The sequence below is a fragment of the Convolutriloba macropyga genome, chromosome 6, assembly GCF_964194025.1.
Source record: "Convolutriloba macropyga chromosome 6, txConMacr16.3, whole genome shotgun sequence".
Lineage (NCBI taxonomy): Eukaryota > Metazoa > Xenacoelomorpha > Acoela > Convolutidae > Convolutriloba > Convolutriloba macropyga.
In genome coordinates, this window is record NC_134473.1 from 41,445,776 (window position 1) to 41,673,668 (window position 227,893).

Here is a 227,893-nt window from a genome sequence, read left to right on the forward strand (position 1 = left end):
CCACATTTGCAGGGGATACTCTATGTCAAGTTTGGATCAATTTGAACAACTTTTGGACCCCATGAAAGAATTTGCCATTTTCACTAATCCCTTTTTTCAATTGGTACCAAACGCTCATTCGGTTATAGTTTCCCGAAGAGCAAACCAAAATCGTTCATCATAGTCTTAGAAGTTTGATACGATGATATTGTAACTCATAATAATCGGTTTTTAACATAAACACTCTGATAAAAAAATTAAAGATCGAGCTGTGAGCATGTGGTCATTTCCGGAGGTTTGGGGTCGAAAATCGTTAATAACTTCTGAAATACTGTACCAATCAAAACGAGACATAGCTCATTAGATTGCACTTAAAACGGGCTTGAAAACTATATATACCATAACTAGTTTCCTTAAAGTACTTAGGAAATCGAAGCCGATGAGCATTCAGCCACTAAGCTCTTTTTTCAAATGGTACCAAACGCTCGTTCGGTTATAGTTTCCCGAAGGGTGCATCAAAAGCATTCGCCATAGTCTTAAAAGTTTGGTGCGATGATATGGCATGGCAACTCATATTAAACGGTTATTAACATAAACACTCTGATTTAAAAAAAATTAAAGCTCGAGCTGTGAGCATGTGGTCATTTCCGGAGGTTTGGGGTCGAAAATCGTTAATAACTTCTGAAATACTGTACCAATCAAAACGAGACATAGCTAATTAGATTGCACTTGAAACGGACTTTAAAACTATATATACCATGATTAGTTTCCTTCAAGTACTTAGGAAATCAAAGCCGATTTCAAACGCATTTGAAACGGAACTTTTTGAACTTCGCGAATAACGAATTTTAAGTATAGTTCTTTTTGATTGAGTCATAGAGTTATCGAAATCAAACTAAACTTGTCAGGGAGTATCACCTGTGTAGGTAGAGTGTAGGAAGAGAAGAATTTTTTCTGTAGCTTGTCTAGGAAAAAAATTAGTTTTCCATACGGAAACTTGCAAATTTCGCGATCAGCGAATTTTAAAAATAGGTCTTTTTCATCGGGCCAAAGATTTGTCCAAAGTGAACCAAATTCATATCCCAAACTCCCAGTACTATCTAAATTGTAAAGTGCACCCATCCCCGGGTATCAGGGGACGCCACCAAGTGTGAACTGGGACCACCCACCACGGGTCGAAGTGGGACCACCCAGCCCCGGGTATCAGGGGAACTACTATATAGGGGTTAATTTATGTTTCTGTTTATGTATACAAGGATTAAACATTTTCGACTCGCTTGTTGGGCTACTTTTACGGATTTCTTTTTTTCTAGCTTAAACCATGAACCCAAAAAGAATTGGCGAACCCTTTGCTAGTAACCCTGATGTTGCGCAACGAAAGAGGTTTAAAGAAACTTTCTCGGCTCAGCAGTTACAAGGGCGTATCAAGAAAGAGACCGTCAGGGGGAAGAGTAGAGAGTTCCTTTACACAAATTTTGTAAATGAAGTTGCCGTCGAAACTGCTTTAGTTGGCGATTCAATCGTGGACAACATTTGCTTAAATGGTTGTTCCACCTTCTCGTTATCAGGAGGCGTTGTGAATGACTTCTACGACCTGCTACCGACCATGAAGTCTTACGGGAAGATAATTCTTTCCTTAGGTGGTAACAATCTCTCGAGATATAACGAACCTGGAGAAGAGCCAGAGTCAGTATTGGCACAAATAAAGGATCTGGTGGATGCCTTCGCTAAACTTGAAAATCAGCCAAGAGTTGTCGTGTGCACAGTATTACGGAGAACAAGAGCCAATCATTCTTACATTAAGACTTTCAATGATATACTAGTAAATTCAGAGCTGTCAGTTTTCAATTTGCATCGACAAGTCTACAAGAACAGAAATTTCCTGGAAGATGGGATTCATCTGACTTTACGAGGGAGGAAAACCTACGCTTGTGGCATGAAAAAATTGCGAAAAGAAAAGTTTGGTGACGACGATAGCTTCCGCAATTGATTGATACAGTTTTTGATTTTGGGCAAAGTCTTATTTTTTTTTATTCTCATTGATCTTAGAGCTATCATGACTTGTTTTGATGTATTTTTTGATGTTTTAATTTGATGTATATTGTTACAGAAGCCTGCTCAAAATCATTTTTGACTTTCAATTTGATAATTTGTCATGTTTTGTTTAGTGAATTATTTCAGAATTTAATCTGATTTTAACAGTTCGCTTTTACAATTCTCATCTGTTGAATCCCTCAAATAACTGCCAGTTTGTTGCTTTCCTGTGCAGTTAAACTTTAGAACTTTCAGCAAATAGAATCTTCAACTTTATTGTAATTTTTGATGTTTTTAAAAGTGCTAAGAGAGTGTGTTGCTTTCCGGCACAATTAAATGTAGTTACTGATGTTTTTAAAAGTGCTAGGAGAGTGTTGCATTCCGTGAGTTGAATCTCTCAAATAACTGCCTGGAGAGTGTGTTGCTTTCCCGTGCAGTTAAACGTTAAAACCTTCAGCAAATAGAATCTTCAACTTTATTGTAATTTTGATGTTTTCAAAAGTGCTAAGAGAGTGTGTTGCTTTCCGGCACAATTAAATGTAGTTACTGATGTTTTTTAAAAATGCTAGGACAGTGTGTTGCATTCCGTCTGTTGAGTTCCTCAAATAACTGCCTGGCGAGTGTGTTGCTTTCCTGTGCATTTGAATTTTAGAACCTTCAGCAAATGGAATCTTCAGCTTTATTGTAATTTTTGATGTTTTTAAAAGTGCTAAGAGAGTGTGTTGCTTTCCGGCACAATTACATGTAATTATTGATGTTTTTAAAAGAGCTTGGAGAGTGTGTTGCATTCCGTCAGTTGAATCTCTCAAATAACTGCCTGGAGAGTGTGTTGCTTTCCGGTGCAGTTAAACGTTAGAACCTTCAGCAAATAGAATCCTCAGTTTTATTGTAATCTTTGATGTTTTTAAAAATGCTAAGAGAGTGTGTTGCTTTCCGGCACAATTAAATGTAGTTACTGATGTTTTTAAAAATGCTAGGGACAGTGTGTTGCATTCCGTCAGTTGAGTTCCTCAAATAACTGCCTGGAGAGTGTGTTGCTTTCCTGTGCAGTTAAATTTCAGAACCTTCAGCAAAGGGAATCTTCAGCTTTATTGTAATTTTTGTTTTTTTATGAGTGCTAAGAGAGTGTGTTGCTTTCCAGCACAACTAAATGTAGTTACTGATTGATGATGTGTTAAATTTTTGCTCTTAAAAAGTTCTAAATAAGTTCCTTAGAGTATTATGTCTAGCCAAGTTTTCTGGCTTTTCATTTCAATGAACAACGACGATGTTCAACTTCTCTCAGAAAGTTCCAAGCTTTGGATAACAGATAATTTTGTTGAGAAAATTCTCCTTAAGAGGGGAGATATTGTCAGCCTAAGAATTGGAGACAAACGTAAAGATTACAAGCTTGTAATGCAAGGAGGAAACGATGAGGTCAAAGCAAAAGAGTCTGAAATGCGGTCAAAAATGTTCCCATCGTCTTCACAGACAATTTTGGCCGTTGTTCCGCCGAGCTCTTCTGAGATCTGTGATGTTACAGAAACAGAGAGACCAGTTGTACCCCAGCAGAATCAAAAAATAGTTAGCGTAAAAGTAAGTTGTGTAGAAAAAATCTTTCATGGTTGCCGTGCTTCCTTTTTGCGTAATCGAAACTGAATCTGACTTTTGTCAGGCATATGCATTGATATATGTATATATATATACATATATATATATATATATATATATATATATGTATATATATAATATATATATATATATATATATATATATATATATAAATATATTATATATATATATAAATATAATATTTATATATATATATATATTATATATATATGTATATATATAAATATATATATATATATATATATATACATATATACATATATATGTATATATGTATATATGTATATATATATATATATAAATATATGTAATATATAAATATATATATATATATATATATATATATATATTTATAGATACATACATATATATATATATATATATATATATATATATATGCATATATATATATATGTATATATATATATATATGTATGTATGTATATATATATGTATATGTATGTATGTATGTATATATATGTATATTAATGTATATTATATATATATATATATATATATAATTGATCTAAATAAAAAATATATATAAATATACATTAAAAATGCAAATGCATGTATTTTTCTTCAAAAAGTGTTTCGCGTTTTTAGTTGAAATGACTGTTGTCGTTTCTCTTTCGATAAACACAAACATAACACACTTTCTTGCGAGTTATTAAAAATTTTAGGATCAAGAAACATTTAATATAACTATGGCAATAAAATTGTGGTTTGATTTAGTGTTGTGAAGACCACCAAAAGCTTTCAGAGGCTCTTCTTCAGAATGAGGAAAAAGTGCGTCAAATGGGATTGATTCTAGAGGACATGGGCAACGAGTATGCATCAAAAATTATGGAAATGAAGCAAAAGATCTCCAGTATTGTAAGTTTAACCCTTGTTCAGGATATTGCTAGCAACATTTTATAACTCCACAACTACGCCGGAGTTTTTTACTTGAAAATTTTGCAAATTTTTCGTGTTTATTTTTTGAGGGATGTTTTTTCCAGCAAAACGCTAACATTTTTGTCACTGATTTGGATCAGTACTAAAGGTTCTTTTGTGTTGAGTTTTTCAATGCCCTTACCAACACTTTTTCGTCATTTCTCAAGACTTTTTTAATTAATAGGTGAGCAAGACAATTAAGGATTTGGAACCAGAAAGACTCGCCCTGTCCGAGGATACAATTCTTGAGGACAATGTCGAAAATTTCCAGGAGATTGAAGAGACACCAGAAGTGCAATATGGTCTTGATAACAGGAATTTAGATCATATATATAAAGGACATAATCCTGCCCACTATGGTTTGCATTTGAGAAGGTGGATTTTTGGAGAAAATGGGTTGTCAACTGACATGATTACTCCTCAACGCACAATGGCATCGGGACGAGCCGCAGCAGACTCCGAACTCGTTCTGAAGTTCTTTAGTAATTCTTAGTCACTTTAATTTGAGCCATATGCCAAATAAAAGTAAAAGATTTAATCGAAATTCTTGTTTATAAGAAAAAATTTCGAGGGCTTTTTTGAGATTAAGTTTTCGCAAAAAAGTAAAGATTCTTATTTTTGGTGGTCAACCGTATTTATGTCCCTTTTTGCTTTAGGATCAGTTCAAAGAAAATTTCCCAGAAGAAAGCACCCCCTGGCTGCGAAAAAGGCTAGAGCAGCTGCAAATAAGGCGGGACTAAACGTCAAAGACCGATTGGCAGGAACAGGGAAATACAGTGCTGGAGCGAAGGAAATCAGAAAAGCTCAACTTAAGAAAAAGCATGAGTCAATTCAATCAGAATATTTTGTTCTGCTATTTGTTCAATTGTCGAATTATTTGTCTTAAAGTTTGCATTCTTAAAAGTTTACATAAATTTTCCCGTCAGATATAATTAGTTTTGCAAAAAAAAGGTTCGCCCAAGGCTTTTTTGAGTCTTGTTTTGCTTGATAATTTCTCGCTCGATTTTGTTAGTTCTTCTGACTTTATTCTATAAGATGTGTTGTTTGTAGAGAATTAAATTTCTTTCGAGTGTCCAATTTTTCTTTGCAGATTTATTAAGAGAATAAGAAGAGATTTAAAATTCTTGTCTTTGTTGCCGTAGGTTTGAGCATCAGCAATTTTTTTATAAAAAAAGAGTGAGGCACATAATAGGGAAAGCAATACTGAATTCTAAAGTTATGATTTAAAGAAATGATAACAATGCTAAATATGTGATTTGCCTTCCGAAAGAATTCGTAAATTTTATAATAAGTGCTTTTCTTCATAAATATCTTTTTGGCTTGGGTAAGTGTAAAGCTAAGTTTCTAATTTCCGAAATGGTTAGGAGGGCGTGTTGCCTTCCGGTTTATTAGAAGAGAGTGAGGAACATAATAGGGAAAGCAAAAGCTTAGCAAGAACCCAAAGTCTTTATTGAATTTCAAAGCTTTTTTTAAAGAAATCTTAACAATGCTAAATATGTGATTTGCCTTCCAAACGAAATCGTAATTTTTATAATATTAAGTGCTTTTCTACATAAATATCTTTTTGGCTCGGGTAAGTGTAAAGCTAAGTTTCTAAATTCTGAAATGGTTAGGAGGGCGTGTTGCCTTCCGACTGATATAAATTTTCGATTTCTTGTTAGAATTAACTCGAGGCTTGATCGGAATTTTTTTGATGGTGCTATTTGGGTGTGTTGCCTTCTAGCACTTTGCGTTGATTTCAATCTATTTCTCGCTGCGGTTGCTACAACGTGAGCGTTGTTCTTGAAAACGGTTGCGAGTGAAATGAACAGTTTTTGTAAAATAAACTCTGCTCTTCAGTGATTGAAAAATGGCAACTCGAACGTCTAGTAAGGGCAGGAAGATAGTGAAGCCCACAAACTTCAGCACTGACAGTGAAGTTGAGTTGCAGGAAACAGCCCAAAGTCAAATGCGAGACAGCAGATTTTTGTTTTATTATGGCAAAAATGCGTTCTCAACTGCCCTGAATTCATCGAGCTGGCCACAGGGGACTTCCTGGAAATATAAATTAAGTCTGGAGCTAGGTCAAACATATCCAATGATTCACAATGAGCCTCAACCAGAATGCATCTATCTCGGAAAAGGTTCACAATCTGAAATATCACGTCATAAACTTGTTGTTTTGGCTCAATTGAAAAAAGGAGAACCTCCAAGCTTCGTTCCGGAGACAATTCTTCGTGACAACAGAGATGAGGAGGTCATTTCAGAAGATTGCGAAACTCCTCTTCATTCCCCTCTTACGCAGCATGTGTCCCAGGCTGCGGGGTCAACATCTCTGATAGTTAACTATAAGGCAACGAAGACTGCCGAAATAGAGAGCGCCAAAAATAAAAGTTCGTCATGTGAGCAGTTTCAACTTTTTTTGCGGAACATCAATCAAGGATGGCACGGGCCGAGTCCAGTTTCGAGAAAATTAAGAAGCAATCAGATCGCCGCAAGAGGAAGCTGGTGAACGAGTTCAATGATTCGGTAGTATCTGTTTGCAGTTTTTTGAAATTAATGTCTAGACAAAACAAAAATCTAAGGCAGTCGCTGCTTCGTTGCTTGAAAAATTGAACAAGAAAAAATGGCCGGCAAAATTGCACAAAAATTTTCATGTTTCAACTTCTGAAGCTAGGTTTCTGTTGAAAATTGTATTAAAATATTTTGGTTACAAAATTCTACAATTTTGCTTCTTTTTTGACTCTACGTCTTTTTTAGACAATACGTATTTATGACACTAAAGACGTTCTGTAAATTCAGTAAAAAAGACTATTTTCTTGGTTGTTTTCTAGCGCTCTGAATTTCATATCAAAATGATACTAACATTTAAAAGCGTTTTGTTTAGCTGGAGGAGTTAGAGGAGTGCGTGAGAATCCAAAAGTTTGGGTTTGAGAGTGTCGATCAAAATCCGCATCTTCTTGAAACGTTCCCCGTTGTCCGTGTTATGAAAGGAGATGTTGATTTGATGCAAATTGAAGCCAATGAAATTCCTAGCAGGCTAGGACGAGCCCTTCGCAAGGAAATTTTTGGACAAAATGGACTCGTTGAAACGATGATTGGCGCTGAGCATTCAACTAGAAAAGAGGCAAAGGGCTCTGATGTTAAGCGGTTTTTTGGTTAAATTTTTAAGAGCAACAATTATGATCAACATTAGGGTTTTGTTAACGGGTTTTGTATTTTAAATATAACGTTTGTTTTTTAAATATATGAAGTCTTAATAAATTAGATAATGGAAAGAAAGATGAGTGACAAACAACATATGCTCTAAAAATCTCCTGCCACTACTGGAGGAAAAGATAAATATTTTTTTGTTTTGCTTAGGGTATTAAACGTTTCATAAACTAACCAACTTTGTCATGTTTATCTTTTGTAAGGTTCTTCAAATTCTTAGATTAGAGCAAATATAGTAATTGTTTAAATAGGCGCTGTGCTGATAAAGGTATAGAGTTGTCGACATTCTTTAAAATGCTTTAGAAGTTATCAACGGTAAGTATCCGCTTACTCCCCGATTGGCATTCAAACTGGCAAAGGATGCAGCCAATCAAGCGGGAAGAGAAGTGAAAAGCTATCGATCACAACTTGTTCATGAAGAGAGAAACAGCACAGAAAATGAAATAGACAACAGAGGAGAACCTATCAATTGAAAATGTGCCATACTACTGGGTTAGCAAATAGAAAAAAACAAACAGGTGCTCATGTCAAGCAGCAATGATTCTAAATAGTTTTAGAATTTTATAGTGAATTCTTTCACCCCCCCTTCTTATTAAAGCTATGTTAGTTTTGATTACAACCCGTTTTGGTTTAGTAGCGATTGTTAACTGCTTGTTAAACAATAGTTTGAAAAATCAGTTCATCTTAAATTGCCACTGCATCTCTTGTGCCGCTAAATTTAATCGATACTATTGAATCGAACTGAACACAATGTTTGATAACGCTCAAAAATAAAGTTTTGAAACAACTTTTTCCTATTGCATTGTGATTTTTTGTTAAATTAGTGCGCTGCTATGAGGGTGTAATTCTCCCTGATACCAATGAGATATGTTACTGCTTTGCTCTGACAGTTATGTTGCTAAGAAATGTGAAATTGATATTCGGTTGTGTTGCCATCAAGAACAAATCAATGAAAAAGGTCTAGGTGAAGATTTAATAGCAATATTTTTTACGTGGAGTTTGCGCAGTGCTCCGAGGGTGTGTTGCTCTCTGGTACTAATGAGATAATTTAAAGGTGACCGCTTACAAGCAGCATAGGTTTTGTTTAAAATAGTGAGAAGGCTATGAGGGCGTGTTGCCTCGAGCAGAAATAAACGAGAAACTATTAGGTGAAGATTTAAAGGCGGGTGATTAAGTGTGATTTTTTTCCTGTGCTACGAGGGCGTGTTGCCTTCTGGTACTAAGAAGAAATGTCGCAGGTTTGTGCAGAGACAGTGTGTAATATTGAAAAATTCGGGATGCTATGATGATGTTGCCTTCTAGAGAAAGTAAATGAAAACTTCTAGCTGAAGAAATAATAGCAAGGTGCTTTTGTAAAATTTGTGCAGTGCTACCAGTATCTGTTTGCCTCTTGCACCAATGCGATTTTTTACTGGTTTTGCGCTAACAGTCAGAGTTTGTTGTGTTTGAGTGCCATGAGGGTGTGTTGCTCTCTGGTACTAAAGAGAGAATTTAAATGTGACCAATTAAAGGGAGCATAAGTCTTGTTTAGAATAGTGAGAAGGCTGTGAGGGCGTGTTGCCTCGCAGAAATAAACGAGAAATTATTAGGTGAAGATTTAAAAGCGCGTGATTGATTGTGATTTTATCCTTTGCTACGAGGGCGTGTTGCCTTCTGGTACTAAGGAGAAATGTCGCAGGTTTGTGCAGAGACAGTGTGTAATATTGAAAAATTCGGGATGCTATGATGATGTTGCCTTCTAGAGAAAGTAAATGAAAACTTCTAGCTGAAGAAATAATAGCAAGGTGCTTTTGTAAAATTTGTGCAGTGCTACCAGTATCTGTTTGCCTCTTGCACCAATGCGATTTTTTACTGGTTTTGCGCTAACAGTCAGAGTTTGTTGTGTTTGAGTGCCATGAGGGTGTGTTGCTCTCTGGTACTAAAGAGAGAATTTAAATGTGACCGCTTAAAAGGAGCATAAGTCTTGTTTAGAATAGTGAGAAGGCTGCGAGGGCGTGTTGCCTCGCAGAAATAAAAGAGAAACTATTAGGTGAAGATTTAAAGGCGTGTGATTTATTGTGATTTTATCCTTTGCTACGAGGGCGTGTTGCCTTCTGGTACTAAGGAGAAATATCGCAGGTTTGTGCAAAGAGACAGTGTTATTTTGAAAAAAATTTGAGTTGCTCTGAGGATGTTGCCTTCTAGAGAAAGTAATTGAATTTTCCTTGGTGAAGAGTTAAAAGCTAGGTGCTTTGGTAAAATTTGTGCAGTGCTACGAATATCTGTTCCCCTCTTGTACCAATGAGAGTTTTTTTACTGGTTTTGCGCTTCACCAAAAGTTTAGGTTCCAGTTAGCAATGAGTGAGTGCGAAAACCTAGCGCAAATCGAAGGACAACTGTCTGAAAAATTGTTGAAAGATTTCCCGAATTCACCAAAACTTTTGACTGTGCTATGGAGTAAGGATGATTTTGAATTAAAACTGCGCAATGACCGAAAGCTGAAAAAACTGTTTATGGATATGAGCGAATCATACAAAGCTGCTATGGATTTTGGACTGAGTATTGAACCAGACAAATACGGAGGATTTTGCTTGGTGAATCGGTCGATGAGCGCCATCAAGCCTGGTGAAATTGAGGTGGCCGTTGGATTGTTAGCTAACCTGCCAAAAGAAAACTCGTATAAAGACTGGTCAGTTATGGAAGGAGGAAAACTCCTAGTTGGAGTGGCTAGGTGGGCTAATCATTCCTGTAAAGCTAATTGCGACTACTACATGAAAGGTGGTTATCGTGGACGACAATGTGTTAGGTTGCGAGCGCTGAAGCAAATAGAACACAATGAAGAGCTGACAACCTTCTACAACGAAGACGCTTTTGGAGAAGAAAATGTCGATTGTCTTTGCAGTCATACAGAAGAGCATGGAAGGAGTGCAAATTTAGTGCAATCAACTTCACAAACTGTAGTGAGAGCTGTAAAACGAAAACGTCTACCAAAAGCAGAAATTCGATATGCACAACATGCAACAGAGTTTGATTCTTTCTTTGCTTATTACGAAGACTCATCGAATTTTAGCCTGTCCTCATTAAATGAAGCGCCCTCTTTTCCTATAGAAACTTCCCCAAACAATACTGCGGTTCCTCAAATCATCACATCAGATTCTATTGACGACGAAATGGGCAGCAGTAATGGAACAACTGACGAGTCATTGAACAACGCTCAATTTCAATTTTTCCCCGAGTATGGAAGCGATGAAAGTTCACAGTCTGACACCGAAGCTGTAAGGGAACTTGCCTCATTCAATCGATCTTCTCTATGTGATTTTGTGAGTGACTGCAGACCAGTCTCTGTGTCAAATCTAGCTTTGTCCATCATGTCGTTAGTAATAAAGCATAATTGTTCTGACCAAATGATGTACGAACTTCTAAAACGCGATCAAATTATTTTCAATGGTGAAAGTTTAGCACCATGGACAATAAAAAAGAAGTTGGGTGAATTTGCCGCTCAATATCAATGTAGAAAAGAACTTTTGTCGAACGGTGAACAAATTTATCTCAATTTCAGTCCGCTTCTCCTGAAAATTGTTCAAAATTCGATCAACGGCATGTTGAGATACGCAGAGTTGAGAAAAACAACAAACGATATAATTATGCCTAAACTGGAAGTTATTGAACGGCAAGTGACAATTAGGTTAATTTTGAACTTGGACGGAGCCCTGGTCTCAAAATCTCCTCCTAAAACAGCCTGGCCGCTCCTGATAGCGATTGCCGATCTACCTCCGAAAAAACGACAGATGTTTCAAAACATAATTTTAGGATCTCTTTTTGTTGGAAACGGGACACGGAATTTTTACGACATTTTTGATCATTTCGAGCGACAGATATCTACACATGAGGAGGTAACACTGGATGGTGATCGAGTTAAGGTTAGGTTCGAGCCAATCTTTTTTGTAGCAGATTTAATTGGCAAAGCAAAAGTATTGAATATCAAACAATGCAACGGATATTATGGTTGCTCTCTCTGCACTCAGCGTGGCTTCCACATGGATGGAGTGCATCACTATCCACATGACTTTGATGTTCATAAAAAGATGCGGTCTCCTGAAAGTTATCTGGAGAACTTGAAGAACCTGGATGAGGGATCTCAACAAAAACTCAAAATCCTCAACGGTAAAAAGAGTGATTTTGAAAAATTCACTCAAGGAGTAAAGGGCAGGAGCAAAATTTTTTCTGTTATCGCTAATCAGCCGCTCTCTTCGCCGGTTGATACAATGCATCAACTTTTTCTTGGCGTATCGAGGGACCTACTAACGTATTTTTACGACCGCATGAAAGCAGACAGTAAAAGAAAATTGAATAAAATACTTTCGGGTATTCAAACTCCAAGAGAAATAAAACGATCAGTGCGATCTTTCGATCATCTCGCAAATATGAAAGCCAGCGAGCTAAAAGTTCATTTGCTATATCTGGCGCCCATCGTCTTACCCATTTTTTTGTTTGGAGAAGACCGGAGGTCCGATAAAACGGATCTTTTTAAACTAGTTTTTTCTTTGCGCAGTTTATATGATGACAATCGAAACTCTAAATTTTGCAGACTTTTGTTAGACGAGTTTTGCGTCAGCATGGCTGAAAAAAATCCCAAGAAGTTCGAGTCGATCAATTTCCATCTATTGAGACATCTTGCTTGGCAAGCTGCTGAGATTGGTCCTCTCTTCGTTACTTCAGCATCAATGTTTGAATCGGCTCTTCACCTTCTGATTGCTCCGTTAACTGGAACAACTACCGGTAAACTAATGGTAGAGAGATTCATCAGAGGCAAAGTGGTTTCTGAGATAGATTATAGTGAAGATGATTTGGCGCAGTTTCTAAGGTTTTCTGACAATCCGTCGGATGTGAACGAAGAATTTGGCCTCGTAGAATCAGAAGAATTAAGAGAATTCAGGTTCAACAATCCGTCAGCTCGAGTGTTCTGTCGATTCAGGAAGAATTTTTATTTTGGCTCTTTAGCGTACGGGCGGGAATCAGGTGCAGATATTTTTGCATGTGTAGACGTGTCAACAATGGCTATTGGGAAAATTCTTTTCTTCTATGAGCTGGATGGTAAATTTTGTGTGCTTCGTGAACAAAAAATTGTTTCAACATTTAAACTTGTTCAACAACCAGAAGGTCCGGTTTCTTATTTTGCATACGTCGTTGAAGACAAGAATAGCACAATTCATTTTGCAGTAGATGCATTAGAAATGCTACGCTGTTGATTCATTAACGTATGATCTGTTATTGTCATTGTATATTTTGAAAACAATCAATTTGCAAAACTCGATATATTGAAAACAATCAATTTGCAAAACAATCGATATTTTGAATAGTAATTTTGCTGCATGACTTTTTAACGTATTGCTTGTTTTATATTATTGACATAAATTTTAAACAATCATTTTGCGAAACTTAGTTGAAAACAAAGTCATCTTGCAGAACGCAGGCAAATTCCAATCTCTCTACATTATTTTTCTTTTGCTTGTTCTAAAAATTTGCATCCTTCCAGACGTAATGAGGCAAACAATTTTGAGTTTTGAGAACAACCGTTTGATTTATCGAATACAACCTGCTGACATAGCTGATAATGTCGAATCAAGTGAAGTTGACTTGCTCAGGAGTCAGATCTTTGCTTTGGAGGAAAAGGTTGCTCTCCTTACGAAAAGAGTAGAAGACCTGGAACGTCTTCGACCTGTTGAGATAATCGATTTGACACAAGATGAAAATTTCACAACAACTGTTTCGGTGTCGTCTAACCAAAGCGATGATATAGAGATGAATGGACTTTTTTGAGCCGGGCAGGATCTTAAGCTTTTAAATAGCACGATAGTTTCTGGTTTTCTCTAGTAAATTGTTCAAGCTGGTTCTTTTAGATTTTTGAATTGTTCAAATGTAGTTTGTTTTCTACTTAATTGTATTAAAGATTTGATACCCCTGCTTTTTTGATGCTGAATTGAACTTGATTTTTTGCTTTTCCAACTGGCTAACAAATTATACATATTATAAATCGAGGACAAGCTTGTGTTTTACTAATTTTTCGAGGAGGTTCGGAGGGTGTATTGCCTTCTGCCGCAAAAGTATCACTTTCATTCCATAATTTTCTATTTTGCTTCAAGCTTTTTTCGTTTATACCTTGACATAGACTGGAGGGTGTGTTGCCTTCCGGCTAATGTTATGACATTGCTCATAAGTTGTACTTTTTTTCTAATGGTCACGAAGATTTTTAGTTTCTCGAAATGAGTTCCCAGCTACTGATCAGCGTACCGGGGACATTAGTGATGGGATCTTTTGTAGTACTCAGATTTGTGGTAATTTTCGAGACCGCAGTTTTGACAACGTGGCAGCCAATACAAATGGTTCAAATGATACTTTTGAATGACGGAGTTGAGCATACATTATCTTTGACCCCAAATACCCTAGAATTTGAGTCCTTTATGGCATGGGTTACTGAAGTTGAAATGAGCGACGAGCAAGAGCAAGCTTTTTATCCTCTGATTGCGGTTCTTGGAGACTACTACGGTTCCTCTGATAGCGAACACTGACTACTATTTCGATCAGATCTACAGTGCTAAGTTTTAATTGTTTGCTCATGATAACAAACTTTCTTAGGCTGTGCTTATTTCGAACAATTTTTTTAAAAATGTGCTAAGTTTTTACTCTGTTTTATGTTTGTGATAAAGGAACTAATTTCTCTCAATTAATGCGCAATTAAAAACTTCGATGTTTTTTGTTTATGATAAAGAAACCAATTGAAAGCTTGTCTTCTTTCTTGTTTTTCATGCATTTAGTGAGTGTGGTTAATATGAGTGTCAGTATTATCCAATAAAACTTTTAGTCTGATGCGAAATATAGGCTGAACGAATATTAACTCTAGTTATTAACTCTAGAATTTTAGGCTGAACGAATATTAACTCTAGTTATTAACTCTAGAATCGGGTCAAAGAATTGTTCAAATCAAATTGAACTCGGTAGGAGTACCACTCGGTAGGAGTGCAGTTAAAGTGTAACACAAAAAAAATTTTTGCTATAGCTTGCCTCGGAAAAAAAGTTAGCTTTTCATACGGATGCTAATTTCGCCATTAGCGAATTTTAAAAAAAATTTGTTTCATTGGGCCAAAACTTTGTTCAAATCGGATCAAACTTGGCACAGAGTGTTTCCATGGTACCTAGTTACCATGGAAATACTTTGTGCCAAGTTTGATCCGATTTGAACAACTCTTTGACACAATGAAAAAGACCTATTTTTAAAATTCAATCATTGCAAGTTAATCGAAATAATTGGAAATTTCCGTATAAAAGGCTAACTTTTTTCCTAGACAAGTTATAGCAAAAAATTTTTTGCTTCAGACTCTAGGTGCTCATGGGACACTCCATGCCGACTTCTGTCCAATTTGAAGAAGTTTTTAACCATACGAAAAAGACCTATTTCTAGAAATACTTTTTCGAAATTATCGCAGTTTTTCGTTCGAAAATGTAACTTTTTCCAGGGACAAGCAGCTGGAGTCTAATACAAAAAAAATTTTTTTGTTTGCCCCTGGAAAAAGTTACATTTTCGAACGAAAAGTTGCGATTTTTCGGAATAAGCATTTTTAAAAATAGGTCTTTTCCGTATGGTCAAAAACTTCTTCAAATTGGACCAAACTCGGCATGGAGTGTCCCATGAGTACCTAGAGTCTAAAGCGAAAGATTTTTTGGTATAGCTTACCTAGGAAAAAAGTTGGGTTTTCATACGGAAATTTGCGATTATTTCTAATAAGTAATTTTTAAAAATGATCTTATTGATTAGGTCTTAGAGTTTTCCAAAGTAAACCAAACTCGGCATGGAGTCTCCTATGAGTACCTAGAGTCCAAAGCGAAAAGTTTTTTTGCTATAGCTTGTCTAGGAAAAAAGTTAGTCTTTCATACGGAAATTTGCGAATTTCGCTAGTAACGAATTTTAAAAATAGGTATTTTTCATGGGGTCAAGGAGTTGTCCAAATCAAACCAAACTCGGCATGGAGTGTCCTATTAATACCTAGAGTCTAGAGAGAAAAGATTTTTTGGTATAGCTTGCCTAGAAAAAAAGTTGGGTTTTCATACGGAAATTTGCGAGTTTCGCGAATAACGAATTTTAAAAATAGGTCTTTTTCATGGGGTCAAGGAGTTGTCCAAATCAAACCAAACTCGGCATGGAGTGTCCTATGAGTACCTAGAGTCTAAAGCGAAAAATTTTTTTGGTATAGCTTGCCTAGGAAAAAAGTTGGGTTTTCATACGGAAATTTGCGATTATTTCTAATAAGTAATTTTAAATAATTTTTAAAAATAGGTCTTTTTGATTAGGTCTTAGAGTTGTCCAAAGTGAACCAAACTCGGCATGGAGTCTCCTATGAGTACCTAGAGTCTAAAGCGAAAAGATTTTTTGGTATAGCTTGCCTAGAAAAAAAGTTGGGTTTTCATACGGAAATTTGCGAGTTTCGCGAATAACGAATTTTAAAAATAGGTCTTTTTCATGGGGTCAAGGAGTTGTCCAAATCAAACCAAACTCGGCATGGAGTGTCCTATGAGTACCTAGAGTCTAAAGCGAAAAAATTTTTTGGTATAGCTTGCCTAGGAAAAAGTTGGGTTTTCATACGGAAATTTGCGATTATTTCTAATAAGTAATTTTAAATAATTTTTAAAAATAGGTCTTTTTGATTAGGTCTTAGAGTAGTCCAAAGTGAACCAAACTTGGCTTGGAGTCTCCTATGAGTACCTAGAGTCCAAAGCGAAAAGATTTTTTGCTATAGCTTGCCTAGGAAAAAAGTTGGGTTTTCATACGGAAATTTGCGAATTTCGCGAATAAAGAATTTTAAAAATAGGTCTTTTACATGGGGTCAAGGAGTTGTCCAAATCAAACCAAACTCGGCATGGAGTGTCTCATGAGTACCTAGAGTCTAAAGCGAAAAGATTTTTTTGGTATAGCTTGCCTAGGAAAAAACTTGGGTTTTCATACGGAAATTTGCGAATTTCGCGAATAACGAATTTTAAAAATAGGTCTTTTTCATGGGGTAAAGGAGTTGTCCAAATCAAACCAAACCCGGCATGGAGTGTCCCATGAGTACCTAGAGTCTAAAGCGAAAAGATTTTTTGGTATAGCTTGCCTAAGAAAAAAGTTGGGTTTTCATACGGAAATTTGCGAATTTCGCGAATAACGAATTTTAAAAACAGGTCTTTTTCATCGGGTCAAGGAGTTGTTCAAATCAAACCAAACTCGGTATAGGGTATCCCGTGTGTACCTAGAGTCTAAAGCAAAAAAAATTTTGTCATAGCTTGCCTAGGAAAAAAGTTAGTTTTTCATACGGAAATTTGCGATTAATTCGAATAGTTAATTTTAAATAATTTTAAAAAATAGGTCTTTTTGATTAGGTCTTAGAGTTGTCCAAAGTGAACCAAAATCGGCTTGGAGTCTCCTATGAGTACTTAGAGTCTAAAGCGAAAAGATTTTTTGGTATAGCTTGCCTAGGAAAAAACTTTGGTTTTCATACGGAAATTTGCGAATTTCGCGAATAACGAATTTTAAAAATAGGTCTTTTTCATGGGGTCAAGGAGTTGTCCAAATCAAACCAAACTCGGTATAGAGTATCCCGTTTGTACCTAGAGACTAAAGCAAAAAGAATTTTTTTCATAGCTTGCCTAGGAAAAAAGTTAGTTTTTCATACGGAAATTTGCGATTTTTTCGAATAAAGAATTTTAAAAATAGGTCTTTTTCATCGGGTCAAGGAGTTGTTCAAATCAAACCAAACTCGGTATAGAGTATCCCGTGTGTACCTAGAGTCTAAAGCAAAAAAAAATTTGTCATAGCTTGCCTAGGAAAAAAGTTAGTTTTTCATACGGAAATTTGCGATTAATTCGAATAGTTAATTTTAAATAATTTTAAAAAATAGGTCTTTTTGATTAGGTCTTAGAGTTGTCCAAAGTGAACCAAACTCGGCTTGGAGTCTCCTATGAGTACCTAGAGTCTAAAGCGAAAAGATTTTTTGGTATAGCTTGCCTAGGAAAAAACTTGGGTTTTCATACGGAAATTTGCGAATTTCGCGAATAACGAATTTTAGAAATAGGTCTTTTTCGTCGGGTCAAGGAGTTGTCCAAATCAAACCAAACCCGGCATGGAGTGTCCCATGAGTACCTAGAGTCTAAAGCGAAAAGATTTTTTGGTATAGCTTGCCTAGAAAAAAAGTTGGGTTTTCATACGGAAATTTGCGAGTTTCGCGAATAACGAATTTTAAATATAGGTCTTTTTCGTCGGGTCAAGGAGTTGTCCAAAGTGAACCAAACTGGGTATGGAGTATACCATGGGTGCCTAGAGTCTAAAGCAAAAAGAATTTTTTTCATAGCTTGCCTAGGAAAAAAGTTAGTTTTTCATACGGAAATTTGCGATTATTTCGAATAAAGAATTTTAAAAATAGGTCGTTTTCATCGGGTCAAGGAGTTGTTCAAATCGAACCAAACTCGGTATGGAGTATTCCAAGTGTATATAGAATCTAGGGAAAAAAGAATTTCTGGTATTGCTTGCCTCTGGAAAAAGTTACTTCTTTCTTTATTTTATTTTATCTAATATATTTTGTAATTTATTATGTTTTTGTTATTGTTTCCGACAGTTCTTAACTATTTTATTGTTTGCTTTTGTTTTGTTTTTTTTTGTCTTGTTTTGTTTTGGAGATAGAGTTTAGGCCTGGTTTTTTGCCAGTGCTTTGCTCAAAAATCTCCTATAGTTGAATGTTCATAACTCCGCCGTAGCCGGTCCCCAGCCCGGTTGAGAGAAGGAGGAGGGAAACACACCCAAAACATACTGGAAAATCTCAAAAAGTTGTTCGTTAGTTCAACTGTAGATTTTTTCCGACAGTATTTAACCTATTTCAGCTCTCGAAATACGAGATGAATGACTCGAATTATGTAGACTTATGATTCGAAGTAGGGGCCGCATGAATCGAATTAGGTTGATTTATGATTCGAAACGGTAGGATTATGACTCGACAGACCGGGTCATTGTTCCGAAATACCAGATTTATGAATAGAAAGACCGGGTCATTGTTCTGAAATACCAGATATATGATTCGAAATACAAGATGCATGACTCGAATTATGTGGATTTATGATTCGAAATACGAGATGCATGACTCGAATTATGTAGATTTATGATTCGAAGTAGGGGCTGCATGAATCGAATTAGGTTGATTTATGATTCGAAACGGTAGGATTATGACTCGACAGACCGGGTCATTGTTCCGAAATACCAGATTTATGAATAGAAAGACCGGGTCATTGTTCTGAAATACCAGATATATGATTCGACTTACCGGGTCATTAACTTCTTCCGGGTCCGTGTATTTAACGACCCGGAATGACACCCCCCCAGACGACGTTTTGTCGAGTCATAATTCTACCACCTCGCCCCGGGTTGTATGCTATTCAATGCAGATGTAGGAACTATCTGTGCCGTCGACAAAATCATGTGGGCCATTGAGTCGAATATTGCCACACCACGTTTTGCCAACGCAAAAACACTGATTACTAGAAAAGAAGAAGCAATGACAAAAATGCGTTTAAATTAAAGCATATCAAGCATACAATCCTATCTTGTGATTTACAATTGATCAATTCACAAGTCATTTATTTAGTGACTTTCTTCACTATCAACTTCTAATGCTAGATTATAAGAGAAAATGTGGCTACCAAAATTGATCATGCAGTTAGTTTGATCCTTTTCTACATATTCTCCTATTCTTGCAATGCCTGCTTGTTTTGCGCCAGCTATACTATGAGTTGCCCACCTAGTTCAAAACCGACGTTTATCTTGCAAAAACTTGCAGGATTCTTGAACGACTCTTGCAAGCTACACTCTAAAAAAGGTTCAGGTAAATTTACCTGAAAAAACACCTGAATCTACCTGAACAGTTCAGGCAGATTTATCCCACCTGAACCCTACCTGAACACACCTGAAATTTACCTGAAATTCACCTGAAAAATTCAGGTATCACTGCCTGAACTTTTACCTGAACTTACCTGAAATTTACCTGAAAAAAACACCTGAACTGTTCAGGTAATTTTTACAGTTCAGGTAGTTTTACCTGAATTTTACCTGAAATTTCAGGCAAAAACTGAAATGCGTTTCCTCCTGTCTTTAAGATTTAAAGAAATTCAAGTCTCTTTAAACCGTTTTTCTGAAACTTCAGGACTGATATTCAATTCAGACAACCCAAATGGCTCACAAATTACTTGTACGATCTAGAAACATAAGTAGGGTTGAAGAGTGGGAAACCTTTATATAAGGTTAACCATAGCTTTGCTAAAATTTATAAACGGCCGGAAATAGTTCCATAAATGTTTGTTTTGTCCTCTATACTTTCCAGAGAACCCAATTTTGGAAAGATGCACCTAAAATTAACAGGCAGACTTCAGTTTGACGGACAGGGTTTTAAAGCAGTGCTTATGTTGGAAAATGGAATTAGTTCGAATTAAGAAGAATAACAATCTGATTCTGAAAGACTTTAAATAAATGGAAGCTAAATGAGGACCATATTGTCGTTACCGGTTCTATATACGTATAATCCAGTTTTCCAGAGATCTACTTTATGCAGGAATAATAGTTTTTGATTTAATATATAGGGAAGAGTGATTGCATTCAAGTTGATCCACTTTAAAACCACTGCGTTTCCTGTTGTTATGATTCAAAGAAATTAAAGTCTTTGTAAACCGTTTTTTTGAAACTTCTGTATTGATATAAGTTTCAGAAACCCTTAATGGTTCCCTAATTACTTGATCGATCTAGAAACATCAGTAGAGCTGAAGAGCGGGAAAATTTGATGCTAAACTTTACCGTAACTTTGCAAAATTTAAAATTCAAATACTTTAAAAAAAATGCTGGACACTGCCTAATAAATGTGTTGATGTTTCTCCTAAAGTTTGTATTTGTATTCTGTTTTAGTTTCTGCTAAATTTTTGTTGTTTCACTGCTGAATGCAATGAAAGTTAATTTCAGGTAACCACACCTGAACTTGTTCAGGTGAAAATTTACCTGAACTTCAGTTCAGGTGTATTTCAGGTGCTTTTACACCTGAACTTTACCTGAACTTCTAGTTACCTGAACTTGGTTCAGGTAAATTTACCTGAACTTTTTTTAGTGTGTACCTGAGTCTTGCAAGATTCTTTTAAGATAACCGTATTTCTTGTGAGACGCTTGCAAAATAAATGATTATCTACCAAGGTTCATACAATTTAAACAAAATGCATGTAAAGTTGATAGAAAATTTGATGCTTTTTCAAAGATACTTGATGTCTGGGTATCAACTTGCGACAACGGATATCATATAGCGGCCCCTCGCAGATGACATAGATCTCGAGAAATTTGATTAATAGTACATAGCCACAGAACTTCTTTCACAAAACAGTTGCACAATGACAGCAAGTTTCTTAGAATCTTAAACAATCTATTTCAGGACAAGAAACGTCTGCAAGTAGCTTGAATTTGGTAAAAATGTTAAAAAGCATTTTCTTATTCGACTATGACTATATTTCAACTAGTTCATGATTTTCATGTTAAAATGGGTTTTGAAAATTATGATTGTCTACCTTACACCTTGTGTCATTGAGGAGTGTAGTTTATATCTGTGCTGATAGCTGCCCCCCCCCCCTCCAAAAAAACAGTTAGCTTGAAAGACTCTTGCAAGTTTGTTACAAGATAATTATTTTGTACATCAGATCTTGCAAGAGTCTTGTTAAGCGACGGTTATCTTGTAATACACTTGCAAGAGTCTTACAAGATAACCGTGCCTTGAAATAATGAATATGAATTTACTTATGAGTTCATATGCTCTGCTCTAGTACTCTTAATTTTTTTGGTGCGGGGGTAACACGAATGCTTTGGTGAGATCTCAAATGATAGCCGACAGTGGAGTGAGATTGTTAAAATCAATGTGCCATTACTGTGCCTAGAAGTGTCTTCAATTTAGTTTTGAGTTTCTGATTCGTATCCGATATGTCCTCAGATGCCTCCCTGTGTCTTCTTTCTCTCTCCTCCCGCCCTTCCCTTTCCTCCACCTCAAGTTGTTCGCTCCGCTCGTTCAGCTCATCCAGTCTGAAAACAGCACAAGATTTCACAATTGTTCTTCGAGCTTCCCCCTGTTACGAATGACCGAGGGGTTGCACTTATGACAACAATAAATGATCGATTTGGTGTGAGAGGGTATATAAATACTGCAATCTGAAAAAGTAACTGAGAGGGTAGCAGGTCTCTCTAAGTTAGACGATTAGGAACTCTTTTGATGGTCGAGCACTGATCTTTGACGCGTCAATTTCTCATTTAGGTTGTCAATAAATGAAAGCTGAAGTGATCATCACAATTTCTTCTGAAGAATCGCAATTTTTTTCATTGTTCATCCATCTAGATTTTAGTGCTTTTATAACTACAGTTCCCGAAAAAGAATCCAATTTTCAACTTGCCTCAAAAACATTTCAATGACCATTATAGAATTAGCTTTTTAACCTTGCAACAAGTTGAAGCCGGGCAAAATGACAGCTCATTCAAAGTGGTAAAGAATGGAAAAGGCGAAAATCTATTTCAGCTCAATAAAAACACAATAAGCAGCATTAATAAGCGGAATATAGCTGGTTATTTGTTTTCTAGGAATTGGCGGTAAGAGTAGTGGGAAAAAGGGGCTATCAATACCAAAAACTCAACCTTAACGGGTATTGGTTTTTGTCTGGATAAATGCCCCTTTTCCCCACTACAACATATAAACATCGCCAAGCCAAAAACTCAACCCTAACTGGTATTCATTTTTGCCGGATAAACGCTCCTTTTTCCCACTACTGCCTAATTATAGCTTAACTCTAAACTTTTATAATAAATCTTTTGACATATTCCTTGAATCTATCTTTGGTATGTGTTTATCTATATCCGTTAGGATAGATGCACAATCTGCATCTTCCATTTCTAAACCTACAGAAAGAAACATGTTTATAAATTTTACCCATATTACACCCTAGATATTGGCCCGGATTATCATAATGTTTTCCTAAATGTTTAATATAATCTTTTACTTTGACTAAATCCCCACATACATAACAATTATATTCTAATTCTTTACATTTATCACTACACTCCTTCCAAGGCTTATTTTTACACTTATCACACTTGATTTTTCATTGTCGAAAAACTATTTTTTTCCGAAAATTTCTCTAATAAAATACACCATGCCTCACCCTACAAACAGCAATGTAAACTTTTGCGACGTCTGTAATTCATCTTTCAATTCGATGAACGATTTTCTCAAACACACTTTATCAGGTAGCCACCAGAAAAAAACGAGAGATATGATTATCGATCTTGATGAAGCTGAAAGGGCTTCACGCCCACCACCCCAACCAGGGCCTAAAGAGGCTTCACCCACGGTTGGTGAAACAAGACCCACCCTTAACCAACCCAAGCCCCAACCCGTGCCCGAAAACATGGAGAGTGTATGACCCTGAAGAAGATGACTACATTCTTGTTCCTAAAAAAGTTTTACCAGAAATTAAAACGGCTTCACCCCCAGCCCCCCAAACTAAATTGGGTCTAATATTGAACTTGAAACCAGGGCTAAACCCCAAACTCTAGTCCCATGTTGGGTCTGCGGCCAAACTTTTAAAAATGATGTAGGTCTACAAACCCACATGAATAAACACTGGAGGGAAAATTTAGCCCAGGACAATAATTTCAATATTAAATCAAGCTTCAATCAAAAACAGTTATATATTACTAAATCTGATGATAGTTTTATCGAAGATATTAATGAGCCAATAGATTAAATATTAGACGGGTTTAAACCATTTAAAAGCAATAAAAATAAAGTCACTGCTAATTGCGTACATAGAAAAAGAACTCCCGATGGCGAAGAAGGGGTCCCAAAGGCCATTAAATTAAGCTTTAGAACTAATGAATATATGACTAAAAATCATTGACTGAATCTAAACCAATGGCTTGATCATGTTAAAGAAACATATGAAGGCTATGGTTACGGTTATGAACTTATTGGAATATCGGACGTGCAATTAAGCGTAGAAAGAACTAAGCCATCATTAGGACCTTAAACTGAACTACCACCCAGACTAAGAAGTGAACCAAAAGCGATATTAAATATTGAAAACAATAAATTTAACTGCTTGCGATTGTGGATTACAGCCGCATTATTCCCTGCAGCTGACCATGCAACTAGAGAAAGTAAATATATTAATAACCTAGTTGATGACTGGGAAGATAATGAAAACATTTAGGATTATTTAACAACTATACCGGATAAATATAACATCAACATATGGTTTTACCAACCCTCAACTGAAGACGATACTAAAGTAGAAATATTACAGAAATGTTCAAAATTCGTCAAAGGTCGTAAGAATGTAAGAATACTAGCATGGGATGAACACGGCGCTTTAATTAAAAACATAGAAGTATTATTGGAAAGACCTAATGCTAAACATGCAAAGTATTGGTTTTGTGATAATTGTTCTCTTTCGTTTGCCACTGAACAAAAAGATGAAATTCATGAATGCTGCACACAAACAAAACCAAAGATTGTATGCCCTAAAACAAAAGAAATTAAATTCAAGAACCATTATAAACAAGGAGAAGTGAAGAAGTGACAACGAGAATGTCATCTATAGCGATATTGAATGTTATATGGACAGCATTAATGAAAAGATTGGCGATAATACATATAAAATATCTGATCATGTACCTAATGCCGTTGGCTTTAGTAATAATGGAAACTCCAAATCATAGTTTGTTCCAGACTGTACCAAAGATTATGTCAAAGATCTATTGGAAATAGAAACTGAGAATAATTTCATGTTAAACAAACCCATGATAGTTAATAAAGAAGATAAATTATATCATGATACCAATGACAGGTAAATATAGAGGCCCTGCATATAATATTTGTAACTTAAACTATAAAGAACAAAACTTCATTCCAGTTGTATTTCATAATGGTAAAGGCTACGACTTCAATCTATTACTTAATGAGTTATTTAATCAGAATAATAATAAGAGAAGAGTTGATGTATTACCTAGTACTAATGGTAAAGCTAGAATGTTTAGAGTGGGCTTACTAAAGTTTATAGACAGATAAAATTTTATGACAATGTCTCTAGATAAAATGGCAAATGTTTATCAAGTTAAAAGTAAAACATTATATCCTTATGAGTACTTTTAGAATGTGAATAGCTATAATAATAAAATGAACAAGTTATCAATACAAGACTTTAGATCATCGCTAACAAATAAATTGCTACCCCAATCTGAAGTTGATGAGTTTAATAGAAGTTATAGTATGAAAACAGATAAAGAATTAACACTAGAGTATAAGGAGAAGGATGTCAGTATATTAGAACGTTGCTTCAATCTATTTGTTAAGTTCAACATAGACATATATATACTCAATCTTCGGCATTATATCAGTTTACCTGGTTTCAGCTTTGATTGTTTCCTATAACTAAGTGAAGTTGAATTAGGAACAGTACAAGATGAACAAATCCTAAAAGATTTCATAGTGCAATGAGAGGTGGTATATGTGGTGTTATGGGCAATAGATATATAATAATAGTCATAGTCAAAGTCAAAGTCAAAGGTCTATTTGGTACATTGATGCTAATAACTTATACGGTTATGCATTAATGCAAAAGCTGCCATATAAAGACTTCAGCTTTACTGACACAACTCTAGACGAAGTATTAAACACTCCAGATGCTAGTGATTATGGCTACTGGCTTATCTGTGATTTAGAATATACTAATGAATGTAAGATAGAACTAGTAACTTCCAATTACTACCTTATAGAAGAGAAGTAGAGAATAGTAATCTAGGATATAAACAAAGACCTCCAACTTCATCAAAAAGTGAGAAACTAATATTAGATCAGAACAATAAATATGAAAATCCAATACAATACAAAATGCTAAAATTTGTTGTTAAGATTGGTATAAAAGTTACTAAGGTTCATAGAATAATTAAATTCAAACAAGACCATATTATTAAAGATTATATCGAACTCAATAATAAAATGAGAGCAGAAGCTAAGACTGAGGCTGAGAAGGATATATTCAAGTTAATGAATAATTCCCTATTTGGTAAAAGTTGTGAGAACCCATTAAAGTATTTAGAAGCCAAGATTCTAACAGATGATTATGAAATACTTAAACCTGTTAGTAAACCCCATTGTAAAGATGTAATTAGATACGACAGTTACACTCTAATAGAAAAACACAATATGATAAACCAAAATACGTGGGCTCAACAGTATTAGAACATATCAAACTCCGCATGTATAATTTCTTTTATGATGTATTACAACCATCACTCAAAGATCTAATGCTGCATTATATGGATACTGATAGTTTTGTTTTAAGATTCAGTGAATGTAGTCTTGATAGCCCAATCAAAGCTAATAATAAAGTTCCAGGTGAACTCAAAAATGAACTTGGAAGTAAAGAGATAGAAGAATTCATAGTATTAAAGCCAAAGACCTATAGCTTGGTTACCCACGGGCAGAAACCTTTTACAACTGGAACAGCAAAAGAGAAAGGAATAAAGAACGAAAATAATGGCAAACATGAAGACTACTATATTGCATTAATGGATAGTAAAGAAAGAATTGTAGAAGGATGTAGAATACAAAGTCGGGGATAAGATGTCAACCATTAAAACTAGTAAAAGAAGTCCGAATAACTTTGATGATAAAAGATTTTATGTAAAAAATATTAAAAGCTATCCTCATGATGAGAGTCTATACCTATTCAAAAGAGATCTAGTAAATAAACTTAATGCAACATCATTAGACTTAGATAAGAATCAAGTGGTTAATAATTTTCTAGGACTCACCATTAAAGATGATAGATAGTTAATTGAAGCTGCTCTTAAACTATCTAATGATTTAACTTAATTTTGTTATCTTTACAAATAAAAACGACTAAGCTAGATCAACTTACAAAATTAGCAATCTAGAAAAACTAAACAGAAAGAATTGATTAGACAATAAATTAAGACAACAAGAAAACTATGGCCAAATAGAAGAGTTATTTGATCCTCTAACTAGAACTCTAAATACCCATGGTGAAATATGGCAAGCCTATAGTGAACAGAATCTAGCATTGGGTGAACACACATTAAGAGCAATAGATTGGCAGAATCAAGAGTTAGATAAACAAACAAAAGCTCTCGAGGAAACTGCTTCGCAGATCCAAAAATCCCGTTCCCAGATCGGTGAATGCGCCTCCAAGATTAATGAAAAGTTAAAGGAAACCACAAAGGAAACTCAAGATATAGCACCAATTTTTGTTGATACAAACACAGCCGATATTCTTCATTCAATAGGGGCTCAAACTAATAATCCATTAAAATTAAATCTGGTAAATTTTCCTACTAGAAAAAATAAAATGAACGGTGTTAATATAACTCTAGAGCAGGGTGCATTTTTATTTATGAATAAAATATATAAATTATCAGATGGGTTTATTAACTTTCTTACTAATCCAGATGTATTATATGGTGGCATCCAGGAAGATAAATACAAAATTAAAAGGTTTTTACTAGATACTAGATATGATTTAAGAAAAGATGATAAGAGAAGCAGTAGATATAGGCAATAAAACGTATATTAGAGGATAAAGAGAAAAATTATAGCAGGGAATTAACTAAAGATAAACTCGACAATCATAGCTGTAACTTCGCAGATAGTCCAATAGAAAGATTAGAACTACTTATGCTAGAAACAAAAGCTGGGCATGATGGATTATATGATGAAATGTTAAATTTAACAAAACAACTATTATCTATGATTACTATTAATCCAGAACAACTAGACCATTTTGTTATCAATTATGGTAATTAAAAAATGGTGGAAAAACAACAAATAATAGCTAAAGAAGTATTCAGTCCTCAAATAACAAAGTTTAGAAGAAAAAGAATAATACCACTATATAAAGATGAAACATGGTCAGCTGATTTATTTGGTAAGTCATCTCTAAGTAAAAACAATAATAATTATAAGTTTATTTTAACAGTTATAGATTTGTTCACAAAAAATGCTTGGGCTATTCCATCGAAAAATAAATCTGGTTTATTTATAACTAATGGTTTTAAAACAATCCTATCAAAGGGCCCACAGGATGGCTCTGAAATTAGAAAAGCAGAAAAGTTAGGTAGATAGAGGTAGTGAGTTTTACAATAAAACATTTAAATCTTTACTAAATGAATGTGAAACCCAACTATATTCTATTCATAGTGATTTAAAGGCTTCCTTTATAGAGAGATTTAATAGAACGTTATTACTCATAATTAATAAGTCAATGTTCATCAATGGCGATGGTAATTGGGTAAATATATTAAATGATGCAGTAATAACCTATAACAATCACCTTCATTAAACATTTTTTATGACACCGTTTGATGCTTCTAATATTCCTGATAAAGTTAAATACTATAATAGATCTACGAAAGTAACACCCAAACTTATTGTCAGTGATTATGTCAGGAATGATGATAAACGTAATATCTTTTCTAAAGGACACACTTCTAACTGGAATAAAGAATTATTTAAAATTAATGAAGTTTTAAACACACAACCGCCAACATATAAGATAGAAGATTTGAATGGAGAGTAACTACTATGAACAGGAACTATAAAAATCGAGTTTAATTTTGAATCTAATTTTAAGTTTTTCGAATAATTAAAAATAGTTCTTTCTGTAAACAAATACAAAGATGACAAGAAACAGATTCAATCAGGCTAAACAACAATCGGGGAACCCACTTCTCGGATCAGCAACAACCAATAATCTAACAACAAATAAGGCACGTCAATTATTCTAAGAAGGTAACGATAATTTTGACATGAAAGATACTTATAAAATTACAAATGTGCACCCACCCATAAGAGAAAAAGATGTTGTTAATAAAGAGTATTGTGACATTAACTTGTTATCCTCTTCTAATAAATTAAACATTTTAAGTAAAAATATAACTGAACTAGGAAAGGGTGACATTGATAAACAACAACTAAAAGCCTACAACTAAACAAAGTTCTTGTTAATGAAGAACTAATTAATGACTTTATTAAATCGGCAAATGAAGTAAAAAAATACTGTTATTTATTGTAATAAAGTTGCTAGTGATACCATCTCTAAGTATAATCAATTAAAACTAGAGATTGATAATAATAAGTTTAATCAGAATATTACTAACATTCACCTAGATGATGTGTTCACTACTGGTCTAAAAGAATTTAGAGAAGTTAATAAAAAGACTAATTATGCTGTTGATGAAGCTCTTATAAAGAATAAAAAGACATTAGTACAATATATGATAGCTATATTATTAGAAAGTAAGCTAGTAGACAACAAAGAACAAGCTATAAATAAAATTATATCTATGATTATGATTATAATTTTACCTATATCTATGATTATAATTTTATCTATATCTATATTTATCTCCATGATGATATCTAGCGCTAAAGCAAAATGTTTTAGTTAATTAAAATGGAAGAAACTAAACCCAGTGCACCTTTACTTTATCCTAACCTTAGCTCCTTCTCATAACAATCCATCAATGATAAAATCCTAGCCAATAATAAACTTGATAATAATGTTAACATTATAAAAGATATTAGAAATTATTATGAAACTGAAACTAATAACTATAATAAGAATTTAAGTAGATATAAGAGTTATATTAATGTAGCTGAGATAACACAAATTTTATTCTCATCAATATCAAAAACTACGGCATCAACATCAGTTGCAATACCGGGTATAGGCCTGCTTTATTCTATGCCTACAGCTTTTGTTACAGCAACTGTTTGTGGTTCATTATCAAAAACAATTAAAACTAAAATAAGAAATAAAAAAATTAAGTATTCACAAATTTATGTTTTAAAAAAACAGTTTAGTGACAAGTTTAATAAACTACATACTAAATCAATGAATGATAAAAAAAAGATAATGATGAGTAGAATGAATTAGTTAAGGTATATGAAGAATATAAGAAGAACAAGAAGAATATTTTGAGTATTTTTTAAACTAAAGTTATTAGTGTTTAGTTATAATAGTATGTTTAGTAAAAAGAATATTAGTATTAATATTTACCATTAGATGTATCCTATAGTTATTGTTATAGCTATACTCTTAGTCATAGTTATAGTCATAGTATATATCTAGTCATAGTTATAATAATAGGCTAGCCATAGTTATACCCATGCCCATAACGATACTTATAGCTATAATCAAAGTTATATTCACACTCCAATATAGTTATATTTAAACTCTAATATAGTTAGATTTAAAGTCTAATATTTAAACTTGCTATTTTACTTGCTATTTCTAATGCTCTTACTGGATTATTAGCAACTTTCTTTCCAAAGTTAACAGTAGATTTACCAACACTTTTATCCTTCAATCCCTCAGCTTCTATTGTTGCATCACTGACAGTCATTGAGTTATTTCTCTTACAATTAACACAATTACGTTTTAAGATCTTAGTTCCTTTAGCTGTGACAACCCCTCGTATATTATTAGTACCACTATAATGTCTACCACCAACACAATATGAATTAGTTTTAAACTTATTAAAGTTACTCATAGTTCTATATATTAAAAAATGGAAGTTAAAAAATATAATCCTTTGTTGTAAAGTCTAAGACTAAACCTAAAGACAAACCTAAGTCTAAAATAAAGCCTAAGCCCAAGACTAAACCCAAAACTAAACTTGAAGCTAAAGGTTAGGATACCAAGGTGAAGCCCCACTGTCTCCAGAGAATAAAAAGAAACTAGATATTATTTATGCTAAAGGTTTTGTTAAGACTAGTAGGAAATAGTTTGATTATGTCATTGTCTATGACATTGTCTATGACCTTGTCTCTGACATTGTCTGTCACATTATCTATGACATTGTCTATGACGCTGTTTATGACACTGTCTATGACATTGTCTATGAAACTGTCTATGACGCTGTTTATGACATTGTTTATGACATTGTCTATGACACTGTCTATGACATTGTCTGTGACATTTTCTATGACATTGTCCATGACACTGTCTATGACCCTGTCTATAACATTGAATATAAACCATCTTTTTACCATCACTATTCTCACTAATAACCCTTCCAGTTAATACTAATGCATGACATACAACATCTGCAACTGCAACACTAAATTTAAAATTAAGTTGCATTGGTTGTTGGCCTATATAACCATTTTGCTATCTAGTAACAAATACACATATTCTATAACTACTTTTGAAAGTTCTGTGATTTATATATGGTTTAATATTATGAAGTAATCCATTATAATCTCTATTAAAAAAAACAACCTCTTTAAAAACCTCATTATAATTATTGATGCCATAATTAATATTCATTCTATCCTCGGGATAAAATTCACTGCCAATCTTACAATAACATTCAATAACATTCATTATATCAAATGTACTTTCATCATGAGTTTGTTCATTAACAGTATTATTTTCAAAACCAATTATTATATATTGTGGTTTTTTTCATAGCACTTTCCATATTTAGATCCAAAAAAAGTTAGCAGCATTGGGCACATTCTTATAAAATGTCTTTCTTTCATAATAACTGAAATCAATATTATTCTTTTTATTTATTCATTTCTGTACAATAATTCTTTTATAATTACTAGGATCAATACTAGGTACACACCACGATGTATCTCTAATTTCTATATTACCATCATTAGCTACTGCATCAGCACCAGCATTAACTCTGAATAGAGCTCTATCATTATTATTTCTTTTTAATATTAGTTTAAATCCTAACCCATATAAAATCTTTTCTAAACCATCTTTAAGTTGACTATCTCAAACCTTGATTTCTAACAAAAACATTCTCATATTCATCATCGGTACTAGTTAATAACTTATACATCAATAGATTAGGATGATAATGATCTATATAATCAATAGTCGTACCACCAGTTTCAAGCTTAACTGAACTAAATAATGCCATCATATCATAATTATTTAATCTGATATTAGCATTACTAGCAAACACACCACCAGCATTATCTGATACAACAAACTCTAGATATGAATCGTGTATATTTAAATGATTCTCTTCTCTATTGAGAACGATATCAATATTAGTATTAACCGTATTCCTTGTTGCTAGAACATTTGGTTTATATTTTATGATCTTACTTTTATGTACATCATTATTGTAAACATAAGTTGCATCCAAATTAAAGTCCATTTTTATAAGGAAAGAATTTAATTATAACTATAACAATAAGTATAATTATAACCACAACTCTAACTATGAACATAACTATCCGGGAACCTGCTTTACAGATAATTATAATTATTCCTATAAATATAATTAATACTATTGGAATAAAAAAATGACTGACAATTGAATCTTATATGAACTACAAAAGATACATGAAGCTCTAACTACAACTAAAGGAGAACACACATTTAACCTTAGAATGATAAATCCAACAGAAAAGTTTAACTTTAGTGAATCCATACTTAATACAACAAAGTTAGTTTTAATTAGATTATCGGTTAATAACTCAGTTTTTAATGTGAATAGAAGGAATAATCAATTTTTTTATGATGGCGAAATTTTAGCTGTTATACCAGGTGCATAAGAATTAATCGAAATAGCAGAATTAATAAAAGAAGAAATTAATGAAAGAAGAGAAATTAATAAAAGAAGAAACAATGCAATGTTATAATAAAACTTGATAAGAATACAAAGAAATGTATAAGGAATATAAAACAGTGTTCACTTAGCTTTGATATAGAAAACTCAATAGCCCCAATACTAGGATTTAGAAAAAACAGTTTATAAACAAGGTAAATTTACATCTCAAAAGATTATTGATATTATGGTTTTAGTAACATTAACACCCACTGTATTGTTATATCTGGTGTTAAAGATAATGGTAATAACACAGAGCTACTATAGACTTTTACTCTAACAGAACCACCAGGTTATTTGATAAATATTATACCGACTTATATCATATATCAAAATGTAACAAAGGATAGAATAGAATATATTGAATTTTATATTAAAGATGAGCATGGAAGACCAATTGATTTCAATGGTTATGTATAGAGTTTTACTTTGCATCTGTGTTAACACAGCTGGTCGAAGACCCATCTGATCTAACCAGCAACTTCGTTGATATTACATAGTTAGTAGACCAAAAGTCTGTTGGATACAGATTTAGTCATAGTCATAAATGTAGACTTAGACTTAGACTTAGACTTATACTTATTCTTACTTAGAGTTTCAGACTTATACTTAGACGTAGACTTATACTTATACTTATACTTATACCTATACTTATACTTATACATATACTTATACTTATACTTATACTTATACTTATACTTATACTTATACTTATACTTATACTTATACTTATACATATACTTATACTTATACTTATACTTATACTTATACTTTTACTTATACTTATACTTATACTTATACTTATACCTATACTTATACTTATACTTATACTTATACTTATACTTATACTTATACTTATACTTATACTTATACTTATACTTATACCTATACTTATACTTATACTTATACTTATACTTATACTTATACTTATACTTATACTTATACTTATACTTATACTTATACTTATACTTATACTTATACTTATACTTATACTTATACTTATACTTATACTTATACTTATACTTATACTTATACTTATACTTATACTTATACTTATACTTATACTTATACTTATACTTATACTTATACTCATATTTATACTTTTAATTATACTTATACTTATACTTATATTTATACTTATACTTATACTTATACTTATACTTTTACTTATACTTATACTTATACTTATACTTATACTTATACTTATACTTATACTTATACTTATACTTATACCTATACTTATACTTATACTTATACTTATACTTATACTTATACCTAAACTTATACTTATACTTATACTTATACTTATACTTATACTTATACTTATACTTATACTTATACTTATACTTATACTTATACTTATACTTATACTTATACTTATACTTATACTTATACTTATACTTATACTTATACTTATACCTATACTTACTCATAGACTTATACTTATACTTATACTGACACTTAAACTTACTCATAAATTTTATTAAACTAAAAAATTTTCCTATCCCAATTAATTCTTAGTCTACCATTAATATTTTTTCTAGATTCATCGAGAACAAGATAATTATAAGGGGCTTTCCATACCTTTTTACATAAATTGCTAAAATCTTTAAAATTAATTTCATCATCATTAATGAAGTCTCTATGTATTGCTTGAAGTACGTCGCCCCTTTGACGGAATAGAACAAACAGATTACAATTCTCTCTAACACTCTGCCTATCTAATGAGAAAAAAATTTTGATTCAGATATATCATATTACAATTACTGTGTCTACCTCTACAGATGTTTTCTTTAATAATGTTTTCCTTGGGGTCAACATCATCGAATATTATTAGTTTAATTAAGTTGTCAGGCAGTTTATCAGGTGGGGGTAGTTCTTTTATTTCTTTAATAAAAACAACATCATCATACTCTATATCATCATATTGATTACTAGTAGGGCCAATGATATACAACTTTTCAAAGTCTACACCATCTAGAATAAGATTATTTAAAAGAAGTTCTTTCCACATTCACTAGGACCAGATAATATACATCTGAATTTTTTTTTGGGAATATGGCGGCAACATTTATATTCTCATTATCCAGCCATGATTGTAGGCTATCACTGACATCAATCAGTAAATCAGGTTCCCCATTGATGGGTGAAAGGGGGTTGCTTCTTGACTTGTCTCCAACATTGATTATCCTTCAACATATACATTGTAAGCGGGGTTTATCTCTTTGTTTAGTTCTACTAGATATTATATCATCATCACTATCATCATTATCATTATCATCTAATAAGAAGGTTCTCTGTTTATCATTGCCATTAACATTGACATTGCCATGGACATTGGCATTAACCTTGACATTGTAATTAACTTTATCATTACCATTGTCATTAAATTTGACATTGTCATTGACGTTACCATTATGGGTCTACGACCATGCTTTGCTATCATTAATATTGTCATTAACATTGTCATTAACATTGACATTGACATTACCATCGACATTGTCAATAACATTGACATTATCATTAACATTGTCATTGTCATTGTCATTAACTTCAACTTGAGCTTTACAACACTAACACCGACACTTATTATATGCTCCAGGACATTTAACTTGATTAACTAAAGTTCACAGCACTCTTTGTTCTATATCCATTATCAATAAGATAGATAAATTATAAACAATAAGCCCCACAATAAAATTCATCATATTCTTGTTTTCTCTCATTAGAGCCTAGATCAACATAGTCCTTTAAGAATAATGGTGGAGTCTCAACGCCAATACTATCAAAAGAAGATATGGGGCTTTGCCCATGCTTCACCATAGGACCACCTTCTCTTCTTATAACTAAAGCCCAATGAATGCCATCAGTCGGATGTAAATTAACAATAATATTGAAGTCATCATCATTGATAGTATGTGGTGTCTCATCTCTAATTACTATTTCTATTGGGGTTTGACTTATATCTTTACCTATATCTTCTATTCTGATATTACTCATAGCTTTATTATTAATACATAATTTATTAATGAAATCCTCAAAAGTTAGGATAAGCGTTTTTGTGTGATAAATATTCATTTGAATATTTATCACTTCAAAAGTCTAAGTCTAATTATAAAGCTTGGCCTAAATCTATTAGTCTATTAGTCTATTAGTCTATTAGTCTATAAATCTATTAGTCTATTAGTCTATTAGTCTGTAAGTCTATAGGTCTAAGCCCTATTATAAGTCTAATTATTAGTTTAAGTCTAAGTCTAAGTCTAATTATAAGTCTGATTATAAGTCTAATTATAAGTCTAATTATAACTCTAATTAAACTTGTAATCATAAGTCTAAATCTAAGTCTAATTATAATTCTAATTATAAGTCTTTTTTATATATAAAAATTGAGACAAGTTTCGCACATTTTATACTTCTGATAAAACAGGTTTGTTATATAATATATGATTCGATGCCAAGTAAATATACCAAACTAGAAGAAAGCTTTGATGGGTTTATGAATAGAAGTATGGTAAGATTTGACTTTGAAAAGTGGCCATTACATACTATTATTTATGGTGGTACTGGTACAGGAAAGACATATTTTGTTAGACAATACTTGAAGTTGTATCAGCAAAACCCCTTCACAGATCAGAAACAGAAACAGAAGCAGGAACAAGAAGAGAAGCAGGAACAAGATAATGAGCAGGATTATGAACAAGAGCAAAAGCAAATGGTGGAACATGACCAGAGGTCCATAATCATAGTGTGTAAAGATGAGAGAGATTTGATAAATCCAGAAACTGGTAATCCCTATGACGAATTTAATATGTGTGATATAAGTAAGATCAGAACACAGTATATACTCAAACTCCAAAATAGTGTCATTCTTCTTGATGATATGGGTGATAAGTTTAATAGTCATATAAAAATTATTTTACAGAAGGAAGACCTAAAAATATTCAAATGCTAGTAATGTGTCATAAACCAGCTCAAAAAAATAATATGTCCAGAATGAATTGTGATACTATTTATATAACAACTTATAATGGCCAGATCTATTTCAAAGTTTTAATACAACATTTAAGTGTAAACATAAATTCCATGAAATAATTAATGAGTTAAAAAGTACATATTATAATTGCACAGATAGAATGGCTGATGAACTTCGTTATGGCATGAATAATTATAATATTAGGAGGATACTTTTATTATTATCGATAGAAATAGAACTATGATATATGACTCAAGAATTGGTTTCCTAGACCTTAAAGCCCTTAGTTTAAAAGATAAATTGGAAAGTGGTGAGATAAATAAACTTATAGCTCTTTTTAAACCATTATTGAATAGTGCTACAGATAGAAATACTATTAATACAGATAACTTTATATTCTACTTTAATAAGATTCTAACTTCGAAATGTATTAAGATTCAGAATGATGTTCTAACTAAAGAAAAGTTTGCTGCTATTTGTATAAAGTATAGTGGGAGTATAATGGGGTTTGTTGGTTTCTTCTTATGGATATATATGATACTTTTAAACCCGATAAAACAGTAAAAACTGTAGCACAAGCAGCGATACGAGCAAGTCATTTGTTAAATAGAACAACTTCTTCACTAGTGAACTTTGCTTATGGTGAGAACATGGTGGGACTTTTCCATATATAACTATTGGGTTTAACAAGAAAAGTATAATGATAAAAAAACTGAAGCTTTTAACGAAAAGGGTAGAGATGAATTATATGAACTATATTATAATAATCAAAAATTTAGAGATGAATTTATAAATTTTGTTGGAGATAAAACTGAATTGAGTAATGAAAAGATTTTAGGTAAAAGATATAAACATAATACTCTTAATAGGTTAGCTATGGAAACATTAGCTAAGTTTATCTTCTCTAATGGTTATACTAGAAGTTTGGATGAAATTTTAGCCAATTATAAATAATGGGTAAAAAATGTTTCGAGTGTAATTATGAATGTGGATCTCCTTTGGTTTTACCTTTTCATTATAGAATAGAACATAACAATAAAATTAGTAAGTGTGTATGTGGAAGTAAATTATTGAGTGGTGTTTGCATTCGTATTGCCTTTTCAAAGATACGGGGGGTTGCTTCAAAAATTCCTAGTTTTAACTCTAGCTTTAGTTTTAGCTCTAACTCTAATTCAATTTCTCATTCTAAATCTATTTCTAATTCTAATTCTGATTCTAATTCTAATTCCAACTCTAATTCCCATTCTCTTTCTAATCCAATTCCTATTTTGAAAGTTAATGTTCATCCCAATCCAAATGTTAAAGTTAACCCTATTCCTAATCCAAATCCAAATGTTAATGTTAACCTAAATCCAAATCCAAAAGTTAATTTTAATCCAAATCCAAATCCAAATGTTAATGTTAACCCTATTCCTAATCCAAATCCAAATGTTAATGTTAATCCAAATCCAAATCCAAAAGTAATGGTTAATCCAAATCCAAATCCAAATCCTATTCCTAATCCAAATATTAATGTTAATATTAATCCAAATCCAAAACAAAGTGTCAATGTGAAAGCTAGAAATAAAAAAGCTTTAACTAGAACTTGTAACAGGTGTAATTCTTTAAAACTACTAGCTGATTTTGATGAAAGTAAGTAGGCATGTAGAAGTTCTGTTTTGAGATATGATGGGATAAGGGCCCATATAAAGAAACAATACCCAAATACAGATTTACCTAGAGGATTTACTGAAAATTTAAATGAAAGATATGTTAATACTCAAAATGGGGGAAATTGTTCATCTAAGGACAAAAATTTTGTATCCTTTTCTATTAACAATGGAATAATTATAGACAAAGTAAAAGAAAATAAAATTTATTAAAGAGTATAGATTATTTTAAATAATTAATGGTATAAATAAATAATAAAAAATAGTATAAATAAATAAATAAATAATGGTGTAAGTAATTTAAAAAAATCAAATAGTATAAATATAAAAAATTAACAGTATAGATATAAACAAAGTAAAACAGAATACAAATTTTTAACAAAGCGTATAGATAGAAATAAGAAAAAATAGTATAAATAGAAAGAAATAATGGTATAGATATAAATAAAGTAAAAGCGAATATAAATTTTTATCAAAGATTATAGATATAAATAAGAAATAATAGTATAAATATAAAAAAAAATAGTATAGATATAAATAAAGTAAAAGAAAATATAAATTTTTATGAAAGAAAACAGATATAAATGGGAAATAATAGTATAATAAAAAAATAATAGTATAGATATAAAATAAACTAAAAGAGAATATTAATTTTTTTCAAAGAGTATAGATATAAATAAGAAATATAAGTATAAATAGAAAATAACAGTATTGATATCAAAAAACAGTAGAAGAGAATATAAATTTTTATCAAAGAGTATAGATATAAATTAGAATTAATAGTATAAAAATAAAAATAATAGTATAGATATAAAATAAAGCAAAAGAGAATATAATTTTTATCAAAGAGCATAGATATAAATAAAAAACTAATGGTGTAAATATAAAAAAACAGTATAAATATAAATAAAATAAAAGAGAATATAAATTTTTATCAAAGGGTATAGATAGAAATAAAAAAAAAGTATAAAAATAAAGAAATAATAGTATAGATATAAATAAAGTAAAAGCGAATATAGGTTTTTATCAAAGAGTATAGATATAATTAAGACATAATAGTATAAATATAAAAAAATATTAGTATAGATAGAATTAAAGAAAAAGAGAATATAAATTTTTATCAAAGAGTATAGATATAAATAAGAAATAATAGCATAAATAAAAAAATAATAGTATAGATATAAAATAAAGTAAAAGAGAATATTAATTTTTTCCAAGGAGTATAGATTTAAATAAGAAATTTTTGTATATATAATAAATAATAGTATTGATATCAAAATACAGTAAAAGAGAATATAAATTTTTATCAAAGAGTATAGATATAAATAAGAATTACTAGCATAAATATAAAAATAATAGCGTAAGTATAAAATAAAGCAAAGGAGAATATAAATTTTATCAAAGAGGTTAGATATAAACAAAAAAATAATAGTATAGATATAAATAAATTAAAAGAGGATATAAATTTTATCAGAGAGCACATATATAAACAAAAAAACTATAGTATAGATATAAATAAAGAAATAGAGAAAATAAATTTTATCAATGAGCATAGATAAATAAAAAAATAAATAATAGTATAATAAAAAATAAATAATAGTATAAATAAAAAAATAATAGTATAAAGAAAAAATAAACAAAAGGGGGCATAAATAAATAAAAAATAATGGTATAAATAAATAAAAAAATAATAGTATAAACAAATTAAAAAATAATAGTATAAATAATTAAAAAATAAAGTAAAAGAGAATATAAATTTATCAAAGAGTATAAAGAAATAAAAAAATAGTATAAAAAACATAATAGTATAGATATAAATAAAGTAAAAGAGAATATAAATTTATCAAAGAGTATAGATAAATAAAAAAATAGTATAAATAGTATGATAAATATAGATAAAGTAAAAGAAAACATATAATTTATTAAAATTCAATGAAAATTAAAATAAAATAATAAAAAAACTTAAAAATTTTAATAAAAGGGGTGAAATCATTCTTGAGTGTGAAAACCACGATTTTTGTACTAAGAATCACTATTAAAAAGGCGGCAATTAAGAGTGATTTCACTATTAAATTTTGATTGGTGGGATGGAGGCTTATTTTAGCCTAATTTTCTATTTTTGAAAAATTAAACTAATGGTTAAAGCTCTAACATAAGTAAGGTTAAGCTATTATTAGGCAGTAGTGGGGAAAAAAGGAGCATTTATCCGGCAAAAATGAATACCAGTTGGGACTGAGTTTTTGGCTTGGCGATGTTTATATTGTGTGGTGGGTAAAAGGGGCATTTATCCAGACAAAAATGAATACCCGTTAGGGTTGAGTTTTTGGTCTGATAGCCCCCTTTTCCCACTACTGGTCGGGAACCCACTTCAGAAACTCATATAAAGAGCAAAGTAAATCTTCGTTCCAATGACTTTTTGGAATCAATTTATTGATCCGCAGACCAGTAATTCACAAAAACCTTCAACGCTTTTTCTACTCGGATTACAGCACTCGCAATTTCGTTTTCTGGGAGAAGGGGCGGGGCTGTTTGCGCACTTATTTTTGAGTTGCTTCACATGCAGTTGGAGGTCTTCTATCTCCTGGTTGACATCCTGTCGGTTCTGCTGTCCACTTAGTGCCTTCCGCATTCCATAACCCACACTCGACTGGTAGAGGGATTCAAACTCGTGCATCGTCATCTTTGCCTCGTCTTTCACTCTACAAAAAGTGTGTCTTGCAAAAAGGTACTTGCAAGTTGCCAATTCTACGCGTCACAATTTAGCGATTCAAAGCATTCATAAGTCTATTTATGAGCGTAAAGCACAATGCCATGGTTTGCACATCTCTGATTGGTCGGTTTTAAACGCATCAATTTAAAGGCAACTTCTTTGGTAACAAAAAACACCTATACAACAGCGTAATGAAGGTCTACCCGTGGTCGCAACATCGCATTCTCCCCCTTCGGGTAGAGCTGACCCAATCGCACACCATTCACAATCAGGCGACGGCCGGCTAACTCACAATTTCTTACATTTTCGAGTACTTCAATTTTAACCGATCAATTTGTTTTGCTAATCAAATTTAAATTATTGGTTCGGATACATATTATCATTTGGCTCTGTTCAGCTGGTCCAATTTTAGCCGCACAACTCCGCACTCTGGTCATGATTGTTTTAAGTCACATTTTTGCGCAACTCTACAGTATATCGGAAAGATCCGAATCTTGCCCCATTTTCGGTCTGAATCGTCTAATCATGGCCTATTTCTGCGTGGAGATTACCGTTCATACTTCCACGACCTAATCCTGGGAATCCGCTAGTACCGAAGAGCTTATATTCGCATGTGCTTAATAAATTCTTCTCGGAAGAAAAAAAGCTCAGTAGCTCTGTTGACGCTTCCGGATAGAGTGTGGTTCTGCCCATTTTGAGCAAAAGCACAAATAACTTGTCGGCATGTTTTGGTTTAAACAACACAATGTTTTTTTACTTCCCCTCCTATGATTGTATCAAAACTAACTATAACTTGACTTATTGAACTAATCTCAATCAATGTCTCACAAATATGAATTTGAAGGCAAGTGACTTACTCAAAATTTTGAACAAGCTTGCACAATTTTTACAAGAATTTCTCTAAGAAGTACTTTTGAGGTTGCTGCAAATAGAAAGCTATCAAAAAGTTTGCCTACAATAGAAACAAAAAACGCAAATAATCATACAGAAAAAAAAGATAACTTCTTAGGGTTCAAAACGAAAGTACCAACAATTTCTTACGTTCCAAACCTAACATACCGGAGCTTTTTTTACGTTCTAAATGTAGCAGTTGAAATACAGGATGTACGCCTCCAGCCAATCACAGACTGAAAAGACACTATTCTCTTTTATATATGGCTTACTCTACAGTTCATAGTCAGTCTATTAGAGAGTTGCGCGATGTGTATACCTTTGACTCCGGTGTTGTATTATTTAACCACCGTATTATTAGAAGTTTATCCTCATTTTCATAGAAGTGGTTAGTCTGAGAGAATTAGGTAAGCCTACGTAGCGCGCAGAAATAATTAGCCCTTACTCTTTATAACTTAGGGCTGTAGATGGAGTCCAAGTAGGCTTTGTCTGGACCGGATAGACGAGAAGCGGATAGCGATGAATCAAATCGCTTAACGCCTTCCCCAGTTAAGGCACGAAATCGCGTACTGATATTCACAGCCGATGAAATTGAACGCTGCTTTACACAAATTAATTTTACAGCATAACTATTCGGCATATATAGTCAAAGAGATTGGGCTAACTCAAAAGATAAAAAGAAAATTACCAATTAGCAGATGATGCCGCAGAAAAATTTGAAGCTGCACAAGCAGCAAATTTTGCAGATTTAGCACGCCAAGAACAATTACAAGCTCAGTTTTCATAGTTACAGAGCCAATATACAATTTTTGTTACTAAAATGCTTATTAACGGCAAAAAAATCAACACTTTGTTGCCTTGATTGGCGAGACCTTATCAATGAAACTTTTTAAAAAACTCCGTTATTGGAGGATTTGGATACCCAAGCTACTTATTGAAAGAAATAGCCATCATATGGACAGTGTTTAAATTTTCACAGTGTCTATTTGGCTCATTTCGTAGCGCCTTCAAAGATTAAAACTTGAGAGCTCTTTTAAAATCTAAGATCACATTGGCGAGAGTAATCACGACAGGATTTTTTCGAGTATTCTCACAGACTATTTTTGATGTCTTACAAACAGATTCAAATAACTACAAGCAATCATCATCTAGGAAAAGAAACAGAAAGCACTCTGTTGATAACAACACTCCACTTTCTCAAACTGAATTGAATTAATTACACAATGAGTTGGAAAAATTCTATAAGAGTATATTCTTCTCCTATCCACAACAACTCTAAAACACTCAGAGCCTTAACTCTTCCCATTTGATCTATGAATGCTATGAATAACCTATAGAATCACAACCGAAACCAGACATTGAATCAGTATGCTTTCACATATTTAATCCTAACAGACGACAACGCTCACACGCTGTTTCATTTTCAAGAGATTCATTCTAGGATGATCCTAAATATCAGGAAATCCCAAAAGAACTCATTCTGAAGTTACCAAGTACTCGTCTTTAAACACCGACTTCCGATGATGGAGGATGACCGATCCCTTCAAATGCCGAAGCGACGGAGTATGACTTCATCATGCTGGACGTCGACGACATTCTCTCCTCATATCTCATGCTGCTGGTATTGGCCCATCCGGTGCCGGAACCAGTTTGCGAGATGCAGACACCGGCCCTCTTCACGATGGCCCAGGCATCATCACAGCCACAGTGTGTGGACGCTGTCAACCATTCGCGGGTGAACCCTCTGCATTCTCCCGCCACTTCTTCTTCCTCTTCGTAAAAATTATCACTGTTCATTGCGAGCGACTCAACACCAGACACAGTGGTTCCCGTTTGGGCCTCTCTTGGAAGAGTGCATGGCTCTCGCTCCCGATCACAACCCAATGCCTATCTTCCACCACAGATGCCTACACTGGCATCACTCGGATGCCAATGTCAAGATACGGAGCTCCCAATGTGCCTCCGCCAAGACACCAATCATTCTTTCCACAAACTCTTTTATGTGACAGACCCGCTTCCACAAATAACTGTCGGGGTATGGTTACTTATCCAAGAAGACGTCCTCGACCGATCACACACAAGGTATTTCCCGTTCGAGTTTCACACGTGCACGCGCCACAGTCGCCAGCCACTTCTGGATATACAGCCAGCCAACCACGAGGCTCACAGACCTCCTCATCAAAGGCCCAGGTAAAACCTTTCACACCAAGACAAAGAAGGTTTCACATACCACCAGGCCCGAGCTTCAATTTTTACCAATTCACAAATCCTCTGGGGACTAACATTGAACTCGGCATCTACGTTCCAGAGCGGATAAATTATGTCTCCACTCCACCAGGGCACACGCTTAAACCCACTGCAAGCTCATCTTCTCTCGGTCAATTAAAGAACGAAGATGATGTAGATGAAGGACGTGATGGGAACCTTTCTCTCGAGTATGCTTGTTTCCGGATCAACGCGCATTTAACAAAACGCTCTTGGCACACATCGAAGTATTTTTTTTTTTGCTTTTGCAGATCGCCAAAACGATTATCTGAACACTATGTTCATACGAGACACAACTTTTCGTCGCATTTATCAAAAATACGACCCATTCTTATACAACACGGATTTTTGCATCCTACACAAAATGGATGTGAACAACCGGACTCACAGAATGAGTCGTAGGAAAATGCTTCTTACGATTCATAACTACCTGTTTGTCCAACGCGATTTTCACCGTACGAACCATTTTCTGCATATTACATCGAGGCTTCGTTTCGCTAATACAAAAATCACCTCACTGTTTTATCTCAACTATAGCTATATAATTAATTCTAGCTATAAAGAAGGGATGTTGAGGAGTTTTAACCTAATCAAGAACTATCTGCTCTTCATCTCCCTCTACGCTAGAATGCATCGACAGATCATTGTCCCAATTGAATATCTCCAGTGTGTAGAAGGAGGCGCCACGATGAGCATGTATGAACAAACCTTAAACCTTCTCTACAGAGACTTGATTGCGGACAATCTGGCCAATTGACAGCCGTCTGCAGAGGAGCAACAAATATTGAACTACCTCTTGGCAATGCAGTCATACTGCAATGCTGATTTATATCCTCTTGCCTCGCCGCTTGCCTCGCATGTGATAAAGATTTTCTCGAGTTTTTCCGGGACCCTGACGATAGAGCCTAGAATTTTGAAAACAAGTTCCGTTTATGGGCAAAGACCCACCCACAGGGTCACTGTCCCACTAAAACTGAGACCCACCGTTCTCAAGAACTCAAAAAATCTATACTATATTTTTCTAATATTTCTATTTGATTTCTCTTTGTCTATTGATTATTTCGATATTCTTTTTCCTTTTCCGAAAATTGAAAATAAGTATCTTTTTCTTTTCTTTTTTTCTCCGATCTGAGCTGACTCAGTAAGAGTTAAACTTATAAAGTTTAAAGGTTAAGTAGCTCGTACAGTGGCTAGTAATGGATTCTAACCACAAGGTAAGCTGGTAAATCCGGAACCAACCCTGCATCAGATGGAGATGAATTCAAAACACCTTGTACAACCGACAGAGACTAGAGAGTACAACTTTCCATCGAGCTGAGAACAAATCCTCACTTCAAGACAGCTGGACACTTTGACAGGACTGACGTTTCTGGCCAGCACATCTTGTAACCGGAACCCTTACGAGCTCTACACCTGAAAAGATGCGGATCACTTACTGATGGCTCTAGTCACAAACTTAACCCGACAGGGACCTAAGACGACGGCAACTCACCGACTTCAACACATAACGAGGATGAGAAATACAACGTGTTTTAGCTACTTTCTACAAATTCGGATAAAAAACTCTTGACGCCGGATGGGTGTAGCAGTTGAAATACTGGATGTACGCCTCCAGCCAAGCAGAGACTGAAAAGACACCACGCTCTTTTATATTTGAGTAGTATTGTACTTTGCCTAGTGCTTGTGGGGGGGGGGGGGGGGGGTTCGAACCTCCCCTACAAGAAATTTTACCTCTGAAAAAGTGATTTTCTCTAAGTCAAATCAAGTTTTTTGGCTAACTTTTGCCAGCCTGGGTGCATTCTCACCCAGGCTGGCGAAAGTTAGCCCAAAAAATTTGATTTCACTTAGAGAAAATCACTTTTCTCAGAGGTAAAATTTCCTGTAGGGAGGGGGGTTCGAACCCACCAACCTACAATCACTGGGCAAATTACGGCTGTTCCAATATTCACTAGAGAATAACTGGATAGATCCTAAACTCATAGAATATCATAATGTGATTTTTTAAAAAACTCGAAAAATCCCATATGAGACACCTGATGCCTACAACTTAGAAAAAAATTTCAAATTTTTTGTAAAAACTTTTGAAAATTTTTTGAAGTCCTAAAAGTGTCTGAAATGGATTTTGCTATGAAAGAGCACTCAAAAATGATTTTTTGTTGACTTCACTTTTTTCACCTAAGCAGTATAGGGTCGGGTCGAAACACAAAAAATTCAAAAATTTTTTCGAAAATGTTTCAGTTTTTTAAAGTCCTAAAATGGTCTGAAATGGATTTTGCGCAAAGAAAGAGCACTCAAAAGTGATTTTTTGTTGACTTCACTTTTTTTCACCTAAGCAGTATAGGGGTTGAAATACAAAAATTCCAAACTTTTGAGAAAAAAATTCCAAAATTTTTTTGAGTACTAAAATGGTCTGGAATGGATTTTGCGCTATGAAAGAGCACTCAAAATTGATTTTTTTGTTGACTTCATTTTTTTCTCCCATGCAGTATAGGGGGGTCGAAACATACAAAAATTTCAAATTTTTGAGAAAAAAATTCCAAAAATTTTTCGAAGTCCTAGAATGGTCTGGAATGGATTTTGCGCTAAGAAAAAGCACTCAAAAGTCATTTTTGTGGACTTCATTTTGTTCAAACAAGTAGGACCAAATAACTCAGTTTCATAAATAGTCTGAAATAAGTCAAAGAACAGTCAGAAGCAGTTTTTGTTGACAATACATTTGCAAATGTACAGTGTGATGTGGAAAGCTTGTCTTTTATTTTTTTTTATATACTTGTGTAACTATGTTTGTTTCTATCAAAACAAGTCCGTATATTTGCTTGCATGTGTTCAAAAATGAAATTTTTATCTCTGAATGAATATATCAAAGAAAGGAAAGAATAAAAATTTTATGTATAAAATCATGCGTATTCATGTATATAATGTTGAAAGTATATGTCTGAATGTGTTTATGTATTTATGTATTTATATGCTTGCAAGTGAGACGAGAGAGAGAGAGAGAGAGAGAGAGATAAGTCCCTGGAGGGCAATTTAATTGTTTAGAAGAATATTGTTACTTGTTTCCCCGATCCAATAATATTATATCTTGCAAACAGATTTTGACCTTCAGCGTTGATAAACTCTGTCCTTTAAACATTGGCAAGCAAAATGTCACAACCGAAGACGACAATTTTCTGATGCTCTGAGCATGCTTTTTTGAAAATTGATATTTCAAGACCTATCAAGCTACCATATTAAAAACTATCAAGGTTTTTTAGAGAAAAAAAATTAAATTCCTGCTCTTTGTCTTTTAATCCTTGGCAAGAAAATGATAAAGTGTTGCAACACAGAAGACAAAAACAACTTTTTGATTTTCTGAGCAAATTTTTTTGAAAATAGATTTTTATACATTTTTTCAGCTACTCGTCTAGGAATTAGCAAGATTATTTACATAAAAAATATATATGAAATGAATTGTTGAGAGATAAACAATAAATTGAGCTAAGTAAAAAGAACTGTAAAAAACCGAAAATGTTGGTGGGAAAACTATGATATGTAGGAGCAGCTGAACTTTTTAGTTAAACAAAGTAGAATGATAGGCATTCATCAAGAGCTTGAGTCAGACAAAAAGTGTAATGATGTACAAGAAGAGTAGTTTGTAGTGGAACTGTAAAAAGCGCTAAAATTTTCAAAAGATAATTAGTCACTTTATCAATTAAGCAAGAACAAACACAAACTATGGATCCGTGGGTGGTTGATAGAAACAGCTTCAGAAATGTATAGGTTTTGTTTGCGTATTGATAATAGCAATAATGGATACTGTGTGCTGGGACTGAAATATTAAACAATAGCGAAACGCATCGTCAGTAAATGCTTCCGATAAATTCAGCCATTGAACACTGCAAGTAATGTACCAGAGCAACTCAAGCAACCAGAAATCAAAAACGTTCATTATAGTGTCTTCTTGGATCAAATTTAATGCGTTCAGTAACCCTGTGTTAAAACTTTGGATTACCTATTGTTCTGTCTACGTTTTAAAATGAGATTACCGCAACGATATTTCATAGAGCATCGGAAAGAGGTAAATCCAAAGGAATCTAAAATTAAAAGGAGCAGAGTCTTTTTAACATATAATTGGGCTAAGCATTCTGGCAAACATATTGGAATTTAACACAACACTACTGCTACCTACTACTGCTGCTGCCTACTACTACTACCTACAACTACTATCTACAATTAGTACCTACTACTACTGCTACATACTAGTACTACCTACAACTTCTACTAGATACTATCACTAACTACTACCACTACTTATTGGTTCTAAGTTACACTAGTACCTACTACTACTTCTTTTTAATAACTTCAAATATTACCTATTGTTTACTAACTATCTACAACAAAGTGTTTCTGTTTTTCTAAAAAATGAAAACAATTCCTATCTCTAGAGACTCGTTGAGCATAAACAGCAGAAGCTTTTATCTATCTTAAAGTAATATGCCCTGACTGGCAAAGACCGATAGAATTTACCCGCCAATACTTACAACAAATCATTAAGTGTTTGAAGTTTTTTCAAAGATATAAAAAACGCTGAAGCTTTGTCGTATACATTAACCCAGTAATTTTCAACTCAATGTTAATTTGTGAATTAACAATTAAAAAATCCATGGTTTGATATATCAGGTTAATATTTAATTAATTAAATCAATGTAGGGTGTTATTGTTAAGCGAACCAGTCTAGTTTTTAGAACTTCAAATAAGTTTTATTGCTATGTTCTGTTTTTGAAAAGCAAATTTTGTACAGTTTTTTTCACCTATGAGGTATCTGTTATAAGCTTAAGTCTTTTGTTCAAATGCTGTTTTTTTTTTGTTAATTCAATGTTTGACGTCTGATTCCATTTGCAATTGATTGATAGATATGAAACGCAAACTTTTTAAGATTTCTTTTTAAAATATGAAGGATTGCATAGCGTAAACATTGACTGGTTCACAATTGCGTTGCACTATGTCTAGTTGTAATATCAATTTTATAGAAACATGCTTGCTTTAAAAACTCCATAGTGTAAACCTTAATGGAAACAAACAATTTACAGGGTACCTACATAATCCAAAAACTGAGGTCTTACGCTATATAGTTGCTTTCGTATGTTTATTCAGAGTCACCTGTTGTTTAAGTTGTCAGGAATTACACAACTTTTTTGAATCCTTACGTTTCAAAAAATTGTATAGACTGAAAACTGCTGGGATAGCTTGTCAGATGGACAATGTGTTAGGTGAGTTTCGTATTAACCTTAGCTTCGGTTCAGGATGTGTTCACAGCTAAGACTGTAATTGTGAACTTTTTACTCATTAAAAGTTTAGCGCTACATGATTTTGCAATTTTTGTTATATAAACTTCTTCCTAATTTTATTGAATTTTATTTGGTCATTGTTTATCTGATGAAAATTAAAATTAAATCAACCTCATGAGAAGTTTCTCAACAAAATTAAGTGAAACGGTCTTGTTGGATTTGAGAGCTGAAACAAAAACCCTAAATTTAGGTGTTTAAGTGAACAAATTTTGTTTGTTTTCAACGTCTGCTTACACTCAAGGGGCACCAAGTGGTTCCAGAGAAATACTTTTTGTGGAATATGAAACAAATTTCTTCTTTATTAGTGTTCAAAACTCAATAACCGTAGACGGTATGGCTTTGGATAAGCATGTATAATAAAATTCTGAAACTTGGCCCATTACTTTACCTAAAAGTTGAACCATTGAGTTCGTATTTGATCTAAATATAGTGTTCAACGACTATTGAGTTTTTAAATACAAAAAGACCTCTTTTTTAGTATTCAAAACTCAACAAACGGAGGCGGTATGGATTTTGATAAGCAAGTATAGTAAAATGGTGATGCTTGGTCAATCGCTCTACATAAAAGTGGAAGTTTTGAGTTTCTGTCTCAATTTGTGATCTTAAAACACTATTAAAGGATAATTGATTTTGAAAAAAGGCTACTTTTAGCACTAAAAACACAATAATCGGGGACCGTGTAACTTCGAATTACCATATATAATTAAATGTGAAAACTTGGCCTATCGCTCTAATTAAAAGTTGAGTTGTGTTATAAAGTTGCGAACGCAAAACAATTGAAACACGTTCTCACAATCTATTTAAACTACAGCTATATATGTGTCAAAAAAGCGAAGGAGACCTTTTGGTGTTACTAAGTTTTTTGATATAGTTTACTATATTATATAGACTATATTCACATGGTATATTATGTAATCTTTACTGCACGAGTTCTACAAGCATTCCTGAAGACTATAATTTTGCATTTTTCTGTAGAAAAGAACAGAAAAAAGACATGATTTTCCGAAATAAGCAGCGTTGACATATTTTATCAGTAATTTTTGAAATGAGCAGTCAGTGTAACTTCTTAAATGATTAATTTTCTTAGAAGAATGTTCGGCTAATGAACTTTAGATATAGCAAAATAACTAATATGGAGATACTTCTAAGTCATGACAACATTAGGTAACAGTTAACACAACTAACTGTGATTTTTCCCTACCAAAAAAACCGTCAACACCGACAGTAGAAACCAGCTTAGGCGCTTTGATGCCATCTTCAAGATGACAAGTACATTTATACATTTTTTTCGTCAATTTGGAAAAGGTTCCAGTGTTAAAACCCTGCTATCCATAGTATATTAAGTTCAAAGTCTAAAGTATTCAAAATTTTCGGAAATTAGTGTTTTATTTTTCTATGTGTTAATAATTGTTCTTGGCTTTGTGTACCTCGTTTTGATGGTATCTTAACAAAAGGGTTTCTATGTTTTCAAACGTTTGTTTGTTATGGATGCTATGAAGAGTCGATTTGAGTTCTTTCAACTCAGTCAAAGACAAAAAACCAGCAAAAAACAAATCCTGATTATGGAGGCAATTAGGCTTATTTGATTTCCAGGTTTTTTAATGCAGTATTTTAATTTTCTCTGACCTTAAACATTGTGAGAAATATGTGAAAATGTCTCTTGGAAAAAAGTTCCAGGTAGAATTTTACTACTATGTGTTTTGCTAAATGCCACTATTGTCAATAAAAACCATTGTAATTTCCATCTTCATGAAAGTTCGCATCCTCTATAACAATAAATGGTAGAATCGTCATGTACAAGAAAAAAATTTTTCTCAGATATAGCAAAACCTTAATCTTCAATAAAGCTTTATTGATCTGCAATTTACGCTATGAATCAGCGGTCTCACAGGTAGTATGAAAACATTTTTTTGTGGCGCTCAAAAAAAGAAAACCCTAGTGGAACTGCAAAATTGACAAAAGTAAGAAAAGAAACGTTTTCCACGTTATCCCACGCTTTCCAAGTTTCATAATACTTACTTGTCAAACAAATGTTTATGAACAAGCTTAATTTTCATTACTACTTTAACGAATTTGTACTTTTAGAACCTCAATGGTTTACCTGGTAGAAACCCTTATGAGAACGGACAAGTATTCACTTCTTGCACTTATTGGAAATTTCGTTCTGATACGTTAAAGGCTTACTATTCTGGATGCCATATCCTTATGGATTAACGAAGTTTTGCGTTCGCGTTAATGAAAACTTAGGTTTTATATTTTTATGAATTACTTAAAAAACATACTGAAATACTTCATATTGACACATAGCTTTAAAAGCTACTGAGTGAATTCTGTGAAAACCAAATGTTCCATGACAAACACAAGTTGTTGCACATGTATACAGAAAACACTAGTGCATACTCACGTCTATGGTTCAGATTGAGCCTTTGAGCAAAACATGTTCGTTATCTACTAACAGAAAACGTGAGCAGAGGGTTTCTTATCGTTCCTCAAAATAAACCACGTCATAACTAAGCAAAATCAATACTATTGTACAAATAACTTGGCATTAAACGTACGACTTAGAACCAGTTACTATATAACGTAGAAGCGATTGTAACCATGAAAGTCAAACAATAAGGCCAATAGGTGAATTTAAAAGAATTTGATTTGTCCTGTTTATTCAATTGCTTTATTTAAGTTAAAGTTATACTGGAGCACACTGTGGGTCGAAATGTATTCCGTAATAAACAATTGCAAGCCTATGTACTCACTCTCTTTTTATCTCAACGTTTGCTGCAACACAGTAGAATACATTTATATACGCTTTCTTGATCACAGACAAGAGAATACTTAAGCAAACTGATAAAAATGCCTTTAGCAGAAAATATTATGCAAGAAGTTTGCAGAGCAGACTGAACTTCTCACACGCACAGTTCAATTCTTCTGCTTTATGCCTAGCAATCAGATCAAAACCTTGAAATGTCAATGTTCGAGGTACTTAGGAGAAAGTTCAATCCATTTTAGGATTGAAAACCTATAAGAATTAGTCTAACAGGTTTAACAACTGAGGCCTCCTCGAAATGTTATAGGTATTCATTGGAAACTATTTGGCTAATTAGGTTAATAGAACGAATGCTAACATCCCAGCCAACAGTTTGAACTTACTTTTAACTGAATGACTTGCTTCTCAAAATAACATTTTAGCGTTTTCATTCTTGACTGGTATTCCATTCAGTTAGTGTATGCCAAAAGCCAAACTCAACTGCCGGTTTATAACTCATAATGTATCATATCCTAACGCAGTTGGAAGGCTCATTTCAGCGGAAAATTGTCTATCAAACTCGATATGAAAACAATATTGCCTTTATACAACAAAGGAAGGACAGTTCAATTTCAAGCTGGACTACCTTCGATCAATGCCTCATACCCAAAAAATTTATTGACTTTGTTACTACATTATCTAAAATAACCGAAGAAGAAGACTTTATCAACAACTCAACTCCCTCGGAAAATGAAGTAACTCCTCAGCTTATACCCAAACCTTTGACTTCTGACATAGGATCACTTCCCATGGACATCAAGAGCATTTTGCGCAGTTACGATTTCGAAAGTATGACCCCTCTTCAGCAGCCATGAAGAATACTTCGCTGCTTTAGAGGATTTGGAGAATCTGTGGAAAAAGTTCGAACCATGTAGAAATGAAACCAAACTAACCACTATTCACGATAAAATTGATCATACTACATCATCCACATCCGATGATAACAGAAAGACTGTGATATCTTTCATTTTAGAACGATTCCCTAGCCTTCTTGAAGAAAACTCAAAAACTGAAGAAAACTTCCAAAAATTTAGCACTGAGCCATCGTCTAAATATCCTCTACAAAAGAGGAGCCATCGTGTAGTTCGAGGATGTGTACTTCACAGTGGGAATTTTCCAAAAAGAATGAGATTCGATGAAAATGTGAGGTGTTCATGTGACAATAACAACTAGAACTGAAAAGTTCTTGTTGATTAAGGCTTATGAACTAGACGTTGGTTTTCAGTATTGAATTTTTTCCATTTATAACGTATTATTTTGAAATACTGTGCATTATTAAACTTCATTGTGTATGCTTATTATCCAAAATTTAGTAGTTGCAAAACCACTCCTTTAAAATACAGTTTCTTGATTCAACATTATCCACGTCAGAGAAACAGGAAACGGTGTCGGCCTGTTCAAAGGAGTAGAAAATCAGAAATTTGTTGTAGAGTAGGATCCCCAAACCGTAAATTAATGTTCTGAAAATGTTGAAACGGATACGCCCAAGAGATTCGACGTTATAAAGAGCTGACGTTAGAAAACGCCGCAACTTGTATTGATATAAGTACAGCCGAAATCAAAAAGTTGCTGTTAATTACCCTACATTGTTAGTTAATTACTATGAAAAGTACCTGAGTGGGTTAACTGGTCTCATGTTTGGTTATGATAGTTTCAAATCAAGTCCCAAGAGCGGCTGAGGCATGGCCATGGTCCGCGATGGTTTCAAGATAATTAATTTTTAATTTGCTTTCAGTGTCTATACTAGGAGATATTAAATTTTCTTTTCTCAAATACTCGGTTATGATTGGTGAAAAATTTATCAGTCTCATTAGAGAAGCCAATTTAATTTTCCACAAAATTTATCTTGAATTATCAACTAATAATTTAAATAAAATGTCGGTTCTCTTTTAAATCGGCTCTTTTCACTTCAGCTCTTTTACAAGTCACCGGTTGAAACAAAAATTCAACTTGACCACTTGATAATTCATGAAGAAAAATACTTATATTGTGAGAAGTTCAGTCTGCTCTGCAAAATTCCTGCATAATGTTTTCGGCTAAAGGCACTTTTATTAGTTTGCTTAAGTATTCTCTTGTCTGTGATCAAGAAGACGTATAAAAAAATTTTTTACTGTGTTGCAGCAAACGTTGAGATAAAAAAAGAGTGAGTACGTAGGCTTGCAATTGTTTATTACGGAATACATTTCGACCCACAGTGTGCTCCAGTATAACTTTAACTTAAATAAAGCAATTGAATAAACAGGACAAATCAAATTCTTTTAAATTCACCTATTGGACTTATTGTTTGACTTTCATGGTTACAATCGCTTCTAGGTTATATAGTAACTGGTTCTAAGTTGTACCTTTAATGCCAAGTTATTTGTACAATAGTATTGATTTTGCTTAGTTATGACGTGGTTTATTTTGAGGAACGATAAGAAACCCTCTGCTCACGTTTTCCGTTAGTAGATAACGAACATGTTTTGCTCAAAGGCTCAATCTGAACCATAGACGTAAGTATGCACTAGTGTTTTCTGTATACATGTGCAACAACTTGTGTTTGTCATGGAACATTTAGTTTTCACAGAATTCACTCAGTAGCCTTTAAAGCTATGTGTCAATATGAAGTATTTCAGTATCTTTTTTAAGTAATTAATAAAATTTTAAAACCTAAGTTTTCATTAACGCGAACGCAAAACTTCGTTAACCCATAAGGCTATGGTATACAGAATAGTAAGCATTTAACGTATCAGAACGAAATTTCCAATAAGTGCAAGAAGTGAATACTTGTCCGTTCTCATATGGGTTTCCTCCAGGCAAACCATTGAGTTTCTAAAAGTACAAATTCGTTAAAGTATTAATGAAAATTCAGCTTGTTCATAAACATTTGTTTGACAAGGAAGTATTATGAAACTTGGAAAACGTGGGATAACGTGGAAAACGTTTCTTTTCTTTCTTTTGTTAATTTTGCAGTTCCACTAGGGTTTTCCTTTTTTGAGCGCCACAAAAAAAATGTTTTCGTACTACATGTGAGACCGCTGATTCATAGCGTAAATTGCAGATCAATACAGCTTTTTTGAAGATTAAGGTTTTGCTATATGATTACTCGTGAGAAAAAATTTTTTCTTGTACATGATGATTCTACCATTTATCGTTATAGAGGATAAAAACTTTCATGAAGATAGAAAATACAATGGTTTTTATTGACAATAGTGGCATTTAGCAAAACACATAGTAGTAAAATTCTACCTGGAACTTTTTTTCCAAGAGACATTTTCACATATTTCTCACATTGTTTAAGGTCAGAGAAAATTAGAATACTGCATTAAAAAACCTGGAAATCAAATAAGCCTAATTGCCTCCATAATCAGGATTTGTTTTTTGCTGGTTTTTTTGTCACTGACTGAGTTTAAAGAACTCAAATCGACTCTTCATAGCATCCATAACAAACAAACGTTTGAAAACATAGAAACCCTTTCGGTAAGATACCATCAAAACGAGGTACACAAAGCCAAGAATACTTATTAACACATAGAAAAATTAAACACTAATTTCCGAAAATTTTGAATATTTTAGACTTTGAACTTAATATACTATGGATAGCAGGGTTTTAACACTGGAACCTTTTCCAAATTGACGAAAAGAGTGTAGAAATGTACATGTCAGTTTGACGACGGCATCAAAGCGCCTAAGCTGCTTTCCACTGTCTGTGTTGACGGATTTTATGGTAGGAAAAAATCACAGTTAGTTGTGTTAACTGTTACCTAATGTGGTCATGACTTAGAAGTATCTCCATATTAGTTATTTTGCTATATCTAAAGTTCATTAGCCGAACATTCTTCTAAGAAAATTAATCATTTAAGAAGTTACACTGACCGCTCATTTCAAAAATTACTGACAAAATATGTCAACGCTAATTATTTCGGAAAATCATGTCTTTTTTCTGTTCTTTTCTACAGAAAAATGCAAAATTATAGTCTTCAGGAATTCTTGTAGAACTCGTGCAGTAAAGATTACATAATATACCATGTGAATATAGTCTATATAATATAATAAACTATATCAAAAAACTTAGTAACATCAGAAGGTCTCCTTCGCTTTTTTGACACATATATAGCTGTAGTTTAAATAGATTGTGAGAACGTGTTTCAATTGTTTTGCGTTCGCAACTTTATAACACAACTCAACTTTTAATTAGAGCGATAGGCCAAGTTTTCACATTTCATTATATATGGTAATTCGAAGTTACACGGTCCCCGATTATTGTGTTTTTAGTGCTAAAAGTAGCCTTTTTTCAAAATCAATTATCCTTTAATAGTGTTTTAAGATCACAAATTGAGACAGAAACTCAAAACTTCCACTTTTATGTAGAGCGATTGACCAAGCATCACCATTATATTATACTTGCTTATCGAAATCCATACCGCCTCCGTTTGTTGAGTTTTGAATAATAAAAAAGAGGTCTTTTTGTTTTTAAAAAGTCAATTGTCGTTGAATACTATATCTAGATCACAAACTCAAATACGAACTCAATGGTTCAACTTTTAGGGAAAGTAATGGGCCAGGGTTCACAATTTTTTTATACATGCTTATCCAAAGCCATACCGTCTCCGGTTGTTGAGTTTTGAACACTAATAAAGAAGAATTTTGTTTCATATTCCACAAAAAGTACTTCTCTGGCACCATTTGGTGCCCCTTGAGTGTAAGCAGACGTTGAAAACAAACCCAATTTGTTCACTTAAACACCTAAAATTAAGATTTTTGTTTCAGCTCTCAAATCCAACAAGACCGTTTCACTTAATTTTGTTGAGAAACGTTTCATGAGGTTGATTTAATTTTAATTTTCATCAGATAAACAATGACCAAATGAAATTCAACAAAATTAAGAAAAAGTTAATATGACAAAAATTGCAAAATCATGTAGCACTAAACTTTTAATGAATAAAAAGTTCACAATTATAGTCTTAGCTGTGAACACATCCTGAACCGAAGCTAAGGTTAATATGAAACTCACCTAACACATTGTCCTTCTGGCAAGCTATCCCAGCAGTTTTCATTCTATACAATTTTTTGAAACGTAAGGATTCAAAAAAAGTTGTGTAATTCCTGACAACTGAAACAACAGGTGACTCTGAATAAACATACGAAAACAACTATACAGCGTAAAACCTCAGTTTTTTGGATTATGTAGGTCCCTGTAAATTGTTTGTTTCCATTAAGGTATACACTATGGAGTTCTTGAAGCAAGCATGTTTCTGTAAAATTGATATTATAACTAGACATAGTGCAACGCAATTGTGAACCAGTCAATGTTTACGCTATGCAATCCTTCATATTAGAAATTTTAAAAAGTTTGCGTTTCATATCTATCAATCAATTGCAAATGGAATCAGACGTTAAACAATGAATTAACAAAAAAACAGCATTTGAATAAAAGACTTAAGCTTATGACTGATAGCTCATAAGTGAAAAAAACTGTACAAAATTTGCTTTTCAAAAACAGAACATAGCAATAAAACTTATTTGAAGTTCTAAAAACTAGACTGGTTCGCTTAACAATAACACCCTACATTGATTTAATTATTTAAATATCAACCTGATATATCAAACCATGGATTTTTTAATTGTTAATTCACAAATTAACATTGAGTTGAAAATTACTGGGTTAATGTATACGACAAAGCTTCAGCGTTTTTTATATCTTTGAAAAAACTTCAAACGCTTAATGATTTGTTGTAAATATTGGCGGGTAAATTCTATCGGTCTGTGTCAGTCAGGGCATATTACTTTAAAACAGATAAAAGCTTCTGTTGTTTATGCTCAACGAGTCTCTAGAGACAGGAACTGTTTTCCTTTTTTAGAAAAACAGAAACACTTTATTGTAGATAGTTAGTAAACAATAGGTAATATTTGAAGTAATTAAAAGGAAGTAGTAGTAGGTACTAGTGTAACTTAGAACCAATAAGTGGTGGTAGTAGTTAGTAATAGTATCTAGTAGAAGTTGTAGGTAGTACTAGTATGTAGCAGTAGTAGTAGGTACTAATTGTAGATAGTAGTTGGAGGTAGTAGTAGTAGGCAGTAGCAGTAGTAGGTAGCAGTAGTGTTGTGTTAATTTCCAATATGTTTGCCAGAATGCTTAGCCCAATTATATGTTAAAAAGACTCTGCTCCTTTTAATTTTAGATTCCTTTGGATTTACCTCTTTCTGATGCTCTATGAAATATCGTTGCGGTAATCTCATTTTAAAACGTGGACAGAACAATATGTAATCCAAAGTTTTAACACAGGGTTACTGAACGCAGTAAATTTGATCCAAGAAGACACTATTATGAACGTTTTTGATTTCTGGTTGCTTGAGTTGCTCTGGTACATTACTTGCAGTGTTCAATGGCTGAATTTATCGGAAGCATTTACTGACGATGCGTTTCGCTATTGTTTAATATTTCAGTCCCAGCACGCAGTATCCATTATTGCTATTATCAATACGCAAACAAAACCTATACATTTCTGAAGCTGTTTCTATCAACCACCCACGGATCCATTGTTTGTGTTTGTTCTTGCTTAATTGATAAAGTGACTAATTATCTTTTGAAAATTTTAGCGCTTTTTACAGTTCCACTACAAACTACTCTTCTTGTACATCGTTACACTTTTTGTCTGACTCAAGCTCTTGATGAATTCCTGTCATTCTACTTTGTTTAACTAAAAAGTTCAGCTGCACCTGCATATCATAGTTTTCCCACCATCATTTTCGGTTTTTTACAGTTCTTTTTACTTAGCTCAATTTATTGTTTACCTCTCAACAGTTCATTTCATATATATTTTTTATGTAAATAATCTTGCTAATTCCTAGACGAGTAGCTGAAAAAATGTATAAAAATCTATTTTCAAAAAAATTTGCTCAGAAAATCAAAAAGTTGTTTTTGTCTTCTGTGTTGCAACACTTTATCATTTTCTTGCCAAGGATTAAAAGACAAAGAGCATGAATTTAATTTTTTTTCTCTAAAAAACCTTGATAGTTTTTAATATGGTAGCTTGATAGGTCTTGAAATATCAATTTTCAAAAAAGCATGCTCAGAGCATCAGAAAATTGTCGTCTTCGGTTGTGACATTTTGCTTGCCAATGTTTAAAGGACAGAGTTTATCAACGCTGAAGGTCAAAATCTGTTTGCAAGATATAATATTATTGGATCGGGGAAACAAGTAACAATATTCTTCTAAAAAATTAAATTGCCCTCCAGGGACTTATCTCTCTCTCTCTCTCTCTCTCTCTCTCTCTCGTCTCACTTGCAAGCATACAAAAACCTAAATACATAAACACATTCAGACATATATACATACATTCCACTGTATACATATAGAAAAAACATACATACATAAAACCAAAAACGTCTTGACATGTACACACATTTACAATTTCTACACCCAAACATACAATTCAGCTTATACTCATACAAACATATTACTAAACTTAAGCACAGTTATATTTGTTTTTAAACAAATATACACTTTCATATATACTTTCAACATTATATCCATGAATACGCATGATTTTATACATAAAATTTTCATTCTTTCCTTTCTTTGATATATTCATTCAGAGATAAAAATCACATTTTTGAACACATGCAAGCAAATATACGGACTTGTTTTGATAGAAACATACATAATTACACATGTATATAAAAAAAATAAAAGACAAGCTTTCCACATCACACTGTACATTTGCAAATGTATTGTCAACAAAAACTGCTTCTGACTGCTCTTTGACTTACTTCAGACTTTTTCAGAAACTGGGTTATTTGGTCCTACTTTGGTCCACTACAAACTACTCTTCTTGTACATCATTACACTTTTTGTCTGATTCAAGCTCTTGATGAATTCCTATCATTCTACTTTGTTTAACTAAAAAGTTCAGCTGCACCTGCATATCATAGTTTTCCCACCATCATTTTCGGTTTTTTACAGTTCTTTTTACTTAGCTCAATTTATTGTTTACCTCTCAACAATTCATTTCATATATATTTTTTATGTAAATAATCTTGCTAATTCCTAGACGAGTAGCTGAAAAAGTGTAGAAAAATCTATTTTCAAAAAAACTTGCTCAAAAAATCAAAAAGTTGTTTTTGTCTTCTGTGTTGCAACAATTTATCATTTTCTTGCCAAGGATTAAAAGACAAAGAGCATGAATTTAATTTTTTTTCTCTAAAAAACCTTGATAGTTTTTAATATGGTAGCTTGATAGGTCTTGAAATATCAATTTTCAAAAAAGCATGCTCAGAGCATCCGAAAATTGTTGTCGTCTTCGGTTGTGACATTTTGCTTGCCAATGTTTAAAGGACAGAGTTTATCAACGCTGAAGGTCAAAATCTGAAGGTCAAAAACATTATATACATGATTTTATACATAAAATTTTCATTCTTTCCTTTCTTTGATATATTCATTCAGAGATAAAAATTACATTTTTGAACACATGCAAGCAAATATACGGACTTGTTTTGATAGAAACATACATAATTACACATGTATATAAAAAAAAATAAAAGACAAGCTTTCCACATCACACTGTACATTTGCAAATGTATTGTCAACAAAAGCTGCTTCTGACTGCTCTTTGACTTATTTCAGACTTTTTCAGAAACTGGGTTATTTGGTCCTACTTGTTTGAACAAAATGAAGTCCACAAAAATCACTTTTGAGTGTTTTTTCCTAGCGCAAAATCCATTCCAGACCATTCTAGGACTTCGAAAAATTTTTGAAATTTTTTTATCAAAAATTTGAAAATTTTGTACGTTTCGACCCCCTATACTGCATGGGAGAAAAAAATGAAGTCAACAAAAAATCATTTTTGAGTGCTCTTTCTTAGCGAAAAATTCATTCCAGACCATTTTAGTTCTCAAAAAAATTTTGGATTTTTTTTCTCAAAAGTTTGGAATTTATGTATGTTTCAACCCCTATACTGCTTAGGTGAAAAAAAAGTGAAGTCAACAAAAAATCACTTTTGAGTGCTCTTTCATTGCGCAAAATCCATTTCAGACCATTTTAGGACTTTGAAAAACTTTGAAACTTTCGAAAAATTTTTTGAAATTTTTGTGTTTCGAACCCTATACTGCTTAGGTGAAAAAAATGAAGTCAACAAAAAATCATTTTTGATTGCTCTTTCATAGCGCAAAATCCATTTCAGACAATTTCAGAACTTCAAAAAATTTTCAAAAATTTTTACAAAAAATTTGAAATTTTTTTCTAAGTTAAAGGGATCAGGTGTCTCATATAGGATTTTTCGAGTTTTTTTAAAAATCACATTATGATATTCTATGAGTTTGGGATCTATCCAGTTATTCTCCAGGGAAAATTGGAACAGCCGTAATTTGCCCAGTGATTGTAGGGTGGTGGGTTCGAACCCCCCTCCCTACAAGAAATTTTACCTCTGAAAAAACTGATTTTCTCTAAGTCAAATCAAATTTTTTTGGCTAACTTTCACCAGCCTGGGTGAGAATGCACCCAAGCTGGCAAAAGTTAGCCAAAAAACTTGATTTGACTTAGAGAAAATCGCTTTTTCAGAGGTAAAATTTCTTGTAGGGAGGGGGGTTCGAACCCCCCCCCACAAGCACTAGGCAAATTACTATACTACTTATATGGCTAACTCTACTATTCTTAGTCAGTCTATTAGATATTTGCTATTTGAACGGTGTGTATACCTTTGACACCGGAGCTGTTACCACCGTTTTAACAGAAGTTTATCTTCTTTGTTTTATAGAGTCGGTTAGTCTGAGAGAACTAGGTAAGCCTACTTCGCGCGCAGAAAGAAGTAAGTAGCCCTAACTGATTATACCTTGGGCTGTAAAAGGAGCCCAAATAGGGTCTGCCTTATAAATGCAAATATACCTCACTTTTCCAACGCATAAAACCGATGATACTCTCGAAATCAAGAGTTCCAATCCAATGCTTCCTTACGTTTGAGACCCATCATGAATGAAAACTTCATATTTTTGTCGTTTTTATTCGGTCTTCTGGACTAGGGAAGAAGTCATGCAAGAAAAAAATCAAAATTCGTATGGGAATGAAACCCTTAAGCAACATATGTGGTTTTGCAAACTCGGTGGTTTTTACTTTTTCCTGCCAACGATTACAGTCACTTGATAACCTCGAAAAGATTTTCGTTGTCTAAGTAAGCGTAGTAACTGCTGTGAAAATGGAAAAGTGCTCGATTAGATCCAGCATCACTTACCTGTACACGTTATATGCTAACCATTAAATCATCAGATCTTGAGCACTTGAACATGGGCATTTCCTATGACCGTTTCGAAACTACTGGACGGAAGTCAATGGTCAAAGTTCAAGAATAAAAAATGGGTAATTGAAAAAAATGGGGATAAAATTTTTCGAAGAAACCAAACACCGCGGTTTCAATATTGACATGCAAAACTGCATGCTAATCTGCAGAGTGTTTTTCGAATGGCTTTTGCGTTTCAACTTTCAACTTTATAACAATGTGGTTTGCTAGTATGTATTGTAAGATTGGTCATCGTGGGCCATGATGGAGTTACTTGCCTTGTGAGTAGGACTCCTCTCTCGGCACAGTTGATGGAAACCTCCCGGATGACCTCATCGAAACACTGGTCGTAGATTGCCCTCCTCACTTGACAGATGCCAGTCTCCCTCGCTCCCTGGTCTCTCAATTTAGAATCGAAATCTTCCTACAATTAGGGCAATTTTTGACGTACACATCGAATCCAGGAAATCTTGCCGATATTTCCTATTAATATCTTCCATTCCTATTTTAGGGAAACTGGGCTATTCCTCATTGAAATTTGCATCAGTGTTTTTTTCTCTACAAATTAAATGAATTGGAAAAAAATAGACAAACTGGAAAACAAATAAGGGACTTAATAAAAGAATCAGGAAATAAATAGGCTGATTGAACAAAAAAAAATAGGAAAAAATCCAGACAAATAGGAAAACAGTTAAAGGAATCGGAAAAGAGAATGATTGGAAAACAATTGAAGGATTAGGAAACAAGATTGACGAAATTGAAAGCAAATAAAGGAGTCGGACAACATACAGATAAATTGGAAAACCAATGAAGAAATTTGAAACAAAGACGGATTAGAAATCAAATAAAGGAATCAGAAAAAGATAAACAGATCAGCAAACAAATGAAAAAATGGAAGTACAGATACACAAATTGGAAAGCTAACAAAAGAATGGGAAGAAAACTGACGGTAGCTGAAAAAGTGTAGAAAAATCTATTTTCAAAAAAACTTGCTCAGAAAATCAAAAAGTTGTTTTTGTCTTCTGTGTTGCAACACTTTATCATTTTCTTGCCAAGGATTAAAAGACAAAGAGCATGAATTTGATTTTTTTTCTCTAAAAAACCTTGATAGTTTTTAATATGGTAGCTTGATAGGTCTTGAAATATCAATTTTCAAAAAAGCATGCTCAGAGCATCCGAAAATTGTTGTCGTCTTCGGTTGTGACATTTTGCTTGCCAATGTTTAAAGGACAGAGTTTATCAACGCTGAAGGTCAAAATCTGAAGGTCAAAAACATTATATACATGAATACGCATGATTTTATTCATAAAATTTTCATTCTTTCCTTTCTTTGATATATTCATTCAGAGATAAAAATTACATTTTTGAACACATGCAAGCAAATATACGGACTTGTTTTGATAGAAACATACATAATTACACATGTATATAAAAAAAATAAAAGACAAGCTTTCCACATCACACTGTACATTTGCAAATGTATTGTCAACAACAACTGCTTCTGACTGCTCTTTGACTTATTTCAGACTTTTTCAGAAACTGGGTTATTTGGTCCTACTTGTTTGAACAAAATGAAGTCCACAAAAATCACTTTTGAGTGTTTTTTCCTAGCGCAATATCCATTCCAGACCATTCTAGGACTTCGAAAAATTTTTGGAATTTTTTTCTCAAAAATTTGAAAATTTTGTACGTTTCGACCCCCTATACTGCATGGGAGAAAAAAATGAAGTCAACAAAAAATCATTTTTGAGTGCTCTTTCTTAGCGAAAAATTCATTCCAGACCATTTTAGTACTCAAAAAAATTTTGGATTTTTTTTCTCAAAAGTTTGGAATTTATGTATGTTTCAACCCCTATACTGCTTAGGTGAAAAAAAAGTGAAGTCAACAAAAAATCACTTTTGAGTGCTCTTTCATTGCGCAAAATCCATTTCAGACCATTTTAGGACTTTGAAAAACTTTGAAACTTTCGAAAAATTTTTTGAAATTTTTGTGTTTCGAACCCTATACTGCTTAGGTGAAAAAAATGAAGTCAACAAAAAATTATTTTTGATTGCTCTTTCATAGCGCAAAATCCATTTCAGAACTTCAAAAAATTTTGAAAAATTTTTACAAAAAATTTGAAATTTTTTTCTAAGTTAAAGGCATCAGGTGTCTCATATAGGATTTTTCGAGTTTTTTTAAAAATCACATTATGATATTCTATGAGTTTGGGATCTATCCAGTTATTCTCCAGGGAAAATTGGAACAGCCGTAATTTGCCCAGTGATTGTAGGGTGGTGGGTTCGAACTCCCCTCCCTACAAGAAATCTTACCTCTGAAAAAACTGATTTTCTCTAAGTCAAATCAAATTTTTTGGGCTAACTTTCACCAGCCTGGGTGAGAATGCACCCAGGCTGGCAAAAGTTAGCCAAAAAACTTGATTTGACTTAGAGAAAATCGCTTTTTCAGAGGTAAAATTTCTTGTAGGGAGGGGGTTCGAACCCCCCCCCCCCCCCTACAAGCACTAGGCAAATTACTATACTACTTATATGGCTTCTTAGTCAGTCTATTAGATATTTGCACGGTGTGTATACCTTTGACACCGGAGCTGTTACCACCGTTTTAACAGAAGTTTATCTTTTTTGTTTTATAGAGTCGGTTAGTCTGAGAGAACTAGGTAAGCCTACTTCGCGCGCACAAAGAAGTAAGTAGCCCTAACTGATTATACCTTGGGCTGTAAAAGGAGCCCAAATAGGGTCTGCCTTATAAATGCAAATATACCTTACTTTTCCAACGCATAAAACCGATGATACTCTCGAAATCAAGAGTTCCAATCCAATGCTTCCTTAAGTTTGAGACCCATCATGAATGAAAACTTCATATTTTTGTCGTTTTTATTCGGTCTTCTGGACTAGGGAAGAAGTCATGCAAGAAAAGAAATCAAAATTCGTATGGGAATGAAACCCTTAAGCAACATATGTGGTTTTGCAAACTCGGTGGTTTTTACCTTATCCTGCCAACGATTACAGTCACTTGATAACCTCGAAAAGATTTTCGTTGTCTAAGTAAGCGTAGTAACTGCTGTGAAAATGGAAAAGTGCTCGATTAGATCCAGCATCACTTACCTGTACACGTTATGTGCTAACCATTAAATCATCAGATCTTGAGCACTTGAACATGGGCATTTCCTATGACCGTTTCGAAACCACTGGACGGAAGTCAATGGTCAAATTTCAAGAATAAAAAATGGGTAATTGAAAAAAATGGGGATAAAATTTTTCGAAGAAACCAAACACCGCGGTTTCAATATTGACATGCAAAACTGCATGATCATCTGCAGAGTGTTTTTCGAATGGCTTTTGCCTTTCAACGTTCAATTTTATAACAATGTGGTTTGCTAGTATGGATTGTAAGATTGGTCATCATGGGCCATGATGGAGTTACTTGCCTTGTGAGTAGGACTCCTCTCTCGGCACAGTTGATGGAAACCTCCCGGATGACCTCATCGAAACACTGGTCGTCGATTGCCCTCCTCACTTGACAGATGCCAGGCTCCCTCGCTCCCTGGTCTCTCAATTTAGAATCGAAATCTTCCTACAATTAGGGCAATTTTTGACGTACACATCGAATCCAGGAAATCTTGCCGATATTTCCTATTAATATCTTCCATTCCTATTTTAGGGAAACTGGGCTATTCCTCATTGAAGTTTGCATCAGTGTTTTTTCTCTACAAATTAAATGAATTGGAAAAAAATAGACAAACTGGAAAACAAATAAGGGACTTAATAAAAGAATCAGAAAATAAATAGGCTGATTGAACAAAAAAAAATAGGAAAAAATCCAGACAAATAGGAAAACAGTTAAAGGAATCGGAAAAGAGAATGATTGGAAAACAATTGAAGGATTAGGAAACAAGATTGACGAAATTGAAAGCAAATAAAGGAGTCGGACAACATACAGATAAATTGGAAAACCAATGAAGAAATTTGAAACAAAGACGGATTAGAAATCAAATAAAGGAATCAGAAAAAGATAAACAGATCAGCAAACAAATGAAAAAATGGAAGTACAGAAACACAAATTGGAAAGCTAACAAAAGAATTGGAAGAAAACTGACGGTTTAGAATTCAAACAATGGAATCAGAAAAAATTATTGGTGATTTGGATAACAAATTAAACAATAAGGAAAAAAATCGACAAATTGGAGATCAAATCAAAGAATTGAAAATGAGATTGACAGATCGCACATCAAATAAACAGAAAAATCAAATAGGAAAAAAATATACGCTGGTTAGAAAACAAATGAAGAAATGGGAAAACAGATAGACGAACTGAAAAACAAACAATGAAAGCGGAAAAGCGGATAGATGATTTGGATAATAAAAAGCAGCTGCAAAAAAAGATGGACGAACTGGAAAACAAAAAGGAATCAGAATTGAGATAGACGGATTGGAAAATAAACAAAAGAATAGGAAAATAAAAAGCGGAACATTAACCAAAAAAAGACTAGGAAAAAGTCAGACAAACAGAAAAACAATTGAAGGAGTAAAAAAGAGACTGATTAGAAAACAAATGAAAGGTTAGGAAGATTGACAAAGCCGAAAGCAAATGAAGAACTCCGAGAACAGGCAGATAAATAGAAAAAAATAAGGGTATTGGAATAAAAGACGGATTGAAAAGCAAACAATGGAATTGGAAAACTTTATTGATTATGTTGTGGCTGACAAAGAAGCTCTGCGGCACTGAATCTACACAGCCCGGTTCTCGAGTTTTACGCTAGCCTGGTTCTTCACTAATTACAACTGATTAATGATCTCGTCAAATCTATTGGTTGCTTTATCACTTAAAGGACTCTAAGCTGTTTAAAAGTGGCGCCAACAGATAATTTGGATAAAAAACAAACCAATTGAAAAAAAATGTTGAAGGATTTGAATAAAAAATAAAAGAGTCTGATTAAAAAAACAGCTGAAGACTTCGGGAGAAAAGATTGTCAAAAAAAGGAATCAAATAAAGGAATGGAAAGAGGAAGACTGGCAGATTAAAAAACAACTCATGGAACTGTTGAAAAGATAGACGGATTAGAAATCAAAAAAGGATTAAGAAATAAGGATAGAAAAATTGGAAAACAAATAAATAAGTTTAAATTATTACGGGGAACCAGGAACACGAATTGGAAAGCAAACAAAAATTTAAAAATATAGACAGACTGAATGATAATTTGGATAAAAAGGCAGTGATAAAAAAAAGTTTGACGGTCTGGAAAACAAATAAATGAATTGGAATTGAGATAGACGGATTGAAAATCGAGTAAATAAACATCGACAAGAAGATAGAATGAGAAAAGAAATGAAGAAAACAATTAGACGAATTGGGAAACAAGCAAAGGATTGGAATAAAATAGTCTAACAATGGAAGAAATCTAGTCTAACAATAGTCTAACAACGAAGAAATCTAACAATGGAAATGGAAAAGAAGATAGATGATGTTGCAGCTGCTCAAGAATCTCACCGGAACCTACTCTTCTCATCTTGGTTTTTGTGTTTTTGCCGCCAGGTTCGTCACCCAGTGACCAATAATCAACAACTGACTAAAAATCTCCTCGAAACCATTAGTTGCTCGTTGCCCTAAAAGGAATGTAAATTTTAGCTTGATTGAACCATGAATATCCTAAGTGATAAACTATGTACTATTTCGCACTCAGAAACTCTCTCAGAAAACATGATATTGCAAAATTTGACAAAAAAACTAACGTTAATTAGGAATAAATTTATAGTCAAGCTTGGAGCCAACTGCTCTTTGTAACATTTTCTTATGGTTCTAAACAAAATATAGTTGCACTTTTCAAACAATTTGGTTACATCAAATAATCAGATAATTATCAGTAATAACATCACTGTTACTCGTCTGTGATTCGGTAATCAAGTGAGGTGATTTAGGTCAAGGTGTACAGAGTAAATAACAATTTACTTCACAATTTGTTTTTTGACACGAGCAAGTTTGATACATACCGAAAAGTAAAGGCCTCAAAATATGACTTCTCATCATAAAAACAACAAAATGCAACAAAATGTGCAGCAAAATGGTAAAGAGGGAAACGCTGCAGAAATCAATAAAAAATTAAATTTGTTAACGAAAAAACCTAATTGGGAGATTTGGATTACTCATGAACTTAACCCTGTCAGATCACAAAAATTTGGGGAAATGAAAAAACAAACTAAAACATTAATTTAAATAATAAAGAAGAAAAAATTTGAAGAAATTGTCAAAAAAAATAGTCGATTAATAACAAAAAGTTATTTTAGATTTTTCCCACGAGAGCCATACGGGTCAAAATTGACCGTTTTTTTATCAATAACCCAGTAAATATTTTATTAAATCTGGCCGCAAGCCCGGAATTAAAAAAAGAAGAGATAGAAACCTCAAAATTTTTAATTATAGTTCAAAACTTTTGCTTACTTGACTAGAGAGCTGTCGTGGAGATGTGTCTGGCTAATTAATTACTTATGCCGAAATTTGATCAACCTAAATAGTTAATTTCTCTGTTTAATTTGATTTAAACCCCCCCCTACAAGCACTAGGCAAATTACTATACTACTTATATGGCTAACTCTACTATTCTTAGTCAGTCTATTAGATATTTGCACGGTGTGTATACCTTTGACACCGGAGCTGTTACCACCGTTTTAACAGAAGTTTATCTTCTTTGTTTTATAGAGTCGGTTAGTCTGAGAGAACTAGGTAAGCCTACTTCGCGCGCAGAAAGAAGTAAGTAGCCCTAACTGATTATACCTTGGGCTGTAAAAGGAGCCCAAATAGGGTCTGCCTTATAAATGCAAATATACCTTACTTTTCCAACGCATAAAACCGATGATACTCTCGAAATCAAGAGTTCCAATCCAATGCTTCCTTACGTTTGAGACCCATCATGAATGAAAACTTCATATTTTTGTCGTTTTTATTCGGTCTTCTGGACTAGGGAAGAAGTCATGCAAAAAAAATCAAAATTCGTATGGGAATGAAACCCTTAAGCAACATATGTGGTTTTGCAAACTCGGTGGTTTTTACCTTATCCTGCCAACGATTACAGTCACTTGATAACCTCGAAAAGATTTTCGTTGTCTAAGTAAGCGTAGTAACTGCTGTGAAAATGGAAAAGTGCTCGATTAGATCCAGCATCACTTACCTGTACACGTTATGTGCTAACCATTAAATCATCAGATCTTGAGCACTTGAACATGGGCATTTCCTATGACCGTTTCGAAACTACTGGACGGAAGTCAATGGTCAAAGTTCAAGAATAAAAAATGGGTAATTGAAAAAAATGGGGATAAAATTTTTCGAAGAAACCAAACACCGCGGTTTCAATATTGACATGCAAAACTGCATGCTAATCTGCAGAGTGTTTTTCGAATGGCTTTTGCGTTTCAACTTTCAACTTTATAACAATGTGGTTTGCTAGTATGTATTGTAAGATTGGTCATCGTGGGCCATGATGGAGTTACTTGCCTTGTGAGTAGGACTCCTCTCTCGGCACAGTTGATGGAAACCTCCCGGATGACCTCATCGAAACACTGGTCGTAGATTGCCCTCCTCACTTGACAGATGCCAGTCTCCCTCGCTCCCTGGTCTCTCAATTTAGAATCGAAATCTTCCTACAATTAGGGCAATTTTTGACGTACACATCGAATCCAGGAAATCTTGCCGATATTTCCTATTAATATCTTCCATTCCTATTTTAGGGAAACTGGGCTATTCCTCATTGAAATTTGCATCAGTGTTTTTTTCTCTACAAATTAAATGAAATGGAAAAAAATAGACAAACTGGAAAACAAATAAGGGACTTCGAAAATGAAAAACGGATTGGAAAACAAATAAAAGAATCAGAAAATAAATAGGCTGATTGAACAAAAAAACAATAGCAAAAAAGCCAGACAAATAGGAAAACAATTAAAGGAATCGGAAAAGAGAATGATTGGAAAACAATTGAAGGATTAGGAAACAAGATTGACGAAATTGAAAGCAAATGAAGGACTCGGACAACATACAGAAAAATTGGAAAACCAATGATGGAATTTGAAACAAAGACGGATTAGAAATCAAATAAAGGAATCGGAAAAAGATAAACAGATCAGCAAACAAATGAAAAAATGGGAGTACAGATACACAAATTGGAAAGCTAACAAAAGAATTGGAAGAAAACTGACGGTTTAGAATTCAAACAATGGAATCAGAAAAAACTATTGGTGATTTGGATAACAAATAAAACAATAGGGAAAAAAATCGACGAATTGGAGATCAAATCAAAGAATTGAAAATGAGATTGACAGATCGCACATCAAATAAACAGAAAAATCAAATAGGAAAAAATATAGGCTAGTTAGAAAACAAATGAAGAAATGGAAAGACAGATAGACGAACTGAAAAACTAACAATGAAAGCGGAAAAGCGGATAGATGATTAGGATAATAAAAAGCAGCTGCAAAAAGATGGACGAACTGGAAAACAAAAAGGAATCAGAATTGAGATAGACGGATTGGAAATTAAACAAAAGAATAGGAAAATAAAAAGCGGAACTTTAACCAAAAAAAGACTAGGAAAAAGTCAGACAAACAGGAAAACATTTGAAGGAGTAAAAAAGAGAATGATTAGAAAACAAATGAAAGGTTAGGAAGATTGACAAAGTCGAAAGCAAATGAAGAACTCCGAGAACAGGCAGATAAATAGAAAAAAATAAGGGTATTGGAAATAAAGACGGATTGGAAATCAAACAATGGAATTGGAAAATTCTATTGATTATGTTGTGGCTGCCAAAGAAGCTCTGCGGAACTGAATCTACACAGCCTGGTTCTCGAGTTTTACGCTAGCCTGGTTCTTCACTAATTACAACTGATTAATGATCTCGTCAAAACTATTGGTTGCTTTATCACTTAAAGGTCTGTAAGCTGTTTACAAGTGGCGCCAACAGATGATTTGGATAAAAAACAAACCAATTGAAAAAAACTGTTGAGGGATTTGAATAAAAATAAAAGAGTCTGATTAAAAAAAAACAGCTGAAGACTTCGGGAAAAAAGATTGTCAAAAATAAAGGAATCAAATAAAGGAATGGAAAGAAGAAGACTGGCAGATTAAAAAACAACTCATGGAACTGTTGAAAAGATAGGCGGATTAGAAATCAAAAAAGGATTAAGAAATAAGGATAGAAAAATTGGAAAACAAATAAATAAGTTGAAATTATTTAAATGTTGGAAAATAAATAGAGGACTCAGAAGTGAGATAGATGGATTTGAAAAAAAAAGAACAGGGAAAATGATAGGCTGGTTAGAAAACAAATAAAAAACAGGGAACCAGGAACAAGAATTGGAAAGCAAACAAAAATTTAAAAATATAGACAGACTGAATGATAATTTGGATAAAAAGGCAGTGATAAAAAAAAGTTTGACGGGCTGGAAAACAAATAAATGAATTGGAATTGAGATAGACGGATCGGAAATCCAGTAAAGAAAAATCGACAAGAAGATAGAATGAGAAAAGAAATGAAGAAAACAATTAGACGAATTGGGAAACATGCAAAGGATTGGAATAAAATAGTCTAACAATGGAAGAAATCTAGTCTAACAATAGTCTAACAACGAAGAAATCTAACAATGGAAATGGAAAAGAAGGTAGATGATGTTGCAGCTGCTCAAGAATCTCACCGGAACCTACTCTTCTCATCTTGGTTTTTGTGTTTTTGCCGCCAGGTTCGTCACCCAGTCACCAATAATCAACAACTGACTAATAATCTCGTCGAAACCATTAGTTGTTCGTTGCCCTAAAGGACTGTAAATTTTAGCTTGGTTGAACCATGAATATCCTAAGTGATAAACTATGTACTATTTCGCACTCAGAAACTCTCTCAGAAAACATGATATTGCAAAATTTGACAAAAAACTAACGTTAATTAGGAATAAATTTTTAGTCAAGCTTGGAGCCAACTGCTCTTTGTAACATTTTCTTATGGTTCTAAACAAAATATAGTTGCACTTTTCAAACAATTTGGTTACATCAAATAATCAGATAATTATCAGTAATAACATCACTGTTACTCGTCTGTGATTCGGTAATCAAGTGAGGTGATTTAGGTCAAGGTGTACAGAGTAAATAACAATTTACTGCACAATTTGTTTTTTGACACGAGCAAGTTTGATACATACCGAAAAGTAAAGGCCTCAAAATATGACTTCTCATCATAAAAACAACAAAATGCAACAAAATGTGCAGCAAAATGGTAAAGAGGGAAACGCTGCAGAAATCAATAAAAAATTAAATTTGTTAACGAAAAAACCTAATTGGGAGATTTAGATTACTCATGAACTTAACCCTGTCAGATCACAAAAATTTGGGGAAATGAAAAAACAAACTAAAACATTAATTTAAATAATAAAGAAGAAAAAATCTGAAGAAATTGTCAAAAAAATAGTCGATTAATAACAAAAAGTTATTTTAGATTTTTCCCACGAGAGCCATACGGGTCAAAATTGACCGTTTTTTTATCAATAACCCAGTAAATATTTTATTAAATCTGGCCGCAAGCCCAAAATTAAAAAAGAAGAGATAGAAACCTCAAAATTTTTAATAATAGTTCAAAACTTTTGCTTACTTGACTAGAGAGCTGTCGTCGAGATGTGTCTGGCTAATTAATTACTTATGCCGAAATTTGATCAACCTAAATAGTTAATTTCTATGTTTAATTTGATTTATTTCATATTATCAACCAATGAAAATATCAAGCTCCAGTTAAACAAATCTTACTCAAAAATAAAAGAACTTTTATTCAACCCCTGATAATAATTTAGCTCGACCGACCCAGGATTATTTCCCAAACAGCACGAGCAAGAATTTAACCTCACAAAAAGTTCAGATTTTACTCAAATTGACTGTGATAGCTTGCTCAACAGGTCACTCAGCCAACATTGAACCCTGACAAAGAAATTTTGAGGTGTCCCTCCACCCAAATTCATGAAGAGGCGTTAAAACAGGCACACTTCATGCTTCTGTATCAATTACTTTATGAAATTGAGAATATCTATACATCACTGTCACCAAAAACGTGGGACAATTTTGTTACCTCTGCAGATCACTGAGACCGATTCTGTCGCATGATTTTACCTGTAGTGTCTCAATGTCGAGTCTAGTAGCTGGAACAGTAGATGGCTCCTGCACATACAGCTCCTTGTCAACTTCCCACTTTTTTAAAGGAAGGAACTCTCCAAGTGCACCTTTGCCCAGACGAGGCTGGTCACCCACTGATAGCGACCTGTCGTAGAAATCAACATCATACATTTTTCCGGATCTGAAGTGTTGTAGAATATACTGCCTCTTGGTGTAGGTGTTCACACGGTGGAGATTTTTATACGAGAAATGCAATTGAAAAAAAATTTTTTTGTTTTTGTGATCCATGAAAGGTTCATTAGAATTATCAATAAAAGATAACCCCGGGGCAAAATCTGCTACTCTGCTGCACTCCAGATGTTTTTTAACAAAACATACATTTCCGTTATTTTTATAAGAAAATGCTCTCATTTGACAATCTTCATGAAAAGTTCCTTCATTTTTTTAACAAGGTTGCATCGATCGCGACTTTTTATTTATTTTATTATATCAGTAAGAAACTTTCCTTCCGGTGAACAGACAAAACAGTCCCAGACACAACAGTCCCGGATAAAACAGTCCCGAATAGCAAAATATTCCCAGCCAAAATAGTCCCTACTAAACATAGAGTTAAACATATGCACACCAATTAACAAAGGAACAACTTAAGTTATTTGTAAAATTGTACTTTATTGAACAAATATTAAGCTAATTACAACTAAGTTTTAGCCAAATTATGTATTTTTAAGCAAGTTTTTCGTATAATCCTCGTTCATATCAATTAAAAACAAAACATTCAGAAAATTAACTCAGAGATTATGTTTGTTAATTGTTTGTAAATTATTTTTTACAATTGTTTTGATTTTTATGTGTTTCGATTCAAATGTTATTCAAGACTATTTTGTCTGTCTGGGACTATTTTGTCTGTTTTCATTGGACTATTTTGTCAGGGACTGTTTTGTCCGGGAATATTTTGTCCGGACACGTTCCTTCCTGTAGGATATAAAACAACAATGCTATAAAAACATGTAATGCGATCGTGTTGTTTCTGAATTTATTTTTTAAGAAGTTGTGGAGATCTCGGAAAACCGCTATCAGTTTTGTGTGATTCAAGGTGCCTTTTAAGCATTCATAATCTGTCATAAACTGCTTTTAAATTTTCCATGCTAGAATTTTTTATTAATTTTTTTGTTCGTTCATCTGTAAACTTATTTTTTTAAGAATAGGTGAAATTAGTAGCGAATTTTTAACTTTCATCTTTTTGCATCAAATAAGTTTTGTAATTTTTGAACAAATTGAAAACAGCATTTGCGTTATAGCGTTAATTATAAAAGGCGCCTACTTATCAATCAAACTTCACTTGGCAAACAGATTGAGAAAATAGATAAGAGAGATAAATAACAAATAGCATGGTTGTCATATTTTCAATTGAAAAAACATATTTTGCTAGCCGAAAAGTTCTGTCGGATCATTTGAGTATTTGAACAAATTAAAGTTTTATCGCTTGAAGCGGTCAATTTAGTGCATTTTTTGCTTCCCAGCATAACTTGTGTTAAATTTTGTTGTTGTCTTGACGATAATTTACAGAATTTTTTAAGTTATGTACCCATATTGCAAAGAAGCAAACTGCAGAAACTAGATTAAAATTAGTAAACGAAATATAAACCATTTATTAATTGAGGAAAAATTTTCAAAGAATGCAATCAATTATCAGTCAGGTCTTTACTATAATTGTCAAACTGTTTATTTGGACACCTATAGTATATTGTGTTTTTAGATATGGTTTTTCAAGCTTTGTGTGTTTTCAACGCGCAAGTTGTTCAAAATTTCTAATATTTGAGTTGAGGTATCATATAATGATAATTTCAATGCTAATTTCTCTTTTTACCAATGGCAGGTTGCTGAATAAGATTATTGTGGATTTGTTAATGAACTATTGGTTTTTGAGACAGACAACAATTTTGATTGCCCAGAAGTCATAACTGAGGTCGGATTTCCTCATTTGTCTGGAACTCTTATAATTTTGACGTGCTGTAAAAGTGGACGAATATTTGCTCGCTGAGGTAAAAATGTGCTAAGGGGTAAGATGATTACTTTTCAAACCACTGGCCTGACGTTTGATCCAACAAGAGGCTGCAAAGGGATGAAACACTGTAGAAAAGTTTGTGTACAAATACGTTTGTACTCCCAGGTTGACCACCTTAGACGAAACTTTGAAAACTTACTAAGACTTATACGCTGCCTTAGAAAACTTACAAAACTTTGTACGGCACAGTATAAGGCCGTAATAAGTTTTCTACGGCACCGTATCCAATTGATGTAATTGCCAATTTCTAAAGTCTACCTTCCTAAAATTGGTTTTAAAAACAACGATTATCTCATACAAGTCATTTTTTCAATAATTTTGGCACTTTTCACATCTATGAAAAATTAAAAAACTTAGTACGGTGCCGTACAAGGCCGTACCAAGTTTTGTAATTTTTCCAAAGTATTTTTTCAGACATTAATTTGCTCTGCAGGTACACCTAATGTTCAAAAATTTTACCTTGAATTAGTTCGAAATAGCAAAAACCTGTTACGCCCCCTGTGAGGCCGTGCAGAACTTTGGAAGTCTAATGATATCTTCTGCAGTTCATGTCATTAATCAACCAGAAAAAATTCAGTTCCAAATATCCACAGTAGCTGGTGAATAAATACCTAAAAACAGGCCCACAGTTTATAGGAAAAAAAGAAAAATTAATCTGTTTGGTTTGCGTTCGGTTCGATTAAATCTGTTCTGGTTTCAGAAGAAAATTTTTTATTCAAATTTTGGCTCATTTGAAAAGTCAGTTACTTTTGGGCATTCACAACAGCAAGAGCCGTCTTGCAGATCTACAATGTGATAGTTTAAACTATTTTCAAGAATGATTTAAGAAGAATCTTCACATGCGCAACAAAAAATGCATTTGATTGCTTTAAAAAAAAGTAAATCAAGGTTTTATATTTTTTGAGCTTCTTTATAGTTTTGGCATCTAACTGGCTAATCAACAGCGCAATTGTTGGCGCTTAAGTTGTTACTGCATGCAATTTAATTTGTTTGTCCTGAAAATTTGCTATTGAAGGGTTATTCAAGATTCATTCCTGAAAACAGTGTCCGATTATAAATTTGTCTGTTTTGGAGAGAGCTTTTCGAGCCTAGTATTTTTTTAGCTAGTGCTCTGCTCAATTCTCCTATAGCTTTAGTTTGTAACTCCGCCGTCGCTGGTCCCCAGCCCGGTTGAGAGAAGGAGGAGGGAAACACACCCAGAACATACTGGAAAAGTCTCAAAAGTCGGCTTTTCAACTTGACTGGATCCTTTTCCGACAATTTTCCAGGTTTTATTTTATATTATAGTTGTCTGTTTTGGAGAGAGCTTTTCGGGCCTAGTTTTTTAGCTAGTGCTCTGCTCAGTTCTCCTATAGCTTTAGTTTGTAACTCCGCCGTAGCCGGTCCCCAGCCCGGTTGAGAGAAGGAGGAGGGAAACACACCCAGAACATACTGGAAAAGTCTCAAAAGTCGGCTTTTCAACTTGACTGGATCCTTTTCCGACAATTTTCCAGGTTTTATTTTATATTATAGTTGTCTGTTTTGGAGAGAGCTTTTCGGGCCTAGTTTTTTAGCTAGTGCTCTGCTCAGTTCTCCTATAGCTTTAGTTTGTAACTCCGCCGTAGCCGGTCCCCAGCCCGGTTGAGAGAAGGAGGAGGGAAACACACCCAGAACATACTGGAAAAGTCTCAAAAGTCGGGTTATTCAACTTGACTGGAGCCTTTTCCGTCAATTTTCCAGCTATTATTTTACCTTAAAAACCTTATTAATCTTGGTACGGCCTTACTACGGCACCTTATTAGTCTTGATATGGCATTAGCACGGCACCTTATAAATCTTAGTACGGCCGTAGTACGGTGCCGTAGGAAACTTGACAAGACTTAGTACGGTTTTTTCTAAGACTTATACGGTGCCGTAGTAAGGCCTTCGTAAGTTTTCCAAGTCTGGTCAACCTGGGCTGATGTAAAATTGGGTATTCCCAAATTTGAAAAGTGATGTGCACATTGGGCTGGAGAAAGAGGAAATTTCAAGATTTAACTCCGTTTGGGTTCAAAGATATGCTTCGTTTGACTGCATTAAAATGCAAAGAGGAGTAAAGGCAATAGGCCTCAAAAGATCTGTCCACCATGAAAGATCAGTGCGTGGCTTTTCTACCACAAAATTGTCAAAAGTCTGTCAAGAGTCGAAGGAGTTTAGGCTAGTTCTTCTGAATTGATTACTCGTGATAGATTTTAAAAATTTTCAGTGAAGTGGTTAGATGCTGTTGGGTTATTTTATTATACTGAGCTTGAACTTTACATTGCACAGAAGGGTTCTAACTCATGTCGTCAAACACTATTCAGACCAACATGCATTGAAAATAATTCCTTGAATGAAGTCGGACTATCCAAAAAATCGGCACAATACTAGTAGCCATCTGACTCAGATCAACAACCGTTCTAATCATATTTATACTTTTCATCTATTTGGCTTAATTTTTTGTGTGTATTTTGTATCTTTTGGAGAAAAATTTAATTTTCTTTGATTCACACTGCATTAATATGCAACCCTTTGAAATTGGTATTACAATGTTTTTGGCGACCTAATATAGCGTTTCAAAATCAAAATTGACTATTATTTCTCATTTTTTGAAATTCAATTATGTTTTTTTTTCGAAAGTTTATTTTTGGATATTTAATGGACTGTTTTGTAATCAGTGTATATGACAATGTTCCTTTGATAAATCTTGCATTGAGTTCTTTGTTACTGATATGAAACGTTTTTTGACGACTTGCATTGCTTAATTAGTTGAATTAATCCAACTTCGATTGTTTTTTCTCCAATTTTTCTATTTTTTTGCATTTTGGTTTGATTTACTAGAGTACGTTTTCAGGCCATCAGGGACCTTAAATTTATGTAATTGATAATTCAACAATTTTTCGGAGGTAAGTGTTTAAAATTAAAAGAACTGCTCTCTTATTTTGACCTTTTCTTGGCAACGTCTTTATATAATTCGAACGTTTGAATTCTGATTTTACCGTTGTAATTTGACAGTAGGGGAACGGCTATGTATTTTTTTCTAAACTTTTAAAGCTAAACAATGAAAGGTACTTGTTTCTCTGCTTGAAGTTTATGGAGTTTCAAATGTCAAATTTATGAAGGGGCTATTTGTGAAAATTAAGTACCGAACCTTATTTACCGAACCATTATAGCATTCTGTTTTCCCCAAGGTTTCCCCAATATCTATGCTGCTATAACTTCTCTATGGACGCAACGAGCCAAAATAGTTTTGGAGATAAAAATTCATTTTGTGAAAAGCGCTTCTTAGAGTCTCCACCCCCCCCCCCCCACACACACACACACACACATCAACCCCCGTCCTCTTCACCCACATTCCCCAATCCTGAACATCGTTCCAAAATTAATCTTGTGCGCCACACACCGTGCACTCCAACTTTCTCGTCCACCTAGCGCTCCTTTCCCCTCTGCCTCGCAAACCCCACGCCTCTGCAGTTCAGCTAAAACTAGCTTCCCTAATTCGTAATAAGCTACTGAGAACCAAATACTTGCCAATCGTTTGAAAATAATTTGTCTGATAGTGGGTTATGTTTTGCTGAATGAAGATCTTAATTAAATTGACTGATGTTTTTCGAATACTTCGTGTCTAGTTTTTCTAATGAACAATTTTTTGACTTTGAGTTTTAATGGTTAATTTGTCTAATTACTGACAAATTTTAATAATGCATTAGTTTGAAATCATTCAAACAAAAATATCGCCACTAGAGCGAGAAACATTGGTTAGTTTTTTGAAATACTGTAAAGCCAAAACAAAACGATTTTTTTCTATCCCAAATTTTTGCTGTTTTTTGAAAAATTCATTTCAAATTCCATCAAAGAATATTATCTGCCTTTTGCTTTCACAATGTGTGTTAGGTCACACATCTCTGAAATATTTAAGACCAGTTATTTTGTGAGTAAGAGCACGGTCGCTTTTTGAGCTTAACAGTTTTTGTCCCTCTTAAAACTATTGGCTATTTCCCGAAGTTAACGGATATGTTTCCATTAAAACAAACTTTTTACGATTTCAATTTTTTACCGAAGATTTCAATTCTTTTTCCTAGTGGCGCCTTAATTTTTGCTTGCATCAATGAAGTAATTGCAAAAATTTTGTTACAAGAGTATTTCATGTTTTAATCCAAATATTTTAATTGACTATGGTGAGACAAACAAAATTAGTTTCCAGACAAAAGATATGGGTTTCGGCTACAATTACACTTTTTTGCCAAGACACAACGCTTCGAGCTGCTTCCGGATTTTTCCCGCAATTTTTTTGCAACGCGTTGCGTGTTTTGAGCTCTGTGCCTTTTTCGATTATTTTCCTGTCAGCGTTTTTTGTGGTGCATGGGACAGCATCGTTTGATTTATTTTTTGGACGTTTTAATGCTGTTCGCTTAGGCTTTTTTGCCCGTTTTGGTTTTTGTTCTTTGTTGTTGTTGCCGCGTTTGGTTGGTTTTAGGAGCACATCCTGCAAGCCTCTTTTGCGTGTCCTTGTTTTGCTCTTCCTTCGGATTTTTGTTACAGTACTTCTAGATGGTGCCAAGAAACTTACTTGAACCCATCTCCAGATCACTAAGCTGTCACTCAAGTTGCTAATTATTTGAGCAGGAACTACATTTAATCTTTTCTCTTTCTGAATAGAGAGACCTGTATTCTGCGATTAACTTGAATGGGATGTCGTCTGAGTAGGATGACTTATGATCCAGTGATTGCATGTGTAAGGCTTGACATTGGCCATCTAGTCCCGGTCGGGGGAGTTGCCGATGTCGTCTTTCTTTTTCAATTCCTTGGGTTTTGTTGTTTCAAAATAAGATCCTTGTTTCAATTTCTTTATTCAATCATTTCTTTTGTTTCGCCACGTGCACCTTTGTTTAGCTTGTTTTCGATGATTATGATTCAAACGTGTCGAAGAAATCAAGTTTACAACAATTAGGCGGCAAAATGTACTTAAGAATTATCACATCGATAACATACTCGGGGCCTACCTAACCTGCCGGGGGTGTTTTTGGGAAAACATGTGCAAGTTTAACAGCTGGTCGGGTTAAGAAGCCTAAAGCAGTTTTTACTTCACATGACCTAGCTGTTTTGTCTGGGCCGGTGAATGTCCTTGTCACGCGTCCCAGAGGCCAAATTCCTCTTGGGGTCCATTCTTCCAAAACCCAAACGACGTCATTCACTTCCAACTTGGCATCAGGCTTTAACCACTTCTTCCTTGTGTTCAGGGTTGGAATGTACTCTTTTAGAAGTCTTTTCCAGATTGCTTCGAGTCGTTGTCGCACTTGGGTCCACGTCTTCGTCTGGATTGTGGGAGTCTCTTTGAAGACACACGCTGGGACATTGGGAAACGCTCTACCAATCAGAAAGTGGTTGGGTGTCAACGGGTCCTCGTCCTCGATGTCACTTCTAACGTGTGTTAAAGGTCTCGCATTGACAAGACTCTCTGTTTCGATAACAATGGTGGAGAAGACGTCCCATGTCAACTTAAAGGCTCGTTCAAATTGTAAAACGAGCTCTTCTCTTGAATCTGGGATCTGCGAAGTTGACAAGGCTTGTCTGAGCCTACATAACCTAAAACTCTGCTGTTTGTCTGAACAGAACGCCACAAATTCTTTTAGTCTGAAGAAATCGCAGATGCAAATTGAGCATGTTATCAGCTGAAAATGTATATGAATATAATAAATGTTTGAAATTTTTTTACCTCAATATTGTCAACAAGGCCAGACAAGTTTATCAGATAAACATAGCTTAAATTTTAAGGGTTTATGTTGTTGCTTTTTGGATGCTTTTTGTGTATTTTGATTTTTTTCCACCTTCGGTCACTTTTTGACGGTATTTTTGGCTCTTGGGGCTGGCCGTGTCATTTGTTATCTACGTGTCTTAATTGTTGTGTTTGTTTTTTGTTTTTAGTGCCGCATTTTGAATTTTGCTGTTTTTGGTTTGTTTTTCTCATTTTTCGGTGTTCGATGCACAATATGCGAGCCCGCTTTTGCATGTTTTCTTGCTTTTTTGCGTAGTTTTTTTTTGTTTTTGGTTGTTTTTGGATGTCTTGGTAATATGGCCAGTTCATTCCAGCCATTTTGTGTTTGTCTTTTTTTCCTGCTCTTAGTTGATTTGATAAAACAAAGAGAAAACTGAAAAATATTTAGAGAAAATGTAAAATATGAAGTTGGATGGACAGTTTTCTTGAAGCCTTATTTTGATTATTTTTTTCTTCGAAAAATACTATTACATTCAAATAGTGCAACCTTCCGTCTTTTTTCCCATTAGGTTCTGGTCAATAGGATTTAGGACGATTTTTGCGCTAAAAACTGTTCTTTTCAAAAAGGAACTGGGTCTTCACTACTACACCAATAAATCCTGAGATGATGTCATCGTGCATGTCTAATAATAATAGGTATCCAAAAAAGAAGATCATTTTTACCTGCTTGTTAAGGAATTTTCTTTACTCCTTGGTTGTCATTAGATTTCTCTTGTTCTTTTCAGGTGACGTAGAATTAAACCCAGGGCCACCTCTTAATTACACGCAGTTTACCACCTTAATGAAAAAATACAACGATCAAGTGAAGTTTCAATATCAAAATTGTCAAAGCGTGCTTGGACAAAGGTTGATCCTTAAGAATTTTCTATCTGACCTAGGTGACAATTGTATTTCGGGCTTCTCAGAAACGTTGTTGAAATCAGTTAACGATACTCCGTTTTGGTTGATACACAGAGAAAACTTAGTGTCCTTCAGATGCAACCGACGTACTGATCTTCAAGAGAAAAATAAAGACGCTGATATTTTTTTTGTTCGTTCCGAAAAAATTTCATCCAAAAGCACGAAATGATCTAGAGACAATGTCAAAAGACCATTTTGAAAGTGTTTGGTAGAGTGTAAAATAAACAAAAAGCCCGCGTTGATAAATTTGGCTTAATGTCCAAAAAAAACAACTAATAAATTTGTTTTTGGAAGAGCTAGCCCTGGGTGGTTTAGATAGAGCAGCGAGTGAAAATAATTTTTTTTTCTACTAGGTGACAACAGCCTTAATTATTTTAATTGCAATGAAAGAAATCTTCTAGAAACTCTGATCTTGCCGTACGTTGTACTGAGTTCAAATACAACCTTAGGAACATCAAGAACTTTAGCAAAATACAAGAGAAACATCAAGAACCAAGTCGCTAATAGACTATGTTATATGCGAAAATTTTTTAAGTTCCCAGACAATAGACTCGATTCTAAAAAGTGATCACTTAGCACGCTTACTTTAATTGGTGAAACCGTTAAAAAAAAGAAGCTATCAAAAAAATTGTGTTTGATAAAACAAACTACTCTAAAAATGCTTTTTCCCTAGATGTTGGAAAGACCAATTGGAGATCATTTTTTTATCAGAAAATCCTGAAATCATGTATAAAATTTTTTGCTCGTCATTGGAAACGGTAATTAAAAAGCATGCTCTACAAAAAACCGTCTTCATACGCCAAAACAAACCTAAACTAAAGCTACATCAACAATGGATATCAAAAAATACAGTAAAAAAAGTTTGCAAAGACATCAAATAATAACAACAAAAATTTTTTGAAGCAGGAAAATGAAAAACATCTGCTATATTTGTTTCAAAACTTAAAAAACGCAAGAGAAAGGTGGAATTTTATCAACGAAATCAGAAACTATGAAAAAACACAGACAGAAGTACCAAGACTCAAAAATAGTTTTTGGAACGGTTTTGACCAATGGAAATGATATTGCCAATCTTCTCAACTATAAATTTTCAACGTTAGGTTAAAGTTTTGGTAAAAAAGAACAGTATAAATTCTGTAATATTGCGGCACGCCACAGAAACAAATTTATTTTCAGGTATACGACAACCAAGGAGATATTTGATATACTCGACAATTTAAATGTTAAAAAACCGTTGGGTCAATCACTCGTTCCAGCTTGGGCTTTAAAAGATGCAAGAGAACACATAGCTGAACCTCTCTGTTTTTTGTTTAACCAATTTTTAACAGAACAGCGCTTTCCTGACGACCATAAGCGTGCCAACGTGTTGCTTCTTTTCAAGAAAGATGATCCTTAAGATCCGATAAATTATCAACCAATTTCGCTTACCGGAGCTCTAGCTAAATTTTTCGAGATCTTTCTTCAAGATCAAATATTAACTTATTTAGAGGAGAATAAGTTGCTTGCAACAACACAGTTTGGTTACAAAAAAAGTGTCAACTACATATGCTCTTTTATATTGCACTGAAAAAATCAGATATGATCTCAATAAAAAAAACATCGTCACAGGAGCTTTTTAGACCTATCAAAAGCTTTTGATTCGATATCACATCCTACTCTTCTGCACAAAACTAAACTTTTAGGTTTTAGTGAACAAGCAAATACAAATCTAAAATCTTTTCTAGAAAAGCGTGTTTAGAAAGTCAAATTCTCGAAGTACGAATCAAATTGTATAGCACTTAACCGTGGAGTACCACAAGGTACTGTGCTAGACCCACTGCTTTTCAACATATATGTAAATGATATGAAAGATGATATTGATGTGAATTCTAATATAATCCAGTACGCTCATGATGCTTTTATCTTTTGCAGTGGAGAAACAATTTCTGAATCGAAGTTACATCTTGAAAAAAGTATTGCTAAACTCATTATCTTTTTCAGGAAAAATGAGTTAAATGTAAATGAAAGCAAAACCAAATTCATTAATTTTGGAGCCTCTAAAAGGAACAAAATCGAAGAAATAGTTGTTAACGGATGTACAGTTCTCGAGAAAAAAGTTGTGAAATACTTGGGAGTTCATTTTGACTGTAATCTTTTTTCGATGAAGAAATAAAAAATGTACTAAGAAGAATGGCTGTTGGCATAAAGGTCATTTACTCCATCAAAAATATATTTCCAGAAAAAACTAGATCTGCTTTACTGAACGCTCTTGTTTTAAGTCATCTGCATTACCTAATTGTTCTGTTCTCAGGTCTTAAAAAATCACTTCGAGTTACTCTAAATAAACAACTGAACTGGGGATTAAAGGCAGGTTTCAATTTGACAGGACCACTGATCTCAAGATCAAACACAAAATATTACCAGTAGAATACCTCATAGAATATCGGGTTATTATATTTTTTATAAAGCTTCTGAACTCAAGTTAGCCACCCGAAGTGCTAAAATGAATGTCCGTACAAACAAGCTGTGATTTGGAGCAAACCAAAAAACAAATATAATGCAAAACTGTTTTCAAAAAAAGAAATTGACTGGTATAACGATTTGCTTTTCACCTTGAGGCGGAATATCCCTAAAAAGGGCTCTCAAAACTACAATAAAAATCATTTCTGGAATGAGTTTCTAATAGACCCAACGGTTTCTGAAATGAATTCTAATCTCAAATCTTTCAAGTTCAATTCTAATTTGACTTAGTTTTAGGGCCTCATTTAGTCTTCTATGAAATGTTAATTGGAGGATTAGCATTTTTTAAAATTTTCTCATTTCTCGAAAATGTTTATTGTAGAATTAGCTTTTCTTAAATTTTTCTCAATTATAATTCATCTCTCTTAATTTGTCGACATTTTAGCACATTGTAAATTTAATACAATTTTAAAACTTTCACAAGATGTGACGTTTGTTTCATTTATACGTCTTAACACTACATTGCCTTTAAACTATGTTCTGTATTTTGTAGTTCATACTCAAAGGAATTAACAATGTTTTTCTTTTTTTTTTCTTGAAAGTTCCCTGCAATATGGTTTTCTTTGCTGCATACTTCCAAGATGAACGGTTGCCGTGCAAAATCATTCAGGATGATGTTTAACTTTTAATATTTTGGATAAAAATCTGGCAAGACGATGCATAGTGTTGCAAGATTTTGCAATAATACTGCAATATCTTTCAAGATAACCATTCGAAATTGACTGGAGATTTAAGTTATAGACAGTTCAGGAGCATCATTATTGCGAAAAAAGTGACACATGATTAGTACAAAAACTTTCTTGTAATCAAATCGTGTTGCCTGTTAGACTTCATATTTTAACAAAGACTTGCCACAAAATTATTTAAACTAGTTTCGCCGATTTAAATATTATTATGCAGACCACTGATTATAAAAAATCGCTTTCTTTATCTCTATGAAACGACATGACTTTTACTGACCTGTTCTGTCGCATGAGAGACTTGAGGTCCACCCCATCTCCCCTCTCGTATGTCTTGACAGTGGAGCGACGACTCTGTGCCTCTCTGTACGCAGGCAGCGAAAACCTCAAAAGAAAATCAACTTAACTTCAAATCATCCTGCTATTGGACAAAATTATCAGTGTGAACTCTCCAATGTAACCCTATGTTAGAGAGCATAAGCGTATAATTTAAGGTGCTTGAATGATTTTCCACATAGAACTACTTACAAATGATTAACTGAAACTGCGAGATATAATTCAAACAATTAGAATCTTGATTAACATCTTCACAAAAAATGCAGATAGATTACGTGTTTGGCTGTCCTCGACTGAACTCATTTTGATTTCAGTAGCATCAAAAAAAAAGAACTGGGCCATGGTCTGATCAGAGGACGAAGTGTTGAAAATACGCTGAATAGAGGTCAAAGTCTTGAAAACAGTCTCAAAGGAGGACAAAGTCTTGAAAACTTTCTGATCAGAGTATGAAGTCCTAAGCATGAACTGATCAGCGGACAATGTCTTGAAAACAGTCTGACCACATGAAAAATTATTCTAATCCGAAGAATAATTCTAAAACATGGACTGATGAGAGGTCAAAGTCTTGAAAACAAACTGAACAGAAGTTTTGAACATAGTCTGATCAGACGACAAATTCCTGAAAACAGTCTGATTAGAGGGAATAGCCTTAAAATTAGTCTGATCCGAGCGAAGTGTTGAAAAAAGTCCGATGAGAGGACCAAGTCTTTAAAATGGTTGTTATCAGAAAACCAAATCCGAAAAATCCCAGTTTTGATAAAGACCATATTATTTTGAAATTGTGATCAGAACATCAAAGAATTGAATTGTACCTCTGCATCTGTGGTTTGAAACTTGGTCTTCTGGCAGAGAGTACAGACAGTCGAGGAGTTGCACTTGCTCTCCTCCCTCCACTCCCAATAGGCCCTCCACCTTCGTCATCAGTCAGACTTCTACACCACAAAGTAGTAACAGACTGGGACATTACAAATCATTAGCATCCCTTTCGCCAAACGTTACTTGTTCTAAGTCAATTTTAAGAAAAATTTTCCGTTGTTCGGTCATATGTTCCATTTCCCTCTTTAATTCGTGGGGTATTTATTGGCCAAAGTCCACAAGTTAGCGCAATATATTAATTAAAGAGTATGAACCAAGAAAATCCTTCAATGTCATCTGACTCGAATTCCCAAATTTCAATTGAACTGATGCAATGAATGCTATTGATGCTCTGAATGAAACAGAGTTTAAACCACTCACCAAGGCTTTCATCTTAAAAGAATTCGATCACACAATAATTGATTTTGATGTCGTGAAGTTATTAAAAGTACGTTTTTGGTGGGAAAAGTTTGTGGGGTTTTTTGTGTAGGGATGAGAAGGGGCAAGACCAAACAAACCTTCTGGCTGCAAATGCCTGGGTGTCATCGCCTATTCGGACTTGTCTTGGTCTGTACTCGAATGGTTTGGATGGTTCCCTGGAGATTGAAGGTCTGTTGTATTTCAGCAGACTCTTTCTGTTCTCCCTGAAATTGGAGGGATTTGTCTCTTTGTCCTCTGCCACTGCTGTTAACACACTCTTTCTCTTGTAGGCACTGGTGATGGTGCCTCCCGGGTTGAACGACTGCCTCCTGCAAAAACTTCATGTGGTTTGCCGCATTTCGATACAAGCGTCTACCGGTACCGAATTTTTTAGTTATCCAACTCTCCTCCACAGCTGGTTTCCAAAGAAATTTTATCAAAGCGCGGCCGCAGCCATTTCTCTCCAATTTTTATACTAGTATTTTTAGTCCTCGCACATTAAGAAGCAAAATGATAAAAAAATAAATATAAATGTTTTAAAAAGAAAAAAAATACTGCAAAAAACTATTTAGAAAAAAGTTCAGCTGTAACCTATGGCTCTGCTTAACTTTTATTCTCAATCGTTTTTCGCTATGTTATTAATCTTATTTTCACAATCTAATGACAATTTTTTTTATCAATTAGCTTCTTATTGTGTTTTATCAATTTACGAGGACTAAAAACTAGTATAAAAAAATTGAAGAGCAGTGGCAATGAACATCTGAATTAAATACTGTTTTACTGCAAGAAATTAGATCTCAAAAAACTATAATGAAATCAGGATTAAGGTATGCGAAGAACAACACAAATTAGTTTTTTACATAACGGAAACATAGTTAAATAAAACTGATAAAAAAGACTTGTTTGACCTTCCAAAAAATACCATCATAAGCGCTGAGAGCAAGAAAAGAAGCGGCAGTTTTGGTATTTAAGTAAATAAGTTGTAGTAATCAAGTGAAAGTGCTTGAGAAAAATGGAGAAAGACTCTGTCCACGCTATCTCTATATTTATCAATCATGAATATTTCTCAGCCGTTATAAGCTGCAATTAGATCCCAAAGAGTTGCTCTAATGAAAATACCTTTCATACATTGGAAACTTTACAGACGAATTGTTGTGAAACCAGATTTGAAACATATACTCTCTGGTCATTTCAATGTAAAGTTTTATAATAAAAGAATTAACAAGCAGCGAAAGGAATTAATTAAAAGAAATTAATTAAAGCAACTAACATCTATACTGCATGCAATTGGACTAACACTGGCTGGACTATATACAGCCACTTGGAAGACAAATGCAACAAATATTGCTTGTACTTCAAAAATTTCCGTTACCCACACAATGTCAAAAATGCTGTGAGTTAACTAGTGCATTGAAACACTTTTGCAATGAATTGCAGATACCGGACAAAAACCAAAGGACATAGGCAAAAAGTACGTCAGTTAATGAATATGGTCAGAGCTAAATAACCCGAGAGTCATTAATAAAAGTTAAGGACAAAAGTTGATTCCTTCTATGAAAAAAATTTAGCAGACAGCTTAAGCAATTTTCTTCTAGAAGTGTTACAGGAGTTGTTAAATAGGGATATAGATCAAGTGGTGCCTAAAAAAAGACTTTTGTCAATGAAAGAAAAAAGTTCAGTTGTCCTAAAAAAGATAAGTCCTTCGCTACTTCCAAGATAAGTCCTTTAAGACAATTGTTCCTCAAAAAAAATACGATGAGCAATCAAAATCAAACAGTCAAAAGGTACAAAATTGAGACATTTTTCATCAAAATAGAAATTTATATAAAAAAGTCAGCAGCAGTAATAGAATATTTTTGAGTTTGGTAGAAAGCTGTCAGTTGAGTTAAAAGCAACGCAATTGTGTATTTCTGAGGCAAACTTGGGAAACTTTAACGTTTTTTTTTTCAAAAATAGTCTAAAAGCTGGCGACTAAATTTGAGAACAATGGGTTAACAATAAGCTCAAGCAAAAAAATCTGTACGACAATGTTTCTCAACAAAAAAAATCTTTCTGTTTAAAACAATACCAACAAAATTCTTCGTCAACTAAAAAAAAACAAAAACAGCGTTGATACTTTTTTTTCTTACCAACTTTTTCTCGAAATGTCTTGCCTCCTCGATATCTCCTTTACTATGAAAAAATTTAAACAAATATTTAGAATTAGGGTGCTATGATGAATGCTTGAATTTGGCGAAAATAATTTTAGTCTTCAAAGATGGAGATAAAACTGAGATAAAAATAAATTACAGGCTTAACAAGAGCAGAGAATTAAACGGATGACTATCCAGATATGTACAGCAAACTACAGACATGTCTGGTGTCGCTAAAGTATAGTTGCATCGAAAAAAAATATAAAAAGTTCATAATAGCAGACATTGTATTACGGTGCTATACTGAACATTACGTCAATAGAATTTTTCAGAAAACCTTCGTTGGAATAAAAATAATTGAGAGGTTAGAAAACAAGTTAATAATTGCTTTGTTAAGTACATCATGCTACTTAAAAGCATCAGGTAGTGTTAAATGTACGCTCTATGGGTGTCATCAGACAAGCAAACCCAAACCATATAAAGGGAGATTTAAGAGAATATCTGGACATCGTGTTTAATAGACCGCTTTCTAGTGGACTTGTCACAGGTGTTGAGGAGACTAACATGCATATACAAGCATTGGTTTCAAAAATAGATGATGCTGACATTAGACACTTTTCCATCTATCAACCGCCCCCTTTTTTTCACAAAAATCAATCCTCAGTTTGTCAATGGTCAAGTTCATAAAACGAATCCAAACAAAAAGTGAACAAAACCGTTTTGCCATCGTGGATGCAAGATTACGCCTTTTATAGTAGCACACGTTCCCAAGACCAAACGGCGGTTAAAAGTCTTCCTAAAACAGGCCTAGACAATTTTGAGTTGAGAGCTGTGCTTAAAAGAGCTTCGAAGTACCGGTAAGGAGACAAAGACAAGTTTTTTCAATAGTTAAAACGAATCCAAAAATTTAATCTTTTTGCAAGATCAGATTCTCTGTGAAACATGCAGGGCTTGGAACAGCAAATAAACAGGTGTGTTTACCAAATTGAGCAGTAGCCGTTATACCAGTGTATCATTTCATAACCCTAGACGAACTGGGACGCTTATCTACTGAGATCTTGCAAGATGCTTGTAAATAACGGTTATCTGCAAAAAGACAAGTTTACAACGGTTATCTGATAAGATTCTTCAAGAATCTTAGCAGATAAACAACTCAAAACATTTGGTCAGAAATTGAAATAATTAATTTGATAGAAACTTATGATTTGTACAATTTTCAATAGTTCTCTACTTGGATCTCCATTGACGAACTTGACTTCTTTACATTTTGTGTTCTGGATCGATGGATACCTGTCAAGAGTCCTACAAAGTTTACGGTTATCTGCTAACAATTTTTGCAAGATTTACAGTTATCTAGTAAGAGTCTTGTAAGAGCCCTTACAAGATGATGCATAACCATACAAGACTCTTGCAAGTGTCTTGCAAGATCTCAACAGATAAACGTCCCGATTTGACTAGTTAAATGACTCCGTATTTTGCAATAAGTCAACGGCTTCAAACAAGCTGCTCGCTACGGTTGGGACCGAGAAATATGTTGCATCACAAATTTCATAATTAATGCAGATCTTCAAGCCTCCAACTCCCCTCTAGAATTCTTTGCTGGGAAAATTTTATTGTTGAATAGGCTAACATTGAACCCGAAGCAAGGATATACTAACAGGAAAAAAAACCAAGCGAAGGGAATGGTTGTAAAAGCTGGCCTAACAAGAATCTAGTTCTATTGATCCAAAATTGAGTCTAAGAATTGCCTTGGAAAAACTAAAAGAAAGATCAACAAGGCCCTCAACATGGATTTCATTTAGCTATCAATTTTTGGAGCTGAGCTTGCGTAGCAGGAAAAACTATATCAGCAACAGACAAGAAGAATACACTATGGCTTTGTTGTTCATTTTTATCCACTATCTCGTGCCATAGCATCTATTTACGTCAAAGTAATAGTCATAGTCATAGCCATAGTTATAGTTATAGCTATAGTTACAATTATAGTTATAATCACGTGAAAAAGTAGAAACGGGAATATAACAGTAAAGCAACCACTCAAAAGTAACAGCATACAACAGCCTTATTCCTATAACTCAGCAAAAATACTTGAAAAATAAACCATTTTGAGCAGTAAACCGTTTCTGTGTCTTGCATTGAACACTACTCTTGAGCAAGTAAAATATTGGTTACTGTGTCCTCTATTTACCAAGTAGTTGAGTTGCAAATCAACTGTTAGTGTTCCAATGTCTGGTATTTCAATTCGTGATTACAAAAAGCAAAACCCAACTTAAAAAGAACTGAAACAATCTTTAAAAAATGTGTGTTTGGCACGTATCTTACGAACTCGTCGTCGCAATACAACTTTCTGTCCAATTTATTGAAGATGGCAAGATGGGACAAAAAACAAAGCAAAGTTAAGGTTGTTAACCAGTGCTTATGTTGGGATTTATCAGATTTAAACTTCCTTGTACAAGGGTTTGTCTCCTGTGAAAAAAAATTAGTTGCTCTGTAAATAACAAAACAAATTTATTCCATCACGGAGTTACGGCGTACTCAGAACGACAGACTAAGACCTGCTCAGAGCAACTATGATTAAAAACTCGAGAGAAGTATGATTTAACTTAAAACACTGATTGGCTCCGCAAACACAAAATGATTCATCGGCAGGTAAAACAGATTAACAACCGCCTCCTACAACTGTTCGAAAAACTGAAAGCATTGATTCTGTCCATCATTGAAATTAAACATCGTCTGCTAACAAGAAACACGCGGACAAAATACACGCAGTTTGTCAAATAAGCATATTCCAGTACTTCTTCAGAACAATTTTGCAGAAGAATTCAAATCCAACATAAATTAGATCTGTGGCTGTCAATGGGAATGATAACTACAACGATACGCAGGTAGCCAAAAAAGCTGAGAGAAATTGGGAGCCATAAAAATGTTTTGGGGTCAATTTTTTTTGCCCAACTTTCATTCGAATGAAGTGGAGTTTGAAATTGCAAAAAGGGACTGGCACTTGTGCTGTGACATTTTAAAAAGAACTGTACAACAATTCTAGGAAACTAAAATAAATTCTGCGCTCAAAGGACTCAGAATCAGCTGATGAAGCTGCACCGAGTATGCGAGATAGAGTATCAATCAAATGAAAACGAAGCAAGGAACAGAGTCGTATCCTCCTATTTTAACCGATCAGGCGGACCTGAAAACACCAACAATCATTATATCGACTATTGTAAAAAAGATCAGGAAACGCATAACGATGGGCAGTATTTAGTGACGGGTTGTCACACAAACCTCGGTGATTAAGTAAAGAGCACTACAGTTTATCCCATGGTAAAAAAGTATATGTGCACGACAAATTCCGTGGCAGCTATCAACTACCCATGTATCATCTACACTAATTCCTTGCCAAATCTCTGCAAAGGACAGAGTGCAAACATGTTTAATTTCGTCATGAAGCGATGCATAATTCTTGACTCAAGGAAAATGGGCCACTTGAAAAGGCTATGAACTCGTAGAGCAAATTCAGCTATATCTGGAATAGGTTAATCGTGGTTCAGTTGCAAACAACCTTGGTCATTACCAAAATGGAAACTCGGCTGCCTAAATTTGATTTTTGACAACCGACCAAATACCATGCGCAAAAAAAACCGCCAGTGAAAACTCACGAAGCAAAGGTTTTAAATATTAGTTCAGTATTGAGAAATCTTTTCTTCAAAGTTTCGATGCTATGCACCTATGACGGCAGTATGCAATCAAATAGTTAAATTTGCTTCGTGATTGAAAAAGAGACCGGAATTCTCTAAAAGAAAATGTTATCATACGAAGATGATGCCAGAAAAATAGACCTATTCTGCTTTTTCTTGAAAAGTGATTGGGAAGACTAACAACAATGTGTGATGTTTTTTGGTGTTTGTAATTTTAACTGCCCCTTGATCAATAACATGACTGTTTCTGGTCGCTATGTAGAAAGGAAGGAGCAATATATATGTTATGGATGTCTGAAAAATCTACATAAAACCAGTGTTTGCAGCGGCAACGGTTCAGGTAAAAATGGATTAACCAAAAACACAAAACTGATTGCTGCAACCAAAAAAAAACGGAGAAGCGAGGCAAATCACATGGTCAACGTAAGCGGAGAGACAATTAATTAAACTAATGAAGTTACGAGCTTCCTTGAGACAGTTTTTGTAAAACTTCAAAGCGATTTCAACAGATTTAAAACTTATGCCTTCCTCGATATTGTTCAAACACCATTGCTCATAAATCAATTTTTAGACTGCAATCCCAGAGCACCGATACTACGCTTTATATAGATGGCGTACAGGAAACGAGACAGAAAAAATTCCGCTAAAAAAACACAGGAGCTACAACCAGGAGACCGTTGGAGTACAAAATATGAGCCCTTCGCCATCCCCGTGGAATTAGGATATGTAATCGATGAACCCCCGACCTTACAATAGAAGAAAAATTATTTGTTGTTTTACAAGCGAGATTTTTGAGCAAAGGGGATCAAAATGCCTTTGAGCAGAGATTCCAAGGTGATCAAAACCTAAAACATCAAGATATTTCACCGGGCGCAGAGTAGAAAAAATCGGTTGGACTTCAAAGCTAAGCATCCATTTTTGGTAACGTCGGAAACTTTGGAAACGTCAAAATCAAGTTATCCTTTTTTCGCGTAACCACTTCAATAGCAATTTTGCGACGAGAGAAGAACTAAAATGTCACGTGTCAAGGAAGCAGGGCCGTTTCACCAATGTCCCCAGTGGGTTTGCCGCTACAGCAGTTTTTCATAAATAGAATACACATTTTTCAACCATTTCAAGAAAAAGTTGGGCCCAGAGAAAATAACGATTTAGTGGTCTCTTCATATGGCTAAAAGTAGAAGCAGTCTATGTAAAGATACAGACAGTTGTCTGAACACAAATTTGTGGTTCAAGACTCGACCAGTTAGTTCGATGAAATTTTTTGGTGACAACGGGACAAAATTCGTTGAAGTGAATCGAGTTCAATGAAAAAGTTGCGCTATAAAACAAGGAAAGAATCGAGGACAGATAGTGACACAAGGGGTCAGATGGAAGTTCAATCCACCCGATGCGATTAATTTCGAAGGAGTGTAGATGCAATTGTCAGAAGTTGCTATAGTTCATTCAACCACAATCTGTCTTGTTGAGCAGTCGTTGAATGCATTATTATTGACATCAGTCAGTTTTTGTGCAAAAAGTTTGGAGGTCAAAAGCTCAAGTCACTTTCTGTATGGTGGCAAAAAATTTTCACTATGCACAGCAGACTTGTTAATCCTCGCAAAGTTACGTGACAAACTCAAATCTCATGTGAACAGACTCAGAAAAACATTATCTGCCAATATTGATTATTACACAAAATTGAAAATCCTAATGGAACAGATATCGGAAAAGAGGGATTTGTTAACGTTGATTTGATCGAGTCGCAGAAGAAACAGACTGTTCTCACCGAAGATTTAGATAAGCAATGACTACAAGAGGCCTTTGGTGAAGCTCACTCCGGTAATACCAATTGGTGAGGTTGTTTTCATGAATCCTAAATGACTGGTGAGTTTGGAACTGAGTTTTCGTGGAAAAAAAATTATATCACCTGGAGAAACTTAGGGGAAAAACATTTTGTTTATTTTGCTTTCTCTTGCGATAGCAATCGTTTAAGTAATAATAATTGCCACAGTTGTAGTTATAATTTTATGTCCAGTCACATGACAAAAAATGGATGAAAACGGAATTAAAACAGCAACAAATTGAGTATTCAACAACAACATCAGCAGAATATGCCTATATTCCTATAACTCATCAAAACCATTCAAAATCAAACTAAATTAGGCAGTAGATTGCTACTGTGTTTCATATTGAAAATTTTTCTTATGCAGTATTTTATTTGTTACGATGTTTTCTATATTCTTAAATCTTGACCAAAAATTCAGCTGTTAATTTTTCAGCGTCTAATTCAACTCATGAGTACAAAGAGCAGTACTCAACTTAAGTTTAATTTAGCACGTTTTTTGCACAAGCAGTCCTTTGTCAAATATCTTTGCCTTCTCTTTGTTCCCTCTCAGATTGAACTGATATAGATAACAGATCCCGTTTGGTCTTTAACAAATACAGTCCGACTTGATATCGCAAAAAATGAGCTTAGCAAATTCTTTAAACATATTTAATAATGCAAAGATAAAATAAATGCGGATAGACAAATACAAAAGCGAACTGCAAAAAGACATATGGGAACAGATTTGGAATCGCTAAAACAAACTATGCGGTGTAAAGCTTGGTTGTGGTAATTGGGAGAGCAACCGTTATATCCATAATAGAGAGGTCCTCACAGAAAACGGAAAAGATCTAAAAAATGGCAGGTGCCCCTGGGAGATTGCGAATGAATTTCATCACCTAAGATGGGACACAAACGGAGAGGATCCAACATAACTAATACAACATATGTTTTGGATGTATTTTGTCCCCCAGCTTAGTGTGTCTGTAACTTTTACGCCCCCGTGGAACCTGCAATTTTTTTACATAGTAGATTTCGGATCTTTTCCGATTGTGCCCCCAGTGCGTTATCCCCCCCCGTTACAGAGTACGTGCCATTACATTATAAATCATTATGTTAAAATATGGCACGAGCGTCTGGGGTGTGCAAATAATATGCGCCAACTAAGCTGGAGGGGGGCACAAACGGAAAAGATCCTATAATTCTGTATAAAAGTTAGTAAGTGTGGGTTATGAAAAACACTGGGGGCCGAAACAGAATAGAACAAATGTTTAAACAACTGTACGCCCTGACCTTTCTGGAACAGTTTGAAGTGTAGATTTCCTGTTATTTGCCACTCCTGATAAATGACCTGGTGCTGACATCCTTCGACTGTGCACTCCTCCTATCCCTCCTCCCCGTCCAGCTCCCCCTATTATGCTTCCTAAAATATTGAAAAATGGGGTTCGCTTTGCGAAATATCTAGTTTGGGATCTATTCTGCCCCCCCCCCCAAGTGCTTCTTATGACCCCCGGTTACAAATTATGTGTTTGTTATATAGCACGTTACTATGTTAAAATAATGGGATCTATTCTGTTTTGGCCCCCCAGCTTAGTGAGCTTATATTTTTTACGCCCTCCAGGCGCGCGTGCTATTTTTTAGTAACGTGCTATATAACAACCCATAATTTGTAACTGGGGGGGGGGGGGGTAAAAATACGGGTCTTTCCCATTATAGCCCCCCCCCAGCTTAGTGGTCAGATAACCTATAGCCCCCCCCCCCCTCATGGTAAATATACCAAAATAGGGGGGGGCTAAATTTTCATGGGGCGGCTATAATGGGAAAGATCCAAAAACACTGGGGGGGTTGGGGGTGGGGCGAAACAGAATAGATCCAAATAAAGCACGTGCGCCTGGAGGTCATAAAAAATATATTCCCACTAAGCTGGGGGGGGCAGAATAGATCTCTATCTCTCCCTCTCCCTCTCCCCAGTGGCTTATATGCCCCCAGTGTTTTTTATTTCCCCAATTTCTAATAATGAGGAGTTATGTACCACATTATTATGCAAAAATAGCACGTGCGGCTAGGGGCGTAAAAGTTATGTGCCCACTTAGCCGAGGGTCCGAAACAGAATAGATCTTTTCCCAATATAGCCCCCACGAAATTATTGCCCCGACGAAATTATGCACCCCCATTATGGTATATTAACCCTGGAGTCTATACTATGAAAAACAGGTGTAAACTAAGCTGGAACGGGGGGGCACAAACGGAAAAGATCCGGAAGTCTAATAAAATCAACTTGGGATAAAAACAAATTGTGAAGTTGGGAGAAAAATTTTGGATCTATTCTTTTTTAACCCGAAGTTACAACCCCCAGATCGACCCCGACTTGTTTTTATGCTCCCAGTTACAAATGGGGTGTATAAGCACGTTTCTATATAAAAAAGTATTACGCGCGCCTGCGAGCGGTGACATAATAGATCCAAAATTTGGACCTATTCTGTTTTGCCCCACCCCGTGTTTATTACGCCCGATCCTTTCCGATTGTGCCCCCCAGTACGTTATGCGACCCCCAGGTACAGAGCACGTGCCATTACATGGTAAATCATTATGTAAAAATATGGCAGTGCGTCTGGGGGTGCAAATAAAATGCGCCCACTAAGCTGGGGGGGGGGGTTGCGCAAACGGAAAAGATCCATTACAAGATCCATTACGCCATCCAGTCACAAATTTTATGTTGTTGTATAGCACGTTACTATGTTAAAACAATGGGATCTATTCTGTTTTGGCCCGCCAGCTTAGTGAGCTTATATTTTTTACGCCCCCCAGGCGCGCGTGCTATTTTTTAGTAACGTGCTATATAACAACACATAATTTGTAACTGGGGGGGGGGGGGTAAAAATACGGGTCTTTCCCATTATAGCCCCCCCAGCTTAGTGGTCAGATAACCTATAGCCCCCCCCCCCCCCCACTCATGGTAAATATACCATAATAGTGGGGGGGCTATATTTTCTTGGGGCGGCTATTATGGGAAAGATCCAAAAATACGGGGGGGGGGGGGGTGTTGGGGGTGGGGTGAAACAGAATAGATCCAAATAATGCACGTGCGCCTGGAGGTCATAAAACATATATTCCCACTAAGCTGGGGGGGTGGGCAGAATAGATCTCTATTTTGCTACTCCCTCTCCCCAGTTGCTTTTATGCCCCCAGTGTTTTTTATTTCCCCAATTTCTAATAATGAGGAGTTATGTAACACATTATTATGCAAAAAAAGCATATGCCCACTCAGCCGAGGGTCCGAAACAGAATAGATCTTTTCCCAATATAGCCCCCACGAAATTATTGCCCCGACGAAATTATGCACCCCCATTATGGTATTTTTACCCTGGAGTCTATACTCTGAAAAACAGGTGTAAACTAAGCTGGGACGGGGGGGCACAAAAGGAAAAGATCCGGAAGTCTAATAAAATCAACTTGGGATAAAAACAAATTGTGAAGTTGGGAGAAAAATTTTGAATCTATTCTTTTTTAACCCGCAGTTACAACCCCCGACTTGTTTTTATGCTCCCAGTTACAAATGGGGTGTGTAAGCACGTTTTTATATAAAAAAGTATTACGCGAGCCTGCGAGCGGTGACATAATAGATCCAAAATTTGGACCTATTCTGTTTTGCCCGCCCCCCCCCCCCCGTGTTTATTACGCCGGATCCTTTCCGTTTGTGCCCCCCCCAGTACGTTATGCGACCCTCAGGTACAGAGCACGTGCCATTACATGGTAAATCACTATGTAAAAATATGTCACGTGCGTCGGGGGGTGCAAATAAAATGCGCCCACTAAGCTGGGGGGGGGGGGTTGCGCAAACGGAAAAGATCCATTATAAGATCCATTACGCCATCCAGTCACAAATTATATGTTGTTATATAGCATTTTAATATGTACAAAAAATAGCACATGCGCCTGGGGGCGTAAAAGATATAAGCCCACTAAGCTTGGGAGGGGGGGGGGGGGCAAAACAGGAGAGATCACAAAATTTTTGCGCGCGTCACGCATCTTTTGACCAGATTTATATGCTAGCATGCTCCAGAGTTTGATGCGTTGGTAACTAACACTGATCAGGATTTCAACTAGTTCAAGACCTCTGAAATCGCTCCATATGAGACAACCATGATCTCCGACTAGAGCCAGAGCATGGTAAAGAATTTCGGAAATTCAATCCAGAAAACATATATATATATATATATATATATATATATATATATATAAAAAACACATATAAAAACTCTCTTTTCGTTATGAGTTGTTAATTATATGCAACGACGCGCAAGCCTAAAAGCTGTTCTTACTGATAAGATTGTCAAGAACAATGAAAACAACAGAAAATGGTTTTAGTCGACCGATTTCTTACAAACAAAACCGATGAAAGCAAAAAAAGATCAAAAGCCCCGTTTCTTACTTCGGTATCGTGGCATTTTCACAAAGTGAGACTGTTAGAGGGGGTGGATTTTTTAACCCCCCTGCTTAATGCTCCTCAAATATATAGCACCCATCATGGTAAGCAAAGCATAATGGGGTATATTTTCGTGGGGGGGGGTCTCTAATGGGGAAATACTCTTATATTTTGGTATTGTTAACGTGGGCTAAAGATTATGAAAGTCCCTGAATCTTAAACTACACCTCTCATGGCTCCAGCTGTGCCCCCTGGACCCGATGGCTGCTCATCATTAGTGGCCCCTGTGGCAGTAAAGTCAGCCGCAAATTTCACGCTGTTTCCACTTTTCCGTCTCTGGTAAATATCATCCATATTCTTTTTACTTGTAATGGTGTCGATCCTGCCTATATTGCACGTGGAGTTCAAACAAACAAACAAACCTCCTTCTAGAATCCTAATGGATCATTACAAAATGTGTGGTAATTATGAAATCAGTCTCCCATTATACCTCCCCTCTTAGAAACGTTAGCGGATCTTTTCCGTTTGTCCCCTCTGCTTTGTGGGCGCATAATTCCCCCATCCCCCCCCCCCCCCGACGTACGTGCCATATTTTTACATAACGAATTATTCTGCCCCCCCCCCCCCAAAATGTTTTTATGCCACCAGTTATAACTTATGTGTTGTTATACAGCATGTTACATTGTAAAAAATTTACAATAAAAACGTGGGCCTGGGGCGCAAAAGTTATATACCCACTAAGCTGGGGGGGGGGGGGGGGGGGGAACCTAATAGACTCTGATTTACTATGAATTGACACGTGGTGGCAGCGACACGTATGGGGGCACAAACGGAAAAGATCTCAATTGGCATAGAAAGTTTACCCCAATCCATGCAGCCTCGAAGAGCAAAGATGTTCCCTGGTCGAGACCGGAAGTTAATCTTGCAAGATCTTGCATGATCTTGCAAGACGATGTTAATCTTGCAAGATCTTGCCAAATTAACATCCGATTCCGACTCGGGGTTTCCACTGGTCAGGCCCACAATTACTCCACTGTTTAAATACTGTCAAATTTTAAAAAATGGCCAAACTACCCGCCAAAACCTAATCTGGAGGTGTGAAATCAGCTCTAATATCGATGTTGTTTCCTTTTCTAAAGTCTGATCATGTTCGATTACTGTCTGGATGGGTCTGATCACGGCTGGACTCTGGTCTGGATGGAGTACAAAACGAGCAAAAATATTGAAAAGAAGCTGAAACCTTATAAACGAGAACGCAAAGAGATGAAATTTTGAAATTTTCAACACAAATACGTGATGATGAACACTGATAAAAAAGCTAAAATTTATCATGAATGAATTTCCCCAGTCATAACCGGACGGTTACCTTGCAAGATCTTGCAAGATTCTTGCAAGAATCTTGCAAGATTACGTATCATCTTGCAAGATCTTGCAAGATCTTGCAAGATTCTTGTAAGATCTTGCAAGATAACCGTCCAATTTGCGAAGGTCTTGCAAGATAACCGTCCATCTTATAAAACTCTTGCAAGATAACCGTCTTGCAAGAACCAGCGGAAACGTGCCTTATCTGCTGTATGGGCCTCTTTAGCTTCTTTGAAGATTAGAGAATAGGATTAGACCTATTCTCTAAGCTCCCAAGAAAAAAAGAGAGACCCTAAAACTGCTAAGGTTAACACGTATAAATAGGAATATCATCGAAATGCGCAGAAGGTGTCAAAGAAAAGGCAGGGGTTTTTTGCGCTGCAGCAGGGGTCACAGAAAGACGGCCGGGGGGATGTGTGCTGCAAAAGAAAGCAAACAAATACAAATAAGAAGATCAGTAAAACACAAGCACATGAGAGGGGGCACAGAAAAGGGCATGGCTGAAGCACGAAACAAAAAGAGCGAAAGAAAGAAGGGTGGGGGCGAAACACACAAATAAAAGAAAAGCACATCGCCATAGGCGAAAGGGGATGGGAAGAAAACAGCAAGGAGGAAAAACAGCAAAGAGGCGAGCGTATTCAACCTATCTTGCTTTGGAAGAATTGATCGTGGTAGAAATCTCCCAACTGCTGCGCAGTCGTCAGACGAGCCTTCATAGAACAACAAGTTAACACCCTTCTAAACTAGCTTCCTCCTAAGTAATGGAGCCTGAAGTTTTACGCGCCTATCAATCTGAAACAATGAAATGACAAGTTGCTACAAACTTGCTTCTTGAAAGATAAAATTTATAATTGGAGAAGATTAAATACTAACAAGGACTTTCAGACGACGCGAAACTTCAAGCATTCGATTACGCGGATCCATTTCAACAACATTGCTCCGTCTCAACACCACTTCAAATGTCTCCAAACTATTATTAAGCGAATTTATTCCATCGTTCATGCAAAAAATTTTGGTATCTGAATCGGAAAAGGATTACCATAGAATATTTTGATATTTGCGCTTAGGGTTATTAACATTATGAGACCAAAAGAACAATCAGCGGTCAACAAATGAATTTCAAAGAAAAAGTTTAACGAATAAACAAAATGATCAATGTAAAACAAATGGACCAGAAGAGTACTATATAATCTATAGAGCTCCGCTTACCTGTTTCTCACGGAGACGTTGGTTGACAAGCCTCAGAGTATTGCGATACAGCTTATCATCATACTTACTTTTCTCCCTTACGTGTATAGTCAAGTCAAACGTACAGCCTTTATTTGGTCTCTGTGGTATTTGAAGCCTTTTTTGATTCAATGTGACTGGAGTCAGTGAAAAAATCTTATTTCGCTATGTACACATTCAATCAGTAAAAAAGTTGTTTTATCGCTACGGAAAACGTTAGATCAACGTTTCTGACTGACTTCAGGTTTTTAAAACTGCTAAGTTTTTGTGACGGTTATCTTGCAAGATCTTGTAAGGTTCTTGCAAGAAAAACGTTATTCGCAAGAATCTTGCAAGTTCTTACAAGATAACCGTTGGAGTTCGCCTGGGATGTCTGCTCAAAAACAAGTCAAAAACAGGCAAAGAATCAAAACGCGCTCAAGTCTGACAATTAACGAGCCAAAATCTGATCATGGCTAATTTTGGTCCGGATGGGTCTCATCATTAGCTCGTAATTAATCAAAATCCAGTAAAAACAAGTTTTTGGTCGATGTTTACATTATATGCTGTGACTCATTTCTAAACAAATGCTATTGTCAAACCTTCGCTTTAGAAGTATTTTCTAAATGCCTAATCACTCGTATGCATACGTAATAAATCAAATGCATACATAATGTTTAAATATATACAAAGGGTGGCGCCTAATTTACTGGGGGGGGGGGGGTGCCTAATTTACTGGGGGGCGCTAGCGGAAAAGGTCCTTAAAAACGACCTTTTATTTTCGTTTGCAATAACTGAAAGTCGGAGTGTGCCTGAGATACTGTGTTAAAGAATCTTTCGTTTTGTAACTAGTTGAATGACTACTGGCTTTGATGCAAGAATTTTTCACTCCAATGGAAAGAATAAGTCGAATTCATAACTGCCTACTTATACAACAATCCCGGTTTTTGTTGATATTAAATTTGGATTTTTACAATATTAGTTGGGAAGTAAATTAGAAAATCCGGTTTACATTGATGCTTGAAAAATGTGTTTAACTAGACTGATCGAAAAGTTTGCCAAAAATAGCATTTGATTATCATTTTCTTCAATTGAATTGCTGCGATTCTAAATTGGAAGGATTCATATATTATTTTATTTTTTAAAAAGCAGCAAAAACTGGAAACAGGAAAATTGGAAAGGAAAAGACTTAATTAATTAAATGCTTAAAAACTTACGGCAAGCTCACACACAAGCCACTGAAATCCTGAAAAACAATCAATATCTTCAAGAAGATGACGATAAGAAAAACTTGAAGATACCTGCTTTTCAGTTAAAATGCCCATTTATGTCGACCATTTTATGCAAAGCAAAATTGTCTCTAGCTATATTGTAAAAACAATTACAAATTTCTCAAATTAGATGTGATTTTGGAATTTCACTTGAAATGTAGCACTTCGAAATTTGAAGGATTTACAGTCATAGTTTTGTTGAATTTCAATTTTCTCTGGACAGTTTTGAGGCAAATGAACCAATTGGGAGAATCAGACCAACCAAATTTTTGAAATAGAAAAGCGAGCACTGAGCAGCCGTCAAAATCTTATAGCCGCCCTCAAAAAAACTTAGCAGCCCTCAAAAACAATGAAAACAGTTAAAGAGAGAGCAAATTGCGATATGAATTTCGTGTAACACCCCACTAAGGTGTGTTTAAGCGATATTTACGTTAACAAAGCAACTAATGTGATGGGGTATATCATATCATTTGGTAAATGAAACCCTAGTTGAAAAATCTTCGTTAGAAAACGTAAGAAACCGTCGGTATCGTCGTTTTTTTCTAGCCAAAAACGACGAAAGCCCTTACGATTTTTTTTGTCGGTATCGTCGTTTTTGTTCGGTATTAAACATAAGAAAGACTCGGTATCGTCGTTTTTTCATCGCAAGGGAGATTCGGTATTGTCGTTTATTAAATGTACGAAAGCATCGGTATCGTCGGTTTTTAAATGTAAGAGAGCATCGGTGTCGTCGGTTTTCAAACGTAAGAAAGCACCAGTATCGTCGGTTTTTAACGTTAGAAAGATGATGCTAATAGAAAACACTGTCGGAAAATTATCTCAAGTTGATTCAAAAAACCAACTTTTGAGTTTTCCTATATTTTCTGGTGGTGTTTCTCTCCTCCTTTCTCATCCGGGCTGGGTCCGGCTACGGCGGAGTACAAACAACTATAGGAGAATTAAGTCCAAGCAAACGTTAAAAATCCGCGCTCTAAGACTCTCCCAATTAAAACTTCAAAGTTTTGTTTTCACCGCATTGATTGCATTGAGCGCAAATCTTACTGTTTATCTACTTTAAGCAATTTTTAGCGGTGACATCTCGATCCGGGAGACTCTTGTATATCAATTTTCCCAAACAACGTACTGAAAGTTCCCTGCGTTGTACACCAAACATACCGACCATTTCTCATTTATGAAAGAGCAAATTTTTTTAACGTCTATTAATCAAACATACCAAATCTGCCGAAGCCTTCTTACGTTCCAGACCGAACAAAAAAAACAGCTTTCACACCTGAAGACTTGTTAGCCAAGAAAAACGCAACGTTTGAAAGACGCGAAACAACAAAAACAAGTGCTTTCGCATCAAACGCTGAATTTTCCACAAAACCTGACAAATTCAAAAGACCATTCAAAGATAAACTGCTTGCCATCTGGAAGTGTGAGTAATTTAAATAATTGAAACTGAATAAACGACAAAAAAGGAACCTACAACAGATGCCTCAAATGCTACTACAGCAGTAGCTAGAAATATCACTCAAGGAGGACTCCATGTGGTGCGCATTAAACTGGTGGATGAAAACCACAGCCTGAGGGTGCTGGCAATGTGTGATACAAGACTCCCAATTTCACGCGTAGATAAGTCAACCGTATCTACACTGCATCTACAAGGCCGAAAAGCGACCTTGTTCGTAGCAGTAATCTAAGGATCACAATGTATTAAGACGGAAATGGTGCCGATGGATGTTTCAGCACACGAGAAGTCCCGACCTTTGATAACAGTGCAATTTTATCTTCATGAAAAACTGAATTTGATTGACTAGATTGTAGACCTGTAAAGGAAGAAAGATCGCTAACCACATTTGGCGAATTTGCCGAATCAGTGATACAATCTAAATGAAGTCAAGTTATCTTTGGACAGGAATGTTGCGACATTCAAAACCCATTAGGATTCATGATGTCTGAAGACAAAATTTCACCTTGGACAGTAAGATCGAAAATAGAATAGGCCCTGAGTGGTCCCCTACCATCGAAGCAAGCAGCCTCTCTTGAAACAACAGCGACCTCAATCGCAGAAGAAAAGTTAGCAAGCCAATTGAATAAGCGGTGACACATTGAATCCTACGTCTCAATTTGTGATGTCTCCCGCCGTTCAAAAGATGAAGAGAGAACAATAAAGACATCGGAGCAAACAACTCTATTCAACATTGAAATGTTTTGGACTTCTGTGGCGAGAAGACCACGTGAAGTTGCCAAATATATTTTACTCGGCTATGAGGTAACTTAAGTCCCAATAACGACGCCTAAAAGACACAAATAGTTATCAGAAAGCTATTGACACTGACGTCAAGGCCGGTTAAGTTCGCAAAAAAGAGAAAAATGAACTGAATCAAGTCACAGACAAGCTTCAATGGTATTTGCCACGCCATCAATCCGTATGAACCAGAAAAAAGTTAAAAAAAACTGTGTAGCGGAGCAGCAAATTATCAAAGTGTGGCCCTAAAAGACAAACTTCTCTCTGGAAAGATCTGTTGCATAGTCCAATAGGAGTTATTTTTTTCACTTCCGCAAACAACAAATAGCGCTTTCAGCCGACATAGAAGCGATGTTTCGTCAAGTTCCTGTCTCAAGCGTTGAGAGCCGATGTATACGATTTTATTTGCGAGAAGATCCAGAGTAGAAGATAAAAGTTTACTTGTATACACTACACATTGGTGGCAATAGGAGCTTACTGACTTGTGCAAATTGCTCATTCCATAAAGTAGCGAAAGATTACTGAAAAGGCGACAAAAAGCTTGTCAAAATTGACCGGCGAGACTTCTACATGGACGAATTTCTAAAGTCAGTCAGAACTACTCAAGAAACAATTGAAGTCTACCAAAAGGTTCAAAACACACTCAGCAAAAATGGAGCGAACTTGAACAATTGGATAACGGGTGAAGAAGGATTCAAGAAGTCAAAGATCACAGAAGCAGACAAATGAACAAAAAATGTGTAACTTTGCGAGGTCAAACCACAATCATCCTCAATCGTTGTAGTCAACTAGAATGTAGACAGACAGTCTCATAGTCAGTCGTGGAACTAAGCAGGAAGTTCCAGCAAAAATGACTCAGAGAATTGCTATATCTTTTGTCCCAGCCGCGATCGACTCATTTCTAATATGTTCACTCTTCACCATAAGGACGCGGTTTGTACTTAAAAGCATTTGCGCAGCAAGGGAACAAACATGTGACAAAAAAGTTGTCAGCCCGCATCCCAAAACCATTCATTGACTGGTGCTCTGAGTTGAGAGAAATAAGGACGATGTCGAAGAATCGACTTTATTTCAGAAATCAAAGTAAAAATTTGAGACTCCACATCTTCACAGACGCTTCAAAGGAAGTAATATGTACCGTGATGTAACTGCAAGATGATGCGACGTTTAAGGGACTAAAGGAGTCCCTCTTGTTAAACGGGCCGACATGGCTGCTGCAGAAGTATGATGAAAAACAACTATGTTCATGGTGCCTTGTGACTGAAGTCGAAATTGAGCAAGCTACCAGTACTGTAGCCACAAAAACTAAACTAGAGCAAGCATTCAAATGGAGATGATACATCAATTTCAATCGAGTCAAAAGGCGCGCGTGGATCAAAATGAAGCAGAGGGGACCCCTTTACCAGGTGAGATCCACCAAGCAGAACAATTTTTTTTTCAGTTTTTTCAAACGAAATCTCTCCGAATGTTCCGAAGTCGATAACATCAGCAGCGAAATCTCAAAAACCTTGCACATTACCAAATTGTCACCTTTCATAGAAGGGCATAGAAGGGCTTTGACTGAAAGTTCAACTGAAGCATTCGAATTTTGATTACAATGACAAGCACCCAATATTATTGACAGCAAAACATACAGCTTCCTGACAATTGGCACGAAGACACAGAGTACGTGAGAAATATTCTTCAACAAGAGTTCTGGATTGTTTGATTGCGAAGTACTTTACAAAAAATCAATTCAGGATATATCATTTGCAGACACAGGAATGTCAATCCAATCAACCCACCCATGATGGACCTACCCCGAGAAATGTTAATGAGCACGCTTTCCAATTCATCCATACTGGAATTGATTACTTCGGACCCAGCAAAGTGAAGTTCCTTTAACGCATCTTGAAGAGATGGTGATGCTTCTTCAGTTGTCTAACAACAAGAGCACTGCACATCGAAGTAGCACAGTTATTAGACACCAAATCCAGTCTAGCAACAGTATCGAGATTGATAGCAAGTTGTAGCTGCATAAACGACATCATTTCATTGCTAACGAGGTGAAAATATTCATGTATGCGTGGAAGAAAGCTAAGAATGAGCGTAATTTAGCTCAGAGAAGGATCGTTTGAAAATTCGCCCCACCTGGAGCTCCACAATTCTATGGAATATAAGACAGACTAATTCTAAGTTGCGAGAAAATCATGACTGCTATTTTGTACGAAACCTCACCGATGAGGTACTGAGGACTACCATGTGTCTTGTAGAGCAAACTCAAAACGCAAGACCCTTGAAAGTAGTAAGTGATGACCCTTGAAAGTAGTAAGTAGTAAGTAGTAAGTGAAAGTAGTATGTGACTGAAGATTTGAAAAACCTCGCACATAATCATTTCCTGTTACGTCAAGAAAACGCTAAGGGACCTTTTATGTCATCCAGTGGGTGTGACCAAGACATAAAAAAAATGTTCAAAACGGCTCAATCATATGCCGACATGATCTGAAAAAGATGGACGCGTGAATATCTTCCCCAGGGAAAACAGAGATCGAAGTGGTCTAAAGAACTTTTGCAAAACGTAAAAGAAGGCCAATTAGTATGGCTAGTAGATGACTTTGTGAAACGTAGCGAGTACATACTGGGACTAATCAGTGAAATCTTCCCTAGCATCGACGGTGTTGTGCGATCAGCGAGAGTCAAAATTGCACATGGAGTGTTGAACCGGCCCGTCGTAAAATTAGCGCCAGTATTGTACAATGGTGTTCCCGAGATTGAAAACAGCGATGTTAGTGCTACTTCGAATAAGAAGGACGAGTCACCAGAAATTAATAATAAAATTTTGAAATTACAAATTGGGACTCGAATAGTGTACATCCCCCTATTTTAGGGAGGGAAAATCTGAGCACCCCGAGGCTATAGCACACACTTAGGGTAACATCTAAGCTTTCCTTGAAACCAACGAGCGATATGACATCATACCAACAAGCGTGGCTATTTGCACTTTTACGAGGCAAAATTTGCAGTTTTGATATTTTGTCATTTGTTGTTAAATTTCTTAAATTGTTAACTTTATGATACTTTAGGTGTTAAGTAAAGGTCCAAAACCCAACGTTGGAGCTAATTAGTGCTACGTAATAACCATCCGAGCTTATGTCAACAAAAGCAAAGTTGCAGTAATTTGACACTTACTATGTAAACATTGACCTAAAACACTTTAATTGGTTAACCAATCATAAACAATCAACAATGATGATATAAATGATATTAACTTGATTATTTACTTCAACCCAACTGTTTGAATAGTGCACTTACATTGTATTTCGAACAGTTAGATACTGTTACAAAGAGCAGTTGGCTCTCGGAGTAGACTGTAATTTGATTATTCATCAACTATAGTCTTTTAACAGTTTCAAAATACTTTAATTTTCTTATAAGAAGCTAACACCATTACTAACACTGGCTGGAGTCTTACAAACTTCAGCACGAGATTAAATATAGATTATCTTTAAGTATATTCCTAACTTCAAAAGAATTTTAATTTACAGTCCTTTAATACGTACGAGCGACTAATGGTTTCGACGAGATTTCTTTTCAAATGGAACGCAATGAAGAACCAGGCCAGCGTAAAACTCGAGAACGAGGTTGTGTTATTTCGGTTCCGCTCTCATTCTTGGGCAGCCGAAACACTCTTGTTCGTCTCCTTGGTTCTTTTTGTCCTACTGCTTTCAATGTCGCCATCCCGCCTTGAAGCAGCTTGATCCCAGATGTCATTTGTGATGGTTGGGGCCCATCTTTGAGTTTCTAGTTCCTGATTTTTTGAGATCATGATTTTTAGTGAGATCATGAACTGTGCTTGTATTCCTAAGAGCTGTATTAGCTTTTCATACCAAATTTGCTTCAAACGAAGACTAATTTATCGTTTTTTGTCTAAATCCAATTAGTTGATTTTTGACATTACTGAAGTTTTTTAAGTAAATTGCTCCAATCTAATAAAGCGGGACAGCCAAGCAAAATTTTTCAGCTTGTAGTTTATTAATATAAAGTTTATTAACGTTTATTTCATACTCTCTGCAGTTGTGAGTTTTAAAAATGTGTCAATAAATGCAATGAAGTACATCTTCTTTTTTGTTATAATGTGATCTGTAAAAGATCGCTCTTGATTCCTTCATTAGGGATTTACATAACTTAAGTGGTTGGCATTTTTAAAAAGGTTTTCTAAATTTACCATGGTTATGTTTATTTTTGAAAAGATAGCATTTGATGGCTCAGAGATGACGTCACGGTTCATGTACGGCCACAACGCATGCAACGGATTGTCTGTCATGCTCCAACTCCCAGGGCGGTTGCAATGTAGTGCCTCTTCATAAACGTTCTTCAAAGACTTGGGAATTGCCAACTTGTTATACACTCTCAAAGATCCAGGATTCACGTGTAGGTTCCTCCTTTGACTGCGAATGTTCGATGATATCTGCTTGAAAGTTTCTTAAATATCAGTTGTCACGTAGTCTCAAATTTCTGTTTGAAAGGCGTCCTTTGAAGTGAGACTTGCAACAAGGGTTTTGGTAAATATATTTGAAAGAACGAAACTAAAAGTGTCGCTGCAGAGATCAATACTGAGGGCATCATCTTTGGATATTGTTGCATCGATTACAAAAGTCGATGTACCGGTGATCTCTGGTGATTTTGAGGGGCCAGCTTCATCCACGAAGCTCATATTTGAAGTGCTGTTCTTTTTAATATAGCCCACTGTTTCATCCTCGGATCTTGAAACGAGTGATTTCATCTTCATAGCATGCTGAAACGGCAATCAATTAATTCACAATTTTGTTAATATCTTCTGAATTAGAATTCAAATGATTTCTAGAAGCGGATTAGGCAGAAAGCAAACTTTCAATTGGTGAAATTTATTCACCGCTAAAACAATTAGAATATTTGGCGTTAAGACCAAATCCGATAGCGCCATTTACCTTGATTTTTTAGAGTCGTGTTTACGCGCCGAAAATTTGCTTTTTCATTGTGTTGAGTTACAATACTAGAATTTTCCGCGACAGTAGCTTGTTTTTGTGAGGCAAAATTGTATTAAATTGGTTTAGTAGAAAGCGTTTTGTGATTTCCATAATTGAGTATATTCTTGATCCAATAATTCTTCATAATATATCATTACGCTTGTAAATTCTTGTTGCGGTTCGCGAAATATATAATGGGCTAATCCCATCTTATAAACTAGCAAATGGTGTATTCTTAAATCGATTGATAACAGATGATTACTCCATTTTGTCAGTTGAAAATTTTATGGCTTGTTTGATCTATGTTGTCGCATGGTTGATCGATGAGTTCACTACTTTGAAAAAAACTTAAAAAAGATGACCATACAGACAGTATTTATAATATACTATTAACAGAACGGATCCAAGTAGTTCAAGTTCCTTAACGCTTTATCTCTCGTTCAAAGTATTCAGAATGTCAGAACCAAATGCAACTGTTTGCCACCAATCTGATGTCAACTCTTCAAACGCTGCTCCCAATCCTTGTCTATATGCATTAAATTTTGAGCGAGTTTCAATATCTGGTTTGAAACGTTTGTGTTCAGTTACTTCTGCTAATTTAGGTTTTTTGTTGAGTCAAAATCGTTTTTTGTGTTCCTTCGTCTAAATGAATCTTGTTTTGTCTTCTCCAAAAAGGGTCTAAGGGTGACCAATTTGTTAAAAGTTTGGGATAAACTTGTCGAGATGATGTACTGAATCCAAGAATGATCTCAGTTTTGTCAAGTGTTGTCAGCGTTATAAACATTTTAATGAAAACCGTTTCGTTTGTTAGAGGCATTAGTCATTTTTGTGACGTTTTTGCCTAGCCATTTAGTTGCGGTGTATTCTCTAAATGTTATTTGCTTTATAGGCCAACTGATGTGCAATTTATTGCCTTCTGCTATTCCCACGGCACGTCATTCAATCCGTGAAAGCCTATTCTGAAGAGATAAGTGCATGTCGTTGCACTGCTTACAATATTGAACAGGCAACTACTGGCCGCAAGAAGACGCAAATTCAATTGAATGCACATACATTGCAAAATCAGTTGACATAACAAATGCTGTCTCTTGTAGCGCAATTGAGCTTAGTTTTTGTAAAGTTAATTGAATTAATCAATTGATGCTAGCCTAGTAAAATTTATTCACATGAATTTATATGTTAACACTATTACGATGGTGATTTAAAATCACGATTTTATCACTCTGCTATTTAGGTTGGTGCTATAAAATTTTGGTCCGAGCAAATTGACAATTTTTCAACAGAGTTTTTAACTTCTCAAAATAAATTTTTATGTTTGATTTCCAGTTTTGGTTGAAGATGAATAAGAGCGTTACGTCCTTTATGATGTCATGCTGTGTAGTTTTGTGAAAGTCCACTCCGTGGTTTTGGTTTCTCTTTTTCTGTACATTATCGGCAGATTAATTCTGCTATTTGATATTTAACTAGGCTGTTATTTGCCACGCAGTAGACATTGTTTTTCTTAAGAAGTTGTTTTGTATTTCGATTGCCAAGACTATAAGAAAGCTCTACCATTTATTGGGGTAAGACCGTCTACTGCTTATAAAAATCCAAACTTTTCTCTTCTAGTTCCCAGACATTATGCTTTATCGGACTTTTAGGCTTCCAAGTGTTTCAAATTTTTTATTAGAAAAGGTTAGGCGATTCGTTTAGCTTTTTCTCTGACCATTTTGCATTGTTGCAATTGAACATTTTTTCTTTAGATGGATTTATAATTGACAGCCACTTCTCGAATCCAACAATAATGATCAATTTGATTTTCCGATACTGATTTGAGTGTTTTGTGGGCTAAATTTTTTTTACTGTTGTTCAAAAGCAGTGCGAGATAATTACTTACCTGTTCAAACTACTTATGATTTATCTTCCTCTTTTGTTTTTCACAAGAATCATGATCAATCAGTTAAAGGTATAACGTATTGTGCATTGTCGGCTGCTATAGAGGCAATAAAGATTAGATTAGAAGCTAATTGAAAACCACCATCCAATGATAATGACCGTTGTACATATTCCCCGCGAAATCTTTTTTTTGCATAAAAATAGGCTTGTGGTTTTAGGTCTGAGGGTTCAACATCAAGACCAGAAGGAAGAAACGGCAACTCTTGTCAGAATTCGACCATTTCAATCTTCAGCTCTTCATGTGGGTACTCTTTCAAAATTAGAATGGCGTAATTTGAGTCCTAATTGTTTTTGGATAATTAAATAGCGCTCAAGATCAGCATTACTTTATTTTTGTGATAAAATGACTTATAACGCACTGCTAGTTTTCAGGGAATTTTTTTTGCTTCTACTAGAAAAAATTGTTTGTGGTTGAAAATTAAAAGCTACTGAGTTGAATTGAAACCAATGAAATTGGTTAAGAAACAAAGTTAGTGAAAAAGTAAGTTTCGGAACCAACAGAATTTAATTAAAACAAGGATGACAAGGCACTGCACTGATGTTACTGTTTGCTGGCTCCAATGATTTTGAAATATATAATACACACTTTGAGTTTTTGTACAAACTCCAAAAAGGTAAAAAGAAAGAGAAATCGGCGCAGCCGAAATTAATGAACGGGTGCATTATTATCGTTGAGGTTACAAAACTTGGCTATTGATTTTGTATTTTCTGAGAACACAAGGAAAATCTATGATAAAAGCGTAAAATTTTATAGACGAAAATATAATAAGAAACCAGTAGCGTTCCCCGACAGGCGAAGCGGATATGACTTTAGTAGGCACAAGAGCAGGAAGGGCACACTTTATAGAAGCAGTCACGAGAATTTAGGAGGAGGACAATGATCCTCGGTTTTCTGCTATCAAATCAAATGAAATTAATCAAGAAGCTTAATTGATGATTGAGTTAGTGACAACAGTGAAGACTTTTTAAAGTAACAGAAAAGTTAATCAGAACTTTTCCTCGTGAAGAATGAGGCCAAAAGATTTTTTGAGCTAGAGATCGAGGTCAAAGATAAATTGAAGATAATAGAAAAAACAATTAAGAAAATAAAGCGCAACATCGCCAAACTCTGAGGTGAAAACATTATCCGAGATTTACCATACAAGAGCTGTGTAGAGCTACCAAAATCAGCGGTGACTTTCACGGAAATTTTGCAGTAGCGGTCATCGAAACTTGAATCCATGGACTGAATCAACTGTTTTGAATACGGCAGTCAGAATTATGTCAGTTGAGATTAACCTTGTAGACTATATCTTTATTGTATCTGTTTTTTAATATCGTATCTGCTATATATATTTAGGATATTATCCAAGTGGAGGCGTCGTTTGCAAATATTTGATAAAAGGCAAACCAGCATTTGCTTTCAATGAAAGTGGAATTAATGTTAGACTAATAAAGGGCTGACTCCATAAGCAACTGGGAGAACCGAAACAGACTACGACCTGCAATGAAATTATAATAGGTCCAAGACGGGAAAATGCCGGCGAAAAGTTCAACAACTATTCAATAACAATTGCATAATTTCCTATATTAGGAAACAGTTGCAATTTTGGTGACTAAAATTACAATAAGAACCTGTGTATTGGCCATGGAAATCTGATACAGTTTTGGTTGCCTTCAAATCAAATAAAAAAATTGAATTCTTTTGCGGAAGTGTTGATAAAAAAAACAAACACTGCTCTTATTCAAATCACTGCGTAGAAAACAAACTTTTTGCAATTATAACAAGGAACCATCAGCCACCTCCCCGTTGGGAAGGTTTCATAAAAAACAATATTGCTGATAAAGAGGGTAACAAAGACTAACAAACGGAGATAATAGTTGAAATCGGTTAAAAGATTGAAAAAAAATCATTTTTTATTAGTGAAATCGCCTAATAAAGAGCTGCAGAGAACTTTAAATAGATTTCAAGAGAACAGCAAAACAACCCAGATCTCAATAAAAAACCAAGAGACTGTTTTTTTAGAAACATATAAACGCTAGTTTTTGAAATTATCCCGGAAGAAGCTGAGAAAAGATAAAACACTTTTAAAAAAATATGACCTTATGTGTTTGCAATAGTCAAATCGTATGGGATTTCGCGACCAATTTCACCATAAAATTAAGCTGAAGAAAAATGCTGCGTTGATCGGACGTATATATGGCAGTTTGAAGTCCGAAAAAAACCTGGAGAAAAGTCGTTGAAGCTTTGCTACTAAATGACTTAGTCAATACAACACATTCCGGTTCAGTAGCACAAACAATTGTGCAACCAAAAACGGCACTTTAGTTTATTTTGGAATATTTGTGTTTCAGCAGACAAGTAAAACCATGCTAGTTGTTACCACACAGAGGTGCCTTGGTCGAGGCAAACATGCACTCCCCGAACATTGGTCTTATTCTTGGGATTCTTTCAAATGGCCGTCATAGAAGAGAGTCAGAATTTCACAGCTTTAATATTGCCTCTATTCCTGCATAAATAAAAAAGACTTCCTTTGGGCCTAGAATCTGCCTGAGGAGCTCTTCGAAACATGATGGAAGTAGTTTTGCTGGCCTCTCTTACGAAATAGCTCTATTTTATGTAAAGAACAACATCTTGGGTAAACGTTGAGGAACATCTCAAACAGTCGGAACTGGTTTTACAACTTTTAGCGTGGAGTGAATTCAGTACTAAAGAATCAAAAAGCATGTTTCCCCAAAAAATGGTTAGTTTTCTGGAACACAATTTGTCCTCAAGCTGAGGCGATGTCAACGCGGAGAAGGTAAGAACAGTAGAATGAGTGCAACATTCTCCTTAAGATAATAGACGAAACAATTATGACAATAAAGCGGAATCGCCAAACTCTGAGGTGAAAACATTATCCGAGATTTATCATACAAAAGCTGTGTAGAGCTACCAAAATCAGCGGTGAGTTTCAAGAAAATTTCGCGGTAGCAGTCATCGAAACTTGAATCCATGGACTGAATCAACTGTTTTGAATACGGCAGTCAAAATTATGTCAGTTGAGATTAATCTTGTAAACTATATCTGAATTGTATCTGTTTTATAATATCGTATCTACTATATATATTTCGGATATCATCCAAGTGGAGGCGTCGTTTGCAAATATTTGATAAAAGACAAACCAGCATTTGCCTTTAATGAAAGTGGAATTAATATTAGACTAATAAAGGCTGACTCCATAAGCAACTGGGAGAACCGAAAGAGATTAAGACGTGCAGTGAAATTATAATAGGTCCAAGACGGGAAAATGCCGGTAAAAAGTTCAACAACTGTTCAATTACAATTGCATAATTTCACATATGAGGAAACAGTTGCAATTCTGGTGACTAAAATAACAATAAGACCCTGTGTATTAGCCATGGAAATCTGTTACAGTTTTGGTTGCCTTCAATTCCAAGAAAAAAACGAATTCTTTTGCGGAAGTGTTGATAAAAAAAAACATAAACACTGCTCCTATTCAAATCACTGCGTAGAAAACAAACTTTTTGCAATTATAACAAGGAACCATCAGCCACCTCCCCGTTGGGAAGGTTTCATAAAAAACAATATTGCTGATAAAGAGGGTAACAAAGACTAACAAACGGAGATAATAGTTGAAATCGGTTAAAAGATTGAAAAAAAATCATTTTTTATTAGTGAAATCGCCTAATAAAGAGCTGCAGAGAACTTTAAATAGATTTCAAGAGAACAGCAAAACAACCCAGATCTCAATAAAAAACCAAGAGACTGTTTTTTTAGAAACATATAAACGCTAGTTTTTGAAATTATCCCGGAAGAAGCTGAGAAAAGATAAAACACTTTTAAAAAAATATGACCTTATGTGTTTGCAATAGTCAAATCGTATGGGATTTCGCGACCAATTTCACCATAAAATTAAGCTGAAGAAAAATGCTGCGTTGATCGGACGTATATATGGCAGTTTGAAGTCCGAAAAAAACCTGGAGAAAAGTCGTTGAAGCTTTGCTACTAAATGACTTAGTCAATACAACACATTCCGGTTCAGTAGCACAAACAATTGTGCAACCAAAAACGGCACTTTAGTTCATTTTGGAATATTTGGGTTTCAGCAGACAAGTAAAACCATGCTAGTTGTTACCACACAGAGGTGCCTTGGTCGAGGCAAACATGCACTCCCCGAACATTGGTCTTATTCTTGGGATTCTTTCAAATGGCCGTCATAGAAGAGAGTCAGAATTTCACAGCTTTAATGTTGCCTCTATTCCTGCATAAATAAAAAAGACTTCCTTTGGGCCTAGAATCTGCCTGAGGAGCTCTTCGAAACATGATGGAAGTAGTTTTGCTGGCCTCTCTTACGAAATAGCTCTATTTTATGTAAAGAACAACATCTTGGGTAAACGTTGAGGAACATCTCAAACAGTCGGAACTGGTTTTACAACTTTTAGCGTGGAGTGAATTCAGTACTAAAGAATCAAAAAGCATGTTTCCCCAAAAAATGGTTAGTTTTCTGGAACACAATTTGTCCTCAAGCTGAGGCGATGTCAACGCGGAGAAGGTAAGAACAGTAGAATGAGTGCAACATTCTCCTTAAGATAATAGACGAAACAATTATGACAATAAAGCGGAATCGCCAAACTCTGAGGTGAAAACATTATCCGAGATTTATCATACAAAAGCTGTGTAGAGCTACCAAAATCAGCGGTGAGTTTCAAGAAAATTTCGCGGTAGCAGTCATCGAAACTTGAATCCATGGACTGAATCAACTGTTTTGAATACGGCAGTCAAAATTATGTCAGTTGAGATTAATCTTGTAAACTATATCTGAATTGTATCTGTTTTTTTAATATCGTATCTACTATATATATTTCAGATATCATCCAAGTGGAGGCGTCGTTTGCAAATATTTGATAAAAGACAAACCAGCATTTGCCTTTAATGAAAGTGGAATTAATATTAGACTAATAAAGGCTGACTCCATAAGCAACTGGGAGAACCGAAAGAGATTAAGACGTGCAGTGAAATTATAATAGGTCCAAGACGGGAAAATGCCGGTAAAAAGTTCAACAACTGTTCAATTACAATTGCATAATTTCACATATGAGGAAACAGTTGCAATTCTGGTGACTAAAATAACAATAAGACCCTGTGTATTAGCCATGGAAATCTGTTACAGTTTTGGTTGCCTTCAATTCCAAGAAAAAAACGAATTCTTTTGCGGAAGTGTTGATAAAAAAAACATAAACACTGCTCCTATTCAAATCACTGCGTAGAAAACAAACTTTTTGCAATTATAACAAGGAACCATCAGCCACCTCCCCGATGGGAAGGTTTCATAAAAAACGATATTGCTGATAAAGAGGGTAACAAAGAATAACAAACGGAGATAATAGTTGAAATCGTTTAAAAGATTGAAAAAAAAAATTTTCATTAGTGATATCGCCTAATAAAGAGCTGCAGAGAACTTTAAATAGATTTCAAGAGAACAGCAAAACAACCCAGAACTCAATAAAAAAACAAGAGACCGTTTTTATTTTGAGAAACATATAAACGCTAGTTTTTGAAATTATCCCGGAAGAAGCTGAGAAAAGATAAAACACTTTTTTTAAAAAATGACCTTATGTGTTGGCAATAGTTAAATCATATGGGATTTCGCGACCAATTTCATCATAAAATTAAGCTGAAGAAAATTGCTGCGTTGATCGGACGTATATATGGCAGTTTGAAGTCCCAAAAAAACCTGGAGAAAAGTAGTTGAAGCTTTGCTACTAAATGACTTAGTCGATACAACACATTCCAATTAAGTAGCACAAACAATTGTGGAACCAAAAACGGTACTTTAGTTTATTTTGGAATATTTGGGTTTCAGCAGACAAGTAAAAACAAGCTAGTTGTTACCACACAGAGATGCCTTGGTCGAGGGAAACAAGCACTCCCCGAACATAGGTCTTATTCTTGGGATTCGTTCAAATGGCCGTCATAGAAGAGAGTCAGAATTTCACAGCTTTAATGCTGCCTCTATTCCTGCATAATTAAAAAAGATTTCATATGGGCCTAGAATCTGCCTGAGGAGCTCTTCGAAACATGATGGAAGTAGTTTTGCTGGCCTCTCTTACGAAATAGCTCTATTTTATCTAAATAACAACATTTTTGGGTAAACGTTGAGGAACATCTCAAACAGTGGGAACTGGTTTTACAAATTTTAGCGGGGAGAGAATTCAGTACTAAAGAATTAAAAAGCATGTTTCCCCAAAAGCTGGTTAGTTTTCTGGAACACAATTTGTCCTCAAGCTGAGGCGATGTCAACGCGGAGAAGGTAGACCAGTAGAATGAGTGCAACATTTTCTTTAAAAGAGACCTTCTAGGGCTCGTTGGCTGTAACTACAATTTATTCCTCGTTTCCAAAACCCAAAAACAGCCGAGCGTTTGTACACCGTTAATAAATAAATCTATAAATTTCAAGGGGAGCACAGAGCGCAAAAGTACCTTAAACGAATTAAAATGAAGCTTTTAGGAGAACTAGTTCTAGGGCACCCAAATGATATGGGTACACACACGTTAATCAAGGACGCTTCCTTACCAAGAATTGAGTAATTCTAACAGCAGAACAACGAATGGAGGATAGATTTAATGCTTGTACTATCAGAACTCTGAGCATAACCCAACAACAGATCAAAAAAATCTTTTCTCTCTCTCATCACAAAAATCACCAGAAGACAAAAAGGAAGGAAGAAAATCAGGCACAAGAAAAGAAAACCCTATAGTTGATTGTTGTTCAACAAAAGCAACATTTCAAGCGCGATGCGAAATCGCAGATCCAAAAAAAGCCGCTTTCTCAAAAAAATCCGACATAGGTACCAGCTTCCCAGGAAACTCTAATTCTGGCGCCAAATGCAATTAATTCAGCTCTAAAACATGTGAATTCATCTCGAGGAACTGCAATTGGTTTTGAAGATATATTGGAAGTACTTTGTAGCCCTAAAGACAACGGCAGTTACGAATAGACTTCGATGTCACCAATTTCAGGTGTGACTTAGCAGTGGGAAAAATGTGTCCCGACAAAATATCCAAGTTTCGACCCCCAAGTACTTCTTGCAGCACTCTAAAAAAATTGTTCCTGGTACAGCAAGCCATATTTCACAGGTAGCAAACATTTCAACAGTTATCGGTGAAGTATCGAGTGGACCCGCGCATTTGACCTGAGAACGCAACGCGAATTGAACGCTGATGATTTCCTCTCATTGTCATTGGGCCGAGAAGAAGTCATGTTTCATATTTATTTAACTGTCCTGCAAAATCTTTAAGATATTGTTTTTCATCGGCTATTCATAACCAGTAAAGAACTGTTAAAACTGTATAACCAGGTATTAATTATTACTCTTTTGAATGTATGTCGTTAATAGAATCTCTCCTGTGTCTAATGTTAACTCAAAAAAGGGGGTTTGTCTTACATGCAGTAAAAGATCATAGATGCCTTATTTTAGTTCAATTCTTTCGACCGCTGAAACTTATCGATGCTTTTATTTTACATTTGTTCATTCATATGACTTCACTACTTCCCACACTGGTGAACAACTTTCTGTTCACATTTCGATACTGACTTAAAATACTGAGTAATTTTGATAGTGTTTGTTCTGCAGTTCAAAATCAGTTCGCTAGTTTAAGCTTTGCATTCGCAATGCATCCTCAATAAGAAAACATCGGCACAAAAATACCTAATTCGAACGTGAATTTGGTCCGCGAATTTTACCCGCAATAATTGACGGTTGCGAGCACATAACAACAATTTTCACGCACAACATGGCGCAGTAAGCACCTAACAAACAATCCCATGAAAATGATGCTTTTTGAGAAAAATCGCTACCGGACTCCGTTTTGAGAAACGGCGATCATAGTTAAAATACACATTGCTTGCTCCTAATCATGAGGCCATGCAGCTGCCAGTTGAGCTTTTTTTTCAAAGAGACTGTACATGGATCTTCAGGCAGAGTCAACCGGAAACAAAACTAACACAAGAGGCAAAGTGAACGTAGAAAAGCAATTTTTTTCTGCAAAAATTTCGTCTATCTGAGTTTAATGTTGAAGTCGGAGCAGAAAAAATGCTTGCCAGCAAAGATAATTCTTTTCGATTGGAAATTAAATTAGTTCCAATGCGTCTTTTGAAAGTAGGTGTAGTTGATGTGAAGCCAGCTCTGTTGGATGAAAGTGCAGACCTTTTGCACACTAGGATAAAGAAACGTCAACAGCTGGATTTTTTGTTGAACAGCATGTGAAAGGAAGCTGCGGATTCTCGACAGATTTTCAAAGAAAAAAACTGATCAGTGCAGAGAAAAAAGAGAATTATTGACAATTGAAGTGTTCGATATCGGGCAACGGAGTCACCGTCTCAACACGCGGGACAAATTCAAAGGGAGAGAGATTGCAACAAAGCTTTAGTTCGACAATTGTCGACCGGTTTTGAAAATTGCAAGTTAACAAAATTCAGTTTGAAAACAAAAAGAAAAAACGAGACACAATTGCCAACTTAGCCCAGTGAAAGCGATGAAGAACGTCCTGACAATCTTGAATACTATATTACAAAAACACGCTTTTCATGTGACTAATTCTTCGAATTGAGGAAAGTTATGGCGAAAATGTTTTTTTTTAATAATTAATTATTGTTGACTTAGACATTTTAGCAAATAACCTGTAAAAAAAATTGTAGCAACGAAAGCTCTGGAAAGGCACAGAAACGGCGTCTTTTAAAAATTTAATGTTTTTAGGACATAGAAAAAATTTTTGGCAGTCATTTCCCTATTCCATGCTATTAATACTGCGACATATAACAGGAAGCGGAAACTGTTACCACATATCACAGCAGTACCAGGGTTGAATTTGAACCCATTTTCCAATAACCAATTGAAGAACATCAGACACCTGATCGGATCCAGTAGAACATTGAACAAACGGAGAGACTTGATCATCTGGCACGATGGAGTAATTAACTCCTTGACAAAACACAGATCGAGTCCAAGGCCGCGCAGCACCCATGATCTGTGTCAGTACCTGAAGAGGAATATTTTTAAACTCGTTGTGATTGTTTTATATCAGAGAGAAAATACTCCTTACATATTCCCCGAACTCCTTAAGACCAGGAAATTAATCAAACAGGGGACCAATCACATCATTTTAAGGAGACAGCAACCGTCCACATTCTGCGTAAAGAAGTAGCGCGAACACCATCAAGACGCAGAACTGAAGTTGCATACGGTTGACGTGATCTAGAAATCCAACACAACCTTCGATGTCTGCTAACAATAGGCCAAAGTAAACCGAAGTTGGAGAAGAAGCAGCAACGTAAAAACGGAAAAAAGCGTCTTGTGCTTGGGATGCTGACTTGGTACTTACGGAAAAAGTAATACGTAGTTCGTGTGAGAATCCCAAACATGACGCTGATTGTCTGCCCGATAGTTCCCGGTGTTGGTTACGTCTATTGTTGATGCGAAACAACGGTGCATGGAGAACATAGCCTAGACACTTGAAAAACTTAGAAGAACGAGAGAACGGTTTTTCAAGAGTGTTCTTCTTTAAACAATCAGTAAAAAATGATTTGATTCCGTATTTTTTTAAATTTCGTGTTCCATAAAACGACGTTTTTTTTCAGCAAGCCGTAAAAAATTCAGTGTAGATTATCGAAAAAGGATTGAAAAAAGCGAAAAATAATGTAGAAGACTTCCGGACAAAAGCTGATGAAAGCAGGTCTGAACTGAGAAAAAGGGTGTACAAAAATCTTCGGTTCCATTAATCTTCTTTCTACGCAAAAACCTGGACAAATTCAAAGGAGAAAAATTTCAAAAAAGTTTTTATTTGACAATAGTCAACCACTTTTGAAATTTGCAGTTTAGCAAAATTGAGTTTGAAAAAAAAGGAAAAGAACGAGACGCAATTGAGATTATAGCCAAGTCAAAGCGATAGAGAACATCGTGCCAGTCTTGAATACTATAGCTTTTCATGTGACTAATTTTTCGAAGTGAGAAAAAAAAGAAGGTTTCTATTTCGGCAAACAAAATAACTACTGCATCCTCGTAATATTGTGATTAATTTTGTACAAGCAATGTTTTCCATCACTTTCAAATTAACAAATAATAGTCTACATGCACACATATGACTTTTTTGAAATCAGTATTTTGATGAATTCAAATACGAGTTGATAGCAAAAGTAGACCAAAAATCTTCCGTTCCGTTAACCTTCTTTCTACGCAAAAACGCTGACAAATTCAAAGGGAAAGAAAATTCAAAAGAGTTTTATTTTGACAAATGTCAACCGTTTTTGAAATTTGTACGCTAGCAAAATTGAGTTTGAAAACGAAACGAAAAGAACGAGACTCAACAGCGAATATAGCCAAATGAAAGTGATAGAAAACATCGTGCCAGTGTTGAAAACCATAGTATAAAAACACGCTTTTCATGTGATTAACTTTTCGAATTGAGGAAAAAAGAAGGTTTCAGAACTGAAAATTTTCATCTTGGCAAACAAAATGTCAACTGCATCCTCGTCAATTTGTAATTATTTTTGTACAAGCGATGCACTCCATCACTTTCAATTTCACAAATAATAGTCTAAATGCACACATGTGGCTTGTTTTGAAATTTACATGCCGATGAAATCAAATACAAGTTGAGTGCAAAATTTTAAGAAAGAGAGTGCCATTCAAGGAAATAGAATAAAATTTCTAAAGGAAAGAAAAACAGCAAAAAAACTTGCAAAAATAGAATAAAAATTTTGTTGAATGAAAGTTTCAAATTTTTTACAAATTGAATCGTGACAAATTCACATAATAAGATTAAATTTTTTTGTTGTAAGCACTCCAATTTTAATATGTTAAAAGTTCCCAACCTGATGATGCTTGTTTTAGCGAAAACGTTTGTTTTAAATAGTTAAATATTTTTGATTTAGTCATTTTAGCAAATAACCTGTAAAATAAATAGCAGCAAAGAAAGCCAAAGAAAGGCAGAGAAACGGCGTCCATTAAAAATGTAATATTTTTAGGACATAGTGAAAATTGTGGCAGTCATTGGCCTGTTCCATGCTACTAATACTGTGACATATGACAGGAGCAGGAAATTGTTACCACATATCACAGCAGTACCAGGGCTGAACTTGAACCCATTTGCCAATAACCAAATGAGGAACATCAGACACCTGATCGGATCCATTAGAACATTGAACAAACGGAGAGACTTGATCATCTGGCACGATGCAGTAAATAACTCCTTAACAAAACACAAATCGAGTTCAAGGCCGTGCAGCACCCATGACCTGTGTCAGTACCTCAAGAGTAATAAATTTAGACTTCTTGCGATTGTTTGTTGTCAGAGAGAAAATAATCCTTACATATTCCCCAAACTCCTTAAGACCAGGAAATTAATCATACAACAGAGCGTCTGTACTGGTTAATAAATAAATCTATAAATTTCAAGGGGAGCACAGAGCGCAAAAGTGCCCTAACCGAAATAAAATGATGCCTTTAGGAGCACTAGTTCTAGGACAACCAAATGATATGGGTCCGCGTACGTTAATCAAGGACGCTTCCCTGTCAAGAATTGGAGTAATTCTAACAACAGAACAATGAATGCAGGATAGAATTAATGCTTGTACTATCAGAGCTCTGAGCATAACCCAACAATAGAACAAAAAATCTCTTTTCTCTCTCTCTCATCAAAGAATTCACCAGGAGACAAAAAAGAGAGAAAATCAGGCACAAGAAAAGAGAACCGGATAGTTGATTGTTGTTCAACAAAAGCAAAATTTCACGCGCGATGCGAAATCGCAGATCCGAAAAAGCCGCTTTCTCTGCCTTGCAAAACGCTCCTCAAAATCCGGCGTAGCTACCAGCTTCCCAGGAAACTCTAATTCTGGCGCCAAATGCATTTAATTCAGCTCTAAAACAGGTGAATTCATCTCATGAGGAACTGAAATCGGTTTTGAAGATGTAGTGGAAGTTCTTTTTGTAGCCCTAAAGACAACGGCAATTACGAATAGACTTCGACGCCACCAATTTCAGATGTGACTTAAAAGAAAAGTGGAAAAAAGGTGTCCTGACAAAATATCCAAATTTCGACCCCCAAGTACTTCTTGCAGCACTTTAAAAAACTGTTCCGGATACAGCAAGCCACATTTCACAGGTAGCAAACATTTGAACAGTTATCGGTGAAGTATCGAGTGGACCCACGTAATCGACCCCTGAGAAAGCAGCGCGAATTGAACGCTGATGATTTCCTCTCATTGTCATTGGAACGAGAAGAAGTCATGTTTCATATTCATTTAACTGTCCTGCAAAATCTTTTAGATATTGTTTTTCATCGGCTATTCATAACCATTAAAAAACTGTTAAAACTGTATAACCAGGTATTAATTATTACTCTTTTGAATGTATGTCGTTAATAGAATTTCTCCTGTGTCTAATATTAACTCAAAAAAGGGGTTTGTCTTACATGCAGTAAAAGATCATAGATGCCTTATTTTAGTTCAATTCTTTTGACCCCTGAAACTTATCGATGCTTTCATTTCACATTTGTTTATTCATATGACTTCACTACTTCCCACAATGATGAACAACTGTCTGTTCACATTTCGATACTGACTTAAAATACTGAGTAATTTTGATAACCTTAGTTCCGCAATTCAAAATCAGTTCGCTAGTTTAAGCTTTGCATTCGCAATGCATCCTCAATGAGAAAACATCGGCACAAAAATACCAAATTCAAACGTGAATTTGTTCCGCTAATTTCACCCGCAATAATTGACGGTTGGAGCACATCAAAACAATTTTCGAGCACGACATGGCGGAGCTAGCACCCAACAAACGAGTCCCATGAAATTGATGCTTATTGATAAAAATCGCTACCAGAACTACTTTTTGATAAATGGCGTTCAATGTTAAAACTAGCTATCCTTGCGAACGAAACCTTTGTAATATACAAATTGCTTGCTCCTAGTCTCGAGGCCATGCAGCTGCCAGTTGAGCTTTCTTCGAAGAGACTGTACCTGGATTTTCAGCCAGAGTCAACCGAAAACAAAAATAACACAAGAAGCAAAGTAAACGTAGAAAAGCAATTGTTTTTTCTGCAAAATCTTTGTCTATCTGAGTTCAATCCAGTAGAACATTGAACAGACGGAGAGACTTGATCATCTGGCACGATGCAGTAAATTACTCTTTGACAAAACACAGATCGAGTTCAAGGCCGTGCAGCACCCATGACCTGTGCCAGTACCTGAAGAGTAATAAATTTAGACGCCTTGTGATTGTTTATTGTCACAGAAAAAATACTCCTTACATATTCCCCGAACTCCATAAGACCAGAAATTAATCAGACAGGGGACCAAACACATCATTTCAAGGAGAGGGAAACGGTCCACATTCGGCGTCAAGAAGTAACGCGAACTCAATGAGGACGCAGAACTGGAGTTGCATACGCTTGACGTGATCTAGAAACACCAACACAACCTTTGATGTCTGCTAACAAGAAATCGAGGTAATATGAAGTTGGAGAAGAAGCAGCAACGTAAAAACGGACAGAAGCGTCTTGCTTGGGATGCTGATTTGTTTCTTACGGATGAAGTAGTCCGTAGTTCGAGTGAGAATCCCAAACATGACGCTGATTGTCTGCCCTATAGTTCCCCGTTGTTGGTTACGTCCATTGTTGATGCGAAAAAACGGTGCATGGAGAACATAACCTAGACACCTGAAAAGCTTTGAAAAACGAGAGAACGGTTTTTCAAGAGTGTTCTTCTTTACAAAAGCAGAAAATAATGATTTGATTCCAGATTTTTTTAAATTTCGTGTTCCATAAAACGACGTTTTTTTTTCAGCAAACCGTAAAAAAATTCAGTGCAGATCATCGAAAGAGGATTGTAAAAGTGCGAAAAACAATGTAGAAGACTTCCGAGCAAAAGATGATGAAAGCAGGTCTGAACTGAAAAAAAAGCAAGACCAAAAATCTTCCGTTCCGTTAACCTTCTTCCTACGCAAAAACTCGGACAAACTCAAAGGGAAGGAAAATTCAAAAAAGTTTAATGTAAAAAATGTCAACCATTTTTTAAATTTGTAAGTTAGCAAAATTGAATTTGAAAACGAAACGAAAAGAACGAGACTCAATAGCCAAAATAGCCAAGTGAAAGTGATAGAAAACATTGTGCCAGAGTTGAATACCATAGTGTAAAAACACGCTTTTCATGCGATTACTTTTTCGAATTGAGGAAAAAAGAAGGTTTCAGAACTGAAAGTTTTCATCTTGGCAAACAAAATATTTCAACTGCATCCTCGTCAATTTAATTATTTTCGTACAAGCCATGTTCTCCATCACTTTCAATTTCACAAATAATAGTCTACATGCACACATGTGGCTTTTTTGAAATCATTATGTTGATGAATTCAAATACGAGTTTATAGCAAAATTTTAAGAAAAAGAGTGCAATAAAAAGATATAGAATAAAATAGTGAAAGGAATGAAAAACACCAAAAAAATAGCAAAACTGGAAACAAATCGAGAGAAAAATTTTGTACAAATGAAACTTCAATTTTTGTATATTTGGAATCGTCCCCGAACTCCTCAAGACCGGGATATTAATCATACAGGTGAGCAAACACATCATTTCAAGGAGAAAGTAACGGTCCACATTCTGCGTCAAGAAGTACCGCGAACTTAATCAGGACGCAGAACTTAATCAGGATTTGATAAATGTCAACCGTTATCGAAATTTGCAAGCTAGCAAAATTGAGTTTGAAAACGAAACGAAAAGAACGAGACTCAACAGCGAATATAGCCAAATGAAAGTGATAGAAAACATCGTTCCAGTGTTGAAAACCATAGTATAAAAACACGCTTTTCATGCGATTACTTTTTCGAATTGAGGAAAAAAGAAGGTTTCAGAACTGAAAGTTTTCATCTTGGCAAACAAAATATTTCAACTGCATCCTCGTCAATTTAATTATTTTCGTACAAGCCATGTTCTCCATCACTTTCAATTTCACAAATAATAGTCTACATGCACACATGTGGCTTTTTTGAAATCATTATGTTGATGAATTCAAATAAGAGTTGATAGCAAAATTTTAGGAAAAAGAGTGCAATAAAAAGAAATAGAAAAAAACAGTGAAAGGAAAGAAAAACAGCAAAAAAACGTTCAAAAGTGGAAAAAAATTGAAAGAAAAATTTCGTAGAAATGAAACTTCAATTTTTGTATATATGGAATCGTTACAAACTCGAATAATTAATTTAAATCATTTTTGTTGTAAACACTACAAATTAAAAATGTTAACAGTTCCCATCCTCTTAGCTAATAAACTGTAAAATAAATACCAGCAAGGAAGGCCCAGGAATCGCAGAGAAACCGAGTCCTTTGAAAATTAATGTTTTAAGGAAATAATGAAAATTTTGGCAGTCAGTTCCCTATTGCATGCTATTTTTACTGTGACATATGACAGCAGCGGAAATTATTACCACATATCACAGCAGTACCAGGGTTGAATTTGAACCCATTTCCCAATAAATAATTGAAGAAAATCAGACACCTGATCGGATACAGTAGAACATTGAACAAACGGAGAGACTGGATCATCTGTCACGATGCAATAAATAACTGCATAACAAAAGAAAGATCGAGTTCATGGTCGTTCAGCACTCAGGACCTTTGTGAATACCTGAAGAGTAAAATATTTATATTTCTTGCGATTATTTATTGTCAGAGAGAAAATACTCCTAACATATTCCCCGAATTCCTCAAGACCGGGATATTAATCATACAGGTGACCAAACACATCATACCAAGGAGAAAGTAACGGTCCACATTCTGCGTCAAGAAGTACCGCGAATTAATCAGGACGCAGAACCGGAATTGCTTACGCTTGACGCGATCTGGAAACACAAAGACAACTTTTGATGTGTGCTAACAAAAGGCGAGGTAAACCAAAGTTGGGGAAGAAGCAACGTAAAAACAGACAGTATGGTCTTTCTAGGGAGGCTGACTTGTTACTTACGGAAGAAGTAGTTCGTAGTTCGAGTGAGAATCCCAAACATGACGTCTGTCCGATAGTGCCCCAGTGTTGGTTACGTCTAATGTTGATGCTAAAAAACGGTGCATGGAGAACATAGCCCAGACACCTGAAAAACTTAGAAAAACGAGAGAACGGTTCTTCAAGAGTGTTCTTCTTTAAAAAATCAGTAAATAATGATTTGATTCGAGATATTTTTAAATTTCGTGTTCCATAAAACAACGTTTTTTTAGCAAACCGTAAAAAATTTCAGTGCAGATCATCGAAAGAGGATTGTAAAAAGCGAAGAATAATGTAGAAGAATTCCGGACAAAAGATGATGAAAGCAGGTCTGAACTGAAAAAAAAGTAGACCAAAAATCTTCCGTTCCGTTAACCTTCTTTCTACGCAAAAACGCGGACAAACTCAAAGGGAAAGAAAATTCAAAAAAGTTTTAGTTTGACAAATGTCAACCGTTATCGAAATTTGTAAGCTAGCAAAATTGAGTTTGGAAACGCAACGAAAAGAACGAGACTCAATAGCAAATATAGCCAAATGAAAGTGATAGAAAATATCGTGCCAGTGTTGAAAACCATAGTATAAAAACACGCTTTTCATGTGATTAATTTTTCAAATTGAGGAAAAAAGAAGGTTTCAGAACTGAAAATTTTCATCTTGCCAAACAAAATAACAACTGCATCCTCGTCAATTTAATTATTTTCGTACAAACCATGTTCTCCATCACTTTCAATTTCACAAATAATAGTCTACATGCACACATGTGGCTTTTTTGAAATCATTATGTTGATGAATTCAAATACGAGTTTATAGCAAAATTTTAAGAAAAAGAGTGCAATAACAAGAAATAGAATAAAATAGTGAAAGGAATGAAAAACAGCAAAAAAAAATAGCAAAACTGGAAACAAATCGAGAGAAAAATTTCGTACAAATGAAACTACAATTTTTGTATATATGGAATCGTCCCCGAACTCCTCGAGACCGGGATATTAATCATACAGGTGACCAAACACATCATTTCAAGGAGAAAGTAACGGTCCATATTCTGCGTCAAGAAGTACCGCGAAATTAATCAGGTCGCAGAACTGGAGTTGCTTACGCTTGACGCGATCTGGAAACACCAAGACAACTTTTGATGTGTGCTAACAAAAGGCGAGGTAAACCAAAGTTGGGGAAGAAGCAACGTAAAAACAGACAGTATCTTCTTGCTAGGGAGGCTGACATGTTAATTACGGAAGAAGTAGTTCGTAGTTCGAGTGAGAATCCCAAACATGACTTTGAATGTCTGTCTGATAGTGCCCCACTGTTGGTTACGTCTAATGTTGTGCAAAAAAACGATGCATGGAGAACATAGCCTAGACACCTGAAAAACTTAGAAAAACGTGAGAACGGTTTTTCAAGAGTGTTCTTCTTTAAAAAATCAGTAAATAATGATTTGATTCCAAATTTTTTTAAATTTCGTGTTCCATAAAACAACGTTTTTTCAGCAAAACGTAAAAAATTTCAGTGCAGATCATCGAAAGAGGATTGTAAAAGGCAAAGAATAATGTAGAAGACTTCCGGACAAAAGAATATGAAAGCAGGTCTGAACTGAAAAAAAATAGACCAGAAATCTTCCGTTCCGTTAACCTTCTTTCTACGCAAAAACGCGGACAAACTCAAAGGGAAAGAACATTCAAAAAAGGTTTAGTTTGACAAATATCAACCGTTATCGAAATTTGTAAGCTAGCAAAATTAAGTTTGAAAACGAAACGAAAGGAACGAGACTCAATAGCGAATATAGCCAAATGAAAGTGATAGAAAACATCGTGCCAGTGTTGGAAAACCATAGTATAAAAACACGCTTTTCTGGTGATTAATTTTTCGAATTGAGGAAAAAAGAAGATTTCAGAACTGAAAATTTTCATCCGGGCAAACAAAATAACAACTGCATCCTCGTCAATTTGTAATTATTTTTGTACAAGCGATGCACTCCATCACTTTCAATTTCACAAATAATAGTCTAAATGCACACATGTGGCTTCTTTTGAAATTTTTATGTTGATGAATTCTAATACGAATTGATTGCAAAATTTTAAAAAATAGAGTGCAATAAAAAGAAATAGAATAAAAAAGTGAAAGGAATGAACAACAGCAAAAAACATTCAAAAGTGGAAGCAAATCAAGAGAAAAATTCCGTAGAAATGAAACTTCAATTTTTGTATATATGGAATCGTTACAAACTCCAATAATAAAATTAAATCATTTTTGTTGCAAACACTACAAATTAAAAATGTTAACAGTTCCCATCCTGTTGGCTAATAAACTGTAAAATAAATACCATCAACGAAGGCGCAGGAACTGCAGAGAAACGCAGTAGTTTGAAAAGTGATGTTTTAAGGAAATAAGGAAAATTTTGGCAGTCAGTTCCCTATTGCATACTATTTATACTGTGACATATGACAGAAAGCGGAAATTATTACCACATATCACAGCAGTACCAGGGTTGAATTTGAACCCATTTCCCAATAAATAATTGAAGAAAATCAGACACCTGATCGGATACAGTAGAACATTGAACAGACGGAGAGACTGGATCATCTGTCACGATGCAATAAATAACTGCATAACAAAAGAAAGATCGAGTTCATGGTCGTTCAGCACTCAGGACCTTTGTGAATACCTGAAGAGTAAAATATTTATATTTCTTGCGATTATTTATTGTCAGAGAGAAAATACTTCTAACATATTCCCCGAACTCCTCAAGACCGGGATATTAATTATACAGGTGACCAAACACATCATATCAAGCAGAAAGTAACGGTCCACATTCTGCGTCAAGAAGTACCGCGAACTTAATCAGGACGCAGAACTAGAGTTGCTTACGCTTGACGCGATCTGGAAACATCAAGACAACATCAAGATCTGGAATCAACAAGGCAACCAGCAAATCGCAGAGAAACGGAGTAGTTTGAAAATTATTGTTTTAAGGAAATAATGAAAATTTTGGCAGTCAGTTCTCTATTGCATGCTATTTATACTGTGACATATGACAGCAAGCGGAAATTATTACCACATATCACAGCAGTACCAGGGTGGAATTTGAATCCTTTTTCCAATAACCAATTGAAGAACATCAAACACCTGATCGGATCCAGTAGAACATTGAACAAATGGAGAGACTTGATCATCTGTCACGATGCAATAAATAACTGCATAACAAAAGAAAGATCGCATTCATGGTCGTTCAGCACCCAGCACCCCAGGTGACCAAACACATCATTTCAAGGAGAAAGTAACGGTTAACATTCTGCGTCAAGAAGTACCGCGAACTTAATCGGGACGCAGAACTGGAGTTGCCTACGCTTGACGCGATCTGGAAACACCAAGACAACTTTTGATGTGTGCTAACAAAAGGCGAGGTATTCCAAAGTTGGGGAAGAAGCAACGTAAAAACAGGCAGTATCGTCTTGCTAGGGAGGCTGACTTGTTACTTACGGACGAAGTAGTCCGTTGTTCGAGTGAGAATCCCAAACATGACGTTGAATGTCTGTCTGATAGTGCCCCAGTGTTGGTTACCTCTAATGTTGATGCGAAAAAACGGTGCATGGAGAACATAGCCTAGACACCTGAAAAACTAAGAAAAACGAGAGAACGGTTTTTCAAGAGTGTTCTTCTTTAAAAAATCAGTAAATAATGATTTGATTCCAGATTTTTTAAATATCGTGTTCCATGAAACGACGTTTTTTTTCAGCAAACCGTAAACAAATTTCAGTGCAGATCATCGAAAGAGGATTGTAAAGAAGCGAAGAATAATGTAGAAGACTTCCGGATAAAAGATGATGAAAGCAGGTCTGAACTGAAAAAAAGGTAGACCAAAAATCTTCCGTTCCGTTATCCTTCTTTCTGCGCAAAAACGCGGACAAACTCAAAGGGAAAGAAAATTCAAAAAAGTTTAAGTTTATCAAATGTCAACCGTTATCGAAATTTGTAAGCTAGCAAAATTGAGTTTGAAAACGAAACGGAAAGAAGGAGACTCAACAGCGAATATAACCGAGTGAAAGTGATAGAATTAATCGTGCCAGTCTTGAATATTAAAGTTTAAAAACACGCTTTTCATGTGACTATTTTTTCGAATTGAGGAAAAAAAAAAGGTTTCACAACTGATAATTTTCATTTTGGCAAACAAAATAACAACTGCATCCTCGTAAATTAGTAATTATTTTTGTACAAGCGAGGTTATCCATAACTTTCAATTTCACAAATAATAGTCTACATTCACACATGTGGCTTTTTTGAAATTTTTAGTTGATGAATTCAAATACGAAATAATTGCGAAACTTTAAGAAATAGTGCGCAATAAAAAGAAATAGAATAAAATAGTGAAAGGAATGAAAAACAGCAAAAAACTTTCAAAAGTGGAAACAGATCGAGAGAAAAATTTTGTAGAAATGAAACTTCAATTTTTGTATATATGGAGTTGTTACAAACTCACATAATAAGTTCAAATCGTTTTTGTTGTAAACACTCCAAATTAAAAATGTTAACAGTTCCCAAGCTGATGATGCCTAGTTATCGCGAAAACGTTTGTTTTAATCAATTAAAAATAATCGAATTAGTCTTTTTAGCTAAAAAACTGTAAAGTAAATACCAGCAACGAAAGCCCAGGAAAGGCAGAGTCCTTGGAAAATTAATGTTTGAAGGAAATAATGAAATTTTTGTCAGTCAGTTCCCTGTTGCATGCTATTCATACTGTGACATATGACAGCAAGCGGAAATGGTTACCACATATCACAGCAATACCAGGGTTGAACTTGAACCCATTTGCCAATAGCCAATTGAGGAACATCAGAAGGAACTTCGTCACATAATAGACGCCAACTCAAAAAGAATAAATCATAAGTTAGACAAACTCTCAAAACGACAGGAGAGACCGCTGCGTGACGATGGCGCAATACAAAACACTTGACAACTTGAAATTACCTGTTGTTGTTAAGGAACTTCTTTCTTATGGACCGAAACACCCGGTTAAAGAAAAATTTAATGAAACTCATTTTCTCGCAGATATTGATAAACTAGTGATTAATATGAGACAAAAATGAAGTAAATAGAGTGAAAAATTCTGTGAGATTGAAACCTCTGCTAAATGGTATGCTAAGAACTAGAGAGAATTACGGGAGGAGATGATGGTGTGTCAAAACTGACCAAGTATCTTATAGAACAAGACCTCCTAGCAGTACCGTTTGATAAAAGTAATGGCCTTTGCGGAATGAGAAAGTCCATATACAAACAAAACACTGCCAATTCCCCGATTTTCCTCCGTTTTCACGGACAGTCGCAGGTGTTGACGTCATAAGACAAATTGAAAAGGACATCAACGGCACTTTATTGGAAATGGAAAAACAGGACTTGATAGGCGAGACAATTTATCAAAAGCGGAGGTCAACTGGCGCACAACCCAACAAACTTTAGTGCCTGGCTAAAGTGCACAAGAAAGACACACCATTTAGCCCTGTTTTGTCAACACCAGGAATTCCGTATCACAACCTGAATAAAGTTTATACGCCGCTTTTTGAACAAGTGCCTGGGGCAAATATGGAAACGTCCAGTTTGCAAGCAAGAGAAAAACTTGAAAATATTAAATTTGATGAAAACGATCAAATAGTTTCTTTGGATGTGAAAAGTTTGTATACAAATATACCAGTTTCTGAGACCATTGAAATAGCTCTTCGATCTTTATACTCAAGTGACAACGCACCTGAACAATCCACACTCAGGCTCTTACTGCATCTGGCAATCACCAATGCTTATTTCATAAGTATCGAAAAATAGTACTGTCACAAAGACGGCCTGGCAATGGGGTCATCCCTAGCAGTTGTCTTAGATAACTTTTGGATGAAATCTATTGAAGAAAAATTGAGTGACCAAAGTCAAACACCGAGTGTGGGAATTAAACATCCCAAATAAAAATTTCCGGATTGCCATCGAAAAATTGCTTGGAACAGCAAAGTTGTCGAGTGTGAAAAATGCGAGAACTGGTATTATACCAAATGCCAAAATATAGACAAAATCAAAACAAAAAATTGTGGGACTTCGTGTGGATATGTCTGAACTGCAAAAATATGCCCGTAAATGACTATAGCAGAAAAATGAAACTTTTTGAAAGATATGTAGATGACATTATCTACCGTAAATGATAAGCGCATATTAGCGTTTTTGGATATGGCAGTGCACATCAATGAACAAAGGTTAATAACTTTTAAATGGTACCAAAAAACACATAGACACTGGCACTATTCTTATTTTCCAAACTTGTGCACCATTTTAACACAAGAACAACCTTATTGAAACGAAAATCCATAGGTTAGTATGCTGCACGAGGAATTGGACAAACTTCGACGAAGCTTTGAAAGTGAATGAACAAATTTGGCTGAAAAATCAGTATCCAGAGAGTTGGTCATCAAAACTAGTAAATGAAACGTTACAAAAAGTTTTAACAAAACCGAAGCAACTGAACATGCCTGTCGCTTAAAACACCTCAAATGAGTCCATAAAGAATAAGACCAAAGAAATACCATCGTTATTTCTGCAATACAGAGGTAACCTTAGACTAAGGCTTAAGAAAAAAACTAAAGACGGCCACAGAATTGAATGTGATCTTCACAAACCGCAAACTGAAGACATGCTTAACAACATTTAAATCGGGGTTTGAGATGCATCTGAATTCTCTTGTGGTGTACCACATAACTTGTAGTGGATGTAATTCCTCCTATGTCTGCCAGACCTGCAGACATATCGCCACAAGGATTTCGGAGCATCAAAGGATTGACTCCCCAGTTGGACAGCATGTGAGTGAATGCTGTGGATCTTCTCGAGCATTTGAGTGGCGTGTCATTGGTCAGTGCAACGACTCGCAAAAACTAATGACACTGGAAGCCATTAATACTGCGCAGCGAAAGCCGGCACTTAACACGCGGGATAAAGACAGGAGCAGAGAGCTAACACTCAAAAATTAGTCTACATGCACACATGTGGTTTTTTTTCGAAATTTGCATGTTGATGAAATGGAATTAGATTTCATTTCAAAATTGTAGGAAAAAGAGTGCCATTTAAATAAAAGGAATAAAATATTAAAATGAATGAAATTGATCAAAAAATTTTTCCGATTTTTGTATATATGGAGTCGTGGCAAACTTACATAATAAGTTTAAATCATTTTAGTTGTAAACACTCCGTGTTTAAGTTGTTAAAACTTCCTAACCTGATGATGCTAGTTATAGCGAAAACGTTTGTTTTAATTTATTAACTATTATTGACTTAGTCCTATTAGCCAATAATTTGTAGAAGCGATTTCCTGAAGAAGCTAGCAATAGCAGATACTTGTGAGAATATTTTTGACCTAATAAATGGGTCTGTCTTAGTTTACCCCTCCCTCTAGCTTAGGGGTCAAATGAATTATAGCCTCCCCCAATCATTGTGTTTTTATTATAATAGGGCTATATTTTCGTTGGTTTGACGATAATGGGGAAAAAAACAAAAATTTTTCGTACCAATAGGACCGATACCGCTAAGAAACGAAAGTACGGTTTTTCGAATCTTTCCATCTGAGCTAACCTCTCAATTCAATCAGATTTAATTAATTGCTCTCAAAAGAAATTTGAGCAATTGTATGCCAAGTTAACAAATTTGTTTCTGTGAGCAGGAAACAAATCTACTCACAGCCCACTTTGTGAACAGTTCCTAGGTCATCGCTCATGGTTGGTTTCAACTGCTAGAATCATGAAGGCACATGCTCTCGATAGTTCTTGGAATATCCAATCTGACTTTAAACTGCATAATTGTCTCGGAAGAGTTAACTTCGGTCGGAAGGTATTTCCACTCACTAACGACTTGTTGGCTTTAGCTGTTATTCTTTAGTTCATTCTTCAGGTTGTCCAGTTTCAATTTGCCGCGGCCACGCAATGATTTGGTCCCGGGTCGAGAAAAAAATGCAAAAATATGTAAGATAAGCGGTGAAAAGTTAGTTTTTTCACCGCAAATTTCGTACGTAATTTTGCGGTGACTTATTAAATAGATGGGATTAATGCTAATTGAAAACCATGGTTTACCTGGTTGGAGCTAGCTGTCTCGCCAATCTGACAAGAACTTTGGATCACAAGGACAAACGCAGATTTCAACAACTTTCCTACTCGAAGCCTGGCCTCTCTCTCAACCCCAGAGCGAAGGACAAGTACAAGACAGTGCAACACCTGTTTCAAAACAAATTTGTGCTCCTAAATCGAAAACGAATAGTCATCTGGCACGACGTGATCAACAATAGCATCACCCCCCACAGAAGTAACAACAATCGACCCCTCTCCCCCGAGCAACTGATCGAAATCCTCAAGAAGCTCAACTCAAACGGGCAGATTGAGGCCATAGTCTACACCCGCCGAGCTGGTACCCCTGACTTATCCATCGACCTCCGACAAACCGGCATCCTCATTCTAGAAGCTACCAAAAACCTGAGCTCAAGAAGAAAACAGGCAAATTTTGAATATCTTTACCAGTTAACCCAGGTACACCCCGAAACCCACATCGATCTCAAGTTGGTCACCACTATTCTCTTAAACTGTCGAAATCTTCGAAAGCTGATCAAGAAGAAGCGATCGAAGAAGCCGGCAAAGAAGAAACCGAACAAACGCCAAAAGGACAGAAAGAAGAAGCGGGAAAGCAAGAAAGCAGAACAGCAAGAGTAAACAGAGTAAGTCACTGTTTTTCTGATTTTTTCTTTTCTTTTTTCTGGTTAGTGAACCTGGAGGTCTTGTTATCTCAGGATCGCAATCAGAAATTAGTAAGGAAACCTCAGTAATAGTACTTACGTTCCCCTAAATCACACTTCCTGTGAACCCGGAGACATTTATTGTCTTAGGATCGCGGAATTGTGTAATTTCCTCGTAGTTTCCTATCAAATCCTGTGAATCCAGGAGCAATTAGCTTGCTTTGGGATCGCGGATCTGTGTTGGAAAGTCACCCCCTCGGTTGAGGTATAAACCCGTCAGTGAATCCGGAGGTTTCAATTGTTACCTCGGAATTGCGACTGGTTTATAAAGCAACCGAGATGACTCGATCAAAACCTGAAAGCACCTGCAAAACGTGCTCCTTCCCCATCAGTAACAAAAGTGCAGTGTTCAACTGTGTCTCGTGTGGCGACTCCATGCACCTGACCCCGAAATGCAGTGGAATGAGTGAAAAAGCCATATATGGACTACAGGAAATCCGACAAAATGTTTTGCTCATATGTAACGACTGTGTGCAGAACAACCAACGAGACCGAGTTCTAGACAACTTGGCATCCAGCAGAGAATCCCCGGACGTGGCGGAAATAGCAAAGAGCTTCGATGAAGTCAAATCTGAGATATCCAAAATCCGAGCGGAAATCAAGTCCCCTCCGCCCGAGCCGACAAAACCAGCCGTGCGTCAACCAGCACAGCCGATCATCCGAGAAAAGCCAACATTCGATGGGGTACGCTTCCGAGGGATTCCCGAATCCTCCGGAAAAACCGCCAGAGAGCGTTATGATGAAGATGTTCTGAAAGTAAAGGAAATCCTCGCCCACATGGATATCGACTGCCCAATGGATGATGTAAAACGCGTTGGAACCTACGAAAATGAGAAAACGAGAACTATAATTGCAAAATTCTCCAGTGAACATCATCGGCGACTTGTCCTGCTGTCCGCCCACAAACTTGCAACCTACGATAAACCAATTTTCGTGAGCCGAGAACTCAGTCCGGACGAGAAAAAGCTTGAAAATGCTCTGTTGATCAAGCGCAGATACCTCATAGATGTCGAGAAAATAGCCCTAAAAGACTTGCGAATTCGCAATCTGAAACTGCAGAAAAAAGAAAACAAGAAATGGATTGACGTTGATGTCACTCCTACTGGCAGCAGCTCACCTCCGGAACAAAATTGACTACAAAATAAAAACAAACTCCAAATACTCAGTTTCAATGTGCGAAGTCTGCTTGACTTCTAAAGGCGACAAATCCTTGCCAATGAAATAGCAAAGAGGAACTACGATGTACTCTGTCTCACGGAAACCTGGTTAACAAGCGATGTACTTGACAATGCACTCTTCCTTACTGGATACACAATCCACAGAACTGACCGACCTACTGAAAACCATAACTCAAAACACGGAGGAGTTCTCATTGCGGTGAAAGACATTCCTCACTACAGACTGAAAAACACAACGCACTCGGAAAGTGTATCGATTGCGTTACAAACTCCAACTGAATCACTTGTAATTTGCTGCATGTACAACCCTCCTAAATCTAGCCCTTACAGGGCACCAGCCAGTCAAATCCACGAAACCCTGGAAGAAATCGAAAAACAGATGAAACAACGGGATAGTTACACCTTAATTGTCAGCGGCGATCTCAACCTCCCTGGAGCTGATTGGAACAGCATGCTCTCAGATGATGACTACGAACTTTCGCTTCTCAACAACTTTGAAACCCACCAACTACAGCAAATTCTGCCTTGCAAACGAAATCAATCACTGGATGTATGCCTCACCCAATCTCCTGACAGCATTGAACTTGCCGAAGTCGACAAAAACCTAACACGGGAATACTCAATCAACGGAAAGAGATGCTCCGACCATCAAGCATTCCGGACAACCATTTCCATCGACATATCAGCTACGAATCCAGCCCCCAAAGTGAAACATGCATATCACAAGGTGGACTGGAAAGAATTTAACAGCCACATCAGAGACCATCCCTTTTCACCCTACTGCTTCAGCAACGTCGATGAACTTGTTGACCAATGGTACCTATGGATCGAAAAGATAATTGAGATACTAATCCCCCGTGTCACCCAGCACCGAGCAAACCTTCCCCCATGGATTTCCTCTGCCACATCACACGAACTCAAGATCCTCGGAACGATGAAAAGAAAATACGAGAGAGCACCGACCCTCAACCTCCTGATAAAGATAAAACGACGCGAAAAACTCCTCAATGAGCAAATCCTGACAGATCAGGCGGTCTACGAAGACAAACTCTTCAAAAGCCGCCGAATGTCTGATCTACAGAAATACCTGAAATCCCTACGCAAATCAAAACACTTCCCCGATGAAATGTACTACAATGTTGTGCAAAATGGACAAGAAACAAAGAAAACAGCCACAACCGATAGTGAAAAGTGCAATCTCTTCAACGACTTCTTCTCCGACGTTTTCACCAAAGATGGTAAAATCAACGAACCCTCAGTCTACCCAAAACAGAGACTCAACTACCTCAGAATTTCTGAAGAAGAAATCGAAAGACAACTGTTGGGCCTCCAGGCAAACAAAGCGTGCGGCCCAGACAACATCAGAAATATAATCTTAAAAAACGCCCCAGCTTTGGCAAAATCTCTCAAACTTATCTTCCAAACCTGCCTTAATAAAGGAAAATTCCCAGAGAGCTGGAAAACAAGTGAGATCACCCCGATCTACAAAGAAAACGACAAAGCAGACATCACACAGTATCGACCAATAAGTCTATTGAAGAACGTCTCAAAAGTCTTCGAGAAAGTCATCTTCGAACGGCTTTACCCACCAATAGAAAGAACCCTCTCTGACTCCCAACACGGTTTCAGAAAGAAACGATCAGCAGTACTTCAACTCATCCTCTTCACAGACGAACTATACCAGCAACTTGAATCGAAAAAATGCAATGACATTCGAACTCTGTATGTTGACTTCAGAAAAGCCTTTGACAAAGTAGCGCACAAAAGACTCATCCAGAAGCTCGAAAACATTGGCCTCGGAGGAAAGCTACTCCAACTACTCGAAAGCTATCTCACAAACCGAACGCAACGCGTCAAAATTGGAACAAGCAAATCAAAGACCAGAAATGTAACCAGCGGAGTACCTCAGGGATCAATTTTGGGGCCTCTGATGTTCATCATCTACATTGACGATCTCCCCGAAGAAATCTCAGACATCCCGGCCTTCGGATACCCGGATGATTTCAAAGCAATTACCCACGGTGAACACGAATGCGAGACCACTCTCGGGGAAATACAGAAATGGAGCAAAGCAAACCATATGGACCTAAATGTTAGCAAAAGTAAAACTCTCCTCATCAGAGGGGATCTAGCCCAGCGTGACGAAGCAGGTCTTGAAACCGTTGCCACCCAAAAACATCTCGGAGTCGTAATGTCTCGAAATCTCTCTTGGAGCGCAAACTGCCAACTTAGAACAACCAAAGCGTGGAAAGCCTTCTACACACTCAAACGAAATGTTTCGAGCAGAACCTCAATGGAAACGAAACTGAACGCTTACATAGGATACGTAGTGCCCGTACTCACTTACGCCTCCCAAGTCTGGTACCCTTCGAAGACTGACATGAAATCAATCGAGAAGATCCAGCAAAAGGCAACAAAGTGGATATGCGGTGGAAACGACGAATACCATCAAAGACTCGAAACGCTGAAAATACTCCCACTCTCCATGTACATGGAAATGCACGATGTCCTCTATCTCCTCTCAATCCTAGAAGGCAATTACTACGTCCCCGAAGACAAACTGCCAAAGCGAAAAGAAAACGAAACAAGACAAAAGCAGGAATTTGAACTCCCCAAACACCGACTACATAAATCAGACGAAAATTTTTTCTTCAGAGCCACAAAGCTATTCAACATCATCAGTAGGACAACGGAGAAGCCAATGACGAAGAAACTTCTGACAGAGATGTACCAAAACTATTTCCACAGAAGCTACAACGAACTCGACAGCTGCACCTGGAGACATCTATGCAACTGTGGAATCTGCAATCCAATGAAAAAACTCGTGCCAAACGAAAACTGAAGGGTTCCACACCCGAGGGCTCCGACCCTAAAGACTCTCCTACTACTACTACTACTACTAAATGCGGTGAAACTATGTAAGTTCACCGCTAGACTAAGCAGATATCTTGCAAAATTTCACCACAATTCACCGCTAAAATATGTAATTTCACCGCCCTTACAATGTTCCGAACCTCTCACCTCCTGAATGTCATCCACTTCTTCTTCCACTGCGCCATCTCTTACTAAATTGTATTATTTTTTGTTTGATTATAAATCGAATTCACTCTACTTTCCGCAAAACATGCGCGGTGAATTTTTGTAAGATTTGCAATTTTAGCGGTGAAATTACATATTTTAGCGGTGAAATGTGGTGAATTTTTGTAAGTTCACAGCTTACTCTAGTGGTGAAATTACATAAATTCACCGCTTAGAAAAAGTGTCAAAAAGATGTAAGATTAAGGGGTAGTTTTAGTGGGAAGGCAAATCTTACAATTCCTCCCACACTCACCATTAGTTTCAACGCATTCTTTGCTGATCTCAAACATCTTTAACAATTTTTTCTAAGCGGTGAATTTATGTAAGTTCACCACTAAGTTGAGCGGTGAATTTATGTAATTTCACCGCTTATCTTACATAATTTGGACACTTTTTTCCGAAGCGGTGAATTTATGTAATTTCACCACTAAATTCAGTGGTGAAATTATGTAATTTCAGCGCTACCAGGCGATAAAGTTTTTTCTCACCGGATTCACCGCCTGATTCATGTAACTTCACCGCATCCACCGCTTATCTTACACAATTTTGCGTTGAATGGCGGTGACACCTCGACCCGGGGTAGTATCGGCTCTGTACGGGAGTCTTTGGCAAATTTCGTGTCCAATTGAGGGATTCAGGATTTTGAGTTTTTCTATAATGATGCCAAGCAGTCCTCTGTAGGCCACAGTGGGCATTTCGAGTCTTCTGAGACAGTCCTCATAGCTGAGGTGCCTGAGACCCAAGACTTTTCTTGTTGCACGACGTTGAACATCCTCCAGCTTGGTAATACAATTTTGCCTCTGTGCGGACAAAATTGGAATGGTGTACTCGAGGTGCGTTTTGACCATTGTACTGAACAGGCATCTAAACATTAATTTTTTATATGAAAAAGACATCTTGCTAGCAGTCACATGATTCGTTTGACATTGACTAATTTCTATGCAATGCGTTTGTCAAATATGAGTTGGCTTTTGATTTTGTCTCGCTCTTCTCGTGAATACGATACTCACGCGGTTCAAATTTTCTGTTTTAAAGTTATAAATTCTGTTTCTTTTATTCCTTCCTTATTTTGGGATGTGGTGACCCCCACTCCTTTTTTAGACCTGAAGACCCTCAATCCATTCATTAAGAGCTGCTTTTAAAGACACAGATACGGAGGCGATCTTGCTTATTGACGCAAATAACGCTTTCAATAGTCTCAACCGTGATCTAGCCTTACGAAACATCGGGAAATTATGCCCTTCTCTCTATCATTTTATATGTAATTCATACCGTGAACCATCAAATTTGTTTATTAACAAACGAATAATATTCTGTCAGGAAGATACAACCCAAGGCGACCCAATGTACAACCCCTTGCGATGTCGATGTATGAAAATGCCAATATCCCTTTAATTGAACTTCTTGACGACTGCTTCACCGATCAAGCATGGCATGCAGACGATGGTAACAATGTCGGTTCTCTTGATAACTTGAAAAAGAGTTTTGACTCATTGGAAAAACACTGTTCTTCTTTCGCTTACCATCTTCTTGAAAAAGCAAAGCCGATTATTTTTAATGGCAAAGTCGAAATAGTTGACGGTTGTAGCATTTTTTGTAGTGTAATAGGTTCCAATAATTCAGTGAGAAGTTTTAGAAAGATCAATAAAACGGCAGAAATCGTTGTTAAAAAAGCTGGCCGCTCAGGCCAATGTTTCACCTCAAAATGTTTATAAATCATTCACATCTGTTCAGCACAAATTGACCTTATTAGCACGCACAACACCCAATATTGAAGACTTTCTAAAAGAATGTGAGAAATCAATCAGCGATGAGTTATCACCTAATCTATTAAAGAATTCCACCTACAATCCAAAATACAGGGATATCGTTTCGTTGCCCATAAGGGAGGGTGGGTTGAACATCCTTAAACATGAAGAGCGCCTCATGTTATGGAATATGAATGACCAGTTTAACTGTCAAGCCCCTTATCTCTATCTCTTGCCGAAGCTGAACTAAAACAACATATCATACATGAAATAGAAAGGAGAAAAAGCTTGCTATCAAATCAAAGAAGACGAGAATTAAGAGCAAATTGAAAAAAAAACGAGTTTCGCTCACTTGACTTTAGCTTGTGAAAAGGGTGCATCAAGCTGGTTGAAACCTATGCCATTGAAGAGATATCACTTCGACCTAACGAAAAGCGAGTTTCGTGATGGCATTGCTTTTCGCTATGGCTGGGACCCAGTGAAGATGCCATAACTATAAGCATGCAAGGAAAACTTCACTCTGGAACGTGCCCTCCACTACCCGAACGGAGAATATACGCACATGAGGCATAATGAACTCCGCGATTTTTTACGGACTTGTTAGGTGATGTCTGCCATGATGTCAAGATCGAACCTCATCTTCAGCCGTTGGAAGGGGAAACCTTTGCTCTTAAATCAACGACAACTGATGATGATGCAAGATCAGATATCAAGGCGAACGGAATTTGGGATTCGAGGTTCAATGAAACCTATTTTGTTGTGAAAATTTTCAACCCGCTGGCAAAAATTTGCCCTGAAAGCAGTAGCGAAGCCTACAAGTACCATGAACATATTAAAAAGAAAAAATATTGTCCAAAAGTAACAGATTGAGAAAGCAACATTCTGTCCAGCTGTCTTCGCATGCGATGGTGGAGCTGGCCCATCAGCTTCAAAAGAGCTGAAAAAACTAGCATCAAAGTTCGGCGCGAAAAGAGGACAGCGCTGATATCATATCATATCTAAGGACAAAAACCGGCTTCGCTCTCTTGAGGAGTTCTATCCTCTGCATTCGTAGGTCAAGGACGTTTAGTATGCGCCAAATAGTAGATGCTTCGATGGGAGCTGTGGTTGAAGAAGGGAGGTTGTTAGTGTGACTCATCCACTATCGTCTTGATTTGTTTGTTTTCTAATGCTATCTGTCTTTTATTTTACTTCCTCTGCTGATGTTTGTATATATTATCATTTTTTGATAGAATCAAACAATACGAAATGCTTTATGAAGACGTAGTGCTGAGAGGGCTCCGGACCAGTCAATATTCAACCAGTGTTGGGGAAGGGCATTTTTTAATTTACCTAATTTTTTTCTCAATTTTTTTTCTTAAAATGGGATAAACAGTTAGCGCGAAGAGGGCGGGAGTCATGGTATGAAGGGCGTTTGTTAGAGTTTGACCCCCACCCTCCCCAATTCCCTCCCCTGCACATCGCTCAGGCCGCAGGGGAACCGTGCAGTGAAAGACCCCCCGTAGTCGGAGTTATGTTTTAAACATTTCTCTGCCTGTTTTAACCATTCCTCTGCCTGTTACTAATTTCTAATTTAACTTCTTTCTTCGTATTACCAGTCTCAATAAACTAAAGAAATAACATACTGCGCGGGTGGCTGATATAAACGATGGACGAAGCCGTGAGCCCCCACTGAATTATCACAGCAGCGTAACTGAGGTTGATAATACTTGTGTTGTTGTGTGGGAAGTCTAGAAACCTAATTAATATAGTACTAATTCAACGCTTTGACGCGGCTCATAGAGCCTAGCATATTGCTATAAGTTTAAATACGGTGCATTTCTGCGGTGTATTTAAATACGCTGCTGTGATGTTTCATAGTGGGTGCTCATTGTTCCGTCCATTGGATCATACTCCCTCTTTATGTTTTCTTACTACATTACTAAGGTGTAGCTTCATTATTTTGGAACGCTTTGACCCCCCCCCCTTTCTAGACCCCGACACTTTCATAGGCTATAAGCTTCAGCTACCTACTTCTGAAGCCCCAATTCCCCCGCAAATTAGTTGATGTTTCGATGTGAGCTGTGGTTGAAGAAGGGAGGCTGTTTGTTTGACTAATCTAATTTCGCCATTATTAGGATTATTATTTTTGGTTTAAGCACTATTTACATCCTCAAACCTGCTGTACAATTATATTCTTAGAACAAAAAAGTTTCAAGCTTCTTTCTGAAGGCGTTTTTGTTTGGTAAAATTTTGATTTAAAAGGAAGTCGATTCCATTCGCAAGGGACTGCAAAACTGAATGATCTTTTTACGAAAGCTGTCTTCAAAGTTGGGAGTTTGAAAGTTGTAAATATGTTGATAACTTGGCCATTTCGAGATACCAGCAAGTTAAGATAGTCTGGAACCCTCTGCGGATGGTGAACCAGACGATGACCCATCAGAACAATTTTAAAAAGAATGCGTTTTCTTATAGGTAACCTCATTGTTCTTATGAGTTTTCTTAAGAATGCGTTTTCTTATAGGTGCTCATTGTTCCGTCCATTGGATCATACTCCCTCTTTATGTTTTCTTACTACATTACTGAGGTGTAGCTTCATTATTTTGGAACGCTTTGACCCCCCCCCCCTTTCTAGACCCCGACACTTCCACAGGCTAGCAGCCTTAAGCTTAAGCTACCTACGTCTGAAGCTATACGGCGGCGCTGCGGTAGTTTGACAGCGATTAGCCCGCAGCTACTAAGTTATATGAGAGTTTCTAACCTATTTCGTTTCAGATAAAAATGGTAGCAGCGAAACCGCAGGTGTCAATGTTCTCAAAAATCTACGATGATTTCCTAAAGGTTTGGTAATTATAGAAATGTAATTGACGTCAAAAATAGTTGTCATTGGCAAGAATGGATCTATTCTGTTTCGGCCCCCCCAGTGTTTTTATGACCCCAGTTACAAATTATATGTTGTTATATAGCACGTTACTATGTAAAAAAATAGCACGTGCGCCTGGGGGGTCATAAAAGATTTATACTTACTAAGCTGGGGGGGGGGGGGCAGAATAGATCCGAAAGAAGAAACCACATTAATGTTCCTTATTTCAGGGCTTGGATCCATCTAAGGGAGTAACAAATTTTTGGAACACTCTTTTCTTGCTCCGAGTAGATGTCGAATATCTGGAGGGCAAGCTCAATGCTCTTTCTTCAGACGAAGTATTTGTTCTTAAGGCATGTTTGAGATTAATTCAGTTACAATTTGTTCTTAAATCAATGCAAGTTTCTGCTTTTAGGAAACAATCAACTGCATCTTCTATCACTGTGTAGAAGCATTGGATGAAAACAACCCAATTCGAATAATAAATGCAATGCAGGTGGGTTTTTGAAAATTGGTTCAATAAAAATTTTCCAGGGGCATATAGTAATTTTAACAGTATGAGGCGTTCGAGACTGTCTGAAAAATAATCATTGTATGCAATTTTTCAATCACGTATAAACTGCATTTCTTCCTTTCATATGAGAAGTGGCCGTTAAAATTTTTAACGAGGGTAATTAAAAGAAATCCTCTCCCCTAAGACGGTAGTCGGTCAACTCGGGGGCAGCAACTCAACTCCTAGTATGGTGCCGTGAATATTAGCCGAAAGGAAAATTAGCCGAATGGAAAATTAGCCGAAAAATTGTGAATTTCATAGAATATCAACAAATTCAACGAAAATTTTCGACAAATATCCGAAATACTATCCCAATATTGCTGATCAGACAAATTACCGCACAGATACAAATGTTCGTTCCTTATAGTTTCGTGATGATATTCCTTAAATATCCATAAATAAGTGCTATAAATTAGTTCATATTCAGTTAGTTTCAAGGCCATATATAGCTAATATTTCCATCTAGGCCTGTAACCCCTAATTTGTTTATGTTTATGAAAAACAACCGCAGATTGACAGTTTTACTAGCAAACACTTCAAGTGCCTAAAAGCCTCAATATTTACTTTTTTGAGTTTCTTGAAGATAAATTCACATAATCAGTAAATAACTTCATGAGAGATTATGTACTTGGTGAAGTAATTATTCTGATAAAGTAGGTGCTAATACGGAATTGTATATGTACTGAACAAACACCAAGAGACGTACAAAAGCCGGAAATCGCCCTACTTGAAAATCAGTAAATATTTGCGAAGGACCAATACAACTCGAGGCAGTCCTGCGGAACCCACTATCACCAGAACACCGGAGAACCAGCCTGACAATCAGTTGCCTATCATCTTATAAAACTTGATAAACTTGAGAAACTTCTTGTTAAAATTATTAAATAATTCTTGCTAAAAATAATTAAAGATTGAACTGGAAATTCTCTTGAAAACCTCCAAGTTTGGTAAACTTAGTTACAGAAGAAATAGCGACTAACTTAACACTAAAATGCAAGGCAAACTAGTGGATATATCACGCATCTGAACCGCTCAATAAAAGGCTATTACTAGCTAATTTTATTCAAAATGTATCTGCTAAAAATCGCACTGTGAAACACCAAAATAAGTCCTTGTAAAATGCCAATTATTCAAGTTAATTACTTCTAATATAAACCTCAATAACACCACGAGGAACACTACTAAAATCAGTGCGTAACATGGTGACAGGAGTTATTAACTGTTTTCCAGTTTAAAGGACCAATAATTCGATTAATTCCTTGATATTTTCGATATTTCCTTTCTTTATTCTGTTGTTTTCTTTCTTCTCTTCTTCTTCATTACCTTAAGAGCCTCCAATCATCCAGAACCACATCCAGCACTTCCTTTCCGAGCAAGATGATAACACAAAAAGCAGTAACAAAGGAAAGAATGGGTGGAAACTGTGTTTGTGTCTCTGTGGACTAAATGCAACGGCAATGCAAAAGTGTTTGAGTGCACAATAACTGGAACAAACTCAACCACAGCCGCCACAACGGACAAAAACAACACAGGGTATTTGCAAACGAGGATATTGTGAGTAAATGAATTTGTAAAATTAATTTTGGTGCTTTATTTATGTCAATTTATAAAGAACAAATTCTCCCCGCTATTAATAATTGTCGCTCTTCCCCCAATTTTGTTGAACATATTGAAGGAAACCACCTTAATTATACCCAAAACAACCGTAAAACGCAAGCTCAGATAGTAACCGCTTTTTCCTCTTCATTTTATAAATCCATTGTAATTTATGTGCTAGATAAAGATGATAAACGTGTTGCAATTTATTGGACAGCAAAAAGTCTAAATCAAAAAGTTCGCAAATTTGGCCTTATTCGTAACAAACTTCAATCTGACAGAGATATTAACCTTGATAACATCATCACTGATTATCAGATAACATCAGAATAATAAATTACTGAAACCATCACTTAATTATTAACTAAAAAGAGGGCAAAACAAAGTTTAAACAAAAATAAAAAACAATCATATTTTATTTCCCCGCCCAGCTCCGGAGGTTAATGAATCAAACAGTGACTTCGGTCAATTATGCTGTTGCCTATTTGAGTGCAGCTTCCACAAGGCCTGTGCGGTCGTGGTCCCCACGAATTTTCCTAAACTAAGGGGCACTCTTTAGAGGTGAGACTTCGGCGGCCCATACGGCTTCAACGATATAAGTCTGACGATTCGACCGGAGCTTTAGGAATAGGCTTATAAGCAGCCCTTCTTTGTTACTTTCTGAACGAATGGTTTCAGTAGTTTCTTTTCTGATATTCTTGTGCTATTCATTTAACTGTTTTCATCTCTTAAAACCCCTTAATCTCTCCATTAAGTTAAGTTAAGTGTGCTATTTAATACTTTAGAACGAAAGTAAGACTGATTGAACGAAAAGTATATAATCTAATCGGGTAAAAAGCAAAATGGCACACGCGCAGATCAACATCACGCCTTTTTCCGGATCAGAAACGGACAATTTTAACGAGTTTGAACAACTAATAACAGGTGCAATCGGAGTTGCAGCAATCGCAGCCGCGCAACAAGCGAATTTTTTGCAATTACATTTAAAAGGAGATGCTTTACGATACTTCTTAACCCTACCAGAGGCTACCAGACTAGTCTTCGAAGACAGTATAACAGCTCTAAGAAATAGTTTCACGCAGGATGACTTGAGAGAGATCAGAATTATAAAGTTAGAGAATCAAAAGTTTAATCCAAAAACAGACACTGTTAAAAATTTCTTAGTAAAGTTAAGAACTGAAGCCAATAAAGCATATCCAGCACCTGAAATAGTAGTAGCGCCAGCAGGAGCAGGTGACCCAGAGGCTCGTAGATTCGAAAGAGAGACAGCAGCAAGAGATTCTGCCCTACAGATGTCAGAAAATCGAAAAAATGAGCAAATAAAGCGCTTCTTTATTAAGTCAATGCCAAACTGGCTTAAGCCTAAGCTTTTAGAAAGGCCAGATACAGATACCATTGATCAATTATGCACCTTAGCTAGCCAACAGATTGCAATAAGGGAGATGTGTAACAGAGAAGAGTACTTTGACGACGGATTTAATGAAATAACTGAATCAAATACTGATAAAATGTTAAAAGCAATAGCTACTATTTCAAATAATCAGAAAGAACTTGAGCAGAAACTTGAGCAGAGAATAGCACCTAAAAATAAGCCACCAGAACAAGACCCAGTTAATATTTTTACACCACATTATCCACAGCAAGTTTATAAACAAAGTTATAGACAAAATTTCCGCCCCCAATACCAAAATTATCGACCAAATTACCCTCAATATCAGTCTAATTACCGTCCAGTTCAGCAAAACTATCGGCCCCAGCAACAGTATGCCCCTCGTGCTAATAATTACCGAGAGTTTAGACCACAATTTAATGCCCCTAGACCGTTTCATTATAACGAACAGCCACAAACTCGTAATTATTGGACCGAACCTTCAGACAGTCCCCCATTTGTTCATCCAGCTTATGTTAATAGACCAGTTTACCGGTTCCCAACGAAAAATACCCCTCAAAACCTTCTTAGACAGGGTATAGTTTACGATAGTCCAGCACAAGACCGATATGGAATGCAAAAAGCAAAAGAATTTAGTCGTGCTGGTGCACTCCAAAGCAGAAATATGAGAGGTATGAATTTCCCATTTAATCAACAAAAAAACTAATGAAGCCACCCAACTTTAAAAAACAAAATAAAAATTATAAAAACTCAGTTAACTATTATAACGAAAGCACGTCTAGTCCTAGTTTAGATAAAGTAATAGAGCCAGTTTATATTAAAAGTAACAAAAAGCGTAGAAAACGCAAAAGTAATAATAATAAAAGTAAAGTTAATAATTCTGTGCAACTCCCAACACAAGTACCTCAATCCGCACCAAAGCCAACACCACATGTTCAGCAATTATTCAGCATTGTCCCACTTTTAGGCAGAACATTGTCCTATGTTAAAGTTAAATTTAATGGAGAATTAGAAAGACGCGCACTAGTCGATACAGGAGCATTTGCAAATGTGATAAGTCGTGAATTCTACAAGGAAATAATTAACACAAATATTAACTCAATAACAGAAATAGAAAAACCTGATCTAGATAAAGTTAAAATGGCAAACGGCAACATAGTTAAAATTGATAAAGCAATTAAAATTACATTTAAATTGGGCACACAAACATTTACAGAAGATTTCCTTGTATTAATTGTCACAACTCCTGTAATCCTAGGCAACCCATTCTTCGTTAAACATAAAGGAAGCATCTGCCCAGGACAAAGCTACATTAAATTCCCTGATCAAACACTACAAATAAACGAAATAAAGCCAGAAAAGCAACCTAGAAGAGTGGTAAAACGTAAAAAATTCGGAGTTTATACTCAGAAAAAGCAAGTCCTACAGCCAAATCAACAATCAGTATTAGAATGTAAGCTTTATGATAAATTAGAATCATTCACTGACCTCTGTGGGGTAATAATTCCAAACGAAATATTTGAAAAAGACAGTGAAGTAATATTAACATCCTCTTTAAGTAAAGTTGCTGAAAATAACATTCTGTACATCTATGTCCTGAACATTACCGATCACCAAATTACCATAAATAAAGGCGAAGAAATAGCCAAATTTTCATTCTTAACATCAGACCAAGCTGAAAAGTTGTTAGAAGTAGATCCTCAATTAATTAATGTGGCAAAAATGAGCGAAAATTATTTAACAGAAATAAATCAATTAATTCAAGTCACAGATACGCCAAAAAGAAAGGCCCAACCAGCAAAGCCGGCACCAGAATATGAAAAACTATGGTTCCCAACGCCTGAAACGTGCCCAGATCCGACAAACTTGTCGCCCTTGCAGAGAGATATCTATGAGCAACTGCTAAAACTGCAAGAAATTGAGAAATTAGATCCTAAGGGTAACCATCAGGATAAAATAACATTTTTGAGCAAGTTTCCGTGGGAAAAATCAGCCCTCAATGATGAGCAAAAAGCGGTAGTAGGGGAACTACTAGTCGAATTCAGTGATATTTTTGCGAAACACAGATTTGACGTTGGATATAATACAGATTTAAAAATAAAATTAACTCCAGAAAGAAGCATACCAATTTACGAACAAGGCCCTCCAACGCCCGTCCATTTGAGAAATGAGCTACAAGTAGAGCTCGCACTAATGCATTATTACGGACTGATAACAACTTTGTCTCAATCAAGATATAGTAGTCCACTTTTCGCACAACGAAAGAATTCAGGAAGACTTAGACTATTAATTGACTTGAGAAAAGTAAACCACTTGTTGAAAAATGACTACGTGAATACGAATTTCCCGATTTCAAACATGAGTGACGCAATAAATTACTTTGCCGGGAAAAAATTGTTCACAAAACTTGATTGTTCTCAAGCATATCACTGTGTGCAAATGGCAGACGATGTATCAGTGCAACTGCTAGCATTTAACTTCGCTTCGAGAACCTATGCATATAAATGTCTTGCACAAGGATTGAATAAGTCAGTAACAGGATTTAGTTCCTTTATTAGACATTACTTGGACCCATGCTTAGCTTCAGGAAATTGTACCCAGTTTATGGATGATATTGGAAATGCAGTAACAGATTTTTAACAATTGGTACCCTCTTTACGAGAAATTTTTACGTGTATACGTCAATCTGGATTAAAATTGTCACCCGAAATGTGTGAAATAGCAACTGACACAATGAAATTCCTCGGAAATAACATCAGTGCAGAAGGAATATCACCAGAGAAATCAAAAATCACGAAATTTCTTGATAAATTTAAAATGCCGAAAACAACAAAACAAGTAAAACGATTAATCGGCTTCACGCAATTCTTCCGAAATTACATTCCTAACTTAGGTGAAAAACTAATGTCATTTTACAAGCTCCTGAAGAAGGATGCAGTAATAGAAACCACAGAAGAACATGTAAAAGCATTAGAAGTAATAAAGAAGGATCTAATGGAAGCAACGAATGTAACTTTGCGATTGCCAAAACCAGGACTACAGTGTGTAATTCTTTGCGACGCTAGTTACCTCGGTGCAGGTTTTGTACTAATGGTGGAAGACTACGTAAATGAAACAGGAAAGAAAGAAAAGAAAACATACGCTCCCGTTTCGTTTGGATCGCATTTGTTTAATGCTACGCAATTAAAGTTCTCAATTTATTACAAAGAGTTCCTAGCTTTTTACTACGCGCTGGACTACTTCTCACACTACATTTGGGGATCAAGCAAACAAGTAATAATATTAACTGACAACAAAAGCCTCACACAATTCTTCCAGTCAAAAGTAATACCGCCATCACTTTGGAATTGTTTAGACAGAATACTCGCTTTTAACATAGTAATTGCTCACATTCCAGGACGCGCTAATTATGCCGCAGACTTCCTCTCCCGAATGGAGAATGACAAAACAGCAACAATGTCTTTAAAGTTAACAGATAGAATTCCAGTCAGAGAAATAGAAATAGATACTGAAGCACAAAATCCTGATATGGAACTGAACGTATTACTTGATACTGAGAACTTTAGTGACGAAATAAATAGTGAAGAAGTTAACTTTCTCAAAAAATTGGGATATTATGAAGACTACAAAAAACGTCAAAGTAACTTACCAGTAACAGAACTTCAAGGGCTATTTAAATTAAAAAGAAAAACAGAAATAAATTCAATTGAGTACCCAAATCCATTAGATGAGTTTCCAGACCTTACAGACAACTTAATTAGCCTTAATTTAGCAGAAGAGCAGCAAAAAGATACAGACATTAGAACAGCAATAAACTGGCTTCAACAAAACAATCAACAACCAGACCTAAAGTATGCTACAACAAATTTGAAAAAGTACCACAAGCACTTAAATAGATTAATTCTTGAAGGGAATGTCTTATACCGGAATTTTTATGATGATACTGGAAAAGTACTTCATAAACAATTCTGTGTACCTAAGCATTTGTGGAAAGAGACTATATATAGGCTCCATAATTCACAAACCGCGGGTCACTTAGGCATCAAAGCAACAATTCAAGAATTCAGAAAGCGATTCTATTACCCAGGCTTCACCGAACATTTCATAAGTTTCATCAAAAACTGCCTCACTTGTCTTCAACTTAACAGAGTACCAAAAAGCCACATTACACCAAAGTTACAACCAGTCAATTCACTACAATCATATCCAGGAGATATGCTCCAAATTGATTTAGTAGGCCCCCTAAAGTCATCGCAGTATAAGTATGTTTTGAGTGCAATAAATGTCTTCACAAAGTACCTATTCGCAGTTCCATTAACAAACGGATATGCCGACACAGTAGCCCGAGAACTAGTAAAGGTGTTCATCCAACACAGCTACATTCCTCAAACAATACTTAGTGACTTAGGAACTAACTTTACTTCTGAATTAATGTCAGAATAAGCAAGTTTACTAGAAGTAAAGTTAAAACATGCCTCACTAAAGCACCCTCAGACTATTGGAGCAGTAGAACGATCTCACGGACCACTGAAACGAATTCTGAAACTTAATACAGAAGAACAATGGAAAGACTGGCATAAATATGTTCCTCTTGCAACCTTTATTCATAATACTTCATATCATTCAGCAACAAATTGTTGTCCTTCAACTTTATTCCATGGCAGAGAACCCATAAAACCCCTTGACATACGGTTCTCCAGAAAAGTAATGGATGCAGTAGCTGTAAATTGTGATTTTGTTAATGAACTGCAAGACGCCATGATGCAAAAGTATGGAGAAAACAAAGAAAAATTAACGACTGCTTACCTGAAGTACAAGAAGTATTATGATAAAAAAGCTTCAGCGAAACCAATTCTGGAGTTATCATTCTGTTTACTTTTGAATCCTAAGCTACTAGAACAATCAACAGTAATAGCTTCCCAAGTACAGAAATGGTTCCCGCTATATAAAGTGGAAAAAGCCCTTACTGATTCTAATTACATCATTCGAAAAGTAAATACGAATTACACCCAATGTGTTCATCGAATCAGATTGAAACCAATCCAACCAAGTGAAACTCCTGAAGACCTCGAAGTCATCAACCCGGTAAACTTTCAACCAGATCCATCTAGAAGACAACACATGGAGCCAGAGCTTTTTGATAAACACATTCCAGAACTGATAAATGAACAAGAAAAGGAAACAAAACAAGCTACAAAAGAGAAACAAGATACAGTCAGAGTGACCATAAATGTTCCCCTAGGTGGACCATTAGCAGGACCAGCAGTAGCAGCACCTCCAGCAGCCCCACCGGCCCCACCAAGGGTAGTAGCACCAGCAGTTAGACCACGAACTGCCCCAGTCCATCTTCCAGTATTTGATTCCTCAAGTTCAGACGAAGCAATCCCAAATTTATTTGATGAAAATAGCAGTTCAGATGAAAATTTAGCTGACCTAAACCTGGACGCAGAACAAATTGCCCGAATACCAGTTAATCCGTTAATTGCTGACGAAATTAGACCCCAAGAACCAGAAGTTCGCGTTCCTCTTGTATCATCCTCATCAGACGATGAAATGTTTTTACCAGCTCAACAGCCACAGCCGTCAATAGTACCACTTGATATTGAATCGCCTCCAGAAACACACGAAGAACAATTTGCTTTAACTGATAGAAAAATAAGAGCCAGACCTTATAACCCAAAACGAAAACCAGAGAAAAGTTCATTCAAACCACTAGACTACCAACGGCGAAAAAATGTACGCGGATTTAAATTCGATAGAGAAATAATGTTGCATAAAGAAGATAAAACAAACCCTTACCTAACCAACCAAGTTAGAAGATCAGGCAGTCCTAGACCAAAAAATGCACGTGCCAGACTGGAACAAGAAGAAAAACGTGAAGCAATAAAAGCATCAGCACAAGCAGCACAACAGTCAAATACACCAAGCAGAGAGACAAAACTAGATCAAGTTAGAGCAAGTATAGCAAAATATTCAGGGAGAAAGCCCAGCAGTTCAGCAAATAAACCAGTAACCAGATCTCAATCGAAAAAATCTTCACCAGGCTCATCTAATCAAAATTTAAACCATTTTAGTCAAGAAAAAATGCAACATATCTAAGTTCTCCAACAGATATCTTATATTCACCACACTCTTTTGCGCACTGTATATCAGCAGACCTTGCAATGGCAAAGGGATTAGCCCGACAAGTCAAAAGCTGGTACCCAGCAGCCCCAAGTGCAATTAGACTTAGATATCCACCTGATATTGGCTCAGTTTTAATCTACTTCGACCCCATTTCTGAACGTTATATCTTCAGTTTAGTTACCAAATTCAGATACTACCACAAACCCACTTACGAATCAGTATTAGCAAGTCTCTATGAACTGAGAGAAATAGTAATAGATGCAGGAATTACAAACTTAAGCCTTCCAAAACTCGCCAGTGGCTATAAATTAGATTTTAACATCATTTTTGAGCTTATATGTCAAGTCTTCGACCCTCTACCCATCACCATCTATATCCATTAGCATGTACAGACCCAGTACAGTCTAGCAGTACCCTTCATTTGCCCCAAAAGCCCAACAAGCCTGAGCAACTTAGCCCTAAAGTCCAAAAACCGCCAAAATTTCGAAAAATTTTGACCTCAAAATCCAGTTATTTTGATATATCTCCAAAAATACTTGTCCGAACCTGGATTAATCTATTGTTCTGAAAAGCCCTCATCCAGTAGAAGTGATTCCAGCCATTATTGACTCCATTCGACCAGTTCTAAGTACCAAAAACTTAGCCTAAATTTGACCCTTCCGAAAATCCTAGGTTCACTTCAGACAAATAGTCATAAAATTGTGAAAAATGCCCCGATCATCCCAAATGTTTGCGCTGCAGCTTTTTTCAAGCCGAGGAACCGACATGCAAATTTTGAAGCGATTTGGAGAACTTTAAAAATCGAGTGACGCTGGAGCCCTCAATTTTTGACACTTTTCGAATCCGCTCGAATTCAATCATAACTCCCACAAAAAACCTTTAATTGACCCATTTTATAGCCCTAGACCATCCTACTGCTCACGCTTGACATGCCAGTACCCAAAAATCCCGTCAAAAATTAATAAAAGTTGAGTTATGACAAAAATACCGAACCCTACCAAAGTGTGCCAAAATTGATTAAAATGTAGTGTAAATTATACCCCAAAAATATGCCAAAAACTGTCCCAAATGCTTCCAGCAGCTACTCCCAGCTGCCATCCACATGGTACAACCTCAAACAACCGTTAAAACCCAATATTTCCAAGTATATGTTGAAAAATGATGCAAAAACGAAAATTGCACTTCTGCTTCAATTCACTGCTTCAAAAGTCATTTTATCTCCCACATGACCCGATTGAAGCCACCTATACCCCCTACAACCCTAGTGCAACCCCCCACTAGCTTTGTAGTACCATAAAAACCAGTCCCAGCTCATCCCAGTATCAACCATGAAGACTTAAACCCAAATAAGCTCTCAAAACGCCACAATTTTGTCAGGAAAAATCCACTTATTTCCCACTAGAGTCAAAATTATTCCTTTCTGACAGCAATTAACCATACCATCAGCACTCTCACATCTATATCTCTCAGAATATGCACTCCCAGCCCCCTAGTGCCAATACAAGCTGAGAAAAGACTGCCAAAGTAACGAAAATCACAAAAAATCGAGTGTAATTTCCAGAAAAAGTGATCAAAAATGCATCTTAATACCCGAATATGCCCAATTTTATTGTTAATTCAGTTAGCCCTACTCATGAGCAGTCCAACCATAGCAATATCAATCATTTTGAACAAGTTTTTCATAACCTCATAGCCAATAACCTATCCCCTATCTGGGCCTTTCCAAAAAACCCAGGTTCACTGCAGCAAAAACGTTATAACTCGTGAAAAAATAGTTGAAACCGCCCAAATTTTTGCGCTGCAGGGTTTTTTGAGCCGATAAAGCGATTCACCAATTTTGAGCTCAATCGGAGCATTTTAAAAATTGAGTGACGCTGGGCCCCTCAATTTTGGAGACTTTTTGAAAATTCACGCACATGTCCATAAAATCCAAAATATTGATCAAAAAGCCGATATTATTAGCTTAAAACATCCGCATGCTCAAGCTCTACACGCTCATATCAAAAATATTGAAAATTGTTAAGTAAAATGTTGAAATAATAGTAAAAAACTGAAGCCTACCAAACTCTTCTCAAATTTGTCAAAACAGAGCCAGATTTAGATCAGTAAAATAGTATCAAATAGCCGAATTATGAGCCCATATCCGATATTCAGTCTCCCTAGTAGTTGTCTAAGCCTAATAAATCCATATAATCGCATAGAAATTCATAAATGTTGAAAAAAGTGAAAAAATCGAAAATTGCACATATTTCACAAAATTTGGTCCGAAATTCTAAAGTGAAAAACTCAATATATTATAGTCAAATAATGCATTAAACCACACCAATAGCTGCTACCAACATAGTACTCACTAGTATGACCCACAATTACTGTCAAAAATCAATTATCGTCAATCTATGTTAACTTATGCACCAAACATGACGCTTCACAAGTAAAAATTCAGTAAATTTCACAGAAAGTCTGGCATAAAACCTAAGTTAATCAACTCCAAACCTACCAAAATGCTACCTCTGATAGCCACAGATATCAGTAACAACAGTTAGCACCTGATTTAGGCCACTAGAGAATCACCAGACTGACACATGTCTCGAAGAAGCTCAGTTAGTGGAAAAATCCTGCTTGAAAATTTGCATTTTGGACCCAAAAATCAATGTTATGACCCGATAAATAGCTTCAAACCCTATAATTCAGTAACATACATTAGTACCAAGCACAGACAGTACCATTTTAACCATTCAATACCGATAATGTATGAACAGTGACGACTTATTCAGACCGAAATTTCATGATTCAAAAATAGCCAGGTTCAGATCACGAAAACAATCATAACTTTGCGAAAAATGCTTAAATTGCGCCAAATTTTTGCGCTGCAGGGTTTTTTGAGCACCTGAAACGATCTACCAAATTTGAGCCCAATCGGAGCAATTTAAAAATTGAGTGACGCTGGAGCCCTCAATTTTTCGCATTTTTCGTTTTTTCAGACATCAGTAAAAAAGTTGACCAAAAAGTGTCCAAAAACCTGAGTTTATTGCATAGTTATTCCCCACCGATGTCTACTGAGTGGGCCAAGCCAAAAAATTTGCCCAGAGTTCAATAAAAATTGAAAAATTCACATATTTGCCACACTAGCCCTGATGCGGAAAAATGACCAAAATTACGAAGAAATTACATGTGAAAATTAGTACCAAATACTCTTCTAAACCAGTTCAAATTACACACAAGTGCTGCTAACAACCAGAATAAGCATCTAGAACCATTAGAACCAGTCCATGATCAATAATTTACAAGTAAATTAAAGTTAATGCTCAAAAGTCAAAAAAGTCGTTATGCCACCAGAATTTCACTTTCACCAATATGTCATTTTAAAGACACACACCGAAATTAAAATGTTACCACATGCTCACACACACCACAGTTCCTAGTTCCAACAGTAAAAACCAACTATCAAAGCTACAATTGCCAAATAACAAGTAAAAACTCACTTATAAATGACATTAAACTACATGATGAATACAATTGCACCGACACTAGTCATTTCTCATCGGCGCTATCCTCAGCCACGGTACCACCAACACTAGTACTCTGACCGGCCTGACCCCTTGTCCTAGTAGAACGAGTCAAGTACCGCTCAGCATCATCCAAACTGAATAAATGCTATCAAAATAAATAAACTGCCTCAAAATAGCACTAAAATTCGATTAATTTGGCACAACAACAGTTAAAATACTCATTGCTATAATGACCGCTAATAGTTAACAACACATGACGTAAAACACACATTATCACTCTGACCACACTTACACCCTTCACTAACATTCACTACGCCTCACTAATTCTGCCTATTTCTCCCCTTACTATGTCCTCAATTCTTCCCAACAAAACAAGTTTTGATATATACTAATTACTATGATATTAGTAGCACCTTATTAAATATTAGTAGCACCAAGTATATTAGTTAGTATATTAGGATATATTACATCAAACTACAACTAAACATATACAACTACAAGTCAGTTAATAAATTAAATAAATAACTAAAAATAACTAGTTATACTGCCGTCTCCTCCATCTCAACTCCTCCCTCATCTTCCTGATCTTCACTCTCTTCCCTCTCCCTCCTTCTTCCCACACATCTTCCTCTCCTTTATATTCACCACACTCTTTTGCGCACTGTATATCAGCAGACCTTGCAATGGCAAAGGGATTAGCCCGACAAGGCAAAAGCTGGTACCCAGCAGCCCCAAGTGCAATTAGACTTAGATATCCACCTGATATTGGCTCAGTTTTAATCTACTTCGACCCCATTTCTGAACGTTATATCTTCAGTTTAGTTACCAAATTCAGATACTACCACAAACCCACTTACGAATAAGTATTAGCAAGTCTCTATGAACTGAGAGAAATAGTAATAGATGCAGGAATTACACACTTAAGCCTTCCAAAACTCGCCAGTGGCTATGATAAATTAGATTTTAACATCATTTTTGAGCTTATATGTCAAGTCTTCGACCCTCTACCCATAACCATCTATATCCATTAGCATGTACAGACCCATTACAGTCTAGCAGTACCCTTCATTTGCCCCAAAAGCCCAACAAGCCTGAGCAACTTAGCCCTAAAGTCCAAAAACCGCCAAAAATTCGAAAAATTTTGACCTCAAAATCCAGTTATTTTGATATATCTCCAAAAATACTTGTCCGAACCTGGATTAATCTATTGTTCTGAAAAGCCCTCATCCAGTAGAAGTGATTCCAGCCATTATTGACTCCATTCGACCAGTTCTAAGTACCAAAAACTTAGCCTAAATTTGACCCTTCCGAAAATCCTAGGTTCACTTCAGAAAAATAGTCATAAAATTGTGAAAAATGCCCCGATCATCCCAAATGTTTGCGCTGCGGCTTTTTTCAAGCCGAGGAACCGACATGCAAATTTTGAAGCGATTTGGAGAACTTTAAAAATCGAGTGACGCTGGAGCCCTCAATTTTTGACACTTTTCGAATCCGCTCGAATTCAATCATAACTCCCACAAAAAACCTTCAATTGACCCATTTTATAGCCCTAGACCATCCTACTGCTCACGTTTGACATGCCAGTACCCAAAAATCCCGTCAAAAATCAATAAAAGTTGAGTTATGACAAAAATACCGAACCCTACCAAAGTGTGCCAAAATTGATTAAAATGTAGTGTAAATTATACCCCAAAAATATGCCAAAAACTGTCCCAAATGCTTCCAGCAGCTACTCCCAGCTGCCATCCACATGGTACAACCTCAAACAACCGTTAAAACCCAATATTTCCAAATATATGTTGAAAAATGATGCAAAAACGAAAATTGCACTTCTGCTTCAATTCACTGCTTCAAAAGTCATTTTATCTCCCACATGACCCGATTGAAGCCACCTATACCCCCTACAACCCTAGTGCAACCCCCCACTAGCTTTGTAGTACCATAAAAACCAGTCCCAGCTCATCCCAGTATCAACCATGAAGACTTAAACCCAAATAAGCTCTCAAAACGCCACAATTTTGTCAGGAAAAATCCACTTATTTCCCACTAGAGTCAAAATTATTCCTTTCTGACAGCAATTAACCATACCATCAGCACTCTCACATCTATATCTCTCAGAATATGCACTCCCAGCCCCCTAGTGCCAATACAAGCTGAGAAAAGACTGCCAAAGTAACGAAAATCACAAAAAATCGAGTGTAATTTCCAGAAAAAGTGATCAAAAATGCATCTTAATACCCGAATATGCCCAATTTTATTGTTAATTCAGTTAGCCCTACTCATGAGCAGTCCAACCATAGCAATATCAATCATTTTGAACAAGTTTTTCATAACCTCATAGCCAATAACCTATCCCCTATCTGGGCCTTTCCAAAAAACCCAGGTTCACTGCAGCAAAAACGTTATAACTCGTGAAAAAATAGTTGAAACCGCCCAAATTTTTGCGCTGCAGGGTTTTTTGAGCCGATAAAGCGATTCACCAATTTTGAGCTCAATCGGAGCATTTTAAAAATTGAGTGACGCTGGGCCCCTCAATTTTGGAGACTTTTTGAAAATTCACGCACATGTCCATAAAATCCAAAATATTGATCAAAAAGCCGATATTATTAGCTTAAAACATCCGCATGCTCAAGCTCTACACGCTCATATCAAAAATATTGAAAATTGTTAAGTAAAATGTTGAAATAATAGTAAAAAACTGAAGCCTACCAAACCCTTCTCAAATTTGCCAAACAGAGCCAGATTTAGATCAGTAAAATAGTATCAAATAGCCGAATCATGAGCCCATATCCGATATTCAGCCTCCCTAGTAGTTGTCTAAGCCTAATAAATCCATATAATCGCATAGAAATTCATAAATGTTGAAAAAAGTGAAAAAATCGAAAATTGCACATATTTCACAAAATTTGGTCCGAAATTCTAAAGTGAAAAACTCAATATATTATAGTCAAATAATGCATTAAACCACATCAATAGCTGCTACCAACATAGTACTCACTAGTATGACCCACAATTACTGTCAAAAATCAATTATCGTCAATCTATGTCAACTTATGCACCAAACATGACGCTTCACAAGTAAAAACTCAGTAAATTTCACAGAAAGTCTGGCATAAAACCTAAGTTAATCAACTCCAAACCTACCAAAATGCTACCTCTGATAGCCACAGATATCAGTAACAACAGTTAGCACCTGATTTAGGCCACTAGAGAATCACCAGACTGACACATCCTGCTTGAAAATTTGCATTTTAGACCCAAAAATCAATGTTATGACCCGATAAATAGCTTCAAACCTTATAATTCAGTAACATACATTAGTACCAAGCACAGACAGTACCATTTTAACCATTCAATACCGATAATGTATGAACAGTGACGACTTATTCAGACCGAAATTTCATGATTCAAAAATAGCCAGGTTCAGATCACGAAAACAATCATAACTTTGCGAAAAATGCTTAAATTGCGCCAAATTTTTGCGCTGCAGGGTTTTTTGAGCACCTGAAACGATCTACCAAATTTGAGCCCAATCGGAGCAATTTAAAAATTGAGTGACGCTGGAGCCCTCAATTTTTCGCATTTTTCGTTTTTTCAGACATCAGTAAAAAAGTTGACCAAAAAGTGTCCAAAAACCTGAGTTTATTGCATAGTTATTCCCCACCGATGTCTACTGAGTGGGCCAAGCCAAAAAATTTGCCCAGAGTTCAATAAAAATTGAAAAATTCACATATTTGCCACACTAGCCCTGATGCGGAAAAATGACCAAAATTACGAAGAAATTACATGTGAAAATTAGTACCAAATACTCTTCTAAACCAGTTCAAATTACACACAAGTGCTGCTAACAACCAGAATAAGCATCTAGAACCATTAGAACCAGTCCATGATCAATAATTTACAAGTAAATTAAAGTTAATGCTCAAAAGTCAAAAAAGTCGTTATGCCACCAGAATTTCACTTTCACCAATATGTCATTTTAAAGACACACACCGAAATTAAAATGTTACCACATGCTCACACACACCACAGTTCCTAGTTCCAACAGTAAAAACCAACTATCAAAGCTACAATTGCCAAATAACAAGTAAAAACTCACTTATAAATGACATTAAACTACATGATGAATACAATTGCACCGACACTAGTCATTTCTCATCGGCGCTATCCTCAGCCACGGTACCACCACCACTAGTACTCTGACCGGCCTGACCCCTTGTCCTAGTAGAACGAGTCAAGTACCGCTCAGCATCATCCAAACTGAATAAATGCTATCAAAATAAATAAACTGCCTCAAAATAGCACTAAAATTCGATTAATTTGGCACAACAACAGTTAAAATACTCATTGCTATAATGACCGCTAATAGTTAACAACACATGATGTAAAACACACATTATCACTCTGACCACACCTACACCCTTCACTAACATTCACTACGCCTCACTAATTCTGCCTATTTCTCCCCTTACTATGTCCTCAATTCTTCCCAACAAAACAAGTTTTGATATATACTAATTACTATGATATTAGTAGCACCTTATTAAATATTAGTAGCACCAAGTATATTAGTTAGTATATTAGGATATATTACATCAAACTACAACTAAACATATACAACTACAAGTCAGTTAATAAGTTAAATAAATAACTAAAAATAACTAGTTATACTGCCGTCTCCTCCATCTCAACTCCTCCCTCATCTTCCTGATCTTCACTCTCTTCCCTCTCCCTCCTTCTTCCCACACATCTTCCTCTCCTTCTCCTTCTCCACATCCCAACAATCCCGAATAATATGAATAATAATATGAATACTATTAATAATATTGAGTCCCAATTCCAACTACTTCCTCCGTCTTCTAAGCTAATATCTACAGCTGAACTATTATTGATATTACACCCTGGGTGCCGCAAACGAGACCAGTGAACCCGGTTCCTTGACACAAACCTGGTCCCGTTGCCGCAGCACCCCAGAGTGATATTATTCGGCCCGGCAGTAATATTGAAACACATATTGATATCAAATAATCTGAAAAACTCGAAAAAACATGTAAAGACTGCATAATTCGGCCCCCCCAACCACTATCCCCATCATCACACACCCATCATTCAACCAAATAACCACACTTCAACATGTTTAAACACCATACTCAGTAGTAATATCAATAAATACACACATCAGCACACATCACCTAAAAGTAGAGTACACCTGAAATAAACAAACATCACATAAACAAGTGCCATATTAAGAAAACTAGATCTAGAAGCCCGAGTACAGTAACTAAATGAGCAAATAAACAACGGAAGACCAAATAGAGCCAGTTGAAACACTCAGAAGAGCCACATCAGTAGAAGATTGTCCTGAAACATAGTCGATATTATTGAAATATGAAAATGTTACTCACAATTGTGTTGAATCTCTTACTTTTCGGCCCCACTTCTGAAACCCCGATTAATACAGCAGCAGCTCTGGATAAAGGCATCATCTTCCATAAAGAAGGAAAGATTCTGATTACCGAAAAGTTCATAAATGTGGAATTTTTAGTACCGTTTCCTCGCTATAATTTCACTATCAGACAACAAGTAGAGACTCTACTTAATGAACTCTCGAAAAAATGGATCACGCAATCGGAATTTTGTAACCTTACCCATAGCACTACTTACCGGAACCAAACAGCTTCCTTCAATGTTGATTGGCTTTACGCAAAAATACTCAATGAAACAATAGAAGCCGAAATTGAAGTCCTTAAATTACGCAACGAGACTGAAAAACTCCTTACCAGAGTCGAAGAAGACCCTCACAATCGACATAAACGAGCCGCCCCGCTTGCAATCGCAGCCGCAGTCGCTGGAATTGGACTTTTCGGTCCAGGAATTGCAATGAGTAGCGGAGGATGCGGTGGAATTACAGGACTTTTCGGATCTTGTCAGCGAACGTCCCAAAATGCTGAGAACATCGACAGATTAGCCAGCAGTTTTAACAGCCTCAATGACTATGTAATGGAAATCGGCGCACAAACCGATGAGAAATTCTTCCTAGTTGCTGACGAACTTGCAAAGGTTTACAAAGTTCAAAACGAAATGCAAGAAAACCAGAACAGAAACTGGAAACTAGTAGAGGAACAGTTTGCAATTATAGATCACAATCTGAACGCACTAGCAACCTGCATGGAAATCCAATTATCACAGCAACAATTGAATTTTAACTTTGATACAGCAGCTTCATTACTTCTCACTCTTTATGCAGATATTAAAAGTTACAGAGCAGCCTTATATTCTTTTCGAATTAATGTTATAAACGCAATTCCTACTTTGCTTGACAAACGTCTTCCAATCTCCTTAGTGCCTCGTAAATCTTTGATAAAGATCCTTGTTTCAGTCCATGATAGCCAAAAGAACGCCCCAGATCGTCTAACTTTGGCAATACCCATGACTGACATACTTTCGTACTACGATGCGAAATTAGTACAAGAGATTTCGACAGTTGAAGACGGACTTTTACTGACACTAGCCATTCCCCTAGCCTCTAGCCAGACAGTGTTCGAAGTTTATCGTGCAATAGTAATCCCTATGCCTCAAAAGGACTCCGTAGACGCCTTACGATATGTAATAGAGGGAGAGTACTTAGCAATCTCAGAAGGACAGATGGAAACCACAGTACTGACGAAAGCTCAGTATGACAATTGTCTTGGATCGCCACGATACCGAATCTGTCATGAGACAATGGAAACCCACCTTGGATTCTCCTCGTGTCTAGCAACCCTCAAGTTTTACCACACAATCTCAGCATTGAAAGTATGTGATACAGAGAAGGTTGTGTTACCCAACCCAGAACGAGCACAGAACCTCGGATACGGAATTTGGCTCCTCACATCAGCTTCAAGTGATTATACCCTTAGTGAGATTGGTACGGATGAAAATGGCCGACACATCAATGTTCCTCATAAAGGTTGTAACATCTGTTTAATCTCATTAAAATGTGGACATACAATGTTCAGTGACAACATTAAGATTCGAGCTGATTTACAAAGTTGTCAGTACCTTCCAGCAACCAGAATTAATGTTAAATTACCAGATCCACTTGCCCATTTAATTGATTCAGTGCCTAACATACATGAACTTCCGAAATATGACTCTCCCACCGAAGCAAATCTCGATTTATTGAAGAAAGTTAAAACGGAATTTATTTACTCGAACAGAAAATTATCAACAGAGTCACTAAATGCCATAGCAAAGCCAATTACCACTGAAATGAAGACATTCAAGCCAGCACTAATTGATAAACTTGAATCTTACGTACCGATCAAACATTTTGCCTTTCATTAACCATTATTGTCTTTATCGGAAATCTAGCTTTACATATTCTCTTCATGTTCTTATACCATAAAGTAGCTTTTGTACGACGAATGGTACCAAATTTCATGAAGCTTAACGGAACCAATGTACCGCTAAACCCAGTAGTTTCCGTACCCAAACATCTGAAAGCAGATGTAGTCACAACTCTAGCCAAACAACTCAAGCAACCACCAACAGTCATTTCCCCAGAAGAACTTGGAACCCTCAAGCGACAACGACGAAATTCCATGCCTGCAACTTCTACCATATCACTCAATACCATGGACCGATTTAACACAGATGACGAACTGGATCATCAAGCTCAACCCCGAGAGGAGAGTATACTTTAAGCTCTTGAAAGTCTTATATAGTTCGACAAGTATTATTCTTTTAACAGTTAAAATATCCCTTCATTCATTAAGTTCTATAAATCAGTGCTTTATAAGTTCAAAACTAGTACTCCAATCCACAACATAAACCAGTGCTTTAAACCATCCATTCAGTTCGACCATACGTGTTTTCCCAACACCAAGTTTAGAGCCATTATTCAAAGAAATAACCATGATTATTTCCAGTGCTAATTCAATTTCTCCTCTTAATCTTAACTTTAAACTTATGTCCTCATTCTTTACTCTGAAATTAGCGCACCTTCACACCTTTAATGTTCCCTCAAAGCTCTTAATCTTGTCTTAACTTTCCTCACTTTAACCTATATCTAAATTTGTCTCAACTTAAACTTTCTTTCTCTTAACTTCATTAATTGTCTTTAACTTAAATGCTTTCGTTCAAATCTCTTTTCTAAGAAAACATAAATTGGGTGGCTCCAACAAAAATATGTTTATAACCTCATATTCGTGCAGATTATATGTTTTATAGAAAAATGGTAAAACCCCAGTTCTTTCACTAAAATTTTCATGGAAAATTTTCATAAAGTCGGGTAGTGTTACGCACCTATTTCGTTCCTTATAGTTTCGTGATGATATTCCTTAAATATCCATAAATAAGTGCTATAAATTAGTTCATATTCAGTTAGTTTCAAGGCCATATATAGCTAATATTTCCATCTAGGCCTGTAACCCCTAATTTGTTTATGTTTATGAAAAACAACCGCAGATTGACAGTTTTACTAGCAAACACTTCAAGTGCCTAAAAGCCTCAATATTTACTTTTTTGAGTTTCTTGAAGATAAATTCACATAATCAGTAAATAACTTCATGAGAGATTATGTACTTGGTGAAGTAATTATTTCTGATAAAGTAGGTGCTAATACGGAATTGTATATGTACTGAACAAACACCAAGAGACGTACAAAAGCCGGAAATCGCCCTACTTGAAAATCAGTAAATATTTGCGAAGGACCAATACAACTCGAGGCACAGTCCTGCGGAACCCACTATCACCAGAACACCGGAGAACCAGCCTGGCAATCAGTTGCCTATCATCTTATAAAACTTGATAAACTTGAGAAACTTCTTGTTAAAATTATTAAATAATTCTTGCTAAAAATAATTAAAGATTGAACTGGAAATTCTCTTGAAAACCTCCAAGTTTGGTAAACTTAGTTACAGAAGAAATAGCGACTAACTTAACACTAAAATGCAAGGCAAACTAGTGGATATATCACGCATCTGAACCGCTCAATAAAAGGCTATTACTAGCTAATTTTATTCAAAATATATCTGCTAAAAATCGCACTGTAAAACACCAAAATAAGTCCTTGTAAAATGCCAATTATTCAAGTTAATTACTTCTAATATAAACCTCAATAACACCACGAGGAACACTACTAAAATCAGTGCGTAACAATTCAGTTACAATTTGTTCTTAAATCAATGCAAGTTTCTGCTTTTAGTAAACAATCAACTGCATCTTCTATCACTGTGTAGAAGCATTGGATGAAAACAACCCAATTCGAATAATAAATGCAATGCAGGTGGGTTTTTGAAAATTGGTTCAATAAAAAATTTCCAGGGGCATATAGTAATTTTAACAGTATGAGGCGTTCGAGACTGTCTGAAAAATAATCATTGTATGCAATTTTTCAATCACGTATAAACTGCATTTCTTCCTTTCATATGAGAAGTGGCCGTTAAAATTTTTAAGGAGGGTAATTAAAAGAAATCCTCTCCCCTAAGACGGTAGTCGGTCAACTCGGGGGCAGCAACTCAACTCCTAGTATGGTGCCGTGAATATTAGCCGAAAGGAAAATTAGCCGAATGGAAAATTAGCCGAAAAATTGTGAATTTCATAGAATATCAACAAATTCAACGAAAATTTTCGACAAATATCCGAAATACTATCCCAATATTGCTGAACAGACAAATTACCACACAGATACAAATGTTTGAGACGAGTTATTTTCTTGTTTCTTTCTTCATATTTGCGTCTTTTGTCCACCGGTTTTCGCCGCGAGATAGCCGACGGAGATTAAGCCGAGATTTGCACTCCTGATCGGCAAGTTTTGATAAAACCACCCAAAAACTTGGGTTTTTGTGCTGAAATTCGGCATTCCACTGTGAGTTCCAACCTTCGCAATAATTTGTAGTCTGGAGAGTTGGCGGCCGATCAAAAACACAAAACATTTCCATTAAAATGTTTCCCTTCAACCAAAAATCGTATACATAATCAAAAAAGATGAGAGCTGAGGATATTGTTGAAACATGTCCGCAATTGTTGTTTTGTAGTACTGAAAGGCGGCAACCGTCTCGTGTTCGGGTAAAAATGGCAGAGCAAAAATTTTTTTCGAGACTTTGAAAATTTTTGTCTTTTGCATAGGCTTGTGAAAAACCGAGCTCTTGCAATTTTCGAAAAATGCACTGTGTAAAGTGAAACCAGCATCCATAATGAATCGAAACTGGGGAAGTCGTTTTCAAAGCACTAATAATTCCAGTTTCGTAGTCAGTCAGCAAGGCTTCCGGAACAAAATTTACCGAAAATTTTTTCAAAAAATTTTTCGTAAATTTCTTGTGATTTTGAACCCAAAAGCGACCATACTACTGGAATTTTCCATTCATCGTTGCTCCCAGCTGTTCCAAAAATTGTATAAATTTGAGAAAATGGTGCTGGTGCGGTTTTGAATGTTCCATCTGAAAGAACATTTTTCGATCTAACCAAAAATTCCAATCCTTGTTTTGTCGCAAAAATTAAAATTCCTTCCTCTTGATGAAGCGAAAAATTTTGATTGTTTTTCGTTAATCTCCAAGTTTCCGGCATCAAAATTTCTTGCAAATTTTTTGGCAGTGGAGGCATGCATTGTGATCGTTTGTAATTCAATCCACGTCGAATCTTGTCGTACTGGGGTGGTGAAAAATTTTGATCCATTTCCTGTAAATTTTCGTTGTAAGATTGGCGAATTGGTGTAGCCGGACTGCGGGAAACTGATTCCAGAACTTTCCGTCTAAATTTTTCTTCCTCGATTTTTTCTTTTTGGGAGTCATGATTATGTGGAGTCGGCCGATTTTGTATCGCTGTTAGGTTCCCATTCATAGAAAGTGTTGATGTGCAGGTTGTAATTACGCATTTAAAGTAGACAGAATTGGGGGTAGTTTTGTTTTTCTTAAACAAAAAGTTTTCAACAATTAAATTTTGTCCGCCCCTGCGCTTAGATTTTGTAAAGCTCAGGCTCATTTTTCAGTTCAATCTGGGCTAGAAACTGCAAAATATTTGAGTGAGAAAGTGGCGTTCTTGTAAGATAATTGCGCGTCCTAATTTTGTTTACTCTCTCAGCAATTAATTCTTCTAATAGGCCTAGTTTTGACTTTTTCGGCTAATATTCACATGGGCTAATATTCCGGACACCCTTATGTATATTTGTAAATCCTGACAGTTGTCAAAAATTAAAGCTTCAGAAGCGAAAGATAGAGAATATGACAAGCATCAGAATTATAATCAAATATGATAAATAGCAATCAAATTATAATGTGCAGTGTTTTGAATTTTGAATCAGAATTAGAAAAAATATAAACATTTAAGACAACAGCCTCCCTTCGTCTACAATGGTTCCTATTGACGCTTCTACTGGAGGGCGCATGGAGCATGCGCCATGGAGGCAGAGTATGGAGCTGCGCGAAACTTATTTTTGTCCTAATGTGCGCGGTTAAAATAGTCGCCGTTAATATTAATTTCTCAGAATTACTTACGGGAAAAAAACAAAGTTTTTTTTGCACATAATTATTGTGGTCTGTGGTAATTACATCGGGTGTGTATTACCTGTACTGAGCTATCCAAGCTTGGTACCCGTACAAAACTGATGAAGTGTATCGAAGAGGTTCAGAGAAAGGCTTCGGCGTGGATATGCAGCCAAGAACGTGACCACAAGCATCGAAGCCTTTCTCGCGCGATGTATTTCGAACACCTCGCGCCTCCACGACGGAAACTAAGGAGTTTGAGTCGCAGTAGCTACCCAAAAGAAAAGAAGGAATCACCTGTCGAAACCAGTAGCTGGAACAAAAAAACAAACAGTTTGAAAGGGTTGAAAATTTCCGGAATAGGACCGCAAAACTGAATACTATAATCCAAAAATTCACGAACACCGAAGTAGCAATAACAAAACGAATAATAACAAAGATGTACACTGAATTTTTCCACAGAAGCTACAACGAGCTTGAACTATGTACATGGAGAATATTATGCTCCTGTGGAAATTGTTATCCCTATCAGAAACTAGTGCCATCTGTGTAATGAAGGGGCTTATGCCCCTGCAATTAACATACCAAATTATTTTCCTACTAATATCATAAAGCGAGAAAAAGACAGCATCATAAAACCAAAAAATTGAGGTGAGAGAAAACACAATCGAATCATCAAAAATGTGCAATTGATCAAGCGATGGAAAAGTGAATCCTGCTGGGTAAATTCTCCCGCCACTGAAAAGATACAACTTTGATAAAAAGAATTTGAGCTTCGTAACGAAACTTCCCTGAAGTTTAGTTGGGAACCCAGCAGACCTCTGCATTGGGAACCCAGCAGACCTCTGCATGTGGAGAATCGTTCAATGATTCTCATGCTCTTCATGGCACAAAAGGCGATTATTTTCAATTGAGACAAAATGACATCTGTTTTAGCCAACTAACTTAATGAATTTTGCGACGATGTAGAAGTTGAAGCAAATCTTCAGACTTAACAGGGTGAAACCCTTGCAAAACAAATTAAAGCGGAAGATGATACTCGGACATCATAGCAAACAGATTGGGTGGGGGCACATTTTCGACGTCTTCGATGTGCAAAGCTTTATCCCTAGAAGAGGCCTACAAATATCCCAAAGAGCTGAAATACGAACAGTGACTTTGTGATTTAGAAAAGGCAACCTTCAATCCGCTAATTATTTCTGTATAGTAGAAGTTATCACAAAAATTATCAAGCGTTATCAAGAAGTTCAATCAAGAAGTTCAATGAACAAAGCTAAGGCACCGCTTAGCTTTGTTCTAAAACAGCCGCTCTCTTTGCTTTTTTTAAAAACGCTATTTACCATTGAGTGACGCAATTTTTTATTTGCTCTTCTGTTAAACATTAATGTTCATTAACTGAATTGTTCTTTTTGCTTCCGTAACACAATTTCGATTCTCTATTTGCATCACTTGGAAAAAATGAATGACAAACAAGACTACATGAGCCTCTCAAAGTAGGAGACGTTCAAAATTTTTGCTAAATTACGAATAAACTTAGAGGAAAAAGATATGTTTATCAAAGATCTTATTACCAAATATGCTAAAAAAGATGCTTGATGGTGGATCAATAGTGCACGATGACTCAGCCAGGACTCTGGAGACTGGAATCCAAGCATGACCAGGAATCACGGTAGAAATGAGCACGCAAACGGACGAGTTTGAGAAAGTAAGATCCTTCCAAAAAAAACCGTTTCAAGAGGAGACTCAAAATTTAGTCTTAGGCAGTAGCATAATCGCTAAATTGGAATTTGATAAAAAACAATTCCAATTGATTGTGCTGTACATCCATACAGGGGATCCACCACAAATGAAAAATTAAAGGTTGTATGTGAGTATGAAGACAGAAAAATTGAAACGCTAATACTGCCAGACGGCACGAACAATGTTCTTAAATATCATCAAAAAAGTGCACACGACCACTTAGCGGATCATGCCAAACTCGTTAAAAAATGTATTGAAAAGTTCCAGAAGTATTTGTTTTATGCGAAGTTCCTCCTCTAAAAAACTTACCGAAAACATGGACAAAAACAATTGCATTGACGAGTTTAATGAGCTAATACCTAGCACATACAGTAAACAAATTGGATTCAAAATCTTGAATGTGAACAAAAACATTAAAGAGGAAGGAACTAGTATCGATCAAACAGACGACAACAACGTTGGATACAACTGTATATTCTTTGATAATGTGCACCTTAACCATCGATTTGGAGTCCCGTTGCTAAAAAATTGGATGCTATCATACTTGTTACTTAGCTCAGACGGTCGAGTAGGAAACAACGTTCCGTCTAAGAATAAAGTGCAAACACATTTAGAGGGTCGTTGAAATAACGTTAAAAATGCAATAGCAAACAAAATCCAATTCAACAGGCAAGACAGATTTAATCCGATATATGGCTCGAACGTTTGGCAACACCAATATAATCCAAATTAAGCTGCTAATGCGGCACATGCTCAATATTGCAACACAACTGCCCGTAACCACTACAACTATAAATGACACTAAGGAATTGAAAAAAAGTGTTTACGGAAGCGTAGTTATAACAATTTCTTGTGATCATACTTATGCTTTATTTGACCCAAAAAAGTTTTTTGTCCTCTCTCTTCTATTGACCTCACGGTTTCCCGCGTCAATAGAGAAAGAGAGTTAAAACAGATTGTGTTATTAAAAGACTATGCAAGGGCCTCTTTTAAGTTTACTTTAACTGTAAAACTAACTGCAACTTTTTTAATTAATCTGAATTTTACTTCTTTTCATAATAATCAATCTTCTGAGATCTGGTGACATTGAAACAAATCCAGGACCAATTTTGTCTCAAACTCAGACCCAAAATATACTTCAAAAGACACAAAAAAACGAATTTTTTTCTGCTTGAATTGCCAGAGCATATCTAAAAAAACTTTTCACTTGAAACAGATGATAACAACATATACGAACTGTATTTTTTGCTTCACGGAGACCTGGTTAACGAAATTTGAGGAGGAAAATTTCTGCAACCCGTTTTTAGACGATTATGTATGTTTTCGGAACGACACGTCAGCATCGATGTCTGACAATAAGAAAAAGGGGGAGGAGTTATGACACTAGTTTCAAAACATCTGTCGCCAAAAATAAGGCATGATCAGAACAAATTTAGCCCACAGTTTGAATCGATCTGGATAAATCTTACCATCGCAAATAAAAATTAAGTTTTACTAAATAATTCTTACTGCCCGAATAAAAAACAATCTAGCTTGTTTTCAAATGAATTAGCTTTAAACTTTGACTATGCTACCACTGAAAATAAGCAGAAAATTGTGACAGGCGATTTCAACATTGATTTTTTAAAAAAGGGAGAACGAGAAAAACTGTGTACAGTAGCTACACCTTATGGACTACAGGTTCAGAATAACAAAGAATCTCCAACGAGAATCTCCAACGACTAAAAACTCAACTATAATTGATTATCTCATATGTGAACCGAGCTTATTTGAAGAAGTTTTCACTTGTGATACTAATCTAAAAAGTGACCATTTTAGTGTTGTATGAATTTTTAACTATGCAAAACAACCCCGATTAATTAAATACATTCACAACAAGAGCAACTATAAATAAATCAAGCTACCAAACATCTGTAAGGGACTCAAAGTGGTCACTTTTATATAACAATTTGAACCCATCTCAAATGGTTGAAGTTTTTGATTATCTTCTAGCGCAAGTAATAAATCACCATGCGCCTCTCAAAAAATGCTTTATGCGAAACAATAAAAATAGTTTCCAACTGGCTGATAAATGGCTTACTAGAAAAACTAAGATTCTTGAAATTTCCAGAGACAAATTTTTAAGCGACGAAAACTACAAAACTTTTTTTAAACTAAAGCAAAATGTTTTAAAATCAGAAACTAATGATTTCAACAAAATTTACGCAGATCCCATTAATGCTGCGGGAAAGGACAGGCAAAAATGGCAACTGATTAATGAAATATGGAATCAGCGAAAAACGCAAACGGTCATTAATTGTTTGAGAAACGTTTTCGGAGACTACATAACGGAGAATATAAAAATGGCAAACCTTCTTAATTTTCGATTTTCTCATTTTGGCCAATACAGAGGACTAGAAGTTTACAGGGGCCTTAGAGAGAAAAACAACCCTTCAAAACGAACTTTCAGTTTCCGTTTTGTCACAGACAAGGAATGTCACGACGCCTTACGTCATCTCAAGGTAACTAAACCACAAGGCCCTTCAGATACCAGCATGGGCACTTAACGATGCAGCGTTGGAACTTGTTTCACATCTCTCATTCATAATAAATCAATCCATCAAAGGACTAAGTTTTCCAAAATCTTTAAAGAAAGCCATTGTAATACCACTTTTCAAAAAAGGAGAAAGCCATTGTAATACCACTTTTCAAAAAAGGAGACACAGAGGATCCAGACAACTATAGACCAATTTCACTCACACCATGTATATCAAAAATTTTTGAAACGCTTCTCAGAGACCAATTTGTAGATTACTTATGGAGTGAAAAGCTGATCACCAAAACGCAATTTTGATATAGAAAAAGATTTTCAACCACAGATGCATTCACGTACTGTACTGAGTTTATACGTTCAGAAACTGATAAAAGTAGGAGAGGAGTTCCTCAAGGAACGGTCCTTGGTCCACTGCTGTTCAATTTATACATAGATGACATGCATAAATACCTTGACAATGAAACAGAACTTATTCAATATGCAGATGACACAATCGTTCTCACATCTACTACCTCAGTCGACGATGGCAAAAAAGTTTTAGAAATGGAAACACAAAAATTAATTACCTTTTTCCAATCAAATGAGTTAGGTCCCAATGCCTCTTAAACAGAATTCATCAAAAGAAAACGAACTACCAATACACATATGGGTGTTGACAATGTAGTCTATGATGAAAAAGAGGCAATCAAATTCTTAGGCGTCCACATTGATAGATTATTAACTTTCCAAGAAGAAACAAAACACATACTAAAAAATGGCTGCCGGTATTAAGACTATTTATACAATAAGAAGAAAAATTCCAGACAATATGAAAAAACTCATTATCAACGCATTAGTTTTGAGTCACATACATTATTCAGCAACTATTATTCAGTCTATCAACCAAAATCTTTTTCTAACGCTGGACAGTCAACTTAATTGGGCAGTTAAAGCTAGCGTCTTTAGAAAAAAGTTCGATTCATCTAGAGATCTGAAACTAAAGCATAAATTTCTACCTATGCATTATTTTTTGAAAAGCGAATAAATTACATCTGGAAGATTAAAACCAACCAACTGCCAGCATTTAATGAAAGCAAGGGCCGTGAACTTAAAACCTGGAAAATCAACAAAATTGAAAGAACTGGACTCGAGTACTGGGGCTATAAATTCAAAAGCTCAAAACTAGAAAATTCATTCGTTAGAAAAGCTTTACAGGACTGGAATTCTTTACCTTGTCTCCTAAAACATTCAAAAAACAAATCTTTAATCATATTTTTGGGGAATTTAAAAGACACCCTTGCATGCAGTTATCGGATTGTTTATCTTGGAAACATGTAAGGTTTGAAAACCAACTTTTCTTGGGTTCAAATTTGAATAAATATAATTTTTTCAGTTATGACGTTATTATTATTGATACTTTGCACTGCCATTTTCTTTTGCGCAATCTACTCATTTGTTTTTGCACAGCAATAATGGATTGAATTCAGAGTTCTTTTTAAAAAGTTAGTTTGCGCCACAAAAGTTATCAAGAGAATAGCAGTAAGTGGAAAAAAGGTAGACTCTTACGAGGATATCATCGGATACATTTGGGTAAAGATAAACTTCGACCTACTGGGAAGCATGTTTATATGCATTCGCGGATCACGTTAGCTGAGAGGACCGTGCTCCCGTGGGAGCGTGGATAGCAAAGGTTGTTGAAAAGGGGATCTTCAAGTGTACGACTAAATTGCTTATTTTATTTCCAGGCTCACTACTGTCAAATTTTGTACTTAAACGTAGGAATGGACTTTTGACCCCAAATTTACCGACTAGTCTTTTCGGGGAGGGAGTCTCTTCGTGACCAGTGTTCTGGTTTTCCATAAAAAAAAGTGCCAGATTTTCTCAGCTGCTCCTTCTAAAGGCTTCAACGCGAAAGCTTCGCAGCACTGGTAGTAGCTATTCCAGCATTTGATTTTAACCGTCATCGCACTGAAGAAGAGCCTACGTTTATACCTTTGTTGCATTATATTTTATGATTTAACGAGTAACTATTTTAACTGTCACTATTTTTAGCTATACTTAGGGCTCGATTTGACACCCCTATTTTTTGCTGTCAAAGTTTTTACCAGTAGTGGAACGACGAAGGGGATAGTTCTATCATTATTTCTCTTTCCATTACTTATTTTTTATAATAATAATAATTTTATTTATTTGGTGAACATACATTCAAACCAAAACAGACCATCCAAAAGCGCAATACTTTCCAAGGGAGGACTGGAAAACATAAATTTACAGCGAACAGAACATAAATAAATGCCTACAAATGGGACAGGAGTTATTTCACGGCAAAAATTTCTTCTACTAATTGAATGTTTCGAGATATGAAAGTGTTAGAAAAATTATGGTTAAAATTTTTCTTATACCTAGTTTGAGCTGTATTGTACATGTCAGTATCTAATTCAACGTTCCAAAGTTGTATTAGGTTATGTAATTTTCGCAATTTACAGAAAAAACTGTATAAAATAATATTTTGTGTTCTGAGGTAATATAATTTTTTACGCAATAAAGAATGCCGCTGAGCTTCGAAAGTCTGTTACAAACATATTTTATATGTTCCTTGAACTTCAACTGATTATCGATGAAAATGCCCAAATATTTCAAACGATTTACTTCTTTGAGCACGACGCCTAAGATATTCGGTTTTATTTTACATGTTATTTTACGACTGTGACTAACCGTCATGAACTCTGTTTTATCAAAATTTACGCTAAGTTTGTTGTATAGAAGCAAGTCACCAATTTCCTCTAATTCGTCTCTACTACACCTGTTATCATTCATATCGTAATTTTTCGCAACTATTGATGTATCTATCATTGGCGAACAGAAAATAAGTTAATTTTTTCAAATTATTGACTACTTTAGGAAGATCATTTATGTAAACTAAAAACAACAGTGGCCCTAATACTGATCCTTGTGGAACACCTGTAGACATCTCCAAAAAATTTGAATTTTTTCCATCTATTTCTACGCATTGAAATCTATCTTTAAGGTAATTTTCCAACAAAGCTAGGGTTTTCCCACGAATACCATACCTTTCAAGTTTTTCAAGCAAAATTTTATGATTTACGGTATCAAATGCTTTTTTGAAATCCCGAAAATTCCAGTTTTTGATCAATTTTCAATTTTACCAATACTCTCACACAATGAAACAATAGCATCAACAGTGCTCAATTTTTCTCTAAATCCAAAGTGTGAATCTTTTAAGATGTTAAATTTAATAAAATATCGCTACAGTTGCGCTTTTAGTACCTTCTCCAAAATTTTTGAGATGCAAGACAGCAGACTGATCGGCCGATAATTTGACGGGTCATGAACATCCTCTGATTTATAAAGCGGTATGACTCTAGATCGTTTAAGATTTTTAGGGAAAATACCATTTGTAATGCAATCATTTATAAGTTTTGTTAAGAACGGAGTTACAATCGGCCTAGCCAATTTTATTAATTTGATCGGAATTGTATTTAGGCCACAAGAGTTTTTAGGTTTCATATAGGTTATCAATTCATTTATGTAAGAACAAGGCACATGTGTTAGGTAAAAACTTTGAATTTCGCGAGGCGGCAGGAACTTTTTTCTTGAATCAGAAGGTTTGTCGGACAATACAGTAGCAATGGAAGCAAAGTATTTATTGAAAGTATCTGAATCAATAGATGTTATTAAACTTGATGTTCTTTTATGTTGTATTTGTCGAAAAAGTTGGAAGATTCCTTGGGCGCCTGTTTTGGATATCGTATTTTGCTAATATGCGGACTTTGCTTTTCTAATACTGTCAGTTATCATATTACGAGATTTTTTGTAGAGATCATGATCAACTTCAGAGCCAGTTTTTAACCATTTTTGAAACAATCTATCTCTTTTTGTAATTAGTGGTTTTATATTATTGTTAATCCATGCATGTTCTTGATGTGTTTGCAGAAGTTTTTTCGTTAAGGGAGCATATTTGTCCACTGTTTTGACAAAATAATCAATGAAGTGTTGCATTTTTGAATCACATGTTAAATTCATATCAATTTTTTGCAGCCAATGGTTTAAAAAGAATGAAAACTTTAGTCTTGTTTCCTGATTATCAAAGACTTTTAAGTTTCGGTATACACAGTAATGCTCGGGTTTTTTGCTTGCATTTGGAACTACAATTTGCGGTGCATAATGGTCGCTAATGGACAATTTCAAAATGTTAGATTCGGTGATTTCTGATTTGACGCAATAAAATCAATGCAACTTGAAGTTGTTGCTGTTTCTCTAGTCGGTTCAATTTTTGAAATTAGCGTAAAGTTGTATGATTTCATGGTATCAATTAGATATTTTAGATCGCTCTCTGATAATAGATCTACGTTTATGTCACCAAGAATAACATGATTTCTGAAGTTATGTTTTATTTGTTCTTCAATTTGCGATATGTAATTAACTTTGTTTCTGCTAGGACTGCAATAGAATAGGGTGAAGAAAAAATTTTTAATTTTGCCATTTACGCAGACAGTGATCGACTCATATTCTTGGTTGCTAAATTTCATAAAAGCATTCAGCCCATTTTTTATAAACATACATACCCCGCCACCTCTACTGCCACGATTCAAAACGATGGTTTTTGATAACCCGAGAGAAAAGGTATTGGATCGGTATCAGTTAGCCAACTTTCAGTCAGCGCTATTATATCTGGTGAGCAGTTTAATGTTTCAATAGTAGCATTTAATTTACTTATTTTATCCCTTAATGACCTAATGTTTAATAAAAGTAACGATAAAAAACTCCCATCCCTATTTGCAGCACTTTGAAGCCTTGTTTTTGCCATTGAAAACACCCCTCAAGCCTAAATTGTTATATATTTGAGCTGTGTTTTGGACTAACAGGGCTTCAAAGAAATATTAGGTTCCAGCTTCATCACTATTTTTACTGCGCTTATTTTATGGAGAACAAATATCAAAGGACTTATTATTATTGTCAGGTGCTCTACTGGTAGTATATTGTTGCACTTTTTTCATAGCTGTTTCTGCCCAGGAATCAACGCTGCTTTTTTGTTTACTGGAAAACTGATTCGAGCACCATTTTCATCCTTGTAGAAAACTCGACCTGGCAATTTCTTGTTGTAGTTATCAAGCCTTTTTCTGTTGCATATCGTTTCACTTCGAGGTCGTGTTTCGGCAGGCGTTCGGAAACAAAAATAGGTCCCTGTTTTAAAGGATTTTTCTTAGATGCTAGCATTGGTCGTCTTAGATACATGAAATCGTTTATGAATGATGCCATTTGGTTCCACAAGTTGCCATCTTGGGTTATTGGAGCATTGTTGAAAATAAGACAGTCTTTGGACGAGTAAAGCTCCTGCTCTGACATTCGTAACTCCAGGTCAGTAACGCGATTTTGTAAGGAATGAATCACCTTATCTTTTTCTTCAATCATTGTATACATGCTGGAAAATATCTTTTTGGTTTCAGGATCTTGAAGCTTTTGATTATCACTTTCAATGTCCATTTTCAGTTTTCATAGGCTTGAGAGAATGTTAAGTTTCAAGCAAAAAAGAGCATCAATAGAGGTCAACTGAATCGCATGAAACAAGCTTTTTAAGCTTTCTGGCTAACAAAATGAAGATTCACTGTAACGGTTTTAGCACGTCTTCATATCACTCAGCTTCAGAAAATTAATTATCAACGCCCTATAAGAAAATGATTATAGAGAAAGAAGAGTCGTAAATAATCTTGGGTGACTTCCTTGGAGTCAGGACAATTTTGAGGATTTTTTGAGCAGCTGTTCCATGTTTTGTGTTAAGAGCGGGCATGGTTAAGAAGACACAGGGGTCAATGACCGCAGATGCGAGGACACATAAGGTCAATGACCAAAAAGAGATTCAGAAAGGGTCATTGACCGAAATGCTTTGGTTCAAGAAAAAGTCAATGAGCGAAAACGGGAGAATGCATTTTTTTAAATTTCTGCCCTGGTTTTTGTTTTCTGATTACTTCTGTTCTATTTTTCCCTGTTAATTATCTGTCTCTCAATGCCTTTTGCTCACTCTTCTCATGTTCTGTTCTTTTTTGCCTTTCTCTTAACGCCTTTTCCCTCTGGCTTTCTTTCCCTATTTTGTCTTTTTCGTTAATTTGCGCTTTCTCTCGCGCTAATTCCCCCCTCTCTCTCTTTCTCTCTCTCTCTCTCTCTCTCTCTCTCTGTCTCTCTCTCTCTGCATCGTTAGCAATTCCGAAAATTTTCTGAAATTCGTCGCGGAACACTTCTGAAAGGCACTAGAATGTTTCTTGGTTGCGTTTGGAGCTTTGAGTTTTCGCTCACGAATTTACTATCTCAGATCCGCATTTTTTTTGGCAGGTATCGGTTATTGTTTAATGCTCGCTTTAAAACTCGACTTTTTTTGCTGATTTGTGTAATGTTACGTGTAATGTTACTCAAGTGTAAGTCACACACTACTTAAGTGTAATATTTGGCTTAAGTGTAATGTTACTTCGATGTTGCTAGTATTTTAATTTCAATTGATCTGTTTTTCTCTGATACAAAATTTGTATAATTATTTGGGTCTTTCGGTTATCGCAAGCATTGCTTTTTTGATTCCGCGGCTCTTCTATTTGACTTTTTGTACTCACATTCTGGATAAACTCGTAAAAGCTGGGGCTTTTAAATCTGCGGGTTCTCCTAGAGCTCTTAGAGTATGCATTTCGCTAAAAAGGTTTCAGGGTAATCTCCGTGATTTGGAGAATGAATTTCAGAAATTTTCATCCCCTTCCTTGTCCTCTTTGAGTTTAGCCTAATTTAAAATAATCTACTTGTTTTCTAACCCAATCCGTTTCTAACCCAAAGTCGTTTGAGAGAGCAGTCTAAAGTTCGGATGGGAACCCAGCAAACTTTTGCATGCGGAGAATCGTTCATTGAGTCTACTGCTCTACATGGCATAAATTGCGATTAATTTCAATTGAGACAAAAAGACATGCGTGAATTTTTGCCTACTTGCTCATTTGCGAAAGTGTAGAAGATCCAAATCTTCAGACTTTCCAGTGTGAAAACCTTGCAAACCAAATTAAAACAGCTGGAAATCATACTCGACTCGACATCATAGCAAACGGATTATGGGGGAACACATTTTCGAAGACTCTTTGATGTACAAAGCTTCTATTCTTATGCATAAAGTTCGCCCAAAGGCACTTGTAGAAGCCTACAAATATTCCAAAGTGCTGGAATACGAACTGTGAATTCTTGATTTATAAAAAATCAACATTCAATCCGCTATTTTGTCCTGTACAGTAGGAGAAGGAACTTCTGCCACAGAAGTTAACAAGAGTATGGATAATCCATACAGAAGTCAACTGTATGGATAAACCATTTTTTGTCGTTTTATTCGCTTCTTTTTGAATTCGAATACTGAGCAAGTCTTTTTTGACCTTTTTTTTCTCTGAAGCTGTTACATTACTGGATATTCTTTCAAATCTCACAGTTACTGGGTATCTTATCAAACGACGATCAAAAAATCTTTTGTTTTTTGAATTCATCTCGAACATTTTTCGTTTTTTAAAGGCATCAAAAGAAGATATAAAATTCTTATTGGGTATTCTGCCTGCTTCATCACCGGTGAGATCACTCCAATCTTATCTACTCACTTTATTTAAATTTCATTTTCAGGTCGAACGAAAAATAATGCTTTAGATTTTTTTTTAAAATCTCAATTAGAGCAAATACGCGTTATCACCATGTTTTCTAAAAAAGTTCTCGAGAAATGCAACAAAGAGGAACTAATTGCAAAGCTTTTGGAGACCTATGAAAAAATACAAGAAAAAGACAATATCATAACAAAACTTGAAAAATATCTTGTTAACTATGAAATGCAAAAATTAACTGTCGGACATCAAAAAGACACTATTGATCGCATGGAAAAAGATAACGAATTTTTCAAAACACAAACTTCTAAAGTTATTGATAATTTACTTGAGAGACAGGAGACGTCAAAAAGTAACAGTCCTGTTTATCCTCCACTGAAAATTTATCAACCAAAAATGGTTCCCCGTTTTGCCAAGCAATTAGTTATATCTGATAGTACTTTTCGGAAAGTAAATCAGCATGACATTTCGCAGCAGACTGCAATCCACTCATATTCATCTGCAACAATAGGAGATATTTCTAATGTAGTTGATTGCTATTCCACTGGAGCCAAAACGTCAATTGTAAACGTCGGTCATAATTCAATTGACAAAGGTGTTTCTGGATAGGAGACAGCGACTCAACTCAAAGAAACAGCCGACAAATGTATGCAAAAATTCAAACCTCATCGTGTTGCTATAAGCAAAATTGGTCAGGTATAAGATGGTTGCTATGGAAGGAAAACACAACGAGGAAATTTCAAAATTCAATGACCATCTAGAAATGATAAGCCTGGAGCTTGATGGATCCTATCCGTGGTCACGGATTGAGGTTTTGGAAAATGCGCTATCAATTGATGATATATGTTTTGATGGAGTGGATCCCAATAATGGCGGTATAAAAAATCTGGTAGAAAACATACGTCATTATAATATAACACATAACCTACCGGCATCACAGAATACAGTTCAACCTCGGAAATAGTATAGAAATTTGAACTTTGCTTGAGTTGAGTAACTTCATTTTTTGACATGATACTTTTACCGTTTGTTTTATCTTTCTGTTTTTTTTTGGGAAATATGAAAGACCAGGTATACATTAAGCAACGTTACTTAACTAAAATAAATAAGAAACATGATAATTTAGAAAATGTGCTGATTTATTTCCAGAGAATGCTGATTTTATTATTCATTGCGGCTGTTCTTAGTGTTTCACGTTTTCCTAACAGAAATTTTTTGCTTCTATGTGGTGACATAGAAAAAAATCCTGGACCCTATGACTCAAAACTTTCTTCATTGGATGATGCTATTTTTGGCGCTCGAACTGGCATTAAATTTCTACTTTTCAACGCTCGTAGCATATAGAATAAGTATCAAGATATATCAAACTTGCTCCAGCAGCTGGATTAATTAGCTGGATTGATAAACTTTTGTTATAGTAACTGAAACTTGGATGAGCGAAGATCAAAGCTGAAATATAAACCTCAGCGCTGAGCACAATTTTTTGCATAAAAATCCGTCACATCAAACAGGAGCAGCTAAGGGTGGGGGTGTAGGAATATGGATTCCTAAGAAAATAAATTTTAAACACAGAAGAGAATTTGAGTTAGCTGATCCGAAATTTTTTGAAACTTTGTGGCTGGAGATAGGCAACCCTTTAACTGAAAAATGTCTCATTAACATCTCCTATTGTCCACATCAAAGCCTGGGTGACTTCTTTTTAGACGAACTAAGTGCAGAGGTCTCTAATGCGTTCTCCGCTACAGATAATATTCTCTTATTCGGTGATTATAACATTGATATGTTGAGCGTAAATGGGCAGAAAAGCCTTCAGAATTTTGCGGCGGGACTAGGATTACAGTTATCTAACATTGATATTCCTACACGCATAAGCAACAAAAAAAAAGTTTGATAGATCACTGTTTCTCGACTAATGAGCAAATCACTAATTGGAAAGTCTGCTTACCTCCTTTCGATATTGATCATAATGTAATATTTTTTCAGAGCAAACTTTTTTTGTTAAAAGAAAAACAAAATTTTTTTTTAAACGAGATACGAAAAATGTTGTCGATGAAAAATTTAATAGAGATCTGGTTCTTGCAGATTGGAGAACAGTTTATCAACAAAGAAACTGCGATGAAATGTTTGCAGAGTTTAACAAAATTTTTCTGACAATACCCGAGAAAAATGCACCAACAGAGAAGAAATTAGTTTCTAATATAAAAAAGACTACTTCAGAAAAACCTTGGGTGACAAAAGAAATTAAACATTTAGTTGCTGAGAAACATCGTTACTTCAATGAGTACAAATTGACACAAAGTGCTGAATCGTTTGCGTCATTTAAAAAATATCGCAACCTTGTAAACCGAAAGTTAAAAGAAGCACAAAATCAATTTTCAGAGGATTTTTTTAAGAAAATTGAAACCACAAAAGAGAAATGGAATTTCATTTAAAAAAATGGAAAGAAAAATAACAGTCCAAACATCACTGAAATTGATGAGAATGATAAAAAAACGAAAGACAAAAAATCACTATGTAACGCTTTTAACAGAGTTTTCAGCGAAATGGGCATCTACAGAGGGCAGATTGTTCCATTGAACGTCAAAAAAATAGAGCGAACTTTTCAAGAGTTTAATTTTAGACCTTTTACTTTGAGGGAAATCTATAAAGTTATTGACAATCTAGACAACCACAAAGCACCAGGGCCGGGATACATCAATGCTTGGGCATTGAAATCCGGAAAATATGCTATTGGGACATATCTTCAGATTATATTTAACGATTGTATTCAAGAGAAAGTTTTTCCAAGAATTCTTAAGGATGCACACATCACACCAATTTTCAAAAAAGGAGATGTTTCTGTTTTAACTATTTATCGTCCAATTTCTGTAACACCAACTTTTGCAAAAGTTTTTGAAAGGCTTTTACTTAATCAGTTATTACAATATCTTGAAAAATTTGCGCTCTTGAACAAAAAACAATTCGGTTTCCAATCTCGAAAGTCGTCTACTGATGCTGTCCTTTACTTTTTTAAAAAAAATAATAGGAAATATGCAAGATAACGACACAGGTGCTGTGTTCTTAGATCTTGCAAAAGCTTTCAATTTCACATGAGATCTTTCTCAAGAAAGCTGAAAATTTCAACCTCTCTCAATCAACAATTTTACTTCTCAAATCTTTTCTCGAAAATCGAACTCAATGCGTAAAACTGGGTATTGACTTATCAGATAAATTAACTATTAATCATGGTGTTCCACAAGGAACTGTTAGGACCTCTTATTTTTCTGTTATATGTCAACGATTTTTCTGAAAAGCTGGAAGGTGAAAATGTTGTTCAATTTGCGGATGAGACTAGTATTATATGCAAATTTGAACGTAATAAAAATATTTCCCAAAAAATTGGAAAAATATTAGAACAAACAGACAAATACCTGACAGAGAATCAACTCACATTAAATGCCGATAAAACAGATATTATTCTTTACAGATCATTCTAATTCGGATCCAGAAATTTCTTTTAAAGGCGAAGTTATCAAATCAGCTCATGCATGTCGTTATCTGGGAGTACAAATTGATTCAAGCTCAACCTTTGAAAATCACCTGAATTCAGTTTTAACCAAAATGGCTAATGCAATTCGTTCTTTGTATCTTGTAAGAAATCAAATACCTTTGAAAGTAAGAATTGATGTTTTCAAGTCAGTTGTACTCTCTCATCTTTCTTTCAGTGGAGTATTCCTCCAAACTCTTACAGTGAAAAACATAAACCGCATAAACAGGCTATTTAACTGGGGAATAAAAATTTGTTATTTTCGTCAAAAATTTGACCACTCCATTGATATTCTCATTAAGGATCGTATCCTACCAGCCGAATTGTTTATCTCAAAAGTTAGCCTAATGAAGCTACAAACAGATATAAAACAATGGGAAAAATCCGAAAATTTTAAAATGTTCACTAGTCGCCATAACGCCAGACAGAACAACAGAACAAATCAAATTATTATAAAAAAGAAAACGAAAACGAAGTGGAGTAACAAATCTTTAATCTTGAAAAACGTTCAAAAGTGGAACAAATTGCCCTCTTCAATAATGACTTTTAACAGTAAAACTTGCTTTAAAAATGTTTTAACCGAGTTTTTGCTCGATCAACACAGGAAAGTACCCGTTAATAGACAAATAGGAGCCTTCAAATCCTATTTTTACCTATAAAAACGAACAGCCACAATTTGAAGATTACTATATTAATAACAATGCTGATTAATTTATTTAACATTTTAGAGCATGTAGATATCTAACATTAGGGTTATAGTCTGAGTAATTTACATGTTTCAAAAAAAAGAGAATAGCTGTAAGGTAAGCTCCAAAGAGGAAGACTCTTGCGCGGATATCTTGAGATACATGTGGGTTACGTTGATCTTCGACCTACTGCGAAGCTCATATGCATTCGCGGATCACGCTCGCTAAGAGGACCGTGCTCCCGCGGGAGCGTCGATAGCAAAGGTCGTTGAAGAGCGTACGACTACTAAAACTTGAGACTAATTTGCTGTTTGGTGCTTAAGATGTGGGTAATGGTTGTATCCCATTTGTCGGTTTTATTATCCCACTTGAATCTTGTCGATTTTATTGCTTTTTGGCTCACTGTCAAATTTTGTACTTATACCTAGGAGTTGACATTTTTCCCCCGAACTGCCCGACTACCCTTTATTGAGAGGGGCTTTGTGAGTAGTGTTATCTGTTTCCTTTAAAAAGTTAGCCAAATCTTTTCAGCTACTCATTCTGAGTGCTTCAGCGTGAAAGCCTAGCATTAGTGGTAGCGGCTAGTCCAGCATTTGGTTTTAATTCCGTGATCACTGAAAAAAAATTTAATAGCCGCAAAGCGACAGCTCGGGCTATTATTGGCCTTTTCCCTTTTTTTCGCCGTGAGAATTGTTGTTACGACCATTTTTGTTTGTTCGTTCATGCAATTTGAACTGAATTACTTATGTGACGTAATCTTTCTTCCTTGGTGGAGCGAGTTTGTTTTGATCATTCGCATGGATAAATTTTTGGTCGTACGTGACTTACCTCATTCTCAAAATTGACTTCCTCACTCGGAAATGGACTTTTTTACTTCAGTTCAAAGAGATATGCTCAAGTGTGCGTGTGTCACTCCAACTGATGGTTGTTTAAGAGCAGCTAATAGAAACAGCAGCAATTTATAAAGATTCTTATTAAAAATCTAACAACTCATTATGTAATGAAGAGTTTTGGTCTGTTTCTTTTATTATCGTCAATGCGACTGTTTTTTGGCTCTCTGCCAGCTATGTTAGTCTACGTTTTTAAGTTTTTACCTATATTGTATTGTATTTTATTATTTCTCGAGTAACTATTTTAAGTGTCACTGTCTTTAGTTCTACATGGGAATCGATTTGACACCCCTGTGTTGACCGACTAACGTTTTAGGGAGAGATTTTTATTTGGCACTTTTTAAATCCTTTAAAGATAGAGGGGTGGCATGTCAAAGAGCGTGAAGCGTTGATTGCAGCAAAGTGTTTTAATTTTATTGCTGTCGAAAAAGATTTCTCAGGAGTGGAACAACGAAGGGGATAGTTCTTATCGTCATTTCTAATGTTTTCTAATTCCATGCCAAATCCACACCTTTATACCAATTTTACGATCTTCCTGACTAATAAATTGAAAATATTCACGGCCATTTTTAACACATGTTCATTATCAGTTTCAGAAAATCAGTTATCAGCTCCCTTTAGGTATATAATTGTATAAAAACAAGAGGAGAGGCGTAAATAATCTTAGGAGGCTTCCTCGGATTAAGGTTAATATTGAGTGTTTTTTTGCTGTTCCATGTTTTCGTGTTCGAAAAGTATATGAAGAACCAGCTAGACCTGGCATAGATAAGACATCAAAGAAAAGGTCAATGATCGAAAACGGTTTGCAAGAAAGGTTCCGGTGATGAAAAGCGGTCACTTGATAAGGTTCCTTAGCCGTTGTCGAGCAAAAAAGTAAAAGGTCCTGGAAACTCTTATGAGGAGGCCAGAAAACCTAGCGCTTTTAAATGCGCTTTTCTTATTAGTACTTCTTTTCTTATTATCGCTTCTGCTTTGTTTCTTGACCACTTTCTTTTTTCTGATAATTTTTGCTTCGCCTGTTTTCTCTCACTAGCTTTTCTCTTCATACTTTCTTTCTATCTATCTACATTTCTTCTATTCTCCTCTTGCTCAATGTCAACTTTTCTCTGTTTCAATTTTTCGGCTTTACTTCGTTTATTCTTACCATTACTTTTTTTATTCTTTTTTTTGGCACTTGTCTTTTTAGAACTTTTTCCTGCTCTCTTGTTTTTTTTTAATTTTTCATTTGGTTCTGCCCTTGTTTTCTTTCTCTTTACTTCTGTTTTTATGTTTCCTTGTTAATTGTCTATCTCTCAATGCCTTTCGCTCACTCCTAGTTTTCTATTCATTTTTTGCCTGCCTCTTACTGTCTGCTTTTCCCTCTTGCTTTTTTTCTGTCCCTCTTGCGATGTGTCTTTTTCATGATTTTTTTCTGTTTTTTTAATAGGTTTTCCTCGCAAACTTTGGCACTCTTTCTGTGGCACTATTTCTCCCTCTCTTGCTTCCTCCCTCTTTTTTCCATCCCTCCCTCCTTTCTCTCTACTCTCTCTCTCTCTCTCTCTCTCTCTCTCTCTCTCTCTCTCTCTCTCTCTCTCCCTCTTTTTCTCTTTTAATCGTTAGCAATTCAGCATTTTTCTTGAATATTTAGATTACTTTTTTGAAAAAATTGTCAGATTCACGCATTAGAATTTGTTTTCGTGTTAAATCTAGAGCTTTGAGGAGTTTTTGCTCACGAATTTCCTATCTCAGATTGTGTATCATATGGAAAGCAGATTTCGGTTTTTTGTTTAATGATCGCTTAAAACCCTACTTTATTTTTGCTTATTTAGGCAGTGTACATGCATTGTTACTGCAAGCTTGCTAGTATTTTAGAACTTCAAATGCACTTTTCGGATACAAAATTTGTTTCAATTATTTGGGTCTCTCTGTCATCGCAAGCGTTGCTTTATCGTTTTCTCGTCTACTCTATTCGACTTTTCATCCTACCAATCTAGATAAACTCGTGAAACCTGGGGCTATTAAGTCTCTGTTAGTTCTCTTAGAGCTCTTTTAGCCTCTTAGTATACATTTCCTTAAAACTGCTAAGGTGTAATCTCCGTGATTTGGAGGTTAAATTTGAGAAGTTTGGATCTTTCGTCCCCTTTGAGGTTAGCCCAATTTAAAATATTCTACATGTTTTCTAAACCAATGGGTTGTCAGTCGTTTTAGAGCAATTCACCCGTTTGTCGGTTATGCTTTAGGGATGTTTTCATTATTGTTTTAAACGTTTTATTAAGAATTCTATTAATTAAAATTTTATGAGGAACTAGCTTTTCTCTACAAAACTGCTTTAGTGGGCTTTTTCTTTAAGCATTTACGGCATTGTAAGGGAGATTTCAGAAAGACTTATTGATTGCATTTATGTCTTTAATTTTTGTTTTCAGAATTTCTGCAGATGTTTAAATTGTTTTTTGAATTCTTATTTTTGATCTTGCTGTTTTGGCCTTGTCCTTTGCAATATTTCAAGGAATATAGGAACTTACCCTGTAAATGCAAACAATAGGTAAGCTTTTGCAGTATAAAAAGGTCAAATATGAAGGACAACTTTAATTTTTTAAGTCGTTTTAACTTTTAATCCTTTAAGGAAGATTTTTTTTACTTTTATGCAGATATGAGTTGGTATTAGTTGACAATTGTTGGCCTGCCAGGGGTTGCGTTAGTGGTGTTTGGGGAAAAATCAGTCATTTTTCTAATGGTGTTTTACGTGCAGTTGATTTTGGGTTTGCTTTTTGTTCCTTCTGAATAGCTAATAGTTTTGAATATCTCGGATCTTCGTTTTTCGACCAACTAATATGTTTTTAACTAATTTTTTCCCCGTTGCCTCAAAGAACCTGGTAGGTCGGAAAAGTTTCAACCCTTTTTAGAATAAAGTTTATGGGAACAAATAATACCTTCGGGAATGTGAGTGGGAAGATATTTTATTTAATTTGACAATTAAGCACAAAAAAGAAAATCAGTTGTTACTAATAATAATAATAATAATATTGAATTCAACCAAACATGGTTACAACCAGCTTGGTAGTCCCCAGATTAGGGGAGAAATCAAGTTTCAATAATTAAAATTTCTCGAAAACTTTCCATCCTGAAGGGTAGCTTTTATATTTGAATCTTTTCAATGCCTCCCCTTCCAAAAAGTTCTTCACTTCTCTTCGAAACTGACATGGATTTTTGTGTGGTGAATAGTTAGCAAAACTGTTAAGTTGAGACAAAGAATACTACGCAGGTAATATCGCATCGCAATAGTACGCAGTTATAGCTCAGCAATATAACTTTATCGATCAGAACATTTTTGTAAACATTTGATCAATGAGCTTTAAAAGGCTACTATAGTCAGCTTAAAGAAAGATAGTAAAAACTGATAGCAAGCCTTGAGCACCAGGAGACGCCACAAGCATTTTGATTTACTTTTTGCTACTCTTTAAAAGCATATAGTTAACAACAGGCATTGAAGATGTAAAAGGAAAGCCTCTACAGCCCTTTGTTGTTTTTTAGTCTTTACCCCTCCTCCCATGCAACAGTTATTATCGAATTCGGTAACAATTGTTGCAATTTATTGAATTCGGTAACAATTGTTTCAATTTATTGAATTCGGTAACAATTGTTGCAATTTAAGAATAAGATACCACTGAATCGCTTCGACCCGTGACGTCCTCCATTCTATCCCAATCAGTATTAATTACTAGTTATCTATTAATCATTCTGTTAAAAGAGTATGCTTTTAAAAAAATTCTGAAGGAAAATGAGATAATTTTCGTCACCGATTGTGTATAGTCAAGGATTAGGATTTTGGTTTGATATCGGTGTCGAACAAAGTGCTCTAGCAGAGAGAACGTCGGAACTTTCTGCGCTATTCACAGATTCACGAGCGCCTTGTTGTTTCTGTTGTAGTTGAACTGCTGCGAAAGTTATATGATTAGAAGAATAATATACAAACAACAGAAAAAATAGGCTTAGTGTTTCAGATCGATGAGCCGTCTATGAAACACATATCTGCCGTAGTGTAAACCTTCGATGTAGATTTAACTACTCATGCAGCTTCTAGGGAAACTTTCAAAAAATCTATACAGAACAAAGAGGATCATTAACAATAACAGTAAAGATAATCAACACTTTCCATTTCCAAAAAGTTTCACCTCAGAAAAATTTTGTTTCAAAAATTAAATTCTAACTTAATTCGATTGAGAAATTCATTTCAAAGTGTGAAAAACAACAAAAAAAAACTCAAGTCAAAGTTTTCTCCAATTAACAGAAGGATATAATTTCATTTAATTTTTTTAAGCATCCACAATTTTAGTTTAGGAAAAGCTTTATTTCAGTAAAAATTGCCCTATTTTTATTTTAATCTTAAACATAGATTAAATTACAGGGTACAAACATTTCATGGTAAAATATTTCAACCCATCACATTACGAGCTATGCGTCATAAACGTTTTCGTTCCCGTACCAAATACTGTTTTCTGTTGCTTTGTAGAACAATTAATTTTTCGTACTTTTGTTACGTTACGGTCTGTTTTGATTGAATAAAATAGTAAATTTAGAAACAAAAATAAAGGATACAATGTTTCTCCATTTTAAAAATATTTTTTCGTTTTATAACTTTGGGTTGCCATATTTAGTATTGGTTTCTTGCTTACCTATTACAGAACTCAAAACGTATTTAAACAAAGAAAATGAATTATGCAAGTACGACGAAGAGAAAAAATCGAAAACAGTAAAAGAAATTGTAAATTTTTCTTAATCTTTTGTCTTATGATTTCTTGAATATCTATTTTTTTGAATTGTTTGTTTTTGGTTTTCCATTTACTGAAACTTAACAACAATTGTTTGTTAAAATAACATAGATCTCAGACTGACCGAAAGTTCTCCGATTGCTTCGTAAATTTGCAGAATCAAAAAGACTAAGAAAAAAGTAATATCGAAAAAAAAGTTTCAGTTTTTGTATTCGTTGCTGAAATTTGATATTTTGTTATTTTTGAATAAATTGTATAACGTATCAGTTTTGTCTAAAACTGTCGTCAAATAAGCGGAATTTTGAGTGCCACCTACATAATCTACTTCAATTCAAGCTAGCAAGGGGAGAGTGACGTCATGTGGTCGTAACTCATGATGAGGAAGTAGAAGGGTAAGTTCTGATGAATCGCGTCGAAATAGCACAGTCCTTACTTGAAATAGTTGACATGACAATTAATACTTATAATGAGACATCGAATTTTAATATTCAACAAAGCACATGATCCTATATGCGCAAAATTAAACAAATGCAATCACTAGATATTTAAAAGCAATCATTAAGAAAAAAATTTTATATAAGGGGAAATTTGTGGAAATCATAAACGGACCAAGCAAAATTGCATATACAGAAATATGGCAAAAATCAGAAGAACCTTTTGAAAAATAATGGCGTCAGACTAAGAAATCACCTTAATCACAGTATAATCACAACCCTAGTGACAGCATGAAATACAACTTTAGAAGTCTAAAAACAATCATTAGCAGTTCCATTTTCCGTTGGGTGAAAAAGGGAGAAAAAGAACAACAAATTAAGGCATGATTCAGAAGTACTTTCAGAAACAAATGGTATCTAAGTCAATGGAGGCGATAAATAAGAGGTGAGGCCTATATATAGACGACAACTACTGCACACTGAAAGGCCAATGATAACTGTTCTCTTTGAGACTAGGTGACAAGACTACAAGAAAATCGAAATGCTCAAGGATCAAAAATCATATTTGAAAAGAAATAAAGGTCATGAAAACCAACGCTACGATCTCTAGTCATTCATAAGAAGCTTACATTGGGATGATTCTAACTAACGCTAATCGTAAGAGATGACAAGTTTCATTAATTAGAAAAAGTTATTAGACAAATGAAAAATAATGGGGCAAAAAACTAAAGTTGGTAAACTTCTTTGAAAATATTTTGTGTCGAAGTCATAGAAAGCTATGAGGTTCAACAAAATTCATGATGCTTTCTCTCATGCACAATGAGAGGTGTATATAATGAGAAAGTGATAGAACAAGAAAAACTGAGCAGGAACAAAAAGATTCACGGGAATGTTTTGCAAACAAGTGAAACAGTCGTTAAAATCTTGGATAATTGAAACTTATGTAGCTTCCATTACATCTGAGTAGAAATCCAGTAGAGCAATCATTAATGTCATTTAGTAACAGGACAACGAAGAGAACTACAAACACGAGCTAAATTGAAGAGTTATTAATTATAAATAATTGACTGACCTTTGATGAATTCCCAAAAAAGACATTAAGCTAAGTTATTAGAACCCTTGTTTGATTTTTTAATAACCTTTGGTTAATAAAATCAGAACAAAAACAGCAAAATTAGAATTCAGATTATTACACGTGAAATAAAATTGCCTTGCAAAAAGGAAAGCTTGTTGAAACACTTGATTCGCACTCCACTTAAAGGTATTTGAAAATCACGCCGCTTTAAATCACGTCTTTTTTTTCGCTCCCTTTACTACACTAGCGTGGTTAAAATACCAGTGACTTGCTCGTTATCCGCCAGCCCTGAATAAAAATTTTTCCCGTTTCCCTCCTCTTATTTTTTCCGTTCCATTTTTTAAAACTTTTCCCCTTTTTCACTCTGGAGTAAATTGACAATATTAAAATCAAAATCAAAACTAGACTATAAGAGCTACAAAATGTTGTTTCTCCTTTTTCTGCGATGCGTAAACAAAAAGTAAAAAGTTGGCTGCAGAAAAAAAAGCCGGCCTCTCTGGAACAATTAGATGATAACAATTGTTGGTTGATAATGTAATATGCACATGACAAGAACTATATGAACGATGTTACATTGTGTACGATTTGAGGCATGGACTTTTCATGGCAACAGTGAATGAAATGTTGAGCAGCTCAAGTTCATATTCAAAAATTGTTTTGTGGTTGCCGATATTACGCTTCTAGACAAACGTAAAATAAAGTGCTGAGAAAGTAGTCTCATTAACAGCTTCAAGCAAAAAAAAAGAAATTTTGGAACTTGAGATTCCTGGCCAAAAGTGTAATGTCGATTGTTTCAGACTCTATCAGTTCTTGTGAGGGAGATAACGCGGAAGATGAGAGGGGCAAACTCAGCGTATGACCAGATTGATGTTCTAATTGGATTCGACTCGGCCGAAATTGTCATTCCGGTAAAAATATACGTTTTCAGCCTTACGTGCCAATTGTCTATTTTCTCGAGTAAATTTATTCGGAGTGTCAATATTTTTCGCGACCATGTTTTGAGATTAGGGTTATAAGCGTGGGTAGACATTTGTGACAGTGAGCGAATTAAGCTCAGATTTGCTTATAGCCTTCATTATTTTTGCAGGCCTGTTTTTGGGCAAGCGTAGACAACAGTGGCAAGCTTTTGTCAATCTTGTGCACGCTCATAGGCACAATTGTCTAATCGTCATCTTTGTCCACGGTTACTAACTTCGATACTTAGAAACTCAATTAGACCGAAATTATAGAAAGCCTAATGGGCGAGGAATTTTAGAAATGTCACTCGCAATGCTAATTCTAGATTAGGAAGACAATTAGCCGTTTTGCAACTACCCATACGACTGCTCACAAGAACAAGTAAGTCTCTAAATTGGGTCTCGAGTACTAACTAAATTCGAACAATCAGGTTTTAAGCTAACTCAATGCTCATGATCGTGGGCATGGGTTTCTTTATCGGCGGACACAAATGACGGAATTCATACTTATTCTGTCATTTATAGCCACGATTTTGTAACCATTTTTCACCGTGAATAAAATTGGCTACGAGATATTGTCACTATTGCCCACGAAATGTCAAATTGACACACGAAAAATCAATATGCACATAGCTACGTAGCGGGTATTTTCGTTGCTTTGCTTTTCGTTCGGGATTTCTATGATTACAAGTTTTTGATGTGCATAAAAACGGAATAGTTGCCAAGTGCAAAAACATAACTTTTTTTGTATGTTCAATTTTTCTTGCTCTGAATTAAGTTTTTATCGCGCGGATTGATTCATCTGATTTTTTTGCTAATTATTTGGCACAATTAAATGGTCATTGATAACATCAAGCATTGAAGTATATTATTTCAGATACAGAAAAATGTTTGAAAGTTTAACAGTTGTGTTCGCTCGGTGGCAAAATTATTAACCGTTGTGCGGTTTGTTTCCGATTCGAAGTTTTTTTTACTGGACAGCTATTCTTTAATCTTTGTATATATTTTCACATCTCGGCGTTGAATAAGTGGTGATTTTAATCACGCTGCAGACAAAAGCGAGAGAAAAAGGAGTTTTCTATCTGGAATTTAAAGTATTTGAGAAAAGTAAGTGTGCAGATTTTTGCGGATTGGTAGACATTGTTAATAGCCGCCGTCAGCCTGTCAACGGCCGATTTTTAGGCGCTCTCCTTTTTTAAATTCGCTTTGCCTTTTGATCAGGTTTTTTGTTTTACATAAGTCACGATTTTCACGTTTGACTTCTGACTTCACTCACTGTTTGAGCTGAATGGACTTTAAATTCTTTCACACATTGAATATGATGTAATGTAGTGAGTACCGTCAGTATAAAAAGAGCAAAGTCAGCAGAAACGGGATAAACCGATAAATCCCGGTCATTAAGTCATTGAAAATAAGGTTATCAAAATTCATTAGTGTTTGCTAGCTGAGATTAGTATTAAGCTTATTTGCTATCAGTTTAGAAGCTGAATTAAGTGTAGTTTTAGAATCTAACTGAAACTGCACGCCGAATTAGAATACTTTTTGACAATGAAAAAACCAGAAGAATACGGTCAAATTCGCTTAATTGCTCTCAAACGAAGTTTGTAGCAAATATATTAGTCCTGTCGGTCTTTTTATGCAATTTTTCGCTGGACAGATTTTTCGTCTGACGCTTTTGACTTTTCGTTCTCAAAAACGGGATAAACAGGTAGCGCCAAGCGATCATTAAGTGCTCTTAGAGCTTTTCAGCTCTGTTTCAGCTCAAACTGTTTTGGAGACTTATGCTTATGGTGCACTGTTGACCCCCCTTTTGACCCAACCCCTCACACCGCGCTGTTGCCCCCAACCCACTGTCAGAGCCCCGTTGCCGCCCTGGCTATCTACTGAAGAACAACGGCTCGCTAAAAACATGCAAATGATACTAATTTTCACAATTTTTTTCAAGCTTTTTGAATGTTTTGTCATTTTTTTTGAGTTTTACTAGCCCTAGGTGTTGAGGAACCTACTCTAGGGTTTGATAATAGGGCACTGTATAGTTTCTACGTGTAATGCATTGTTTGTCAAGTTTTAAACATCAAGAATTTTGCATTTTAAAAAAGTTTTTACAATTTTCAGGTTGTTTGGAATTGTTTGCCATTTTTTTAGGCTTCTCCAGCCTCAAGAGCCAAGAAACGAAACCTCCTCTAGGGTTTGATAATAGGGTACTGTATAGTTTCTGGATGTAATGGAATGTTTTTCAAGATTTCAACATCACGATTTGAAGCATTTTTAATAAATTTTTTTGCATTTCCAAGTTTCTTGAAATTGTATTGTCTTTTTTTTTAGTTTTCTCTGGGCTCAAGTGCAGAGAAATCTCCTCTATGGTTTGATAATAGAATACTGCATAGTTTCTAGATGCAATGGAGTGCTTTTCAAGCTATTAATATCACGAATTCGATCAATTTTTTTTTTAAAAATTTGTTATTTTAAAAAAAAAATTGAAATTTTTTGAAGTTTATTGAATAGTTTTTTTTTTTATTTTTTCATGCTCCAGTGGCCCAGCGACCTCCTCCGAGGTTCTACAGTAAACTGCTGCTTAGTATTTAGAATTATTGAAATGGTTATCAAAATTTTAATGAATCGAGTTTTAGAGCAATTTTTTGATAAAATTTAATTTTACAAATTTTCAAAAGATTTTTTCGTTCCAACTTTATGGATATTGATGAGCCAGTGAAACTGTTTAAGGCTTAAAAAGGGACACGGGTTAGTCTCTTGAGACAATGAAATGGTTCTGAAGATATTAATATCACGAATTTTTGGCAAGATTTTGTTGAAATTTGCAATTGTTTTTTAAATTTTAGAAGCCTGGAAAACTATAAGTCAGAGTTGAATATCATCATGGAAAAAATTCCAAGCTCTCTTTCTCTGTTTCTCTGTGTTGGTTGGGTTTTCTTTCCTTCTCTCTCGTTCAGCGTTTATCTCGCAATCTCTCTCTCTCTCTCTCTCTCTCTCTCCTTAACTCTTTTGTTGATGCCACACTTCATCGGCTGTTATGTAGCGTGATGGCATCGTCTATTACCCTAACCTCACGCCCCTTCAATCAAACTAAAGGTAGCCTCACTGAACAGTGGCTAGGCACTGACGAAGCCTACCGGTCGTTTGAGATCATTTCGCCCGACATTAATTGGTTATGTTTTCTTTTCTGTTTCAATCCTGGTGTGCAGCAAGCGCTTCAACGGCGGGTATTTTCCGGCAATATGCGGGCTATGTTTAAAACTTCAAGATTTTAGACTTGACGTTGTTTTTATTTCATAAATAGGTCTCACGATGGAAGTTTTTATCAATTTTATTCATTATGTGGTCTCAGACTTCCGTTAGTTTGTGGTTTTGATAGTTTTTTGTTCAAGGAATTTTAGTGCGTGTGGTTTCTTTTTTGTGCACGATTGATTTCTATTTTTATTAGCTGCAATGGCGTACCTGAGAGGAGCTATCATTGGCCTCATTTTTTTAATTTTAGGCAGTTTCTTTTGTGACGACCTGTCACTTCACGCTGCCGTAAATTTTGTTTTTGCGTTCATGCATTTTTAGACTGAGTTGTCTGCGTGATGTCCTTCTATACTTCAAAGCAGTTTTTCTAAACCTGTGTGTCTTGCAAAATTTTTGCTTGGCCGCTTCTTGCGTTTGTTCTTGAGTGTCTTTTCCACACTTAAGTTCTTCGTTTTTGAGTGACCTTGTCTGAGTTGCTCTTATTCTGAAATAAAGTTTCTTGCTAATATAAAGGCGATTTTGCGAGAAGGAAACTAAGTGTTGTTGCTAATTGGTTATGGTGGAAGAGCGAAATACTGGAGGTCCGCAGTTCGAACCCCCGTGGTGTCGTTCTTTGAACCCATAAAACATTTCTAAACTACGCTATAAATTAAATCCGACAGTTCATGCGATATTGCCCCGCCTGTTGTTCGAGATCAAATCATCCGACGTTGCCTCGCTTGTTGTTCGAGAGCAATTCATCCGAAGTAAGTCAAACCAACTATCTTCGGATGAATTGCTCTCGAACATCAAGCGGGACAACGTCGGATGAATTGATCTCGAACAGCAGGCGGGGCAACGTCGGATGAACTGGTCTCGAAAGAAAGGCGGGGATTTAATTTATACCGTAGTTTAAAAACTTTGGTCACTTTTGACTGACTTACCTCTCAAAATGACTTTTGCAGACTTAAATGGGAGAAGTTAAGGTCAATTGAGGAGACGGAATTCAATGGAACGTTATTTTTTGAGGAATCCTTTAGATACAAAACATTAATCTAAATCGAATTAAAACCAGTTATCTAAAACCATTTATATTCTAGTAATCTGTTTTTTAATTTTTTCTGTTTTCAAAATTAATTTTCTGCCTTTTTAATGTCTATTATGTGAGCTTTCTCTGATTAAACGGAAATTCAAAAAAATAAACGTAAATTTCAAGATTCAAAACAATATTTTTTGGAGTGGCAACTCCTAGAGAATTTTGAAAACATTTTTTAAAGATTTTTTGTTAAATTGTTTTCCTTGGTGTTATTCGCAGTAAATTTTGCGATGGTGTAAATACGTTAGTTTAATGAGTTCGTAGCTGAATCCTCACTGATTTCAGTTTCAGTACTTCGTTATCTTTCTTTAAAAAATATTGCACGAACGGAATTTATTCGGCTTTGTTTAGATGAATTGCTGACTATTTTAGAAGCTGATCAAGTGTATTGGAAAGATCATCACTGAGAATGAGTCGATGCTGCTGAAGAAGAGAGCAGTCAGATTGGCACTCGTCATCGCAACTGTAACTCCAGAATTTTTGTTGTTGTTTATCTACATGTAGACCTCAGGTAGTGATACTTGCGACTAGGGGAGACCGTATCTGAAAATTGGGGGGGGGGGGGGGGGGGCGTTTCAAATGGACGACGTTTTCAATGGACGACACCAATTTTGTGTATCAAATGGACGACAAAAAGAATTAATACATGCAAACTCAATATGCGCTTATGATTTAGTCCTAGCTGACGGACCGGTAGGTGCGCGTCGCGGCTTCGCCGCAATAACCGGCCCGTTATTTCCGGGTTACATCCCACTCGTGAGAGGTTTGGCCATGGACAGTGGTCCGCAATTTTTTGCATGATGTTGCCTGGGGTATATCTAATTACTTCTAATCAATGTGGATACCTGTGACTAAATTATCGGTGAATAATAAAGTAGCAATGTTTAGGGAGTATTTCACAATGAAATTGTATGCAATTGTCGTCCAGTTCAAATGAAATAGAGCGTCTTCCATTTGATTTGTCGTTCTGTTGATCGGCCCCCTAGAAGTTGACAATACTGACGACTGCCTGTTATTTGGAAATCACGCGCCCCCGATAGACAATGAGAAGCTATATTTGTCATTCGTACACATATTTGGGGTTTACATCCATTGTGATAGATTGTTGTGCCTCTTATTATACAACACTAAACATTAGCAATGCAAAAAGTGTGAGGGTATGGTGGCTTCAAAAAGAAAAGTTCTCGTTGCTTGGTTGGTTGACTTCTAAATGAGCCTAAAAAGGCTGTTAAAATTTTTATCTCATTTCGACATGACTCCTGATTACCTAACCCTGAGTATCAACTTACGCTTTTGTTTGTTGTTAATAGCCGCAAAGCGATAGCTTGGGCTATTATTGGCCTTCTCTTGGTTTTTAACAATCCAAAGAGTTTTTGGATTGAATTGGTGCTGTCTTTTTTAGAATCCAAAGATTTGGATTGTATTGGTGTGCTGTCTTTTTTTAAAGATCTGTTCACACTTTTTTCGACTTTTTCACGTCAATGAAAAGTCAAATTAGAGTGGTGATTCCAATCCCGCTGAAATAGTAAAGGGAACAAAAAAGAAAAGGTTTGAAGCGGCGTGATTTTCAAATTACCTTTAAAGTAGAGTGAGAAATTGATTTTTCGACAAACTTTCAGTTTTTTGGAAGCACATTTTATTTAATTTTAATATTTTGATTTCTAATTCCTTCTGCTTTTCCTTCTCTAGATTTTATTGACCAAAGGTTCTTAGAAATCAAACATTGGTTCTAATAACTTAGCTTAGTGTCTTTTTTGGAATTCAACAAAGGTCAATTAATTAGTTATATTTAGGCACTCTTTGTTTCAATAAAAATCGGCCATTTTTGAGTTTGGCCCGTGTTTGTAGTTTTCTGTTGTCATGTTTCTGAGTGTCATTAATGATTGTTCTACTGGCTCTCCTCTCATCTATTAGTTTCAATTGATATCTACTCATCGTATTGTTCATACTTTTCACGTCAATGAGAAGTCAAATAAGAGTGGTGATTTTAGCCACGCTAAAGTATTAGAGGGAGTAAAAACGCGAGTAGGTCTGAGACGTTTTTTTGTCAAACTACCTTTAAAGTGGAGTGGCAAATTAGTTTTCGAACAAAATTTGCTTCAGAGGAATTTTTTCACGTGCGTCAATTTGACTTCTGTTTTCAGTGTGTCTTCTCTTTAGTGCTATTTAAATGATACATATGTGTTCTAATTGAACCTTTTTCAATCGCCATTGAATTCATCATTCGGTAGGTATAGCTTTTTATGACTTTGACACTATTTGTAGTAATAAAATAAAAGTATTTGAATTTTGCCCCCGTTTTTGAAAATTATTGTTTTCATATCACTTAGTATTATTAATGAGAAACCTTTTTGGCTGCAGACATAAATGAACCTAACTAAAGGTGTAAATCCATAGTTAGCGGTTTTCACGACTGTGACACTATTTGTTCTCAAAAAATATAATTGAATTTTCTCCTGAGTTTCTCGTGTATTTGATTACTTTTAGCATTAGGAACACGTAGGTTCTTTAGAGAGATTAAAGTGATCTTTTTAAATTTTTCAGTTTAAGGCTATCGATCCCATTGACTTTGACTCGAGTTATCTCACGGAAAAGTTCTCGATATTTTTAGTTTTGCGAGTTTTTGATACTTTGTATCTCTCAGTTTCATTGATGACTGGTCTCTTCAGTTGCTAAGGATGCTTGAATCAATCAATTGTCTTAGGGCATAGCTATTGCTATTTATGTTTTTGATTTCTGTGGTCTTGTCACTCCTCAAATGAATACAGTTCACACTGGCTTTGTTGTGCGGTGCGATTTTGGTAATTTGTGATTGAATTTTTAGCTTATTTTTTCATTGAATAAGATACCGTTTGGTTTTGAATTATTTGAGTAAATTTGGCTATCTTACCTTCATTTTTGTTTCTATTTCCTTTCTCAGCCATTAGAGCTGCTAAAATTTACTACTTCTAAAGTTTTATAGTTCGCTGTTATTAAAGATTACCGAATATTGTTTTGTGTTTATTTGACTTTGACTCCATTGATTTTCAACATTTTTCTCGTTTCTTCAAATTTCCATACTTTTTGCCTCCTTTTGCTTTGTCTACCATTGTCTCTAACTTGATTGTTGTGGACTCAACCTTAAGGGACCAATTGAGCCTTTTCCAAGCTTGTGTTTGTGAAAGTAGCAAGTTTTGGCTAAATTTTGTTTTGCCATTTTTGCTTTTGCCTCTTTGTATCTTAGATTTGCACGCAGGTTTCTGCTGCCCTGTAAATTGGTTACTCCGCATTATGTAGCAAGGATGATGTAATTGTGATGATATAAGTACGAATAGTTCAAAATCATCTTATATTTTCAAGTTTTGCAGTTTTGTCATTTTCCTGACCTCAAGTGGTCAAACATTTTTGAGGTTGGTGCTGCCCTCAAGCGAAAACTATTAGAAACAGAGTGGTGCAGCTGCGGGTAAGGTCCTAAATAAGGTTAAAAGGTCATTTTTGGAGTTTTAGCGCAGCACAAAATGGTTCAACTTTTCACGTTTTCGGTCATTTTTCGATTTTTTTTATTGATCATTCTGAAATTGACATTTGTCAAAATTGCTTAATGTCTTTCGCAGAACAAGAGTACTTTTTATAACAATTTTTGTGATCTATATGTTTTGATACAGCAAACATAAACACTCAAAATTACACTATTTGTCGAATTTTTCCAAGATTTTTTTGAAAAATTGTCATTGTTTACTTCACAATTGCAAAATTTATTTCATTATTAATAGCCGCACAGCGATAGCTGAGGCTATTATTGGCCTTCTCTTGGTTTTTTTATTTCGTCATGGTTTTTGTTACGACCATATGACGTCACAGCCACTTTTTGTTCATTCGTTCATGCAATTTCAACTGAATTGCATGTGTGACGTCATTTTTCGCTCTTAGTGGAGCGAGTTCTTTTGTTCATGCGCGTGATTAAATTTTTGGTCACACTTGACTTACCTCACTCTCAAAAATGACTTCCTCACTTTGAAATTGACTTTTATTTACTTTAATTCAAAGAGATAAGGTCAAATGGGTGTGTGTCACTCTAAATGAAGGTTATTTGAGATCAGCTAATAGAGGCAGCAATAACTTTACAGATTTTTAATCAAAATATAACAGATCAGCTTTCAATGAAAAGACGAATTTTTTTGGTCTGTCTTTTTTGCTGTTTTTTTAGACTGCCGATCTACGAATCTATTGCGGCTATTTTCTGGCAATCTGCCAGCTATGTTTTTAGTTTCTCAACTTTTGAGACTGCTTGTATTTGTGGCTGGCATTCTTCAATTGATCTTCTTGTCAGATACAGTAGTTCAAATTTTTTTTACTACTGGATTGTTTTTCAGGAATGGTCCTGCTATATTTTTTTTCTAAGATGTTCTCAAACATTTTTCATTTACTTAGACTTTTCAGAACGGGATAGTTAGGTGGCGCCCAGTGGGCATTCGAGGCCCTATCCTGGCTTTAGTTGTCTTTCAATTGCCTGGATGCTGAACGTAGATTGCTGGCCTAAATTCAAGGTTAAATGGCCAATTTTGTTAGTTTTCCTGTCCAAAATGGTTCAATTTTTTAATATATTTTCTAAGTTTTCTGTTAGATAGGTATTAAAAGAACGTTTTTCAAAGTTTACAAAGGTGCTGAGCAAGCCTTAATTCTTTTTTGTGCTATATTATTTAGTGATAGAAACTTAAACACACAAAATTATGATTTTTTGCAATTTTTAAAGTTTTTCGATCTTTAGAGCTTGAAGATGGGTTACCGTATGGCTTCCTGGAGACAAAAAATGCTTTTCATGATCTAAAAATTAAAATTTCTTAGATTTTCTAAATTTTTTCAAGTTTTTTCAATACCCGCCGTCAACCTCTCAACGGCTATTATTTTTTAACTTTTGATCACGTTTTTCGTTTTACATAAGTCACAATTTTCAAAGAAATTTTTTAGGCATTGAATTACGCAATGTGGTGAATACTGTCAAAGTCAAAACATCAAAATCTAAAGAGACGGGATAAACCGATAAAGCCCGGTCATTAAGTCATTGAGAATTAGGCTATCAAAGTTCATTAGTGTTTGCTAGCTGACATTGGTATTAAGCTTATTAGCTTTCAGTTTAGAAGCTGAATTAAGTATAGTTTTGGAGTCTAACTGAAACTGCACGAAAAATTAGAACCCTTTTTGACACTGAAAAAAAATCGGTCGAATTATCACTGCCGGCTATGTTTTGTCCTGCCGGCTATGTTTTGTCAATCTGCCGGCTATGTTTTAATTTTTAGGGACTAACGAAACTTTTATGAGGTTGACGTTGAATTGCTGAAAAGTTTCAGTGAGAATTAAATGCTTTTTTCATAATAATTTCCTAAATTTTGGAGACTTTTCGATACAATTCGCATCTTTTTTCAATTTTTTCGGAAATTAAAACTTTTAGTTTTTCGATCCGGAGGAGCCATGAAGCTTAAACAGGTTTTCGCTAGTGTAAATGCGTATAATTTAGGGGCATAGTTCTTGGTTTTATAGATATTAGCTTAAAGAACTTGAGCAAATTTATGTAGTAATCGCTAATTTTTTGAGACAGCAGATCTTCGAAGCTATTGCGGCTATTTTCTGGCCATCTGCCAGCTATGTTTTGATTACTCAGCGATGGAACTGATACTTAATTAAAAAGGACTTTGGGTTAATTTGTGCCCATTATCTCAAAATTGCTGATGATTCATGTTATTTGTAGACGAAGGACAACGTGAGTCAGAACCCGATGTTGGAGTACTTCATGCGCTTCAGCATATTCGAGTCTCTCTGCCATGTGTTTGCCTGTGGCATCGACAGGACAGACGTTGGAACTGATGCCATCATTCTCCTGCTCATACTCATCAACTACCGCAAATATGAGGTCAATAAAACTAATTTTAATCATGCAAAATAAGGGAAATGTTTGAGTTGTCAATTCAGTATTATGAAATAATCGGGGTCAGTACTGCCACAATTAGCTAAGTGTTGGTTGTATCATGGTGACTTTGGTTGGACACGAATTTTTTTATCAGCCTTTCTTTGAATAATGCCCTGGAGGAAAAATAGCAATTGTCAGAAAATAGTGCATGTAGTAAAGCATTTTTTTGTACTAGAAAGGTTTTAGGAAAAAAGTAAACACTGGCATCGAACGAAGTTTGAAGCAATTATTGTAGTCGTGTGTGATGCAAAACTCTAGTCGTGTGTGATGCCTGACCTAAAGTGCTCTCTCACTCAAGACATTAAGACGCTTGAATCAACTGGTGGCAGCTTACTACTAAAATTCTCGTGCGACGAAACTGGTGGTTTCATTTACTAACTAAAATTTACATCTATAATTGTTGTAATGACCTATACGTACCATACGATCTAATTTATCGTACTATAAGCTTTGGTGACATCATATGAAGTGCCTCGCGGAATCTATTAACCTGGTACTGCCCTCTTCCCTGGCTGCAATATAATCTCGATTATATGCTAGTAGTATAACGAAAGTCCGTATATTACGTTCGAGAGCAATTCGTCCCGACATAAGTCGGCTATTTTTGTTAAAAGAGGAGATACCGTGATATTATTGGCCCTCTTGTGATTTTATTTAATAGCCGCCCTCATCTCAGCCGGCTATTATTGCGGAACTTTGCGGAAAATTTGAATAGTTTTGGGGCGCTGTCTTTTTATATCCTGTTCACACATCATCATGAGTTTTGGAGTCAAACTGAAGCAATGATTTTGGTCACGCCGAAACAGGAAGTGGGACGAACAAGCCAGTGGTTTTGTGGTGTGAACGCCGAGCTTAACTATAATTTCCATTTTTATTAAGCAAACAGCTCTAAATTAGAAATATTGTCATTCACATGCTGCGGTGTACATTATATTTAGAAACAAATTATTATGTTAATTTTAGACTAAATTCCTAGTTGGATTTGGAATATTCGGTGGATATGCGACATGGTTGAAAAACAATTCATGGCGTCATCTTTGCACGGTAAAAGTGACATTTTTCTGTCGTCATAAATAGGGCTCGGAAATCACAATAATTTCAGTCGCAACTCATAAATTTTGCCTTATTAAAGTGCATACAGTGCGTATTGAAGCACAATTCTTAAGCAGTAAATTCGTACTGTGTCCTGTATTGAAGAGTGTTCTTGAGCAGTAAATTGTCTGTTACTGTGTCCTGTATCTACAAATTGTCTGAGCTGCAATTGAACTGTTGACAACTTCAGTTTCTCGTATTTTGAGTTATGAGTACAATGAGCTAAACACAACTGAATTATTTTTACACAACAGGTCTTCGAGATACATCTTTGTCTTCAACTTCCTTGCATATATGATTAAAATGATATACATAAAGAGATTCCGTATTGTCTGATCTGTATTAAATGCTGTAGTCTGATATTGAAAATACTTAGATTAGCAAATAGACATAAAATCAACCTGTAGTGCAACGTTGTTCTACAGTTTAGCGGATAATATAGTTCACAAATGTTAACGGCAAAAACGTAATACTCTACCCAGCAAACTTTGTTGTACCACACCTCTGACATGCAAGAATGCGCAGAGCGGGATTTGGACATTCATTGGTTTGTATATATAAGCAAAGGCACACAACTAGTAATGAATGCAGAGTAAAGCAACGCAGTTCAACCCATGGGCGATAACCAGGGTAGCGACAACAACCCAACGGACATTTCAGTAAATCAACGTTACAAAACGGAACATTAGCCAACGGTCAGGATACGGTTTTTCAGCGATGCAAAGGCGTGAAGAACGTATGAAGAAATTCCATATCGAATACGAAACGAAACTGCGACTAGAACAGGCACGGTTTGAACGAAGAAAGCCAGGGCTGGAAAATGCAAATGAAGGCACATAAAACCAAGCATCATCAACTGGAAAAGGAGCGTGAGCTAGAGCAGATAGATAAGCACTCGATTGATTCAATACCTTAAATGACCATGCATAGTCTCATCTCAAGATATCGAAATTTACTAGTTTTCACGCAATTTCTGAAGACCGGGATTTTTCCACAAGATGTGTCTTGTGACACAGTAGTGGATTTTCAGTTAGCAATAACCTACCGAAGCTGAAGTTGAAAAATGTCGATGGAAGTCTTCTGGAATGAACGGAGGGGTCTAGTATGTTAATTGCTACAGTTGATCAACGACCAATACAAGATTCAAAGAAAATGAGCCATCTGAAAACTTCTGACAGGCAAGGCAAACTCAGCTGGCAAATATCTGGAAAGGGGTTTTTTGGACAATTATATAGTGCTGCTTGAAGCTTTCTGAAGGAAATTTGGAAGGTCTCATGTGATCATCGACGCACAACTGGAAGGCAAGTGATGTGAAAACTCACGACTCATCAGGTTTGATCAGTTTCTCAGGCATTGTTTTTAAACTTTGTGAACTTGCTCAAAGAGTACAAGAAGCTGGCGACCTTCAATTAAATTCAACGCTGTATCGGGTAGTAATTCAAGTTGGCTCAGGTTCTCAAAAAGAAGTGTTGGTCCTATGTTGATGATAAACATAAAAACCTGGCCTAAAAATTGTTCCACGAGAATGGCAATCGTGCATGAAGGGTTTTCAGCTTACAGAGAAAAGCAACAGGAGCTAACCGAAGAAAAAAAGAAGAGACCAACGGTTTTCGAAGACATCGAACGTTCGCACGAGATCAAATGTCAAACGAAGCAAGCACAGAACGATTACTGTCTACTAGCTCATAGAATCGAGATTTGTCCATTGTCTAGGACCATTAATGTGAATGATTGGTATCCACAATGAGGAGAAGCAATGTTTTGTTGCAATTATCTGGTCAAACGACTTGAAATTAAAGCTTGTAGGGTCAATGCGTGCCGATTAAATGGTTTGTTCCGAGAAGCATAAGATTGCTACACTCAGAAAACGAAGTGGACGAGGTGAATCACGTAATCAGCGTAAGCGCAGCAACAGCTAATCAGATTAACGAAATTACGCGCTTTCGGCAGATGGTTCCTGTCGCAATACAGCGGTGGTAACAGGGTGAACACATATGCTTTCCACGATAGTCGATCAATGGTTTCATTCATCGATCAGCGTGCGCAGAAGCAGTTGCGTTCATAAGTCACCACTGTTACGCTCACAATATCGTGCATACAAGTAATTAAGGATCTCAAGCCAGAAATTTTTTCTCTCAAAATAAGGGGACTGCATTCAAAAGGGCATTGGATGTAAGCCTTTGCACACCCGTCAATCTCATTGGGAAACAACCTTCGACTACACCAAGCTCAAGCAAAGCTTCAAAAACTTGAGTGTTTTCTCAAAGGTTTGGGATTGCTGTGAATTGAGCCGAAGGCAGACCTAACGCACAACTACAGCTCAGCCTTGGGTCAGCTTTACTCATTAGAGAAAAGATCCAATACAGTCAATTGATACATATGGTAAACAGATTGGTAAAGATAGTGAGCGAATGCGAAAGGAAAGTTACCATCAGGAAAGAATGATGTTTGCGACACCATACAGTGTAAACTCAAACAAAACCTGAAAAAGGGGGTCTTCTTTTGCAGTGCTGCATCAAAGAATGCCTCAACGACAAGGTACTAGCAGGACGTGATCTACTGCATGGTTCGGTTGGAACAATATTCAGACTGCGCGAAAGACCGATAGCCTTGATAGCCAATTTTGAGTCGATGTGTCTCTAGGTGCATTTTACCCACTCTCATGGAGGCCAAGAACTTACAAACCTGTTCAAATATACGAATATCAGCGTCATGAATTTGAAGCTAAGCGTTCTCAAACGTATGCATATTGTGCTCTCAAACGAGTGGGACTCGATAACGAAGAAATATATCCAATAGCAACAAAACAACTGAAAAAAATTCTACATGGATGATTTCATCAAATCGGTAGAAAACTGCAAAACAAGCGATTGCGTCGTTGTTTTCAATCAGCTACAACCTCTTCTCTCAAAACATTGATTTGAGCTGAAGAAGTGGATAAGCAACAACGATGTGGTTTTGCAGAGCAATCCCAGAATACTTCTAAAACCTGTGCAAATTATGCTCTCAAGCGAGTGGGACCTCGATAATGAAGAAATGTATCCATTTTCAATGAAAAAAAGCCGAAAAAACTTCTACATGTACGATTTCATGGAATCGGTAGAAAGCCCCAAAGAAGCAATTGAAGTTTTCAATCAGCGACAACCTCTTCCCTCACAAAATGGATTTAAGCTGAAGACGTGGATAAGCAACAACGACGTTTGCACAGCAGTCCCAGAAGACTTTGAATTGACCAGCAACACGAAGACAGTCGTGTCGACCCCACACGGAGGACTGTTCAGTGATGGGAATACAATGGATTGTTGCTCACGATATTCTTCAATTCTGCAGAGGTACGAAAGAAAAATTTGAAGACCCATAATTCAGAGTACGATTTTCACTAGTATCTTCTGTATTTGACCCGATCGGATTGTTTGCTCCGTTCATTGTTCTCAATAGACGACTTTTGAAAGGCATCTGGACAAAGTATGGAAACAATTGGGACAACGAAGTGGAGCCTGGGAAGCAGAATTTCTAAAGTGGGAAGAGCAACTTCGAATTTTTACTGAAACAACCATCGATAGAAGATACTTCAATAGACCGAGGGACAAAATTGAACTTATTGTTTGCCGACGCATCTGAAGACCCGATGTGTACAGTGGCCTATCTGAGTTCTCAACCGAAAGAATACTCCACATTTGTGCTTGGAATTGCAAGCGGCAGTTATGTCAGTAAGGTTGAAAGAACGGATGTCCAGGGAACCCGAAGTGAAGGTACAAAGTTGTAGTTTTTGGCCAGACTCAACTACAATACTTGACATTGGAAACATGTCGGCGGTAACAACAATCGAGCAGACATTAGCACCAGAGCAGTCAACATTGAGGAACTCAGGAGAAGCGAGTGGCTCTTTGGGCCAGCCTCGTTGAAGCGACCAGAAAATGAATGGCCTGAGCTAGTGAACCCAGTGTTCGCCTCAGACAAAGAAAACACACCCGCATTAGTCATCATGACACACGGAAAGTTGTTATTCTGTGGGAGTGGTTCAGTAACTTCAAGAGGCTAGCGGACACAATGGTATACATACAGCGGGTATTGAGCACAAATAAACAAACAACACTTACAGAAATAGTTGAAGAAAGAAAGAGCAAAGGAAATTCTCAATTTACTAAAGCGAGAGAATTTTGCTGAAGAGATGAAGTCTCTGAAAGCTTAAGGAAATACAGCAGCAAAGTGAAGATACAAAGCACGTTTTCTTCATGAAGATGGACTTATTCGGGCTAAAGGCAGAAGAGGTAAAGGCGATTTGGACTTCAATACAAGGCATCCAATATTCATGCATTGAAAGCAAAAGCTTCACGCAGTTGAGTTCTTGCAAAAGGAGCTCAAGAACCATTATCATTAAGGCACAGAGCATGTAATCAATATTGTTCAGGAAGAGATGTGGATCCTGGGCATACGAAACGCCCTACGTTCAATCAACATTAAGTGTTGCCTGTAGAAAAGGCGGAGCTCAAACGATAGCTCCAGTAATGTTTCATTTACCCGACGAGAGGTCTAGTGCTTCAACTGTCTGGAGTGGACTACTTTGGACCTTTCATTGTAAAGTCTGGAAGAAGGGAAGAAAAACGATTGTGTTTAAGTGTCTGTGAGAGTGGTACATGTAGAGGTGGTGCCTAAGTTAGATAGATATTTGTTTCAATGCAATTATACAATTTTTTGGACGAACAGGCAAGCTGAACAATGATCCGCGCAGCGGCAGAACAATCTTTGTTAAAGCTGAAAGAGAGTTCAGAGTTCGTTGCAGCATGCAATAAAGCAGGGAATTCAGAACATGTAATTGAACGAGGAATAAGATGGAAGTTCATCCCACCCTTAGCATCTCACCTTGGAGAAGTATGGGAGTAGTTGGTCAGAAGTTCAGAAATAGCAATGTATGCGGAATTGGGGAACAGATTAGTCACCGAAGATGTTCATTCAACTACGATGTGTGCTTTGAACAGACATTGAACGCATGACCTCTGACTGTAGTCGGTTCAGATGTTTATAACTTAGAAGCATTGACTCCCAATCACTTCTTACTTCGTAACACGAATGTTTGCTTATCCTGTCTGCCATGCGCATAAACGTTTGTTGATGATCGGACGCTCTTTCGACAAGCTGAAGCAAATTTTGGTTGGAATCGATCTCGTTGAGTATTTGGCAACATTGAATAGTCAGCAAAAAGGCGATCAACAGCAAACAGAAACCTCAGAGTGCGAACTAGTTTGGTTGATCGAAGCTATTGATAACCGAGGGTATTTTACTTTGGGTCATTTTAAAGAGACCATCGAAGTGTCTGACGTTGTGGGTCAACCATTGAAAGCTCGAACGAACGAACGATGCAGCTACAAAAGACCATTAGTGAAGCCCGTACCTGTAATTTCAAACGGGAAAGTTGTTTTCGCATTTCAAAACGGGGCTGACAATTTGAAGTCCGAGCTTAGCCAAAGTTTCCTTTTTTATTAAGCAAATAAATCCAGTTCTAAGTTAGACATTTGTTGTCATACACATACTTCGGTGTACTTTAAAATTTAGAAACAAATTGTTGTCAATTTTAGACCAATAGAGCTCAAACGATAGCTCCAGTAATGTTTCATTTACCCGACGAGAGGTCTAGTGCTTCAACTGTCTGGAGTGGACTACTTTGGACCTTTCATTGTAAAGACTGGAAGAAGGGAAGAAAAAAGATTGTGTTTAAGTGTCTGTGAGAGTGGTACATCTAGAGGTGGTGCCTAAGTTAGATAGATATTTGTTTCAATGCAATTATACAATTTTTTGGACGAAGAGGCAAGCCGAACAATGATCCGCGCAGCGGCAGAACAATCTTTGTTAAAGCTGAAAGAGAGTGCAGAGTTCGTTGCAGCATGCAATAAAGCAGGGAATTCAGAACATGTAATTGAACGAGGAATAAGATGGAAGTTCATCCCACCCTTAGCATCTCACCTTGGAGAAGTATGGGAGTAGTTGGTCAGAAGTTCAGAAATAGCAATGTATGCGGAATTGGGGAACAGATTAGTCACCGAAGATGTTCATTCAACTACGATGTGTGCTTTGAACAGACATTGAACGCATGACCTCTGACTGTAGTCGGTTCAGATGTTTATAACTTAGAAGCATTGACTCCCAATCACTTCTTACTTCGTAACACGAATGTTTGCTTATCCTGTCTGCCATGCGCATAAACGTTTGTTGATGATCGGACGCTCTTTCGACAAGCTGAAGCAAATTTTGGTTGGAATCGATCTCATTGAGTGTTTGGCAACATTGAATAGTCAGCAAAAAGGCGATCAACAGCAAATAGAAACCTCAGAGTGCGAACTAGTTTGGTTGATCGAAGCTATTGATAACCGAGGGTATTTTACTTTGGGTCATTTTAAAGAGACCATCGAAGTGTCTGACGTTGTGGGTCAACCATTGAAAGCTCGAACGAACGAACGATGCAGCTACAAAAGACCATTAGTGAAGCCCGTACCTGTACTTTCAAACGGGAAAGTTGTTTTCGCATTTCAAAACGGGGCTGACAATTTGAAGTCCGAGCTTAGCCAAAGTTTCCTTTTTTATTAAGCAAATAAATCCAGTTCTAAGTTAGACATTTGTTGTCATACACATACTTCGGTGTACTTTAAAATTTAGAAACAAATTGTTGTCAATTTTAGACCAATATCCTGAAATTATGTTGAAATTTAACATGGTTAAAAACAATTCATGGCGTCACTTTTGCACGTTGAAAGTGACATTTTTTTGTCACAATGGGACTTGAAAAATTACCAAAATTTCAAAAGTTTTGCAACTCATAAGTTTTGTCTTATTAAATTTTATACAGTGAGTTTTGAAGCTTAATTTTTGAGCAGTAAATTCTTACTGTGTCCTGTATTCTTGAGCGATAAATTGTCTGTTTCTGTGTACTGTGTCTACAAATTGTCTGGGCTGCAATTGAACTGTGGACTTCTTCAGTTTTTAGTATTTTGACTTGTCAGTACAAAGAGCTTAACGACTTATTTTTATATATTTTTACACAAGGTCTTCGACATACGTCTTTAACTTCGCTTTGTTTTCGAGTCGGATTGAACTGTTATACATAAGGTGATCCCGTATTGTGTCATCTGTAGTGAAAGCAGTCCAGTCTGATATTGAAAATACTTAGATTAGCAAATAGTCATAAAACAAACTTTTGATGCAAGGTGTTCTACAGTGTATAGGATAATACATTTCAACAATGTAACATCAAAAACGTAGTATCTGGACAGATATGAAACCGCTCAAACGAACGGGCGGTTTGAATCTTTCATTGTCAGAAGTGGGAAGCAGCTGTTACACGCAGCTCGAAATTTCACTCTTTGCAATGTAGAGAAAAACGGTGTTTTGAACAAAAATTTGCCTTTTCGCTGGTTGTTTTTTTGTTCACATTCGACAATCTAACTTGGACTTTTCTGTCTGGATTATTTCGAATCTAATTTAATCAATGGAAGTTCTTGGAATTGTAGATCAGGATTTTTCGCCCTCAAAAACGGGATTAACAGGTAGCGCGCAGAGGGCATTAATTGATGGAGCAGATATATTAGAGCCTTACGCCTTACTTTTCTCTGAGTATACGATTCGCTGTAACTTTTTTGAGGAGAAATTTTCAAGCTGTGAACGGCGGTTAGTGTAATTTTGATCCCTCACTCACCCCGCTCTATCCCACCAACAACCCTCCCCCGTCCAACCTCCTTCACTTGGCTAGTTGAACGCTTCTCTTGTCCTGCCCTGCCCAAACCCCCCCCCCCCCCCCCCCCCCCCGCGTACCACCATCACTTGAACCTCCCCACCCCCAACGCTTGAAGTCCCCCGAATAACAACTCACCCTCCAACATGCTAGCATTCCTTAGCCCCAGCTGGTTACTACCGAAGCGAACCGCTCGCCGGTTGTTTGAGTACAGTTGGCCCGACGTTAGTCGGTTATGATTTTTTTTGTTTTGCTTGCATTGGTTTTCAAAATGTTCAACGTTTAACATGGAATCTTTATGACTTTTCTATTCGTTTTTCTCCGCTCATTCTACTCAAAGATATTTAATAGCCGCCCTCATCTTTTCAGCCGGATATTATAGCGCTCCTATTTTTTACAATTCAAAGAATTTGAATTGTATTGGTGCGCTGTGTTTTTTTTTAAGATGTGCTCACACATTTTTCAATGACTTTGATCTTCAAAACGGGATAAACAGGTAAAGCCCAGCGGGCATTAAGTTTCATTAGAGTCCCAAAGTGGGCTTTAGTAGTCCTTCAAGTGCTTATAGTGGTGCAGCTGCTGGGATGGCCCTAATTTAAGGTTAAAAGGTCATTTTTAGGAGTTTTTCGGCTCAAAATGGTGCAATTTTTCATGTTATTTTGTGATTTTTTTGAGTTTTTTGTTTGATTAGTCTTAGGTTGAAGTTTTTAAAAGTTGATGAAGGCCTTTTGCAAGACAAAATTGCTTGTTTTGAACTCTTTATGAGCTCTACGTTGTGGTACTACAAACAAAAACACACAAAATGATACTAACTTTACAATTTTTTTCATGTGTTTTGAAAATTTGTCATTTTTTGAGTTTTTTTTAGCCCTAGGTGTCAAGAAACCTCTAGTGTCTGATAAAGAGTCTGATGATAGATTACTGCACAGTTTCGAGTGGTAATGGAATGGTTTTCAACTTTTTGCCATCATGAATTTTAGCATTTTTTGACAAAACTTGCAATTTTTTCATAATTTTTTCTACTTATTTATTGTCATTAGTCAAGTTGTTTGAGTCCCAGGGACCCGAAAACCTCATTAGGGATAGAATAATAAGTTACTGAAAAATTTTTAGTTTCCATGGAATAGGTTTCAACCTTTGAATATCACAAATTGTAGCAATTTTTTTTGAATAAATTCGCATTTTTTTCAGGTTTTTGAAAATTTTCATCATTTTTTTTAGTTTTTCCAGTTTCAGGGAAAAGGCAATCTCCTCTGCGATTGGTTAATAGGGCACTGCATGGTATCTAGTAACAATGGAATGCTTTTTAACTTTTTTAATGTCTCGAATTTTAGCATTTTTTTGATAAGATCTGCAATTTTTTTTAAGGTTTCCTAAAGTTTTTGTCAATTTTTGATATTCTTCCGTTCTCAAGTGCGAGAAAACTCCTTCCAAGTTCAGATAAAAAGTTACTGCATGGTTTTTAGTTTCAATGGATTTCAACAATTTAACCTTTCGACTTATAGAAGTTTTTTGATAGAATTTGAAATTTTTTTCAAGTTTTTTTAAAACAACTGTATTTTTTTCTTGCCTCAGTTGCCAGGTAACCTCATCCAGGGTTTGACAGTAATTTACTGAATAGAGTGCAATTGAATGGCTTTCAACATTTTAATAGAACGAATTTCTATTTTTTGAAGTTTGAAATTTTTTCTAAAAATTATTGCCTATCGATCTGAGCCAATGAGTTTTTTAAAGCTTGGAATTGGGTTACTGGATAGCCTCTAGAGAAACAGAATTGATGCTGAAGATCTTTATATCACAATTTTCAGCGACATCCTTATAATTTGCAATTGATTATTTTTCTAAATTTTTTGTTCATTTTCGAGTTAATCGATCTTCAAGGGCCAATGAATGTTTTTCAGGTCTTGCAGATATAATACTGGACCGATTTCAGAAACAAAAATTGGTTTTGAACATAATTTTGAAGTAGGTTTGAAGTAGGTGTTTTTAAAAGGAAAAAGTTTTGCCTTAGGTTTAAAAGCTTCAAGAGTTTTAGCAATGAGTAATTAATTTCGATTCTTTTAGTTTCTCATTTTTTTGATGATTTTTGTGTTCTGGCTGGCATTGTTCAATTGATCTGCTGGGCAAGTAGAGTGCGTCTACGTTTTTCATGCAATTCTTTGAATTGTCTTTCAGGACTTGTCCTCTTATGTTTTTTTACTTCGTCGAGTAAAAAAATGTTTCGCTTTACCTCATTTTGCCGCTTTTTCAACATTTTGCGTGATATCTTTTTGACTTCTCTAGGCTAGTTTCTCTCTTCTCTCATTCTGCTAAAAGTGATTTTGAACATCAGTTACTCAGCAAAGCAATTCAAAATGAACAGAGTCAGAATAAAAAATTGAAGTCAGAAATAGAAACGGGATAAACCCATAAAGCCCAATTTTAGATGCCCGCTGTTTGAACGTCGTTCCTATAAGTGTTAGTTACCATCTCTTATACTTATTGGTATTGATAGTAGCCCCTGTAGCCTCTCTCTGAGAAACAGAAGTATGTTCAACTACGAAATGCCATCAAAATAAATCGGACTTAAAAAATGTTTTTGTATAAAATCTTTTTTTTTCAATATCTTCTATTCTTTCAATCCCAATGATGCTTATTGGAATCAACGGCGGCTATTTTCCGGCAATCTGCCGGGTATGTTTTAATCAGCAGTTGCTCAACAAAGCAATCGCAATCAAAAAGGAAGAGACTCAATATCAAGGGACGTCACATAATAGGGATACCCATAAAGACCAGTTTTCGACCAGTTTTAATTACCAGGTGTAATGTTTATTTGGTACTTATACCAATCCCTTTATCCTGTCATTGAGAAACAGGAGTTTGTATGTCTAACTACGAAATCCAATCAAAATTGCTTGCATTTAAAAAAGTATCCGTAGCACAACCGATTTCTGTTTGTTGTGCTCTTTCAACCACAACAGGGGTTATGGGAACCAAAGGACGATATTTACCCTCAATCTGCCGAGTGTCTTATTTCGTCTATAGTTTTGTTCCAACGTCTGACGTCACGCTTCAAATCTGCTTTTGTTCATTTATGCAATTGCAATCGATTTTCGTGTGTGACGTCCTTATACAACCTTAGTGAAGCCAGTTATTTTTTACGATTCAAAGATTTTGAATTGTATTGGTGCGCTCTTTTAAAGATACGTTCACACTTTGTTTTGACTTTTTCGTGTCAATGAGAAGTCAAATTGGAGAAGTTATTTTTCACTCGAGTAGCCAGAGGAGCGAAAAACGAGCAGTTTTAAGGCTTGACTTTATTAAAATTACTTTTCAAATTGAAATAGAAAAATGGTGTTTAACAGATTTTTGGTTTTTGAATGCTATTTTTTTCACGTGCGGCAATCTAACTTGTTGTTGCTGTTTTTCCTCATTTTGTGCACATTGTGTGCATGGGCAGAAAACATTTTTCATTACTTTGACAACACTTGCTTTCAACTTTGTTAGTTTTTTAGTAGCCTTTTTTTGGTTTTGTTTTTTGTGTTGTTTTGTCATTTAATCTAAATCTTAATAGGTCTCTGGCTCTTCTATTAAGCACATTTCATTTTATGTAGTTTTTCAAATTCAAAACTGCAGGTTTTAACGACTTTGACACGACTTAGTGATGTTTTTGGTGCGATTTCTTGTAGTTGTTTTTTGTTGTTCTATCACTTAGTCTCAATACTGACGGATCTCTTTGCTTTCAAGTCTTATTCGAATCTTTTTACTTGTTTTTCATGCATATCTTACAATATTCACGACGTCGTCACGACTAATAATCGTTTTTTGAATTATGACCGTTTTCATAACTGTTTTTTAAATTATGACCGTTTTCATAACTGTTTTTGTCCCTCTGGCTTAGTCTTATTAATGATAGGTCTCATTTGCTCTCTAAATAGACATGATTGAATCTATTTAATGGTTCAAAACTTTTGCTGATAAAATAATTGGCTTTGACACCATTCGATTTGGACAATTTGCGATTTTTTTGTTGTCACCTGCGTTTTTTTCTACTTTTGCATTGTGGTCCCATAATTGTTTTCATGAAAGTAATGTGAATTTTTTTGAGCTTTGTGCTAACTTTGTTCAATTAATAAGTCACCGCCTTGCCTTGGTTTTGAAAATTTTGACATCAATGCATCAAAAAACAGTATTTAATTTTCAACATTTTTGCTAATTTCTACTGGTTTTTTATACTTGTTTTTGCCTGCTTCAGCTTTTTTATCAAACATTCTTTGATCCCAAATTGACTTGCCATCTAAATTTTTTAATTGAAACTTTGATATTCAACGCAATTATCTAGTGTTTTCATTGTGAATACCGTTATCGTTTTACTCGTAAGTTGTGAAACTATTTGTCTTTTGATTCGTATTGTTCATTTGATACGCTGGTCAGATTGTGGATTATTTGTTTTTCATTCAATTCAGGACTTGCTTTCCATGTCTTGTCCTGCTACGTTTTTAATTCGTTTTATCTCCCGATCATGTTTCTTGTTTTACAGCACCACTTTTACAGCAAGTCACCACTTTCATGTTTAACTCCTGACTTTTCTCACTCGCTGTTTTAATTGAATTGAATTTAGAATATTTTCAACAAAATACGTTAAGTTAAAAAAAACATGAAATTCAAAAACAGGATGAACCCTCTAAGCAGGGCGGGCGCTAAGACCTCATGTTTCGAGTTTGTTTTTTTCGTTATCCTTAGAGTCAATTACTAGTTAGTATTAGTATTAAAACTGTTGTCCAATTTAAAACCCGAATTCACCAGCGTAATCGAATTTAACAAAGCTGCCGACCAAATTAGAACTCCTTTGGCACTTGGGCTTTCGTCAATTTCTCTCTTCTTTTTCCTCTTACTGTTTCATTCTCAATGTAGGTCAGTGTGGTCAACGGCTATATTCAGGCAATCGGTCGGCTATGTTAGGAATTTATCAAAAAAATCTTAAGATAGCATGCATGTATCATTTAAGTTGACAATTTGAAGTTTTTCTGGATTTCTTTCTGCCGAATATGTTTTTGTTTGGCTCCCAATCGTCAAAAAAGTTTGTTATGTTTCAGTTTTGTCATTTTGTGGATTTTGGCTAGACAAGAAGGCTCGGTAATATGCGTTTGCTCATAAAGTTACGACTCCTCTCATCCACATTTTTGACTTAATTGTCTACCAAATGAGCAAGAGATAGAAAACTTTCAAAACTTCACATATTGCTCAGCAAACCACTAAATGAATAAATTAATGCCGCATTAGATAGCCGATAAGACCTGCCATTACTGAGAATGCGAGACAAGAGAAAATGAAATTTCAAATAACAACAAACATTAATTACACCCAAAATTTGATGTCTATATTTAAAAGAAAACACAATAACTAAATCAAAATGGCATCAGGTAAAACCTAAACCAAATCAAGCAAGCTGAGTCCATAAAAAGACATGGGACCTGTCCTTAATGAGACTCTGTAACAATTAGTGAATAAAACCATATGTAAAAGCTGAAATCATTTAAAAAAGGTTGTTTATTCCTCTTGAGAGAAGATGCAACCTAGAAAGAGGATGCAATCTGTCTTTTAGATCCTAGCTACATATATTGACAGTAGTAAGATAAAAAGTGACAAAGTTCAGAAATTCGTTGATTTTAAAACAAGTTTTGCAAATCATAAAAACCATTAAAAAGATAAAAACAAAAATGGATCATCTTGCAACTCCTCAGGAAGCCTATTGGACATGTTATTAGTGAGATTAAGTCATAAGGCTACAAGAAATACAGACAGAACTCAAAATTTCACAAACAGTTTTACGAAACTGCATTATTCAAAACGTTAATACTATGAGACATTTTAAACATATATGCAACAAGTAGGAAATTATTCTAATATTCAGCAATAAGTTGATAAGACCTCTCAAAAATGAGACTGAGAGACGATGACAAAATCAAGAACAAAAAAAGGATAGGTTCAGGTTCAAAATTTCAGGTTTGAAATTATTTAATTTGGAAATCATTAAAACATTAAGCTATCAACTGGAATCATTTTATTGGTTCATTTATACATCCAGTGGAGGGTTGATATCTTTTATTATCCAGAGAATGTTGAACAACTACAATAATAACGACAAATACTGGTAAAAAATAAAAAATCTAATAAATTTTGCGAGAACGATGTCGCATCCGTCAAAACCAAAAAGAAATTCAACGAAAAGAAATATGTTCCATTGTGCATTTTGTAAATGTCAGTTAGACCTTTTAGTAATGTGATAATTGGTCAAGCAAAAAACCTCAAAATTGTGCAAACTTATCAAAATCACGTTTTTGAAGACATAATACCAAAGCCAGGAAAACATTAGTTGAAAGTAAAACCAATATAGAAATTAAATATTATTTCACATAAAAGCGAGGATTGATTTTTCATAACTCAGACATAGCTAGAAGTTACATAGAAAGATCCAAATTTCAAAATGTCAGTTTTACTTTCTAAAAACAAGTATATACAAAGTCATAATAGCCATTAGATATCAACAGAGAACACGACCAATTAGGGAAGCCAATTGGATTTCATTGATTAGCGAGACTATGTCTGGAGACTGCAAAAGCTGTTTAAGTTTACAAAAGCAAGTTGCAACTCAAAAAATGAGCTTATCCTGAAAACTTATTATTTGTTCGGTTGCGACCAATTTCATGTAAATGGGATTTGCTTTTATTGAAATTTGATTTGAAATTATTCTCGCTGGTAATTTACAAAAAATGAACAAAAATTGCAAAAATTATTTGAAAAATCATGCCCCAATACAATCTGAATACTATTTTATTGTAAAAGTTCACGAGTAGCCCAGATCTAAATGCGCGTCCAACTAAAACAATTAATTATTCCAAATATTCGTGAAATAGATATTTTACTGAACTTAAGATAATGAACTTTTCCAATATATCAAAAATAAATGATGCTTTTTGGATACAGATCAGTTAAATTAGCCAAAAAGGGGCAATTTTTTAAATTAATTCTTCGAAGTTCTCTTCTAGGAAGCAGAAGTTTTTCGCGGTATGAAAATGTTAAGTCAGCAGTTTTCAGGTCTCTATTTTGAGGTTAATTTAAACAAAGTGGTCTAAAAAAAACAAATTTAGCCATTTCTGAGGAAAAAGTCTGAAATTCGAAAAATTTATCAAAAATAATACCCAAAAAAATTCGGAAGAAACAATTCAGCGTCACTCCTGTCTCTTTAAAGGTAAAACTCTTTAATGGTAAAGATAAAATTGTTGTTGACAATTTAAACAAATTAAGCAATATTGACAAAATTTTGGTTGAGAAATTAGGTAACATTTGAATAAAAACAGTGATCGGTTTACTATTCACAAAACTTTAAACCTTGATATTTCCCTGTAAGACACAAAAATAAAAAAAATCTTTTAAATTCCATTTTCTATGCTGGACATGTTTTCTAATGATACCCGTCTTACGACTACAACAAATATGTCGATCGGTCAAAATTGACTGAACAAAGTAAGGTCGGAACAAACAGATAGCTTTTGATGATATTGGCGCAAACTTTTTTTCGCTTGCAATGACCCGAGAGATTGGTCTAATTTTTTCAGTTCCTAATAACGTTTTTACCATACGAATTAAGACTCTTTTAGAACTTTTAAAACGTTTTTTTCTTGTTTTTGCTCATCTACTTTCATTCAAATTGTTGGTGTGTTCAGAGGATTGAATTCGTGTTTGGTCAAGATTAGTCCCATTTTCTTTCAATTCTGCTGATTGTAATAGAAATAATAGAAACTTGTGTTGCTGTGTTTTTTTGTTTTTAAGATACGAATTGTATTGGGACGCTGACTTTCCAATTTTGAAAATTCCGATGTCAAACTTGAGCTTGAGTAGTTTTCGATTACGCCGCACAGAGTGAGAAAACGATTTTGAACATTTATTCGTTTTTGGTTTACTGGTTGTCTGTTCACGTGCTGCTTTGTTTTTTGTTTTTCGATTTTTTGTATAGTTTTTTCTAAATGGTTTTCAGGTTCCATTTAGGCACATCTTAGATATTTTCAGATCTAATGTTTTGATTGCTCAATGAATTTTTTAAAATTTTCATCCAGGGCTGGCTCTGCTATGTTTAATTTCTCTCAAACGAAGTTTGTATTAATTATATTAGTCCTCTGATCCTTTTTATGCTATTTTTCGCTTGATCCGATTTTGCATGTAACGCGCTTAGTTTTTCCTCCTGAAAAACGGGATAAATATGTAAAGCCTGGAGGTCATTAAGTCAGTGAGCAGCTGTCTTAGAGCTCTAATAGTCTCTAAAAGTACAATTCACCGAAGCTGCTCAGAAGACATGAAATGATGGTGCAAAGGCATTTTTGCAGTCTGAACCCATGCCATCCAAACCCACCCCCCCCCCGCTCCAAACCCCTGCTGATGCGCACCCTATTGCTAGCCTCCCTAAACCCAAGCTGGTTGCTACCTGAGCCAACCGCCTGCGAGTTGTTTGGCAGCAGATCGCTCGAGCTCGACGTTAGTCGGTTTCGTTTGTTTTTCAGATTTGTTCGTTTTTTTTCAAATTTTGATGAGATGTCAAATTGTCCTGCTCTATTTTAACCTTGCGAGGTTGTTTTCTGTTTACAAAGCGTTTTACACAAGTCCCGATTGTCACGCTTTACTGCTGACTTGCCTGGAAGGGTTCCGCAAGTAACTAAATGATGATTTGCTTCGCTGTTCGAAAGGCAAAAGATGGTTTCTCTGCAGCCAATCATTCCCTCATTTCTGTTCATGTAAATATAATTTATAACTGCTTTACTAAATTTGAGTGAAATGGTGCATCATCAGTCGTTTAGTGCAATATTTTTGGCGTCTGACTTTTAATTCATTCAGTTATGTCATACATCACTTCAAAGTTTTTAACTCATTTATTCTCCGATACGATGCAGTTCGCTATCAGAAGCCAAATTTAAACAGCTTAAAAATCCATTCCAGTATGCAATGCAGAAAAACTAATGCAGAAAAATTGAGAGAAACTTTGAAGAATACTTGAATAATTGAATGCTTTTTATCGATTCCTGCTTGAACAAATTCAACAGAACACCACTGAAAATCGTAACCACTGAAAGTAACCACTGAAAACTGAAAGTAACCACTGAAGTATCATCTGATTAGTAACCACTGAAAATCGTTGTTCTATTTCAGACGCCTAATACATACGCAGCCAATCCCTACGCGGTCAAACTCTCAATTCTGGACAACGAGCTAGCCCTCAATGTCAGTACCGTACCTATTGTGCTTAACTTGCTGAAAAAAGACGGAGTTAAAACCATCTGTAAAAATTTTTTGCCGATTTGTCAGCTTGGCTACTATTCTAAAATAGTTATATATGAAGACTAGTTAACATGATGAGTCGATGATGAAAGTAATAGTGGGATCACAGTCATAACTATTCAAATTGGTGAACATAGATTTTTTCTTAGGGTCTGGGCCAGATAATCAATAAAGTGCTGCAGGACTTCAATGCAAATTATTCGACTAAACAACAGCAGCAGGACACAAACAAGGGAGGCTTCTTCTACTCCATGACCAATGCGGTAAGCATCTGTAAATAGAGTTTAACCATTCAATTGAAAATTCCAGTGATATGTCTATTGCACTTGAACGACCTTCAATAGCTGTTATAGCTGCGAAGCTGTAAGATGAACGTAGATATATTGCGGTGTTAGTGGGTTTTTTGAACAATTGAATTGTATTATGGCGAATTTGTAAAATTGTAGTGATTTGTAGTGAATTGTAAGTGATTTTGGTCATTCCGAAGCAGGAAGTGGAGCGAAAGAGCAAGAGGTTTGAAATATTTTTACTCCAATTTCATAGTTTAGTGAGAAAAGAAAAAGTCGCTTTCTCGATTGTGGTTTTTGTTCACATGCGGCAGTTTGACTTCGATTTTTGCTATTTTCAATTTTTTGATTGGATTTGTTTCAAAGTCGTTTTCCCAATTCATTTATTGTCCATTCTAGGTCCACTTTTGTTAAGTCAAGATAAGTCCTGCTTTCTTTTTTTATAGCCGCCATCAGTCTTTCAACGGCTTTTATTTAGGCGCTCTCCTTCAATTCGCTTTACCTTTTGGTCACGTCTTTCGTTTTACAACAAGTCCCGTTTTTCACGTAACTCGTGACTTACTCACTCATCTCACTTACCTCACTGAATGTATTTTAAATTCCTTCACGAATTCAGTTACGCAATGTAGTGAATACAGGCAATGTCAAAAGAGCAAAATCAAAGTAAACTGGTTAAACCGTTAAAGGCCGTCATTAATTCATAGTGCATTAGGATATCAAAGTTCATTAGAGCGCTTGCTAGTTGGCATTAGTATTAAGGTTTCAGTTAATAGCTTTCAGTTTTTAGAATAGGTTTCAGTTTGGAAGCTCAAATGAGTACAGTTTTAGAATCTAACTGATACTTCACACCGAATTAGAACACTTTTTGAAACTTGGGGGAAAATTGTCGATTTCTCTCTTCTTTTTTTTCGGTATCAATTCAGATGTGCGTCAAGCGCGTCCACGGCGACTATTCTCCGGCAATATGACGGCTATGTTGTGTTTGTCGTCTGACGCTTTTTTCATTTTACATTTGTTCACAGCAATGCTAAACTTTTCTGAATTTCTTCTGCCTCTCACTAACGGCGTTTGCGCGCTTGACGTCATTTATTTCTCACTTTCTCTGGCTACATTTTGCACGTCATTTGCGAGGTGACTAGATTTTGATCATACGTGAATTCACTCAATAAATTGACTCACTGTAACACAGTTTAATTTGAATTAGTTTAAGGTCAAAGGAACCCATGTGTGTAATAATGGTCCCTAATAAATAGGCTTCTGCGAAGTGAATTTCAACACGCCTTTCTATTTTATTTCTAAATGTTTTTACATAGGTTTGTGAGAGGCTTTGATAACTTTTTCAGCGTATGTCTATCTTTCGGTATCAATTCAGATGTGCGTCAAGCGCGTCCTCGGCGACTATTCTCCGGCAATATGACGGCTATGTTGTGTTTGTCGTCTGACGCTTTTTTTCATTTTACATTTGTTCACAGCAATGCTAAAAAAGTCAAATTTTCTGAATTTCTGCCTCTCACTAACGGCGTTTGCGCGCTTGACGTCATTTATTTCTCACTTTCTCTGGCTACATTTTGCACGTCATTTGCGAGGTGACTAGATTTTGATCATACGTGAATTCACTCAATAAATTGACTCACTGTAACACAGTTTAATTTGAATTAGTTTAAGGTCAAAGGAACCCATGTGTGTAATAATGGTCCCTAATAAATAGGCTTCTGCGAAGTGAATTTCAACAAGCCTTTCTATTTTATTTCTAAATGTTTTTACATAGGTTTGTGAGAGGCTTTGATAACTTTTTCAGCGTATGTCTATCTTTCGGTATCAATTCAGATGTGCGTCAAGCGCGTCCACGGCGACTATTCTCCGGCAATATGACGGCTATGTTGTGTTTGTCGTCTGACGCTTTTTTTCATTTTACATTTGTTCACAGCAATGCTAAAAAAGTCAAATTTTCTGAATTTCTGCCTCTCACTAACGGCGTTTGCGCGCTTGACGTCATTTATTTCTCACTTTCTCTGGCTACATTTTGCACGTCGTTTGCGAGGTGACTAGATTTTGATCATACGTGAATTCACTCAATAAATTGACTCACTGTAACACAGTTTAATTTGAATTAGTTTAAGGTCAAAGGAACCCATGTGTGTAATAATGGTCCCTAATAAATAGGCTTTTGCGAAGTGAATTTCAACAAGCCTTTCTATTTTATTTCTAAATGTTTTTACATAGGTTTGTGAGAGGCTTTGATAACTTTTTCAGCGTATGTCTATCTTTCGGTATCAATTCAGATGTGCGTCAAGCGCGTCCACGGCGACTATTCTCCGGCAATATGACGGCTATGTTGTGTTTGTCGTCTGACGCTTTTTTTCATTTTACATTTGTTCACAGCAATGCTAAAAAAGTCAAATTTTCTGAATTTCTGCCTCTCACTAACGGCGTTTGCGCGCTTGACGTCATTTATTTCTCACTTTCTCTGGCTACATTTTGCACGTCATTTGCGAGGTGACTAGATTTTGATCATACGTGAATTCACTCAATAAATTGACTCACTGTAACACAGTTTAATTTGAATTAGTTTAAGGTCAAAGGAACCCATGTGTGTAATAATGGTCCCTAATAAATAGGCTTCTGCGAAGTGAATTTCAACAAGCCTTTCTATTTTATTTCTAAATGTTTTTACATAGGTTTGTGAGAGGCTTTGATAACTTTTTCAGCGTATGTCTATCTTTCGGTATCAATTCAGATGTGCGTCAAGCGCGTCCACGGCGACTATTCTCCGGCAATATGACGGCTATGTTGTGTTTGTCGTCTGACGCTTTTTTTCATTTTACATTTGTTCACAGCAATGCTAAAAAAGTCAAATTTTCTGAATTTCTGCCTCTCACTAACGGCGTTTGCGCGCTTGACGTCATTTATTTCTCACTTTCTCTGGCGAAATTTTGCACGTCATTTGCGAGGTGACTAGATTTTGATCATACGTGACTTCACTCAATAAATTGACTCACTGTAACACAGTTTAATTTGAATTAGTTTAAGGTCAAAGGAACCCATGTGTGTAATAATGGTCCCTAATAAATAGGCTTTTGCGAAGTGAATTTCAACAAGCCTTTCTATTTTATTTCTAAATGTTTTTACATAGGTTTGTGAGAGGCTTTGATAACTTTTTCAGCGTATGTCTATCTTTCTGTATCAATTCAGATGTGCGTCAAGCGCGTCCACGGCGACTATTCTCCGGCAATATGACGGCTATGTTGTGTTTGTCGTCTGACGCTTTTTTTCATTTTACATTTGTTCACAGCAATGCTAAACTTTTCTGAATTTCTTCTGCCTCACTAACGGCGTTTGCGCGCTTGACGTCATTTATTTCTCACTTTCTCTGGCGAAATTTTGCACGTCATTTGCGAGGTGACTAGATTTTGATCATACGTGACTTCACTCAATAAATTGACTCACTGTAACACAGTTTAATTTGAATTAGTTTAAGGTCAAAGGAACCCATGTGTGTAATAATGGTCCCTAATAAATAGGCTTTTGCGAAGTGAATTTCAACAAGCCTTTCTATTTTATTTCTAAATGTTTTTACATAGGTTTGTGAGAGGCTTTGATAACTTTTTCAGCGTATGTCTATCTTTCGGTATCAATTCAGATGTGCGTCAAGCGCGTCCACGGCGACTATTTTCCGGCAATATGACGGCTATGTTGTGTTTGTCGTCTGACGCTTTTTTTCATTTTACATTTGTTCACAGCAATGCTAAAAAAGTCAAATTTTCTGAATTTCTGCCTCTCACTAACGGCGTTTGCGCGCTTGACGTCATTTATTTCTCACTTTCTCTGGCGAAATTTTGCACGTCATTTGCGAGGTGACTAGATTTTGATCATACGTGACTTCACTCAATAAATTGACTCACTGTAACACAGTTTAATTTGAATTAGTTTAAGGTCAAAGGAACCCATGTGTGTAATAATGGTCCCTAATAAATAGGCTTCTGCGAAGTGAATTTCAACAAGCCTTTCTGTTTTATTTCTAAATGTTTTTACATAGGTTTGTGAGAGGCTTTGATAACTTTTTCAGCGTATGTCTATCTTTCTCTGTATGTTGCGGCAGGCAAGTCTATTTCGCAGTATTCCGGCAGTCTGCTGGCTATGTTTTCTATTATTAAATCCAAAGGTATCAGGCTCCCAAACTGTTACCTGTGGGGATGTTGCTTGTGTTTCAGATGACTCATCTTCTAGTTGGCGAGGACAAGACCCTCGATGAGTACAGGTAAGTCATTAAACTGCCCGTTGTCTTATATATTCAAAGTTATCGAATGTTATCAGATATGATCCAAAACTGCATGAAACTTGCTTCCTGTCTTGATATTACAGTTTAAAGTTGCAGATGATTTCTTTAACCAATTCTAAGAATAAGGTGTACGAGATTACTTCCGAAAATAATTGCTCACTCAATAAGAGTTACCAACAACTTGTAAGCTGGCTTCTTGTTGGACGGCCAGCTACGGGTGCGATTTTCGATGAAACTGCTACTTCAATATGTTGGCCATTTTGCTGCTGAATGGGTTTTTTGTGACGTGATTTTAGTTCTTGGTGTCACTTTTCGTGTCTCTCAAATAGTTGATGGCAATTGTTCATTGCTCTCAAACCAAACGAGTTTTTTTAGCAATTATTTTAGTCCAGCTGAGCTTTTTGTCAGATTA

At 35.6% G+C, this 227,893-nt stretch overlaps 3 protein-coding genes across 3 annotated transcripts; 1 reads left to right on the plus strand and 2 right to left on the minus strand.

Moving 5' to 3' along the window:
* Positions 1-21,541: 21,541 nt before the first annotated feature.
* On the minus strand, positions 21,542-62,892 carry LOC142340991 (33 kDa inner dynein arm light chain, axonemal-like). The gene is made up of 3 exons (XM_075391797.1): positions 62,621-62,892; positions 40,633-40,794; positions 21,542-21,850 (listed from the first exon to the last, which is right to left on the minus strand). Exons 2-3 carry the CDS (start codon positions 40,773-40,775, stop codon positions 21,685-21,687), a joined length of 309 nt encoding a protein of 102 aa, XP_075247912.1. The 5' UTR covers positions 40,776-40,794; positions 62,621-62,892; the 3' UTR covers positions 21,542-21,684.
* LOC142341319 (uncharacterized) lies at positions 42,145-193,829 on the minus strand. The gene is made up of 12 exons (XM_075392244.1): positions 193,568-193,829; positions 99,283-99,441; positions 95,923-96,052; positions 87,100-87,330; positions 86,539-86,658; positions 85,671-85,775; positions 73,471-73,618; positions 69,759-69,974; positions 65,767-65,916; positions 62,621-62,766; positions 43,212-43,485; positions 42,145-42,294 (listed from the first exon to the last, which is right to left on the minus strand). The coding sequence occupies exons 2-12, from the start codon at positions 99,407-99,409 to the stop codon at positions 42,145-42,147; spliced, it is 1,797 nt and encodes a 598-aa protein (XP_075248359.1). The 5' UTR covers positions 99,410-99,441; positions 193,568-193,829.
* Positions 138,329-140,872, plus strand: LOC142341320 (uncharacterized). Its single transcript, XM_075392245.1, has one exon. It carries the CDS (start codon positions 138,329-138,331, stop codon positions 140,870-140,872), a length of 2,544 nt encoding a protein of 847 aa, XP_075248360.1.
* Positions 193,830-227,893: the final 34,064 nt, after the last annotated feature.

Coding starts and splice junctions, on each gene's coding strand:
- LOC142340991 (XM_075391797.1), bottom strand. CDS start 40,775: ATGACGATGCACGAGTTTGAATCCCTCTACCAGTCGAGTGTGGGTTAT. Junction 21,851..40,632: donor GTGAAGCAACTCAAAAATAA/GTGCGCAAACAG, acceptor TGCTGTTTTCAG/ACTGGATGAGCTGAACGAGC.
- LOC142341319 (XM_075392244.1), bottom strand. CDS start 99,409: ATGGATGATATTTACCAGAGACGGAAAAGTGGAAACAGCGTGAAATTT. Junction 86,659..87,099: donor CAGGCATTTGCAGCCAGAAG/GTTTGTTTGGTC, acceptor TTTGTGGTGTAG/AAGTCTGACTGATGACGAAG. Junction 69,975..73,470: donor TCGACATTGAGACACTACAG/GTAAAATCATGC, acceptor CCCTAATTGTAG/GAAGATTTCGATTCTAAATT.
- LOC142341320 (XM_075392245.1), top strand. CDS start 138,329: ATGTACAACCCTCCTAAATCTAGCCCTTACAGGGCACCAGCCAGTCAA.